Consider the following 288,358-nt stretch of genomic DNA (forward strand, 5'->3'; position numbering starts at 1 on the left):
CGATAGGCTACAATCCGATCTTTATCAAAGTCGGAAACGTGACGGTACGCAGTTCTCCTCCTTACACGAGGCATCACAACGTTTCACCCAGGCAACGCCGGTGAACTGCTGTTTGTGTATGAGAAATCGGTTGGAAACTTTCCTCATGTCAGCACGTTGTAGGTGTCGCCACCGTCGCCAACCTTGTGTGAATGATCTGAAACGCTAATCATTTGCATATCACAGTGTCTTCCTCCTGTCGGTTAAATTTCGCGTCTGTTGCACGTCATCTTCGTGGTGTAGCAGTTTTAATGGCCAATAGTGTATAATTATAATAGTATGTTTTGTGCTGAACATGAATAATTTAAGAAATGACATACTTACTAACTTTAAGCAATTTCCTTATTACATTTTTGTTGAATGTAAATATTCACTTTTAATCTTTATCACGACTTGAGGACTGCTGTTGGGAAAAATGTCTTTTAATTAATATGCAGAAGCTTTAAAATCGTCAGATTTTGCATTTCCTGTACCGAAGCTGCTCGGTTTTTTCCAAACTGCTACAAAATTCCACGCGCTGCACATAAAAGAGTGCGGCTGCCTGATTTTAGCGTCGCGCACGTTTTGTTTCACTTTGTTTCACAGCTTCCCGTCTACTTCACATAGTTCCATAGTTGGATCCGCTTGAACCTTCTCTGCCCGGCATTACATTCATTCATTGTCTGGCGTAGCTCTCTAGCCAGGCATGGAGCAGGAACTCCTTTTATTTCGGCAAAACGTTTAACGGCACCTTTGTCGCACAACACAATATGTCTGCGACTACGTTCCCGGACTTCAAAGACTAACGGGCCCAACGCTTATATCTGAAAAATCCTTTGGTATGACATCATGTTTAACTTTTTCTAAATTTCTGTGCGTTGTTGTATGAATATTTTCTTTGTTGGTCTGTATTAAGACGTTAGAATGTCTCATGATGGGCAAAAAGTCTTAGAGCAGGAGTTCGACTGGCGTGAGTTACGTATCTGACCACTTTGTTACCGTTATATCTGTAAGGGTGTGGCTCTGTGGCGTGTGATGGCTGGATCCAGAGGTATAATACTCATATAGTTAAGAGTGGAACAGGCTTCATAAAGTCTCTCCTGAGTGAGATTTTAACTGCAGGTCTGTGTTTGTGTCCTCCCTAACGGTTAGATGCTCGTACTGTGACACTAGAGGGGATAATGCCGACTGAAGGATAAAAAAGGACGGATTTTGGGTGCTTTATAGATTACTCCAAGTTTATGATGAGATACATTTATTTCGAGGAACAATAACTCTGCTACCCTTTCACCATTTGCATCCGATATGTTTAATATCCCCCCCCCCTCCCCCCTGTGAACCAGCGGTACAGACAGCCGTACCGTAGGTGCAACCACGGAGGGGTATAAGCTGAGAGGCCAGACAAAGGTGTGGTTCCTGAAGAGAGGCAGCAGCCTGTTCAGTAGTTGCAGGGGCAACAGTCTGGATGATTAACATCTAGCCTTGTAACACTAACCAAACCGGACTTGCTGTGCTGGTACTGCGAACGGCTAAAAGCAAGGGGAAACTACAGCCATAATTTTTCCCGAGGGCATGCAGCTTTATGGTCAAACGATGAAGTCCGCTTCGGTAAAATATTCCGGAGGTAAAATAGTTCCCTCCCCCCTCGCCCCCATTCGGATCTCCGGGCGGGGAATACTCAGGAGCACGTCGTTATCAGGAAGAAGAAAACTGGCGTCTGATCCCTTAATCGGGCAGGTAGGTTAGAAAATTTAAAAATGGGAATGGATAGGTTAAAGTTAGATATAGTACGAATTAGTGAAGTTTGGTGGCAGGAGGAAAAAGACTTCTGGTCAGGTGAAAACAGAGTTATGAAAACAAAATCAAATAGGGGTAATGCAGGAATAGGTTTAATTATGAATTAAAAAATAGCAGTGCGGGTAAGCCACTACAAACAGTATAGTTAAGGAATTATTGTGACCAAGATAGACATGAGGACCACGCCTACCATAGTAGTACAATTTTATATGCCAACTGGCTCCGCAGATGACGAAGAGATTGATGAAATGTATGAGGAGATAAAACAAATAATTCACATAGTGAAGGGAGACGAAAATTTAACAGTCATGGGTGACTGGAATTCGATAGTAGGAAAAGGAAGGGAAGGAAACGTAGTAGGTGAATATGGAATTGGGGTAAGAAATGGCCGGCCGAAGTGGCCGTGCGGTTAAAGGCGCTGCAGTCTGGAACCGCAGGACCGCTACGGCCGCAGGTTCGAATCCTGCCTCGGGCGTGGATGTGTATGATGTCCTTTGGTTCGTTAGGTTTAAGTAGTTCTAAGTCTAGGAGACTGATGACCTCGGACGTTAAGTCCCATAGTGCTTAGAGCCATTTGAACCATTTTTTGGAGATATGATACTGCGTGTAGAATTTGACAGAGCACTGAAAGACATGAGTCGAAACAAGGCCCCGGGAGTAGACGACATTCCGTTAGAACTACTGACAGCCTTGGGAGAGCTAGCACTGACAAAGCTCTATCATCTGGTGATCAAAATGTATGAGACAGGCGAGATACCTTCAGGCTTCATGAAGCATATAATAATTCCAATCCCAAAGAAAGTAGGTGCTGACAGATGTGAAAATTACGGAACTATTAGTTTAATAAGTCACGGCTGCAAAATACTAACGCGTGGAGTGGCCGCTCGGTTTGAGGAGCCATGACACGGATTGGGCGGCCCCTCCCGCCGGAGGTTCGAGTCTTCCCTCGTGCATGGGTATGTGTGTGTTGTTCTTAGCATAAGTTAGTTTAAGTAGTGTGTAAGTCTAGGGACAGATGACCTCACCAGTTTGGTCCCTTAGGAATTCATACACATTTGAACATTTGACCCTACAACTTAGAAGACAGATTAAGGAAAGGCAAACCTACGTTTCTAGCAGTTGTAGACTTAGAGAAAGCTTTTGACAATGTTAACTGGAATACTCTCTTTCAAATTCTGAATTTAGGAGGGGTGAAATACAGGGAGCGTAAAGCTATTTACAATTTGTACAGAAACCAGATGGCAGTTATAAGAGTTGAGGGGCATGAAAGGGAAGCAGTGGTTGGGAAGGGAGTGAGACAGGGTTGTAGCCTCTCCCCGATGTTATTCAGTCTGTATATTGAGCAAGCAGTAAAGGAAACAAAAGAAAAATGCGGAGTAGGTATTAAAATCCCTGGAGAAGAAATAAAAACTTTGAGGTTCGCCGATGACGTTGTAATTCTGTCATAGACAGCAAAGGACCTGAAAGAGCAGCTAAACGGAATGTACAATGTCTTGAAAGGAGGATGTAAGATGGACATCAACAAAAGCAAGCCGTGCGGAAGTAGCCGAGCGGTCTCAGGTGCTGCAGTCATGGACTGTGCGGCTTGTCCCGGCGGAGGTTCGAGTCTTCCCTCGGGCATGCGTGTGTGTGTTTGTCCTTAGGATAATTTAGATTAATTAGTGTGTAAGCTTAGGGACTGATGACCTTAGCAGTTACGTCCCATAAGATTTCACACACATTTGAACATTTTTTTAACAAAAGCAAAACGAGAATAATGGAATAATTTTCGGTAATTCAAGTGCTTTGTCACAATGCCATACAAAACACTACGAGAAACATTAGGAAAGTTATCCCGCAAGGAGGAGATCGTAAAGCGTCTGTTTTCTCTCACCTTATTGTCCACTTCCTGCACCAAACTTTCATTATCGACCGAAGTTCATCATGCACATTTGTGCTCTCACCACTCCATCACTCATAATGTTTTCTTCGTAAACTACACAGATCTCGCGATGAATATCGATCGCTTTTAGGCCTTTAGCACTAAGAAATCTTACAACAGCTCGTACTTCACAGTCGGCGGGACTCACGATTATCGGAGGCATCTTAAACACTCAGTACACAACGTAAACAAGGAAGAATCAGACTGTAATGGTGTTAGTGCGTAGATTAAGGTACAGGCTTTCATGTAAAAATAAAATTATTGAGATATCTTAGCACGTCTTTTTTAAATTTCAAAACGGTACTTACCTAAAAAACACGCCTCGTTCCATAACCACTACTCGACATCTCATTGAAATGTAATTCTAAACATTAAAAACTTTCTTTTTTATGAGATCCGTAGGTGCACTTTGCCGCTTTGCTGGGCTCTGCACGGGGTATAGTGGTGGGGCCTGCGTCTGCTGACTCCCTGGTTGCAGGGGACGACTATCGTCTTCCCAGCGGTGTATCACTGTTGCCGAAATGGAACTGTGCCTCGTGCCGGCACACATCACCTCTGCCCTGGCTCCCTGTGTGGCGAGAGGCGGTCCAGCCGTGCCCTTCTGCTGTGGTCACCTTTATGTCGTGTTCGCCAGCAGTTTAGCTGTCCTGCGGTAGTTCTTGACACCAACTGCGTTGCATCTCTGATTGATTCACCTGTTCTAACACTTATCAGCGACCTTTCCTTCTGGTCTGTTGAAGGCGTCGAAACATCAATCGCCATACGCGGCTCTACTTGCGCAATCGCTTGTCTCTTTACGTTTAAAATAAATTACTGCGAACAGACAAGTTGGCAGGTGATTCGGAGACATTTACAGCAATCCAGACAAACCCAGTCAAATAGGTGAACGTGGAGGCATCTCTTATGGTCTAAAGCAGGGGCGGGCAGGAATTCTGCACGTGAGCGGTGCACATGCACGTGTGCAGTTAACAGGTGTTCTGCGTGCACACAGGGGCAAGCTGGCCACCCGCTTCTCTCCCCTCCCCACCATACCGTTTCTCCGCTTCTTCCTCTGTAATGCGTTTTGTTTCCTGGCCTGCTTTATTGAATAAGGGAATAAGGTTAGTAGGAGTGCTTGAAAGTAATCATCGTTTGAAAGAGTACCTATTATCTGCGATACGTTTTATTTAATTATCACAGGTGGAGTTTACAATACGTTTAATGTCTGGAACAACATTTCTACATACAGACAAACGCAAACAGTTACGCAAATTTTCATTACTGATGTTTGCTCTTAACCGAGACTTATTAATTTTCATAACAGAAAAAAATCTCTCACAAACGTATGTCGAGCCAAACATTGACATTATCTTCGCGGTTTCACGATGGAGACGAGGAAACTTGCTGTGGAAAGTCGTAATAAAAATCTATCACACGTCTTGCGAAAAGGAACCTGTCTCTCAGACGAGAATTACGCTGTAGATCTATTAATTCCATTTGCAAACTGGGATGAATATCATCTACAGAAACAGCAGATTGTCTCGAGAACTATTCAAAACCTTGGGATAAGTAAGATATATCCCCAAATCGCTTGAGAAATTCCTCTTTTATTGCACTAAGAACGGCAACATACTGAAATTTATTATAATGGCGTTCAATATTAAACTTCCGCTGACCAGCGAGAATACTGTCACATATTATACATTTCCAGTTTTCACGTTTTTGCACAGAGAAAAAATGATTCTCCCATTCCTTTTTAAAAGATTCAAATCTCCAATTCTCCGTTTCCTTGATTCACTCTGCATTTTCCGGTTATTGAAATTCACTACGTAGTGGTCGCTTCGCTTCAACGTCCGCAACTTAGCCTGGAACTACACTGCGGCAACCTGCCGGCTGTCGCCACTGCTCCGTTCGACGATTGCACGCGAGCAGCACACGTGCAGCGCTGTGTACTCATGAGCCGCGTGCAACGTTTGCCCGCCCCTGGTCTAAAGGCTCATCAGAAAAACAAACCACACGTCAGTCATTGTGGCACACCTTATCAGCTACGCAAGACGTCTAGAACTGCTTGTAATGTAGTAATTCGTCGAGTCAGTCATCTAAAGGATTACTATTTAACAGCCGGCCGAAGTGGCCGTGCGGTTAAAGGCGCTGCAGTCTGGAACCGCAAGACCGCTACGGTCGCAGGTTCGAATCCTGCCTCGGGCATGGATGTTTGTGATGTCCTTAGGTTAGTTAGGTTTAACTAGTTCTAAGTTCTAGGGGACTAATGACCTCAGCAGTTGAGTCCCATAGTGCTCAGAGCCATTTGAACCATTACTATTTAACACGCGATGTTTTCCTTTTTTATATTGCAGTTGTATTTTATTGCTTAATCGCTTCACTCACGTCGCCTTTGAGAGCTTTCCATTTACGGGTTTGTACGAAAGCTATCGTGTTGATAATGTCGGAACTGTCATAACTAAGTGTACTTACTTGGTTCACTCCGGAGAATTCTCGTGCAGAAACTAGCGTGTCTAACAAACCCAGATCCTTGCACGAGAATTCGCTGATATACGCCACGAGCATAGCGTGTTGTATCGCAGCATTCCGCAATACGGACTACAAGAAACTCTGCGTCACGTTTCGATACGTAAGAGCTTTCAAATACCCCAACAAATAATAGGTCGTTGGATTTAGATCTGAAGAGCTTGGAGGTTGGGAAATTTGTCCACTCCTTCCTGTCTGTCTGGTTGTGAACCTTAACAATTACATCTAGACCGGCTTAACTTGCGACGGGGAATGAATGAGGCCTACGATTATTATATGAATACCCGAGCACGTCATTATCACAGCTTTAGGTCGGTAATGACATGTGTTCTTACTGTTAAAATGCGTTGCTAAAAATGCTTTAACAACAAGTGGACACGTGTTATTAGCGACCCAAAGCGGCGATAAGGACGTGCTCAGTTATAATTCAGCCAAACGTAACTAAGATGCAGTCCGAACATTTTTTGTAAGAAAGAATTTGTGTAGTATGGTGCTACTTTCTGCTTGTGTGTGTTTCCCATGATCAATGTAATATGAAAGGTTGTTGAAAATAAGTTTAAACATGTAAATAATGCATTAAATGTCCGTAACCATATATACGAGGGCGAGCCGAAAAGTAATGCCTCCGAATTCTTTATATGAAAACTCTTAAACCTTTTTTAAATAGAACAAATTTTACTAAAATTCTACATTTCTATTTTTAATGTCTACCTATTTACTTCTCAATGCAGTTACCCTAGCTATGAACACATTTCTCCCAACGAGAGACCGGTTTGTTGATACCGTCACTGTAGAAAGTTCAGCTTTGTTGCCTGTGTCACAACCTTTCCTCTGCTTGCACTGCTTTATCACTATGAAAGTGAAGTTCTCGAAGGTCTTCTTTAAGTTTTGGAAACAGATGTAAATCGGATGAGGACTGTATAGACTGTTTCCTTCATTACAACCCGACGTCGCACACTACTGATGTCGGTACAATATTCGCCGTAAGCAGCTTTCATTCTTCTATGGATTTCAGTTTGAGGCCCTTTTTCTGCGGTTAGAATTTCGATTACAGCAGCTGTTTCTCACGCACCGACAGAGTTACTATACACCGCCATGTTACACGCTACAATCCGGAGCCCTCTATCGGCGGAGAGTTGTCACTTGCGCCAACAAAGCTGGAAAGCTGACCGAGTAATATGCGTGACATAATAACTTAACCAGCATTGAGAACAGTATAGCAAATTAGGAGGCTTTACTTTTCAGCAAGCTCTCGTAACCTATCTTATTTAACTGCTTGTGAGGAATGTGGCCTGAAAGTTTTTCAATATTTTTTGTTGCACCCTGTACACGATGGCGGTGATTGACATCTGTAGGAATGGAATACAGGTACGCGTAATTACTTTTAATTCCAGAGAATCGTGTACATTTACTTCTATATTGATACTCTGCAAATCACATTTAAGTCCTGGCAGAGGGTTCATAGAAACACCTTCACAATTCTCTATAATTCCAATCTCGTATAGCGCGCGAAAAGAACGAATATCTATATCTATCCGCAAGAGCTCTGATTTCCCTTTTTTTCATCGTGGTGATCGTTTCTCCCGATGTAAGTCGGTGTCAACAAAATATTTTCGCATTCGGAGGAGAAAGTTGGTGATTGGAATTTCGTGAGAAAAAAAAAAACACCTTTCTTTTAATGATGTCCAGCCCAAATCCTGTGTCACTTCTGTGACACGCTCTCCCATATTTCACGATAATACGAAACGTGCTGCCCTTCTTTGAACTTTTTCGATGTACTCCGTCAGACCTATCTGGTAAGGACCCCACACCGCGAAGCAGTATTCTATAAGAGGACGGACAAGCGTAGTGTGGGCAGTCTCCTTAGTAGATCTGTTACATTTTCGATGTGTCCTGTCAATAAAACGCAGTCTTTGGTTAGCCTTCCCCACAACATTTTCTACGTGTTCCTTCCAATTTAAGTTGTTCGTAATTGTAATATCTAGGTATTTAGTTGAATTTACGGCTTTTAGATTAGACTGATTTATCGTGTAACCGAAGTTTAACGAATTCCTTTTAGCACTCATGTGGATGACCTCACACTTTTCGTTATTTAGGGTCTACTGCCAATTTTCGCACCATTCAGATATCTTTTCCAAATCGTTTTGCAATTTGTTTTGATCTTCTGATGACCTTATTAGTCGATAAACGACAGCGTCATCTGCAAACAACCTAAGACGGCTGTTCAGATTGTCTCCCAAATCGTTTATATACACTCCTGGAAATGGAAAAAAGAACACATTGACACCGGTGTGTCAGACCCACCATACTTGCTCCGGACACTGCGAGAGGGCTGTACAAGCAAGGATCACACGCACGGCACAGCGGACACACCAGGACCCGCGGTGTTGGCCGTCGAATGGCGCTAGCTGCGCAGCATTTGTGCACCGCCGCCGTCAGTGTCAGCCAGTTTGCCGTGGCATACGGAGCTCCATCGCAGTCTTTAACACTGGTAGCATGCCGCGACAGCGTGGACGTGAACCGTATGTGCAGTTGACGGACTTTGAGCGAGGGCGTATAGTGGGCATGCGGGAGGCCGGGTGGACGTACCGCCGAATTGCTCAACACGTGGGGCGTGAGGTCTCCACAGTACATCGATGTTGTCACCAGTGGTCGGCGGAAGGTGCACGTGCCCGTCGACCTGGGACCGGACCGCAGCGACGCACGGATGCACGCCAAGACCGTAGGATCCTACGCAGTGCCGTAGGGGACCGCACCGCCACTTCCCAGCAAATTAGGGACACTGTTTCTCCTGGGGTATCGGTGAGGACCATTCGCAACCGTCTCCATGAAGCTGGGCTACGGTCCCGCACACCGTTAGGCCGTCTTCCGCTCACGCCCCAACATCGTGCAGCCCGCCTCCAGTGGTGTCGCGACAGGCGTGAATGGAGGGACGAACGGAGACGTGTCGTCTTCAGCGATGAGAGTCGCTTCTGCCTTGGTGCCAATTATGGTCGTATGCGTGTTTGGCGCCGTGCAGGTGAGCGCCACAATCAGGACTGCATACGACCGAGGCACACAGGGCCAACACCCGGCATCATGGTGTGGGGAGCGATCTCCTACACTGGCCGTACACCACTGGTGATCGTCGAGGGGACACTGAATAGTGCACGGTACATCCAAACCGTCATCGAACCCATCGTTCTACCATTCCTAGACCGGCAGGGGAACTTGCTGTTCCAACAGGACAATGCACGTCCGCATGTATCCCGTGCCACCCAACGTGCTCTAGAAGGTGTAAGTCAACTACCCTGGCCAGCAAGATCTCCGGATCTGTCCCCCATTGAGCATGCTTGGGACTGGATGAAGCGTCGTCTCACGCGGTCTGCACGTCCAGCACGAACGCTGGTCCAACTGAGGCGCCAGGTGGAAATGGCATGGCAAGCCGTTCCACAGGACTACATCCAGCATCTCTACGATCGTCTCCATGGGAGAATAGCAGCCTGCATTGCTGCGAAAGGTGGATATACACTGTACTAGTGCCGACATTGTGCATGCTCTGTTGCCTGTGTCTATGTGCCTGTGGTTCTGTCAGTGTGATCATGTGATGTATCTGACCCCAGGAATGTGTCAAAAAAGTTTCCCCTTCCTGGGACAATGAATTCACGGTGTTCTTATTTCAATTTCCAGGAGTGTAGATAAGGAACAGCAAAGGGCCTATAACATTACCTTGGAGACGCCAGAAATCACTTCTGTTTTACTCGATGACTTTCCGTCAATTACTACGAACTGTGACCTCTCTGACAGGAAATCAAATATCCAGTCACATAACTGATACGATATTCCATAAGCACGCAATTTCACGGCGAGCCGCTTATGTGGTACAGTGTCAAAAGCTTTCTGGAAATCCAGAAATACGGAATCGATCTGAAATCCCTTGTGAATAGCACTCAGCACTTCATGTGAATAAAGAGCTAGTTGTGTTTCACAGGAACGATGTTTCCTAAACCCATGTTGACTGTGTGTCAATAGACAGTTTTCTTCGAGGTAATTCATAATGTTTGAACACAATATATGTTCCAAAATCCTGCTGCATATCGACGTTAACGATATGGGCCTGTAAGTTAGTGGATTACTCCAACTACCTTTCTTGAATATTGGCGTGACCTGTGCAACTTTCCAGTCTTTGGGTACGGATCTTTCGTCGAGCGAACGGTTGTATATTATTGTTAAGTACGGTGCTAATGCATCAGCATACTCCGAAAGGAACCTAATTCGCATACAGTCTGGACCAGAAGACTTGCTTTTATTAAGTGATTTAAGTTGCTTCAGTACTCCGAGGATATTTACTTCTACGTTACTCATGTTGGCAGCTGTTCTCGATTCGAATTCTGGAAATTTACTTCGTCTTCTTTTGTGAAGGCATTTCGGAAGGCTGTGTTTAGTAACTCTGCTTTAGCAGCACTGTCTTCGATAGTATCTCCATTGCTACCGCGCAGAGAAGGCATTTATTGTTTCTTGCCGATAACGTACTTCACATACGACGAGAATCTCTTTGGATTTTCTGCCAAGTTTCGAGACAAAGTTTCGTTGCGAAAACTGTTATAAACATTTCGCATTGAAGTCCGCGCTAAATTTCGAGCTCTGTAAAAGGTCGCCAATTTGGCGATTTTGCGTCTTTTTAAATTTGGGATGTTGTTTCGTTGTTTCTGCGACAGTGTTCTTACCCGTTTTGCGTACCAAGGAGGATCAGCTCCGTCGTTAGTTAATTTATTTGGTATAAATATCTCTGTTGCTGCCGATACTGTTTCTTTGATTTATATTTTACTATTTTTGACGATTTCGCAATTCTGGACTCAGTAATGTGGCACTATTTCGTAACATTCTCTTGATAAATCAGTATTCTAAAAGTTTAACACCATACCTATTTTATTAATTCAGGATAGCTGTTCGTACGTATCAATCGTTAGTGTCGCTGCCTTCGGTGTGGAAGTACAAGGGGTCCCATCAGCTCTTGAGGTGAAATGAGGAGCTGCGTGAATAAAGAAGGAGTGGCGTTATCAGGATCCATGTACTGTACTGCGGATTCTGCCTCGTGAGGCTCTGTGATCTTGGTTGCACAGGTACATTCCGTAACGCAACAGCTGCATCCACAATTCCCACAACACTAGATGTACTCGCCAACTCTTTGTTATTCACACTGACGTTGCTATGGGGATGCTGTGCGGAGTGAAAGCATCCTAGCAAATTTGTCTTTTTCATGCCGGCAAATGGCGTTAGCAACATTATTTATTATTTTCCATCATTCTTAATTTGTTAAAACTTCGTATAATGATTGGTCAGTCTCCATTGCTTCCGTAAATTTGCTATAGCGTCATTGTTAAAGATAATGTGGTCGGGTGTTGCCATATGAGCACACTGACATATGTCATTGCCTTCCTGTTGAACGTGTACAAGTAAACATGAAATGAACCGTACACTCTTAACTAAAGCACCATACCCTGACTGAGGTTTACATGGCAAGGGCTAGGCGTTCTCGAATGCTCTGGATAAGCTGGTAAACTATCATCCCAGACATTCTGTTATATATTCACTTCCCAATTCAGAAGTTGGGCCTTAGTTGTTATCCTTTGATTTAAGAGTTGTTGGACTTGTCAAATTACCCTTACACAACCATTAGGAGGATGCACCACAGCTTACCATTCCCTTTACGTAGTAAGTAGGAGACTGGATGATATCTTACGGTAACGTCTACTGGTTAGATTCCGAGGACCACCAGAAAAGCTTCCGTTGGCATACTGCCAAAGACCCCTGGGAGTCTGAGGAGCACATCGCTCTGTGTACTTTGTAGGATTAGGCTGTCCTGCGAGCACCCAAGTCTGTACGACCAGATACTTGCTGTGAAATCTACGACACACATGATAGGTCCTCAATGTTGCAGCGATAACTTGTTAACTGGTGGGAGCAGACAGTTATGTGCATGAAGTGACTTGCTTTGTGTGCCACTGTTTGAATGTGTTGTGGGAAGTTACGCTTTTCATCCACTTGGGCTCCGAGGTATCGCATGACCCTCCCACTCGTGTGTGCTGGAGTAGTGCATTGTATTGTTTGTGTAGTTAACTGCCGGCCGCTGTGGCCGAGCTGTTCTAGGCGCTTCAGTCCGGAACCGCGCGACTGCTACGGTCGCAAGTTCGAATCCTGCCTCGGACATGGATGTGTGTGATGTCCTTAGGTTAGTTGGGTTTAAGCAGTTCTAAGTTCTAGGGTACTGATGACCTCAGATGTTAAGTCCCACAGTGCTCAGAGCCATTTTAACCATTTTGTAGTTAACTAGACACTCAGGAGCACAGTATTTTATGTCAAATCGTCACAGCTGTTTTGCAACCTAGTAAGAGATACTGATGCTGATCAACAGAAGTCATCCGAACCAACAATAACAACAACAGTTTCGGCATGAGGGTTTAAGCCATTCCCTGCATGAAAGAGATCAACCACCATATGGACAATCGCCCGCAAAGTGCACGCCACCTTCCACCAGCGACACACCGAGAAATTAAAATTTCTAACTTATCAACAGGAAATGACAAAGTAAACACCAATATTTAAACAAACCTTTGTGAACATCCAAAACGTAGAGTAATGACCAGCGTTCAAAAAAAATGTTAGCAACCACACGGGTAATTACCCATTAAGCTGTTCAACGACCATCTTCCCACACCAGATGTGTTTACAAATGTGATTTATGGACACTGAATAAATTTTCCGTAGCCAAGATTGCTAAAATCATTTATTCACGTAGACTACTGGTTTTAACAAATTTCTGTAGTCATCTCCGGATCTATGTTTAGATCATTAGACAATCTTCTCCTTCAGTACAGTGAGTCGTGCTATACGATATATCACCGAGCGACGTGGCGCTGCGGTTCGCATACTGGACTCGCATTAAGGAAGACGGTTCAAACACGAATCCGACCATCCTGAAGTAGGTTTTCCGTGATTTCTCTGAAACGCTTCAGGCAAATGCCGCGATGTTTGCTTTGAAAGAGCACGGCCGACTTCCTTCCGCATCCTTCGGTAATCCAATGGGACCGATGACCTCTCTGTTTGGTCTCCTCCCACACATCAACCAACCAACCAATATATCTCCATATTGTTATCATGACTTCTACAGAAGTTGGCATGTCGATTTAAAAATAACTCACGATACCAGTACGGACATCAATTGTATAACACCACTTACTGTACTGAAGGAGAATATTGTGTAATAATGTAAACAGAGATCCGAAGATAGCAACAGAGAATTGCCGAAACAGCTTATTTGTATGAATAAATGATTTTAGCGATTTTGGCAGTTGACAGTTTATTCATTGTTCATAATATTACACATCGCTCCCACGCCGACACAAATATTTACTTCAAAGAATATGAATTGAATATGAGAACAGCACTTGGGATCGCACTACTGGATTTTAGTCTACCGATCGCCAACTCATTGGACCTGGTGTAATCTTTTTCTTGTCTCTACAACGGAAACATCTGAACAGTTGCCGGCCGAAGTGGCCGTGCGGTTAAAGGCGCTGCAGTCTGGAGCCGCAAGACCGCTACGGTCGCAGGTTCGAATCCTGCCTCGGGCATGGATGTTTGTGATGTCCTTAGGTTAGTTAGGTTTAACTAGTTCTAAGTTCTAGGGGACTAATAACCTCAGCAGTTGAGTCCCATAGTGCTCAGAGCCATCTGAACAGTTCTCTCCCACATGAACAGCGGCCTTACGAGCTAGAAGTCTCAGCTGAGATATTCTCTGCGACAACTAGGTGAGCACCATCTTTTTATTTCGTTTCAACGCCCAGGGCAGGGAAACGGCCATACTTCACCTGGACGAAGTTGTGGGGGGGCGGGGCGAGGCGGGGAGGGGGGGGGGGGGGAAGGCGACGACCGTGTCTGTATATGTAACTCTTAATGGGAAACCAAAATTAGCATCATCTTGAATATCTTACATTGAGCTATAATGAATAACAAGCTTAGATTGTGCTATACACAATAACAAGCTTCTACGGGACGCTAAGCAAGCTTCTTGAGACCCTTACACAGTATTTCCATAGCCATTTGTCTCATATCTTCGCCATCGATGGACATAGAGACATTGACAGCAGGAACAGTGGGCTGTGTAGGTTTACAGCTCCACCACAATCGGCGGTAATTTCGCGGTCGCCTGGCGAGGCTGTGGAAATGGCAACTTAACTGGCTGAAGAGCAGCCGAAAGTCACAACTCGACGGGCAGCCATCTCTAGCAGGTCATCACGACATACGCTAAGCCACTGCCTTCTCATCGTCATTGCTGCTTGACTGAGTACGACAACGCTCCACTCGGTTGGACTCTGCCGGATTCGTCGTCTGTACTGTCACAGGACTTTCGCAGCAGTGGCTGACTACATGTGATTTAGTTGGGAATATTTCCTCTTGATGTCGATGCTACCATGGCTTGAGTCATGTGGAACACTTTGAACACGCTCACGTTAAAATCTTGCACTCCTTTTGTTGTGTCTAGACAAGACAGCCTAGACACAATGAGAGGAAGCCGAAAGGCTGGCGTGAGGTCTGAAACAGGATACGTAATGAATGCTATAAAGAAAAGTACGTAGCTTCTGGAATACTTAACTTTAATCCACATTTGTAGAACATCGCTCTTGATGATACATTAATAGAATCTCAATATCAATTGAATACGGCGCCTTACTAGGTCGTAGCAAATGTAGCTGAAGGCTATGCTAACTATCGTCTCGGCAAATGAGAGCGTATTTGTCAGTAATCCATCTCAGGCAAAGTCGGCTGTACAACTGGGGCGAGTGCCAGGACGTCTCTCTAGACCTGCCGTGTGGTGGCGCTCGGTCTGCAATTACTGACAGTGGCGACGCGGGTCCGGCGTATACTAATGGACCGCGGCCGATTTAAAGGCTACCACCTAGCAAGTGTGGTGTCTGGCGGTGACACCACACCTTTACTTTTCGTTTGAGTCTTAATTTTTCGTGTGTACAAGTATCTAGTCAATGAAAGTTGTATTAGGGTTCGACTGTCGAGTAAATATTGCATCTGTAAAAGTTTTTACTTATTGCTGTAGATCATAACAATCTGCAAAAAGTTCTTCCATTATTCGCTGTTTTCACTTCAGATAAATATTGTATTAAAAAGTATATAAGAATACGATTTCCACTTAAACTTTGCTGTTAATACTATTGTTTCCAATGCACCAATGCTGCGAGAGAGGTTTAAGATTGGCATCATGAATGACATGTCCTGAAAGTAACTGAGCCGGTCCGGCTCGCATCTTGCGGTCGATTCTTATTTTGATACCTTTAGTGTTGTCGTGTCTTCACGCTTTTGCCTCATTGGCCGGTTTCAAATCAGCGAGAGAAGGAGTGGGGAGCGAGCGCTTGGGCAGCAAGCTGAAAAGAGAGTACCAAGTTGACAGTCGTTGAGTACCGCACGTGGAAGCTTTCTGGCTTTCCGCACAGAGTTGCGGCTGTGTGGTGTTAGTTGTCCGCCATACGCTGGAGGACGGGCAGTTCTGCACGACTCGCCGGGGATTGCTAACTCTATCCGAAGTGGTTATCAGCCGCGGACGTAAGGCCTGTAATTCGGGATATTGACTGAGCGTTTCCGCCGCCGGTATTGTATTGCTGCTCACGGCCGTCTTTGGCGACTCTGAATGAAATCAACTAGTAATTAAGCTCAGTAGTTATCTGTTTGGGTCAGGCTTGTCGCTTTCGTGATTCGGTTCTGGCTCAACCTCTCAGTGTTAATGGTAAATCAGTTTTGTTAAGTTTGACTTTCAAGTTGTTACAGGTTATCAAACCGTGGTCTGTACCCTGTCTTACGTAAGAGGAATATTTTACTCGTATGTTATAGGCTAACCTATTTTTAGTTGAGCTGTAATCAGAAATTTGTTTTAATCACCGATTCGTACTTTCCTCACTTGTTCAAAGAATCTTTAAATTGGTTCTACTGTCTAAAAGTTACTTGTGCAAGTCTCGTTGATAGTTTTAAAATAAGTGTAAAAATGTTATCGATTACTTATAAGCGCAGCACTCAAAATAGTTTTCTCCTTATTTGTGGAGATCTATTCATTTACACATGTATATATTTGCAGGCTGGTTTATTGCTAGCAAATTCTTGTAGGCTACCCCTTATGTATGTGCAGGCTATGGTGAATCACTTGGTTATGCGTTCATCTTTTTGGTGAATCATCCTGATTGTCATCCGCATAGAAACTAACTGGTGATGTGTGTATGCTAGAGAGCTCAACTGTAATTTCGTTTGTGCAGGGGGTCCTAATTGGCCTGTCCGTTGCCCCACGCCGGCAGGTCCGCTGCGTGGGTGTGGTGCGGTATGTACCGGACGGTGCGGCCCTCGTCTAAGCGGGTTGGCCGTTGAATGAACGTTTGCGCTAGACGGTGTAAGCTGTACTAGCTCTGCTCAACAGCTGGTGCTGAGAATCTGAGTAACTAAAAAGCTCATTGTGGTTCGTCATTTAACATAATCATCTTTCCACCAGTATCACGTGAAAAGTTTACAGTGCCATCACCTCAACAGTAGCGACGTATTCAATCAGATACAGATAAAACAGATCACATTATTGGTGTCCTCCAGAAACCATCTCTTAGGGCACAGAGGGCAAACCAAGACACATTTTCAAAGTGAGAACAATGAGATTCAGTATTCAAGAACAGATATTTTCATGAAAGCTTCTCCTGACATTTGTCGCGAAACGGGTCGCTTTTGCTCACAAAACACTGATAAACAATATCGTTTATAATGTTATAGCCAGGCGCTGTCCCACCACCAAGACGATTTCCTCTGATACTTGACACAAATCGACCGTATATAATTAAGTTCTTGAATATTTGCAGGTTACCTTCATTTGAGGAAGAATGTAGTCAAGAAAGGAAAATTCTTTTCTTTGCTCACTATCAGAAACTGACGTAAAATTCAGTTGTTGCTTTTCTCAGTTTCCGAGACAACCAGTCATGACGTTCAAAAAGGCACTCAACAAAATCAGTGGAACATTGGTTTCTACACGATCATTTATACTTCAAATTAAAATTTTCCGACTTTAATCACACAGTTATTTCCCACTTTATCAGCCACAGGTGTTTTCTTTAGCATGCCATTTAACCTCTTTCTGATTCTTGAAACACCAGAATATACTTTTCTAAATACTCGTCGGCGAAATACAAGGGTCATTCAATCATTAAAGAGACAAATTGGTCTGGGGAAAAAACTGTTAATAGGGCTAGTTTGGTACTTTTATGGCTTTAAGTTGGCGTCGCTGGGATGAGCCCTCATCAGCTGATGTATCAACATTGTTTTGTTTATAACCTCAAAAATACATTTCAAGATGGCGAGTCCGCTTAAAACGACCATATTAGTTGAACAACGTTCTGTTATTCGTTTTTTACTTGCTGAAGGCGAGAAACCAGTGAATGTGTACTGCAGAATGTCTTAAGTTTATGGCGAAGGTTGTATGAATCGTGCAAACTTTTACAAGTGGGTAGAGCAGTTTAAAAATGGTCGCGAATCAGTGACTGACGAACACCGTTCTGGCCGACCAGTTGTAGTTTCAACTCCCTCACTTGAAAGTCGAATTGATGACATTATTCATGCCGACCGCATTGTGACTGTGGAAATGATAGTTGATAAGGTTCAAGTTAGTATTGGTACAGTTCATAACATTATCTGTAACAAGCTGAAATACCGCAAAACCTATGCAAGATGGGTCCGAAAGGAGTTGACTCGGATACACAAGGAAAAAAGGTTGAGAGTGTGCACAGAGCTAAAGGAACGTTATGAAAGAGAAGGTGAGCACCTCCTCAACAAATTTTTAACTTGTGATGAAACTTGGATTCACTATTATCAGCCAGAATCGAAAAGACAAAGTATGGAGTGGAAGCACACCAACTCACCTGTCAAGAAAAAATTCAAAACCCGAGCACCAGCAGGAAAAGGTCATGTTGACAGTGTTTTGGGAGGCTGAAGGTCAAGTTTTTGTGATTATCTCGAAGAGCAGCGTGCAATAAACAGCCAATACTACTCGGATGCGGGTTGCGAAGTGTAGATCACCTCCACGATGGTGCACCCTGGGCAACGCTGCGCCATGACTGAGTGGCGAAGAATCTACACAGAAACGGCAACCGAACGCCTGAGTGCCTCCCGGTGCAAGCAAAGGCGAACGAGAAGAAGGAGAGCCCGCTCCGGCGGGAACATGCGGGACATTAAGAGATTATGTATATGCCATCTCAATATAGGATATACGAAGACGAAAGGAGAAATCCTGAGAAAAATCTTAGTAAGGGAAGGAGTAAATGTAGTGTTTTTACAAGAAACCCATCTGAAGAAGGAAACGATTTCGACACTTAAAATCCCTGATTTTACTTTGGTTGAATATAAGGGACATGACAAAAAATGGCCTAGCATCCCTGGTCCAACAAAATCTTACAGGAAGTGTGAATACAGACCTAGAACAATCGGAACATGCCATAGCAATCAAAGTGAAAGAACTCACTCTCTTCAGTGTGTAAAAACCTCCATCTGAACTTTTGCCACTGCAGATAATGCCCAAAGCCGAATACCCAGCTGTGTACACTGGCGATTTCAATCCGCATCACACTAAATAGGGTTATTCAGAATGCAGTACTGAGTAACTGGGCTGAAGGGAGAGATCTCCACCTCCTGTATGATCCAAAGGACCAGGCATCATTTTCAGCAGCATCATGGGGGATCACAAACAACACCTGACTGGACCTTCGTTACAAGGGAAGCAAAAGGAGACGTGCTCCAAGCAGAAAGAAGAGTATTGAAGAAGTTCCCTAGAAGCCAACACGACCTGTGATCGTCGAAGTGGGACTGTCAGTTCCTGTCATACAAAGCCCTCCAATCCCACGATGGAATCTAAAACAGGCTGACTGGGAGACATTTCGGGTTCTCACAGAGAGAACAGTGAACCGTATTCCTCCACTACCAGAGAACTATGAGCGGTTCACTACTCTGCACTGAAAAGTATTCCACACGGTGCGAGGAAAGAATATACTCCTTGCTGGACGAGAGAATGTGAATCATTACTGGAAGAATACGAGGCTGCGGAACAACTGGTTCAAACAATGCACGAAGAACGCAGGTGTAGATGGATGGTAACGATGGAGAGCATGGATTTCACCCATTCTAGCCGCAAGAGCTGGAGTCTGTTAAGAAGATTAGGAGGAGGTACAACCCTACACAGACCACAGACGAGAATGCCCCCCACCCAGACAGCGTTGCACGTAAAACAAAACTCGGAAATCCATCTAAGAACATCGTAAAAGAGAGGCTTCGATCATATGATAAAAGAGGCAATGAATAACAAACAGGAGAACACAGATCTGATAAAATATGCAAAGTTTCAAGAGATCAATAACGCACTGACAGGAGTGAAGGCTGACAAACCAGCAGGAGTAGATAGAATCATACCAGAATTCCGTAAAAATCTAGGGCCAGCAGGAAGAAACTGGCTATCAAAACTCTTCTCTATGTGCATCAAGCAGAACAAAATACCTACTATATGGAAAGAAACCAAGGTAGTCGCTGTCCTGAAATCAGGAAAGACTGGGGAAAACCCCAAACATTTTAGACCAATTTCTCTTTTATGCACTGTAAGTAATTTATTTGAGAGAATTCTGATGACCAGACCCTCCCGTATATAGAACTCTCCCCACCAATGCAGCAAGCAGATTTTAGGCCTAAAAGAAATTGTTGTGATCAAGTCCTTGCCCTCACAACCTTTATCGAAAAGGGCTATCAGAATAAGAAGAAAACTGGTGTTGTCCCGTTGGATCTAACCTCAGCATATGATACAGTGTGGAGGGATGGCCAACTCTATAAACTGATAGAAAAAACTCAGAGCAGCCAGACCTATAAACTTATGAAGAACATTTTAACTGGAAGAACAATTAGAGTAACTTTTAATGGAAAAACCAGCAAATGCATAGCGCTCAACAACGGAATCCCACAGGGCTCGGTAGTGGCCCCCTTACTGTTTAACTTGTACACTACAGATATCCCACTAACAACGTCCCGTAAGTTCATATACACGGATGATATGGCAATAGCTTATCAAAGCAAATATTTTTAAGAAATAGAGCGGAAATTGAAAGAAGACTTACACCTATTGCACCTATACTACACCAAATGACATCTACAATCGAATCCAGACAAGACAGTAAGTGTAAACATGCATCTAAGTAACAGAGAAGCTGAACATCTGTATGAATAACCAGACCATTTAACATGAAGACAATCCTCCGTACCTTGGAGTAAAGCGCGACCGGTCTCTCGCATACAGAGCCCATCTAGAGGATACAAAACAAAAATTGAAAACTAAAAATGCCATTCTTGCCAAACTCACCGGAACCACCTGGGGATCTGATGCAAATACCTTGAGAAGATCTACCTTGGTACTGGATACAGTGTGGCCGAGTACTGTGTACCTGTATGGTCCAGAAGTGTGCATATATCAAAAATCGATATCCAACTAAGAGAAACAATGAGAATAATATCAGGAACACTTAAACCTACACCCATAGATTTTCTACCCGTACTGTCTAACATAGCACCACCTGAAATCAGAAGAAATCAGCTACTATCAAGAGAATATAACAAAATACTGACAAACTCAAACCTTCTCATACACCAGGACCTGAGACCAAAATACCGGCTGACATCAAGGTCACCTCTATGGCAAACAGGCGAAGAGGTGTTTCCCTTCGACCCAGAAAATGAATGGAAAATTTTATGGAGTAGAAGCACAGTAAAGAGCAGAAAACTGGTTACTGACACAAGCATACCGATAGAGGGCTTTAAGGTTTCCAGAAGAGTGTGGACTACGCTGAACCGTGTGAGGACGCGTGTCGGAAGATGCAGGGAGGTGATGACAACATGGGGCCTCGCGAACGACCTTCAGGGCGAATGTGGACGCAACCAATCTATGGCCTATTTGATCAAGTGTACTGCGCATGGTTTTAATGGTTAACTGGAGGCTGTACATAACCTTACAGACAATTCCATTAAATGGCTAAAAAATAAGTCATATACTATTAAAAAATTTATTTTGTATTATGTAATTAAGTAATGCTGAATGTCTCATTTGAATGCTGTAATGACCCAGTTTAATATTTCGCCTTGTAAATACCGATCGAGTAAATAAATAACTACACGGATTTGCTTTTAAACGAGGTGAAGCCAGCCCTGAGAGAGAGACGTCGTGGATCTCATAGGAGAGGTGTGATTCTCCAGCAAGACACCGTACGTCCTCATATTGCTCAACTAACCCTTGAAACCATCGACAAAATTGGCTGGGGAGTCCTGCCTCATCCCTCTTACAGTCCTGATTTAGCACCTAGTGATTTCCCTTTTTTTTGTGCATTGAAGGAACATTACGTGGGATGATATTCCAGGACAATGAGGACATGAAAAAGTTTGTGGGAAATTAGTTCAAACATCAAGATAAAGAGTTCTTTGTAGCCGGAATTAAGAAGCTTGTAGCCTGTTGGAACAAGTGCATAAGTGTTTGAGGAGATTATGTTGAAAAGAAGAAAAAGTATTTTTTTCTAAAAATAAATGCTTTTTTCTCCAGACCAATTTATCTCTTTAATTATTGAATGATCCTCGTATTATAAAACCAAACACATTTTTCTGACTTTTACCACTTCTCAAAATTAAAAGTCTTTAATACATGAAAGGCACAATACTGCATATCCAAGAGGATTAATGTATGTAGTTAACCAGTTTTAAGCTCGCAGGGGTATCATCAGACTGTAACTATCAGCATCAAACATCACTAGAAATGATGTTACTCGTCTGCAATGAGGCATAAATACAAAGTAAATTGCATCTTTGTTAAGGCTGTGATAATGCAATTAAAAAGGAAAAAATCTAAACAACAAATAAATGTAAAGGTGACAAACTAGGAAAAAATCACTAAACTAGAAAAACCGTGCTTATCTTACAATTTAAATTTAATTAAGTCACAATAAAATGAGTACTTGACAAGACTGCTAAAGAATAGCTTGAAGAGGTGTTACAAATTGAAAATGATTCAGAAACAAAGTAAAAGATAGAATTGAGAATTGTAACAACAAAGTATACGGTGTGCATAAGAGGGGAATATAATAAAAATAAATAAATACAGGGAAATGGAGGAACAGAAAGGAATAGTTAATGCAGGAAGCAATGGAAACCTGTGATGATTAAGAAAAGTTTACAAGAGGGTAAGTGTTGAGCTGTGTTTGGTCATTTGATACTGTATTAAATCAGGAATGTGTAGCAGATGTTTGTTTATCTGGAGGGCTTCCTGCACGTTGATATTTTGGGTTTTGTTGGCTAAGTGAACAACAAAGGACTGTGTCTGCCAGCTCCTCACTCAGTGTATGCTCAACAAACATGGAGTCCTAATTCTGCAACTTACAGCTGCGTTCATGTTCAGTCAGCCTATTTGCTGTGTCTCAGCCCGATTGACCAATATAAAACTTACCGTGAACAGGACAAGTAATTTTGTATACCCTACTACTGGATAGTGAATGGATTCAATCTTTGCAATTAAAAGTACACTGTGCTGTGGTCTTGATCACATAGTAGGAGATCGTATTGTTGTAGGATTACAGTGTTTCTGCAACACTCTGTGGTATCTGTCTTAGATATGGTATTGTACCCCACTTCTTGTAGGCAGTGGAAGAAACAGAAAAGAGAATACAGATAAAGTGTACAATTTTCAGTCTTTCTTTCCTATGCAAGATGTGGCCAGTCAGGATTGTAGCAGCTGGTCTAGACATCATCATCATCAGTGTTCTGCCTAAAGGCAATAAATTTTATTACACCCTAAATCTGCTTTGAAATCTTCTTTGAACATGGGAAGAGGTAGGAGACACTGCACCATTGAGTGGCAGCTGCATGTTTGTGTCCTGGCAGAATGAATGACCAAGGTTGTCTACCAGTTCGTTGTAGTCGAATGAGGCTGCGTTTCACGTCGGTGGGTTTGTCAACAGACATTACAGTCGTTACAGGACAAGTAGAAATCTGTACAGATCTTTTGTAGCTGTGCAAAGACATAATAAGTTAATAGTCTGGTCTGCTGTTTCAGGTTCATCCACAATTGTGGACAGATAAGTATCCAGAGAGGCTGCAAGATTGTGCGCAGCCAGTTATAGCTCAGTGGAACAACACTGCACATTACTTCACGAGCCTTCATATTTCTCAAGTGGCGTTTGCGGGTTGATGCTTGATTGTTTCCCAGATCAGTAGCTCGGCAGACTTCTTCCACACCAACCAAGTGTCAAATAAAACTTGAAAGTGTGCTTCGTGTAATGGCTGGGTTCCAACATAGTTATTTAACCAATTATGAAGTTTCAGCGAGTTATTTAACACTAAGCGTTTTTAGTTTACTTTCCTCAGTAATGACAATTTTTATTTGTACAGTATAACTGTTAGCTTCGGTTGTTGTGCAGAACCCGTAGCTATGGAACACCTCATGTGATGACAGCACTCAATGAGTAGGTGTATTTCGAGTGTGCTGTATAGTCTTTGGTAGGCACGTTGCTGTGTAGCAAACTTTCAGTGCTCTTTGGTCATATACACAAACACGGCATCTCTTTTGGCTATAGATAATTACCAACGTATATTTTGTAAGTGGTGAATAACTTTGGTTCTCAGTTAACATCATTACATGCTTGTTGTTAACTGTGGTTTAAATACCCACAACACTATAAACAACACGAAAGCTGTAATCAATAGCTAGACACCTACATTCACACTTTTGTGTATCTCATGTACTCGCTGACAGAGGCACTCTCTAGAGTGGTTATGCTCCAAGTGTAACTATGAGTTTTATAGCACTAATCAATATTTTAATTTTATGATTCATCAACCCAGACAGCCAGCCAAATCTCAGTACTAGGCTTGACGATTAGTAAGTTGTCCACGACAAACAATGGCTGTGGTAGCGTCGTTTTTAGATAATCTACGAACTAGTTTCGAAAGGAGGCAGATTTAGCACCCACACTGGAAATTATTTGAACTAAATGGAATTTGTTGGCACATCACTTCGAAAAGATGCGATAACTTTGATTTGAAGTAAGATGCTATTACGTAGTGCACCACTAAAGGTTTACTAAGACTTTCTGATATCAGTGGATATCACGCTAATAGGACTTCTTTGGTGTAGGTTCGACTGCCCGTTCGTGGTCTAAGTTCTATGGATTTCCCAAACATTCATTCATCACGACACTCAAGATGTCGTGGCTGAACACATCCTCCGAGCCTCTGACATTTGTTACAATCAGTGCTACATCCAATTCTAACGGCCTAAAGGCTATCCTACAGGATATCAGGCAGGCAGCATGTAATATTTACACTTCATTACAGTTCACCTCTCCCATGTTTTACACTTAACCCGCCAAATTCACAAATAAAGACTGATAGCATGTCGCTCTCATGAGAACCGATAGATTCCTAGGAGCCTCTTCCCGCTGCAATAAATGCTCATTAAATAGTCCCCAAGCACATATACCGCAGTGCTGGATTTTTTTTTTTAATTGCGCTTGCTTTCCAACAGAGAGGCGTTTGTGAACACATTAACAAAACATGATATTTGCAAACGCACACATGTCATAAAACACAGCAGTAATCTCTGACAGTGGGCGGAGTAGCTGCATCGTATATTTTCCAGCTTACTCACAGAGCGTTCGTGATACTTGAGCTACGTTATCCAGTATGGCGAAAAGGAGTAAATAAACGACTGCGTTGTTTTTGGAGAGGTTGTCACATGCTTTGAGAACTTCCTGCAACCTAAAGAGTAGGCGATTTGATCTCCTGTGGAGCAGGTAGATGTTTTTTATGAATGTCAACATAATGTAGCGTCTTGTACTTTTGCGTAAGAAAAACGTTCTTGACCTGTTCTTCTATTGTTGCTATCTGTTTCTGGAACGAATTTCCTCGCAGATTACGAATGTCCCAGTACCAAATTGTATTCAAGAAGAGACATCAACACTTTCTTGCTCTAAAGCAGTAACTCTGTCATAAGAATGGTAACATAAATTTGTTTTCGTAATAAGGCATTTGCTGTAGAATTACGGCAATTTCCATATAATAATGCTACACACAGAGCGCGATGACTGTTTTGAACACCGAATAACTACTGTGGAATCGTGATGGCATGTTACTAGGAGTAAGAGGCACCATTATTGAAGAGATAAAAGTATTCTTAGCATCGTGAACTGGAAGCGATTCAAGTCGTCAAATAACTACGTAACATCTGAAAAAGAAAACTGAAATTTCTCATATTGAGAAATGAGAAGGAGCGATCTATTTTACTCGGTAAAAAAATTTCTATAGCCAATATCGCATAAATACTTATTTATTTTCGACAACCGGTTTCGACTGACTCTGATGTTATCTTCTGGTTTCAAAAATGCTTGTTACTAAACGTGTTCATTGTGAGTTGGAATCGCAAGCCAAGCTTTCATATTTTCGTTTTTAAGTCTGAAGAAAAATCCATCGTTGATTCCATTGTGCACGTGCTTGGCAGCAGGAGTAGTGCGAGTGACTTTTCATGCGCTTCGACTCGCTACTGATTGTAAATGTTTTATTTCTGACGAACATTTGCATACTGTGCTACATTATATCCACTAATATGACAACTTGGCATGAGGTTACAACTCACAATGAACACGTTTTATAACAAACATTTTTTAAGACTCTCAAGATGACGGAAGAGCCTATCGACACCGGCTGTCAAAAATAAATGGGTGTGGCCGAGAGGTTCTAGGCGCTACAGTCTGGAACCGCGCGACCGCTACGGTCGCAGGTTCGAATCCTGCTTCGGGCATGGATGTGTGTGATGTCCTTAGGTTAGTTAGGTTTAAGTAGTTCTAAGTTCTAGGGGACTGATGACCTCAGCAGTTAAGTCCCATAGTGCTCAGAGCCATTTTTGAAAAATAAATCAGGATTTATGCCAACTTGGCTATAGAAACGTTTTCTAATTTGTAAAACAATTTGGCATTCCCTTCGCGAGTTTGTGGAGCAAGAAGAGGAAAGTAGACTTCATCACAGTAGGCTAATAGGAAGAAACACATGTACCAGACGTAAAACTGCAGAAGATTATGACAACTGCCAACGACTGCAGCAGTACAGATCACGAAATAAAGAACGAACCACATAATTACAAGAAGAAAACGAATAGGCAGAAGAAGCAAGAAAAGGAAAAAAGTTAGAAAGGAAGACTAGGAAGTAGCGAGAAAAGAAGAAGAAGATGCAAAGAGGAGAAGCAACGATAAACATTAAGAAAACAAAATTAAAAGGAAGATGAAGAAAATAAGTAGAAGAGGTGGTAAGATAATAGGGATAATAGAGGGGACAGGAAAATGAAATGTAAGCTGAAGATAAGAAAGAAACGAGGCAAAGACTTTCACTGATGAAATGTAAAATACAGCCTAGTTCGGTTAAGGTCGTTTGTATTGCGTATCCTGGGTCATAAGGCAGACATTTCGTGAAAAATATCAAGAATGGCGCAGTTGTTATGGCGATATCCCAACTGGCCAGCGAACTCAAGGATATATCAAGGTGTCAGTAAGGGCACTTATGAATTACGGTGATGGGAAGTTTTGGAATGCATTAACAGGAGCTCTTTTTCTTTTGTCCATTGAGTGGTGGCGATCGAGAAAACGAATCATTGCGTCATATCAGCTTCTATGTGCCATTGTAGAGATGGTTCTAAAGAGCAGTGCCGGCACATAATATAGAAGAATGGAACACTCAACGTTCTGAAACTGTGAATAAAGGAATTAATCATATGGTTTTCCAGCATTAGTATTTAGTTTTGTTTTTGATTTGTTTGCACCATCTGTTTGGTTTTTTGTGATGTCTAATAGTTGAAACAGAATAAATAGACGCCGTTATAATTTTTTAAGTAAGATGAAAGATTGTAAATATTTGAATTGTATAATTATTAAGTGTAAACTAACGTATATTGTATATATTTGATAACAGCATCACAGTCGCGTTATTTCCATTTATCCCGCACGGGAGAACCACCGGTAGCATTCGGAAACATCAGTTAAATGAAAATTTGAGTCCGGCCGAGATGCATGTTCGAATGCATAATGACAAGACAACGGCGACTACGATGAGCACGCGATCCATGTTCGAGACCGTATCTGACACAAATTTTCGTTGGTCACAACATACTCATTACATTGTGGGTTCAGCATTTCAGTGCTGTTTTCGTTGGTAACATTTGGTGTCACTGTATCTTCATTTATTTTATCCCTGTCTTCCATTCGGTTCATGTCAGCAACTCTAGTTCGTATGAGATACACAATAATAGCCGAATATTTTTGCATCTATAATAACGACTCCACCTTTCAGCATGTGCAGCATGTGACTTTCATTTCCCCAATAACGGAAATGCCGAAAATATCAGGTACCAAACCAGACCTCAATTTGTATTGTGCTTGGCTAGGTACAAATGTACAGTTAGCTATGTACAGCAGCTATCCTCGAATTACAGAAGTACTCAATGGGCGGGGTCACTGAAATAATGTTAAAACTTACAGATTGTACATATTAAAGCCAAAGACAACAAAAAACTGAGGAATGACGTTGAATAACGGCACAAGCAAAACAGTACAATAGCATTCAACGTAATGTGTCCAGCCTCAAAGCACATACTAAATCGTAGTGCCCGTTATTCCGAATTACGATGCAATGCTCCTTCGGACATGCATGCATGTTTGAAGGAACAAGCACTGCTGCGATTACAACTGTCATGAAACATATAAGATGTATTCGTAGTTGGGAATATGGACAACCATCAGCTGTATAATGAAATAACGACAATGAAAATTTGTGCCGGACCTGGACTCGAAACCGAATTTCCCTTTTATTGTGAACAGTCGCCTTACCATTGGGCTAACCAAGCACGATTCGTGCATGTCCCATGAAATATTGCATTGTAATTCGGAATAACACGGGCACTGGAATATCCTGTTTGTCTGCTGACACCGGGTAAGCAACTTTCAAGTAAGCTGTCTCCCCTCTATGAGAATATACATAAAGGATGTACGAGTATAGGTCGACGGCATATGTAAGTATGGGTCTGGCTGTGAGTCATGCTCGAATAGCCTTATGGTAAGGCGACTGCTCGCCATGAGAAGGAAGTCCGGGTTCGAGTTCGGTCTGGTACAAATTTTCACTATCGTAATTCCATTACACAGCTGATGGTTGTCGGTGTTCACAACTGCGAATACATTTCATGTATCAAACCACGAGGTGAAGAAATATACGACGAGTAAGCAGACATACTAATGAAGGAGAGCAATGTGCCGGCCGGAGTGGCCGAGCGGTTCTAGGCGCTACAGTCTGGAACCGCGCGACCGATACGGTCGCAGGTTCGAATCCTGCCACGGGCATGGAGGTGTGTGTTGTCCTTATGTTAGTTACGTTTAAGTAGTTCTAAGTTCTAGGGGACTGATGACCTCAGAAGTTAAGTCCCATAGTGCTCAGGGCCATTTTGAGACCAATTTAAAAGGAATACTTCTGGATATATAATTGCCCCTCACTGAATTTTATAACTGCATGAAATCCCACGTTAAAAACAGCACAGGCAGTTGGACAGCAACATATCCAGACAGCTGAAAGGTAGTTGTACAAAACAGTTTAGGCAAGGTCCTCTCGACACCACCAGCTAACGCTTACACGTCATCTGCTGATGACCTCATAGCTACACGCCGATTGCTGCACAGTCGATGCTTCAACATTACCCATTACACCAGCCATCAGGCCCTACCACGTCGATATGACCAGCGGTGTTAACGAAATCCAGGAAGACGCTTCACCGTTATGAGAGAGGCACCACGTCACACCTTGGGCGTCCACATAACGACACATCATGCCTGGGCCTTTACGTGTAGATCCCAATGAGCTGGCGAACGGCATCGAATCGACGAGAGTCGCTGAATGGGCAACTGCTACGGGGTCCAGAGAAGCATTGTCGATCAATCACCGTCCGTTGGTACAACCATCTGCGTTAGTCAGCGTTATTCAGTGAGACTGCTTGTCATATGGTTCTCTTTCTGGCACTCATGGCCTGATGGCCTAAGTGGGACCCTACTAGCCACTGCCTACCAAGGGACTCCATCAGCCAGATGTTGCTGCTGAAACTCGATCCCTAGATGACACTGCCTTTGCTGCAAGCCATCAGCTGGCTAGGTACACCATCCACTTGCCATGTGGCCATGAAGCACAGCTGAATTCCCAGCGCTGACCCAGCAGTGAGCTGGTTTCAGGTGTCTGTCTAGCAAAAACATTCATTCCGAGCCACGTTGTACAGATAACAATAGTTGTGGACGAAACCGTGACAGTGCAACGCCACTGGCTCTGAGCACTATGGGACTCAACATCGGAGGTCATCAGTCCCCTATAACTGAGAACTACTTAAACCTATCCTAATGACATCACACACATCCATGCCCGAGGCAGGATTCGAACCTGCAACCGTAGCGGTCGCCCGGTTCCAGACTGAAGCACCTAGAACCGCTCTGCCACACCGGCCGGCTGCACTGCCAACACTCACTATTGATGCGAATCCCCACTTGGCTGCTGGACATGGTTCTGGGGCGTTGGCGTAGCATGACCAAGTCTAATAAATGCATGCTCGCAGTGGGGATTCGGATAGCCACCATAACAAGCCTACAACTCCGCTCCCACCCTCCACCTTCCGACGGTGCTACCCTTTGGTATCAGAAGAAGTAGTAAGATGCTACGTTGGTGCCAGGGGATCTACTGGAACTTTGCTGTGACATGGCCAGTCACGTCGCCAGATATCACCTTGTGGGGGCATGAGGGGTGCAACTTCAACAGCAACCGCAAGACCTCACGGGATGAGTGGAAAGATAATGAAATTGCATGTGGCACAAGTAAGGCAAATATGGGGCACAATTATGAGATTTATATTTACTTTGGACAGATCTGCAATTTTTTGTGATAATTGTCAGGAGACTGACTGGGGACGTGAGTGCTTAACAGCAAGCTGCAAGCGAAAGTGGTATGATTACAGAAACAGCTTTATTACTTACCCCTTTCCATTCTGTTTTCCTGCATCCTAGTACATAGGTTTTGCAATTAACAGTAGAGAGGTTTTGAGGATGATACACAGGAGGCATTGCAGTGTTTGCTAGATTAAATGGCTTATATTGGGTTAATATGAAGCTGAGCAAGTAGTACTGTGCTTTAAGGGAAGGAAGGTTGGGCAAATCCTCACCTAGTCTTTCACTGGCCATCCCATATGGCAGTACTGCCATCATAGTCACTTCTTTTCCCAAAAACTCGGAAAAGATATTTCTGACATTCGTAGACAACCCTGCAGACATTTACGAAGCTGGAGGGGCTGGCCGAAACTGCTCCAAATCATCTGTTTAACTTGAAAGGCGATGCTAAAACTTATGTCATGTATCACGAGAAGATGAGAGACTTTCGAGGATTTACAGAAATGTCTGTCGGAACATTAAAAGAAAACTAATGCTTGTAGGTACTATAGGGAAGAGTTGAATATGTTATTCCAGAGACAAGGTAAATCCATAGAAAGTTCCGTAGACCGAATTAGGAAGCACAATGCTAACACCAATGAGTTAAAGGACAATGATAGTGCTAATAAGGCCCTCTTGCTTGAGGTAAAGCAAAGGGCACTGCACACTTTCCTGTTGGGTTACTGGCCCAAGATCAAGGAATGTAAAACCGAGTTTCTGAAGAAGCTAGACAAAGCTTATCACCTGCTGTGATATTAGCAAAAATTGATGTGATGACCTGACCAAGGGACAAAACGTTGGTTTTCGACACAGCAACCACGTGCTATCGGTGTGTTCAACTGGATCATATATGGCAGGAATGCAGGACCTGCAATTCAAAAAGTGTTTACGGATAGGGCATTTGGAACATGAATGTCATCCTCATCTGTGAGAGGATGAGATATGTGGATACGTGGTGGTAACGACATCCCACCATTAAACGCACACTCTGTGGCATTCTCACAGATGTGAATATGATTAAACTATGTGCAACAATAGTGGCATAATTTTGCTTAAACGGCTTAGTGGGGAAAAGAAAGCGTAAGTTTCTGTTGGACACAATACCATAGATGTCAAAGGCAAGTGTGGATATCATCGACACTAAATAGTTGAACCTGCCATGTTGCAGGTTGAATGATGAGGGCAGGAGTAATATACATACGCTGGAATTTGTGGATTTGAATTTTTGAGCAGAGTAGAGAAATGTCCAGGCTGACATGGAAGTCTTGTCTTGCGTTGGTAATGGCTATAGCACGATATTGGGACTGGATTTTCTGCTTAAACATCATGCCAAAATCGATCTCGGATGGCCCATGTGGAGCTCAATAGGACATCTCCCAGTTTGGGGTAAACTACCGTAGGCGCTGGACTGCTACAAGGTTTGCCCCAGGGCCAAGGCGAGAGCTTTATACTGCTAGCACAACCACTGTGCGTAGATTCGTGGGTTACAGTGCTGCAAGGTAAGCTGAGCTTAGTCTGGGTAGACACAGGAGCCAGTTTAGCTGCGGATATATTATGTATAGCGGAGCTACAAGAGGAAAATGAGGGACACCGTGGGAAATGGTATTCTGCGTAGTGGAGCAGGGTATGCATGCAGGAGTTAGACGGGAGTTGTCTGTCAGAGTAGATGATTTTCGAGTCATCAATGTGGAGTTTACAAAATGAAGATTTGAACAGAGGTGATTTGGACTCAAAGCAGAACCAACCACTAGTTTCACAACATTGCAAGGAAAAGCAATACATTTAGAGACTACAGATAGAAATACCATTGAAGAATTGCTGGAAGAATAAAAATACTTATTTAATCAACTCGAGGTTTTACTGGTGACTCCCCAACTGGGAATGAATTGCCATTTATCAGAATTCTCATTTGATACCGTGTCACCACTGTGGGAAAGGGACTTATTAATCAGTGGCTGTGGAATGGGATCACTGACATCACTAGCTCATGTGGAGCACGAGCAATGATTTTGCCAAAACAGAGTACTAACAGAATAAAAGCCTACCTGATTTGTTGTAATTACAGGTACCTGAATAAATGCACAATTACGGAATTTTACCCAATCCTGAACACCATAGAAAAGTTGCACTACTTGTTACACTGTAGGAGCTTCAGTATGATAGAGTTATGGTGTAGCTACCGTCAGTTGGAAGTAACTCCAGAAAATTGTCTGAAGACTGCATTTACCACACTACCAAATATTGGTGTATACCATTTGGATATAAGAATGTACCAGCCATATTTCAGCGTTTTCTAGGTGGACTGTTGTGAGAGTTAAAACTAAAACAATGCATGGTTTACCTGGATGACATTATCAAGTTTTGTAAAGATCCACAGGAAAATGTGGTATGCTTAAAGAAAGTGTCTAAATAACCTAACGCTGCATTTGAAGAAATGCTATTTCATACCAAAAAAGATATGTTTGAGACATGTGGTCAGCCAAGAACGGTTCTGGAGAAATTCCACTACTTTAGAGGCTGTACAGAATTTCCCATCAACACGCACACAGAAGGCATTGCACTCTTTCCTTGATCTAGAAAACAGTTGTAGAAAATTCGTTTGCCAATTCGCTGACATAGTATGTCCACCCACATACTTACACAAGAAGGGAGTGAAATTCAATTTGACCACTGATTGTAACAGAGCTTTCATGCAGCTAAAGCGTTGCTAACAACAATCTCTGTTGGCCTTCCCAGATTATCAACAGCAGATTATTCTGTCTTTTTATGCAAGTAATCAAGCACTGGGGTGTGTATTAAGTCTGGAGATTAAGGGGACTGAATATCATGTAGCATATCCCTCTTCTCAGCTGATCCAACAGATGTTCTGTAACTTTTGAACAAATATCAGGGGTTATAGATTAGCATCATTTTCATGCAGATTTTACATGAAAAAAAAACCAGTTGCAATGTGTGTAAAAGTTTGATAAAAATTTGGAAACAGACTGTTTTTGTCTATATCAGATCCTAGAAGCTTGTGCTTGTGAGTTCTTACAGCAGAATTCCTATCTCATAATTGTAACAGTCTACAAATATCTGCTAGGAAAGTTTCAGCTATTTATGAGAAATTTAGATGCCTATTGAGCTATCAGTCAGACAAGAACAAACAGTCGTTTATGTAGATTTCAGTGCAGTCTTCTTAAAAGATATGGATGGGAAAATGATATGTAATCATTCTTCGAGTGTTTTGGTCTAATTTCATTAGTCAATTTTCAACTTGTGTCCTGCAATATAGTAAGACACTGATTGGTAACATTTTTTTAGCCATTGCTCAGGCTGAAACAAGTAAAGTGTACCAGATTGTTAATGTAAATAAACAATACAGCACCTTACTGCTCTGAGCCAGAGCCGTGAGGCTTATTTCTGGGAACAGAACACAATGTTTTAAGAAGAAGTTGAAACTGTTGACATGGGTTGGGTATATGTAGAAATAGATGCTAATGTCAAATTCAATTTATGCCAGAGTAAATTGTGTCACTATTTGAAAGTTTTTTCCTAAAAAGTTACCCAGAAAATCCATTAAGGAAACTAGTAAGTCATGGATAACTGAAGAAATTAAAATTTCATGTAAGGGAAAGAGGTAAATTTATATGAAGACTAGAATAACTCAAGATCCAATATTACTTTTATACTACAAAAGATATTGTAATATTAACAACAATAGTAGACCTCGGTCACAAAAAATGTAGTCTTTTGACTAGGTTTTGGCACTGCTATAAGTGCCCTCATCAGAAGTAAAACTCTCAAATTGGCGTGTCACGTATTAAACTCCATATCAAGCGATAAAGCTATACTCACAAAATTTTTAAAACAGATTACATAAAAGGCAAGCCACTATGGGCTGCTCACATGCGTCGAGCTATGGTAGCATCAGACTGAGTTTTATTCCTGTTGGAAACACCCATAACAGTCCCTAAAAACGTCAAAAGACTATTTTTTTGCAACTGAGGGCTGCTATTGCTGTTAATTTTATTTTGCAAACGGTCGTTGACCACGCAGCCGTGTTCAAAACCTTGAAATTGCAGTTTTTTTAGAAAGTTATTAAAATGTCAAGAAGTATGTATGGCCAGCAGAAATTACTAATGTAGATACTAAGATTAAAATTATATGGGATATTGGCAAACAGAACACAGGACATGCAGTCAGTTTACAAGAGACCATAACAATTAAATTATATGACAATGTTGTGACCAATAATTTGCAAATGGTCAGTACTTTTTAAAAAAATCACTTTTTAAATATGTCAGCAAAAATAACATTAAATGGTTCAGTTGAAGAAGCAATGGAATTACTATAAAACCTCAAGCAGAGTTACAAAATTTGTAAAAAAAAAAAAAAAAAAAACAGAAGCTCATACGGTGTTGATGGAATTTCAAACAGAACTCTGAGAAGTTTTTCTAACTTAATAAGTATATTTGTATATATATAGCGTATCATTAGCACAGAGAATTTTTCTAGACAAATTAAAACATACAGTCGTTAAACCTGTTCATATTTTATTTTTCATTCTCGTGTCAGAAACATACGTAGGTGTGCAGTTGACATGTTGTACAGTCTTTGAGCAAACTTTGGCAACTTCCAGTCCATGTTCTGTCACTGATGGAGGTTTTCTACTATACAGGACGCTGGACACTGAAGCATGTGCTGGACTGCCTGCACTTCTTCACAGTCACATTTAACATTGTTTTCTGAAATGTAGCAACATATTGCCAGATTAAACCTTCATCTACCCGCTCCCAATCTCAGCCTATTCAAAGATGGAGATCATCCATTCCTCATCATCTCCTGGAGGCAGAGTTTCAGAAACTCTTTTCCAACAAGAGGAAAGCTTATCCCTCCAAAGTTGCGCCATGGCATTTTCAGAAGTGGTAGCAAGTATTTTTTAAGGTAGGAAACTCTTCATTAACTTCAATTGCTGCGAATGCGGTTTATGGCCCTACAAGGGATGGGTTTGTTCTTGTTCCGAGCAAAGATAAATAACACCCACCAAAAAATAAAACACTCCCATTCAGCAGAAATGAGATTACCAATAAGCTTAATATCAGAACTGGGAACCACGAAGTAGAAAAACTTAAATAATTCTACTACCACGAAAGCAAAATAACATATGAAGTACGAAACAAGGATGACATTACAACCAGACCAGTGAGTTAAGTACTGTTAAACAACCAGAAAAGAAGAGAATCGAAGCGTTTGAGACGTGGTGCGATAGAAGGATGTTCAAAATTAGATGAAATATTACCAGAAGGAATGAGGACTTTCTTTACACAATCGGCGAAGAAAGGAACATGTGGAAAACATAGACAAGAAGAATGGACAGGATGAGAAGACGTGGGTTAAGACATCAGTGAATAACTTCGATAGTACTAAAGCAAGCTGTAATGAGTAAATAGTGCAGGGAAATACAGAGACAGGCATCCATCCAATAAGTATGACGGGTGTTCAATAACTAATGAAACATTTTTTCTCAGACAACTTCAGCTGAAAAAGTACAGGATTTGGTGTGGGGCATCATGGAATATTCGCGCTTCAATATCTGTAGTTTTTTGAAGTTCCGATAGGTGGCGGCGTCATACGCAGCTTTTAAAATGGTGTCTGTAACGATGGAGATGCGTTCCAGCACAGAGCTGCCATTGAGTTTCTTTTGGAGGAAAACCAGAGCATTGCAGATATTCATAGGTGCTTGCAGAATGTCTACGGAGACCTATCTGGCGACTAATCCCCTGTGAGTCGTTAGGCGAGGTGGAATCTGGTATATGCCGGTTTGCGGAAGGCCGGCATATACTAGATTCCGTGTCAATGTGGGAAGGCTTATATTGGACAGACAGTGCGCACCATCGAAGATCGTTGCCAAGAACATCAGAGCACTGTTTGTCCGAGAATCACGAAATGGACTACCAACATACCAGGGTCCTGGCACAGACATCTAAATACTGGGACAGCGTCGTTAGAGAGGCTCTCGAAATTCGTACCAGAGACGGACTCATCAAGCGAGATTGCGGCTACAACCTCAGCAAGGCATGGGAACCAGCATTGAGTCTGATTAAAAAGACGCTCAGCAAAGGAAACGAACGGGCGACTAGGGCGGACGAGGCAATTACACGACACCACCACAGACGCCGACGCCAGCGTCTCACCGACCGCTGACGCGCGGGCGCGGACCGCGGAAAGAACGCCTCGCGGGGTGGTGGGGGTTTAAGACGGCCGCCCACCCTCAGGAGCTCAGTTCGTCCCGGCTGAACTCTTATCGCTGGTGCCTGCCGCCCTTTTGCAGCTGCTAGTTTGAAGGCTTTGCAGCCGCGGACGCTGGCGACGTGTTCTTCATTGCAGTTGCAGCACATGGGTGTCTTCTCGATCGTGAACGGACATTCCCGGCTCAGGTGCTCCCCAGCACACTTTACGCAGCGTGGGGACATTTTGCAGTATTTTGCCAAGTGGTCGATTCCCTGGCAGTTGAGGCATTGAAGCGGGCCTCTCCACCTCCTCAGTTTTTCAACTGTGACCCCGATGACACTTCCCACTCTCGTTTCTTGGAAGATCCTCCTATGCTTTTGTGTGTCGTCCAGTATGGACTGGAATAGCGTTATGTCTGCGTTGTCTTTCGCCGGCTTCATTCGGGATACTGTCCTTATGGTGTTCCCCTTGGCCTCAAGAAGCTCCTTGAGGTACTGCGGGTCCATACTCTAGGGCAGGCGTCGGAAGACTACTTTGAGCGTCTTTGTAGGTTCCGATGAGTACGTGAACCAGTTTAGACCACGGCTGTCAATGAGGTCAGTAACGCTTTTGTAGTCTTCCGCGGTTCGCGTCACGATTCTGTACATATAGTGACTTTCTGTCTGCATAGTAAAGTTGTTCTTCACGACCGCGAGGATCTCCTGTTCAACTTCTTTAAAGGCGCCCGGCCATTTCACCATGATGGGTGGCGGCGGGGCCCCCCTGCTTCTCTGCTGCTGGTCTGCTGTCTCCTCCTCCTTCCCTTCGAGCTCAGCAAACCGATTTTTGGCGACCATGGCTGCAGCAGTGGCCATCTGTACAGCTCTTCCAGTCTTCTTGCGTTTTGGGTATTTCAAACCCATCGGCGTCAGTGATCGTCGTAGGGGCTTTGCACTCTTTCGACGCCTTTCTTCGTGTCTGCAGCGTCGGTGCGGTGGTGGGAGCGGCGGTAGTCGCACGTTTCCGATAGCTTTCCGCATTCGTTTCCGCCGGGGGCTTCTTAGTGCGACTTTCTTCCACCTCCATGTCCTCCGTGTCTTCAGCTTCCTCTCCGTCGTTCCCCAGCATGAACTGGGCCGTCCGTTGAACGGTGTCCGCTAAGACTTTATCAGCTTTCGTGAGCCGACTTCAGGCCAGGAGACTGAGTCTTCAGTGGGCGATGTTATCCTTTCGGGTGTCTTGATCTTGGCTGTGGCGTTCTTTGGTCCGCCCAACTCGTGTGCGCGCGTTACTGCGTATGAGGGCATCCCTCCCGCCATAGTAATGGTGCGCTTCTGCTTCTTCTTATTCCCTTTCTGGGAACGGGTTGCTGTAGGTTGCGGACAGGGTGTGGCAGCCGGTAATGTGTTACCTCCCGGTCGGCGACTCCCCCCGCAACTAGCTTCCTCGATAGAGGCAGTCGCATAGCAGCTACCCGATCCATCAGCGTTGTCTCGAGCTTTTGCGTCTTCATCTTCCGTCGTCTTCACAGAGCGAGACGTCGTAGGTAGCGGACAGGCCTTATCCGCCGGTATAACCGGGCGGCGACTTACCCCGCTACTTGCGGCCTCCGCCGAGGCATTGGCCTCATAACGCCGTCTCATCTCCCTTCCTTCCTCCCCCTGGATCTTCATTGGCCGGTCCGTCGTAAACAAAGGGTCGGATGGGGCCGCCGACGGAGCTACTGCAGCAGCAGCGGCGACAGCGGCAGTGACCGCTTGGGAAACGCCTGCAAGACAATCTCAGCAACACGCCGAGCAGGCGCGGCAGGCGGAGCGGCCTACCCGCGCAGCGGAAGGCGTTCTCAGACCGCCGAGAGAGGAGCACGAGCCTCCGAGCAGGGCCTGCCAGACGTGTGGGCGCGAAGTGAGGTCGCCACCTACGCCCCACCACCACCACCACCCCGCCACCTACGCCCGCCCTACCACTATAACCACCGAGGCCGCAGAACTACAAGAGACGCTGCGGGAGTTCAAACAGCTGCTACTCCAACAACCGCAGAGGTAGCAGGAGGGCGAATTTAGGCAGTTTTTACGCGACGAGGCCGTGGATGCATGCCTCGTGTGTGAGACATGACTAAAGCCCGGCGTAAACGCGAGGGCACCTAATTATGGATGACGCAACTAGAAGCAACAGGCGTCGCAGTCAGCACCTCAGTGGGTCAAGTGACTTTCACCGCCACGTACCGGAATCCTAGAGAACTCCTACGACAACAGGACTTCGAGACGCTGTTGTCAATGCGTGGCAACATCTTAATCGGCGGCGACTTCAACGCCAAGCACCCGGTGTGGAACTCCAGGGTCACCACAACCAGCGGCAGGAGGCTTCTTAAGGTGGCCACAGATAATGACGCAATAGTGCTGGGGCCTTACGACGCTACACAATCCCAAGACAGGCCGCTCGGATGTCCTGGACATCGCGATCATCAAAGGGGTGACCCACGGCGCACTCGCAACGACACATGTGGCCCTGTCCTCAGATCACCTGCCAGTGATGTTAGATCTGAGCACGGACTGGGGAGTACCACATGAAGGACGGAAGACCTACTTCAACACCGACTAGGAACACTTCCGGGTGCACCTGGCAGAGACATTCGCAGCGGTACCGGATCCTGATGTTGATGACGTGGACGCCACACTCGCAGAGTTCTCACATCTCGCGATCAGAGCGGCTGATGCAGCAACGCAGCATGACGTCAGAAGCCGTGGGATATCTCCCGCCAGCTACCGCCGGACATCCTGCAGATGATCCCGGAGAAGAACTGGCTGGTCCGAGAGTGGCACGTCACCCACCAGGCGGCGACGAAAAATCGGATCAACCGAATGCGCCGCGCCATACAGAACGCGGTCGCGGAACACGGGAACAGGGACTGGGCTGGGAGGATAGCGACCCTGAACATCGCAGATGGCACTGCTTGGCAAGCAACCAAGCAGTTCCTTCGTAGGAGGCAACGAGTCCCACCGTTATACGTCGGACAGCGTGAAGTCGCCGAGCCTGACGTCAAAGCTGGGGTACTGGCCGATACCTTCGCGGCCAACTTCACGCTAGTTGAAGAAGATGTAGATAACGACCACATTCGAATGGTGGAAGATATGCTCCGTGTATACCTCGCGGCAGAAGACCCTGAGGACTCCATCGAAACCACAACGGAAGAAGAGGTTCAACGGCAGCTACGGCACCGCGACCCGCGAAAAGCGGGTGGATGCGATAACGTCGGGCGCAAACCTGGAGGAGGTCCCCCCAGAGGCCATGAAACTGCTCATGAAGATATTCAACGCCATTAGCCCCCCCCCCTTCCCCCGCGGTCAGGAAACATGCGGAGATGGTGGCGATCCCTAAGACTGGCAAAGATAATAGGCTGGCGCAAAATTACCAGCCTATCAGCCTTCTACCTACAGTTTCAAAGGCATTTGAGCGAATATATGTCAGTAGACTGCACCGTCACGTCGGAGAGGAAGGCCTGCTTCCCGACGAGCATTTCCGCTTCCGGGGGGGGGGGGGGGGGGGGGCACGGGACAACACACCAACTGCTGCGACTAGTGGAGCAGAGGAGGGAGTACCTTGGGGCGGTACTCTTAGACGTCTCCCGCGCCTTCGACAGCGTGTGGCACGACGGACTAGTCTACACATTACTAGTACAGGGAGTTCCGGTGTCACACGCCCGCCTGGTCCACTCCTTCCTGGCGGGACGTACCTTCCACGTGAAGATAGAAGACGGGACCTCAACAGCACAGGAAATAGCAGCCGGAGTCCCACAGGGCTCAGTATTGGGGCTCCTCTTATATACCCTGTTCACGGCAGACATGCCGTGAACGCAAGGGGTGTAGACGGGGCTATATGTCGATGATACAGCCCTGTACACCAACAGCATCAACCCACATCTGATGCGAGGGAGATTACAAATAGCCAGCAACGAGCTCGGAGCTTGGGCCACCAAGTGGCGGCTCAAGTTCAGTGCGGCGAAGAGCCTGGCTGTGATCTTCACGAAGAAACGTATACCTGAAGCTCTGCCACCAATCCGCATCATGGGAGGACCCATCCCATGGTCGAACACCGCCGCTACCTGGGCGTCACACTGGATCGGCGCCTTACGTGGAAGACGCACATCGCCGAAAGACGGGGTATGGCGCGTGGTAGAATGCGCATCCTATACTCCTTCCTCAATCCCACGACCACACTGTCTCCACACTGAGGAAAGACACTGTATCTGGCACTTATCAGGCCCGTGCTGGAATACGCCGCCGTGGTGTGGGGGAATGCCGCCGAGACGCACATCAACAGTCTCCGGAAGACCCATAACAGGTGCCAGGGACTGGCACTACAGCTTCCGCGTGATTTCAGCACGGCCGATCTACATCGGCTAACGTGCGTGCCGATGCTGAAGAACAGCTTCAAGCAGTCGGCGAGATACTTCTATGTCGACACGGGAAGATCCACGAATCCTCTCATCAGGAATCTGGGAAACCAAATTCACTGGCGAGAGACAACAAGATAGCCGGACTTGCTACGAGAGTAGCAACGCTGCTGAGGCAGCAAGAGGAAGGAAAAATGTGTTAAACCAGAGGAAACAAACCAAGACGCGATGAACCGAAAATCAAACCAAAGGAAGAAGAAGGAAAAGCAGCCAGACCTGCTAACCCTTCAACCCAGCTTCGAGATGACACAAAGCAAGGAGCTCAGTTCGTCAGCGCACCTGACGATGGCGACATGTCTGATCGCTGTAATATTGTGCCCGTTGGACTATGGACCGGCAGTTCACCCGTGGACTGTTCGAGCAAGAAATACGCGTGGAGAAACTGAAGAACCACAATATTAAGATAAATCCAGTTTAGCTAAAGCACTTGAATACACAACAACAAATTACAGCTGGGTCTCCTTATCACAAGTTTTGTACCCATCAGTTTTTCTCGTGCAAAATTTAAAATTTGCTCATTTACTCTACAGGAGTACCGAAAAATATCGAAACACGCGTAGGTGCAAAACACCTTCAGATGAACGCCAAATTAACGAACGTGAACTGTTCAGTTACAAAAGGTAATTACTTAACTCACAAACAAATCTGCAGCATTAGAATTCATCCGCAGGTACTTCTTTAAAAAGAAATTGTATTTCCACGTCGGCCATTTTATGATTGCCTGAAGACTGTAAATTTTTTTCTTACGTACACTTGAACATATGGGCACATCATGTAGTCGTAGCTACCAGATTATTACCGTCTTCAACGCTATTAATGCCATTTCACAGTTAGGCCAGACGGAAGTCGGAACGATAATGCCCCTTATTCCCTTTCTTATCTATTGCAACTCAGTGCACACAGTAACTATGATAACAGGCCTGTGGCAGTCCCTAATGTTCTTTCTGAACCCGTATTATACAATGCTGCTGCCTGTTTCTTCTATATGAGATTACCTGGTTGAATTGTTATTTTATTGTTTAGTATACGCTATGTGCTAACCAATCACATTTTCGAAGGCAGTAAAATCTTACAGAACTTTTTGAATGTTCCCTTCGTAAACCTGCTGCCTCCCCTGTTCCCCCCCCCCTCCTCCCTCCCAATCCTTGTTGTACTAATGTTTAATGCCTATTCCTAGATAGTAATTTCGGGTATGCCCAAGACAGTATGATTATTCTAAGCGTTCTCCTTCGCATGCGTAATGGCGGTAAGTTGGCTATGGGTGGTATCTATGAAACAGTTGTTTACTAGTGCGCTTTCAACGTTTCTTTCCATTTGACAAAGGACCTAGCGCCCGCAATCAATTGTTATCGCTGTTGTTAATGCACGTGATCACGATTCACTTCGAAGAGTCGTATAACCAGGCGCTAATTTTGCAATTAGTTCATTTTGGGCTCTGCTGGCGGCCTTGCTATGCTTCAAAATTAAACTCGTGAACAGGAAATTAGTCTCGTTTGATTAATGTCAGTGTGATGTCAACATGATGAAAGGGGCGCTATCGGTTAATTGCTTTTTGCTCAGTCACGTACTACTATCAAGCGGTGTCATCTGTGAGACATTTACTCAGAATTTTAATTTATATATGTACTCTATAAGCCAAATTACAGTGGGTAGTGGAGGGTACTTCCATTTCCTTCATTTCCTGTTCCATTCGCGAATGATGCGTCAGAGGAACGACCGCCGATAAGCTTCCCATGAGATCCGATTTCTCTCAATTTCGCGTCATGTCCATTTCACGAGATGTTCCTGTGAGGAAGTAATACGTTGAGTGGCTCTTCTTGGAACGGCCGTTTTCGGAATTTTAGCGTAAACCTCTCCTTGATGCAAAACCTTTTTCGTGTAGCGTGTGCCACTTGAGACTGATTGGCATGTCCGTAAGCCCTCGCACTTAACGAACCAACCAGTTACAAAAAGCGTCGCTCTTCGTTGAATCGTCACCATCTCTTCCATCAATGCAGTCTGACAAGGGCTCCTGACTAACAAACTACACGTTCAAGAATCGACAGAAGGAATGTTTTGTAAGCCAATTGATTCGTAATGAATTACACTGGCTGACAAAGACAGCGAAGCTCCAAAAAGGGGACGTAAACGAAATGAAATGTCACTGGGTGAGAGTGTATATGATGTTAATGTAGTAATTACAGCATGGAGCAAAATTAGAAAATGAAAAAAGGAACGTACAATGAGCTCACGAATCAGCACGACGTTGCACCCTTTCTGGACTGAATGCATGCACTGACACGGGTGATAAGTGCGTCATAAACCAATTGCATAATTTCCTGAAGCAAGCTGACCCACAGCTAATGTGACTGGTCATTTATATTGTGGATACTGCACTGAAGCGCCAAAGAAACTGGTATAGGCATGCGTATTCAAGTACAGAGATATGTAAATAGGCAGAATACGGTGCTGCGGTTGGCAACGCCAAAATGAAACAAGTGTCTGGCGTAGTTGTATGGTCGGCTACTGCTGCTACAATGGCAGGTTATCGAGATGTGAGTGAGTTTGAACGTGGTGTTACAGTCGGCACACGAGCGATGGGACACACCATCTCCGAGGCAGGGATGAAGTGGGGACTTTCTCGTACGACCATTTCACGAGTGTAGCGTGAATATCAGGAATGTGGTAAAATAAATCTTCGGCATTTCTGCGGCCGGAAAAACATCTTGCAAGAACGAGACCAACGACGACCGAAGAGAATCGTTCAACGTGACAGAAATGCAACCCTTCCGCAAATTGTTGCTGATTTCAATGCTGGGCCATCAGTAAGTGTCAGCGTGCGAGCCATTCAACAAAACATCGTCGATATGGGCTTTCGAAGCCGAAGGCCCACTCATGTACCCTTGATGACTGCACGACGCAAAGCTTTACGCCTCACGTAGGCCCGTCGACACTGGGCTGTTGATGACTGGAAACATGCTGCCTGGTCGGACGAGTCTCGCTTCAAATTGCATCGAGCGGATGGACGTGTACTGGTACGGAGACTACCTCTTGACTCCATAGACCCTATATGCCAGTAGGGGACCGTCAAGCTGGTGGAGGCTCTGTAATGGTGTGGGGCGTGTGCAGTTCGAGTGATATGGTACGTCTGATACGTGTAGATACGTCTCTGACAGGTGACACGTAAGTAAGCATCCTGTGTGATGACCTGTATCCATTCATGCCCATTGCGCAATCTGACGGACTTGGACAATTCCAACAGGACAATGCGATACCCCACACGTCCACAATTACTCCAGGAACACTCTTCTGAGTTTAAATTCTTCCGCAGTCCGCCAAACTCCCCAGACATGAACATTATTGAGCATTTCTGGAATGCCTTGCAACGTGCTGTTCGGAAGAAATCTCCACCCCCTCGTATTCTTACGGATTTATGGACAGCCCTGCAGGATTCATGATGTCTGTTCCCTCCAGCATTACTTCAGTTACTTCAGACATTAGTCGAGTCCTTGCCAAGTCGTGTTGCGGCATTTCTGCGTGCTCGCAGTGGGGGGGGGGGGGGGGGAGGGGCTACACGATATTAGGCAGATGTACCAGTTTCTTTGGCGCCTCAGTGTATCACTTGCACGGAGTTAACGTCCGAGCTAGTCCAAAACATGCGCAATAGGGGACAGATCTGGGGATCTTAATAGTCATGGGAGTAACTCAATACCACGTGCATAATGTGGACGAGAACTGTCCTGTTAAAAAATGGCATCACGATATTGTCGCACGAGAGACATGTAAGGACGTACCATTGTAGCGTCAGAGTTGTCTCAATCACTTACAGCCGCGACCTGAAGTTATGCCCCGTGGCTTCCCACACAATAACGCCAAAAGAGAGGAAGAATGGGACCGCTCCCTAGGTCACCACAGTATTCGCCGACAGTGATCATTCGGGGTAGTGGAGAACCACGTTTCATTGGTGAACACAATACAACGACATTCAACAGCAGTCTATGCTTCCCAGTCACGGAGCCGATCCAAACATAGACGTTTGTGTCATAGCGTCAGCGACAGCCTTCGCATGGGCCGGCAATTCTCTAATGCGGCGACTGTTACTCTCCGTCCAATGGTGAGGGATGACAAGGAAAGTTGCAAGGAGACCATTAACTTACATTCTTTTTAGGAGATGTCGGTATTTCAACTTGTTAAAATTGTTAAAAAAAATCATGGTTCCACACTGCTGCATTAACCAGTTTCTTATATGACCAATTTCAGTCATTAACAGACAATATCCAGGTTTGTTGTGATCGTAATCAGATGTGTTTATAGTAACAACTATAAAACCTGATGGCATAAGTCAGTCTGTCCGTTTAATTTTAATTCAGGAGCTATTATATAGCGTCTAGTAATTCTGTGGCGAACCACTCTACAATACGAGTATTTTTATCAGGAATCATCCCGTCTTCGGGCTACGTGATAGTGATCAGTTGGGAGTTACATATAATTTTAGTCTAAAGCTATGACTTTAATAGTCATTTCTGATATGATTTTACTCTCCCAGAATGATTTCTTTATAAAGTGACAAAGTCAGCAGTGTAGTTCATTGATTAAAAATTAAAAGCTTTAATACATGTGGGATTTTGCTTGTAGATACTGTAAATTGTTTCAATAACTAAACGGGGATACTTGAATATTTATCTTCAATCACGGATGGAATACTAGCGTGAATTTCATCCCACCACAAACTTCATTTCTTATTTGTAGAATATCGTTTCTCTCTCGCTCTCGCTCTCTCTCTCTCTCTCTGTCTCTCTGTCTCAGTGTCTCTCTCTCTCTCTCTGTCTCTACATATTTGAAGCTTACCTGTGCCAAAAATAACAAAACAATAATTCTAGCATGTGAAATTAATTTCTGGTCTTTTACTAAAGCGACTGACGTGGAACAACATATTTTCGGAATACAGAAATTAAAGTTCTGAAGTAACATTAAAATGAAAGTTTTTTCGCTCAAGCGCGAAGGATTTTTCTCGTTTGTATACTTCATACTCATGACAAAAATTCTTACTAACTTGAAACAGTTTACACACAGCACACATTAGCGATGATTCATGTGGCAACCTGTATAGTGTACAGTAAAGTATCGAGACTACAATAACAACACTATTGTACGATGGAAACCTACTTACACCTCTCACATCGTAATGTTTCTAGCTACAAACAGCCTACTGCTGGACAGGTTTTTTTTCCTCTCACGTATGAAGGACAAGAAATGAAGATATGGTCTAACGTCCCATCGACGGCATCACTGAAACCGACCATAAGTTCAGACTAGGGAACTGTTCCCTTTTTTTTTTGGGGGGGGGGGGGAGAGAGAGAACCATTAGTCTTCTGACTGATATGATATGCGGCCAGCCACGAATTCCTCTCCTGTGCCAAGCTCTTCATCTCGGAGTAGCACTTGCAGCCTACGCCCTTAATTATTTGCTGGATGTATTCGAATCTCTGTCTTCCTCTACAGTTTTTGCCGTCTACAACTCCCTCTAGTACCATGGAAGTGATTCCCTAATGTCTTAACAGTTATCCAATCATCCTATCCCTTCTCATGGTTAGTGTTCTCCACATACCTCGACGATTCTGCGCAGAACTTCCTCATTCCTTCCCTTATCAGTCGGCCTAATTTTCAACATTCGTCTGTAGCACCACATCTCAAATGCTTCGATTCTCTTCTGTTCCGCCGACCGCGGTGGCCGAGCGGTTCTAGGTGCTTCAGTCCAGAACCGCGTAACTGGTACGGTCGCAGGTTCGACTCCTGCTTCGGGCATGGATGTGTGTGTTGTACTTAGGTTAGTCAGGTTTAAGTAGTTCTGAGTCCTAGGGGACTGATGACTTCAGATGTTAAGTCCCACAGTGCTCAGAGCCATTTGAACCATTTTTTTCTTCCGTTCCGGTTTTCCCACATTTCATGTTTCACTACCATACAATGCTGTAGTCCAGACGAACAAGCTCAGAAATTTCGTCCTCAAATTTTAGCCTTTGTTTGATACTAGTAGACTTCTCTTGGCCAGGAACGCCCTTTTTACCATTGCTAGTCTGCTTTTGATGTCCTCCCTGCTCCGTCCGTCATCGGCTATGTTACTGCCGAGGTAGCAGAATTCCGTAACTTCCTCTACTTCGTGACCGTCAATCCTGATGTTAAGTTTCTCGCTTTTCTCATTTCTGCTACTTCTCATTACTTTCGTCTTTCTCCGATTTACTCTCAGTCCGTATTCTTTACTCGTTAGATTGTTCATTCCATTCAGCAGATCATGTAATTCTTCATTTTCACTCAGGATAGTAATGTCATCATTGATATCCTTTCACGTTGAATTTTAGTTCCATTCCTGAAACTTTGTTTTATTTCCATCATTGCTTCTTCGGTGTACGGTTTGAACAGTAGTGGCGAACCTGTATCGAAGGAAATCAGCCGCGTCCTTTTCAAAGGAACCATCCCTCAATCTGACTTTAGCAACTGAAAAAAAGCGACGAAAAACCTAAAACTGGATGGCTGGAGGGAAACTGAAGCCGTCATAGTACCGAATGCGAGACCAGTGTCTTGTGGAGCAAGCTCGCCGCTTGGAGGAAATGGAGGTAAAAATTGCTATTGACTCTTCATCCGTCCAACTTTCAGTGGAAAACTGATGAGAGACATGAAATCATTGTCTGATGTGGTATAGGTACACTCTTGGATCAGCTAAGTGCTTCAACACGACGCAGAACTGTCTAACAAAGGGCTACATCCTTCTGCACAACAACTTGCAGTCATACAGTTTCAGTAGTCTTCAGGTGAATATATTAGAGACGCCACGGATCTCGCCAGTATTTTCTATAAATTCTGCACATATTCCAGCACCATTTCACTGCAACCTCAAATAACTTCTGTAAGTAAATCAATTAAGATATGGCAAAAAAGTTACGGAGATGTGTTCAGTGCGATGCTGTCTACACGTTTCGTATTTCTTTGGATCTGTGCTGTTCACGAATATGACCATTGCCTCGGAACAACCTTTTGAGAAGTTCTCTGTTGACAACACCTACAGCCGTCCTTATGCTGTCATTTATTGTGTAGCTGCCAGTTTTGGCGCTTCAGCGCACCACTTTCAGGCCTTAGTTGATACTGAAGGGGTTAACACTATCCGCATACACGATGCGTTAGTGGCCAACATAACTGGTTTACGCAGACTACCTGTAACTGTGATGTCGTGTCTCCAACCATCTGACTGTTGATGGTTGGAGAGACGACATCACAGTTGCAGGTAGTTTGCGTAAACCAGTTATGTTGGCCAGTAACGCATCGTGTATACGGATGATGTCAACCACTTCGGCATCAACTAAGACTTGAAGGTGACGCATTGAAGAGCCAAAACTGGCAGCTACACAATGAATGACATCATAAGGACGGCTGTAGGTGTTTCGTTTTCTTACAATAGTGAACGGTCGTAGTTCCCTCAGACCTCCAGTCATAAGGACGGACTTACAAAAACTCTCTTTTTGCAGTCTTCCACTGCTACTGACCGATAAATCACAGCTGTAAACGCACTAAACAGGCAAGCGAAGGAACAGAGTTCAAATCTTAGACGTCCATAGAGATTCATGTCTTTCGTGGTCTTCCTAAATCATTTCATGCGAATGCCAGATAAGTTCTATTAAAAAATACCACGTCCAATTTTCTGACCCGCCTTTGTCCAGAGTTGGCTCGTGCTCCTTCCTTCTCTTCTCAAACGTCTGCTAAGGATGCATCTGTACCTGTTTCACCGTGACATGGCATTGTAATGTCCAATGCTCGGCAGGTAAAAATTCACTAAACTCTGCTGTCAAGTAATGCTTCGCGTCTTTTCCAAAATTTTGGAGCAGTTAAACCGAGTTGGTGCTGATTGTAACCATTAACCAGTAGTGGTTAACCTTTCAGTTGTTCACAACTGATAGTGACGCTATCAATACTAGAGGATATAGGTACTTCAAATTCAGAGCTGAGAGATTTCTGTATATAAGATCGCTCCCATGAAGTACTTTGTGAACAATAACCACAGTGAATTGGCTACACTTGAAATCGAGGAATGCAAGATGTCTGTATAGGATTGGAAATAATGTCTCGTGTAACTGGCAATGACGATTCAGCATTATCAGCCATCCAGCGTCCCGTGCTGGACAGAGGCCTCTTGCGTTCTTATCTGCAGTAATGTGCATCCATGCTGTACTTGCATGTACGAGCAATCTGATGTCATTTACCCACCTTAAATCAGATCAACTTCTCGGCCTTTTCTTATCTTTCGGTTTCTTGGAAAGAAGATTTAAGTACTCTGTGATTTTCCTAAATCACTTCAGGAAAATGTCAGTATGGTTCCTTTCAGCTAGGGCACAGATGTCCGTCTGTGATGTCCTCGCAAAACCATCCTTATGGATTCTATGTGTATGTGTTCTAAACTATTCACTTTCACTGCATTATGTTCACAAATACTATCTCATTGTGAGATGATCCTTGGATGAATAAATAAGCAAATAATCATTAAAATATATTAGTACAACAACAGAAGAAGGATTACACCAAAACAGTTGAATATGTGGTGACAAAAAATAAAAGAATTAGCACATAAATAGTAGGTTCATCACACTCAGATGCACGCAAAAGAGAATCTGAAAAGTGAGGACTCTTCAAGCCGCACACCAGATAAGCATCGCTGCCCACAGCGGATCGGCGCTGAGGCGTGGCCGCGCCAGTATACTAAGCAGGCTGCCCGGCTGCTCCCATCCTGGAGCGCCGATAAGCGGCGGGATTTTTCATTAAGATTGATCGCCGGAGCGCGGTTAATCTCCGGGAAGCTAAACGGATAGTTTCCGGGCAGGCCGCCGGGGGTCGCTGCTGCGCACTCGTTGCATGAGGCACGCCACCGCCGCCGCCACCGCCGACATCCGCGCTGAAGGCGGGGAAACCCCGCCCATACGCCGCCGTGCTACCGACTAGAACTTTCCCTCACGCACTTTTGACCCAATTCTTTCATTTCCGACGCTGTACCGTTTCTTTTAAAATGCCGTTTGCACCGAATGGTCAGTGCTGACTTGTATGCATACCAGTCAACAGATTACAACGACATGCAACTGAGGTTCCTCAAGACGTATGTGTGTGTATGTGCGTGGGTGGGTGTTACACACCTCCTCCTAAACCCCTTGATCGATTTCAACTGAATTTGGTATAAATAACTCCTATTGTCCAGCAAGAAGCACTATGGGGGTAATAACCACGTGTTCCACTGTAGTGAGGATAACATAGAAGGTGGACAGAGAGAGAAGTAGGAGAGGATGGACAGAGAGAGGAAAGAGAAGACGGGCAGAGAATGGGGGTGGGGAGAATGAGATGGACAGAGGAAGAAGGAGATGAACAGAAAGAGGAGAAATAGGTGAACAAGGGAAGTAGAAGACAGGGATGAACAGAGATGTGGGATATGGAGAGGAGGTGGAAAGAAGAAGAAGGAACAGGTGATGGACAAAAAGACGGGAAGGAGATGACGGACAAATACAGGAGAGAGGAGGTGATGGTCAGAGAGAAGAGGGAGGACGACACAGAAAGAGAGACGGAGGAGGAGAAAACAGGGAAAGGGGAGAGGAGAAGGACAGAAAAAAGGAGTTATAGATGGACAAAGAGAAGCAAGAGTAGAAGAAGTGATGGGGGAAAAGGTGATGGACAGAGAAAGGGGAAATGATAGAGGGGGAAAGGAGGAGATGGACAGGGTGAGAGGGGAAAGGATACACACTGTTCAGAAAAAACAGAACACATTGAACGACTAGAGACAGGACATTTATATTCACAGAATATGTATATTAGTGCATTCTGCAGAAGTGAGTATCGTTCCAGTCATCTGACTGGTTTGATGTGACCCACCACCAATTCCTCTCTTGTGATAACCTCTTCATCTCAGAGCACTTGCACCCTAAGTCCTCAATTATTTTCTGGATGTATTCGAATCTCTCTCTTCATCTACAGTTATTGTCCTCTATAGCTCCCTCTAGTACCATGGAAGTCATTCCCACTTGTCTTAACAGATGTCCTATCACCCTGTCCCTTTTCCTTATCAATATTTCCCAAATATTCCTTTCCTCTCCGATTCTGCATAGAACCTCCTCATTCCTTACCTTATCAGTCCACCTAATTTTCAACATTCGTCTGTAACACCACAACTCAAATCCTTCGATTCTCTTCTGTTTCGGTTTTCCCACAGTCCATGTTTCAGTATCATATAATGCTGTACTCCAGATGTACATACTCAGAAATTTCTTTCTCGAATTAAGGCCGATATTTGATATTTGTAGATTCCTCTTGGCCAGGAATGCCTTTTTTGCCATAGGTAGTCTGCTTTTGATGTCCTCCTTGCTCCGTCCGTCATTGGTTGTTATACTGCCTGGGTAGCAGAATTCCTTAACTTCATCCACTTCATGAAATACTGATGTTAAGTTTCTCGCTGTTCTCACTACTTCTCATTATCTTCATCTTTCTTCGATTTACTCTCAGTCCATACTGTGTATTCATTAGACTGTTCATTCCGTTCAGCAGATCATGTAATACTTCCTCACTTTCACTCAGGATAACAATGGCATCAGCGAATCATTCATTGATATCCTTTCACCTTGAATTTTAATTCCACTCCTGAACCTTTCTTTTATTTCCATCATTCCTTCCTCGATGTACAGATTGAACAGTAGGGGCGAAAGGCTACATCCTTGTCTTACACCCTTTTTAATACGAGCGCTTCGTTCTTGGTCGTCCACTCTGCCTTTACGTTTCCAAAAGCCAAACTGATCGTCATCCTGTTGCCTAGTAGGCTGATAGTTTGTTCCATCGAGATGGCATTAGCGCATATCAGGCGCGAATGGCATCCTATGGTATAGCAAACCATGATGCATTCACCGGGTTCCAAAGTTCATGTGTGGTAACCGGCATTGGATCATAGTGCTGCATCTGTCATTTCACCATATCCCACAAATTTTCGATTGGTGACAAGTCTGGTGATCCGGCGGGCCAGGGCAAAAGACTGACATCCTGTAACACCAAGAAGGCACATGTTCGTGCAGCAACAAGTGGTCGTGCACTGGCTAGGTGAAAAATGGTGTCTAGGGTTTTGTGCAGAAAGGATATGGCTACAGGTCGCAGTATGTAATTCATGTAGGTCGCATTTGTCACAGTGACATGGACACGCACCAAGTGTGATTGGTGTTCGTACCCAATAGCACCACATACCATAAGGCCTCGATTCAGCGCTGTATGTCTTACGTGAATGCAGTCACTGTGATGCAACTCCCCATGTCTGCAGCAAACCAAAATGTGGCCATCATTTTCAAACAAGCAGAACCTGTATTCGTCCAAAAACACTATTGCCATCGCCAGTAACGTCGTTCCATACACCATTGTCGTCTAGCATGTTTCTGCACATTCGTCAAAGGTAGGTGGAGAAGTGGACGGTGCACATATAACCCGTGCCACAATAAACGGCGGCGGACTGTGACCCTTGATAGTATAGGATGTGTTATGCTGTTCCACTGTTTCGCCAGAGCTGAGGACGCACATCTGTCCTGCAATGCCATTCAGATGAGGTGCCGATCTAATCAGAGTGGTCTGGATGATGCAGTGGTGCAACCTGATCCATCTCGTCGTGTTCTACTGTCTTCCGTGAATCACACACCCGTTGCATTGCCGAAACACTTGGTCCTACACGAGCAGCAATTTCCTGGATGGATGCATCACATTGTCTCATGCCAATAATGCGCACTCTTTCAAACTCACTGATTTGACGGTACAGTTTGCGCATATGTCTGCGAGGTATCCTCCACAACTGCTCAAGACACTCCAGTCCATTACTTTCGGTTTATAGCGACAACGAGATCCACAAACATATTTTACCGGTGGGTGGTGTTGCGCAACGGTATGGACATTGAACCTGAACCCACGGGCTGACATGGTTCAAATGCTGATCATTTCCGCAGAACATACTAATGTAGAAGATTTGCAATCCTCTATAAAGGATTTATCCTCTACCTGCGAAAAAGTGGGCCTCAAGATAAATGTGTCCAAAACAAATAACAATAACTCTCTAAAAGTGCTATCGGTTATATTTATCTGACAAAGTTAATTTATGTCCAAGGAAACATAAAAACCTGAAATTTTCCACCGAATCAAGTTAGGCTGAGAGTTTATGGAATAAACACACCAGTTTTTAAATCTAATATGCCAACAACAGTGTGTTTTCCCATAAGGCTGTGAAACTCTATCACTATGAAAGATCGGAAAATAAGTGAAGTACCGGCATTTCAGGATGCTGTGAAGGGTAAAAACTCTAAAATGGAACTTGGCAGGACATATCTCACGAGGAAACGACGGAAGATGGACGGAGGCAGTACTAGAGTGGAGTCCGTGAGAAGGACGAAACTCACAAAGAAGACCGACCGACCACTGGGGTAAAAGAACTGATGAAAGCTGCAGGCTTAATCTGTCACGGGCAGCAGTAGATATTGAGGCATGGAACAGTACCATTTCTTAGTTTAAGATTAAAGAGGTTAGCCTTTGTAAAGGTTGAATTAGTTGAACATTTATAGTTTGTCCTATTTATCTTTACCATACAAAATAACGTTTTGTCCAGAAGCTCTTTGTTCGTTACTAAGATATGAAAAATAGTATGTCTTTTTAAATAGCACTCTACATTTTTTTACTAATACACTTCCTCTCCTCCAGACCTGTTTAAAAACGTCACGATGTACCATTATAGTAAATATGACATTATTAGAAACGTAACAAAAAGTAGAATTTGACCTTTAAAATAGCAATACCATGATGACGGTATACGACAGATGTGAAATTGGCAAATGGATATCACGTGTAATACATGTTTGGATATGCGAATATGTAGCGCAATGATCTACACCACGTATATAAGGAAAAGTCATATAGTGGGTTTCTCACTCAGAAATCGCATTTCAGTGTTGTTTGTTTCTGAGAAGATCGTGTTATGCGTCGTGTAAGTTGAAAAACATCTACCAGCAAGTGTCGGAATTCACCAACGTCAGAATCGAGGCCTACCGAGACTGCAGTTTATCATTTCGCGATACTGCTTCTCGCTTTGGTAGGGGTCCAATACTGCCACGTAGATGTGGAGGGCCATACCGAACTCAAATTGTGCTAATGACGTTCCGCAACAACTTCGACACCTGTAACTTGTTTGCTGATGACAGAAATATTCACGGAAGAAGTTCGTAGGTAAAATACATGACTCGGAAATTACAAGAACGTCTAGAAAACAACATCCAGTAATAGATAACTTATGATACACGTCAACTAATACCGAGCCATCCTAATCATCAATAAAAGAATTAATCAAGACATAGAAGTCGTTACAAATGGAATAAACCTATCTTAGAAATAAAATGTAGTACATCATGCCAAATTATGCATTAAAAAATACCATTAAGAAAATACTACATAAAATTTGTCTACTGTTTAAAGAAGATGCGCTAAATCGGAAATCTTATCAGTAGTTCTTCCCTCAATGATAAAACAAGGAACCGAAATTTGATTATTGGCTGGAAATATCAACCTCAGAAACGTAAAAGTCATCGAGGTTAAATTCTTGCGTTTTGATACTACAGCTCTTCATTACTTGCCAAACAGAATTGTATACGCAGAAATCGTTCACACCAAGCACACATTTTCTACGCCAAGATAACCCTTGCCTCATTATATCCTTTAACGATGGGTGGTATCCTATCCAACGCTAGATAGAAATTTCCTCGATTGATTCTTAACAGCCAATCCCATTTCTGAATTTTTTCACCACAAAAATCTACCGAAACAAAAACGTAACACTCAGGATATACTCAAATATCATTCTGTAACCCCATTCCCAGCTTATGCAAAAGAGATCTGTAAACCCACTAATCTAGAGCCCATCAGATTGCAAGGCCTTTTGGTGGGTCCTTCCCTATTCTTCTCCTGTCCGAGCTTCTGCCTAATCTCTGAAGATCGTGTCGTCGACGGGACGTTAAAGTCTAACCTTCGTTCGGGCCGGCCGAAGTGGCCGTGCGGTTAAAGGCGCTGCAGTCTGGAACCGCAAGGCCGCTACGGTCGCAGGTTCGAATCCTGCCTCGGGCATGGATGTTTGTGATGTCCTTAGGTTAGTTAGGTTTAACTAGTTCTAAGTTCTAGGGGACTAATGACCTCAGCAGTTGAGTCCCATAGTGCTCAGAGCCATTTGAACCATCTAACCTTCGTTCCTTGCTGTGGAGGTTTTGGTAAGTGAGAGTTCTACCTCTCTCATGTAGTGCTGCAACGTAGGAAATTTTGTGCTTTGAGCAGGGTTAACGTACAAATTTTCACCCCCATAACTGAAGCTGAAATTTCTCTGTAAATGAATACAAGCCTATTATAACAGTATACATTGTTACAATGTAAACAACAGTTCCCACAAAAATACGTGAAGCACATACAGTCAGTAATAGTTTACACTGGATTAATCCGTTATTTGCAAGGGTTGGCAATAGCTGATGCTGATTTGCTATTTTGCCGAAGTCTTCCGATTTCTGCCGACTGGGGATGGGAAGCCAAGTAGCAAAGAAAAGGAGAACATTAGAGGCAGTTGCTTTCGAGGAACATGCAATTTTCGTTCAAGCCGAGAGCCACGCCCTTCGTGGAAATCGATGAAATCATCAACTTTGGAAATCTTGCGATTAATTCAGTAAGACACGTGAAAATATCTCCAGAGTTCAGGAATTGGGATAGGATCTCGAATTGTACAGAGATTCGAAAAAAATGTAACTCGTAAAGCAGCAGTTGTGTTGAACACCAAGCTTATTTTTAGATTGACGCCTACCGCGCAAATTCATGCATTTCAGTAACGAATTCAATACAGAGAAGCCAGCTTACATGCCAGAAACTCATTGGCAAAACATCCCGTTTATCAACTGGGACAATAATAATCACAACCTCTCTCTCTCTCTCTCTCTCTCTCTCTCTCTCTCTCTCTCTCTCTCTCTGGGGGAATATAATATCTGTAATCAACCACTACAAATTTCTATACGTACCTCAAAAAGCAACGCATTCAATTTGCTTTCGCACGCGACAAAATTCCTTTAAGATAATTGGAGTGGAGAACCGGCAGCTACGTGCAAAGAGTGAGGTCCTGTAGGTCCATAAGTTAATCAAATAATACCGAAAACAGAGGAAACAGCAATACAGGTATGGAAGTATTACAAAAAAGTGTGTTGGGTTAACGCCGAGGTACGCCACTACACTAATGTAGAATGTGTTGTCTGTAAAACTGTGTTTATCTAACGCCAGTGTAAATAGCTTTTTGTAAACTAAGTGTGGGAAGCAGTGGTTGGGAAAGGAGTGAGACAGGGTTGTAGCCTCTCCCCGATGTTATTCAATCTGTATATTGAACAAGCAGTAAAGGAAACAAAAGAAAAATTCGGAGTAGGTATTAAAATTCATGGAGAAGAAGTAAAAACTTTGAGGTTTGCCGATGACTGTAATTCTGTCAGAGACAGCAAAGGACTTGGAAGAGCAGTTGAACGGAATGGACAGTGTCTTGAAAGAAGGATATAAGATGAACATCAACAAAAGCAAAACGAGGATAATGGAATGTAGTCAAATTAAATCGGGTGATGCTGAGGGAATTAGATTAGGAAATGAGACACTGAAAGTAGTAAAGGAGTTTTGCTATTTAGGGAGTAAAATAACTGATGATGGTCGAAGTAGAGAGGATATAAAATGTAGACTGGCAATGGCAAGGAAATCGTTTCTGAAGAAGAGAAATTTGTTAACATCGGGTATAGATTTAAGTGTCAGGAAGTCGTTTCTGAAAGTATTTGTATGGAGTGTAGCCATGTATGGAAGTGAAACATGGACGATAACTAGTTTGGACAAGAAGAGAATAGAAGCTTTCGAAATGTGGTGCTACAGAAGAATGCAGAAGATAAGGTGGGTAGATCACGTAACTAATGAGGAGGTATTGAATAGGATTGGGGAGAAGAGAAGTTTGTGGCACAACTTGACTAGAAGAAGGGATCGGTTGGTAGGACATGTTTTGAGGCATCAAGGGATCAGAAATTTAGCATTGGAGGGCAGTGTGGAGGGTAAAAATCGTAGAGGTAGACCAAGAGATGAATACACTAAGCAGATTCAGAAGGATGTAGGCTGCAGTAGGTACTGGGAGATGAAGAAGATTGCACAGGATAGAGTAGCATGGAGAGCTGCATCAAACCAGTCTCAGGACTGAAGACCACAACAACACAACAAACTAAGTGTTGCCGTTGCAGAAAAAGCTAAATGATGAAATGTGTCACTGTTAACACTGCTATCATTTTTTGCTGTTGCGTAATAGCTATGTGAAGTGCTCTGAAAGTGTTTTAGTAATAACAGGGAAAGCATAAGCTAGTAAAATTTGCGACGGTAGTAAAAAATCTTTTATTTACACCTTTCTGCCTCCTTACCCTACGTTCATTATCTTATTACATATGACAAAAGCACGATTAGCTACCTATTTGTCACTAACAACTGTTGACTGTGGTTCTTCTTGGATGTTCTTAAACGGGTTGATTTCTACCCGAATAATAAAGGACACGTCAAAGCTTTATGTTTACCAGCAAATAAAGGTCCCCGGTTTGGGTTAGCCTTCTTGAAACCACCGATATGGTTGTGCAGGTCGGGATCCCAGGTATCACACCCTGAGGCCACTCACCTAGGTGCGCGCTCGTACCGTGCAATTGCACAGTACCTGACCAATACTGCTTAAATGTCTACATTAACTTTTTAACCGACTGTCTCTGTGGTGCGTGCAAACTTCACACAATGCACTAGATTGTTTACTATTCGGCCAATTTGTTTACGTGGCACTGTATCACATGTATCTGTACGGCGCACAAGCTGCGAGCCCTCCCGCGTGAAGGGTGAGTTCTATGGCGATGTTCTAAGGAGGCGAACGATCGTCCTCTGCAGATCCTTATAGTTTGTAGAGCAGCTTTACAAGGAGAATCAGTCGTTAAAGCATGACAATGTTGTATGTGCTTCGATTTGTGACGGCTGTTAGCGTGTCAGAGTGTTATTTTCACATAGGAATACATTACCCAGCACCCAGCAACAGAATACGTTTGAGTCACCAAGAGTCCAATGAAAGTTATCGGTTAACTGAGGCGTTCACCAGATATTGCACTGCTGACTGATTAGAATGCAGATCGCTGAGTGTGGTGTTAGGTACTAAATTACCACCAGGTCCTACTGCAATGCATTATGTTCAGAGTGCTCACCATTTAGAGATATTTCTCCGTAAACTTTCTTCACACCTATATTTGTGACTTATTCTCTTCATCCATTATTGCAGGTTCTTAGGCTCTCATAATAAGCTAGTGCAAGGAGAAAACTTATTGTTAAAAATTTTCTTTTCGTCGTATTGAGTTTCTATGGCTATGAAAACGTACAGCAATTCTCTGACTCTTGCTCCAAAGATATTCCATAGATCATATATTTCATCCAATGTGCTATTACTGAATTGAGCTTGTACAAATTGTATTATTACTGATTATATTCTTTGGTCCTGTATCTTCGTAAAAAGCATGGATAAGGATGTATAACCTGTACTATTAATTCCTGTATTTGGTAACAATTGCTTCAATGGCTTCAAAATTATTTCACTGCTCATGTCAGTTTACGGAAAATAAATTATCTGCAGATGTCCATTACCTTCCGACTTTTACTCTAACAAATTGTTAAATAACTTCAAATCGTTCTTTCACCGATAGTGTATATTGGTTATGGGTACTTATAATAAAAATCTTGTGAATTAACCCTATGAGGTATCTCGAACAGAGTGAGCTCCTCCGTGCCAACGAGCATTGATTCCGATAACACTGGTCTTGTTAAATCCAACTAACACTTTTCTCATATGATATCCTGAAAACGCTTATTATCAGAAGTACGATTGCATGTACTATCAAGCGAAATTTATGACTGGGTGAGGACTTTTTTGGTAGAGAAACATGTCATCTTGGATGGAGAGTCATCGACAAATGTAGAAGTAACTTCGGATGCGTTCTAGAGAAGTGTGTTGGAAATGGCTGTTCCTGTTGTGTATTATTGACATTTCAGACAACAACAACAACAATAATAATAATAGTAAGGAGCTCTACTTTTTGCAGATGTCGCAGTTAATACAATGAAGTACTGTCTGAAAAAAACTGCGCAAATATTCAGTCAGATCTTGGTAGGATTTCAGAGTGGTACAAATATTGAAGACATGCTTTAAATATTCAGAAATCTAAAATTTTAAACTTAAAAAAAAAAAAAAAAAAAGCTTAGTACCCAATGGCTACAGTACCAACCACTGATGGACTCGGTCAACTCATACAAATATCTGGCTGTAAGACTTTGAATGGATATGAAATGGAACGATCACATAGGCTCAGTCGTAGGTAAAGCAGGTGGCGAAATTCGGCTTATTGGTAGAATACTGGTAAAATGCAGTCAGTCTACAAACGAGATTGCTTACAAATCACTCGTTCTACAGATCCTAGAATACTGCTCCGTACGTGACTGGGACGGAAAGAAGCTCTAATAACTGACACAATACGGAAGTCCCGCCTGCCACGTAGTTCACAATGATCTGTCAAGAATGGATGCAGAAGTAGATGTAGATGTAAGTAATAACACGCAATATAACAAAACTTTTATCCATAGTCAAATGTAATACTTTCAACGCCGTTAATAGCTTCACAGGAAACCAAATTTACACTTCAGCAGATGACTACATCATAGTTGATTTACAATCTCACAACAATTCATACATTTAGAACCGTAAATTTCTTTTTTCTTTAACAGTGTAAGATACTCAAATATCAGCAACGCAGAGTAGTCCAAATGCATCTTCTCCTGTGGGCTTGACGTTATACGGAATTTTTTCCGCGACCAGTCACAAAGAATGTATGCGTACCTACTATCTTCTGCTCTAGCTCGTTGATACGCAACAGATAAAATAAACACAATTACGCAGAATTATTTACTACTTTCACCTCAATACGTTAAAGGCATTACTTAAAAGTAACGCGAACCCATCTAAAGTCAATCAGCTCTCCAATAACGTAGTCCGCCCTAAAGTTTGGCACACTACAAGGAATTGCTAATCAATTATTTCCTTCAAAAGTTTTCCATAAGCCGAATGCGGATACAGCTGAAACTGACTGTGATACGTGGTACTTACTGGAATTAAGGAAAACGTGGAAGGGAGGCCCCATCAATATAACTTTCTTTTCACACAATCTATTTATTTAACAACATATAAACTGTGTTTTACAGATAATCGAAGCATTTAACCATAAAATATTCTTTAACAAAATGAACAAATTTGCGAAATTCTTTTGGCCTTAAACCCTAAGTTGAATAAGCTTCTAATCTTTGCAAAAGAAATCTGAAGTGCTGTATTGTATAACAGCAAACAATATGACAATGATTACAAGACGGCCGGACCTGCAGGCCGCCCGTTACAGGGAGAAACAGCGGTGTTTACTACCGAGGTGGGCACAGTGTGTCTTATTAAATGCCCTTCTGCAACACATGAAAACTTCATAAGCACCATTGAGACAAGATTCAATTACTCAAAACAAATCACTTAACCTTTAATTTGAAACCTGTTTGTCGAAAGGTTTGGGGTTAAGTTGCGCACCTATGCTTAAAGGTTAAGCAGTTTAACAAACAATATGACAATGATAAGGCTTACTTCAAAAGCAACCCACCTCTTAATTTTAATCGGCAACCGAGGTGCGACTGGACCGTCCCTTCTGACAATTGACTAAAGCCCTGGTGACAGTTGGCTATTAATATTTTCAAGGTTAAACTGATTGACAGTTATTAAGATCGCTCTGAAGGAACGTCTTAAGACATTCCTTGTGAACACTTAATAAGAGAACTCACTCGGCGGAACCACAAGTTCCAGCTAAAATACACCAATAATGACCCGCTCCTTCGAACACAGAAACGAACAGCTTAGTACAACAGGTTGTTCAGATTACAACTGATGACTGAGAAATGCAATTACAATCAAAGAATTGAACCGGTTAAGAGCTAAATCTAACAACAAGGTCCCTCTTTTGTTTAACGGCAACCTGTGCCTTAGTACAATTGTTCCGACTGTATTTACGACCAAAAGCTAATTAGTTAGAACATTAATGATCGAGTACAAACCAGGAACGAAAGGCAATATAATAGCGGGACAAATTTTCAAGTGACAGTGTCTTAGTGCTGTACTACTGCCTATATTTACGACCAAACAGCCGACCGAGTAAAATTCTAAGGGTCAGGTACAAACCAGAAAATAATAAGGAGGGCAGGTAGACAACGAAGCAAATCACCAGAAGGATTATAGAATGTTACTCCCCTTTACCAGCAAGCAGTTCCACGGTGCGGCGCAGTGGTTACTGACAAGGGAACCTCCCCATCGCACCCCCCTCAGATTTAGTTATAAATTGACACAGTGGATAGGCCTTGAAAAACTGAACACAGATCAATCGAGAAAACAGGAAGAAATTGTGTGGAACTATGAAAAAATGAGCAAAATGTACAAACTGAGTAGTCCATGTGCAAGATGGGCAACATAAAGGACAGTGTTAGCTGATGAGCGCCGTGGTCTCGTGGTTAGAGTGAGCAACTGCGGAACGTAAGGTCCTTGGTTCGAGTCCTCCCTCGAGTGAAAATTTTACTTTCTTTATTTTCGCAAAGTTACGATCTGTCCGTTCATTCATTGACGTCTCTATTCACTGTAATAAGTTTAGTGTCTGAGTTTTGCGACCGCACCGCAAAACCGTGAGATTAGTAGACGAAAGGACGTGCCTCTCCAATAGGAACCGAAAACATTTGATCGCAAGGTCATAGGTCAACCGATTCCTCCACAGGAAAACACGTCTGATATATTCTTTACGACACTGGTGACGGCATGTGCGTCACATGACAGGAATATGTTGTCGACCCACCTAACTTGCACACTTGGCGAATGGGTAAAAAGATTCTTCTACCTTACCCGATTTAGGTTTTCTTGTGGATGTGATAATCACTCCCGAAAAAGTGATGAAAACATAAGATTTTGTCACATAAACTGCATCAAATGAATGCAACAGTTTCACAGTCGCACAGTTTTCCCTGTGCTCTGTCAAAACATGTTTTCTACGTTTCCAAATGTTTCCGTGCGTAGACCGTCAAATCCTGTATGTGTCCAAGCAAATCTGAACATGTCCTGGAATTTTGGAGAGCGAAGTTGATTATTTGCGAGTGCCTGAACTTTGATAATTATCTGAAAATAAAAAATTAAAGTTTTCACTCGAGAGAAGATTTGAACCAAGGACCTGTGGTTCCGCAGCTGCTCACGCTAACCACGGGACCACGGCGCTCGTAAGGTAACATGCTCCTTGATGTTGCTTACCTTGCGCATGGACTACTCAGTTTGTATATTTCGCTATTTTTTTCATAGTTCCACACAACTTCTTCCTGTTTTCTCGATTGATCTGTGTTCAGTGTTTCAAGGCCTATCCCTGTGCCAACTTATACCTAAATCTGAGGGGGATGCGATGGGGAGGTTTCCTTGTGAGTGGGGCCGATGAAAGCCAGGTAGAAGAGGGCAGCCGGGCCACGAGCGGTCGTCCGACACGAATGTTGCCAACCAACCGACGGAATGTCTGCCTGCTGCTTGTAGTCGATGCTGACCCCGGTGAAGTATTCCGGTATCTTCGTTCTGTGCAGGCTCTCCTTTTGCAGTTCGTGGCATCGGCCGCTCGGACGTTGTGATCATTTCTTGTCGCGATGCTACCGCCAGTCCCCAAACTTCGTGCCTCTCTCTCGGGCCAGCGAACCCCCTATATATATCGGAAAGCAAAGACCTCCTAAGGGCACAACCCACAGATACCAAGTTTCTTCATAGATATTGGCAATGGAGCTGCAAGAGGGATAGTCGATACTACGCCTGAGCCAGTGGCGCCAGACGGAACAGTCTACTAACTCAATGGCGCCACGGCTCAAACTAGAAACTTGAAAGACAAATGTTACTATTCTCTGTATTATTCTAGGCTGGGTAGCCAACTGAAAGATTCCAATCGTGATAAAAAGGGGATAAATCCCAACAGGGCCGAACAGTTGAAAGGGCCCTACGTGATTAGATTCCTTAATTTTGGCTTGGGTCACAATACGAAATACTTCACATTACTTTATCAATATAGAAAACAGGCCAATTAATTTCATTATTTCTTTCTTTGATTACCTATATAATTTACCGGTCTACTTAAAATATGAACCTCATGATGGCTTTTATAAAATGCAATGAATAACTTTATTTCACTTAAATCAATTAATCAAAGCTTCAGACACCACTTCTAATATCACTCATAGAAATTTGAACTTATTACTTTATGAATATATTAGGGATGGAACAGGACTGTAATACATAAGCAGTGCTCCTTTTTAAACATTCTATCTGGATAATTGATTTATCAAACAAGTTCTAAACCCACCAAATACACAAAATGAAAGTACAGTCATCAATGTACTATATCAGCACTATCCGTACTTTATGGAAAATTTATCAGCATACCAACACGGAGCAGTAATAGGCGATAGCGAGGATGCGTTCACGGAAGGATCGCTGTATTATGCCCGAAAACACACCGAAACCCTTCATTTCTGCACCTGCCATCCAACAGCTAATAATGGACTCCTGTAACATTCTGTGCAGCTACCACCTTTGGTCAGAGACTAACAGCTGCCGAATTACAGGATTACCGTCCTTTTAGAAGACTGCAATTTGCATCACAGTCGCTAATATTTGTTTGAAGTGGTTCTATGAGTGGGAAGCATGAATGTTGATGAATGCGTCGCACAGTGTTCAGCAGTGAGTTCTGCACTACGCCGGATGGTCATCGTCGGCGAGAATGGCTACGACCTAGCTGGATGTCCCATTCTTCCAATGTGGTGGTACTCCTGGTGTCAGGGTATGGGCACCATCGGAAATCACTTAACATCGCGGTTGGTAGTGGCTGAAGCAACACTGACGGCACAAATTTACGTCACTGACATCCTGTTTCCTCAAGTGTCACCTCGCGCCCAACTTGAACAAAATATCATTCGCCTTGTCGATCACGGTGCCATTTTCCAACAGAACAACGTTCGTCCACACATGTCACACGTCTCTATGAACTGTCTGCGAGATGTTGAGGTACTCGTATGACCAACATGCCAGAGCTTTACTGAACAGAACATGTGTGTGATGAGCTCAGCCGTCAACTCTCTCCGAAGTTCAGTATCCAGAATGCGAAAAGCCAGTTACAACAGATGTGGGCCAGCTTGCAGCAGGATATGACTTCCAAACCGACTCAGTGCACGCATCCAAGCCTGAGGAGGTACAACGTCATACCGATAAGTGGGCTCATACTGCCAATTTCTTTGTAAATTTAACTCGATGTTGTAATCGCTGAAAGTGAGACGGATCTGTGAGATCTCTGTCAAAGTAAGTGATCCTGTTGTTGGGTTGTCTCTACCTTTTGCTATCTGTTTGTGATAGTAGCTGATCTCGAGACAAGAAAAGAGTTTTGTCTCTTTATTTTTACTTCCGTATAAGCATTATTAGCGTTATTCCTTTTAACTTAATACATTGCGTGAATCTGAATGCATAATACATTGAGTTGGAAGTATTTTCTGGTGGGTGATGGAATTCATAGTCTATTAACACAGTTTTGCCAATCTTTGGAACACTAGCGTGTCTACAGAGTTTAACTTTACCAATACGACAGTTGTTTCGGTCAGGGAGGTCCGCTGAGTTGGCAAAAGTGCAGCAAGCCTCTCAGTGGTACTCCTTAGCTGATGTACACGGTTTTTAGCAACCATCTTCGTGTGGGCGTTATTTAAGGCAGACGTGCTTATAATTCACTTTGGCTATGCGATAAATCGCACAAATCTAAGGGCTGTCAATTCGACTAAATACCTAGGATTTACAATTACGAGCAACTTAAATTGGAAAGAACACATAGATAACATTGTGGGGAAGGCGAAACAAAGACTGCGCTTTGTTGGCAGAACACTTAAAGGATGCGACAAACCCACTAAAGAGACAGCCAACATTACACTTGTCCGTCCTCTGCTGGAATATTGCTGCGCGGTGTAGGATACTTACCATTTAGGATTGACGGAGGACATCGGAAAAGTGCAAAGAAGGGCAGCTCGTTTAGTATTATCGTGCAATAGGGGTGAGAGTGTCACTGATATGATAAGCGAGTTGGGGGTGGCAGTCACTGAAACAAAGGCGGTTTTCTTTGCGGCGAGATCTATTTACAAAATTTCAGTCACCAACTTCCTCATCCGAATGCGAAAATATTTTGTTGAGATCCACCTACGTAGGGAGGAATGATCATCACAATAAAATAAGAGAAATCAGAGCTCAAACGGAAAGATTAAGGTGTTCCTTTTTCCCACGAGCCATTCGAGAGTGGAATGGTAGAGAAATAGTATGAAAATAGTTCGATGAACCCTCTGCCAGGCACGTAAGTATGAATTGCAGAGTAACCATGTAGATGTAGATTAAGGCGAAGGTATTAGAATATTGTTTAGGTGCGTTAATACTCTGATTAACAGTTCCTTTTTAAGCGTTACCGTTTTACTAGAGGTTTTAACTGCTGAAATGAGTACGATATTGTGTTTACACAGACATAATTTTCGCGAGAACGCTTTGTGTTGAGGCCAAGTAACTATGTGCTTTATCACACAAATGGATCGTGCTTTTGTTTCATTTTTCTCAAAATAAATTCACTGTCTTGGTCTAGGGCAAGTGTGGCCAAACCGGCCTAATTTTTGGCCCTCAGAGCTGTTTCATACTAAATAAAAATTTAACTTTTATTTCACATAAAACCCCCAAAAGAGCATTCCATCAAGCGTATTTCGTGTCATATCCAATTACAATAGGAATATCTCAACTCATTGATTCCACCACCGTTAGACTTTCGTCAATATTCCTCTTTGAAAAAAATCACTGTGTTAGATTTAATTTGGAAAGCCCTCACCCAACTTGAAGAAAATAAAATTCGCCTTGGCGATATGCAGCCAACAACCAGCAGTAGTACGGATCGCACACCCGGATACGTTTGTTGCGCTGCGCTAGTGAAACGATTGGCAGACATAGCCAATATATTCCATATTTAATTTTGTTGCAAACTCACAACATTATCCGCCGTAATGTTACGGCCCTTCACGTGTATACGAGGTGCACATTCGATCGCGATAAACCTATCATCACTTCAGGCAAGTAAAGCCAGCTTTTCTTTGCTTTTACTAGATTTGCAACTATTTTATGTATTCAGTTACGGTGACTGGGTACACCAATCGACATTAATAACGGTTTCTGCCTCAGTACCTTCTTTTTTAATTTCAGTAGTACAAAAGTAATTAATTCTCAATCGTATTAACCTGTTTTTACTGGTGGCATTTACCGATTCCTCATTACAAAGGTAGAAAAGAGACCATCGTAGTGCAACTTCATCCATCTGTCTTTCTCATTTATTTAGAGCAACTTATAATGTTATCGACTTAAAATGCAGAATTGTTTAACGCCGCCCGCTGTGGCGGCATTGTATCCGCTTAAGGATAAGGATAAGATTTCGTGGAAGCAGTTATATAGACTTTAAGTCGCTTTCCGTTAAAACTTAACGGCCTATCAGGGCTAACAAGGGATGGTGGCCAAGCAAGGGCTGGGAAACATGAAGATTTCGTTCACCTGATTAAAAACGAGATCCACAAAGTAGGAAAGACGTCGATGCTATACTTTCGTTGCTATATACATAAAGAGAATTTATGAGCCAACCCCCCTCCCCCCCCCCCCCCCCCCCCAATGAACCATGGACCTCGCCGTTGGTGAGGAGGCTTGCGTGCCTCAGCGATACAGATAGCCGTTCTGTAGGTGCAACCACAACGCAGGGGTATCTTCAAAATGGTTCAAATGGCTCTGAGCACTATGGGACTCAACTGCTGAGGTCATAAGTCCCCTATAACTTAGAACTACTTAAACCTAACTAACCTAAGGACAACACACACATCCATGCCCGAGGCAGGATTCGAACCTGCGACCGTAGCGGTCGCGCGGTTCCAGGCTGTAGCGCCAGAACCGCTCGGCTACCAGCGGCCGGCGGAGGGGTATCTGTTGAGAGGCCAGACAAACGTGTGGTTCCTGAAGAGGGGCAGCAGCCTTTTCAGTAGTTGCAGTGGCAACAGTCTGGATGATTGACTGATCTAGCCTTGTAACACTAACCAAACCGGCCTTGCTGTGCTGGTTCTGCGAACGGCTAAAAGCAAGGGGAAACTACAACCGTAATTTTTTCCGAGGGTAGGCAGCTTTACTGTATGGTTAAATGATGATGGCGTCCTCTTGGGTAAAATATTCCGGAGGTAAACTAGTCCCCCATTCGGATCTCCGGGCGGGGACTAATCAAGAGGACGTCGCTATCAGGAGAAAGAAAACTGGCGTTCTACGGATCGGGGCGTGGAATGTCAGATCCCTTAATCGGGCAGGTAGGTTAGAAAATTTAAAAAGGGAAATGGATAGCTTAAAGTTAGATGTAGTGGGACTTAGTGAAGTTCGGTGGCAGGAGGAACAAGACTTCTGGTCAGTGAACACAGGGTTATAAATACAAAATCAAATAGGGGTAATGCAGGAGTAGGTTTAAAAATGAATAAAAAAAGTAGGAGTGCGGGTAAGCCACTCAAAACAGCATAGTGAACGCATTATTGTGGCCAAGATAGATACGAAGACCACGCCTACCACAGTAGTACATGTTTATATGCCAGCTAGCTCCGCAGATGACGAAGATATTGATGAAATGTATGTTGAGATAAAAGAAATTATTCAGATAGTGAAGGGAGACGAAAATTTAATAGTCATGGGTGACTGGAATTCGGTAGTAGGAAAAGGAAGAGAAGGAAACGTAGTAGGTGAATATGGAATGGGGGTAAGGAATGAAAGAGGAAGCCGCCTGGCAGAATTTTGCACAGGGCATAACTTAATCATAGCTAACACTTGGTTCAAGAATCATAAAAGAAGGTTGTATATATGGAAGAAGCCTGGAGATACTGGAAGGTTTCAGATAGATTGTATTATGCTAAGACAGAGATTTAGGAACCGGGTTTTAAAATGTAAGACATTTCCAGGGGCAGATGTGGACTCTGACAACAATCTATAGGTTATGAACTGTAGATTAAAACTGAAGAAACTGCAAAAGGTGGGAATTTAATGAGATGGGGCTTGGATAAATTGACTCAGCCAGAGGTTGTAGAGAGTTTCAGGGAGTGCATTAGGGATCGACTGACAAGAATGGGGGAAAGAAATACAGTAGAAGAAAAATGGGTAGCTTCGAGAGATGAAATAGTGAAGGCAGCAGAGGATCAAGTAGGTAAAAAGACGAGGGCTGATAGAAATCCTTGGGTAGCAGAAGAGATAATTAATTTAATTGATGAAAGGAGAAAATACAAAATTGCAGTAAATGAAGCAGGCAAAAAGGAATACAAACGTCTCAAAAATGAGGTCGACAGGAAGTGCAAAATGGCTAAGCAGGGATGGCTAGAGGTCAAATTTAAGGATGTAGAGGCGTATATCACTAGGGGTAAGACAGATACTACAGGAAAATTAAAGAGACCTTTGGAGAAAATAGAACCACTTGCATGAATATCAAGAGCTCAGATGAAAACCCAGTTCTAAGCAAAGAAGTGAAAGCAGAAAAAATGAAAGTAGTATGTAGAGGGTCTATACAAGGGCGATGTTTTTGAGGATAATATTATGGACATGGAAGAGGATGTAGATGAAGATGAAATGGGAGATATGATACTGCGTGAAGAGTTTGACAGAGCACTGAAAGACCTAAGTCGATACAAGGTCCCGGGAGTAGACAACATTCCATTAGAACTACTGATGGCCTTGGGAGAACCAGTCATGACAAAACTCTACCATCTGGTGAGCAAGATGTATGAGACACGCGAAATACCCTCAGACTTTAAGAAGAATATAATAATTCTAATCCCAAAGAAAGCAGGTGTTGACAGATGTGAAAATTACCGAACTATCAGTTTAATAAGCCTCGGCTGCAAAATACTAACGCGAATTCTTTACAGACGAATAGAAAAACTGGTAGAAGCCGACCTCGGGGAAAATCAGTTTGGATTCCATAGAAATGCTGGAACACATGAGGCAATACTGATCCTACGACCACCCGGAATTGAAAGGAGAACTTGATTTGAAGCAATAAATGCAATCATTCTTTGAAAGTAAGTCAAAGGGGCTCCCCGAGTTCGCAGATAAAGAATGGCATTCCGACCTTACGTTCTTGTTCGATATAACTAGCCACCTAAATGATGTTAATACTCGACCCCAAGGGAAAGATTACCTGATTAACCTTATTTTCGCATTCCAAATGAAACTTGGGCTCTGGGAATAACAGCTAATAACAAAAAACTTCACATATTTTCCTCCACTGTCAAAGCAATCGGACGTCACACAGGCCGTAGCGATGAAATACGCTTCTTTGATATCTGACTTGAAATATGAATTCGAAGACCGATTTCAAGATTTTAAGAAATATCGTTAGCCTTTTTCTGTATCTGCCATGCCATTTTCCGTAGACATTAGTTCACTATCTGGATATTTACAAATGGAATGTTGTGAAATGTAATGTGATGCACAGTTAAAAAATAAATTTAATCAGGTTGGTTTGGAAGAGTTATATAAGTTAAGTAAAAATATACTGTGTTTTACAAACATGCTTAAAAATGATTTCATTACTTTTGAAACACGCGTGTGAACAGTTTTTAAGTCGAATGAGTTGCAACAAATCACAAATGAAAACACAATTTGCTGAAATTCATCTAGAAAACTCTTTGCGTATAGCGACAATTCCAGTTGACATCAACACTGACTTACTTAGTTCAGTCAAGCAAAGCCAGACATCCCAGTAACATTGTATTTCATTAAATTGTATAATAAATGTTCTTTCCTCAGGTTTGTTTTATTTTCTTTAAAAAATACATTAATGTCTCTTGCTTGTTTTGGTTCACAAAACAAAAACTGGTAATGTGGCCCACGGGGAAATGCTCTCTCAAGAATTTGACCCACCTTCCGAAAAGGTCGGCCACCCTTGGTCTAAGGGAATCTAAAGGAAAGTAAACGGACTTAGTGCAGGATCGGTATTCATAATATTTTCCTGAGTGATAGAACTTACAAATTTGCGCCTTTGTGTCGATATCACATCCACGAGAATAGTGTTAGATATCATGTTGAGTGAGCTTAAATCATTAGTAAGTGGTTCAATTATTTAATGTGTGTGTTAAATCCCACTCTTACATAACTTTGAGGTCAAATACCTAGTCTTTTCTTGTCATTCGTTTCACTCATGTTCAGTCACATGTCCATTACACAGTCTGTAGACCCCAATACTGTTGCTACATGAATAGTACTCAATTTTCCTATACGTATTGTAAATTTCGCTTAGTTTCATGTTTCTTAAATTCAATAATTTTTGTGGATTTTTGGAGCGCTGCTGGGAATACTGTTCTGCCCGCTGCCAAGTATATTATAGCATTTGCAGAATCCTGAGCCGTAGGAGAGAAATCTTTTATGTGAAGTCCCTCAAATGCACGCACATATGACTGCTATCGTTTTGCTCACCACCACCGTTTATTACCACGTACCTAACCTCAATCCATTGACTCATATGGTGCTATTGACAATCATGCGTATACAGGAAGGTGCAATTGCTTTCTATAAACGCTAATTTGATTTTTCTCAACTGTGAGGACGAGTTTCATTTATTAATTTGTGTGTACCTTATGTTTAACGAGATCTGTTCATTATTGTTCAGCTAATCCCATGTTATCAACTTAAAAAATCTCCACTCAAACCTGTTAATTCAAATCATTATTTATTATCTGAATTACACCTTGGCTCGGTGAATATCAGTTGCTATGAGGTATGAATCAAATCGCTATCTGTTGCTAGCGAATCATTAATTTCATTAAACATTTATCACATAAGTACAGGCAGGATGAACTTCTTTGTAAAAACGGATAGCTTGTATAATAAAATAAAGAAAAGAAAGTAAATCATTGTTTTTAAACGTATTTTTAAAAGTAAGACTATAAAATGTGTTCATTAATCTTAACACTAAACATGTATGCATGTCCTGTAAATTGACTAGTTCCACATCATTAGGACAAAAGAATCGTATCTTCGACTAGTCTCCAATTAAACTTCAAAACCGCAATGAGGTATGTTCACATATTTCCCATTCATCAGTACGTTGCTCAAAACTTCACGCCAATCTGTGCTATTTAATCAGACTTAAACCTCACACCAGTCTTACTACATAACGAGACCTAAAAAGTGTTATTTAGTGGCGAAGATAAGAGAAATACAGAAACGAAACTGCGCTACCGCTCCGTTTTCTGACTCAACGCTCCCATTTCTGCGTGCCACAGTCCCGCTTATTTAACTATTTACGAGTCACTGAGAAATTCTTAATAGATATTCAGAAATGTTTTTCTAGCGAGTAGTTGAAACAACTCCGTTTATTCATTTTACTCAGTGAAACTTCCCTCCATTGTTTTTTTGTGGAAAGGTGCTGTGAACAAATAAATAACGTAGCACCTAGTCCTCAGTCCGCGCTTAAGACGTCTCCTTTAAGTTTTACCCTGCTATTCTTGCATTACAGAGGCCCAGTTTTCTTTGTACGACGTGAATAGACTGAAACTGATTACTTATGAAAGCTGTAGGAATGCGTGGAACAATTTCTGTGGTAAAATTTCGATCTTTTTGTAGATTAAAGCACATGATAATTTTTACAATAAATCGGTGGTCAATGAAGTGTTCGTTTTCTTGCTTGTGCTGCTGTTCTGCTAAGATTGATTGATATACTTGCGTTAACTTACGTGCGTTTGAAACTAAATAATGCTCACAGCTCGCCGCGCGGGATTAGCCGAGCGGTCTCAGTCGCTTCAGTCGTGGTCTGTGCAGCTGGTCCCGGCGGAGGTTCGAGTCCGCCCTCGGGCATGGGTGTGTGTGTTTGTCGTTAGGATAATTTAGGTTAAGTAGCGTGTAAGCTTAGCGACTGATGGCCATAGCAGTTAAGTCCCATAAGATTTCACACACATTTGAACATCTTTTTTTGAATGCTCACAGCTAGACATTAAAAAATAAACAACTGTTCATGTAGTCATTCTCCCAGTATCAATGTTACATGATTACATTAGGTACTTCCTTCTCACGTTTCCTACAAAAATTCTGCAGTCCTAAAATCAGGCTACACATAAACGGTCCAGTCGCATTAACGTGGATGCCGCCTATGTTCGGGGGCAACGTGCAGTAACCACTAACAGACGCAAGATGGCAGCACTAGCAGTGGAGGGAATAAAGCTTATCCGAGGGACGCAGGAAACAGTGCAGTTGTTGTCGGAAACGAACCAAATTAGCTGACGTCGAAGAGGGAGCCATCATTGGTTTTCGGGCCAAGGTGGAAACATTTCCGAAACGGCTAAGATGTTGAACTGTTCTCATACGTCCGTGATTAAAGTATACCCTGCGTGGCAAAAAGAAATTACCCAAAACTGACACCGAGGCAACTGTGGTGCACCATGATTCATGGATGACACAGGTGAACGACGGCTGTCCGGGAATAAACGTGGAACTGTTGAGCAACTGACCGCCCAAATGAACGAAGGGGCTATCAACAGTGTCTCCTCAACGATCGTTCAGCGGAGGTTGTTGCTTATTGGCGTCCACAGCAGGGCCTGGTTCATGCATCCATGCTGACGGCTGTTCATCCGTGACGAAGGCTGGAATTTGCATGCCAGTACCGCAACTGGACGTCCAGTGAATGCCGATTGGGGGCATTTTAGATGAGTCACGTTTTATGCTCCATCGACGTGAAATATCTGAAAGCAAACACCCTGCAACAAGAGTCGGTAGGGCCCGGACTGGAGGAGGCAGCGTTATGATCGGGAGAATGTTTTCGTGGCATTCCTTGGATAATCTCATCGTTCTGGAAGGCACAGTGAATCAACACCAGTGAGCCGTGCGTGGCTCAAGTTCGGACCATCTTTGTTTAACATCTTGTTTTTACAGTACAGACGCCTCGTCATTTTAATTTCAATTACTGGTGTCACTGAATTGCTTTCTCGTCTGCCCGTGAGCGGCGGCAATAGCGCCTATCGATAAGTGCACTCTCGTACTATCTCTGGGCGACCGATAGTATTTCCGGGTCGTCGTGTGTCTGGCAGGCATTTAGAGATCGGACCTGGAGTCGTTGAGTTGGAACGCGGCAGAAGTGCAGTCGGGACGTAGCAGCAGTCGGGGAGGCAGCGCTAGGGAGGCGCGGACAGCCAGTACTCTCCGACCGCTCGCGACACAGGATGAACTGTCCGACGGACGGAGATGGCAGTGGGGTCGACCGTTGGTCAGTCGTTCAGTTGGTCGCCTGTTTGGGCAACGTGTGTTTGGTCTTTTGACTGTTTCTGGGCCTCGTCACTGGGTCATCTTGCTGGACGTGGCTCGGTTGCTTCTTTTGCGGAGACGTCGTGGCCAGTGGGCAAGAGTTACCTGTGCATGATTGGGTAAGAGCCAGTGTGCCCGGATCGCTGCGTCTCCCAGTTCCGCACGGACATCGGGTTGAGTCGGGTTGGAGCTGCAGTGAGCTCCGGATAGTCTAGACTCGCCCGACCGTTGCTGACACACATGATTTGAGTCCCCCCCCCCGATGAACCATGGACGTTGCCGTGAGTGGGGTGGCTTGCGTGTCTCAACGATACAGATGGCCGTACCGTAGGTGCAACCACAACGGAGGGGTATCTGTTGAGAGGACAGACAGACGTGTGGTTCCTGAAGAGGGGCAGCAGCCTTTTCAGTAGTTGCAGGGACAACAGTCTGGATGATTGACTGATCTGGCCTTGTAACACTAACCAAAACGGCCTTGCTGTGCTGGTACTGCGAACGGTTGAAAGCAAGGGGAAACTACAGCCGTAATTTTTCCCGAGGACATGCAGCTTTACTGTATGGTTAATGATGATGGCGTCCCCTTGGGTAAAATATTCCGGAGGTAAAATAGTCCCCCATTCGGATCTCCGGGCGGGGACTACTCAAGAGGACGTCGTTATCAGGAGAGAGAAAACTGGCGTTCTACGGATCGGAGCGTGGAATGTCAGATACCTTAATCCGGCAGGTGGGTTAGAAAATTTAAAAAGGGAAATGGATAGGCTAAAGTTACATATAGTGGGAATTAGTGAAGTTCGGTGGCAGGAGGAACAAGACTTCTGGTGAGGTGAATACAGGGTTATAAATACAAAATCAAATAGGGGTAATGCAGGAGTAGGTTTAAAAATGAATAAAAAAAAGTAGGAGTGCGGGTAAGCTACTACAAACAGCATAGTGAACGTATTGTAGTGGCCAAGATAGACACGAAGCCCATGCCTACTACAGTAGTACAAGTTTATATGCCAACTAGCTCTGCAGATGACGAAGAAATTGATGAAATGTATGATGAGATAAAAGAAATTATTCAGGTAGTGAAGGTAGCCGAAAATTTAATAGTCATGGGTGACAGGAATTCAAGAGTAGGAAAAGGAAGAGAAGGAATCATAGTAGGTGAATATGGATTGGGGTTAAGAAATGTAAGAGGAAGCCGTCTCGTAGAATTTTGCACAGAGCACAACTTAATCATAGCTAACACTTGGTTCAAGAATCATAAAAGACGGTTGTATACATGGAAGAATCCTGGAGATACTAAAAGGTATCAGATAGATTATATAATAGTAAGACACAGATTTAGGAACCAGGTTTTAAATTGTAGGACATTTCCAGGGGCAGATGTTGACTCTGACCACAATCTATTGGTTATGAATTGTAGATTAAAACTGAAGAAACTGCAAAAAGGTGGGAATTTAAGGAGATGGGTCCTGGATAAACTGACTAAACCAGAGGTTGTACAGCGTTTCAGGGACAGCATAAGGGAACAATTGATGGGGAAAGAAATACAGTAGAAGAAGAATGGGTAGCTCTGAGGGATGAAGTAGTGAAGGCAGCAGAGGATCAAGTAGGTAAAAAGACGAGGGCTAGTACAAATCCTTGGGTAACAGATGAAATATTGAATTTAATTGATGAAAGGAGAAAATATAAAAATGCGGTAAAGGAAGCAGGCAAAAAGGAATACAAACGTCTCAAAAATGAGATCGACAGCAAGTGCAAAATGGCTAAGCAGGGATTGCTAGAGGACAAATGTAAGGATGTAGAGGCTTATCTCACAAGGGGGAAGATAGATACTGCCTACAGGAAAATTAAAGAGACCTTTGGAGAAAAGAGAGCCACCTGTATGAATATCAAGAGCTCAGATGGAAACCCAGTTCTAAGCAAAGAGGGGAAACCAGAAAGGTGGAAGGAGTATATATAGGGTCTATACAAGGGAGATGTACTTGAGGACAATATTATGGAAATGGAAGAGGATGTAGATGAAGGTGAAATGGGAGATACGATACTGCGTGAAGAATTTGACAGAGCACTGAAAGACCTGAGTCTAAACAAGGCCCCGGGAGTAGACAACATTCCATTAGAACTACTGATGGCCTTGGGAGAGCTAGTCCTGACAAAACTCTACCATCTGGTGAGCAAGATGTATGAGACAGGCGAAATACCCTCAGACTTCAAGAAGAATATAATAATTCCAATCCCAAAGAAAGCAGGTGTTGACAGATATGAAAATTACCGAACTATCAGTTTAATAAGCCACAGCTGCAAAATACTAACGCTAATTATTTACGGACGAATGGAAACAGTGGTAGAAACCGACCTCGGGGAAGATCAGTTTGGGTTCCGTAGGAATGTTGGAACACGTGAGGCGATACTAACCTTACGACTTATCTTAGGTTAAGGAAAGGCAAACCAACGTTTCTAGCATTTGTAGACTTAGAGAAAGCTTTTGACAATGTTGACTGGAATACTCTCTTTCAAATTCTAAAGGTGTCAGGGGTAAAATACAGGGAGCGAAAGGCTATTTACAATTTGTACAGAAACCAGATGGCAGTTATAAGAGTCGAGGGGCATGAAAGGGAAGCAGCGGTTGGGAAGGGAGTGAGACAGGGTTGTAGCCTCTCCCCGATGTTATTCAATCTGTATATTGAGCAAGAAGTAAAGGAAACAAAAGAAAAATTCGAAGTAGGTATTAAAATCCAAAAAAAAAAAGAACTTTGAGGTTCTCCGATGACATTGTAATTCTGTCAGAGACAGAAAAGGACTTGCAAGAGCAGTTGAACGGAATGGACAGTGTCTTGAAAGGAGGATATAAGATGAACATCAACAAAAGTAAAACGAGGATAATGGAATGTAGTCGAATTAAGTCGGGTGATGCTGAGGGAATTAGATTAGGAAATGAGACACTTAAAGTAGTAAAGGAATTTTGCTATTTGGGGAGCAAAATAACTGATTATGGTCGAAGTAGAGAGGATATAAAATGTAGACTGGCAATGGCAAGGAAAGCGTTTCTGAAGAAGAGAAATTTGTTAACATCGAGTACAGATTTAAGTGTCAGGAAGTCGTTTCTGAAAGTATTTGTATGGAGTGTAGCCATGTATGGAAGTGAAACATGGACGATAAATAGTTTGGACAAGAAGAGAATAGAAGCTTTCGAAATGTGGTGCTACAGAAAAATGTTGAAGATTAGGTGTGTAGATCACGTAACTAATGAGGAGATATTGAATAGGATTGGGGAGAAGAGAAGTTTGTGGCACAACTTGACTAGAAGAAGGGATCGTTTGATAGGACATGTCCTGAGGCATCAAGGGATCACAAATTTAGTATTGGAGGGCAGCGTGGAGGGTAAAAATCGTAGAGGGAGACCGAGAGATGAATACACTAAGCAGATTCAGAAGGATGTAGGTTGCAGTAGATACTGGGAGATGAAGTAGCTTGCACAGGATAGATTAGCATGGAGAGCTGCATCAAACCAGTCTCAGAACTGAAGACCACAACAACAACAACATGGTTTGAGTGACAACAACCTTGATTGGTTGTTGGTTGGCCGCCTGGTCAGGCGACAAGTGTTTCGTCACCGACCGCCTTTCTTTTTGGCGTGTGTGTCCGCCTGTGATTTGTTCGAGTTGTTCATCAGTGATTCGTTTTACGAGTGGTGGAGTTTCTTGTGGCAGTGTTTCTAGGAACACTGTGTACCCTGTGTCAGTTCGATTGGGCAATGGTTTAAATGCTGTTGTCTGCGTACTGCAGTAGCCAGTTGGTCGCTTGCGACAGAGCGGCGGGTGAATGTTTTCCTACTGTGTTGGTGCTGTTCCCCATGGCGTGTAGTTGCACAGCCGTTACGATGTTTATGAATGTCAGTCGTTATTGCGCCTTGGCTTTCTAACATACCAATATTTGGAGACGAGTTTTACTGGTCTCTTCGCCTGGCTGGCATTTTGGTTGTAGTGCCGTTGGTCTGGTGACCGAAATCAGGTAGTTGATTGGTTCGTCGGCTGTCTGTCGGTTGGGTTAAGAGATTGTCGGTCAGGCTGCCTGTCTCGTCTAAACGGGCGGTAGTGTTACTACACTCCTGGAAATTGAAATAAGAACACCGTGAATTCATTGTCCCAGGAAGGGGAAACTTTATTGACAAATTCCTGGGGTCAGATACATCACATGATCACACTGACAGAACCACAGGCACATAGACACAGGCAACAGAGCATGCACAATGTCGGCACTAGTACAGTGTATATCCACCTTTCGCAGCAATGCAGGCTGCTATTCTCCCATGGAGACGATCGTAGAGATGCTGGATGTAGTCCTGTGGAACGGCTTGCCATGCCATTTCCACCTGGCGCCTCAGTTGGACCAGCGTTCGTGCTGGACGTGCAGACCGCGTGAGACGACGCTTCATCCAGTCCCAAACATGCTCAATGGGGGACAGATCCGGAGATCTTGCTGGCCAGGGTAGTTGACTTACACCTTCTAGAGCACGTTGGGTGGCACGGGATACATGCGGACGTGCATTGTCCTGTTGGAACAGCAAGTTCCCTTGCTGGTCGAGGAATGGTAGAACGATGGGTTCGATGACGGTTTGGATGTACCGTGAACTATTCAGTGTCCCCTCGACGATCACCAGTGGTGTACGGCCAGTGTAGGAGATCGCTCCCCACACCATGATGCCGGGTGTTGGCCCTGTGTGCCTCGGTCGTATGCAGTCCTGATTGTGGCGCTCACCTGCACGGCGCCAAACACGCATACGACCATCATTGGCACCAAGGCAGAAGCGACTCTCATCGCTGAAGACGACACGTCTCCATTCGTCCCTCCATTCACGCCTGTCGCGACACCACTGGAGGCGGGCTGCACGATGTTGGGGCGTGAGCGGAAGACGGCCTAACGGTGTGCGGGACCGTAGCCCAGCTTCATGGAGACGGTTGCGAATGGTCCTCGCCGATACCCCAGGAGCAACAGTGTCCCTAATTTGCTGGGAAGTGGCGGTGCGGTCCCCTACGGCACTGCGTAGGATCCTATGGTCTTGGCGTGCATCCGTGCGTCGCTGCGGTCCGGTCCCAGGTCGACGGGCACGTGCACCTTCCGCCGACCACTGGCGACAACATCGATGTACTGTGGAGACCTCACGCCCCACGTGTTGAGCAATTCGGCGGTACGTCCACCCGGCCTCCCGCATGCCCACTATACACCCTCGCTCAAAGTCCGTCAACTGCACATACGGTTCACGTCCACGCTGTCGCGGCATGCTACCAGTGTTAAAGACTGCGATGGAGCTCCGTATGCCACGGCAAACTGGCTGACACTGACGGCGGCGGTGCATAAATGCTGCGCAGCTAGCGCCATTCGACGGCCAACACCGCGGTTCCTGGTGTGTCCGCTGTGCCGTGCGTGTGATCATTGCTTGTATAGCCCTCTCGCAGTGTCCGGAGCAAGTATAGTGGGTCTGACACACCGGTGTCAATGTGTTCTTTTTTCCATTTCCAGGAGTGTATTTCAGGCCGACCCTTGGAAACTTCTGAGCGCCGTTCCGTGTCTGTTGCATAGTAACTTCGCTGTCTCAGTTTTAGTATTTTGGTTAATGTGTGGGCTTCAGTTTTAATATAACCTGAATTAATGTTCTTGTCTTGCCCTTAAGGCATAAGATTACTATTTTTTATGAGGGGCTTTCTCCCGAATTTTACCTGAAATCTTTTACGGCTTTAAGCCGTTAAATTATTGTGTTGATGTGTGGCCTTCAGTCGAGTTTAATATTACTTAAACTGATGTTCCTAAAATTTTGATGCTTCGCTATGGGGCCTTCAGCCGAATTTGCTTGAAATGTTTTAAGATAAGGCCTTCTGCCGTTTGATTGAAACACTTCTTATTGCTTAACATGCGGCCTCCAGCCGAGTTCCGTTTAAATTAAAGTGCTAAGGCCTTCAGCTTGTTTAGATTAAAGACTTATAAAATATTTTGGGTCAAACCTCCAGAAGAACCTTGTATTTTAATTTTTTTTGCTTAGGCCTTGCGTCTTGCATTTGAGTGTGTCCTTCAGCCAATCTAAAGTTAGTTAAAGGAGGTCGATTAAGGTTTTGAGTGTTTTACATTCTTGTGTAATATGGTGTGTGGACAAATAAAGTTCGTATGTTGATTGCAACTCACAGCAACCTATTTTGGCCCCTTTCCACAACCTAACCCGCTCTGGCCTGCTATTCCAGGCATTTAAACCAGTATATATATCTATCCTTAGGGACCATGCACATGTCTACATGCAGTTTATTTTTCCTCGGCACGATGGCATCTACCAGGAGGAATATACAACGTGTCACACAGCTCGTAGTACAGGAGCGTGGTTTGAAGAGCACCAGGCTGAGTATGCCATACTCCCCTGGCCGCCAAATTCCCAGGATTCAAACCCAAGTGAGACTCTGTGGGACCATGCTTATCAGGCTGTTCGCGCCATGGATCCTCAACTAAGAAACCTGTCGCAGCTGGCCACGGCACTGGAGTCGACATGGCTCCACGTCCCCATCAGCACCCTCCAGACCTTCACTGACTCTCTTCCTGCACGTCTAGCAGCGGCCGCGCTGCAAAAGGTGGTTAATATCTTCGCTAGCCACTGTAGCCGAGCGGTTCTAGGCGCTTCAGTCCGGAACCACGCTGCTGCTACGGTCGCAGGTTCGAATCCTGCCTGGGGCATGGATGTGTGTGATGTCCTTGGGTTAGTTAGGTTCAAGTAGTTCTAAGTCTAGGGGACTGATGACCTCAGATGTTAAGTCCCATAGTGGTTAGACCCATTTGAACCATTTTCAGGATTTTCGCAGATGGCCACATTATCATGATTGGACAGTATAATATCTTCACTGTTTCTCGCTGTATAATTCAGTTTATAGGTCACTTCCTGGCAGCTTAAAACTGTGTGCCGGACCGAAACTCGAAATCAGGACCTTTGCCTTTCGCGGGCAAGGTCCTCCGATTCCAACAAAAGCTTTACGAGTATAATCGTCACTCCCTTGGCTGCTTATTTTTTCACGTGAACTATATGGTGTGTTTAACGACCGCGTCGACAAATTTTGATTAGGACACACTTAAAGGACCATGTTCTGTTAGTATCCGTCTTTTTTAACTGTGTACGTAGTACCGAGAAAGCAACATGTTATCTTGGCTGGAGAGCAATCGATAGACTTGGTAGTAACTTCAGGCGTGGTCCGGGCGTGTTGGGAACCTTGCTTTTCGTATTATACGTTAGTGGCCTGGCAGTAACCTCAGACTTTTCGCAGATGATACAGTTACTTATAATGAAGCACAGTTTGAAAAAAGCTGTAGTGAGAACTGGTAAGCTTTCAAAGTGGGTCAAAAGTTAGCAACTTGTTTTAACGGTTCATTAATGTAATACTGTGCACTTTACAATAGGCAAAAACGCAGCGTCCTTTAAGTAAAATCTCAGTGATTCAGAATTCGTATCAGTTCATTTATATATTACCTGGATTTATAATTTCTGTGTATATGAAATGGAATCATCACATAGGCTCAGATGTAGGTAAAGGGGCATTCCTTCTTAAAACAAAACTTCTGGTATCAAACATAAGCTTTCACTTTAAAATGAAGTTTATGAGAACACATCTGGAGCGCATCATTGTGTGGGAGAAAATGAGGGACTGTAGGAAAGCCGGAACAGAAGATCATCGAAGCGTTTGAGCTGTGATCCTATAGCAGGTTGCCGAAAGTTTGATGGACCGATAAGATAAGGAATGAATAGGTTCTCTATAGGTTCAACGAAGAAAATAACATAGGGAAAGCACTAGGAAAAGAAGAGACGGGATTACAGAACATGCGTTAAGATATCACGGTATCACTTCCATGGTATAAGAGAGAGTTCTAGAGGGTAGAAACTATAGGAAAAGACAGAGATTGGAATACATCCAACAAATCATTTAGAACTTATGATGCAAGTGCCATTCTAAGATAAAGACATTGGCACTAGCGAGGATTTCGTGGCGGGCCGCATTAATATCTGAATTTCCCTAAATTACCAAACTAACGATTGTTTCAAGCTTCACCATGCGTCCTATCAACCGATCTCATCTTATAGTCTTGTTTCATCAAAGATATTTCTCCCTATGTCGATACATTAGTTACTTGATTTATCTATCTGCTCTGCAGAGTTCATATAAAGCACCACATTTCAAAAGCTTCTTTCTCTTTTTGTCTGAACTCTTTATTGTCCACAATTAACTTCCGTACAAGCCTACACTCCAGACATCAACCTTCAGGGAAGACCTCGTAGCGCTTCCATTTACATTCGATGTTGACGAAGTCCTCTTTTTGAGATGTGCTTTCCTTGCTATTGCTATTTTGCATTTTATAACTTCTCTTGTTCGACCACAGTAAAAATCTTTGTTGTCCAAGCAACTAAGCACATCTACTACCTTCATTATCTCATTTCGTAATGTAATCAACTCAGCATCGTCTGATTTAATCCGACTACGTTCCACAGTTGTTTTGTTGATGTTTATCTTCTACCGTCATCCCAACACACTATCTACTTCGTTCAAATGATCTCAAAGTCCTTGGGGTCTTTGACAGAATCATCAGGTTTTCAGCAAATCTCTAAGCTCTTATTTCTTCTTCTCGAACTTTAGCTTCCTTTCCGAATCTCTCCTTGGTTGCCTTTATTGCTCGCTCACTGTACAGATCGGTTAACATCGGGCATAGCCTATGATACCCACCCATAGTCATGTTCAGCCACTGTTATAAAATTTGGTACAGTTTTATCAACTGAAGGGGTCCGCAGAAGAATGAACTAAGCCTTATTTAGAAGAGCTTAGTCTTATCACTTTATCAGTTGTGCCTTCGAATACACCACAAGCTGCTAACAAGTAGTTCAATATATGCCGCTGGAAAACAATATCTACTAGATAAACAGCTGTGCCTTACTGAATTTATGTTTCTTTCAATTTAACCAAACATACAACACGCCACAACTCAATATATGCTCTTTTGGATTAACAGTTTCTTCCGCTGACGCCTTCAATTCCACGACTGAAAATGGTGTTGAAATTTTTAGTTGTATTCCGATCCTAACAGTCAGTTAATCTATCGTGTTTTATGTTTTATAGTAGAAAACTAACTTTTCCTCAATAAACTGGAACACAATGAAGACATTTCGAAATGTCCTTTGTATCGATGTTTCCACGTTAAAAAGTAACTGCGTTGCAAATTTCGAATTTTTAGTTTTTGCTTATAGCAGTCTTAAAAATTAGTAATAAAGTGAAATATCTAGACATATAATTATGGAATTACGTCAAGCTCGGTGTTACTTCTTTCACAAAGATCTGCATTGAATGTCATAACAACTAAAATAGATCATAAAATATGCTGATGATGCCTTACTGTACAGTCTCTGCTACCAAGCGACACACCGAACATATTCGAACTCATCCACATTCTGACGATGGGGCGCGTGATGTGAGACTGGACTCTCATGCAATAACAATTACACTTATGTGCCAAAAGTCTTGGGATAGCGATATACACATATACAAATGGCGGTAGTATCGAGTCCGCAGGGTATAAGGAGGCAGTGCATTGGCGGAGCTGTCATTTCTACTCGCAGATGAATAATGTGAAAACATTTCCGATGGGATTATGGGCGCACAGCGGGAATTAACAGATAGTGAACGTGGAATGGCAGCTGGAGCTGGACGAATGGGTCATTCCATTTCAGAAATACTTAGAGAGCTCAATATTCCGAGATCCAGAGTGTCAAGAGTGTGCCGAGAATACCACATTTCAGGCATTATCTCTCACCACGTACAACGCAGTGGTCGACGGTCTTCACTTCATAACCAAGAGCAACGGGGTTTGCGTAGAGTTGCCAGTGTTAACAGACAAGAAACACTGCGTGATATAACCGCAGACTATCAATGTGTAACGTACGACAAACGTATCCGTCATAACAAAGCGGCGAAATTTCGTGTTAACGGGCTATGGCAGCAGAGACCGACGCTGGTCACTACGTGTAAGACCTGACTTGGTTTCTGCTTCCATTTTAAAAATGAATTACCCACGACACAGCCATGCGAACCAAAAAACACGTGTGCGACCCTCGCGCTTAAAGTCTCGCTCACAGCTGGTACGAATATCAGTGACAACGTCAGGTAACGGTCGTGCATGCGCTGTGTGCAGGACTTTCGGAATGATCATCGTAGTAGATCTCAAGCCTAAAAGGGGCATGCCCGCTAGGTTCCCAGCCGCCTAAAGAATACCACAAAGAACAACGAAGGACGATCTGTGTGAAATTGTTTCCGCGTTACGAAGCTGACCGTGACAGTTTTTCGTTGAACATCTTTGCAGGCGATGAAACATGGGTTCATCACTCGAAACCGAGAAAAAACTACAGTCCATGGAAAGGCCCCTCACCACCACTCATCCGAAATAAAAGTTCAAAGCCACATCCTCAGCCGGTTAAGCCACAGCAGACTCTGAAGCAGTTATTCTGATGCAGTGATCAATTCTGAAGAGTATTGTTCTACCCTCCGGAAACTGAAGAAACGACTTCTGCGTATTCGTCGTCACAAAAATGCAAACGAATTTCTCCTTCTTCTCCATGAAAACGCAAGGCCTCACACAAGTCTGCGCACACGAGAGGGGCTCACAAAACTTCATTGGCCTGTTCTCCCTCATCCACGCTACAGCCTGAATCTCGCATCTTGCTGTTTGACTCACGAAGGATGTACTTCACAGGAAGCAGTACGTAGCTGATGGGGAGGTTGTTGATGCAGCAAGACGTTGGCTGTGAAGTCGACCAACAGATTGGTACTGTGCGGTCATACAGGCTCTCCCAGTAAGGTGACGTAAGGGCGTCGCATTGTCGAGATAATGTTGAAAAGTTGGGTTTTATAGCCAAAAGAGTGGGGAATAATAAGGTGTATCGTAATCCTGAACAGGTCATCCTGCTTTCAGAAAAAAAATACGTTGTATTACTTATTGAACGGCCATCGCAGTTTGCGTATCCAAGCACGCAATTGGAAGTTTGTCGATGCCATCTTCATAGCTCAACCAACGGTCAGCAGTTTATCTGGCAGGTCGCCGAACATACAATGAGCGTCTCAGAGGCTACTGAAAGTCTGTCGTCAGAGGTGGTAGTGTGCCGTTTAGATACCTTCGAACGCTCTTACTGGCGAGATAATTTGACATAATTAGACGCTGCCGCAATCCGAAGATAACTAGATGAAAAAGACTGAAACGATGACACTGGTTTATGTGTGTATTTCACTGCAATCATCTTTTTTTGTTAAGACTGGTTTGTGATTTGGGCTGTGGTACGTGGTCAACTTTATCAGTACATCTAACTTGCAGTCCATGTCTGACCGACGCTGGCCCGCCTCCCATCTGCCAACGCTCTACATGCGTGTAATGTCACCCAGATGTGTTTGCTGCGCTATCCTGCTTGCCTACGAGTCGAATACTGTGTACCAAATGCACACAAATCGCAGCCAGGTACACTACGCCGAAGACCGCTGTCCACAAGGCCTGTTGCAGTCACATTATCTGGTCTCATAATGCCGCCCTACGTACGTCACGTGTTTTCTGGTTGACCCACCTGAATTTAGTCTGGATGGTGTGTAATTTTTTTGTGTACATCGGGAATATCTTGAGTTGTGAAGCTGAGTGCATTTTTTTTCGAGTTTTATAATAATTTTGGCCCGCTGTTCTTCTAGATTTGGTGATTAATCTGTAATACCATTCTATATCCGCACAGGCTACGAGGAAATTGTTATGCTCAATCGTAAATAATCCACAAAACAGAAGTACATCACATGTAAACAGAGTATGCATACTGCCTAAGGGAAACATTTTTATTTATATTTTGGTTTATATATCAGCCTCAGATCACATAATCTTTTTAACATTTTCATTTGTTGAGGTTCCTTTTTCTGCCGGTTCGTGCTTGTTCACAAAACTGCTGTGCAGTTACAACATATGTTGGAAGTGACAACCACTGGCGGCAATACAAGTCTGAAACCGCTTAATTTTATTGGAAAGCACTTTCTGCAGATCTTACTGTGATATGCTTCTCATCTGCGCAGTTATTATAGTTTTTAAGTCATAGAGGTTGCGTTGACCATTGCAATAAACTACGGAGTTTGCTGCTCCCCAAAGGAAAAATGTCTGGTGGGATTAGGTTTTTTGAGATGAGATGTTTGCCAAAAAACTCATCCAGCTGACGCACAGTGTTATTAGCGGTACGCGTAGTAGCACTATCTTGTTGAAACCATGAGTAGTTGATTTTGTCACCTTTATGCGGCCAATGGATCGTTAAATAATAAGGTTCACTGCTCGCAGTTTCTTCTAAAACATGGTTTGAAGGTCCTCAGCGGCAGCGAAGACGGAGAAGATAGACTTTGGTAAGGCGGAGTTCACGAAAGAGGCAGCCCGTTGTCCAAGGCTAAAGTGGACAGAGAGCACGACGGTTCCACATGTTAGTGGCGGTACCCCGACAGCGTCTGTTTCTCGTGTTAGTGGCGACTGAATCAGTAATACTCTTAACTAAAAACCTGGTCTTATTTTGGTAATTCAGGGATGACACCAGATTTCCTACTCTCAACAATTTACATGTTTAAATCGCCAAATGGTGAGTTCGGACAGTGGATGCACTGCCCCAGATAGTAAATCTGATGAGAACTCTACCATTACATCCCGTAACGGGTTGGGACCTAGGACTCTGAGGAGTCCCAAATTTGCGTTGATGAAGAGGTGCACTATACTGAAAAGTCTTCTAAGTTTAAGTTCAAAAAGAAATGCTATTTTGGAACGTTAAATTAAATTCTCTTTTAAAAATTGAGAAACAGAAGGGATTGGAATTATTTCTAAAGAAAAACCATACACAAATTTTTGCAGCGCAGGAAACGAGATTCTTAGATGAGAATGTCGTTGACACACAACATTACAGAATTTTTGGGAAATCAGCAGTAAAAATAATGGAAAACATGCCAATGTTTTGGGCAGCACTTCATGTCAGCAAAAATTCGTTGACAATATAACAGAACTAAATCAGAAAGAATGTGCACGTTAACAATAGAGTGCAAGAATAAAAGTTATACCCTTACAAATTGTCATGCACCTGTAAATGACGATAACAGAAGAAATCTGCAGAAAGTAAATCAATTTTTGGATCTTTTAGAGTCTGAAATCTGAAACACACCTAAAAGCGACTTTAAAATACTTCTCAGCGACTTCACTGAGCAAGCTCGGAAGGAAAAAAAAATTTAAGAATATTGTAGATGATTGTCCAGCACACTTAAGACAAACAGAAATGGTGAAAGACTGATCAATATGTGTAAAATGTTCCAGTTAAAACTGTTGTCCACACATTTTTGGAAACTACCAAGAACAGCCAAAACTTGGATCCTCCAAATCCAAACCTAGGACAATTTCAGCTGGATCGCATAGCTGTATCTAAAAGGAATATCATGGAAATTATCAGTGTTGTAGCAATCAGAAACAGGAAATTTTATTCGGATTGTATCTCTCTAAGATTAAAGTAGGATTTCTCCATCTAAAACAGGAAAGACAGCCAAGAAAGTAATCAGATACAACTACACTACAGCTAATACGGCAACAGAAAGTATAGATAATTTAGAGAAGAAAATGAGACAATAAAACAAGGTGATCGACATGAACTCCAGATACAAATTACTAAGGCAGAAGAGAAAACTTAAGAACTGGCCAAGAATAAAAAGGAGACATGGTGGAACGAAGAGTGTGAAGAAAAACTAAAACAAAGAGCTCAAAGAAATAGAGAAAATGCATATGTTCAAAAGAAGGACAGCTTTTAGAAGAATTCAAACAAAAAAGAAAGGAAACATCAAAAATAATCCGAAAAATCAGAAAAACCTTAGAAAAAAAATCAGCCTAGGAAAATACAAGAAATAATACTAGACATTTTTACTATACTTCTAAATAAGAACTTAAAGGGTATCAAACACCAAGTATTTGTTTCAGAGATAAAAATGGCAAAATAGGATTAAAGAACGAAGAAAACTGGGAAGTATGAGCAAACTTTTTTGACAGGCTCCTAAACTGTCCTCTTCCAACAGTTAAATTACCATTTCTAGAAATATCACAAAATATGGAGAAAGATTTCTCACTAATAGAGAAAGAAAGTCATGAAGCCATCAAATCCCTCAAAAACAACAAAGAAAGCAGAATTATTGAAATGGTCAGAACCAAAGATTATGAATGATCTACAACAGCTTTTTGAGAACAACTGAAGAACTGAAATGATTCCAGAAGACTGGAAAATAGCATTAATCCACCTGCTACCAAAAAGGAAGACAAAAATTGTCAACAATTACAGAGGAGTCTCACTTCTGCCAGTGGCGTACAAAACATCATAAAAAATTCCCTTGGACAGAATTGTAAAAACCGTAGACAAACAGTTGGGAGATTATCAGGGAGGTTTTCGAATGGGAGATCGTACAAAGAACAGATTTTTAATTTAAAATCGATAATTCACCACAGAATGTTAACCAGCAAACCTGTAATAGTACCATTTATTGATTTCAAAAAGCATTTGATTCAGTAGTCAGAGAAACATCAGATAAAATCGTTATATAATTTGTTGCTAAAGCAAAATTAGCAATCATAATTCGTGAAACTCTTACAAATACGATATCTGAAGTTAAATTTATGGGAGAAATATTTCGTTGTTGTTGTTGTGGTCTTCAGTTCTCAGATTGGTTAGATGCAGCTCTCAATGCTACCCTATACTGTGCAAGTTCTTCATCTCCCAGTACCTACTGCAATCTACGTCCTTCGGAATCTGCTTAGTGTATTCATCTCTTGGTCTCCCTCTACGATTTTTACCCTCCACGCTGCCCTCCAATGCTAAATTGGTGTTCCCATGATGCCTCAGAACATGTCCTACCAACCGATCCCTTCTTCTTGTCAAGTTGTGCCACAAACTCCTCTTCTCCCCCATTCTATTCAACACCTCCTCATTAGTATGTGATCTACCCATCTAATCTTCAGCATTCTTCTGTAGCACTACATTTCGAAAGCTTCTATTCTCTTCTTGTCCAAACTATTTATTGTCCATGTTTCACTTCCATACATGGCTACACTCCATACAAATACTTTCAGAAACGACTTCCTGACACTTAAATCTATACTCGATGTTAACAAATTTCTCTTCTTCAGAAACGCTTTCTTTGCCACTGCCAGTCTACATTTTATATCTTCTCTACTTCGACCATCATCAGTTATTTTGCTCCCCAAATAGCAAAATTCCTTTACTACTTTAAGTGTCTCATTTCCTAATCTAATTCCCTCAGCATCACCCGACTTAATTCGACTACATTCCATTATCCTCGTTTTACTTTTGTTGATGTTCATCTTATACCCTCCTTTCAAGACACTGTCCATTCCGTTCAACTGCTCTTCCAAGTCCTTTGCTGTCTCTGACAGAATTACAATGTCATCGGCGAACCTCAAAGTTTTTTTTTTTTGGATTTTAATACCTACTCCGAATTTTTCTTTTGTTTGCTTTACTGCTTGCTCAACATACAGATTGAATAACATCGGGGAGAGGCTACAACCCTGTCTCAATCCGTTCCTAACCATTGCTTCCCTTTCATGCAACTCGAATCTTATAACTGCCATATGGTTTCTGTACAAATTGTAAATAGCCTTTCGCTCCCTGTATTTTACCCCTGACACCTTTAGAATTTGAAAGAGAGTATTCCAGTCAACATTGTCAAAAGCTTTCTCTAAGTCTACAAATGCTAGAAACGTAGGTTTGCCTTTCCTTAATCTATCTTCTAAGATAAGTTGTAGGGTCAGTATTGCCTCAAGTGTTCCAATATTTCTACGGAATCCAAACTGATCTTTCCCGAGGTCGTCTTCTACCAGTTTTTCCATTCGTCTGTAAAGAATTCGTGTAAGTATTTTGCAGCTGTGACTTATTAAACTGATAGATCGGTAAATATCACATCCGTCAACACCTGAGTTCTTTGGGGTTTGAATTATTATATTCTTCCTGAAGTCTGAGGATATTTCGCCTGCCTCATACATCTTGCTCACCAGATGACAGAGTTTTGTCAGGACTGGCTCTCCCAAGGCCGTCAGTAGTTCTAATGGAAAGTTGTCTGCTCCCAGGGCCTTGTTTCGACTCAGGTCTTTCAGTGCTCTGTCAAACTCTGCGCGCAGTATCGTATCTCCCATTACATCTTCATCTACATTCTCTTCCATTTCCATAATATTGTCCTCAAGTACATCGCCCTTGTATAGACCCTCTATATACTCTTTCCACCTTTCTGCTTCCCCTTCTTTGCTTAGAACTGGGTTTCCATCTGAGCTCTTGATATTCATACAAGTGGTTCTCTTTTCTCCAAAGGTCTCTTTAATTTTCCTGTAGGCAGTATCTATCTTCCCCCTTGTGAGATAAGCCTCTACATCCTTACATTTGTCCTCTAGCCATCCCTGCTTAGCCATTTTGCACTTCCTGTCGATCTCATTTTTGAGACGTTTGTATTCCCTTCTGCCTGCTTCATTTACTGCGTTTTTATATTTTCTCCTTTCATCAATTAAATTCAATATTTCTTCTGTTACACAAGGATTTCTACTAGCCCTCGTCTTTTTACCTACTTGATCCTCTGCTGCCTTCACTACTTCATCCCTCAGAGCTACCCATTCTTCTTCTGCTGTATTTCTTCCCCCCATTCCTGTCAATTGTTCCATTATGCTCTCCCTGAAACTCTGTACAACCTCTGGTTCTTTCAGTTTAGCTATGAAGATGGCATCTCCTTAAATTCCCACCTTTTGCAGTTTCTTCAGTTTTAATCTACAGTTCATAACCAATAGATTGTGGTCAGAGTCCACATCTGTCCCTGGAAATCTCTTACAATTTAAAACCTGGTTCCCAAATCTCTGTCTTACTATTATATAATCTATCTGAAACCTTCTAGTATTTCCAGGATTCTTCCATGTATACAACCTTCTTTCATGATTCTTGAACCAAGTGTTAGCTATGATTAAGTTGTGTTCTGTGCAAAATTCTACCAGGCGGCTTCCTGTTTCATTTATTACCCCCAATCCATATTCACCTACTTTGTTTCCTTCTCTCCATTTTCCTACTCCCGAATTCCAGTCACCCATGACTATTAAATTTTCATCTCCCTTCACTACCTGAATAATTTCTTTTATCTCATCATACATTTCATCAATTTCTTCATCATCTGCAGAGCTAGTTGGCATATAAACTTCTACTACTGTAGTAGGCGTGGGCTTCGTGTCTATCTTGGCCACAGTAATGCGTTCACTATGCTGTTTGTACTAGCTTACCCGCACTCCTATTTTTTTATTCATTAATAAACCTACTCCTGCATTACCCCTATTTGTTTTTGTATTTATAACTCTGTAATCACCTGACCAAAATTCTTGTTCCTCCTGTCACCGAACTTCACTAATTCCCACTATATCTAACTTTAACCTATCCATTTCCCTTTTTAAATTTTCTAACCTACCTGCCCGATTAAGGTATCTGACATTCCACGCTCCGATCCGTAGAACGCCAGTTTTCTGTCTCCTGATAACGACGTCCTCCTGAGTAGTCCCCGCCCGGAGATCCGAATGGGGGACTAGTTTACCTCCGGAATATTTTACCCAAGAGGACGCCATCATCATTTAACCATACAGTAAAGCTGCATGCCCTCGGGAAAAATTACGGCTGCAGTTTCCCCTTGCTTTCAGCCGTTCGCAGTACCAGCACAGCAAGGCCGTTTTGGTTAGTGTTGCAAGGCCAGACTGTTGCCCCTGCAACTACTGAAAAGGCTGCTGCCCCACTTCAGGAACCACACGTTTGTCTGGCCTCTCAACAGATACCCATCCGTTGTGGTTGCACCTACGGTACGGCCATCTGTATCGCTGAGGCACGCAAGCCTACCCACCAACGGCCAGGCCCATGGTTCATGGGGGGAGAAATATCTCATCCTTTTGAAATAAAACTGATGTTAGATAATGGGATGGTTTATCACGTTTACTGTTCAACTGCATTCTAGAAAAAATTTTAAGGATCTGGAATTTAGGGCTAAAGAATCACAAAATTGAACCAATAACTCTAGGAAGGAAAAAAATGGAACTGACGTAAATTTCCTGGATTTTGCAGACGACTTGCAATACTTTCAGAAAATCTGATAGCCGCAGTAATTCAAATAAATCTTCTGGAAGGAATAGCAAATATAACCGGTCTCAAAATTTCAGCTGTAAAAACTAAATTCATGACAAACATAGAAAATGCAGGAAAAATCATAGTGCGAGCAAGTAAATTAAAATATCTTGGAGAGACTGTACAAGACTAGAAAAATGTATAGTAGATGTAAAAGTTAAGAAAATGGATAGAGGATATGGTCTGACAAATAATATGCATATCTAGGAAAAAAATCAAAACACTATACCACAATGGTATGGCCAGAATGTTTATATGGATGAAAATGCGTAACAATGAAATAACGTAAGCTGGACAGAATGGAGGCACTTGAAAGACGGATAGTCAGAAAAATAATGAGTGCGATACGAACTACAGATGATCTACAAAAACATAGAGAAGTAATGGCTAAAAGAAAATTAAACTTTATTAGATATCTCTACCAGAGGCATGAGAACAGGCTCGCGAAACAAATACTTCTGGAAGAAGAAATCGACGAGTGAATGGATTACAGAAATAAGGAAAGATCCAGAAAGAAATAGTATCAAGGAATCGGAAATACCAGACAGAAATCTTTTAAGAATAAAATATTAAATTTAGAAGGCTTTCAAGCAGAAGAAATAAGAAATCGGAAACAGTATGAACAGAAGAAAGGAAAGGACAACTCTGAGAGAAGATGAAGGAGTGCTGGGAAAATGTAAAACAACCAGGAAAGAAGAGAAATTGTAGTTATTCCGTGATCCTAGTTGGTCAATATGAAAATAAAAGAAGATCCAATAATGCGCTGTCTGAATATTGCTACCCGCACTCCAGTTTTCTTATCAAGCAATGGCATTTCAAGCACAGCACCAGCAATCTCCTTGCGTAATCGTCTCTGAGCCAGAGAGGTAGACTTGGCCTCGTCTGTATAGAAAGTGACATGAACATCGATGGTATCTCTGTCAATAAATAAAATGTAAACCATTTGCAGTACCGGATTTCTTTTCGTGATGCGTATCTTTCAATATTTGTACGGCTGTCATTCTTATACGAGAACAATAACGTTTGTCTAAACGTTTTATGCAGGGTTGCAAGTCCGAATTTTTTTTTTCCTTGTGTGAATTACCGCAATGATTTTGGCGGCCTCCGCTGCATGGAGTCATAAATATCCAACAACTTCTGTTCGCTTAGTTTAGGTGGTCTTCCAATTGGTTCGGTATCTAGCACTGAGCCGTCTCTCGAAGTTTCTCGGTGGGTCGACGTATCGCCTTACGATGAGGAACAGCTGTTTTCGGGAATTTTTCAGCAAAAAACTCCTGCACTAAATTCGTGTATTTATCGCCTTTTCCAGACACAAGTTCAGCTAGAATAACAGGTTCCTCAGTTGTAACCACCATAATTAAAAAACAAATTCAAAATCTGAACACTACACATCGCATTCAATGCGGTAGCTTAAGAATTCGTTCCTCAGTTGTAAGCACCCCAATTAAAAACAAATTAAACAACTCAACACTACACATCGTATTCAATACGGTAGCTTTTATCGACAGTATTAAACAGTTAAATGTTAAGCAACAGTAGAATTACATAAAAAACGATCGCGTGTCTACGAAAAAACAGTTCTACCAACTCGCGTTCGGCCAACCTTTCTTTTTAAATTCCCGCTTAATCTACATCCGTAGTCACATATTACGTTTATATGCGACACATCTTTCGAAAGGCGAAAATGTTGAGCTCTGAAGCGGATTTGTTAGCCCACTTAAATATGTTCCAGTTTCTCATTTAATCAGCACAATCGCTATACTCATCATTTACGAGTAGTTATTGGAGATAGACAATTTCATGCTCAGTCTGATATTTCTGCATCTCCTGCAATGCGCAATAAATCACCCCGTCCACCTGACAATCCAAGCACGTTTTAAAAATGGTTGTCGTTTACGTGGGAGCGAAATTCTATTGTGGATGTGGAAACCAGCAGCTATAAACGAATTTCCACAACTGATTTTGGAGTGTTTACATGAACAACCAGAAACGGAATTGGGAAATCGGGTTACGAAATCCGGTTTTGAGAGCCCCAGTAAACAGAGTTACAGTTTAACATAACACTCGTGACACTCCGTTTCGTTTTTGTTACCCATAGCGATAGCAGCGCCCCAAGGTGCCATTGAGAGGCACTTCTGAATACCATATCCGAAGAGTGGTCGTGGTGGTGGTAAGTTCCTGTGGGACCAAACTGCTGAGATCATCGGTGCCTAGGCTTACGCACTACTTAGTCTAACTTAAACTAACTTACGCTAAGGACAACACACACATCCATGCCCGAGGGATGACTCGAACCTCCGACGGAGGGAGCCGAGCGAACCGTGGCAAGACGCAACAGACCGTGTGGCTACACCGGGCGGCATCGTAAGAGTGCGAATACGAACGTTTGTATTGATTTTCAGCACAGTTTTTACACTAGAGAGTCTGTGCAGTGCCATAAAACTCGACAATAACTACAAAATGACACCACATTAGTCATTATTTAGTTTCTTAAGGAGCATGGAAGCTACGAAACGGTATATTACAGGACAGTTTATTTACGATTCTATTGTAACATTCAGATAATTACCGAATAATTCGCTTTTAGTTAAATGGCAAAAAAAACTGCTAGCAAACACCGGAAAACCGGACCTTTTGCAGAAAGACGTATATTTACCCAAGAAAAGCGCAGTTTTGTTCGCCACACTCTCAGTCACATCAGTGAATTTGGAACGTATTAAACCTACATAAAATGCAATATCTGCATTCTTTAATGTGTGAAATAAGCCACCACAGCTACATCTTAAGAGAAGACGACGGGCATGTGAAAATCGCCAACATCGATAAAACTGTTTCTCAACACAGAAGAAGCCAATTACGCAATTGTTATTAGATTTGAGCCACAAACGTCAAGAATCTTCAAAACATTCGCATTTTAAGAAAAAAGTAATTACATTAGCAAATTTATTCGTATATTAGAAAGCCGAATGAGGAGTAGGAATGGGCTAATCATTACACTCCATGAAAAAATGTTTTAAGTGTCAAGGAAGGTGCCTATGATAATAACAACAGACGACAACAGAAAAATATTCTTCCCATGTCTGAAATATGTGTTTATATTCTCGAGCTTTCAGTAGAATAAGCTGAAAATATACACATACACGAAAGGATTCCGTCATGGATAAGTTGTAGCTTATGCCACTGAATCAGAGTAATTCAGGTGGTTTTACATGTTTTTCAAGATAATTCACGTCTCTTGGCAATTTACTAACGCATGGAACGCACAGTTACAAGAACTATTTTGTGAGCTAAGTAGAAAGTAATTAAAAACGAATATTATACTTTTGACGCATGTGACTATCTGCTTTCTCACCGCTTGGAACGCTAACGTCACTCCAGCTGCCAGACGATAACAACTTCCGCACCAGAGAGTGTCGTGTCTGTACTTGTTAGACAGTCTAACAAGTACAGACTTTCCGAACGCACTGTGGTTGCTTGATTTATCAGTTCTTCTATACTGGCTGTTTAGGGTATACTCGCGACCACCCAGAGCGTAGATGTGTTTACACTACCCCTTCAGCTGACAAGTTACTGTGTAACGTATTCCAGTACGTTTGAGTGTGTGTAGGAGTTACTTCATTTGTATTTTAGCTTCCTAGACTTTTATTATCCACCCTTTTCTTTATTTTCAAACAGATCATCTGATGATGACTTAGTAATAATTCGAGACCAGTAATGACACCTCGTGTGTGACCTGAGACTCAAATAGATAACAAAAAGTAATTCACTAGTAATTCAACTAAGCTTTCAGCTAGCCTGTTCATAGTGTAAATTATTTTTATTGATAGCGACGGCTGTCGAAAATAACCAGTATAGACGCTCTTCATGACGACCTGCAGATCGCGTATAGACGTCGGTCTGAGCTGAAAAAAAGGGTTCGGTTCCCGGCGCAACAATTACCTACAATCTGTCTTATATAGATATTACAAAATGTGGTAGTTACCAAGCACCATCGAGCATCTGTGTTTCTGTTAATAGGAATGCTGTCACAGGTCGAGAGTCCTGTTACGCTATTTCTTTGAAAGGCTGATCCAGAAGTGTATAGAGAAGAACAGTATCTACCACAAGCGCAGGCAGGAACGAGAACTATCGTAATGATGCAGCCGACTTCAGGTTGGCGTTGCCTTTCCGACTTCAGCTCTCCTGTCGTAAATTAGATTCCCACTAAAAGTTCGGGACGGAAACCAATCGAGTTAAAATGGATCCGAAGCAATATACAGCGAAGAACCGCAAGAAACCAGCAGTATAACGATGTTTCTACTGTGTTAGAAGCGGAGTGCGTAGAAAGCTGTGGGTGAGATTCCGTGTTTTCTGTTTACTTCTCTGAGAGACCACTTGTCTCTCACTTGGCTGCAGTAGGTTGATATGCCACAACACGTCGAAGACTAAAAGTCACAATATTATTTTTAAGCAATCATTATTCATCCATAGACAGAAAGCTACGCTTCTTTCATGGAAATAACGTGCGGCAGTTGTGGTGCAACTTTTGATATATACGATCTTAAAATGATTTAAAGAAACACGGTACCAAATACAGTACGGTGTATCAGACGGATGAAGAAGCTATGTTATCGTGACTTCATTGACTACTTGTATCTACCTATCTGTAGTCAAGAAAAATAAAGGTAGAGGGAAAAGTTGTGTATAATATGCCATAGCTTGGAATATAATCAAAGCTTGACAAATATTAAAAGTACGTCCACAATCTGTCTTTAATATTTGTAGAATGGTCTTTTACTTTCGGCTGAGGTAAAAGCCAGTCATAGCTTTTGGAGTGAATAAACATGGACTTCCCAACTGAATACTAAACTTATTTCCTTTTACTCTTCTTATAGTCGCCCGAGTGTCATTCGTGTACCTGATATACCCTTACAGACAAGGCAAACGACTGGCCGACATGAGAACCATTAATCACAAATAAAGCGTTCTGGACTTAGTTGCTAGACATGGATATTGCTCTACCAATCAGAGTTACTAGGACTGTTACACAGAAAACACTGCCCCGAAATACAGTGTTCACCTCCTCAAAGAGGCTCGATAGAACGTCGCCTGCTCGATATTGAAAATGAGAGTTGCAGAGAAAAGAGGGCCCCCGCAGACGTGCATGCAGCTGTCACAGAATCTACCGCTTAAAGCGATAGCATAGACATTCTTAGCACCAAAGGAAGAACTCCTGTTGGGCGTATTTTGAAAAAGAAATATTGTGTTATGTCTATCAGCAGCAGGGTTTTATTGTCAACTGAATCTTAAATCATTTTCACGTGGCTAGCACACGGCCTAGATTATGCCTTTAATGATGATGACCGTAATGACGATGACGACGATGATGATGAGATACGAGAGAAGATAAAAATCAGTTCCTACACGTAGCGCTAAGGGACCGTCAGGTCCTCCAACCCCGTCTGACGAATGGATCTCCATTCACACTGTCACGATTCCTATTCGCAATGTCTTACACCTGACACTCAAGAGACGCTGAGGAAAGTTTCGAAATTCAACTCAGAAAAATCTATTCGAAGTATGATCATCAGAAATTTTATGCCTTTACCCCTCCTTCACTTGTAGGGCAAATAATGGCGATGAAAATTTCTGCCAGCACCAAAATCCGAACTGACTGTAGCCAGTCTCAGCCACGGAAGTGAGTTATAATGAAAGATACACTATGAAAACAAAGAACCGTGTTCTGTAAGTGTCACCCCAAATGGATTTAATTTTTCAGGTTTTCACCGCTTGATATATAGCAACACCGAATGATGACAGTCACGGTAGTTGTCGAAATACCTTCCAAAACGAAACCATAACATTACTGAATGCCCAATACGTATCAGTTAAAACTTTGGTTATCGACACGCTTGCGGGCCGCTGTGGCCGTGCGGTTCTAGGTGCTTCAGTCAGGAATCACGCTGCTGCTACGGTCGCAGGTTCGAATCCTACCTCGGGCATGGATGTGTGTGATGTCCTTAGGTTAGTTAGGTTTAAGTAGTTCTAAGTCTAGGGGACTGATGACCTCAGATGTTAAGCCCCATAGTACTTAGAGCCATTTTTTGAGGCCCCATCTGGGGAAGTTGGGCCACCAAGAGCAAGCTAGAGATCCTTTCACATTTCCGAATAGAACGGACGTGAGGTTGTGCTGGGTAAGCGAGGAGTTAGGGTTTTACGTCTCGCCGACGACGTTGTCGTTAGAGATGGCCCACAACCTCGGAATGGGGAAGGAAACAGAGCACGCCCTTTCAAAGGAACCATTTCGGCATTTGACTTAGCGATTTATCGAAGTAATGGAAAACCTAAGTCTGGATGACCAGACGGGGAACCACCGTCCTCGCAATATCTTACCCCTGCGGCACCTCACTAGGTTGTTTGCAGTGTCTTAAAGTTAGAGGTCCTCTAAGGACGCTCCTTCTTTGCCGGCCGCTGTGGCCGAGCGGCTCTAGGCGCTTCAGTCCGGAATCGCGCTGCTGCTACATTCGCACGTTCGATTCCTTCCTCGGGCATGGACTCGGACATGGATGTGTGTGATTTCCTTAGGTTAGTTATATGGGACTGATGACCTCAAATGTTAAGTCCATAGTGCTTAAAGCCATTTGAACCGACCCGCTTCTCGAATCAATTTTTGGCGACTACGCTACGAGAAAATTCGGGAACGTATACAGACCTTCGTAAGCTTCACGAGATAAATTAAAGTATCTTGCTTCGATTAGTCTCGACGTTGATCCTTCTACCGTATTAACTATAATACCTAGTGGAATTTTCTCAACGATAGCTTGAGAGGGGCCGTAACATATGAAATGAATTTTATCGTTAGCTGGTCAGGTGTCAGGTCTTAACAAACAACGCAGAATACGGCTTCCACAGAAGAACACGCTGTTATAAAAGTGAAGTTCCACGTGCCACAGTGACGAAAGTCGAGACGAGTAATTTGATGCACGACACTTGTGGTATATCAAGCCGGAAAAGCAACCCAAAATTGGCCTACAAACACCACCTGTGTACAGTGCATGCGCACTGTGCGAGATTTTCAGTAGCCTCTGGCTCTCTTACGCCACCGGCTTGGTCGGTTATTTCTTAACATTATTAGTTTATACTATCCAGATAGGGTAATGTAAGAAAGAAAATTTTCGTAACCGTTATGGAAAAACTAATTACGTTTACGATTTAATCTAAACTCAACCCCTACAAGCACAGTGGTTTCGTAGTAAGAAGGCCAGACAAACAAAGCTATTTAATTTTTAATTTGATGCTGTTAAAATTCACAAATATTTTGAGGGAAAATTTACGCAAACGTCATTTTTACCTTTTGTAAGTCCAAGAGCAAGGGATTCTTGATATTCAAAGACGATTTTAGCCAAAATTCTCGCGGTGCGCTTGCTCTGTAGCTTAGGCCGGTATTACACTATCAAATTTCTTTGTCAAAGATTTGATCAAAGATGTGATCAAATATTCGGCAAATATATTTGACAAAGATCTTTGACGTGGCGCTAAAAAGGGGTATTACACTGTCATCATATTTTTCGTCGAAGTTCAAGATGGCTGACAACAACAACTTGTTATTAACTGCAGCAGTTCAGCAGTTGCATGTACCACAGTTGCACTGTGTGCACATGCGGAAGAGAAGCTGGGGACGGGGGGGGGGCGGGGGGGGGGAGGAAACGTGCCTAGGTAAAGCCGTGGGTTTTACGACGACACGATAAAAGCATTCAACAAAACTTGTTACGTGAGCTTTTAGTGGAGGACGTCAAGTCGTACATCAATTACTTATGAATGGATGAGCATACATTTCGTATGTGCTCAGTGAAGTGTATCCTCATATCACAAAGCACAATACTCACTTAAGAACTGCTATATCTGCAGAAGACAGGCTCACTGTAACACTCTGATTCCTTGCAACAGGAGAGAGTTAGATTAGGTTAGGTTAGGTCTGCAATCTTCTTAATCTATTTTTGTATTCAGGGTGCCTCACGTTGTAAAGCGCCTTATCAGCTTCATACATCTCTATCAATTTTGTAGTTGTCGGTACACACCAATTGTATTTACCAGCAATGTTTATAAAAACACTACAGATGACAGAACGCTGCAGCGATGCTAGTGCTCCACGTGGTAACATGTCACATTACAGTGAACAGAAGACAAGCGACTTCTTTGATCAAATCTACAGCGAGACCCTAGATTCGAACAAATATCTGACGACATTTGACAATGTTCCCTATTACACCATCGAATTTCTTTGACAAAGATATTTGACAAAGATATTGGACAAAGAAATTTGATAGTGTAATACCTGCCTTAGGTGGCTTTTGTAGGTGTACTTGAGGCTGTTTCTCGGCTTGATGGACCACAAGTGTTCTGAACCAGTTTTTTCGTCTCGACATCAGCTACACCATTGCGGTACGTTGTAATTGGTTCAAAATGGTTCAAATGGCTCTGATCACAATGGGACTTAACATCTGAGGTCATCAGTCCCCTAGAACTTAGAACTACTTAAACCTAACTAACCTAAGGACATCACACACATCCATGCCCGAGGCAGGATTCGAACTTGCGATCGTAGCGGTCGCGCGGCTACGTTGTAATTATCATAATGTCCTGTGTGTTGAGAAATACACGATCCAGTCACATCAATGTTACCATTGCGTATTTTCGACGTCAACGTTCAATAACCGTCAGCGGACGCCAGGTGGCAGTACTAGCAGCTGTCGGTATATAAAGTGGGTCCAGGGAGGGGGGACGCGAAAAGCAGTGTAGTCGTTATCATAATGCGGAAACGGAGCGATTTATCTGACTCCACAAGAGCGTAATCATTGGCTTTAGGGTAAGGTAGGAAGCATTTCCGGAAAGGCTAAGTCTGTAAACTGTTCGCTTCCTTCTGTAGTTAAAGTAAACAGTGCATGGCAACGTTGTATCGAAAACCGGCGCCGAGGCAACTGTGATGCACCACGGGCCGTAGATGACAGGGGTCAACGACGGCAGCGGACACGTGTACGGGCGAATAGACGTGCACATGTTGAGCAGCTAACGGCCCAGCAGTGTCGCCTCAACAGTCTTTAGCGAACGTTGCTGCCAATGGGCCTCAGTAGCGCGCGGCTGGTTCATGCACCTATGCTATAGCTATTCGTCGCCGATTCAGGCTCGAATTTGCACGCCAGTACCCCAACTGGACGTCCACTAAGTGTCGACGGGCGGCCTTTTCAGCTGAATCACTTCTTATGTTCCATCGGACTGATGGCTGTTGTCGTGTGCGGTGTGAAACTTCCGAAAGCAAACACCCTGCCTCAGTTATGGTCTGAGGAAAGCTTTCGTGGCATTCCCTCGGTGACCTCGTCATTTTGGAATTCACAATGGACCAACACAAGTACACATCTCCATCTGGGGACCCCACTCCTAGATGTTTTTCCTCAGCACGATGACATCTACCAGCAGGACAATGTAACGTGTCACACAGCTTTCATGTCACACGTGTCAATCTGTAGCCTTCCGAAACAGAGTGAAAATCTGTCCCTAAATATTCTCACAAAGTATTCGTATTTTACAGCCATGTCGGGATGGCCACACTGGACCTCTGTGAGTAGCTGCACTTTAATTATAACCACGTGGTACGTTATAGATTCAATAAAACTCATGTCTGACTGCTTTTCAATTATTGCCTCCCTTTCATGTCTTTCATGCAGTTTGGTTCATATAAAAGCTGTATATAACCTTTCGCTCCCTAATAATTTCAGAATTCCGAGGAGCCAGTCTCCTAAACGGAGAGGAATTCTCCGCAAGGGAAACTTTGTGACGGCAGCCATTCATTTCTCACTTCATATCAAACACTCGTGAAGCGTCCTTATGAGAAAATGAGGCTTACGATGAGATCCATACGACGTCTGTGCGTTACGCGTCGGCTGCATCACGGAACGCTGCTCACTCTATGAGGAGCGGAGCGAGTGCCCTCTACAAAGTAGTGAACTCCGCTAGAGCCACGCTAAAGCAGTGTCTGTGCTGCCACCTAGGTGCTTCCCGGCGAATGAGGTCGCCTCGCCCGTCTGCAACCCGCCCTGCCAGAGCTGCTCCTGCTGTTGCATTATTTAAACGTCTAAAGGGCGCCCAGACATCCCCGCGAATTCACTAAAGACGCGACGAGATCGAAAAGACGATTCTGCACAGCCCTTCATCGTGACACGTGTACTAACGGAGGCGCTCAGCCCTGTCTTTCTAGTGCACCCAAACCTGAAATACTGAAAAGCTTCCGCTGATGAAGTGCGCGTTTCGTTCCTATTTCCGTTTCATCTGAACGGACAAGCAATACTCATTTCTTTGCTCGCTTTCTGAAGCCCATAACTTCAAAGAAATCCTTAGATATTCTCTTTCAACAGAACACGAAAGAGTTAAAAGCCCTGTCTTCGATATGCGTCCATTTCTCTGGCACAAGTCAAATGGCACAGCGTTTTTGAGCACATTTTCAAACAGCTACTGCTTCCCGCATTGAGCGAGAAGTAATTAAAAATAAATGTTTTACAGACGTTTCACTCACCTCAACTTTGATTAGCGATTACTGTGAGAATTTATGAATATTTAGGCCTATTGTCAGGGTTATCTGGAAGCGTATAACATAATACCAAGACAAATGCGCAAAACACGGTGACCAAGACTATATCTCCTTTATGATTTAAAACAGACGTTTTGGGTAAATTTTATGTATGTATGTTGGCGCCAGCTGTGCGCTGCCGTCTCTTGAGACTGCCGGAAAGGTTGTATTACTACCGTGGTTTTACTATTTAAATGTTTCTTGTCTGTTAAATGCCAATTTTACTGTACTGTACGACACTATCTTATTTTACGACACTATCTTATTTACCCTAACAAACAGTGCATCGTGATTAGAGAGAGCATTTGTTACTGGGTATACAGTTAGTTTCTTGCTTTGAGCTTCATCAACGAAGAATTAGCAATTAGTTATCAATTAATTATTGCATCGGTATTGGAAAATTAATTACTAAGATCAAATTGGACTGAAATGAGATTTTCAGTTTATTTTTCGTATCAGGTTCCTTTAAAAAAATCTAGATTGAAATAACCACAGAGTAATAACTGCTTGTTGTCGTCTGACAGAAAGCCTAAAAAGGAATTCATATTCCTCATAAACAGCCGAAAATTTTCCAGTGGCGGATCTATATACAGTTATGGTTAAAACATAATTGTTTTTCAGTACCACTTTGCAAGCATACCCCTCTGTGTCCTGATGATTACAAAATCTACTTGTCTCAATGCTTTTAAACTTGTGTTCAGTCTTAACGCACAACGTCTCCTTCAAAGAAGAAGTTCAAAAAGGGTACCCTCAGCTGGCAAAGTCATGGCTACAGTCTTCCGGGACTCTGAAGGGATTATTCTGTTCGATGTCCTCCTTGATGGTCAAATGATCAACTCGAAGTCCACTGGGAGAGTCTCAGAAAAATTGAGGAAACGATTACGGCGTGTTCGTGGTCACAAAAATTCGAACGCGTTCTCCATGAGTGAAGGGAGTGACATGTAATAATGGTGAGGGCAAGACACCCCCTAGCACTTGTATACTAAACTATGGAACGCCTGGACCAATGCCGCGCAGGGTAGACGCGTGGTCTAGGGCGTCATGTCACGGTCCGCGCGGCTCGTCCCGTCGAAGGTTCGAGTCCTCCCTCGGGCATGGGTGTGTGTGTTGTTTTTAGCGTAGGTTAGTTTCAGTTAGATTAAGTAGTGCGTAAGCTTAGGGGCCGATGACCTCAGCAGTTTGGTCCCATTAGACCTTACCACAAACTTCCAATTTCCTTGCTTGGACCAATTTCAGCAAAACTTGGTACGAGTATGACTCCAATCTGGAAAAAAAAAGTGTTGGGGAGTGGAGAAAGGACCACTCCTAAACTAGTATGCAGGCTAGGATATAATTACGACGATAGAAAGTTGTTTTTTTGTGAGGGGAAGGTGAGCTATGATAAAGTAAAGGATAGAGATGTTTGTGTTCAACCGGATAAGACGGAAATGATGTATTGAGTCACCAAAACTGGTTGCCATATAATAAAAGAACTAAAACAAGGGCTTCAGGTATTTCATTTTATTAAGTGAATGTCAAATTTCGTTTTCTAAGAGAGAAAGGCAATCGATGGGTTCCGAAATGAAATGGAAATTTTGTAGACGCATGTTAGGTTTAATATGTTGACCTGGCTCGCAGCCTGTCAGATCTATAAACAACAGGGAAATCTATGGAGTTTTTGGAGCCACGTTTGCAGGTGTATTTATGTTTGTGTTCACCTTGGGTGAGAAGGGAGAAACTTTTAACGAGTCAGTAAAAGATTTATCAGTAAAGGATGAGGCAACACAAGCACCAGTATCAGCAGAAATCGGAGTGGAGGAAACATGTTAACGTAATCGGCGCTGCAGTCATGGACTGTGCGGCTGGTCCCGGCGGAGGTTCGAGTCCTCCCTCGGGCATGGTGTGTGTGTTTGTCCTTAGGATAATTTAGGTTAAGTAGTGTGTAAGCTTAGGGACTGATGACCTTAGCAATTAAGTCCCATAAGATTTCACATACATTTGAACATAATCGGAAATGACCTAGATTAGTGTCGTAGATACAGTATTCGGGTCTGCTAGCTTGACTGGTTCCATTCCTGTATTCATATGACCCGTCTGGTTGGACGTGGATGTCGTGACGGAAGATGTGACATGTGAAGCATAAACGTGGAATGTGTAGAACAACCTCAACCGAACTTGACATGCCGGCCGGTGTGGCCGAGCGGTTCTAGGCGCTTCAGTCTGGAACCGCGCCACCGCTACGGTTAGATAGGTTTAAGCAGTTCTAAGTTCTAGGGGACTGATGACCTCTGATGTTGAGTCCCATAGTGCTCCGAGCCATTTGAACCATCTTTTTTTATGTGGTGACGTGAAAGTAACTAACCGGGCAATGTCGAGTAGTGAGCTGGTTGTTAAACACGTAATGGTAACCACAAGCACGGCCAAGAAGAAGATTCGGCTACCAGTAGACATAAAGGTAGGCAGCCGACGCAGGCCACCAGGAGGCTGTTAGTGGGTTGCGGCGGTGCGGCGTGCTAAAACCCCGGAGCTGGTGGCGGGATTGGCTCACCTAATCCTCTTAAGCTGCCGTGACCGCGCGAGTGAAGCGGTCTGCCCACAGTCTGTCGCCATACGTTCCGGATCGCTCTCCGGACGACACTCGAGGGACATCGAGGCGACTTCCTGACACATTAACCCTTTACCTGGCAATGTATATCTCAAATAACATTAGAATGGCAGACTGTTTTCTGCAATATGTTTCAGGTTTCGTCTTTGGATTCGATAATGGGGCTTGCAAGCAACTTTTAAGTTCTTATATACAGCAACATTCTGTTGTCTCTAGTGAAAAGTTTCCTAATAGTGTGTTTCTTTAGCAGACACCGTGAAAGGTTGTATGAGAACCAGTTACCGGAGTAGCAGTTTCTTTCGATTTTGTAACCCTGTAGCTTTTTGTGCAATTCAAACTGCTTATATAAAGGAAAGAGGAAGTCTTGAGGGTGCTTTTTTTTTTTTTTTTTTTTTTTTTTTTTTTTTAATTGCTTTTACGACCCTATTGGATCACTTTAGTTCAAATCTTGTAGTCGTCCTTAGCCGTTTCATTTGTTTGGCTGTTTCTTCTTTCTTTTTAGCCCATATTTTTTTGAGCCGTTCCGATCTTCGTTTTCTTTCCTCCTCTGAATACACCACATTTCGTCTCTGCCTTGGTTTGTGCGTGAGTGTTATTGTGTTTGTTTTTACCCATTCGCTGTATTTCTGTGATTTTGTTACAAGATCCTCCTTCGAGATTCCTAGTTCTTCCATGTCCTTCTGCACTTCTCTCACCCAGTTTGACTTGATTTTTTTATTCCAATAAAAGTCGATCAGTCGTTTAGCTAGTCTAGTGTCTTCCGTTCTCAGTATGTGTCCCAGGAATGATATCCTTTTCCTTCTGAAGAATTCTGTTAGTGGAGTGATTGTTTTGTAGACGGTTTCGTTTGGGATTATTCTCCATTGGCCTTCCACTAGGTTCTTCTTGTTTATACACTTTCTTACTATCCTTCTTTCTATTTTTTCTATTGCTTCTATCTCTCCTATTTTATACGGTCCGGAGATTGTCTCGCATGCGTATTGTATTTCCGGGAGAATCACCGTCTGGTAATGTCTGATTTTGGTTTTTGTTGATAGGCATCTCTTATTGTATATGTTCTGAGTTGTGAATAGAGACTTCTTCAGTTTGTCAGTTCTTTCTTTCCAGTTTATTTTCTCGTTATTGTTGTGTGTTATTGTTTCCCCTAGATACTTGAATTTTTTCACCAGTTCTACTTTAGTGTTGAAAATTGATATGTGATCAACGCAGAGAGGATCCCTGACCATGATTTTGGTCTTTTGGAACGAGATTTTTAGTCCAATTTTCCCAGCTATCTCTTCTAGTGTCTCAATTTGCGTTCTTGCCTCTTTTATGTTGTTTGCTAATAGCGCTAAGTCGTCCGCAAAACCTAAACAGTTTACTTTGATTTTTGTTCCTACTTTTATTAGTTCTGGATTAATCTTCCTCCATTCTCTCATCAGATATTCCAGTGCACAGTTAAACAGAATTGGGGACAGCCCGTCCCCCTGTCTTAATCCTGTTTTAATTTCGAACGCGTCTGAGGTTGCTCCTCTGAATTTGACTTTAGAGGTTGTGTTTTCCAGTGTAAGCCCAATCATTTTGATCAGTTTGGGGTGTAAGCCTAAATTTCTCAGTATCTTCTTCAAAGATTCTCTATGTATGCTGTCGTAGGCTTTTTGGAAATCGATGAAAGAGATCACTAGTTGTTTGTTTCTTGATTTGTAGTAGTCGATGATTAGCTTTAGGTTTAATATTTGTTCTGGGCAGCTTCTTCCCGGTCTAAATCCCGCCTGATACTCTCCCAGTTCTTTTTCTAGTTGGTCTCTGACCCTGTTATAAATTATTTTGGAGAGAATCTTGTACGTACAGTCCAGTAGGGAGATCCCTCTATAATTGCCTGGGTCTGTCTTACTCCCTTTTTTGTGGATGGGACATATTATCGCTGTTGTCCATCTTGTCGGTAATTTCTCCTCTTTCCAGATCTTTTGAATGTTCTTGTGGAGGCTGGCCACTGCGTTTTCTCCGGCGTACTTCCATAGCTCTGCCGTTAGTTGGTCTTCTCCGCTAGCTTTGTTGTTTTTTAATTGTTTAATTGCTATTTCCACTTCTGATATTGATGGTGCTTGTATGTTCTCTTCCGGTGTCCTGACTTCTGTGTTAGTATTTATGTCGAGTATATTGATCGGGTCTTCGCAGTTCAGAAGATTTCGGAAGCTTTCCGCCATAATATTGGCATTTTCTTCATCGTTGTGTGCCGTTACTCCTTCTTTGTTTTTGAGCATGAGGGTTGGTGGTGTAAAGGTTTTGGTTTTTTCCCTAAATGTTCTATAGTATTGCCGTGAGTTGTTTTTGGCAAAGCTATCTTCTATTTGGTCCAGCAGTCCGTGATGATACTTTCTTTTGCTATTTCTTAACGTTCTTTGAGTTATTTTCCTTTGTTGGGTCAGCGTTGCAAAATTTTCGTCAGTTTTGTTATTTTGGAATTTCTTCCACGCTTCATGTCTCTTGTCGACTGCCTCCTCACACACTCTGTCCCACCACTGGTGTTTTTTTCTCTTTTCGGGTTGTGCTATTTCTGCGGCTATTGTTTTCAACTTCTCTGTCAGTTCTTCCAGTTCCGTGTCTGATTGGACTGTGTTTGTTTTCATTGCGTATTGTGTGTTGTTTTGTATTTTTGCTTGGTCGTGGGTTCGTCTCAACCGGTTGGTTCTTTTTTTCTTTTTTCCAGCCGGTGTTTTATTATATAAAAGTGTTAGGAAATTCTTACCTGTGACATTGCAAGTGGACAGATATTATCGGGGAAGAGGAAGCCTAGCTTTCGCTATTGGATAGATAACAAGTCCAGTTGCCCTACCAGTGAATGATGTTTGATATAAAAGTTTTGGTCACTGGGCAGATTGTGGGCCAAGAGGTAAAATGTATGCATTACCGTCAGGGGTATTCGGCTGTAAAATTTGCAACTGCTACGTGATTTGTACCAAAAGCAATCATTTTAAGACATTTCATAGAGATCTTTTTTCAGCCACTGGAAAAACTTATAGTATTTATGTTGTAGCACCCATGTGCCTTTTGAAGGCAATGATAATTAATCGCAAAACACTGCATTATGAAAAAACGTCTGTAAAATTGTTTAAGTAAGTTAATATCTTTATAGTAATTTCTGTGCGTGCCAGATAAAAGGTTGAAACAGCGTGCCAAGTCACGGTCCAAACAACGACCGTTCCCTTTCGCTGTCAATGCTCTTGGAGCAGGGAGTAAAGATTCATTCCAGAAACATACTTTATGAGGAGGCTAAGCCATTCTCCACCTTACATTCCCGGAATGCTACCCATGATAATGATGATGGGCTGTAGTCTTTGGACGTAAAGATTTAATTTTATTTATTACTGCTTATAATCTTGCACCCGCCATCTAGAACCTAATGCATTAATTTCTGTTCCGGAGTAAAGTCAAGCGCCAGCATGCCGGTCGGGAACGTTAGAGCACAGAGGGCTGTGAAGGAGATGTCAGTCCATTTGCACGCTGACCGACCCCTCTCTAGGACGACAACGCGACGGCGGTGGCCTCTATGCGAAGAGAACATAAGCGCTGCACCCGACTGGCTCCGGCCAGTTCTACAGAAGCGTCGAGACCAGCGACCTGGATAGAAGCAACCAATATATTACTTCACTTGTATTGGAATCGCTATACTGATGGACATGGGCCCTTTGCTTGTGACACACCTCTGTATTTCTCATATTATTGTCATTTATTTTCTGTAATAAAACTCATTAATACGATTTGCTTGAATTTATGTCTAGCGATCCGAGAAGCCGGTTTACTAGACACTCCATCTTTGACAACTAGGCAGGATACAACAAGTTCCTTACTTGAAATTCGATTTATAGCATTCATATGAAAGGAAAAATAATCGAAATACAAGAACCCATCCAAAGCTCTTAATCCATGGTCTATACAGTTTTATCTACTGTACTGTCGTAGCAGGTGGGCTGCGGGTCAGGTAAAAACGTCAAAGTTAAGGCAGGGCATGTTGAAATAGCTTTAGAACATTCTAACGTGGATGAAATTTTCACTCTACAACGGAGTATGCGCTTATGCGAACTTATTGGCAGAGTAAAACGTGTGCCGGACCGAGACTCGGATTCGGGACCTTTGTCTTCCACAGGCTGTGGATAAGCCATGTCTCCGTAGCATCCTTTCTTCCAAGAGTGGTAGTCTAGCGAGTTTCGCAGGAGAACTTCAGTGTGTTTGGAAGGTAGATGAGATACTGGCAGAAGTACTGCTGTGAGGGCGGGCCGTCAGTCGTGCTTTGGTAGCTCGGTCGAGCACTTGCCCACGAAATGCAGACGCCCCGAGTGCGAGCCTCGGTCCGGCCCACAGTTTTAATCGGGCAGCAAGTTACATTTTAACCCGCCAGGAAGTTTTAAATCAGCGTGCACACCACTGTAGAGTGAAAAATTATTCTGGAAACGATCCTCCAGGTGACGGCTAAGTCATTTCCCCGCAAGATCCTTTTTTCCAGAAGTGCTGGGCCCACAAGTTATGCAGGAGAAATTCTATTACGTTTGCGAGGTAGGAGAACTAATGACATAAATAAAGTTGCGAGGGCGGGTCGTAGGTCATGCTTGGATAGCTAAGTCGCTAGAGCACCTGTTCGCGAAAGCAAATGTCCAAGGTTCAGGCATGTCAGTCCTTCAGAGGCCATTACTGCGGAGATCTACTGCTATGAACTATTCGAACATTGCTTGCGTCTATGAAAGAGGATTCTCAAATGGCCGCCCGCTGTGGCCGAGCGGTTCTAGGCGCTTCAGTCCGGAATCGCGTTGCTGCTACGGTCGCAGATTCGAATCCTGCCTCGGACATGGATGTGTGGTGTCCTTAGGTTAGTTAGGTTTAAGTGGTTCTAAGTCTATGGGACTGATGACCTTAGATGTTAAGTCCCATAGTGCTTAGAGCCATTTCAATTTTATTCTCAAATAGAAGGAGTAAATTCTCTAGAACTATACCTCCAGGGAACATCATATCTGCCCCAAACTTTTCCGGAATCCACCGCGCATCAGCCCTGAAAGCGACCGCAGGTGAGATTGTGTTATCTTCCTCAGTGCTGAGTAACTACACGAAGAAGAAGAAGATCTACTAGAAGAAGATCTTGTAAAATATAAGGTGGTAATTACTCCGACAGCTGAAGTTAAAATATGTGGGTTCCCAGTTAGGTCTTTAGTAAAATTGAGAAGCAAGCTGTGTGCTACAGTAAACAAGGTATATAATGAGCTACTGTAATCAGTAATCGACATAACAAGCTCACCGGTTAGTGAATCCAAAATAAAAGGAGCTGTTTGTGAATACAGGAAAACGGTAAACTGTCAAGTAATGTTGAAGATAGAGACTTAACGAGATGTATATGGGATGGACGCAGTAGTCGTGTCTACTTTGAGAGAAGAAGTCATCAGAGGGTCAGATTGTCTGACAGAGCACAAAGTAGAAATGGACTATGGAGAAAATGAAATGAGATTTTCTGATGGAAAAAAAGAAGAAGATAAGTTTCGATGAGAAAATGACAGTAGATAGCCTACGAGATTTTTCCCGCATACACCAAGTAGCAGCCTTTGAAGATGTAATGGAAGAGGAAAATTTAGTAAACTGTAGCCAGAAGAGTATAATCTCTGTCAATACAGAAGAAGCAACTGAGCTTACATGGGGAGAAGTCAGCAACAAAATACAAGAAATTACGAATATTGATAGAAGAGCAGCTGAGTGGCTACTCACATTAACTGAAAGATACAGAAAAGTTGTTGGAAACAGACCAGGAATAGTAAAAGGCTAAAAGGCCCACCATATAATATAAAAATAAAGCCTAATAAGCCATATTTTAGGCCACCTTACCACATTCAGGAAAAGAAGCAGAGTCAATTATAGAAGATGCTAACAAATGATGTAATAGAGAGAGCTCGAAGTCAGTACAACAGCCCACTAGTTATCATGGGTAAGAAGAATGGTAGTGTGAGGCTTGTGTCGGACGTATGACGAGCCAACAAGGTATCTGAACTGGAAAGGGACCCCTCCTCGCTAGCTGTTCTCTCCGGAGACGCACGAATCGTCTACCATTACTTGTGCTCTCTGCAGGTGAGCCTCGTAGTCAGCAGAAGATCCACTTCCCTTAGTTATCCTCCGTGTGAATGTCGACCTCGGCGTTGGTGAATTCTCGGTAAAATTCCCAGCATCTCCAGGATGTTTCAGCTACCACCACTTGTCTTTGTATCTTACAATATCCCTTTCTAGCACCATTTCTGTTGAATAGGCCAGGAAATCTACATAGCAGGACTTTCTAGTATATGTTCAGGTGTACTAACGGTGTTTTATCTATCTATTTATCTATACCTTCCTCACACGTAAACGAAGAAATTATGCTACACATCACAGTTCATTATCTCCAACTCAGTAATCATGGAAAACGCACAGGAACAGAAAGCACCAGCATACCACATTCAACAGAAGGTGTTCAATATGCTCTCCGTGGGCACTGATACATGCATCACCCCGCCGAGGATGCGCTGATGTACTCCTGGAGTGTTGTGTATGGTTTCGCTGCCTTCAATAATAAGGGCACGTAGACTCTGAACGTCTTGTACTGGGGCTCCATAGACAACAACTTTCAACTGCCCTCACAAATAAAAGTCCATTGCGTTTAGATCCGGAGAGCATAGAGACCAGGCAATTGGTCCATCTCTACCTGTCCAATATGTCACCGAATCTGTTATTTAGAAGCTGACGGACATTAACAATAAAATCGAGAAGTGCTCCATCGTACATGAAGTACATGTTTCGTCGCAGAGTTAAAAGCATATCTGCTAAAAGATCAGGCAGAACATTCTCTACAATATTATGATAACTTCGTCCATTGAGAGTGGATGGAAGAAAGTAAGTCCCTTCAAAATAGTCACTAACAATGCCGGACCAAACATTGACAGAATATCACTGTTCATGACTTGCTTCAACAATTTTATGAGGGCTGACGTCTGCCTGTACCTGCCGATTGTGAAAATTCAGATTCTGATCTCACTGAAACGACACCTCGTCTGTGAAGAGCACCGTTGCACCAAAATTAGGGCTGACACTTTGTTGAATAAACCATTCACAGAAGAGAATCCGTGCAGGAAAACCAGCTGCTGATAGTTCCTGCACACGCTGTTCAAAATGTTGAAATGTGTGTGGATTCCTAAGGGACCAAACTGCTATGGTCATCGGTCCCTAGTCTTACAAACTGCCCGCAGCTCGTGGTCGTGTGGTAGTGTTCTCGCTTCCCACGCCCGGGTTCCCGGGTTCGATTCCTGGCGGGGCCAGGGATTTTCTCTGCCTCGTGATGGCTGGGTGTTGTGTGATGTTCTTAGTTTAGTTAGGTTTAAGTAGTTCTAAGTTCTAGGGGACTGATGACCATACATGTTAAGTCCCATAGGGCTCAGAGCCATTTGAACCATCTTACAAACTACTTAAACTAACTTAAACTAACTTATGATAAGAACAACACATATACCCATGCCGAGGGAGGACTCGAACCTCCGGCGGGAGGGACCGCGCAGCACACGCTGTAAATGATATGAATACAGCTGGTCCTCGAGTAACATTCGCGAGACAGGCGTGTGGTCAACATTCTGCGTTGCAACTACCTGTCTTGTACTGACACTAGGGTCGTCATCAATTCCGTGAAGAATTGCCGCTTCCCGCTGCGGTGTCCTCGTCCTTCTAGGCCTCCCCCGGTCGCGAGTATCAGGCTTAAATGCCCCCTGTTCCCTAAGATGACGAACAGTGGCTTCAAACGTTTTCCTGTCAGGGTACCTCCGTCCTGGAAATCACTCCCGGAACAAACGTTGAGCGCGATCATCAGTGCCGTTAGCTAATCCATACATCATACATCAAATGATAGTCTGCCATCTCTGCATTTGTTTACACCACCATTACACGAGCCAAGTCTGTGAATAACTCTGCGCAGTAACCCGTATGCTTGCAAAGGTCGTACTGATCGCTGGAATAGTTTATGTTACCTGTAAACAAGAAATGACGTGCGTCCCATGGCAACAGGGACATGTAAAACAAAACACTGGCTGTGCACAACGTGACCAGGCGTCACCAAGATTCTAACGTTCTGTTCCTGCGCGTTTCCCCTGATTAATGAGTTGGAGAAAATAAGGTGTAACATTGAAACAGGTTTCCAGACTCATATTCACATAATTTCTTCTAAATGAGAGGAATGTGTCCCACAATTCGTGCCGTACATATTGGTACACCCTGTATATCTGTATATGGATTGAGCATTTTTATTATTCTGTAGAGATATTCGGAGTATGGTCACCGTGGCCTGTCAGGTAGTGAATCATTCCTCTAAATGGACCTTCGTGCCTCATAGGCATCCTCTCCTTGATACTCGAGAAAAATCTGTATCCACTACTACCCGTAGTGACACAGATCCAGTTTCTTTTCCCCTTTCGTATTAGTTTGGTCTATATATTTTGGCCATTTTCAGCAGAGTCCCTGTACGATGAAGACAAAGGAAACTTCTTTCTCTCACGATAATTTCTAATCGACACACATCCAGTATCATTCATCTACGAATGGCAATATAAACGAAGCACCACTAACATATTAGCTCTACAACTTTGCTTTCGCAGTTTTGCAATAGATGGAAGTAGCGGCAAACGGTGGTGTAGGTGGCAGGCACTTTTAAACATAATGCCAACAATATATCAGTCGATTTGTGATTGTATCATAAAGTCATTGTTGTTGTTGTTGTTGTCTTCAGTCCTGAGACCGGTTTGATGCAGCTCTCCATGCTACTCTATCCTGTGCAAGCTTCTTCATCTCCCAGTACTTACTGCAACCTACATCCTTCTGAATCTGCTTAGTGTATTCTTCTCTTGGTCTCCATCTACGATTTTTACCCTCCACGCTGCCCTCCAATGCTAAATTTGTGATCCCTCGATGCCTCAGAACATGTCCTACCAACCGGTCCCTTCTTCTTCTCAAGTTGTGCCACAAACTCCTCTTCTCCCCAATCCTATTCAATAGCTCCTCATTAGTTATCTGATCTACCCATCTAATCTTCAGCATTCTTCTATAGCACCACATTTCAAAAGCTTCTATTCTCTTCTTGTCCAAACTATTTATCGTCCATGTTTCACTTCCATACATGGCTACACTCATACAAATACTTTCAGAAACGACTTCCTGACACTTAAATCTATACTCGATGTTAACAAATTTCTCTTCTTCAGAAACGCTTTCTTTGCCATTGCCAGTCTACATTTTATATCCTCTCTACTTCGACCTCCATCATTTATTTTGCTCCCCAAATAGCAAAACTCCTTTACTACTTTAAGTGTCTCATTTCCTAATCTAATTCCCTCAGCATCACCCGACTTAATTCGACTACATTCCATTATCCTCGTTTTGTTTTTGTTGACGCTCATCTTTTATCCTCCTTTCAAGACACTGTCCATTCCGTTCAACTGCTCTTCCAAGTACTTTGCAGTCTCTGACAGAATTACAATGTCATCGGCGAACCTCAACGTTTTTATTTCTTCTCCATAGACTTTAATACCTACTACGAATTTTTCTTTAGTTTCCTTTACTCATTGCTCAATATACAGATTGAATAACATCGGGGACAGGCTACAACCCTGTCTCACTCCCTTCCCAACCACTGATTCTCTGTCGTGTCCCTCGACTCTTATAACTGCCATCTGGTTTCTGTACAAATTGTAAATAGTCTTTCGCTCCCTGTATTTTACCCCTGCCACCTTTAGAATTTGAAAGAGAGTATTCCAGTTAACATTGTCAAAAGCTTTCTCTAAGTCTACAAATGCTAGAAATGTAGGTTTGACTTTCCTTAATCTATTTTCAAAGATAAGTCGTAGGGTCAGTATTGCCTCACGTGTTCCAACATTTCTGCGGAATCCAAACTGATCTTCGCTGAGGTCGGCTTCTACCAGTTTTTCCATTCGTCTGTAAAGAATTCGTGTTAGTATTTTGCAGCCGTGACTTATTAAACTGATAGTTCGGTAAATATCACATCTGTCAACACCTGCTTTCTTTCGGATTGGAATTATTATATTCTTCCTGAAGTCTGAGGGTATTTCGCCTGTCTCATACATCTTCCTTACCCCATGGTAGAGTTTTGTCAGGGCTGGCACTCCCAAGCCTATCAGTAGTTCTAATGGAATGTTGTCTACTCCCGGATCCTTCTATCGACTTAGGTCTTTCAGTGTTCTGCCAAATTCTTCAAGCAGTATCATATCTCTCATTTCATCTTCATCTACCTCCTCTTCCAATTTCCATAATACTGTCCTCAAGAACATCGCCCTTGTATAGACCCTCTACATACTCCTTCCACCTTTCTGCTTTCCCTTCTTTGCTTAGAACTGGGTTTCCATCTGAGCTCTTGATATTCATACAAATGGTTCCCTTTTCTCCAAAGGTCTCTTTCATTTTCCTGTAGGCAGTATCTATCTTACCCCTAGTGAGATAAGCCTCTACATCCTTACATTTGTCCTCTAGCAATCCCTGCTTAGCCATTTTGCACTTCCTGTCGATCTCATTTTTGAGACGTTTGTATGCCCTTTTGCCTGCTTCATTTACTGCGTTTTTATATTTTCTCCTTTCATCAATTAAATTCAATATTTCTTCTGTTACACAAGGATTTCTACTAGCCCTCGTATTTTTACCTACTTGATCCTCTGCTGCCTTCACTACTTCATCCCTCAGAGCTACCCATTCTTCTTCTGCTGTATTTCTTCCCCCCTTTCCTGTCAATTGTTCCCTTATGCTCTCCCTGAAACTCTGTACAACCTCTGGTTTAGTCAGTTTATCCAGGTCCCATCTCCTTAAATTCCCACCTTTTGCAGTTTCTTCAGTTTTAATCTACAGTTCATAAGCAATAGTTTGTGGTCAGAGTTCACATCTGCCCCCGGAAATGTCTTACAACTTAAAACCTGGTTCCTAAATCTCTGTCTTACCATTATATATTCTATCTGATACCTTCTAGTATCTTCAGGATTCTTCCATGTATACAACCTTCTTTTATGATTCTTGAACCAAGTGTTAGCTATGATTAAGTTATGCTCTGTGCAAAATACTACCAGACGGCTTCCTCTTTCATTTCTATCCCCCAATCCATATTCACCCACTATGTTTCCTTCTCTTCCTTTTCCTACTCTTGAATTCCTGTCACCCATGACTATTAAATTTTCGGCTCCCTTCACTACCTGAATAATTTCTTTTATCTCATCATACATTTCATCAATTTCTTCATCATCTGCAGAGCTAGTTGGCATATAAACTTGTACTACTGTAGTAGGCATGGGCTTCGTGTCTATCTTGGCCACAATAATGCGTTCACTATGCTGTTGGTAGTAGCTTACCCGCACTCCTATTGTTTTATTCATTATTAAACCTACTCCTGCATTACCCCTATTTGATCTTGTATTTATAACCCTGTATTCACCTGACCAAAAGACTTGTTCCTCCGCCCACCGAGCTTCACTAATTCCCACTATATGTAACTTCAACCTATCCATTTCCCTTTTTAAATTTTCTAACCTACCTGCCCGATTAATGGATCTGACATTCCACGCTCCGATCCGTAGAACGCCAGTTTTTTTTTTTTTTTTTTTTCTACATCTATACTCCGCGAGCCACCTTACGGTGTGTGGCGGAGGGTACTTATTGTACCACTATCTGATCCCCCCTTCCCTGTTCCATTCACGAATTGTGCGTGGGAAGAACGACTGCTTGTAAGTCTCCGTATTTGCTCTAATTTCTCGGATCTTTTCGTTGTGATCATTACGCGAGATATATGTGGGCGGTAGTAATATGTTGCCCATCTCTTCCCGGAATGTGCTCTCTCGTAATTTCGATAATAAACCTCTCCGTATTGCGTAACGCCTTTCTTGAAGTGTCCGCCACTGGAGCTTGTTCAGCATCTCCGTAACGCTCTCGCGCTGACTAAATGTCCCCATGACGAATCGCGCTGCTTTTCGCTGGATCATGTCTATCTCTTCTATTAATCCAACCTGGTAAGGGTCCCATACTGATGAGCAATACTCAAGAATCGGACGAACAAGCGTTTTGTAAGCTACTTCTTTCGTCGATGAGTCACATTTTCTTAGAATTCTTCCTATGAATCTCAACCTGGCGCCTGCTTTTACCACTATTTGTTTTATGTGATCATTCTACTTCAGATCGCTCCGGATAGTAACTCCTAAGTATTTTACGGTCGTTACCGCTTCCAATGATTTACCACCTATGGCATAATCGTACTGGAATGGATTTCTGCCCCTATGTATGCGCATTATATTACATTTATCTACGTTTAGGGAAAGCTGCCAGCTGTCGCACCATTCATTAATCCTCTGCAGGTCTTCCTGGAGTACGTACGAGTCTTCTGATGTTGCTACTTTCTTGTAGACAACCGTGTCATCTGCAAATAGCCTCACGGAGCTACCGATGTTGTCAACTAAGTCATTTATGTATATTGTAAACAATAAAGGTCCTATCACGCTTCCTTGCGGTACTCCCGAAATTACCTCTACATCTGCAGATTTTGAACCGTTAAGAATGACATGTTGTGTTCTTTCTTCTAGGAAATCCTGAATCCAATCACAAACCTGGTCCGATATTCCGTAAGCTCGTATTTTTTTCACTAAACGTAAGTGCGGAACCGTATCAAATGCCTTCCTGAAGTCCAGGAATACGGCATCAATCTGCTCGCCAGTGTCTACGGCACTGTGAATTTCTTGGACAAATAGGGCGAGCTGAGTTTCACATGATCTCTGTTTGCGGAATCCATGTTGGTTATGATGAAGGAGATTTGTATTATCTAAGAACGTCATAATACGAGAACATAAAACATGTTCCATTATTCTACAACAGATTGACGTAAGCGAAATAGGCCTATAATTATTCGCATCTGATTTATGACCCTTCTTGAAAATGGGAACGACCTGCGCTTTCTTCCAGTCGCTAGGTACTTTACGTTCTTCCAGAGATCTACGATAAATTGCTGATAACGACTTCCTCTTGAGTAGTCCCCGCCCGGAGATCCGAATGGGGGACTAGTTTACCTCCGGAATATTTTACCCAAGAGGACGCCATCATCATTTAACCATACAGTAAAGCTGCATGCCCTCGGGAAAAATTACGGCTGTAGTTTCCCCTTGCTTTCAGCCGTTCGCAGTACCAGCACAGCAAGGCCGTTTTGGTTAGTGTTGCAAGGCGAGATCAGTCAATCATCCAGACTGTTGCCCCTGCAACTACTGAAAAGGCTGCTGCCCCTCTTCAGGAACCACACGTTTGTCTGGCCTCTCAACAGATACCCCTCCGTTGTGGTTGCACCTACGGTACGGCCATCTGTATCGCTGAGGCACGCAAGCCTCCCCACCAACTGCAAGGTCCATGGTTCATGGGGGTAGTCATTATCGATTGAATATGTGAACATACGAGTCCAGTTCTCGTCATTTGTTGGAAATTCTAATTTTCTGTTTTAACTTGAAGAAATCTGCGGTTGAGGCTCACAAAATATAGGATAAGGAGTATGGTGAGGCACCTGTTGAAAGAACGTGCAGAGAAAGGTTTCAACACTTAAAGAACGGTGATTTTAACGTCGAAAACCGGCATGGTGGTGGACGAGAGCAGGTCTTCGAAACTACTGAAACCAACGGAAACAATCACAGGCGATCGTTACTGAAAGCAACTGACTCGTCTGAACCGAGCACTGAAATACAAACGGCCACAATAGAATTGTGTCCGATTCACACAATGGCTCGCGACTGGGAGGGGGGTGGGGGCGGGGGTCGAATCGGACACTAAAAGAAACTACGTTCCCCCTTGAAAATGTCTTCCGCAGAAGGGGACGAAACGTTGGGTTTAAATGCGAAATTCATTCGACCACGGTATAATAGCCCGGAACGTTTTATTAACTGTGAGAAATGACGCTTCCAAATTTTGCACAACTCATAATAAATAAGTCAGTTAGACAACTACAATAATTCCTTCGCCACAGGAAATTATGGTCGAATACATACACTGTCAAGATTGCAATATAAGCTAGCTGTTTGATGCAATACGGTCACAGATAGGCCAAGCGATAGTATACAGTCCGAAATTAATCAACGGGCGCTAATTGACCACATCCCAACTCAGGACTTGGAAGCACAGGATTCACGTATTTATCAGCTAACAATGACTGAGCCTTCTAAAAGTCATAAAATCGCACCAGTAGAACCAAATTCAGAGTAATCAAGAAACAAGATATAATAAAATGGTTGATTGATTGGTTGATTTGGGGGAGAGGACCAAAGAACGAAGACATCTGTCCCATCGGATTACAGAAAGATGGGGAAGAAATTCGGCTATGCCCTTTAGAACAAATCATCCCGGTATTTGCCTAAAGCAATTTAGGGAAATCACGGAGTATAATAATATGAAAACGTCCAAGGATCCCCTTTAATGCACCGCACCTCAAGACTGGTCGGAGCTGCATGTCATTGATAATAAAATGTGGGGTGGCCAAAATTAATAAAACCTAACCATAATAACTAATTGTCACAGTTATCGTTAGAACTGGAACATGAGACCACCGTCTAAGTAAATGCTGGCTGTACTATCAGCTAACTTCACTTGTTGGCACGAAGTTTTACGCGACGGAGCCCTTGTATAAAAAATTGACGCGGCAAGTGAACCTAGAATTTCCTATGCAACTCACTTGTTGTCTCAGTGAATTTTAATAACCAAAATATTGGCATATAATGCTGAATCGCCGTCTTAGAATAGCGGCAGGACGGGCCACAAGCTTCGTTTATTCTTCCTAAGCCACCCTCCACCCCCAACTCCGCGACCAATACGCCAGAGTGCTCCCTCTCACTGCCCACGGCTGAGTGTCAGACGCCATCCACCGCAGCGCCCGTCTCGCCCTGCAGGCAGTCTGGAACAGCGCTGCGGAGGCGCGCTCCTCTCAGTTGCCGGCCGCTGCGGGAAGCTCATCTGCCGGCGCTCGTCGTGACGTCACATGTACTGTTTCACGAGATACATAGTATTGATGTTTTAAAGTATTTGACAGATCCGATTATTGCAGTTAAGCCGAAACACATAATCAAAATACGAAACAATAGAGTGTGGCAAAGACAGAAAAAAATGCGTGTTTGCGTGATTATGGCCGCCGACCTATACAGGGTGGTCCATATATCTCACGAAATAAACGTCAAATGAAAAAACTACAAAGAACAAAACTTGTCTAGCTTGAAGGGGGAAAGCAGCTCGTGGTCGTGCGGTAGCGTTCTCGCTTCCCGCGCCCGGGTTCCCGGGTTCGATTCCCGGCGGGGTCAGGGATTTCCTCTGCCTCGTGATGACTGGGTGTTGTGTGATGTCCTTAGGTTAGTTACGTTTAAGTAGTTCGCAGTTCTAGGGGACTGATGACCATAGATGTTAAGTCACATAGTGCTCAGAGCCATGTGAACCATTTTTTTGAAGGGGGAAACGAGATGGCGCTATGGTTGGCCCGCTAGATGGCGCTGACATAGGTCAAACGGATATCAAAAGAGGTTTTTTTAAAATAGGAACCCCCATTTTTTATTACATATTCGTGTAGTACGTAAAGGACCACTGCATGACAGAATGACGATGTAATTCCAACATGATGGATGTCTGGCACATAGCTCGCATGCGGTTGAAGCGGTATTGAATAGCACATTTCATGACAGGTGGATTGGTCGTCGAAGCACCATACCATGGCCCGCACGTTCGCCGGATCTGACGTCCCCGGATTTCTTTGTGTGGTGAAAGTAGAAGGATATTTGCTATCGTGATCCACCGACAACGCCTGACAACATGCGTCAGCTCATTGTCAATGCATATGCGAACATTACGGAAGGCGAACTACTCGCTGTTGAGAGGAATGTCGTTACACGTATTGCCATATGCAATGAGGTTGATAGACATCTTTTTGAGCATTTATTGCATTAATGTAGTATTTACAGGTAATCACGCTGAAACAGCATGCGTTCTCAGAAGTGATAAGTTCACAAAGGTACATGTATCACACTGGAACAACCGAAATAAAATGTTCATTCATACCTACGTTCTGTATTTTAATTTAAAAAACCTTCCTGTTACCAACTGTTCGTCTAAAACTGTGAGCCATATGTTTGTGACTATTACTGCGCCATCTATCACAAAGCGAAAAAAGTGGTCCAACTAAACCATTCATATTTCTTTACGTACTACAGGAATATGTAATAAAAAATGGGGGTTCCTATTTAAAAAAAACGGAGTTCATGTCCGATGGAGCTGTGGCAGCGCCATCTAGCGGGCCAACCATAGCGCCATCTGGTTTCCCCCTTCAAGCTAGACGAGTTTCGTTGTTTGTAGTTTTTTTTCGTTTGATGCTTATTTCGTGAGATATTTGGCCCGGTCACTATCAATGGACCACCCTGTATAAAGATTTCCTGTCTGCTGTGTTTAAATAAAACTTTATGGCTACTTCGTAACTCATATTGCTTACAGTTCATTTTGGAATATTGAAAAGAAACGAAACATTACACTGAAGACTAAAGCATATTCTGTGTACTGCTACTACGACCATTTATTGCAGACGCGCATTGACGCAATGTGAATGTCACCTCACAGATGGAAACGCCCAGTGGGAAATATGTTTGGTTCACACGGTGTGTAATCAGAAGCATGGTATGCTGTAATAAAAAACGTTTTTCAAAGTTATGAGGTATAGGAAAAAGCAGTACTCCCTTTGTCGTCAGTTAATAACAAAATTTGAAATCGCTAGCGTATTTCTGCACGCTCCCTACGCAGAAGAAAACGGTGGTACTAACATCGTTTAAAGTCTTACGCGAACGCAGTTCGCGAAAGTATGGTCGGAGTTCGTAACGAAAATTTAAGTGAGGAGAAATAGGAAGAGAGTCCCATGAAATAAGTGGACAGGAACGACACAGGCGAGGGAGGTAGCCAGCCAGGTAAAGACGACAGACTGCCAGTGACAATTGCGCCGCGGTCGTAAAGAGACGGGAGAGGGACCTCAGGCGTCTAGCCACGGCATCAGGTAGCGTAAACAGGAAATGAAGCTTTGCTCCGCGTCCTGTCAGTGACAGCGAAGCTAGGCGCTGCTGTGCAGTAGCCAGTACGGCGTGTGTGTGTGTGTGTGTGTGTGTGTGTGTGTGTGTGTGTGTGTGTGTTTGATGAAAGCTTGCTAGTACAGACTCGTCTGCAAACCCAGCTTGCTTCTCAATAATACGTGGTCGAATAAAGTAAATATATTTGCGATGCTAAGCGGTTTTTGAAAATTGCACTGTCTGATCATTAGTACCATGTCACCACTACGAGCTTGTCAATGTAAAAGGAGGCGGTGGGTATTACGTTGTCTTTAGAGAAGCGATAACAGCTAAAAGGGTCCGTCGAGAGGGTTCAGGTATTTCCAACATGGACTAGTCATTAGACGCCACCTCGGCAACCCTTCTAAATTATTAATTTCTAGTTTCTGCTACCAGTCACTTTTTTATTTTATGTTTAATCTGACATAATACAACGCGTTTAGAACATGTTCTGTTCATCCTCAGGCGTTTATACATACATACAGAGAAATGTTACTTAAAAAGAAACAGTCTTAAACTAGATTAATCTAGAACTCTTTGTCTATTGTTTGTTACTGTAGCGGCGGGAGGAGGGGGGCAGTGTATGGCTAGAAATCGAAATCAGTAATGTCTTCTGCTGCTTTTCTTCCTTGTGGTTGACCATGTATGATATCACAGCCTGTATAGAATGTAGATTGATTTGCATCAGTTATGTGTTACGAAAATAGTGTGAAAGGCTTTTATATGACGGTTGACTTCGTAGCAGCTGAGGAGAGCTCCGCCTACCATCCTCCAAGGAAGCCATGAGTCTGAAGATGGTTATATAAATATAACCGAAACCGGTCACCTATGTTATTGAGACATAAGTGTTGCGATCAAGACTGAACTTTAGTTAAAATATGTTTCTTCCTAAACTGAAGAATACTGGCATCTCTCAACTGACTTCTATTTAATTTCTCCTCTTTATCGACTATCGAAAAATACACGGTGTCCTTCTGGAACCTGATGGTGGCTTGGTAATAAACCGAAACCGGCAATGATACCACTAGCGTGACTTGACGATTAAACACGTAGGATAAAAGCTTTTTCGTTATGTTTCGTTAGTTAATATTCACTTCTGACCATATAATGTTAATCTGTGATGTTTATATTTCATATATTCAATGCACATTACATTGTAACTATGCTATGGTAATGTGTACAGTTTTAATTTTAAGTGATAATTTAGATCGTCTTTATGTTACACTTTGTGAATATCGTTTGTGTATTTTTTTAACAACGTGAGATTAAAAAGAAAGGAAAATCATGTACACCAGAGGCAGATATATTTCTCAGTGGATCGACTGAAGAACATTATACTTCAGTGGGAAAACTAAAATGTCTTTGACTTCGTAGCAGCTGAGGAGAGCTCCGCCTACCATTCTCCAAGGAAGCCATGGGTCTGAAGATGGTTATATAAATATAACCGAAACCGGTCACCTATGTTATTGAGACATAAATGTTGTGATCAAGACTGAATTTCAGTTAAAATATAACACTATATTGATCACTGATTCAAAAATGTTTACCAAAATTAGGAAGAAACATTTTCCACTGTACATTGGTGTCCAAATTTAAAGCAACAAACAGAATTTTTGCAAGTTTGTGTTACTTATGCCACAGAACAGTACAATCAGATGATAGTAAAGCAGAAACAATGTAAAGAACACACAACGCAAACAACTGCAATATGCATAAAGGTAGACAAAAATGTTCTTCGTTTTTTCCAACTTAAAGGATTTGCACCCACATTCCGACAACCGGTTAATGTGCTCAGTATGGGGCGTGACCACCTCTGGCAGCAGTACAGGCCTCGCAACTACGGGGCATGCTGTGAATGATGTCATCAATCTCACATTGAGATAATAACGCCCTTTCTCCCTGAAGAGTTGCTCGCAAGTCTTGCAGAGTGGTTGGTGGATGCTGAAGTGATGCAACATGTCTTCCTATCGCTCTACAAGCGTGATGGGATTCATATCGGGAGTGCAAACAGGCCACGCCAAGCGTGCAGTATCTTCCGTTTCCAATAAAACATCAACCGCTCTTGCTTTATGAGGTCGATCATTATACTCCATCAGTAGGAAGTCTGGGCGCACACCACCACACAACAACCGCACATGAGGTCCAAGATCTCGTCACGATACCTGACAGCAGATACACCCTACCTATTCACGCACACAATTTCACGAAGGGGTGTTCTTGTGGTCAACATAATCTTTGTCCACATTAGGGATACTCCTCGATATCGGTCTCTTTTCATAACGTTCGGATCCCGAAATCGTGTTCCACATTGCTTCCGGGGAATCACTCTCCATACCAAATCGGGACTCATCTTTCAAAAGAACATTTGCCCACTGTTCGACCGTCCAGGTGGCGTGTTGACAGCTCCACTCTAGACGTTCCCTTCGGTGAAGACGCATCAGGGGTACTCATACGCCAAGTCTTCAACAATAAGTTCCACTCTGCTGAAGCCTTCTGGACAGAGTTTGTCTCGGTACTACACGTCCAGTGGATGCTGCGAGATCAAATGCCAGTTGCCGTGCAGTGCTAAGATAGTACCATCGTGTCTTTATATCCAAATAACGGTACTCTTTTTCTGGTATCACAGTGGTCGGCCCTTGCCTGGTCTTTGGGATACAGTTTTGGTCTCTATAAACTGTTGCCACATCGAAGAAGCAACAGTTGGTGACTGTCTTGCTTCCATTCTTCTTATGGCCCTGCATCGCAGCCTGCTAGGGGTCTTCTTTGTGCCCTATTGCACCATCGGTGACTGTATATACTGGCAAACACTGCTACGTTTCCCGGCCGGGGTGGCCAAGCGGTTCTAGGCGCTACAGTCTGGAACCGCGCGACCGCTACGGTCGCAGGTTCGAATCCTGCCTCGGGCATGGATGTGTGTGATGTCCTTAGGTTAGTTAGGTTTAAGTAGTTCTAAGTTCTAGGGGACTGATGACCTTAGAAGTTAAGTCCCATAGTGCTCAGAGCCATTTTTTTGAACTACTCCGTTTGATAGGTGCGCTGACATCATCGCTGACGTGGTTGTCCGTTCACCGGAATGCCATTTTCCGCCAGAAGACGATTGTACGGACATCTGTTGACAGTTTGTATGATTATACGATGAATTAGACGCAAGAGGGGAAATAGCGGTTCGGTGCTTTAATTTTGGACACCAGTATACATGGCCCTTCTTGCAAGCGAAAATAATATGGTACATATCTCCCAGTGAACTCGCAGTCGCAGTTGTGGAATCTAACAAATCAATTCCGTGCTAACGGACTGGGAAGCTGCCATGCTTTAATCTCATCCCGAAGACGATGGACATTCCCTTTCTATAGAAATTAAAGGAAGCAAACCATGCAACCCCTCCAAAACCCAGACAATCATCATAGGCCGCACCATCCACTCCTTCCGTCTCCATGATTTCTATCTCACCATTTATGGTCGTCCCATCTGCTGACTGCAACGAAATTCCGTTTACGATTGCTCCCGCGCAGAAGAGTGACGCCACATGTTTTGAATACTCGAGCGCAATTGGCCACCACCCGCTGTCGCTGTCACCCCACAACCCACAGTGGAAGACCAGTACATATCTTCTTCAGCACCGGAGTCCAGATGTCATTCATTTCCCCCCTCTCCTCCTTGCTATTCCTGGTGTGTGTAATATCCTCTATGGCCTCTCTGCACAGCCTTTCATGGTATCCGCTTGTGGCTGCCAGGACTTGAGCCTTATCAAAACGAATGTGGTGTTCTCTTGGCTGGAAAACATGTTTCGCAACAGCTGATCTGTCAACACAGTTGCCCTTGTGTTCTTCCAGTCATTTCTTGATCGTTATTTTTGTAGTATCCACGTACACCTCCCCACAGTTACACGGAATCCTATACTTCCCAACTTTTTCTAGCTGTTTGCGAGCATCCTTGGGCAATTTTAGGTACTCATATCTCCCGGGTGGGTTTGTAGGACCTGCGATGTTCCGTTTGTTCAGAATTATTCCTATGTGGTCAGTAATGCAATTAATGAAAGGCAGGAAAACTTTCGATTTCACAGGATTTTGTGCATCGCTATGATTTTTGCGCGGCGGTCTTAACGTTCTTTTCACGTCAGCGGACAAAGGAAAACACAACGCATTCGTGAAGTGATTTAATTCCGCGTTAAGAAGCTCTGGTTCAAGATCTCCCTTGCCCTGTCAGCCAACGTTTTTATGATGCCTTGCATTTGGAGTGGGCGGTGGTTCGAATCCCGGTGTAGGAAACAGTGTGTGTCGTGGGTTTTCGGGAAACAGTGTTGCCCAAGCTTCTATTTTCTTTCTTGAAAACTAGCACCCCAAGAAAATTTAATCTTTCGCCTGCCTCCTCCTCCATGGTAAACACCTCACCAATGCGCTGCTCTTCCGCTGAGCGTTAAGACTGCCGCGCAAAAATCATAGCGATGCACAAGCGCCTGTGTAATCGAAAGTTTTCCTGCCTTCTACTAAGGTCGTTACTGACCGCAGAGGAATAATCTTGAGAAAATGGAACTGCAGATCCAGCCGGAAGATACAGGATCACTTGAAATTGGCCAAGGATGCTCGCAAACCGTTAGAAACAGCTCGGAGTTATAGAATTCTGTGAAACTGTGAGAAGGTGCATGGGGGTACTAAAAAAAGAACTGTCAAAAGCCGGCTGTTGTGGCCGAGTGGTTCTAGGCGCTTCAGTCCGGAACCGCGCTGCTGCTACGGTCGCAGGTTCCAATCCTGCCTCGGGCATGGATTCGTGTGATGTCCTTAGGTTAGTTAAGTTTAAGTAGTTCTAAGTCTAGGGGACTGATGACCTCAGATGTTAAGTCCCATAGCGCTTGGAGCCATTTTTGAACTGTCAAAAACCGACTAGAAGATCACAAGGGAAACTGTGGAGGCTTAGAGACTGACAGATCAGTTGTTGCAGAATGTTATTTACAGCCAGGATACAATCACATTCATTTTGATAGGACTCAAGTGCTAGCAACCACAAGCGGATACTATGAAAGGCTGTGCAGAGAGGCCGTAGAAATTGTTGCACCCCAGGAATTTCAATAGGAAGGAGATGGGCGTAAGAATGAATGCCATCTGGCTCCCAGTGTTGAAGAAGATTTATACGTGGGTACTCGTCAAACTGTGGAGTGATAGCAACGGCGAAAGACGACAACCAACAACGCCCGATTGTGCGCGAGTATTCAAAGAGGGACGCACGAAGTCTTTGCCCGTACGTCACAGCACGTGACACTTATGAGTGCCAGCAGCCGTCTCCAGCTGGGAGCGAGTAACTATTTGAGACGTGTTTAATTATTCTTAAGCGCTCGCTCAAATAAAAGCAAGCCCTCGATAGCACACGTCATAAGTGAAGACCTTTAGCGGGCACATTTTCATTGACGTTTTAATTTCTCTTGGGCGCTGAACGTAGCCGAGCGTTCGCAAAATGTGGCAGACAAGGCGACTTCCGTGGCGTCACGAGTTCGTTGTAGGACCCGTATTTCTCGTGTTCCCCGATTAGAACCATTTGACGTCAAGCCACTGCCTAAGAGCACACGTAAACGGAATTTTGCAGCAGTCAGCGGCGAGCCTGGGTGTGCATCGGTCACTCAAAGAATCTACGATCCCCCTTGAAAATATCCATCGCAGATGGTGACGGAACGTTGAGTTTTAATGTGAAATCCATCCGACCATACGGCATAGTAGCGAGTGACATTTCAGGGCACAAAAGTTTATGTTTTACAAGTGCCTGTATTAAACATCCAAGCTCAGTTAGACTCGATGCCGAGCTTGAGTAGAGCCATTGTTACCGCTAGAGGTGGTAGGCCTGTGTACTAAATTTCGCGCACTGTATATCTCCCAATCACATAAAAATGTAATCGTCTATTCTCCCTGCTTTATTGTACAGGCACAATAAGAACAATTTCGTTATTTCTGGCCCTTCTCGGTGTTGCAGTTTTAATGGCCATCAATTTTATTGACAATAGATTTCAGGTGGAGTGGCGACCGTTTGCGTTTGAAACTCCAAAGGAATTAAATTTTGGAGAGAGTAGATGCAGGAACTTTTAAATTAATGTGACTGGAAGACAATTCTCATCGAAGCAGATAACGAAATGGAGAACTACTAAGTTACGAAAGTTTCGTGGCTGTCCTATCAGATCGCCAAGCCGGACACGAAACCACAGCATTGCGTAACAGATCATAGGTTCCGCGCCATTCCTCGCAACTCTGACACAACTCACTCCTCACAATTCTGCCACAACTAAGAACTGCAATGGTTACAGTCATTCAGCAGATGGAGTAACCACGATGCGGCAATCCATGTTACTGCAGCATCAATAATCATGAAGTCATGCGAAAGTTGAGAAAAACGAGGTTATGTAAGCACAAAACAACTTGTCTGGTATATCTCGAGAGGACCGATTACCGTTTATAGTCCACCATCTCTTTGCACTAACCACCGTCTTTCTCTAGGATTGACTGAGGGTAGGGGTGAAGGAGTCACAGGTCAGCAAAGAGAAACCATTAGATGTGATCCTCGTTCTTGTCATTCGTGCACAATGCACAGTGTCCTAGAGTGGCCCCCTTCCGTTGCAGATGAAGCATAATACCACCCCAGTACAGACAGATATCCGGAGATACAGTCGCATACCTTTGATTTCACTATGGTGATCGTAGCTCTACTCCGTCAGCCCAGAAGATTGCACTCTGAAGGTTCTGTACAAACTTATAATAAGTTTGAACAGAATCTTCAGAGTGCGAGTCCTACTTACACTTCGCCAATTCTCTTATCAATCCAGTTTCGAACCTTTTGCGCTGACAGAGTAGAGCTATGATCACCATAGTGAAATCAAAGGTATGCGACTGTATCTCCGGATATCTGTCTGTACTGGGGTGGTATTATGCTTCATCTGGCAACGGAAGGGGGCCACTCTAGGACCCTGTATACAGGGTTTAAATTTTGTGTTGACAAACCAGAATAACTCGAAAAATAAGCTTCACACAAAAAAATGTGTAAAATCCAAAGTTGATTATTTTCGAGAGGACATCTTCTGGTGCTAAAATTAGCCCGCTACCCCAGCCCCTGGGGGAATCAGATTCTACATTAAAAACTATGTACATTTTGTCTTAAACATTTCTTTTGATTCTTGGTAGTTGGCGCTGTAATTCAAGAAGATCCATGTTCTCATTTTTAAGTGAAAAATGGTTACCGATAAATAAAAAATACTTATTTACTTCGTAAATATTGATTCGCTAAAACTAAAACTCTCCCTCTCTCCCCATAGGGTGGGGTTTCAGAAAGAGGAATTAGAGTTTTACAAATGTTGACCCAAATATTAATTTTTTCCGCAGATTAGGATAAGTTTTGTCTTGTTCTGGTCAGCATTTGTAAAACTCTTAATTCCTCTCTCTCAAACCCCACCCTATGGGGAGAGAGGGAGAGTTTTAGTTTTAGCGAATCAAAATTTACGAAGTAAATATTTTTTATTTATCCGTAACCATTTTCCACGCAAAAATGAGAGCATGGATTTTCTTGAATTACAGCACCAACTACCAAGACTCAAAACAAAATGACAAAAGACAAAATGTGTACGTAGTTTTTTATGTAGAATCTGAGTCTGCAATAAAAAATGGGGGTTCAAATTTGAAATTTTAAAGTTGCCTCCCGCCCCACCCCCAGGGGGCTGGGGTGGCGGGCTAATTTTAGCACCAGCAGATGTCCTCCTCGAAAATAATCAACTTTGGATTCTACACATTTTTTCGTGTGAAGCTTATTTTTCGAGTTACTTTGGTTTGTCAACTTAAAATATGTGTGTGTTATCCATCCCGAGAATCGACAATCTTAATTTTTGCCTGTTACCGATATCCCTATTGTTAAGATATTGGTCCCAGGAATTCCAAGATCGTATCAGAATATGTACTGTGCATCCTCAGACTACCTCAGACATATAAAAAGTAGCAAGCAAGGGGCTTCAGTTTATGTATGCACAGAGAGAGGAGATTCAATAAAACCTTTTTTTTACTTTTTATTGACTTACTAAACCATGATTACAACGTACAGTTTATGTTTTTATGGGGTAATGTTCGTCTCTTACGCTTTTGACGGATGATCAATGCAATGTTTGTTCAAATGATAAAAGATATTTTTATGTCATATAATTACACTTTAACGACTTCCAGAACTTTTACCTGACTCGTACTGTGAAACGTTGCTTCTAGCCGAATTTCATGGTTATAGGTCAACAGGAATTACTCTACAGGTTTTGATGAGTGAGTTTTCGAATATCAAAATATGTGACATAAATGACCGAATCTTTTGACTGCATTGACTTATAAGCCTGAATTTCTTACACCGTCAAAGCACCATAGCCTGTAGTGTGTGGCATAAATTGGAAGTTGATACGCAAACGTTTACCAGACTAAAAGAAGTCTTAAGAGACGGACAGACAAGCGGATAAAAAATGACAAAAATATTTTTGGTGTTATATAATTACAAAGTAACTATTTTTTAATTTTTTCCTCTACTTATACAGCGAAACCTTGTTTTTTGTCAAATATCGTGATTCTAAGTCAACAGGAAGCACTGACTACGTTTTGATGAGTGATTTCTCGAGTATGAAAACGTGTGACATAAATGGCCCTATCTTTTGATTGAAGTTACTTAGAAGTTTAAAATTTGTGCACCTCCGATGGATCATAGACCTTAATATGTGGCGTAGATATGGAAATGACACGTCTATCCGTTGCTGAGGAAAAGGGTTCTTAACAGTCGGACCGACGGACAACAAAGCGATTCCGTTTTTACAGACTGAGGCACGGAACCTGAAAAACAGAGAAACGTTAAGGTGGTGGTTTTCATGCCTCAGGTGTTCTACGTAGTCTTCTTCCACTTGAGTACAACGCACAGAAAGATCATACGGCCATGAGAAACTACACTCCTGGAAATGGAAAAAAGAACACATTGACACCGGTGTGTCAGACCCACCATACTTGCTCCGGACACTGCGAGAGGGCTGTACAAGCAATGATCACACGCACGGCACAGCGGACACACCAGGACCCGCGTCGAATGGCGCTAGCTGCGCAGCATTTGTGCACCGCCGCCGTCAGTGTCAGCCAGTTTGCCGTGGCATACGGAGCTCCATCGCAGTCTTTAACACTGGTAGCATGCCGCGACAGCGTGGACGTGAACCGTATGTGCAGTTGACGGACTTTGAGCGAGGGCGTATAGTGGGCATGCGGGAGGCCGGGTGGACGTACCGCCGAATTGCTCAACACGTGGGGCGTGAGGTCTCCACAGTACATCGATGTTGTCGCCAGTGGTCGGCGGAAGGTGCACGTGCCCGTCGACCTGGGACCGGACCGCAGCGACGCACGGATGCACGCCAAGACCGTAGGATCCTACGCAGTGCCGTAGGGGACCGCACCGCCACTTCCCAGCAAATTAGGGACACTGTTGCTCCTGGGGTATCGGCGAGGACCATTCGAAACCGTCTCCATGAAGCTGGGCTACGGTCCCGCACACCGTTAGGCCGTCTTCCGCTCACGCCCCAACATCGTGCAGCCCGCCTCCAGTGGTGTCGCGACAGGCGTGAATGGAGGGACGAATGGAGACGTGTCGTCTTCAGCGATGAGAGTCGCTTCTGCCTTGGTGCCAATGATGGTCGTATGCGTGTTTGGCGCCGTGCAGGTGAGCGCCACAATCAGGACTGCATACGACCGAGGCACACAGGGCCAACACCCGGCATCATGGTGTGGGGAGCGATCTCCTACACTGGCCGTACACCACTGGTGATCGTCGAGGGGACACTGAATAGTGCACGGTACATCCAAACCGTCATCGAACCCATCGTTCTACCATTCCTAGACCGGCAAGGGAACTTGCTGTTCCAACAGGACAATGCACGTCCGCATGTATCCCGTGCCACCCAACGTGCTCTAGAAGGTGTAAGTCAACTACCCTGGCCAGCAAGATCTCCGGATCTGTCCCCCATTGAGCATGTTTGGGACTGGATGAAGCGTCGTCTCACGCGGTCTGCACGTCCAGCACGAACGCTGGTCCAACTGAGGCGCCATGTGGAAATGGCATGGCAAGCCGTTCCACAGGACTACATCCAGCATCTCTACGATCGTCTCCATGGGAGAATAGCAGCCTGCATTGCTGCGAAAGGTGGATATACACTGTACTAGTGCCGACATTGGTCATGCTCTGTTGCCTGTGTCTATGTGCCTGTGGTTCTGTCAGTGTGATCATGTGATGTATCTGACCCCAGGAATGTGTCAATAAAGTTTCCCCTTCCTGGGACAATGAATTCACGGTGTTCTTATTTCAATTTCCAGGAGTGTATTAGAAAAATCCTTGTTTGGCATATTGTTCAACTCGCTCGTCACATTGTCTTGAACGTCAGTCATGTAGTCAAAACGTTGACCATTCATGTGAATTTCTGCGCCTTGTCATTCTGCGGCAGGTACGTAACATGAAGTCTCATCATCCATGATGACCGAGCGAGCCTGCGCAATGGTCAGCTCTCTGAACTCGCATTCGGGAGGACAATGGTTCAAACCCGCGTCCGGCCATCCTCATTTTGGTTTTCCGCGATTTCCCTAAATCGCTTCAGGCAAATGCCGGGATGGTTCCTTTCCCTTCCTTCCCCAATCCGATAGTACCGATGGCCTCGCCGTTTGGTCCCCTCCCACAAATCAGCCAACCAGCCAATCAGCCCTGATGACTTTTTTCCGAAAAGAATTATCCGTGTTTTGCGTTCCGGTCAAGTCGCGACATGTGTTCACGCATCATTGTTTTTTCAGGACCGTAGGTGTGTAGGACAAACTGGAGAGTGTCTGGAATATCTGATTTAGAAATATCTCTCCACCGCGATCTGTGACACAACAACTTTGATACGTTACTGTCACGTGTCCACTATTTAATACTCTCTGCTCACAATTGACTAATTTACTCATCTGTGGTTTACAGTTGTTAGATCAAGCTACAATCGTAGTTACTACGCTAACGTTACTTATACACCAGAAAAAAAGCATTGTACAGAATTTTTTAGACGGATGGTGCATGTTAATCAGAAGAAGAAAAAAAACAGGGTAAGCCGCCTGATGCAACAATGTTGAAATTGGTCTATTGAGAAGCAAGTTTTCTTGAGAACGCTGCATGTGTATCATATTTATTGAAGAGAAAAATAGGTAATATAGAAGGTTGGTGCTCAACTGATGTGTCCTGCGAAAAGAAGAGGAGATGATTACTAAGTGACAGTTGGAAGACGTTTCATAAGGTCTGGTGCGGTTTTGGATACCAACGGATGACAGTTATGGCTTTGTCTGCACTTTGTATGAAGGGCATTCACGACGAGTAGTTCTGCAGAGCCTCCGCTTGGTAACTGCTACAAAATGTAGCAATCTATTCCTTGGATTTTCCAGTACGATGACGTACCAACTCAGAATTCGATGGAAAGTAGACATTTATTCTCTCATGTGGGTATTAAAGCTTAATGTAATAGAATTTCTTAAAAGAATGATAAATCTGCGGAGCCGCTGGTGAAGTCAACAGTGCCGATTGTAGAGTTGTAAAAGACTGTGGGATTACAGCTGTACGCCGGCGAAGTGGCCGAGCGGTTCTAGGCGCTTCAGTCTGGAACCGCGTGACCGCTACGGTCGCAGGTTCGAATCCTGCCTCGGGCATGGATGTGTGTGATGTCCTTAGGTTAGTTAGGTTTAAGTAGTTCTAAGTTCTAGGGGACTGATGACCTCAGCAGTTAAGTCCCATAGTGCTCAGAGCCATTTGAACCCTTACAGATGTGCTAAAAAGTTTTTTGCCCCACAGATGGAAATCATCACACGGATGGCCACATTATTTCTGCTTGATATTCCTTTGTAACCTGCCATTCAGAACACCTTCGGAACGAATAGTGCGAGAACCATGCATAAAATGTCGCAGCGGGCAAGCATAATCCAACAGCTCCCTCCTTTCACCACTGCTTGCAGTGTCATTTCATCCCCCCCCCCCCTGCCCCTCCTCCCTTAAACCTCCACGCTTCAAGACTTTTCAAGACTTTTATGTCGACTTAAGCCTAATGGATCGTATTAATTAGTGCACGCATCCAGGTCTATGGATTATCGGACGTGCTATTTGTGTCCAATAATACGACAGGAAGCATCAGGGTCATATTTAAACATACAAAGCATGTGGTAAATAATGTTTATTAGCTTGCAAATTTAAATACTATAAAAGGGATCAAGTTAACAAGCACAATAAAAAATTTTCTTAAATCTCTGTTGAAATATGCATAACAAATACCTAAAACATTAAGAAAATTTCTGTTGATATAAATACTTAATACAATCAAGACTTGCCAAACTCTGAACCCATAAGACTATCCTGTACAATGACTTCTCTTTTGCAATATAAAATCATACCAATGTATAACATTAAGGCATAACATATACACATAAGTAACAATAAGGCAACTTCTGAAACTTGAACGCTCGGCAATGCAGACACCGGGCACACGAACTTCTAACTAAGGAATAATTCAGTTCTCGCCAGCACAGGTCGGCGTTAATTAAATAACAAACAATTAATAAACAAACAGCACCTCGGCATCTAAACATCCCCTGAGAACATACGCAAATGAAACCCTTCTTTATAAGAATATAACTTCAATTAGCATACAAGGTACAAATGTGATAAATTGGCTGATAAGGGAATACAGAATTAATGAGGCGGAGCCTCCAGCAATCTGATCGGACACTAATTACAGGGTGAACCAGTTTTACAATTTTAAATTCCAATTTCGAGCGAAAGGTACAACCGCCAAGGCGGTGGAGGAACGAGCTACAAAGTTTAACGACCTGACAGAGCCAGGAACAAAGAGAACGGCAGTACTCAATAACGAGATCGAGACAGAAGGCCAGGAACATGGAGCCAGGACTAACGAAACACAGTTCCACTGGCAACGGCCAAGTTGTCAAACCCCGATACCACGTCCCACTGTACCGGAGGATATACACTGCGCTCCGCCAAACTGAAACATAAATCAACTACAACAGCACGCTAGTGATTGCACATTCAAATTACATAAAGAATAAAATATAACATTGAAACAGGAAGGCAAGTGAATTTATTTTTCTTTTTTTTTTATAAAAACTCAACCCTTAAGAATTCATTTAAACACTGCAACACACGCGTGAATAAGATTGTTCCTTGAAACGTAATAGCGACAGCTGAGTATTACTTTAAACGGACATTGGCCCACCAGAAGTAACCTTTCATGGAATAGTACACTACTGGCCATTAAAACTGCTACACCAAGAAGAAATGCAGATGATAAACGGGTATTCATTGGAGAAATATATTATACTAGAACTCACATGTGATTACATTATCACGCAATTTGGGTGCATAGATCCTGAGAAATCAGTACCCTGAACGACCACCTCTGCCCGTAATAACGGCCTTGATACGAAAATGGCTCTGAGCACTATGGGACTCAACTGCTGAGGTCATTAGTCCCCTAGAACTTAGAACTAGTTAAACCTAACTAACCTAAGGACATCACAAACATCCATGCCCGAGGCAGGATTCGAACCTGCGACCGTAGCGGTCTTGCGGTTCCAGACTGCAGCGCCTTTAACCGCACGGCCACTTCGGCCGGCGCCTTGATACGCCTGGGCATTGAGTCAAACAGAGCTTGGATGGCGAGTACAGGTACAGTTGCCCATGCAGCTTCAACACGATACCACTGTTCATCAAGAGTAGTGACTGGCGTATTGTGAAGAGCCAGTTGCTCGGCCACCATTGACCAGACGTTATCAATTGGTGAGAGATCTGGAGAATGTGCTGGCCAGGGCAGCAGTCGAACAATTTCTGTATCCAGAAAGGCCCGTATAGGATCTACAACATGCGGTCGTGCATTATCCTACTGAAATGAAAGGTTTCGCAGGGATCGAAAGAAGGGTAGAGCCACGAGTCGTAACACATCTGAAATGTAACGTCCACTGTTCAAAGTGCCGTCAGAGAGAACAAGAGGGGACCGAGACGTGGTAACCAATGGCACCCCATACCATCACACCGGGTGATACGCCAATATGGCGATGACGAATACACGCTTCCAATGTGCGTTCACTGCGATGTCGCCAAACACGGATGCGACCATCATGATGCTGTCAGAAGTGTTCCTGGAGCCACTCTGTAGCAATTCTTGGCCTGTGGGGATGTCGCATTGCCCTGTTGAAATTGCCAAAGCCCATTGGAGTGCACAATGGACATGAATGGACGCAGGTGATCAGACAGGGTGCTTACGTAAGTGTCACCTATAAGAGTCGTATCTAGACATATCAGGTGTCCCATATCACAACAACTGCACACGCCCCACACCAAAACAGAGCCTCCACCAGCTTTAACAGTCCCGTGCTTAAGAAAAGCGTCCATGAATTCGTCAGGTTGTCTCCATACCCGTACACGTCCATCCGCTCGATTCAGGTTGACCTACAAGAAGACTCTTCCGACCAGACAACATGTTTCCAGTCATCAGCAGTCCAATGCCGGTGTTGACGGGGCAGGCGAGGCGTAAGGCCTTGCCTCATGCAGTCACCAAGGGTACACGAGTGGGTCTTCGGTTCCGAGAGCCAAAGTCGATGTTTCTTTGAATGGTTCGCACGCTGACACTTGTTGATGGACCTGCATTTAAATCTGCAGCATTTTGCCGAAGAGTTGCACTTCTATCACGTTGAACGATTCTCTTCAGTCGTCGTTGGTCCCGTTCTTACAGGAACTTTTTCCGACCGTTGCGATGCCGGAGATTTGATGTTTTACCGGACTGTCGATTTATCCGTCCCTACGGCGTACGGTAAAGTGTGTCATATAATATGTTATATGCGAGTACATTGCTCTGTGAAACCTAAGAACGAGCTAGATAAAGTAACTCGGTGGAAATGAATGAAAGTGCGGGAGCGTGTTGTCAGAGGTCTCCCAGACGTGCACAGAAAGCTAGACGTCACGTGGTGTGGTGCCAGCGTGACTGTAGCGCCAAATGAGGCTGACCCCGCAAGACGACGCAGTTGAACCAACTGTAAAAGAGGATGTGTGCCAATAATGGAGCGGTTGCGGTGCACTCTAGTGGTGTTCTTCATTACTTCACATGGGGAAGAAACATCGAGAAACGTGAATAAGGACGAGTGTAGCCCAGGAGTTTGGTATTTCTTATACCATCGTTCATTTTGCATGGGGAGCGTTCCGAACTATAGGCGCTGCTGTCCGAAGGAGAGGAGGCGGTCCACCACGGTCAACTACAGCAGGCGACCGCTACATTGTGCAAGAGCCAGGAGGTACCACGTGAAAAATCGGCTGCCACTTCAACAACATTTAACAGAACTGCAAGGCACGCAGTTTCTGGCACCTCAGTCGGACGTTGAGGATGGTCTCTTTCCACGACGAACGGAATCAATAGCACACTTTGCGACGGTGCCAAGAACATGGGGACTGCACCAGCCAAGAGTGGGTTAGCGTGCTCTTCTCAGACAAGAGCAGATTCAACACGAATAGTGATTAATGACGTACCTTCATATGATGAGATGTGGGAACACGAAATGAATGCAGAAATATTGTCGAACATGATCGTTTTCGTGGTCCAGGTGTTATGGCGTGGATGGCATAATGTTGCGTGGACGTATTGACCTCCAAATCCTAATATATGGTATACTCACTCGTCAACGTTATTGTGACACTGCACGATTTCCCCATGTCTTTTCAGATGTGCCTTCGACCCTGACTTCATTTTTTGCAGGTGACAATCCGCGACTGCATCGAACATCACAGATGGAGGAGCTCTTGAAACGAGAGGATATTCGGCGAATTAGCTGATCTGTCCGTCGTCACTATTAAATTCCAACGAGTCCGTCTGGCACGTGTTGGGGAAACGTATTGCAGCCTGCCCACATGCATCAACGACCGCCCAGAATTTGTCAACCGCGATGGTGGACGGATGTAACGTCAGACCATAAGAACTCCTTACCAACATTGTGGCCAGCATGGAAGGACGTTGAAGAGCATCTATTGCTGTGTGTTGTGAATACACACGCTGTTAGGAACCATGTTCCACCACTTACAATGTCCAGGGAACCATCATAAATCGCGAAGATTTAAGTGCTATTATTGTCTTTGAATAAAAGTGTGAGTTCTACATCTACATCTACATTTATACTCCGCAAGCCACCCAACGGTGTGTGGCGGAGGGCACTTTACGTGCCACTGTCATTACCTCCATTTTCTGTTCCAGTCGCGTATGGTTCGCGGGAAGAACGACTGTCTGAAAGCCTCCGTGCGCGCTCGAATCTCTCTAATTTTACATTCGTGATCTCCTCGGGAGGTATAAGTAGGGGGAAGCAATATATTCGATACCTCATCCAGAAACGCACCCTCTCGAAACCTGGCGAGCAAGCTACACCGCGATGCAGAGCGCCTCTCTTGCAGAGTCTGCCACTTGAGTTTGCTAAACATCTCCGTAACGCTATCACGGTTACCAAATAACCCTGTGACGAAACGCGCCGTTCTTCTTTGGATCTTCTCTATCTCCTCCGTCAACCCGATCTGGTACGGATCCCACACTGATGAGCAATACTCAAGTATAGGTCGAACGAGTGTTTTGTAAGCCACCTCCTTTGTTGATGGACTACATTTTCTAAGGACTCTCCCAATGAATCTCAACCTGGTACCCGCCTTATCAACAATTAATTTTATATGATCATTCCACTTCAAATCGTTCCGCACGCATACTCCCAGATATTTTACAGAAATAACTGCTACCAGTGTTTGTTCCGCTATCATATAATCATACAATAAAGGATCCTTCTTTCTATGTATTCGCAATACATTACATTTGTCATGTTAAGGGTCAGTTGCCACTCCCTACACCAAGCGCCTATCCGCTGCAGATCTTCCTGCATTTCGCTACAATTTTCTAATGCTGCAACTTCTCTGTGTACTACAGCATCATCCGCGAAAAGCCGCATGGAACTTCCGACACTATCTACTAGGTTATTTATATATATTGTGCAAAGCAATGGTCCCATAACACTCCCCTGTGGCACGCCAGAGGTTACTTTAACGTCTGTAGACGTCTCTCCATTGATAGCAACATGCTGTGTTCTGTTTGCTAAAAACTCTTCGATCCAGCCACACAGCTGGTCTGATATTCCGTAGGCTCATACTTTGTTTATCAGGCGACAGTGCGGAACTGTATCGAACGCCATCCGGAAGTCGAGGAAAATAGCATCTACCTGGGAGCCTGTATCTAATATTTTCTGGGTCTCATGAACAGATAAAGCGAATTGGGTCTCACACGATCGCTGTTTCCGGAATCCATGTTGATTCCTACACAGTAGATTCTGGGTTTCCAAAAATGACATGATACGCGAGCAAGAAACATGTCTAAAATTCTACAGCAGATCGATGCCAGAGATATAGGCCTATAGTTTTGTGCATCTGTTCAACGACCCTTCTTGAAAACTGGGACTACCTGTGCTCTTTTCCAATCATTTGGAACCTTCCGTTCCTCTAGAGACTTGCGGTACACGGCTGTTAGAAGGGGGGCAAGTTCTTTCGCGTACTCTGTGTAGAATCGAATTGGTATCCCGTCAGGTCCAGTGGACTTTCATCTGTTGAGTGATTCCAGTTGCTTTTCTATTCCTTGGACACTTATTTCGATGTCAGCCATTTTTTCGTTTGTGCGAAGATTTAGAGAAGGAACTGCAGTGCGGTCTTCCTCTGTGAAACAGCTTTGGAAAAAGGTGTTTAGTATTTCAGCTTTACGAGTGTCATCCTCTGTTTCAATGCCATCATCATCCCGGAGTGTCTGGATATGGTGTTTCGAGCCACTTACTGATTTAACGTAAGACCAGAACTTCCTAGGATTTTCTGTCAAGTCGGTACATAGAATTTTACTTTCGAATTCACTGAACGCTTCACGCATAGCCCTCCTTACGCTAACTTTGACATCGTTTAGCTTCTGTTTGTCTGAGAGGTTTTGGTTGCGTTTAAACTTGGAATGAAGCTGTCTTTGCTTTCGCAGTAGTTTCCTAACTTTGTCGTTGAACCACGGTGCGTTTTTCCCGTCCCTCACAGTTTTACTCGGCACGTACCTGTCAAAAACGCATTTTACGATTTCCTTGAACTTTTTCCATAAACACTCAACATTGTCAGTGTCGGAACAGAAATTTTCGTTTTGATCTGTTAGATAGTCTGAAATCTGCCTTCTATTACTCTTGCTAAACAGATAAACCTTCCTCCCTTTTTTTTTATATTTCTATTAACTTCCATATTCAGGGATGCCGCAACGGCCTTATGATCACTGATTCCCTGTTCTGCACATACAGAGTCGAAAAGTTCGGTTCTGTTTGTTATCAGTAGGTCCAAGATGTTATCTCCACGAGTCGGTTCTCTGTTTAATTGCTCGAGGTAATTTTCGGATAGTGCACTCAGTATAATGTCACTCGATGCTCTGTCCCTACCACCCGTCCTAAACATCTGAGTGTCCCAGTCTATATCTGGTAAATTGAAATCTCCACCTAAGACTATAACATGCTGAGAAAATTTATGTGAAATGTATTCCAAATTTCCTCTCAGTTGTTCTGCCACTAATGCTGCTGAGTCGGGAGGTCGGTAAAAGGAGCCAACTATTAACCTAGCTCGGTTGTTGAGTGAAACCTCCACCCATAATAATTCACAGGAACTGTCCACTTCTACTTCACTACAGGATAAACTATTACTGACAGCGACAAACACGCCACCACCGGTTGCATGCAATATATCCTTTCTAAACACCGTCTGTGCCTTTGTAAAAATTTCGCAGAATTTATCTCTGGCTTCAGCCAGTTTTCTGTACCTATAACGCCGGCCGCGGTGGTCTAGCGGTTCTAGGCGCGCAGTCCGGAACCGCGCGACTGCTACGGTCGCAGGTTCGAATCCTGCCTCGGGCATGGATATTTGTGATGTCCTTAGGTTAGTTAGGTTTAAGTAGTTCTAAGTTCTAGGGGACTGATGACCACAGATGTTAACTCCCATAGTGCTCAGAACCATTTGAACCATTTTTTGTACCTATAACGATTCCAGCTTCGGTGCTTTCTATCAGCGCTTGAAGTTCCGGTACTTTACCAATGCAGCTTCGACAGTTTACAATTACAATACCGATTGCTGCTTGGTCCCCGCATGTCCTGACTTTGCCCCGCACCCTTTGAGGCTGTTGCCCTTTCTGTACTTGCCCGAGGCCATCTAACCTAAAAAACCGCCCAATCCACGCCACAAAACCCCTGCTACCCGTGTAGCCGCTTGCTGCGTGTAGTGGACTCCTGACCAGCGGAACCTGAAACCCCACCACCCTATGGCGCAAGTCGAGGAATCTGCAGCCCACACGGTCGCAGAAGCGTCTCAGCCTCTGATTCAGACTCTCCACTCGGCTCTGTACCAAAGGTCCGCAGTCAGTCCTGTCGACGATGCTGCAGATGGTGAGCTCTGCTTTCATCCCGCTAGCGAGACTGGCAGTCTTCACCAAAACAGATAGCCGCCGGAAGCCAGAGAGGATTTCCTGCGATCCATAGCGACACACATCATTGGTGCCGACATGAGCGACCACCTGCAGATGGGTGCACCCTGTACCCTTCATGGCATCCGGAAGGACCCTTTACACATCTGGAATGACTCCCCCCGGTATGCACACGAAGTGAACATTGGTTTTCTTCCCCTCTCTTGCTGCCATATCCCTAAGGGGCCCCATTACGCGCCTGACGTTGGAGCTCCCAACTACCAGTAAGCCCACCCTCTGCGACCGCCCGGATCTTGCAAACTGAGGGCAGCCTCTGGAACATGACAAGCAGCTATGTCCGGCCAAAGATCGGTATCAGCCTGAGACAGAGCCTGAAACCGGTTCGTCAGACAAACTGGAGAGGCCTTCCGTTCAGCCCTCCGGAATGTCTTTCGTCCCCTGCCACACCTCGAGACGACCTCCCACTCTACCACAGGTGAGGGATCAGCCTCAATGTGGTCAGTATCCCGGGCAGCCACAGTCGTAGTCCGATCTGGGGATGCGTGGGACGAGCTGGCCGTCCCCAACAAACCCCCATCCGCACCCCCACAATGATGCCCATTGGCAACAGCCTCAAGCTGTGTGATCGAAGCCAACACTGCCTGAAGCTGGGAGCGAAGGGATGCCAACTCAGCCTGCATCCGAACACAGCAGTTGCAGTCCCTATCCATGCTAAAAACTGTTGTGCAAAGAACGTCTGAACTAATCTACAGAGAGCACAAACAATTCGACACAAAATTTAAACGGTTATTAAAATACAAGATTGCCTAGTAAATGCAGTAATGCTGCTACTTGCGCACTGCTGACACACTGCTCGGCGGCGGTAGGAGACTACGCGATTTTACACTATTCAGGTACTAAAACGCGATGCTACTACTCTCAAATACTATAATACGCCCGAAATTTATGAATTAAACAATGCAAGTACCAAAAATACGCAAAGAAATTAAGAATTAAACTATGTAACAAATAAGTGAGCTAAGAGTATACGACTTGCTGCTGGCAGCTGCTTATCCAACGGCGGCAGGGAGTTTTGTTTGACTCATTGGGCACTTCTTTCAGCTGCCTTCTGTAATATACTGCATCAATTCTTTCTACACTGAAGCGCCAAAGAAACTGGTATAGGCATGTTTATTCAAATACAGACATACGTAAAAAGGCAGAATACGGCTGTGCCGTCGGCAACGCCTATATAAGACAAGTTGCTGGTGCACTTGTTAGATTGCTTTCTGCTGCTACAATGGCAGGTTATCAAGATTTAAGTGAGCCTGAACGTGTTATTAAAGTTGGCGCACGAGCGATGGACACAGCATCTCCGAGGTAGCGATGAAGTGTGGATTTTCCCGTACGACCATTTCACGACAGTACCGTGAATATCAGGAATGCGGTAAAACATCAAACCTCCGACATCGCTGCCGCAAAAAGATCCTGCAAGGACAGGTCCAAGGACGACTGAAGAGAATCGTTCAACGTGATAGAAGTGCAACTCTTCATCAAATTGTTGCAGATTTCAATGCAGGGCCATCAACAATTGTCAGCGTGCGAACCATTCAAAGAAACACCGATTTGGGCTCTCGGAACTGAAGGCCCACTCGTGTACCCTTGATGACTGCATGACACAAGGCTTTACGTCTCGCCTGGGCCCGTCAACACCGACATTGGACTGTTGATGACTGGAAACATGTTGCCTGGTCGGACGAGTCTTCTTTCAGATCGAATTGAATGGAGCGGATGGACGTGTACGGATATGGAGACAACCTCACGAATCCATGGACCCTGTGCGTGAGCACGGGACTGTTCAAGCTGGTGGAGGCTCTATATTGGTGTGGGGTGTGTACAGTTGTAGTGATATGGGACCCCTGATATGTGTAGATACGACTCTTACAGGTGACACTTACGTAAGCACCCTGTCTGATCACCTGCATCCGTTCATCTCCATTGTGCACTCCGATGGGCTTTGGTAATGTCAACAGGGCAATGCGACACCCCACAGGTCCAGAATTGCTGGCCGGCCGCGGTGGTCTAGCGGTTCTAGGCGCGCAGTCCGGAACCGCGCGACTGCTACGGTCGCAGGTTCGAATCCTGCCTCGGGCATGGATGTGTGTGATGTCCTTAGGTTAGTTAGGTTTAAGTAGTTCTAAGTTCTAGGGGACTGATGACCACAGATGTTAAGTCCCATAGTGCTCAGAGCCATTTTGAACCAGAATTGCTACAGAGTGGCTCCAGGAAAACTCTCCTGAGTTTAAACACTTCCGCTGGCCACCAGACTCCCCAGACTTGAACATTATTGAGGATATCTGGGATGCCTTGCAACGTGCTGTCCAGAAGAGATCTCCACCCCCTCGTATGGACAGCCCTGGAGGATACATGGTGTCATTTCCCTCCAGCACTACTTCAGACATTAGTATAGTCCACGCCACGTCGTGTTGCAGAACTTCTTCGTGCTCTCGGGGGCCTTACATGATATTAGGGAGGTATGTCAGTTTCTTTGCCTCTTCGGTGCATATATAGTCCAAGTTTCAGTGAGGTGCGTTACTTGGCAGTGATACATCACGAGAAAGTTAATTCCATCCTTAAGTTTTGAACACCGATTTATAAATGTTGAAGATTTTTACAGTAATAACTGCTCAGTATAAAACCATGGAGCATTTGTCTTGCGTTGTTGTAGGATTCATGGAGTAAGTTCCCTCCAGCAATACTTCAGATCTTATTCGAGTCCATGCCATGTCGTGTTGCGACACTTCTGCGTGCTCGCGGGAGCCCTACACGATATTAGGCAGGTGTACCAGTTTCTTCGGCTTTTTAGTGTAGATCGGGAGTCCGTGTGGTTTGTCGCCTTCCTCAATCATTGTACCGTGGTACCAATTGCCTGGTTTCACTTAATCGTATGGAATAGTCTTGTAAACATGGAGTGAGCCGGACGTCTTCTGGGCGGATCCTTAGCCCTGTACAACCTTACTGCTTCTCTGTTGCTTTTATTTGCTTGCCTACAGACGAAATCATACCTGCAAGTTCCGTCACCGGTTGCAACTCCCTTTAGTTAGCGCTGAACGGCATTAGTACTTCAACTTGTAGCCACAGACTGCAGTCTGCTACAGTACAGACATTCATGACGGTACCCAGCAGACCATCTGCTTTGGATTATTTCAGTTGTTATCTGAACCTCCAAATACACGTGCTCACCAGGATTGCCTACCGTACAACCTTAGCAACAACAGTACCGGTAGATGATTTCCACTGTAAATGTCCAAGAACGATTTTAACTTATGACCCTCGACTCGGTCGTCTCCGTACCAGGGTCCCTTATGTCAATCTGATACATTTATCCTTCTCCACCAGCCCTGAAAGCTTGTAACACCATTTCCCTGTATATCGAAGAAGACTTTTTTCAGTTGTGTCTATCAAACAAATTTATATACTTAGAAGGAGAGACAGCATTGGTCGTATTTTTTTTTGTTTTATTAACCGCAAAATCGATTTTCGGTCACTTAGTGACCATCCTCAGTGCTTTAATATATAATTTAAATTGGTAGGCACTGGTGTCAACAAGCTTAGAGCGATCACATAAACTGAGAACTCAGTTTATGTGATCGCTCTAAGCTTGTTGACACCAGTGCCTACCAATTTAAATTATATATTACAGCACTGAGAATGGTCACTAAGTGACCGAAAATCGATTTTGCGGTTAATAAAACAAAAAAATACGATCAATGCTGTCTCTCCTTCTAAGTATATCCATTATCTGGTCGTGGTGCACAGGACACTCCATGGAGTCGCCAATCAATAAAAAAATTTATTCAGCACTTTACGTGAATATGAAAAAGTTGCTTAATTTCGGGAAGTAATAGCAGTCAGAAACTTTATAATATTTTGAAGAGTATTAACAAGTATTAATATAGTGTTTCGGGGACAGGAAAGAAATGAAGACTGTTTGTTGTTACATTCGGATAGCCTGAGAAATAGTTCTATTGGTTGTTAACGTCGGAAAAAATTAATTTCAAGTATAACTGGCTAGGAAATTTTTCGCGACAGAGTTGGTTGTCTGGGCGATGGGAAAAATCAAAACTGAATTTTACCACAATATCTTAACGCGGCCATAGAAAATAATTTTCGTTTCTTTACCATTTTCTTCCTTCAAAGAGGTGACCCTGCAGATATTCACGAAATTAATTATGTACAGTATCAATCGTCAGACGAAGTTGTGGTGGTGACGAGACAGCACACGGTCTTAACATCATAAACTATATTCTTTATCATCGTTTCATTTGCAGAAGCGACCCGCTCTTCATCACAATTCCCATCAGCTACATTACCCGCTCCTCATTACGGAGGGAACCGCTGTGAGGGAACAGTAAAGATGACTCAGTTAGATATCCTCCAGAGTATATGCGCTCGGCGACGAGTCCATCCGCGTAATGGTTTGGTAACCGTTTCAATAATACCGAGGCTCCGCTGGCAGGGCGAGGTCGCCAGAGCGGGACGTGATGTGAACACAAACGACCGGGCTCGGCCGGCTGTAGCGCCCCCCTGTTAACGGCGCGCGGTCGCCACAGCTAGCTGCATAAAATATCCGCGTCGCGGCGGCGGGCGCTGCGGCGCCCACGGCTGCAGCGCCCCGCAAACTGTGAACGAATGCGATGTGGCCGCCCGCCGGCTGTAAACCGGGCTCTAAACCCCGGCTCCGGAAACGGAATAAGATTGCGCAGCGCTAGCGATTCCAACCCCGCTCTATAGCTTTGACCTTCATACAGCGCTGAACTCGATACCCCGACTGTCCACTGAAAGTTTAACTCAGTACTGCGGACCCAGTTTGTTCTTCGAAATATGTTTCATTCCGAAACACAGTGACGCTGTTTCACGAAAGAACGCAAGGTACAAGCTGCTTCTAAAAAGAGCCGTGAATCGTATCACAAAACAGATATCACGGTTCACCTTCAAAAAATCTCCATTGGACACAATATACTTTCGGCAACGTCCGTAAAACTGCTGTGAGCAGGAAGAAAAGTCAGCCTTTGGAATAGAACGAAATACTGAATTGGCTCGCCTTAGAGTATCATTTACAGTTTGTACAGAAACCAGATGGCAGTTATAAGAGTCGAGGGGCATGAAAGGGAAGCAGTGGTTGAGAAGGGAGTGAGACAGGGTTGTAGCCTATCCCCGATGTTATTCAATCTCTATATTGAGCAAGCAGCGAAGGAAACAAAAGCAAAATTCGGAGTAGGTATTAAAATCCACGGAGAAGAAATAAAAACTTTGAGGTTCGCCGATGGCATTGTAATTCTATCAGAGATAGCAAAGGACTTGGAAGAGCAGTTGAACGGAATGGACAGTGTCTTGAAAGGAGGATATACACTCCTGGAAATGGAAAAAAGAACACATTGACACCGGTGTGTCAGACCCACCATACTTGCTCCGGACACTGCGAGAGGGCTGTACAAGCAATGATCACACGCACGGCACAGCGGACACACCAGGAACCGCGGTGTTGGCCGTCGAATGGCGCTAGCTGCGCAGCATTTGTGCACCGCCGCCGTCAGTGTCAGCCAGTTTGCCGTGGCATACGGAGCTCCATCGCAGTCTTTAACACTGGTAGCATGCCGCGACAGCGTGGACGTGAACCGTATGTGCAGTTGACGGACTTTGAGCGAGGGCGTATAGTGGGCATGCGGGAGGCCGGGTGGACGTACCGCCGAATTGCTCAACACGTGGGGCGTGAGGTCTCCACAGTACATCGATGTTGTCGCCAGTGGTCGGCGGAAGGTGCACGTGCCCGTCGACCTGGGACCGGACCGCAGCGACGCACGGATGCACGCCAAGACCGTAGGATCCTACGCAGTGCCGTAGGGGACCGCACCGCCACTTCCCAGCAAATTAGGGACACTGTTGCTCCTGGGGTATCGGCGAGGACCATTCGCAACCGTCTCCATGAAGCTGGGCTATGGTCCCGCACACCGTTAGGCCGTCTTCCGCTCACGCCCCAACATCGTGCAGCCCGCCTCCAATGCTGTCGCGACAGGCGTGAATGGAGGGACGAATGGAGACGTGTCGTCTTCAGCGATGAGAGTCGCTTCTGCCTTGGTGCCAATGATGGTCGTATGCGTGTTTGGCGCCGTGCAGGTGAGCGCCACAATCAGGACTGCATACGACCGAGGCACACAGGGCCAACACCCGGCATCATGGTGTGGGGAGCGATCTCCTACACTGGCCGTACACCACTGGTGATCGTCGAGGGGACACTGAATAGTGCACGGTACATCCAAACCGTCATCGAACCCATCGTTCTACCATTCCTAGACCGGCAAGGGAACTTGCTGTTCCAACAGGACAATGCACGTCCGCATGTATCCCGTGCCACCCAACGTGCTCTAGAAGGTGTAAGTCAACTACCCTGGCCAGCAAGATCGCCGGATCTGTCCCCCATTGAGCATGTTTGGGACTGGATGAAGCGTCGTCTCAAGCGGTCTGCACGTCCAGCACGAACGCTGGTCCAACTGAGGCGCCAGGTGGAAATGGCATGGCAAGGCGTTCCACAGGACTACATCCAGTATCTCTACGATCGTCTCCATGGGAGAATAGCAGCCTGCATTGCTGCGAAAGGTGGATATACACTGTACTAGTGCCGACATTGTGCATGCTCTGTTGCCTGTGTCTATGTGCCTGTGGTTCTGTCAGTGTGATCATGTGATGTATCTGACCCCAGGAATGTGTCAATAAAGTTTCCCCTTCCTGGGACAATGAATTCACGGTGTTCTTATTTCAATTTCCAGGAGTGTAGTTTAGACAAGAAGTGAATAGAAGCTTTCGAAATGTGGTGCTACAGAAGAATACTGAAGATGAGATGGGTAGATCACATAACTAATGAGGAGGTATTGAATAGAATTGGGGAGGAGTTTGTGGCACAACTTGACTAGAAGAAGGAATCGGTTGGTAGGACATGTTCTGAGGCATCGAGGGATCACCAATTTAGTACTGGAGGGCAGCGTGGAGGGTAAAAATCGTAGAGGGAGACCAAGAGATGAATACACTAAGCAGATTCAGAAGAATGTAGGCTGCAGTAGGTACTGGGAGATGAAGAAGCTCCGTGATTTTCATTTTGCCACTTTTCTATTCGAAACGGAAAGAAATGAACCGTGTTTGTTGTGTAATATTGATAAAAATTTCATTTCCATTTATTTCTGAAACCACCTTTGAAATTACGAAGCAGTCACACAAAGAAATAAGCATAATGTACAAATGTGTAATTGTTTCGTGTATCTACAATGCGACTTTGAAAAATTTCATAGCTCCTTAGGCGGCTATCGTTTTTCCTGCAGCCGTCTGTGCTACGCAGTTGGTAGCTGCCAAAAGCGCCGCCGGGTTTAAGGAATCTCCTCAAGTTGACTGTTCGTTCTTCAAAAATAAGGAGGTCTTATACGCTGCAAAAACATCTTCTGTATTAAATATCTAAATGTTAAAAAGAAGATTTGACCTCTCTTTTCCTGTACATGGCTCTGTTCTTCTTATTGTTAGAGGTAAAACGCATGCTGTCGGACAATAGTCTCTACCTACACTGCTCTAAATTATATGTGGCATACGTTCGTTGAACTTTTAACGTGTCAGAATAAATGAAGGTCAATTTCGCACCTAACATCATAACAGGAAGGTGAATATCACAACCAACTTACTTCGACGGTAATGAGCAGATTTGCCTCTAAGTATGTAATGCAAAAGGGATGACACTCAATCGACGGTATTGACACACCACTCCCATATAATGCATTTCAATGAGCAGAAGGTGAAACAAGCAGCGATAGGAAACGTTTTGTGTGGAAGCCAGAACAGGCAGACGCAGAGGCCGCACACCGGGATGCACTACAGAAAGCTCTTAAGGGGGCGCACCCCACAGCTAGAGTCAGTGGCCGGACAGGTGACGCATACTGCAGGGCGAATAACGGGCCACCAGAAGTAGGACAGAAAGAAGCTTTAGAAAACTGCATTTCGGCGTTCCAAATGGATACGAACAATACTAGTGATGCATTCGATCATGTGAACAGCAAGTGGTACACACGTGATAAACATATGTAACTTTTTAGGCATCTGGAGCAGGCTCAAAACGTCCGATTGTCGGAAACGCACCGGGAAGGAGTAAAGTGCTGAGATTTCTACGCAGTTCAATGGTAGGACCCTTGCGATTGGCAGAGGGAGTTTCCACAGCATAAGAGGAACGCTCCTCTTGGAAGAAAAAAGCCATGACATGGGGAATGAAAGAAACTAGGTGGGGAGAGAGTTTGGCTATGAGAAAGTCGAGAGCGAAATTTTCGGGACTCTTCTCTGAACTGGCGTCAAGTGCAGGGGGAGCGCATAATGCTCTGTATGACACAGAGGAGAAATTTATGTGAACGCTGCATTCACAGTGGCTGACCTCCAGCTAGAAATTAGCTGCATCATCGTTGAGCTCCAACTGTGGAGATACGAAGCAGCCAGTTAGTTAATTGTTCTTGCGAGAACTGAGAGGGCATTATAATATGCCTGTATATCACCATAGTCTGAGACTATGGATGAGTTCATGTTTTCTCGCATATGGAGAAACCTAGGGAGAGTTTCTGCTGGAAAATTCAGCAAAAGCTTAATTACATTTTATAGGAATTTCAGTGGACGAGAGCAGCCATGCAGACGACAAATCATCGCAGCTAAGGTAAATACCGCGAGCAGAGGCGTAAACTCGAGCAACCTTGGGTAATCTTTTGCTCGACTTATCACAAAACTAACCATCCTCCGTAGACTTGATTGTCATCCTAAAAATAGTACCAAACTTTGAACCGGAATCGGATGATTTATCGTAGTACTGGCCAACATCGTAATGTAATCGTAAGAATAATTTTGTAAAGAACTTTCTGAGACTTACAATTTAATACTGTTGTGTTTAGGATAAATTCACTTTAAGAGGCCGAGATGCGTCATTTTGACAACTGTCTTAACATTGTCACAGTGTAAACTGTGTAAAAGCGTGTATTTCCGTGAAAAAATTGCAATATTGCACAATGTCATTACAGCTTATACAGTTGTGTTCAGTCATAGAATAAGAACCCCCTAACCATAACCTTACAAACTAAACGTTTTATTAAAAATACTTTGGTGGCCACCTGTACACCGCAAAGTAAATATTCTTCTTAGCGAAACGTCGTTTCGTGCTGAATGTAAGGATGGCTCTGAGCACCATGGGACTCAACTGCTGTGGTCATAAGTCCCCTAGAACTTAGAACTACTTAAACCTAACTAACCTAAGGACATCACACACATCCATGCCCGAGGCAGGATTCGAACCTGCGACCGTAGTGGTCGTGCGGTTCCAGACTGTAGCGCCTTTAACCGCTCGGAATGTAAGGATGGAATGATAGTGTTACCAGCCAGGTGCACTACATTCTGTAGACTTATTTGACATTGCAATGCAATTTCGTACACATGTGAATGAAGTAAACAGTTTACTAACTACCATTTAGTAACAACCCAAATCACATAACACAAATTTTGTCTGCAAAAAAATAGCTCTCTCCTTTATTTAAGGTCTATAGATAGCTCCTGGTCGCTGTACTGTTTTTATGGCATTCCTTTTACATTCACCATCTATCCAGATTCTCCTCATTGGTGTTCATGTCTGCTCCTAACGAATGTTGAAGCAGAAACGAGCGGTCCGCAGCGCAGACAAGTAAACAGGCAAATGTGTTGACACTCTGACACAGCAGAAGCACGAGATCTCTGCTCGGCCGTGTTTGCGCCGATAATGTCGATCTCGGCACCCATGCTCTTAAATTCTATGACATTTCTTGAATTTTTTACGACAGATTTCAACGTCAACATTAACAAATGCTATATCACTGTAATTGCCTTTTCAAGAGCTATCGAATATACTCGTAAAAGGTATAAGTTTCCATTTAAAAGAAACGTTCTTGCTTCAGTATATCCTTTGATACCAGCACTAAAAACATTATAGAAACAAAAGAAATGCGTGCCCTCCACGCTCTGACATTTGTCGCAAACCGCGTTTCGATATGTGTAACCGCTCGCGAAATAAAAGGGATTATGTTATGCCTTACGTGACTCACCCTCTATATCTGTACGGAAGAGGCTCATCGTGGATCAAAAATTGGTTTTCAGTAGGTTTTTTTGTATATAGTATTATCATTAAGTCAAGAATATTGTGTGGCCACCTGTACACCGCAAAGTAAATATTCTTCTTAGCGAAACGTCGTTTCGTGCTGAATGTAAGGATGGCTCTGAGCACCATGGGACTCAACTGCTGTGGTCATAAGTCCCCTAGAACTTAGAACTACTTAAACCTAACTAACCTAAGGACATCACACACATCCATGCCCGAGGCAGGATTCGAACCTGCGACCGTAGTGGTTACACATTGTGTAAATTATCATGTTGCTACATGTTGTTGCAGTACATTTTTATTCTCTCCCTTTCGGTATTCTCATAATATACAGGATGGTCCATTGATAGTGACCGGGCCAAATATCTCACGAAATAAACGTCAGACGAAAAAATTATAAAGAACGCAACTCGTCTGGCTTGAAGGGGGAAACCAGATGGCGCTATGGTTGGCCCGCTAGATGGCACTGCCTTAGATCAAACGGATATCAACTGCGTTTTTTTTTTAATAGGAACCATTTTTATTACATATTCGTGTAGTGCGTAAAGAAATATGAATGTTTTAGTTGGACCACTTTTTTCGCTTTGTGATAGATGACGCTGTAATAGTCACAAACGTATAAGTACGTGGTATCACGTAACATTTCGCCATTGCGGACGGTATTTGCTTCGTGGTACATTACCAGTGTTAAAATGGACCGTTTACCAATTGCGGAAAAGGTCGATATCGTGTTGATGTATGACTATTGTGATCAAAAATACCCAGCGGGCGTGTGCTATGTATGCTGCTCGGTATCCTGGACGACATCATCCAAGCGTCCGAACCGTTCGCCGGATAGTTACGTTATTTAAGGAAACAGGAAGTGTTCAGCCACATGTGAAACGTCAACCACGACCTGCAACAAATGATGATGCTGAAGTAGGTGTTTTAGCTGCTGTCGCGGCTAATTCGCACATCAGTAGAAGACAAATTGCGCGAAAATCGGGAATCTCAAAAAGTTCGGTGTTGAGAATGCTACACCAACAATTATTGCACCCGTACCATATTTCTATGCACCAGGAATTGCATGGCGACGACTTTGAACGTCCTGTACAGTTCTGCCACTGGGCACTTCACCAACAGCGGTAACTTAAACCGGCATAATATGCACTATTGGGCAACGGAAGATCCACGATGGCTGCGACAAGTGGAACATCAGCGACCTTGGCCGGTTAATGTATGGTGCGACATTATAGGAGGAAGGATAATTGGCCCCCATTTTATCGGTGGCAATCTAAATGGTGCAATGTATGCTGATTTCCTACGTAATGTTTTACCAATGTTACTACAAGATGTTTCACTGCATGACAGAATGGCGATGAACTTCTAACATGATGGATGTCCGGCACATAGCTCGCGTGCGGTTGAAGCGGTATTGAATACCATATTTCATGACAGGTGGATTGGTCGTCGAAGCACCATACCATGGCCCGCACGTTCACCGGATCTGACGTCCACTGATTTCTTTCTGTGGGGAAAGCTGAAGGATATTTGCAACCGTGATTCACCGACAACGCCTGACAACATACGTCAGCGCATTGTCAATGGATGTGCGAACATTACGGAAGGCGAAGTACTCGCTGTTGAGAGGAATGTCGTTACACGTATTGCCAAATGCACTGAGGTTGACGGACATCATTTTGAGCATTTATTGCATTAATGTGGTATTTACAGGTAATCACCCTGTAACAGCATGCGTTCTCAGAAATGATAAGTACACAAAGGTATATGTATCACATTGGAACAACCGAAATAAATTGTTCAAACGTACGTACGTTCTGTATTTTAATTTAGAAAACCTACCTGTTACGAACTGTTCATCTGAAATTGTGAGCCATATGTTTGTGACTATTACAGTGCCACCTGTCACAAAGCGAAAAAAGTGGTCCAACTAAAACATTCATATTTCTTTACGTACTACACGAATATGTAATAAAAATGGTGGTTCCTATTTTTAAAAAACGCAGTTGATATCCGTTTGACCTACGGCAGCGCCATCTAGCGGGCCAACCATAGCGCCATCTGGTTTCCCCCTTCAAGCTAGACAAGTTTCGTTCTTTGTAGTTTTTTCGTTTGACGCTTATTTCGTGAAATATTTGGCCCAGTCACGATCAATGGACCACCCTGTGCACGAATATCTTCCCTCTTTAGTGCCGTCCTTTCTCCTCTCCCCTCTCCCCCGCCCCCCTCGTGAGTAGAGCCAACAAGATGATACTACAATATTCACTGAGATGATAAAAGTCATGTGATGCCACCCGGTGTAGAGCAGCAACTCGGTGTGGCATGGACTCATGTAGTCGTTGCAAGTCCGCTGCTGAAATATTGACCCATGTTGCCTCAATAGCCATCCATAATTACGGAAGTGTTGCCGGTGCATATTTCTATGCACGAACTGACCTCTCGATCATGTCCGACAGATGTTCGATGGGATTCATGACGGGCGACCTGGGTGGCCAAATCATTCGCTCTAAGTATCCAGAATGTTCTCCAAATCAGTCACGAACAGTTGTAAACTGGTGACATGGTGCATTGTCATCCATAAAAATTCCATCGTTGTTAGGGAATATGAAGTCGATGAATGGCTGCAAATGGTTTCCAAATAACCGAACAGTTTTTCAGTCGTCTAGGGTACAACCAATAGGGTCATGAGCACAGAAAAGGTGCTGCAGGCCATGTCGTGCTGTTAGCCGTGGCACTCGCGTCGGTTGTATGCTGCCATAGCCCATTAACGCCAAATTTCACCACACCGCACTGTCCTGGCGGATACGTTCGTCGTTCGTCTCGTATTAATTTCTGCGCTTATTTAACGCAGTGTTGTTTGTCTGTTAGCACTGACAACTCTACACACACGCTGCTGCTCTCGGTCGTTAAGTGAAGGCCGTCAGCCAACGCAATGTCCATGGTGAGAGGTAATGCCTGAAATTTGGTACTCTTCGCACTCTCTTGATACAGTGGATCTCAGAATACTGAATTCCCTAACAGTTTGCGAAATGGCATGTCCCAGGCATCTAGCTTCAACTAAAATTCCGCATTCAAACTCTGTTAATTGCGGTCATGCGGCCATAATCATTTCGGGAAACTTTTCACGTCAATCAGATGAGTAGAAATGACAGCTCTGCCAATGGACTACCTGTTGTAATACCTTGTGTGTGCGATTCTACTGCCATCTGCATATGCCCAAATCTCTATCCCAAGATTTTGGTCGTCTCAGTGTAGATTGTGCCGTATGTGCACAGGGGTCAGAAACGACCCTGCTGCGACCTGGCATAGTCGCCTGGACACCAGCTGTCCCGCACAACACAGGTGCCATTGGGGTAACACCGAGCATTCGACAGGCCTCTATAGCAACAAAAGTAGAAAATAAACATTGGGGTCGCAGCCGTATTTGCGGCCTAATTTCCTACGCTAGGCACGTGACGGAAATTGACCCGACCTAGAGAACTTTGTGTGGACTTGTTATCTGAATGATTTCCAGTAACAGTTATTAGTGCAAGTTCATGTCTGGAAAAAGTTTGCGACCGAATGCCTAAAATGTAGGTATTTCATATGTATTACGTTATTTCTCAGTCAGATATAGCAGTAAATTACATAAATTATTACATTATTATGATAATATTTGTTTTTCTAACTGAAATCAGTTGAAATTTTTTGTACGTCCGTAACGGCCCTGTGGGAACATTATTATGCTTGACATTATGTAGATGACAATGAAGATGTTCAGGGTATCAATGTTTACATGGACCCATTTCGAAGCAACGAATCTGGAAACGAGGATTGCGATAGGATCACTAGGTTGAACCGAAATCAATTACTCGTTCCGAACGAGATGATAGTACTACATCTCGAAACGATGATGATGACACAACTATCAGTGAGTTCAGTCCAACTACAAAGACGGGAAAAAATCACAACACTAAAAATAGTTAATGTAGAGTAATGAAATTTCGGGAATACATTTGTCTAGGTAACATATTTAAGCGATTAAAATTGCAAGATCACAGGTTAATGTAAGCACGAGATAAGCCATAGCAAATGTGACATGCTGGTACATCAATAACCGGTGTAACCGCGAGTATGTTGAATGCAAGCATGCAAAAACTCATGCATTGTGTTGTAGAGATGCCAGATATCAGTTTGTTGGATGGAGTACCATGCCTGTTGTACGTGGTCTGTCAGTACAGGGATGGTGTTTGTGGATGATTTTGGAGTTGTCGTCCAATAATGTACCATACGTGCTCGATACGAGACAGATCTGGTGGCCGAGTAGGGCAAGACAACACGTCGACACTCTGTAGCGTATGTTGGGTTACAACAATGGTGTGTAGGTAAGCGTTATCCCGTTGGGAAACACCTCCTGGGATGTTGTTCATGAATGACAGCGCAACAGGCCGAATCGCCAGATTGACGGACAAACCTGCAGTCAGGGTGAGTCGGAGAACCACGAGAGTGCTCGTGCTGTCATATGAAATCGCACCTCAGACCATAACTTCAGGTGTAGGTCCAGTGTGTCCATCATGCAGACAGGACGGTTGCGAGCCCTCAACTGGACAACACATGGCCATCAGTGGCACCGAGGCAGAACTAGCTTTCATCATAAAACACTACTGACCTCCACCAGGCTCTCTAATGATCTCACCCTGACAGCAATGAAGTAGCAAATGGTTGTGATTTGATGTCGGTGGAGCTGTCCTTGAAATAAGCGATTTGTAACAGTGCGTTGTGTCACTTGGGTGCCACTTGCTGCTCAAATTGCTGCTGCTGATGCAGCACTGCCTGCCGCTGTGACTGAGCGGCTCTAGGCGCTTCAGTCCGGAACCGCGCTGCTGCTATTGTTGTGTACTGTAAATGTGTGTTATTTGAAACTGACTATTAACATGTGCTATATTGTCTGGTGTAAAACCAGTTTAGAAAATTAGTTAAAGGCAGAAGTAATGTTTAAGATGAATAAAGCAAAGGCCTGATTAGCAATCTGTCCACTGCTCACCTGTGATAGTGATAACTGCTGGTACCCACTGCGTTTCGTCCAGTTGTGTGTATTCATTGCACTTCACTAATCAGTAATTAATGAAAGTTCCTCTTGCAATAGATTCTTTCTGAATAAGATTTTCACGTTATAATGCCAGTTAAGCTGGCGACCGTATTATTATTTCTTTCACCAGTAATCTATTACTGAAATTTCTTGCCAAATTTAGTCTTTCTGCAATCTACCAACTATAATACTTACGAAGTTAAAGTTCGATGTCCTATTTCTGTTAGGAAAAACACGGTCAAATCCAAAACTCCTCTCAGAGGGTAACACTTACTGCATGCTTAGGCCATATTTTGTACCAATAGTCCGCGGTTGTGTAGTGCGTAACCTCCTTGTGACAGTTTGAAAGTTCTGTTGTTGGAAACTGTGTGGTTCACGCATAATCACGACGCCAATAGTGTTATACGTGGCTTTTCCCGTGACAGGACTATTTGTTCTGTTGGGGCGTAGGTGTTATAAGGTCAGAAGAAGATTTGCCCTTTGTATAAATAGTTGTCAAATCACGATGCAAATGTAACGTATATTTGCATGACAAATGCTTTGCAGAGTTTCATGTACAATGATACTATGTTTTACGTTCCTTACTTCCTAGTATTATTACTTGATAGGTCATAACTTGTAGTAATAAAGTCTTATTATCAAATTTCTATTAATAAACATAAATATGGTTTATTTTGATTATTCCTGTTCCATTGTAGTGCACCACCTTATATGCACAAGCGGTCATTGTTCGCCCACTGTAAAAACCTGCTTTCAGAACTGACCATTGCATGGGGGCTTAATTAAATGAAATGAAAATAATTTTAAATTTTTGATTTAGTAGCTGACTGTCCGGTTACGCAGTCTCGTAAACGGTTGGCCCTGACTAGTATTATTACGCTATCTGACTGCATAGAACAACAACAAAGAATGAAATGGAAATTTTCATTAACACAATTAATTAATTAAGTCCCCAGCAACTATAAAACCTACGAAACCAAAGCACAAGTGTAACTGTTCTGTGTGTGGAAGTATGACTCAACGTACGCATCTGGCACGGTTCTTCTTCAACAACACAAGAAATTTTAAATATCATTTATACTGAATTAATTAAAGAAAATAGAAATACCATAATTACTCGAGAAAACCAGAATTACACTCTAATACAAGAACACAAGCCAGATGCTTTGTTGACTGAACCTGTAATGACGCATTATTCAGGACATTGAAATAATGAGAAAGAAAAGAAAAGTAGTTTGTTACCTTAATTTATATTGATGAAAAGCACTCTAGACATTACAATCTCTCCACACCGACTCGCTACTATCACATCTCAACAAGAACTTTTCAGTATCACATCTCAGCAAGCACTGCCTACTAGCTCATCTCAACAAACACTCCTCACTACGACATCTCAGCACTGACTACCACGAGTTCTCCCAAAGCACTGCCCACTACGACATCTCAATAATCACTGCCAGTGGAGGCGGCGGAACAATGCTCTCTAGCGCGATCTCTGGCGCTGTGGCTCAGTGTAGCCACCTTTCACCATTACAAATTGCTGTTACATTTGTTTTCTGTGGCCACTAATAAATGATATATGTGAAAATCATACAACTCCATGATAAAAAATCTCTGAGTATATATGCGTTGTACAGGCGTTATATTTAGGTTCAAAAATGGTTCAAATGGCTCTGAACACTATGTGGCTTAACATCTGAGGTCGTCAGTCCCCTAGAACTTAGAACTACGTAAACCTAACTAACCTAAGGACATCACACACATCTATGCCCGAGGCAGGATTCGAACCTGCGACCGTAGCGGTCACGCGGTTCCAGACTGTAGCGCCTAGAACCGCTCGGCCACTCCGGCCGGCCGTTATATTTAGGATTACCTTGGCGAAATTTTAATTTGGCTTTTTGTACACCAAACCTTGCTCCTAATGTGATTTTAGATGAACAATTTGTTGTCAAAAAATGCATTATGAAATATAAGCTACTTTAAGTTCCCTGTAAATAATGTTATATTATATTCTCTCCTGAAACGACAGAGATACTTGGAGATTGAAGATTTTTGCTGAATTTGTTTCTTTATGAATAAAAGTTTTTAAGAGTAAAAATGATTTTTAATGTAAGCTTTTGATGTACGTATGCATGCTTGGAACTTTCCCCTCTTTTTTTCCTTCAGCACTGATTCCTCCATCATTTCCATGTATTTTCGTACTTCATATTCCCACCTTTTCACCTGGTTGACTTATGTCCTGTCTCTCTACCCCAGCCACAGCTCCTCCATCCGTCCATTCCCCTGTTTAGCTTCCGTCCGTACTTCCAACAGCCCCCCCCCCTCTCCTCTCCCGTTCCCCTCTCCTTCCCCCCCCCCCACCTCCCGACTCCCGCTCCAACCACCAACCGCCCATTCCCTTGATATTACACTGTTCCTTCCCTTTACTTTTTCTTATTTAATACGATGTTTCACTCAGTGTATATGATTGCTACATGCTGTTGCATGAAAGGTGCTGAATGTGAAGTAAAGTTCTTTCCAGAATATTCTTAGCGAGCCATTTGGTGTAGTGTACTATTCAGTGTAGATATTATGCTATGCCATGTAATCCAATATTGAAAATATTGTTCAAATGGTTCAAATGGCTCTGAGCACTATGGGACTTAACATCTATGGTCATCAGTCCCCTAGAACTTAGAACTACTTAAACCTAACTAACCTAAGGACATCACACAACACCCAGCCATCACGAGGCAGAGAAAATCCCTGACCCCGCCGGGAATCGAACCCGGGAACCCGGGCGTGGGAAGCGAGAACGCTACCGCACGACCACGAGATGCGGGCAAAATATTGTTTTACGGTAGATTCTTTATAGACAGTAGTATCTTTGAAACAAAAATATTCGTAAGTATTATTTGTAAAATTACATGTAAGATACGTGTGGTTCCAATTTTATCCTTCTGGTACATTTTCTTCTCTCACATTCATTATTCTCTTACTATACACTATTATTTTCCCTCTCTAATGACATCCTTTCTTCCTTTCCCCCATTTTCCCCTCCCCTCTCCTGAGGATCCAACAAGATGACACTACTACAAAAGTAAGATAAGTGTTATATCATGTATCCCCTTGGTGAGATTGTATTTTGGCTTTTTGTGTACGTAAGTCTGCTCCTACTCTGGCACTATGCACAGACAATTTCCAGGACAAGAGTTATGAATGACGATTGTAAATGGCAGTTATTTCAGCCGTATTTGAACGCAAAGCCACCCAGGACCAGAAGTTCGTTTCGAATTCGATAAACTGTGGAAAGAAGCTGCAATAAAAGGTAAAATGCGTAAGTTACATTTTAGTATAGTTTACTTCATCAGATAAGATATTCTTCATTAAAACAACATTGAAGCAAACTCCTTATCTGAATAGCTTGAGCAAGAGCTACACTGTTCCTTCTTGATGTGTGAACACCAGAAATACGTCACTGTACCCCGACACGTTGAGTATATTCTCTTTGTCTATAGTGATATACAGTAGGTACGCTTATCCAAAACACCGTGCATGAAAACGGGATTCTTCCAAATCTGATACTACGGATTCTGTTGGTGATAGAAAGGTAGGGTCACGTGTTTTGGAAAGTCCTTGGGCTAGGGACCATTTGTATACCCAGCAGAAGGATCGTCTTACTTTCACCATCCTGTAGTACAGACTCAAATTATGAATGACATAGAGCTCCTCCTGCTTAGGCAAATGGAGCAAATCGGTTGGTTCTTTTTGCATTTGATGTGGTGTATGGTGGGTCTTTAGGTTCTTATAGAGGCACTGTTAGTTCATGGGCAGTTTCTCAGAAAAACAAAAAAAAAACACTTTTTCGTACGAAAACCGAGCCACGTGTTCCCAGATAGCTTCCATAGCAAATGGTTGAAAATGTTACAATATATTTCTAAGATTCCAATCTCGAACAACCTCGAAAAGTTTCTTTTTAACTTTATCCGTTTCCGAGATACAGAGATTTAAATTTACCCTACTTGTACACATACAATATGCACGTAAAATACGGTGTGGGGCGAAAACATAGTTTATAAAGTGACGTGGAGAAATATGCTGTAAAGTGTCTCCGTTATCATCAGAAGGGTTGTGGGAACCCCACGTTGTAGTACTGAACAACATGAAAAATTTTTGTGTTCGTAAAATCCCCTCTGAGCCGTAAAATTGGTATTCTGCTATTTCAGTTTCACATAAGTAAATTATGAAAATTTTACTGACCCATAAGGTTCTTTTCATATGAGTGACATGTCTTGCTGTGGTAGGGAAAAGGGAACCAGTGGAAAAATGCTGCTATCGGAGCACAAAAAAGGCGAATATACTCCTGTTTAAAAGACTGACTGAAAGTGGGGTACCAGCTACCTCTTTCTGCCTTCCTTAGCACACTTAAAAATTTTCGCAAATATTTTGGCGCGCTTTTCTATGCTGAGAGAGAAGGAGACATTGGTAATGGACATGGAAAAGTAATATATACTGGAAAATAGTAGTTATTGATTGTGTTGTAGAACTGAAAAAGCCAATAGCAGTTTTAGAGAAAGAGGGGGACACAGTGGCAGTGGAACGTAGTTGACAGCGACGGAACAGTGGTAGGAAAAAGAGTGAAGGAGACAATGACTGCGAGAGAGAAATAAAGAGGTAAAGAAAGTGGAAGAGAGTGAGAGTCGGTGATAATGACAGGCATAATCTGTGACAGTGACAACGAGGAAGAGAGAGAAGAGACAGCTACAATGGGCAGGAATGAATGAGATAGTAGCAGTAAGAGAGAGCATTAGGGAAACAGTGCCAGTGAGAGGAGGCAGTAGTAGTAGGACAGAACAGAGAAGACTGCGGCTGTGAGACAGGAGACAGTGACAGAGACACACAAAGAGACAACAGCAATGAGCTGTGCTGAATGATTGCATTAGAATGGGCAAGTGGGAGTGGATGGGTACGATAGACTTACAGCGATTGACCAGTGGGTATGAGCGATTTGACTTTTAGGGGGAGGGGGGGTTATGGAAGTGAGAGGGGAGTTGCATGGTAAAAAGAGCGCAAATATGTTCGCATGCCGAAATTTTTAAAGGTACTGAGGAAGGTAGAATGAGGCAGCTGGTACCCGACTTTTCACTCAGTACACAGGAGCGTATTCGCTTTTTTTGTGTCCCGATAGGACCATTTTTTCGTTGATGTAAAACATAAACAGCTTTTAAAATCTGCTTTCTCATCTTCCGTTTCAGTGAGTTTATTTAGTATTCGCTGCTTGCTGCTTCAGTTCCAAAAGCACATTCGATAGGTTTCTGGCACGTGAAGGAGAACACTTCTTTTCCTTCGACTGATCGAGACTTTCGGTGGCATAAGGTTGCATTAATTGTCTGAGCAGCGGATAAGCTTCCATCTCATATCGTACAAGACAGACGTCTTGAAGTGCATCCATCACTTCGTTTTCCATATGCTTCGACTGAGATGAAAGCGAATTTACAGTGTGCATCACACACAGCTAGCGGTGTGAACAAATGCACAATTCACTGTGCTGAGAAAAGTCATGTGATACCTTCTAATATCGAGTCGAATCTGTTTTTGCCTGGCGAAGTGCAACAGGAATACAGAAATACAAGTCTCTGAGGAATGAAATAAATAGGAAGTGCAGGGAAGCCAAGACGAAACGGCTGCATGAAAAATATGAGGAAATCGAAAAAGAAATGATTGTCGGAAGGACTGAATCAGCACACAGGTAAGTCAAAACAACCTTCGGTGAAATTAAAAGCAAGGGTGGTAACACCAAGAGTGCAACGGGAATTCCACTTTTAGATACAGAGGAGACAGTGGATAGATGGAAAGAGTACTTCGAAGGTCTCTATGACGGGAATGATTTGTCTGATGTGATGGAAGAAGAAACAGGAGTAGATTTAGAAGACACGTGGGATTCAGTGGTAGAATCGGAATTTAAGAGAGCTTTGGAGGACTTAAGATCAAATTACGCAAAAGGGATAGATAACATTGCATCAGAATTTCTAAAATCATTGGGGGAAGTGACAACGATACGACTTCTCACGTTGGTGTGTAGAATGTATGAGACTGGCGACGTACCATCTGACTTTCGGAAAAGTATCATCCAAGTAATTCCGAAGATTGCAAGAGCTGACAAGTGCGAGAATTATGGCGCAGTTGGCTTAACAAATCACGCATCCAAGTTGACGACAAAAATTATGTATAGAAGAATGGAAAAGAAAATTGAGGATGTGTTAGATGTCGATCAGTTCCGCTTGAGGAAAGGTAAAGGCACCAGAGAGGTAATTCTGACGTTGTGGTTGATAATGGAAGCAAGACTAAAGAAAAATCAATACAAATTCACAGGATTTGTCGACCTGGAAAAAGCGTTCGACAATGTAAAATTCTGAGAAAAATAGCCGTAAGCTAAAGGGAGAGACGGGTGATATATAATATGTACAATAATCAAAAGAGAATAATAAGAGTGGACGAGCAAGAACGAAATGATAGGATTAAAAAGGGTGTAAGGCAGGGCTGGAGTCTTGCGTCCCTACTGTTCAATCTGTACATCGAGGAGGCATTGGTGTAAATAAAAGAAAGGTTCAGGAGTGGAATTAAAATTCAAGATGAAAGGACATCAATGATACGATTCGCTGATGACAGTGCCATCCTGAGGGAAAGTGAAGAAGAATTACGTGATCTGCTGAATGGAATGAACAGTCTTTTTTGAGCACAGAATATGGGTTGAGATTAAATAGAAGATAAACGAAAGTAACGAGAAGTAGCAGAAATGAGAACAGCGAGAAACTTAACATCAGGATTGATAATCACGAAGTAGATGAAGTTAAGGGATTATAGCATCCAGGCAGCCAAATAACAATGAGGGACAGGGCAAGGAGGACATCAAAAGCAGACTAGCAATGACAAAAAGGGCATTCCTGGTCAAGAGAAGTCTACCGGTATACAACATAGGCCTTAATTAGAGGAAGAAATTTCTGATAATGTACATCTGGAGCACAGTATTGTATGACAGTGAAACATGGACTGTGGGAAAAGCGCAACAGAAGAGAACTGAAGCATATGAGATGTGGTGCTACAGACGAATTTTGAAAATTAGGTGGACTGATAAGGTGAGGAATGAGGAAGTTCTAGGCAGAATCAGCGAGGAAAGGAATATGTGGAAAACGCTAACAATGAGAAGAGACAGGATGATAGGACATCTGTTAAGACATGAGGCAATGACTTCCATGGTACTAGAGGGAGCTGTAGAGGAAGACAGAGATTGGAATATATCCAACGAATAATTGAGAACATAGGTTGCTAGTACTGCTCTGAGATGAAGAGGTTGGCTCTGGAGAGGAATTCGTGGCGGGCCACATCAAACCAGTCAGAAGACTGATGACTAAAAAAAAAAAAAAACAAGTCGTTGAAACTCCCATGTAGAAATAGTGAGTCATGCTGCCTCTAAAGCCATCCATAATTGCGATAACGTCGCGGTGCAAGGTTTTGTGCTCGAACTGGCCACTCGATTATGTCCCATAAATGTTCGATGGGATTCATGTCGGGCGATCTATGTGGCCAAACCATTCGCTCGAATTGTCCAGAACGTTCCTCAAAGCAGTCGCCAACAGTTGTGGCTCGGTGACATGGCGCGTTATCATCCATAAAAATTCCATCGTTGTTTGGGAACATGAAGTCCATGAATGACTGCAAATGGTCTCCAAGTAACCGAACATAACCATTTCCTCTTTGTTGATCCGTTATGGACTGTGGGACACCGGCTGACATGTATTTCTTGATACAATAATTTACCAACAGCCGTATGTATTGTAGAAATTAATTTTATGAACTTATATGCAACCAGTTTCGGCATTACATTGATGCCATCTTCAGGCACCACACGTCATAGTCGTAAAATCGCTATACACGGAAGGAGCCATTTGATTCACGGATCCAGTTATATGGCTCCATCCGTGTATAGCGATTTTACGACTATGACGTGTGGGGCCTGAAGATGGCAGCAATGTAATGCCGAAACTGGTTACATATAAGAAGTTCATATAAATTTCTACAATACATACGGCTGTTGGTAAATTATTGTATCAAGAAATAACCATTTCCAGTCAATGATCGGTACAGTTGAACCAGAGGACCCAGTACATTCTATGTAAACACAGACCACACCATTATGGAGCCACCTCAGGTTTCACAGCGCCTTGTTGAGAACTGGGGACATGGCATCGTGGGGTCTGCGCCACCCTCGTAACGTACCATCAACTTTTTACCAACTGAGATCGGGGCTCATCCGACCAGGCCACTGTTTTCCAGTCATCTAGGATCCAAGCCCAGGAGAGGCTATGCTGGGACCTCGTGGTGTTAGCAAAGGCACACGTGTCTGTCATATGCTGCCACGGCCCATTAACGCCAAATTTCGCGGCATTGACCTAACGGGCACACTCGTCGTACGATTTCTGCGGTTATTTCACTCAGTCTTGCTCGTCTATTAGCATTGACAACTCCACGTAAACGCCGCTGTTCTCAGTCGTTAAGTGAAGACCGTCGGCCACTGAAGTATCCGTGGTGAGAGGTAGTGCCCGAAATTTGGTATCATCGGCACACCTCTTGACACTGTGGATCTCGGACTATTGAATTCCCAATGATTTCCGACGTGTAGTGTTCCATGCGTCTAGATCCAACTACAATCCTGCGTTCAAACTCTATTTATTCCCGACGTGCGACCATCATCAAGTCGGAAACATGAATCGCCTGAGTACAAATGACAGCTCTGCCAATGCACTGGACCGGCCGGTGTGGCGGAGTGGTTCTAGGCGCTACAGTCCGGAACCGCCTGACCGCTACAGTCGCAAGTTCGAATCCTCCCTCGGGCATGGATGTGTGTGATGTCCTTAGGTTAGTCATGTTTAAGTAGTTCTAAGTTCTAGGGAACTGATGACCTTATCTAGGCGCGCAGTCCGGAACCGTGCGACTGCTACGGTCGCAGGTTCGAATCCTGCCTCGGGCATGGATGTGTGTGATGTCCTTAGGTTAGTTAGGTTTAAGTAGTTCTAAGTTCTAGGGGACTAATGACCACAGCAGTTGAGTCCCATAGTGCTCAGAGCCATTTGAACCATTTTTTGAACTGATGACCTTAGAAGTTAAGTTCCATTGTGCTCAGAGCCATTTGAACAATTTGAACCAATGCACTGCCTGAACCGTGCATGGGTCGTGTTCCCGCCATCATCTATTTCACACCCTGTTTTTAACGTATTTCCGTCTCACTACGTTAATTTAAATTACTACTGTCACTGAGTTGCTGCTTTGCCTGACCGTGACGGGCGCTAGCAGCGCGTATCGATATATTCCCTCTCGTAGTATCTTTGCTGGACTGCTATGACTTCCCGGTCGTCTCTCGGAGGGCAGTTTGGGTAAGGGGTTCGGCTCGCGAGTTCGGGTCTGCCAGTCAGTTGGAACGCGTCTGGAGCGCAGTCCGGGTCTGCCAGTCGGGAAGTTGCAATGCGGCACTAGTGCAGTCGGGTTGAAGCAGCAGTGAGGCCTGCGTCAACATGGCTCGCCCGACCTTGGCCGCCACGCATCGCTTGAGCCGGGTCACGGTCTTGGTGAATTGGCCGACTGCACCGCTCGGAGAACTTCCCTTGTCCGCACCAACCGACCGACTCAAGTAACTAATCACACACGAGGACAAATCGGGAGTCGATGCACACACACACACACACACACAGCCGACTCATGAACGATCGGCGAGCCAAAACGCTTCGTTCGGCTGGACGACCGACCGACGATCCACCAAGACCGTGGCCGGGCTCAAGCGATGCGTGGCGGCAAAAGTCGGGCGAGCCATGTTGATGCAGGCCTCACCGTTGCTCCCACCCGACTGCACTAGTGCCGCATTGCGACTTCCCGACTGGTAGGTCCGGACTGCGCTCCAGTCGCGTTCCAACTGACTGGCAGACCCGAACTCGCGAGCCGAACCCCTTACCCAAACTCTCCAAGAGACAACGACCGGGAAGTCATAGCAGTCGAGCAAAGATACTACGAGAGGGGATATATCGATACGCGCTGCTAGCGCCGGTCACGGTCAGGCAAAGCAGCAACTCTGTGACAGTAGTAATTTAAATTAACGTAGTGAGGTGGAAATACGTTAAAAACAGGGTGTGAAATAGATGATGGCGGGAACACTAGCCACGTACGGCTCACTGCTCTTTTATATGTTACGTATACAATACTACCGCCGTCTGTATATGTGCATATCACTAATATGTACTACCGCCATCTGTATATGTCCATAGCCGGCCGCGGTGGTCTAGCGGTTCTAGGCGCTCAGTCCGGAACCGCGCGACTGCTACGGTCGCAGGTTCGAATCCTGCCTCGGACATGGATGTGTGTGATGTCCTTAGGTTCGTTAGGTTTAAGTAGTTCTAAGTTCTAGGGGACTGATGACCACAGATGTTAAGTCCCATAGTGCTCAGAGCCACTTGTAGTATGTGCATATCACTAGTATGTACTACCGCCATGTGCATAACGCTAACCCATGACTTTTGTCACCTACACGTACATGCTCCTAGCGCACAGTGATGACCCGGCAGCGAGCAGCAATGTTACAGGAGCGAGACTGCAGTCCTAAAGCAATTCAGAAGAGAGTAGGGGTGACATGATTATAAGTTTTAAGAGTGACAATAAAATAGAGACCAAGGTTTACCACAGGAAGGAGCACTGTTGTGTAAGGTGATAGCGGTCGCCAGGTTTCGCCAGCTTCCCCGGCCCGGCCGCGATCCGTCTTCGGCAGGACTTGAGCTCAGTGGCGCGTGGGCGCAGATCGCGAGTATCGAAAATAAAGCGGGAGGCGCAAACTCCGCCGCAAAGCCAGCCGGCGGCGTAACGGCGCGCAACTTGCCGCCGGTCCCGGCCCCGGCCCGCGGGTGCCGTTTATTTTTACGGCGCGCAACTGCGCTGCGCTCCCGAGGACGTCGCGTCGCCGGAGGAAAAACGCGAACGGACGATGACAGAGGAGACAGCGAGGAAAGGCCGGGCGAGCGCGAGGCGAGAGCCGAGAGGCGAGAGGAAGGCGGCGGCTGGCGCGGTCAGGCGGTTACACCGGGCGCGCCCTAGGGGAAGGGGGGATCCCCCAACACCGCAGCCAGAAAGGCGAGATACTGGTGGCGCGCACTGTTCTCTTTGGCGCTCCGGCACGGAACCGTAGGCTTGGATTGCGAATGTGTTTCTTTTTTGTTTTATCTCTTTACGTGTATTTGTTCGCTTCACGATTCATTTCCTGACTCATAAATTGCGCCCATCGTTTTAGAACCGTGCATCCTCGGTGTTGGCGTGTTGACAATAAACTGAGCCCTGCCCCTCGGAAAATTTTGTTACCTCTGCTCGCCAATTTCAAAATTACCTCCAGTGTGTCATGTGATCAGGGTGGCTTAAGCCATGTGGAAAATTGTAATTTATCCTAAAACCACGATTAAAACGTTAAAAAGTAATTTAAATGATAAAACCCGAAGTTGGCCGAAAGAACGGTTAAGTAACGTGCTGGAAACTTTGTCTTTCTTTCTGAGAATTGATATGTTTTTTTTCCAAAATTTGAACTTGGTTTTTAACGTGTACTGTTTCATAGAAATAACTATGATTATGAAACATGGACTATGGGAAAACCGGATCAGAAGAATATCGAGGCATATGAGATGCGGTGCTACAGATGGACTGGTAAATTAAGGAATCAGAATGTTCTCCACACAATTGGCAAGGAAAGGAATATATGGAAAACACTGACAAGAAGAAGGGACAAGATGGTAGGACAGCGAGACCACGGAATAAATTCTTTGATACTAGAGGGAGCTTTAGAAGATAAAAACTGTAGTGGAAATCAGAGATTGGAATACACCCAGCAAACAATGGAGGAGGTACAGGGTGGCGCACGACATGTGTTACCATTTTGTTTTTGATATAAACTTTACTGTCAATACAATCTGAGAGGAGCATATACTACAATGAAGAGCTGTCCATGCTATTAAATGACATTGGGGCGGAATTAAAGGCCAAACACGTATCGAGTAGTGTACTGAATACGATAAGGAATAAAATATTCCCTTTGGCTTTCCAACTCACGTCAGCAGAAGTAAGAGCAGAACAAAGATCTACTGCGCGAACTTCAGCACTCAGCTGACCCAGTTAAGGACCTTAGAATTGAGTCTCTTACAGAACAGGTCAACAAACTCGAGGAAGACAATACAAAACTCGCTGAAATAAACCAAGAGCTCAGGGACCAAATTAGGGATCTGACAGGAAAGGTTACTGAACAGGCACAGCAACAGTCCAAGACACTAACATACGCTGCAGCACTCTCCACCGCACCCAAAGAACATAAACGAGATGAGGTGGCAAAAGCCAAACAGGCAACCACTCTCTTCATAAAGTCTACCAACAACCAAGACACGAAAACAATAAAACAAACGTTGACAAAAAACATCAACCCAAGACGAGACAACCCACACATTAAGTCAACAAGAAACACGAAGACAGCTGTGATTGTCGCAGCAGCAACGCAGGAGGACTGTAGGAAAATAACAGAAAAGACGAAAGATATTGAGAATATCGCGTGTGAGGGGCCCAGAAAGCGGCAACCCTTGGTGATAGTCTATCGAGTGACAGACACTATCTCGGATAGAGAATTTCTTGAGTGTCTATACGACCAAAATCTCAGTGACGATTTCACAAAAGACGAATTCGACAAAGACGTGAAAATCAGATTCCGCACAGGGCCCAAAGGAAAGGGATACAACCATCAAGTGTTGGAAGTCACACCCAGAATTTATTGGTACCTCACCAAAAAAGGAAGGGTGTACATAGACTTCCAATCCCTATCTGTCAAAGACTTTACGTCAGTGAGACAGTGTTACAACTGTTGTGACCTTGGCCATACAACCAAAGCCTGCGCAGACACAGGTACGACCTGTTCAAGGTGTGGTAAAAAGGGCCACAAACGCGCGGACTGTCGAGCATCAGAGCCCATCGATTGCATACCGTGCAGGAACAGAAACCGAATTTGCAATAAGAGCAGGGGTGGCGTCTGCCATACCTACAAACAGCTGCTTGATAGACTAATTGACAGTACTGACTATGGCAACTGAACACCCCCCCTGAGTCAACCAACATGCTCCATAAATCAACCCCTGAAAAAACAAGATCATACAAGTCACCATCCACCAGGCACAGAAACCATCTACGTGCAATACTCTGGCGTATGAGGCAAAAACTATTACCTGACGGCTACCCCAACAATGGTCACATTCCAGGTTTGATACACAATACAAACCTGGAGGACAGCCATCATGCAATCACTGAATACATAGACGACCTAACACTCACAGGACAAATGTCACCAGAAGCCGCCAAACTAATCAAAAGACAAATAATGTACTGGATGACATTCCAGACGACCCTTATGAACAGGATAGACGAACTCGAAGACGAACTACTGAGAATAGACATGATAACCCCAAATCCTGATACCGACAGACCAGAAAACCATACCACACATGACCAACCAAAGCAACTGCACAATACAGCGTTGCTAACGACTCAAGATCACCTATCCACTCCAGCACAACGACGTACATACGACACTACAAAATGCGAAGGACGCATCAAACCAATCAAATTCATACAAGGTGAGATCTTGAACCCAACGGTGCTAAACACAACCGTAACGCAAGCCAGCACAACTGGAGCCGAAACGGAAAACATGGACAAATCAGACACCTCAGACAGTAATCAAATCAAACGCAAAATAACTCTCTCTGACTCACTGACAGAGGAAGAAGACGACGTCTGTTATTGCCCTTACGCCAGAGATTGTAGTGTTCATAACAATGATATTCGAAACCGTAATACCGACCTTGAACAGGCCACAGCGCCGGCAGACACCACGAATGTCACACAAAAAGCCGCAGCAACAACCGCAACAAAAGTCTGCGGAGGGTCTGGCAATGGAGGCGACAGTGCGCTTAACATACCAAAAGCTGTTATGTCTGTCACAGATAGCGTAGACGAGCAGTCAAGTGGGAACCAAATCACGTCAAATCAATGCAGAATGGAGGCACAAACAACCAACACATCTGATGCACATCAAGACTGCACAAACGAAACACACACAAAAAACAAACGAATCATCACAGCCTTTAGGAAACTAAAACCGCATAGAAAACCCAAACAGCCTAAGAGAGTCAAGAAAGTGAAAGCGTGTGACGACCAATCGCGGCAGTCGCAGGCTGCCTCAAAACCTAGTGATACGAAAGTGCATACCCCTGATGATACCAACACCTTCGCAGCCCCCCAACCAACAACCTCAATGCCGACGCCCAAGGAAACCCCCACAACAACCAACGAGGAAGCCAATCCAGCGCCCCCCGTAGAGGTGCACAGCAACGCCACTACACCATCACGACACGTCACGGCTGCAGAGACGCCAACACACACCATCGACACCGATAGTTTTAGTTACGACAAGCTAGACATAAATGTAAAATTAAGTAGGCTAGAAAAAGGAGACATCTTAGAGACGGCACAGCGGATGCTCATCCGCACCCTACACCCGTACGGCCAATCTGTTTGTTTCCGTACGTCAGAGCAAACCGATAGACTGATTCTCAAAACGGAGAATATTCCAACAGATCCAGACAGCCTACTAGATCTGCTCATGCAGGTGTGCGCCCGCAGGGAGGAACCATTCGATATGGACAAGCTTTACAAGGATCACGTAAGGGCTTATGGGAGAACATACTTCGATTACAGTCAAACTGGCAGCAAGTGCTACGCCACCGTTAAACACCCAAACTGCTAATAGCACAGCTTAATGCTATGCGGACTATACTTGTAAATTCGGAGCTCACACGGGTCCTACGTGAACTAAAAAGTGACATTCTGTGCATACAGGAGCCCTACACTAGACAAGGGCATATCCCCAACTTTCCTCCAAGAGTGGTGACAGTTGCGGAGGGGACAGGCTGCATGGCATCTGTCATAATTCTAAACAAAGAAATACATCCAGTCAAAATTACAGAACTCTGTTCCGAGCACCTAGTTACAGTTGAAGTCACACACAAGGGGGATACTTGGGTCATCGCGTCGCTGTACGCCCAATTCTGTCACTGCATCAAACCAAACGCAGACCTCATCAGAGATGTTGCGCAATACGCTGGCAACAAAAAACTTCTCATCTGTGCAGACATAAATGCCAGATCAACCCTGTGGCATTCAGACAGAACTGATGACAGAGGTAGAATAATAAATGACATCATCCAAGAAAGACTACACGTACTCAACAAGGAAGGACATCACCCGACTCACATCGGACACAACGGTCATTCATCAAACATAGACATCACCCTCGTTAATAATGCCGCCATCAACCACGTACGAGACTGGACCGTACATGACCAGATCACTGCTGGCGACCACAACATGATCACACTTACCTTAAGTGGTACACCAAATGTTAACACAGAAACACTACCAAAAAGACTATTATTTGAGAAAACAGACTGGGACAGGGTCAGACAAAAAATACATGAGCACAAACCGCAAGACACCACCGGCAGTGTTGATTACAGAGCACACATGCTGACAGATATCATCACACACACACAGAACACCTGCATACCCACACAAAGAATGACAAAACACCAAAATATTCCCTGGACTACACAATTAACACGACTCAAATAAGACTCAAAACGTAAACGTAAGCTTTACCAACGAGCAATTTCAGATAGAGAAAGACAATTACGACTGCACGACTACCGGCTTGCCAAGGACAAATATAAACTTGAGCTGAATAAGACCAGGAAAGACCATTGGAACAGTCATGTAGCAGCACAAACACAACTAAACATTTGGGGGGAACCATACAAAATCGTGACAGAGAAAATTAAGAGCCCACTGGTTCTGGGAACGCTGCGACAGGAGGATGGTGAGATGACTAAGGGCTGGAGACGCGCAGCGGAGTTCCTGCTGAGCAAACTCCTGCCCGACGACATCGCAGACACAGACACACCACAACATGCAGCACTGAGACGCGAAGTAGACACAGTATACACCACACCAACTGTCACCTATCCTTTTGCGCAGGAAGAAGTGGCGACAGCGATCTCAGAACTCAAAAACAAAAAGTCGCCTGGGCCGGATGGTATCCACTCTGAGGTACTGAAACAAATTGCACCGCAGATCACCCCGTTTCTCACAACGTTGTTAAACGATGCATTAAGGCTGGGCCGTGTGCCTGCAGTGTGGAAGACCTCGAAGGCGGTTATCATCAAAAAGGCTCCAGACAAAGACCCATCAGATCCCAAGTCATACAGACCAATTTGCCTTATCAATACACTCGGTAAAGTACAAGAAAAACTACTCTGCAAAAGACTACAAGCACACCGAACACTACGGGGACTGACACCACACCAATACGGCTTCAGGGAAGGGAAATCTATAGACGACGCAATTAACAGAGCACTCCAAATAGTGCACGACACACCCTCCAAATACACACTTGCAATTATGATAGACATCTCAGGTGCCTTCGACAACTGGTGGCCGGCCTTGTTCAAGAGGCTCAGACACCTGCAGGTACCGGAATCTCTGTATAATAGTTTCATGGACTACTGCAGAGACAGAACGGTCGTTTGGCAAATGGACAACCAGAAAGTGATTAAATTACAAAAGGCTGTCCACAAGGGTCGATCTGCGGCCCCATCTTCTGGGACATAGTTATAGAACCGCTCCTACAGTTACTAGAGGAGCACATCTTGACAGATGGAGTTGTCGGTTATGCTGATGATCTACTCGTCGTAGTTTCAGCAAACAACCGTGCCCAGCTAGAAGAAAGAGCCAATGGAACACTTAGGACAATAACCCAATGGTGCACAGATAATAAATTAAAGATAGCAGGAAACAAAACAACTTATACATTGCTAAAGGGTATCCTGCGCAGGAACCCAATAGTCAAAATCGGGGACACAAACATAAAAAGACTAGCAGTCACACGCTATCTAGGAGTATACATTGATGAACGATTGAACTTCCACGAACACATGCGAATATGCACAAACAAAGCAGAAAAGATACTACACAAACTGGCTAGCCTAAATTCGGAACAATTCAGACTACCCGTGTCAGTGACACGAACATACCATTGCGCTCTCTTCGAGTCAGTACTATTCTTTGCTGCAAGTACGTGGGCCCACAGGTTAAATTTCTCAACCAACAGAACCATTGTACGCCGAGGCCAAAGAAGTGTTCTACTTCGACTAACAGGGGCATTCAACACAACATCAAATGACGCACTATGTGTCGTCATGGGAATCTTCCCCATAGATATCACCATCAGGTACCGCGCAGCAATGTACTGGCTTAGGATGGGGAGAATAGACCAGGTTCGGCAGATCACTGGTGTACCGTTTGAGACGCCAACTCAGAGCATGGCGAGTGGATACCTGGCAGAGCGAGTGGGCCAACAGCGATAAGAGCCGCCGTGTATACAACTTCTTCCCTGACATCCGGAAAAGACTAAAACTAAAACATATTGATCCCAGCCGCGGTATGGTACATTTCATCACAGGACATGGCCCTTATCCCACGCACCTGTACCGCGTGAGTCTGCAGCAGACTAATAGATGCACATGCGGGGAAGAAGGTTCCCCTGAACATACTGTCTTCTTCTGCGGACAACGCACGAACACAAGACACACAGTACATATAAATCACCTGAACACACAGAACGAACTACATTCCATAATACGCGACCCGGAAAGATGGACTGAACTCAACAAACTAACGGACGAAATCTCGAAGATCCAACAAATAGAATACTTGCGCAACAGACCCTACCGAAGGCAAGTCGGTCCAAACAGACGTCACGATGCAGATATGATTAGCACCACGGGTGATGAAGAAGAAACAGATACAGACCAGGGCACCAACACAGATATTGAAGCTTCCAGCGCGGATGATCCATAGTGTCGACCAAGTCAAATTCAGAGAACAGAGTGGAACAACCGACAAGAGGTGCACAAGTCACACACAATCCTAAAAACAGATTGCACCTTATATGTAAATAGTTAACAGCATCTCCATGTCTAATAAGAGCTTAAAGCTGGGTACCTCTTCAAGGGACCTAGGCCTTCCGTTAAGAGGCAGCGCACAGTCTGGATGGAAGGATCTTAATTGTGGTCCATCTCTTTTGAGCCCAACCCGACGGATACCTATGGTAGATCGGGGAAAACCACCGTTCAGGCTGTGTTGCTGGCGGGGCCGGAAGGTGCTAACTGCCACACCACGTAGCATTGTAAGTCTCATTGGCTCATCGTGAACTGTTTGTACAACCAACCTACACAGCCTATACCTCAACCTCCACTACACTAATAACTTCTGATCTAAAGCTTAAAGTTAGGCACCTCTTCAAGGGACCTACGCCCCCTGGTAAGAGGCGGCGCACGTCCTGGATGGAAGGATCTTAATTGTGGTTCCTCTCTTTTGAGCCCAACTCGACGGATACCTATGGTAGATCGGGGAAAACCACCGTTCAGGTCGTGTTGTCGGCGGGGTCGGGAGGTGCTTGCGCCTGATGTACTCTACTAGGAGCCTTGTAGGCTCAACACAAACCGTTAGCGTCATTACCTTTATTACTATTACCACAAGTACCCTTTCATTAGCAACTTTGAGCCAAGCAAAAAATCAGTTACCTCTCTATTGTATATCGTAAATAGTTTAGCAGGCTGGACATGGAGGTCTTAGTCTTAGTTTCTAGCTTTAACGTACCCTAATCTCTTCTAGTTAAGGTAGTTTTTAGGATGGTAGATGTTAAAGGCATGGTGAGCGACGGCCAGCGTCTTGAGTGTCATTCCAAGACCCGGGCCGCCGTCCACGACCAGGTGACGGGCAACATTATACCTATCCCTTCTCTATTCAGTTCTCTTCCTTCCTCCTTTCTAAATATTTAATTTCGTTTTGTTTATTAGTATCTTACTTGATTTTGTATTAGTTATAAGTTTTTCTAATGCTGCACACAAAAAAAGATATCAAATGGATCTAAACAGAGCCCGCCTCCACGTGGTGGGACACGGGCAACGGTGTGAGTGGGGACGGGAGCCGGGGTGGTGTTACTTTCAGTCACTCCGGACCCCGGACCCAGTCACAGCGGCTAAGTGGCAACATACGACCCACCATAAGAAATTAGACGGTGGGTCATAAAATATAAGCAGCTAGTGAAAAAAAAAAAAAGTGTCCATGGAGATTTGTTGTAACTAGGCACATGCTCAATATGTCCACCATTTCGTTTCCTAACTTCCTTCAAACGAACACTGAATTTAGTAGAAAGAGATTTTCACTCTGCAGCGGAGTGTGCGTTGATATGAAACTTCTTGGCAGATTAAAACTGTGTGCTGGGCCGAGACTCGAACTCGGGACCTTCGTCTTTCGCGGGGAAGTGCTCTGCCATCTGAGCTACCCAAGCACGACTCACGCCCCGCCCTCACAGCCTTACTTCTGCCAGTACCTCGTCTCCTACCTTCCAAACTATACAGAAGCTATCCTGCGAAACTTGCAGAGCTGTTCTGCAAGTATCGCAGGAGAGCTGTAAAGTTTGGAAGGTAGGAGACGAGGTACCGGCAGAAGTAAGGCTGTGAGGGCGGGGCGTGAGTCGTGCTTGGGTAGCTCAGATGGTAGAGCACTTGCCCGCGAAAGGCGAAGGTCCCGAGTTCGAGTCTCGGCCCGGCACACAGTTTTAATCTGCCAGGAAGTTTCATATCAGCGCACACTTCGATGCAGAGCGAAAATATCATTCTGGAAACATCCCCCAGGCTGTGGGTAAGCCATGTCTCCGTAATATCCTTTCTTTCAGGAGTGCTAGTTCTGCAAGTTTCGCAGGAGAGCTTCTGTAAAGTTTGGAAGGTAGGAGACGAGGTACTGGCAGAAGTAACGCTGTGCGGGCGGGGCGTGAGTCGTGCTTGGGTAGCTCAGTTGGTAGAGCACTTGACCGCGAAAGGAAAAGGTCCCGAACTCGAGTCTCGGCCCGGCACACAGTTTTAATCTGCCAGGAAGTTTCACTGAAGTTAGTGATTAGCCTACGGCACATGTCTTCCGTAATTTCACTGCAAGCTTGAACAATAAGTCTTCTGAGCTCCATTAAATCACAAGGACGTTTCGGAATTTTTTTTCCTTTAGGTACCCCCAAAGAAAAAAGTCACATGGATTGAGGTCTTGACTATTGGGGCGGGGGGGGGGGGGCAATTTTGTCCGTCATTGAAGCGACCTAGAAACCTGAGTGAAATGATCCGCATGTCGAAACGCTCGTGTAAAAACTCCAACACAGTGTTTGCAGTATGTGGCCTTGCTCCATCTTGCATGAACCACTGCGTGTTGAAGGGCAAGGCAGTAACAAGAAGCTGTGGAATGAAGCTATTGTGAAGCATGCTCAAATAACGCTCGCTGTTCACAGTTTCTTCAAAGAAAATAAGTCCACTAAGTCCGGGAGTGTAAATTGCTATCCACGCTGTAATCCTCAGAGCATAATGTTGTCGTTCATGAAGCACTTGTGGGTTTCAGTGGCCCAAAAGCGTACATTTTGTTTGTTAACCACACCGTCTAAATGAAAATGCGCCTCGTCTGAAAACCAAACGTTGTTGAGAGTTTCTTCCCCAGCCTCCGCCCACTGAGCAAACAGTAGCCTCTGCTGCTTGTGTTCTTCAGTGACCTTCTCTGCACAGGTCATCTTGTATGGGTACAGTCGTGCTCAAAAGTATCCGAACGACTAAATTGCATTTCACCTGATTCGCATGCAACCCTCATAACGCAGCTGTCTAGCAGGTCCTCTAATCGCTCCTCGGTACAGTCATTTGACTATTGAAAATGGTCCCAACATATCACCACAAGAAAACACTGCTCTGTATCGCAATAACTCAAATTGTAAAGTAATACCACTATACTACAAATATCAGTGAACGCCTGAAATGCCATGAGGTTAAGCTTTGTGTTCGACAGGGATTCGAACCCAGAACCTAATCGGATTGTTATCGAAGCACAATCAACTGTGACATATCGGATTTTCTCGGCAGTAGCAAGACGTTTTAACTGAAATGACGAGACGAAACATTGATTTTTTCCTTCCCAGGACTCCAACACCGGCACCTATCGCTGTTATATTCTAGAGAAAACGAACGTTAAATATGGGTTTGTTACACCAGCAGCGACATGTGACCATTTTTGAACTAGAAATAATATGATAAAGAGTTCAGTGCTGGCTGGTAATTGAACCCCACACATATCGTTGTTGACCACACACAAAGAGACGTCAGGTACCGAATTTTTCTCCACCAGCAGCTCGGAATAACATCCTTGAACTTACAGTGATCTCGCAAATAGTTCTGTGTCTCACTGGGAGTCAAAAACGCCACATATCGTTAGTGTTGACAACGAATGAAAATACATTAAAAATTAAAATTATTAGCCTCCAGCAGATGGGTGTTCTCATGCTAGAGCTTGATAATACATAATGAAAACTTTAGTGCTGGGCCAGGATTCGAACCCATTCATGGGCAATATGTGGAGATGTTGAGGAATCTGCGTGCCGGCCGAAGTGGCCGTGCGGTTAAAGGCGCTGCAGTCTGGAACCGCAAGACCGCTACGGTCGCAGGTTCGAATCCTGCCTCGGGCATGGATGTTTGTGATGTCCTTAGGTTAGTTAGGTTTAACTAGTTCTAAGTTCTAGGGGACTAATAACCTCAGCAGTTGAGTCCCATAGTGCTCAGAGCCATTTGAACCATTTTTTTTGAGGAATCTGCAGTTTTGAACAAACAACAAATTGTGGTCGAGCTGTATTGTCACGAATGGATCAAATTCCGCGTTAAGGGCGGTCTGAGTTACATTCCCAGTTCAGAACCAATTTTATCGACATACAGAAGCTCAAATAAAAGATGGAATAAGTGTCCTGTGACCCTACATAGAGTTGGTTCGTCACTAGAAATAAATAAATAGTATAAGAAAGGTTACTGGTGACAGAGTTTCTAAATGTCGCCACTCCTGACTTTATTGTGGTTCAACCTAATGTCTACTTGGTAGAGAGGGAATATCATGTTTAATGTGAATTTCAGACCACAATGCCATTATACCTTCTTCACTTGGCGTAGCCAGTAGAGAATAGAATCTGTCTCTCCCTGTCAAAAATCATTGGCAGATGTTGGAATCGAGGCCAGACCATGACTATATGAATCTATCAACAACTTGTACCGCTTGAATATTCTCCGGCGAACAAACAGGCTTAGGCCGAGGTCGCTTCGCTTCCAATAGTGTTCCTTCCTGTAAAAATTTATTGTACAACCTGTGGATGGCCTTCTTGCAAGGGACCCATCGTGTGTTAAACTGTTGACGAAAACGCCTCTGAGTCACAACAAGGCTTTTCGTTTCATGAAAAAGTAACACAATTGCCGATTGTTGCTGTGTCCTCAGTCTTCCATTGTCAGCCATTGCTGCTTACTAGTCTGCTAGCGGCAGTATCGTGAATTACACGTCATTTAGTAACTCATTTGCTTTTCCAAGCTCTGCTGGTAGTGCTGTAAAGATTCCAGCGGTCGAAAAAATAATGAAACGTGGACGATAAACAGTACAACAGTAGAATACAAAAGAAATATAAAGCCACAGTTTGTCTAAACGGAGGTACACTCCATCTGATCAGAACTGTCCAAACACCTATTTGTGGCCAACAACGGCCTGATGTCTGCCGGGGAAACTTGCAGTGATGTGTCCGAATGTCTATCCAGGAATGGCAGCCCATTCTTCCTCGAGAGCCATAACCAGAGAAGGTAATAATGCTGGACGCTGGAATCTTGAGCGAAGTCAACGTTCTAACTCATCCCAAAAGCGTTCCATTAGGTTCATGTCGCGACTCTGGGCAGGCTGTAGTTGGAGTCACAAACGATGGCGGTCGAGTTCAGGCTCGTTCTGCCTACCTACGTCATACATTCTCCGACAGCAAATGAGCGTTCAGTGGCGTTCAGTAGTGTTCTGCTGTAAATGTCGTACTCAATGCCAGCATTAAAATGATCTTAGCGAGTTATTTGATGAATTTTTATTCCATTTCTTGCTAGTTGTCGTGGCTGATGGTGGTGGTAAGCGGCAAATTGTACACAAGCAAGTGAGAGACTTAATTTTCAGGATACACGCTTACGTCAACCGCAAAGCACGTGTATGCGCGTACCGCAACTGTCTCTTGGAACCGGCATCAATGCAGTCCCATCCGTTTTCTCGACCTGCGCGAACCGACATCGTCCATGGATCGCACTTAGTCCATATCAGGAATTTTATTGTGCACAAACAATTGCCAAAATGGTGCTGCTTTGTGGCAGGGTTTATTGTCATTCTGATATTAACAGTGATCGTCTCCGAACTACTCTTCTGCTGTACTCAGTAAGCAAATGTGTTGTTGTTGTGGTCTTCAGTCCCGAAGACTGGTTTGACAGAATACTCCTTACTATTCTACCCTTTGCGAGCCTCTTCATCTCATAATAACTACTACAACCTACATCATTTGGACCTGCTTACTGTATTCAACTCTTTGTCTCTCTCTCTCTGCGATTTTTACCCCCAAACTTCCCTCCAATGCTAAACTGGTGAACACTTGATATCTCAGAATGTGTCCTGTCACCAGACCCCTTCTTTTGGTCATGTTGTGCCACAAATTTCTTTTCCCCCAATTATATTCAGTAGCTCCTCAATAGTTACGTGATCCACCTATCTAATCTTCAAGATTCTTCTGAAGCACTACATTGCGAGAGCTTCTATTCTCTTTTTGTCTAAACTGTTTATCGCCCATGTTGCACGTCCATACCTTCAGAAAAGACTTCCTAACTGTAAAATCTATATTCGATGTTAACAAACTTCTCTTCTTCAGAAACGATTTTCTTGCAATTGCCATTCTATATTTTATATCCTCTCTGCTTCGGCCATCATTAGTTATTTGGCTGCCCAAATAGCAACACTCAGTGACTACTTCAAGTGTTTCATTTTCTTACCTAATTCCCTTAGCATTAACTTCTTCTATTTGACTACATTCCATTATCATTGTTTTTCTTTCATTGATGTTAATCTCTCTTCAAGACACTGCTCATTCCATCCAACTTTTGTTCCAAGTCCTCTGCTGTCACTGACGGAATTTCAATGTCATCGGCAAACCTAAAAGTTTTTTTTATTTCTTCTCCCTGAACTTTAATTCCAACTTCGAATTTTTCTTTGGTTTCCTTTACTTTTTTTCAATGTACAGATTGAATAACATCGGGGATAGACTACAACCTTGTCCCACTCTTTATTCAACCACTGCTTCCCTTTCATGCCCCTCGAGTCTTGCAATTGCCACCTGGTTTCTGCACAAGTTGTAAATAGCCTTTTGCTCCCTTAATTTTACCTCTGTTACCCTTAAAATTTCAAAAAGAGCATTCCAGCCAGCATTGTCAAAAGCTTTCTCTAATATGAAACTTCCTGGCAGATTAAAACTGTGTGCCCAACCGAGACTCGAACTCGGGAACTTTGCCTTTCGCGGGCAAGTGCTCTACCATCTGCGCTATGCAAGCACGACTCACGCCCCGTCCTCAAAGCTTTACTTCTGCCAGTACCTCGCCTCCTACCTTCCAAACTTTACAGAAGCTCTCCTGCAAACCTTGCAGAACTAGCACTCCTGAAAGAAAGAATACTGCGAAGACATGGTTTAGCCACAGCCTGGGGGATGTTTCCAGAATGAGATTTTCACTCTGCAGCGGAGTGTGTGCTGATATGTAACTTCCTGACAGCTTAAAACTGTTTGTCGGACCGAGACTCGAACTCGGGACCTTTGCCTTTCGCAGGCAAGTTCTCTACCATCTTAGCTACCCAAGCACGACTCACGCCCCGTCCTCACAGCTTCACTTCTGCCAGTACCTCGCCTCCTACCTCATTCTCATTCTGGAAACATCCCCAAGGTTGTGGCTAAGCCATGTCTCCGCAATATCCTTTCTTTCAGGAGTGCTAGTTCTAAAGGTAGATGATGCTCACAGACAAAAACGTGATGTCGCAAAGATATGTTGAGCCAAAACAAGAATGAGTTTTCAAAGCAACACTAACGATCATGGGACATTTATTCCTGTCCACCAGTCCGAAAACTGCTTGAAGTTGCAAAACATGATTTCAAAGATATATCTTCCTGAAGATCTAAAATTTTCATTTCTAATTCTTCAAGATTACAATTTCCGAAGATCTCACACCTCCTACCTCCAAATTCAGTTATGTCAACTGAAACGAATGGATTATTAAAAAAATCACTGGTTCAGATATTGAAAACTAGCTAAAACTGTTACTAAATTTTGTGGCTAGGATTTCAAGATGCTTGGAAAAAAATAGATAATCATATCGCCTTCATTTACAATTTTCATAACTGGATTCAAAATGTGGGAAGTGTGACAGAGAATCTCTTTTTAAATGTGCAATCCATAATTTTGCTTTCCTCTGAAAAGCATTTACTACACTTTTTAATTTTGAAGTGATATCTACCAACAAACCTAAATCTAGGCACCATGGTATCTCGTCAGGTTTTTGACGATACTGCCCAGAGGATGATTTCAGAAAATCTCACCCAGGAGACTACAGAATCGTTCCTACGTTATGCCCCTTCTATGCCACCTTAGTCTGCAGAAAGAGTGTCACCATACCCAGAATCTGATATATTCAAAATATTTCTGAGCAATCGGTGACGCGTAGAAGATGATCGTGTGTAATTTAATACACATGTTACAACTTTCATGACAAGGTCAAACTTCATAACCTTCGCACATAAAGCTTTCTAGCGGCTTATACAGTGATTAGGAAGAAATTTTGGAAATGAATCATCTTTAGTACAAGGATCAAATATACCTATTACTCTTTCCAGTCACTGATGGCACCGCATCTGTAGTTGCAGCAACAAGTTTAGAGAGTGGAAAGTTGCTGCAGTATTTTTCACAAATTTCAGAAATGTGTTGAACATGTCTTCTCTCCTAATAGGGCTACGCTCACAAAGTGACAGTACTTTGACAAACTCCTCCTTAACTGTAAAATCATGAAACACTATTCTAATAAATAAACACAACTTTCCAATGTCGGAAGTATTCAACTTTCATCAGACTAAAGCGAAAAACATCACACGATTGTAGGTTCTGATATAACTGATATTCTAAATTTTTAGAAATTGTTCCACGAGTCTATAAATAGTTTCAAGTCTATAAATAGTTTAATGAGGTAACTGAAGTCCATTTATAGAAGACGACCATAAAACAGAGATTCCGTGGCACTGATCACTGTTTCTATAATTACGTCCGTGTCAGTGAAAGGTTTTTTCCTTTTCGCTAAAACGTAAGACTTTGTAAGATGTCATTGTCACGTTACCATTTTGCTGAGCTGATTTTGTAAGCATACTTTTCTGTACTGTTATTTTAGTTTGCAAGTCTCATAATTCAAAATTAACAGGAAAGTCACTATTAAAGTTTCTGTGATTTGTCGAAATCTGATATTCTACATTACTTTTCTTGGAAACAGATCACGGTTTGTGCTATTCAGAGCGCGCGATTCTCCTACCAACCACACAAATTCTCGTATTCTAGTAAAAATTCTCGTTCGTTTAAAAACTATTGTATTCATGGCATATTGTAGACTACATATACTGCCTCTGCGTTCAGTTCGTTGGTTTGCAGTCAGTTTCTGATTTTGGTTTCCATAAGTTTTACCTAAAAATTAATATGAAATGTTAATAACTTAAAAATCATGAACATATGTTATGAAGCAGTTTATCAGCTTTAATGTTTTACATACCTTAGAAAAAAACTCTTTCAAAGTCAGCATTTGAATCAGATTAACTCAAAACTGAGAGTGCAAAATCGCTTAGTTTCTTGAATTCTTCAGATTCATGAGTTAATATATTCCACATTTTACCCGGTGATAGTTCCTTTTGTAATGAGCCTGAGAGAAAAGCCAAAACCAATGAGCGATGCTTCTATTGGTCATCTGTTGTTTCCGCTAAATCAACATCTATGGAGGACAATGGTTCATTAAGGACATAAGCGAAGGTGTTGCATCTCTGAAACGCGTGACAGAGTATCGCATACTTAAAAACTGCAACGTCTGAAAGGCAACTGAACAGTAGCCAGAATGAATATGTTTTCTAGTACTCAGAGTGCAAAGGAGATGCCACAGGAACGGGGTTGGTTTGGGCATCGTCCGGAAGTGTCAGGTAGACTCACGAGGTATCATGTTGTTGTTGTGGTCTTCAGTCCTGAGACTGGTTTGGTGCAGCTCTCCATGCTACTCTATCATGTGCAAGCTTCTTCATCTCCCAGTACCTACTGCAGCCTACATCCTTCTGAATCTGCTTAGTGTATCCATCTCTTGGTCTCCCTCTACGATTTTTACCCTCCACGCTGCCTTACAGTACCAAATTGCTGATCCCTTTATGCCTCAGAACATGTCCTACCAACCGATCCCTTCTTCTAGTCAAGTTGTGCCACAAACTCCTCCCCAATTGTATTCAATACCTCCTCATTAGTTATGTGATCTACCCATCTAATCTTCAGCATTCTTCTGTAACACCACATCTAGAAAGATTCTATTCTCTTCTTGTCTAAACTATTTATCGTCCATATTTCACTTCCATACATGGTTACACTCCATACAAATACTTTCAGAAACGACTTCCTGACACTTAAACCAATACTTGATGTTAACAAATTTCTCTTCTTCAGAAACGCTTTCCTTGGCATTGCCAGTCTACATTTTATATCCTCTCTTCTTTGACCATCATCAGTTATTTTGCTCCCCAAATAGCAAAACTCTTTTACTACTTTAAGTGTCTCATTTCCTAATCTAATTCCCTCAGCATCACCCGACTTAATTCGACTACATTCCATTATCCTCGTTTTACTTTTGTTGATGTTCATCTTATACCCTCCTTTCAAGACACTGTCCATTCCGTTCAACTGCTCTTCCAAGTCCTTTGCTGTCTCTGACAGAATTACAATGTTACCGACGAACCTCAAAATGGTTCAAATGGCTCTGAGCACTATGGGACTCAACTGCTGAGGTCATTAGTCCCCTAGAACTTAGAACTAGTTAAACCTAACTAACCTAAGGACATCACAAACATCCATGCCCGAGGCAGGATTCGAACCTGCGACCGTAGCGGTCTTGCGGTTCCAGACTGCAGCGCCTTTAACCGCACGGCCACTTCGGCCGGCGACGAACCTCAACGTTTTTATTTCTTCTCCATGGATTTTAATACCTACTTCGAATTTTTCGTTTGTTTCCTTCACTGCTTGCTCAATATACAGATTGAATAACATCGGGGATAGGCTACAACCCTGTCTGACTCCCTTCCCAACCACTGCTTTCCTTTCATGTCCCTTGACTCTTATAACTGCCATCTGGTTTCTGTACAAATTGTAAATAGCCTTTCGCTCCCTGTATTTGACCCCTGCCACCTTCAGAATTTGAAAGAGAGTATTCCAGTCAACATTGTCAAAAGCTTTCTCTAAGTCTACAAATGCTAGAAACGTAGGTTTGCCTTTCCTTAATCTTTCTTCTAAGATAAGTCGTAGGGTCAGTATTGCCTCACGTGTTCCAACATTTCTACGGAATCCAAACTGATCTTCCCCGAGGTCGGCTTCTACCAGTTTTTTCATTCGTCTGTGAAGAATCCGCGTTAGTATTTTGCAGCTGTGACTTATTAAACTGATTGTTCGGTAATTTTGACATCTGTCAACACCTGCTTTCTTTGGGATTGGAATTATTTTATTCTTCTTGAAGTCTGAGGGAATTTCGCCTGTCCCATACATCTTGCTCACCAGATAGTAGAGTTTTGTCAGGACTGGCTGTCCCAAGGCTGTCAGTAGTTCTAATGGAATGTTGTCTACTCCCGGGGCCTTGTTTCGACTTAGGTCTTTCAGTGCTCTGTCAAACTCTTCACGCAGTATCATATCTCCCATTTTATCTTCATCTTCCTCCTCTTCCATTTCCATAATATTGTCGTCAAGAACATCGCCCCTGTATAGACCCTCTATATACTCCTTCCACCTTTCTGCTTTCTCTTCTTTGCTTAGAGGTATCATGTGAACGGCTTATTTCGATAGTGGTACAAGTCCATTACTTCCACTTATCTGCCTACAATGCTTCTGAAACTAATGAACCAAACAAACAGAAAGAAAGATTCATCTCTAGCAAGAAGCCATATGCTTGAATATTTCTGGTATCTCAACTGCAGATTTTTCAGCGCTCATTTAACTTTAGCACTCTGTATCTCAAAATGAACAAAAACGGACTTGTCCACTATTGAAATAAGGCATGGCAGTGCGTTGGGGTGACGTTGTATGGTCATACACGAGGCCCTGCAGGGCGGTGTCCAGAAGCCTGCCGCACAGTTTAAAGGCGGAGGCGGCGAAGGCCGTGAGAGACTTCAGTACAGACAGCGGTTCAGGAGGGACGTCTGTGTAGCTCAGTCCCAGGGCCTGGACTTCTATTATTCGCTCTGTCTCTGCTTGCGCTCATACTTAGCCACGCACTTCCCTCCATGAGATTTTGCGAACAGTCGTAGTGTACGTTCATTCAAGTCATTATCCGATTATTGCCCAGACGAGCAGTTAAACATTGTAGTTATTCAAGTGTTCCCTTTGCTTGATTATTTGCCGACCGAGTTCCATAACTTCCAGTTAGTCAAGTTAGCTAACTGTATGGACCGCCTCCAGTCTCCAACGTCATTGAGCGCCTAAACTGCTCACTGAACGTGACAAGAGCATTTTCAGATTTCAGAGTCACTGCTTTGGACAGCACTTTATCATTAATATCATATTTTAATTTGATCTGGCACGAAGCTCTCTGTAACATTTGAGAAGTAATATCGTTCATTAGGCATGCCTCATATAATCCTACTGATGTATAAAAAACACGAAACCATAAAAATGTAAAGTCACATATTAGCAGCATTTATAGGTGCAAAGATCATAATATTCATACCCACTCAAAACAAGAAACATTGCAGTTGAAGTCAACAAAATTCTGAGGATATTTTTATCTAAAATTCATTGTAAAATGAAAATAAACTTACCTCCTTTACTGTAACGTATAGATAAATTTAAGATACAGTGTGTTCACACATAAAAGTTCCTGCATCGATGATAAAAAGTCTTAAGAAGGCGTGGATGATTCTATCCCAGTGCTATTCGGAAGTTCTATACCTGAATACAGTTGTGCATTGTCCAGATGATGACCTGCATTTTTTGGGTCAACATCAGTCATATTTCTTCCCATGACATAAGATCGTTTTCATAAGGTCCTTTTAGACGGTCAAACAGTATCATGTCTCAGTTCAGTTTCAGTTCCCGCTCTCTTTTCATTTCAGTTCGGAAGTAGATTTGTTCTCACACGATCCGTTCAGTTCCGTCACTTTTCTTAATCGTTTCAGTTCTTCGTGGCCCTGAACAGAGTGTACACTTGTTTCTCTTTAATTACGTTTGTTTTAATTAAGTGTAGATATGTGGTAATGCCGTAACTCATGAATGAAGACTATCTTACTGCAGTAGCCTTAGCTTTAGCGCTGAAGAAAGAGCGGAAGAAAAGAAGGAAACGGAGTAACGATCGGTTTCGTGAAAGAAATGCATTGTCTCATGTAAATTTAATGAAGGAAATTCGCTTGGAACCATGTGATTGGTTGAATTATGTACGTATGAATGAGGATGCTAATCTTCACTTATCACTCCTTGTGACGCGTATTACACAAAAGCAGGATACCAGTATGAGGGAGGTTGTTACTCCTCATGAGAGGCTAACTGCGACACTGAGATTTTTGGTAAGTGAAAGCACTTACCAAAGTCTTACTTTTCGTACAGTGATATCAACTCCAAGCCTAAGGAAAATAATATCTGAAACTTGTAATGTCATTACTGCTGTACTGAAGCATTATATAAAGGTAACTAACGCGTTTAAAGTTTTAGTTCGGAAATAATGGTAAAAGTAAATACATTTTATTAAATCAGTTTTTTTCAGAAGTAAGCACATTATTCATCAGCAGATTGTGAAAAATTATCTGCAACAAGTGCATAGTTTCCTTATGTCTCTGGAGGTGATAATTTCTTGGAAAACTGGCTTTGCATTCTCGACAGAGTGGTTAAACGTGCTTGGGATGGCTGCGATGTTGAAAAATGTCTCCGTGTCAACTGCGGCGTCGAAAAACAATTCTGAGATGGCTGCGGTGTCGGACAGTGGCTCTGTGGTTGGTCTGCCACCTGCGGCGTTGCTATTGATGAAAATCAATTCAGGATTTCATACACTCCACAAATATAGAAAGGTTTACAAGTTCCTTGACATACATATCTGGAAGCATATTATTCAATTCATCGGCAACATGTTTTCCAAAGCTGTCATGTTTTCCTACTGATATATCGTCTTTTTACTACCCGCTGACTGTTTGTCCCCGTCGAACGATCGCTCCATGACGGCTGGAGATTGGGTGGGTCTTGTAAATTCTTGCTCTGATGATTGACCTTATACAGAACATTCATCATCATCTTTGTCACCGATGGATTGAGAGTTCTCCTTCAGTTTAAAAAAAATGAAATACAAATAATGTCATTATGAATTAACAAGCCCGCCCGGCTAGCCGTGCCGTCTAACGCACTGCTTTCCGGGCGGGAAGGCGTGCCGGTCCCTGGCATGAATCCTTCCGGCGGATTAGGCGGATTATTGTCGAGGTCCGATTTGCCGACCAGTCTGTGGTTGGTTTTTGAGGCAGATTTCCAGCTGTCTCGGCGAATACGGGCTGGTTCCCCTTAAACCGCCTCAGTTACACTATGCGCAAACATTTTCTCCACGTACGCGTACACCATAATTACTCTACCACGTAAACATTGGGGTTACATTCGTCTGGTGTGACACGTTACCGGGGGCTCCACTGGGGGCCGAACCGCACAATAACCCTGTGTTCGGTGTGTGGCGGCGGTGGGGTGAGTGGACTGCTGTAGCCTCTTGTGGGGTTGTGAACCTCTGAGGGCTACGGCGGGGACGAAGCCTCTCCGTCGTTTCTAGCTCCCCAGTTCCATACAATACAATACAATGCATGAATTAATAAAGAAATTTGTCTAATATTGTGTAACTAATTTCAGTGTTTGTCTGCGTTCTAGCTTCACAAGATGAATTCGAATGGAGAAAAGTTACTAAAATTTTTCACGATAGATGGGAATTTCCAATTTGTCTGGGAGGTGCCGATGACAAACACCCACGCACAATTCCACCGTCAGGAAGTGGATCACTGTAGTGGAATTACGAGCAATTTCATAATATTCTTCTCATGGCTATTATGGATCCAAATTACGAATTTATGATGTGTGATGCAGGAACAAACAGAAGATGGGGGCGTAACTATCAATACTAAATTTTACGAATGATTATCTACCAACAATTTGCAGTTACCTCCTGATGAAAAACCAAAAGATAATACCATCAAGCTTCCGTATGTTTTCGTTTGGGACGATGTATTTGCATTAATGTGATACTTTTTAAAACCATTTCATAAGAAACAGTTGAATTACGATTGGATGGTCTTCAGCTACAAAATACCGAGAGCTAGAAGAACTGCCGAAAGTATGTTTGGCATACTGTGAAATATATTTAGAATTTTCCATTCTGCAACAAATTTTAAAAGACGTAAACAGTTATATATCCTCGTCTTGACATGCTGTTATATTCACAATTTATTATTAATACAGTCTCAACATTCATACACTACACCCTACTAGATGATATGAATTCAAATGAGAGTATTGAAGTGCAAGGGCTAGTATATCTACAAAATGACACCAGCAGCGGAAATGTTAATAATGATGATAAATATTGTCGAAATACGTTTGTGGAATATTTTGTAAATGAAGGACGAATTGAATGGCAAAGATGACTCTGTACAAAAAACATATTTTGAATATTTTCTTGTGTTGGAGATAAACAATTTTTATATAAAGTAGCAATGTGAAATACAAAATCCTATGCATTTTTAATTACTTACTGCTTCCTGAGTTTCATCCTTTTCGTCCATAGTATTAACATTTGTTGTAGTCGGCTGTTGGTCGTTGACAAACGAAGGGAGATCATAATACCATAGTGATGGTTTGTATACTTCCCCAGTTCCTGCTCCACTTCTTTCACTGTAATTTATTTAAATTCTTTGTTATAACTTGAGAGCAGACTATTAGTTGTAGATTTTACCATCACCTTCGTAGCCTTTTTATTGTATTCCTGCTACTTCTTTAATAAGAGGGTGTAAGCGACTTCCCTACAGTTAACATTGTGATAGGGTGCCTATTATTTGTTTCACAAACACGGTAAAGTTTTATAAATATCAACGAACTCGACTGCAAAATTGTGATCCTTGGTCATAGTAGGTGCACTGTGTAAGATTTTCAAGAGGACTGGCGTGAGCGAACGGACTGAAGGATGACTCACTTGTTTACACTGAGGAATTCTAAGAACTGAAATGAAACAAATAGGCCTACCTATCCCGTCAGTCCTGAGTCTTTGTTTCAGTTCTCCTTTCAGCGTTTCATTTTTACACGTAGAAAAAACTGAAATGGAGGTATGTTCCATCTATCCAACTAAATGAAAAGCAGTTTATTTATTTCCATGCGCGTTTCGCTTCTTTTATGTGTGAAGCATCTTCGATGGCGATTTCCAGTGCTGTTAGCCCATGTGCGTGGTACTAGAGATGTGTACATTAGTTTCCATGCTCCAGCTGGCCGATTTCCGGCGTTCTTTCATCCACATTTGTTATAACACATCTCTTACATCACTTGCACTTTACATTTTCTGATCAACATGTCAACTTCCTGATATGTTGATCACAAAATGTAAAGATTCATCCCTTTGCACCTGAATGTATACTTGTTTAGCAAGGCCCAGAATGGCTAAATCAGCTGCACAATTCTAATCAGTCATCGAATACAACGGTTATTTTTTTCTTCTAGCCTTTGACAACTCTTAACTTGTTGGGACGTGGGTTTGGTCAAAACGGAATAGGGACTGACAGTTCAGCTACCATGAGTCAGCCAAGCATTTCAAGGTGCACTGACGCAATTGTGAGGGCTCTCAATGGTCTGCAATCGAAAGCAATAATGAGAATAGTTGTGTCGGTTGGGCGCTTTGGGTGCGGGGAGCTATGCATGCAGGGATGCACCATACCAGGTGTGCAGTAGTCGAGTGAGCATGGCCGCAACTGTGGTCACTTGTCTTTGATTGGCTGGCGCGAGGAGAGACAGCAACACACTATGGCACACTTCGGTTGCTTGGGAGCCGCACCGACTCGCTACCGAACGGCTTACGGAACTGCATGAAGGCTCGGCTGCAGTAACCTACTGCTCGGAGTGTTCACCTACCGAACCAATCGGTAGAACGGCCGAATGATACAGAAGAGCTGTTGGCAGGAGTGCCATAGCGCTCAGCATGACTGGCACATTTTCCCCACTGCCACACCACGCAATCTCAGCATTAGAAGGAGGAAACTGCGAATGTGCTCCATTTAATAGACAATACAGCAGTACCTCGTATGACTTGATTTTATATTTCACATTTATTAACAATGTAGATCAAAAACAAAATAAGTTTTCAGTATTATTGAATTTTTTGGCGCACTGAAGATATTCAATTTTTATTTAGTACAGACTGTCAGCATATGGACAGACAAAGACAATTTCACAGATTTTCGCACTCAGGTTGCCACGTAATGGTGACTTACTCGTACTTAGCTAGATAAGCGAAAAAAAGTCTTTCACACACATATGTTGGTCGGAAGGTTGTAGCACGCTTGCAGCTGCATTCCGGAGATGTGGGAACAACCTAAGGAAAGCAATGTAGGACGTCTTGCAATGTCTTTCTGTGAGCCGTGTGCAGTAAAGTCCATTTAAAATGCGAGGTCTGCAATCCATTCTGGGTGTTCTAATTTTCGATCCTGCACTTCTTTTTCCTTCGCAAATTTTACAATAGTGAGTTTTAAATCGAAAAATCGTTCCAAGCATGCCCCATGACTTGACCAACGTACTTTACAATAATATATTAAGTCTCCACACTCTTCAGTCAGTTCCATTGAAAACTGTTGCAACTGACATCCTGTAACTTCAGAAATTTTACTATTCACACCACTAATGTCTTCTGTACGCCATGCCTGCAAATTTAACACAAAATGTTTTTGATGATCATAACAATGAATCCCATGTGTTGATTTTTGTAAGTTTTTGCTCTTTCATTGCCAACTAAATCTTTAAATTCTTCCTTCGTGACATGGCAGTGTTGTTTCATAGCAAATCTGGAGTACTCGTCGCTTATGTGAGTGCATAAAATATATATATGGAGAACGTTCTCTCTTCTGTCATTCCCATTCATTTTTAAAGGCTTGTGGTAATAGATTGCAAATACTCAATGGATCTGTGAATGTCCTTCATTACGAGCAAATAGCAAAGGGTAAACAGCGCCACAGTTCGCCAGAACTGAGAAGATTTGTGCCGACCGAAAAATTCTACACCGCAGTACTAAATGAAACATCGTTCTGCATCAGGTAATTCCGGGTAGGAAAGGGCAAAGCCGAGACAGGCTGCGCCTTGCACGCGTGAAGTCTAGCAGGCCTTGGCCAACCCTGTTCTGATGATTTGAACTGCAGAAACCATGCCTGTATTACATCTCCATCGCACCCTGTACAGATCACTACTGCGCGCCAGCCCGTTAGGGACCTCTGGCGTATTTTACCGCTCGTCTCGAAATTTTTGCAACCTATGCACAGGACGTTCGCTTTCAGATTTTTCAACTCTCCTTTGACTTTCTTTCTGGTGAGCGTGACCGCGAGGAGCTTGGGTTTTCCTCAAATTTGTGTAGACACTCACAGCAACCCGCAATGACATGAAGCACGTACAGAAACTGGACAGTGAATGAACGTAGCTGAGCGTACTGCAAATGCGAAACACTTACTGTTAATAATATCGTTTGTTGAAGTCGAAACTATGCCAAATATCTTTCTAAAGTTATTATTACTATGACAGTTCATTCTATGTAACAGTACCACTAGGGATTCCAGAGTGGTGTAGGGTAAATTACTGTTAAGTGTTTTCCAATTACATGAAAATATTGTCTGAAATGACGTTTTCGCGCTTTAGGATTCAGTTGGCCGCTCTATTTCTGAAGCTTAATAATCCGAACTGAGAGTAAGATGTTACACAAAACGTAGTGATTCGTTATTGTTAGCTTTTTCAAATTTATTTCATGATCAGACTTTAATTGTTGAGCCAGGGTCGGCGGCTTGGCTCTCAGTCTCTCTGGCTGAAGTTGTTGATTGACAGAGGCCGCATTGTCCTCATTCATGAATCCGTAACAACTTATGCACATTTCATTAGATATACCAGGCGAATTAATGGCGAATTAATTATTTCCCCAACAAATGTTTATAATTTACATTCTGTAAAAACTTATGCCTTAGGCAAAATTCTCGTACATTTGCGTATGGTATTCGCTTTTGACTCGTGCCTCGCACAAATGATGAAATTCTCGTATGCGTGTCAGAATTCTCGTACGTATCACGACCCTGGAACAGACACACTACTGTTACACAATAAACATATGGGTTTTCCCCTGAATACGATAAAAAATACTGCTCCTCCCAATCATCGTTACGTTCTTTGTCTTTCTATTAAGAATAAGCGATCACACAAAAAACACATAGGAGAATCGACACTCACAAGCTCTCAGGTTATAGTGAACAGCACCAAAAAACTGCACGTGAAGAAGCTATCGATAGAAACAACGATGTTCAACAAAAGTGAACTTACTGTTTGTTGCAAAGCTTGTGGAAAAACAATTATGTTCTGAAATTTGATTTAATATTAGAAATCGTCGGAACAGAAATCTGCTTGTGAAGGACGCTAGGAGAACGTATCATGGGCACCATGGCACGCAGGGCGCCACATTGGATAGCCCTGGAGCAGAGGCATAAAGTCTTAATTTACGTCAAATACTAAGATCTACCGTCCCTTGGTCGTGTAAAACATTTGTTTCTAAGTCAGTGCAGTCAACAGAGACCGCCATATATGTCACATATTTTGATACTCGCAAATTCTCTCATCAGAAGCAATAGATGAACTACCTGTATAAATAATTAAGTTTGTACGAAACCCTCAGAGGACGTGTCCTACTCGCACTTCTCCAGTTTTTTTATAAATCCAGTCTCGAAACATTTTGACTGAAGAGGTGCCTCACCAGCCCCCACGCGGCGTCGTTTTATGCAACCCGCAGTGTTACAGCTGGCCTTCGTAACCCAAGCGGGAGACTCATATTATCTAGCGCAAGCTAAATTATTAGCCCTACAGAAAAAATGAGCTGGAGCTATCAGTAGAAATTCAATTCTGTTGAATTTTGCCAACTAGCTCGTCATTATTCAGTTATAACACTTAAGTCAAATAAATGTATGTCCTGCTAATTCTATTTCATTAGCCCAAAGAGCTCCAGCTGGGTTGTAACGTGCCTGATGTATTTGTTCCTCGGGGGACATCCAATGACTAGTCCACGTTTAGCGTCACGGAGCTCCCTTGACCGACCCATTCTGCAGTTCCTACTTCTCTGCTCACAACGCAGTACTCCCTCCCTGAAAATTTTTGTAGACACTCACAGCAACCCGCAATGACATGAAGTATTTGAGGAAAACCCAAGCTCCTCGCGGTCACGCTCGCCAGAAAGAAAGTCAAAGGAGAGGTGAAAAATCCTGAAAGCCAATTAAAAGAAATTTTTTGTGCACGATTTCAAATGGACCCAATTCTTTTTACCTTCCTCTTAATGAGATAGGTCTATGATGGTTTTGGTGGTGTTTTCCATACCATTATTTGGTTCAAATGGCTCTGAGCACTATGGGACTTAACTTCTGAGGTCATGAGTCCCCTAGAACTTAGAACTACTTAAACCTAACTAACTTGCCCGAGGCAGGATTCGAACCTGCGACCGCTCGGCCACCCTGGCCGGCATATCATTATTTGGTCTGAAGTACTAACGCCACTGTGACCGTTAACCAGGATGTTTATTTCGACGTTCCCGGTGACTAAGTGTGGTCCTTACTTCTAAATTTTCGTGATAATTATGCTGTGGACACTCTTGTCTTTCAACATGACAAGAGCCGTGTTCACTGGACTGCACGCAGACATACCTTGTTTGACTAACAATCTGACACCCTATCACACTCAACTGGCGTGCTAAATATGTCGATAAAAAAATCCTTAAAAAATGTCTCGGACTACCTGAAACAGTGATCGAAATGTGCTAGTCAACATTCCTGGAGTTTGATAGCTCTACGGGATCTGATATCAATGAGCGGTTTCACCTGGATGTGACATATCTAAAGAAACTTATGGACTCTCGTCATTGTCGTACTGAGGACTTTATCAAGACTAGATAGAGGCAGTGTTACACAGTATCAGCGATGTATTGCCTGGGGTGAATAACTTTTTGTACGGTCTCGCTTATCTTCAAAACCAGTTTGTTGTCTGGATATCTGCTCCAGCAATGTCCTTCCTAATTCTTGAAGGCCATGTACTCTACCTTCCCTTCAGCTGCTGGTTATCTTTCCCCATAAGGAACGAGGAGAATGGAGCACTAATAAAGGAAACAAAATGGTTTTACAGTTGAAATTATACAGAAACAAAAAAGAGAGTTTTACTTCCTCGAGTGACAGCCAGTGTGATGAAATGTTATCAGTCACACAGTCTAGGCTTAGGTGTGCCAAAGTATCCTCAAAACACTTCAGTTCAGCGATAGGATGCTTCTTCAAACAAGGCCACAGTCAATTTCCTACCCCTTGCTTGTCTCATTGAGTTGTTGCTCTGCTCGTAATAACAGTATCCATGGAAGACGGAGGCTAAACCTCCCTTTCTCTTCCCCGTTCTGTTTAAAGCCGGCGATGACTTTCGAAGATGTGCAGTACTCTTTAGTTTTGATATATCCTCACAGAAAAAAGGCACTGTATATTATGATAATCTTGGAGGGTGAGGTTGTTGCGTGACCTACCGCGCTTTTAAACGGTAATGATTCGCTTGACCTTGTGTTGGACCGCAAAAGGAAAAATTAGTGGTGTTCCATACGAAGATTGTAATGACAAAAACTGGTGACTATTTCTTCTGTCAGGTACCCATAGCCAAGAGCAGAGTCCATTTCGGGTGTGGAGAAAGAGAGGAGGGGAGGGCGAGGGGGGGGGGGGAGGGGGAACAAGGGTTCATTGTCAAAAAGGATGTTATCGTAATTACTATACGATATTGTGAGTAAGCAAGGTGTATCATAGTTAATAGTGAAAACTGATATGGTTGAAAGAATACGATAACACGAGGGAGTGCTGGAAAGTAATGCTTCAGAATTTTTCGCGTGCAACGTCTTAAAGCTTTTTAAATGACACAAACTGTATTAACATTCTAAATCTTTATTCTTCATGACAACATGTTTATTTCTCAACATAGTCAGACTGGTGTCGAACACATTTTTCCCAATGAGAGACCAGTTTGTTGATACCATCACTGTAGAATGTTTGACTTCAGTGACGGAGCCACGGCCTCTCGTCTGCCTTCACCGCTTCATCACTATCAAACTGAGGTTTTCGGAGGCATTCTTTAAGGTTTGGAAACATATGAAAACCGAATAGGGTCAAGTCGGGTCTGTATGGAGGATGATCGACGACAGTGGACCAAAGGCGTCAGATTGTTGCAGATGTCGCGGGGCTCGTGTGTGGTCTAGCATTGTCATGCTGAAGAAGAGCGTGTTCCATGTGTGGACAAACTCTTCGAATTCGAAACTCGATTACAGAACGATGTTTCCCACGTATCGACATAGTTACGTTATATTCCGCCAAGTTCCACGCTACAATTCAGAGTCCTCTGGCGGTAGAGGGTTGCAAATATGTAGACATGAATAATGTTAATAACACTCGTTTTATTTTAAAAACTTCAAGAGTTTTCACACCAAAGATTAGAGGCACCACTTTTCAGCATGGTCTTGTAGAAGCAAAAAGTTCCACTAAACATCGTGTAATATGTAAATTAATACCTGATTTTTCTCCTGGACTCGGTGCGCTTTCGATTTATTCCCTGGTTATAAAAGCACAGTGAAAAACGGAACCTTTCAGAAAAGTTTCGTGCTCGTCAGGCTATCGCGTACTCTGCTACTGATAACCCTTGCGTGGCGTTCCTGTGGTGAGAGCGTGACAGTCAGGTGAAGTCATATTGCTTGGGGACGCCCAAGGCCCCACAATCTTGTAAGTGGTCCACCGTGAAGAGCTGACACTTTGAAAAGCTGTCACTATGGTGATAGACTTCCGCGCCTTTGCTTATACGACATCTTATTTTGAGTTATGTCACAAACATGATATCTGATTTAAATGTGTAACTACAAGACAGTAATTTATGAACAAATGGCAACCAGTCACTGTTTACCGATTTTTACGTACCGTTGTATCGTATTGTATTGTGTGGAACTGAGGACTAAGAGGCTTCGTCCCGCCGTAGTCCTCAGTGGTTCACAACCCCACAACAGCCTACAGCAGTCCACTCACCCCACCGCCGCCCCACATCGAACCCAGGGTTATCGTACGGATCGGCCCCCAATGGACCCCCCACCCCGAGAACGTCTCACACCAGACGAGTGTAATCCCATTGTTTGCGTGGTAGAGTAATTATGGTGTACGCGCACGTGGAGAAAGTGTTTGCGCAGCAATCGCCGCCATAGTGTAACTGAGGCAGAATAAGGGGAACCAGCCAGCATTGGCGAGGCAGGTGGAAAACCGCCTTAAAAACCAACCACAGGCTGGCCGGCACACTAATCCACCGGGTGGATTCGTGCCGGGGACCGGCTAGCTTTCCCGCCCGGATAGCAGTGCGTTTGATCGCACGGCTAACCGGGAGGGCTTTTACGTACCACACTACAAGAAGTTTGTCATAACTGTTTGTTCAAGACAGCTTATTGCATTGGCATGAGCGCGGATTGTAGTGTTTCGTTGCTTAGTGCTCCAAATTTTGAAGCAAAATGTATTTATCATGGTATCTGGTACTCTGCATTATTAACGTTTCAAGCCATAATCAACATGCAGGTGACGCGTGATAACTGATTGTGTGGTCTTTTCGTGAATACCTGAGCTATTTCACAGCACTACAAAATGAAACATTTTGTGTCTCGTGTTCATCAGTACTGTCAAAAATAGCACCTACTGTTAAAAAAAGAATACAGAGACAGTGATGTATCCCCTCTGAAAATATAAGTCCTACGACGTATAAAACGCCTATACACTTGCATGTACCTATGAAAAATAATGTTGGTTTCTTTACCCTCGCAATAAACGTTTCAAAAGTCTTCACAATTTTTCTTCAAGTACACTGGAATGCGCAGCCTGTAACATTACAACTAATAAATACTATATGTATGCACCAATCTATATATGTATATAAGAGGTAATGTCTCATCATCACTCAACCCAAACCGCTGAGGATAGAAACCTGAAATTTGGAAACGGTGTGTATCTGATACTGTAGGCGTCGTTTAAAAAGGCATTTTTCAGAATTCGATCTGTAAGGGGGTGAAATAAGGGGTGAAAGGATTTTTGAAAATATGTCGCAATTAATGCAACTTTCAAGCTACGCCTACGATCATTGGTAAATAATGAAACATGTATTTCAGCATTTTTGGAAGTTTAACTCATATAGGGGTGAATTTTTTTAAAAAACAAATCCCTATTCAAGAACTACTAAAGCTATATCTATGAAACTCGGTATTTGACTTCTCGCTTGCAAATAAAAATATGTATTTCTCAGTGTTTTTGGAAATTGAGCTCTTAATGGGGTGAAATAGGGGATGAAATTTTTTATGAAAATATTTCATTTGGAAAACATTTTTAAAGCTAAATCTACGAAAATTTGAATTTGGCTTCGCTGTTAGAAATAAAAAGGACATATTTCTCTCTTCTTGAAAATTCAAACTTCATAGGGGTGTAATATGAGATGAAAGTGTTTATGGAAATATTTCATTAAACAAGAATTTTTGAAGCTAAAACGATGAAAATTTGTATTTGGCTTCTCTGTTAGAAATAAAAAATCCACGTTTCACGTTTTTTTGGAATTCAATCCCTAAGGGGATAAAATAGAGGTTTTTAAATCTAAATCATTGAAAATCGGTTAGAAGTGAAGGATACGCGTTTCACTGTTTTTGGAAACTCAAGGTGGTGGAATAAGTCCTGACTGATTCACTCACTCGTCATCGCCCAGCCAAAAGCGGTAAGGGTAGAAACTTGAAGTTCGAAGTCGATATCGATCTTTTACTGCAGGCATTGTGTGAGAAGGGATTACTCGAAAATCCACTCCCAAGAGGATGAAACAGGGGACGAAAATCTTTTTGAAAATATGTCGCTATTACTGCAATTTTGAAGCTAGAACTACGGAAACTGGTGTTTGGATTCTGTCAGAAATAAAAACATATGGCGTATTTGGAAATTTAGCCTTTAAGAAGGTAAATAGTGGGTACAAATTTTTTTTAAAACTACTAAAGCATTTTTAGAGCTAAATATATGAAAATTGGTATATGGCTTCTTGGTTAGAAATATAAAGATATGTTTTTCAGTATTTTTGGAAATTCAACCTCGTAATGGAGTGGAAGAGGAGATGGAAAGTTTGATGAAGTTATTTCATTAAGTTAGCCGGCCGGAGTGGCGTTGCGGTTCTAGGCGCTACAATCTGGAGCCGAGCGACCGCTACGGTCGCAGGTTCGAATCCTGCCTCGGGCATGGATGTGTGTGCTGTCCTTAGGTTAGTCAGGTTTAATTAGTTCTAAGTTCTAGGCGACTGATGACCTCAGAAGTTAAGTCGCATAGTGCTCAGAGCCATTTGAACCATTTCATTAAGTTATCATTTTTGAAGCTAAATCTATCCAACTTGTATTTGGCTTCGTGTTAGAAATTAAATTTAAAAACGTGTTTTTAACTGGTTTTGAAAATTCAGCCCGTAACGGAGTAAAATAAGGAGGAAAATTTTTAAGAAAATATTTCATTACTTTAAAATGTTTTTAAAGCTAAATCTATGAAATCTTATATTTCACTGAATAGTTCGATATAAGGAAATATTTGTTAGCTGATGAATGTTTCTATGACGATATCACCACAAGAACGCCAAAAGCATGATTAACAAAAACCTTGTACTCCCTGGTCAGAAGTACATTCGGAAAAGACTGTGCTTCTACGGCCGTAACTAGCATGAAAAGTTTAGAAGGTGCTGCAATTCGTGAAAAACTTAAAAATTCGATTAAAGAATAACGAAAAAAATATATGCATATCGTACAGTCTACGCGAGCGAAGCAGCGAGTGTTAACCTAGAAAATATAAAACATTCGATCTGTTTCCTTACAAACCTTACATTTCGATTTAACACACTCTTACCACCACAGTGGCAACCAGCCAAATGTTCACAGTATCCTTCGCCTATAGCGTCCTCGCGGAGCTTAGTTTTTTAGAAGGTCTTCAGGGACGCCGGAGAGGCTGTCGGAAGGCGGCGACGGTCACGGACGGATGGAAGGGAGGGGGAAGTCAGACAGGCGACGCGACAGAGAATGGGCACTGTGTGCGCAGAACTGACATAATTTAACGATTTTGAAAATCATCTCGAGGCTGCTAGAAAGGCGCGAGTATTACAAGTGAATAATAGGAATAGTAGTATGTTCATTTCAGTATTCGCCGAAGTGCCTAATGTGACATACAACGTTGGTGCAGTCGGCACTAGCTCCACACATTAGCGTTTGTTGTTGACACTCTAAGTCATTACCAACAAACTCAGTGCCGAATACAAGTGTGATTTAACATAATCATCTTCCTACGAATATCACGACAAAAATTTACAGTGACCTCCCCATTTCACCAAATAGGTAAAGAAAACAGGTCACATTATCGGCATGTCTCGCAAGCCATCACTTTGGTCGCAGAGGGCACACCTTCAACAAGAGAGCAATGGGGATCTAATATTTGAGGACAATTATTACATATGACAAATTCTTTTACTGCTATTATGCAGTCAGATTGTAAGAAAATAAGATCGTTACGCAACAACACGTTCAACGAAAATTACTTGGATAAAATACTAAAACAAATGACAGTTCGATATCACAGACTAAACGTTCAATAGTAGTACAGTCTGTAACCTCCCCCTCACTTATCGACCTTAATGACAGTGAAAAATTAAACCGCGTGTACCTAATGTAAATTTGGGAAAAGCAATCGTCACCGAAGTTAATCTGTCGGTAAAGAGGGAGGAAAGGGTTACATCTAAATGAAAGGAAAAACGCAAATGAAACTGGTGGAAATTAATTTTGAAAAGGGGTGAAGTTAGTAAAGAAATTAAATGTGCGGCCGTTACGTTAACAATTAACTAGCGGTAATTAGATATTTGAGATTTGGGGGAAATTACGGTCGCCAGTCCTAAGGACAATTACTATAGTAACTGAAAAAGAAAGGTTATTACACATATAACTAGCACTAGAAGCGTGGCAACTGAAGGTTGACACGTGTAGTGTGAAAAACTGAAAGTTTGTCAGAAGTAATAAATTTCGCTACACTCTGACTTAATTTAGCAAAAGAATTAATAAAACCGGAAAATCGAAAGTTAATTTAGTGACTGAAATTAATAGTGAGATTTGTTTCTGAAGCACTACGAAATTCAATAAAATAAGGTTAGTCTTGGGCTACCTCAACAATCATTTCAAAAGCTACTTGAATCTACGCAATTTAGAAATAAGAGATTTAACTTTGAACTTGAATTAAATGATTCTGAACAATTAACAATAGTAAAATTTAGTACCTACCAAGCTGAGCTGCAGTCACAGGTAAGCTAAAATATGCTAACAAAACTCGCACTCTTGATTTGTGCTTGTGTAATCTAAATATTTTAGCCAGCTATGAATACTTTAACTGAACTTTGAAAATAAAGCAGTGAAATAGAATAATATTGATTTAATGCTGGCGTTTGAATTTCAACGACACTCGGGTTCATTCCGGAAAAGGAAGGGACCCTGTTTGGTAATGCAATTGGGACAATGAGCAACAAAGGTTCATGCTACATTGCTGTAATTTTGTGATTTGAACAGTTTTAAAAGCTGAGGTCTGCCATACAGTTCTAAAACTTTACGTGCTTCCAGTCTTCCTTGTTGGTTGATTGAAGGTTTGAAGCCGTCGATCGAGGAGGTGGCGACAGTCACTCATTGTCGGCCGTCGCTGTTGCAGAAGCTGGATGTAGGCGCGCCTTCTTCTTGACACGGTCACCAGGCGAAACGGGCTCTTGATGTGCGCCAGCTAATGCTTCCCGTCCGTGACACCGTGTCAGAAACTATCATAGCAAGTCGAACGCAATTACATGCTGCCCAACCCCGAAAGCGCGGCAACTCGCGGGAGTGTCACACAACACACCTGCTCCACTGCACTACCCCAGCCAGACTCTCTCTGCTCTGCCCGCGCTCCACGCGGCAGAGTTAACACTACCAAAGATCCTCAACACTTTCGTTCTCCACACGACCTATCGATGTATTCATTCGATAGCATAGTTTTCCCTAGGCAAGACCCAGCGTAAAATACAAATAATATTTACAGAACAAACCAATTATACATCGACATAAATGCATAAATATACATATATATATATATATATATATATATATATATATATATATACAAATAGTAAAACAATTACAATATATAAAGACACAGAAATGTCATATCTTGAGGTAACAAAACAAGGAAAAAAATTATAGTACAATAGATGGAAATAGGAGGATATGCATTTCCGGCGTTACACGTGCCCCACATTGTCTGAGGATTTTCGTGTAACCTAAAGAGACTCAGAAAATGTCCCAAAAAAGAAACAGCGGAAATGCATATGCTCAAAATATCAACAAAATTTAGCATTCGTCTAATTAAGCATAAATCAATTTTAGACCATAATAATTGAGTGGAGACACTCCTAATCTTATTCCACTCTGTCATCTTGCACAAAATAAAACAGGTTGACAACATATTAAAATTCATAGAAAACATAGAAAATGGTTTAGCTATTCTAAAATCATCAAAATTCCTAACAGTATCAAGAAATGGAATTCTGTTTACAAAATTAACCAGAGTACATGGTCATATAAAAAACAGGTATATCAAAATACGCAAATTAATAATTAATTACATAGAATACACATTTTATATAACCTTTTCATAATTAATATTCTCGTCATGAGAGTCCACTTAACGCTAAACAAGAAAATAATACACAGCAGATCGAAAAAAACAAATATTGACAGCAGAATTCTTTCACATCAGCTGTCCGGAAAGAAAAACAACTCTGCCTTCCTTACTCGCAAGTACAAAGAATGCCGACAGCGGCACAAGAGCCGACAGCGGCTCCGCCTCGCCAGTATTGTTGCGCCCGCCTGTGCGGCATGCTTGATTTTACTCGCCTGTGTAACGTCATTTCCAGAACGTCCGTTTCACTGAATTCTTTCGGAAAAACCTACTCCCGAGTAATCTCAAGGAGTCCATTAACACTATCACAGTGGATAACTCAACACTGTCCATCATCACACGCATGTACTAGCCTGAAACTTAAAACAGCTTCTATGTACATAGGCAATGACTAGTAAATCACATGTTTATGAAATCATTACAGCTAGTTACAAAATCATATCTACATTCCTTAATCTACTGTGACTCAGCTGAAAACTTAAACTAACAGCTTGGATTTTTAAATTGATAAATTGATAAATAATCACTCTCTGTTAAATCATTTATTAATTACAACTTCTTTAATGTCCTCTTGGTCCGGCAAAAGCATGGCAATCTAGCAAATCGTTAAATATTACACCCTATATTTACATACTGTACAAATTACCCATTCTGTGGTATTAATCAATCCTTGGTTGGTACAATTTCAAGTCTACAATGTTCCGTATACCTAATAGTTTTCCTGAGCTTGGATACTCTAAGCAATAAGCATTTGTGTGAGGTATACCAATGACTTTATATGGTCCATTATAAACAAACTTAAATTTAGTGATTTCATTGTCTATCTCGCTCGATTTCTCATGAGCTTTTACAAGTACTAAGTCTCCGATTGCAAACTTAGCAAAACGCGCTTTAGCGTCATAACGACGTATGCGAGCATCGGCTTTTAGCTTCATTACTTCTCGCAAACGATCTTTTTTCACACCAATACTAATGTCAATCCGTGGAGGGAATTTGATTATCTCTTGCAATTCACTTTCTACACTTTTGTCAATGCCGAGATTCCTCACGTTACGGTAGTTCAAATTTATACCTATGTCAATACCATCCGGCCAGTTAACAATGTGTATAGGCTGGTATTGCCTATGCACACCGTCTCCTGCCTCGTCAAAACTAACTACTACTGTTTTATCTTGTGACGTACATGTCAATGTTTTGCTTTCGCAATTAATCACTGCACGGTACTTTAATAGCCAATCTAACCCGATAATTACTTCCGTAGTTAAATCTGGCACGACGACAAACTCTTGTTCAAATCGTGCCCCACATATCTCGAAGTTGACAAAAATCTGTTTTGTGACCGGTTTACTGGCCTTCCCAGTAGCACCGATAATTTTCACTCCTGTTACTGGCATAACTACGATGCCAGGTCTGTCTTTCAGTAACTCAAATATTTTCCCAGATACAGCACTCAATTCTGCACCGGTGTCAATCAACACGTTTAGTTGTAGGTCGTGTACATGAACAGACACTACTATCTGTCTACACTTGTCCTCGACTGTTTCTTTATTTTCCCACAGTAAATCCTCGTCTATATCCAGGTCATTCCAGAAAAAACCATCCGGCTTTGATCCTAAATCCAGCTTATCTGGCGGCTTTTTCAGCCTCTGTTCACATACAGTTTTAATTTCAACACGTTTGTCCTGAGGCTTAGTCTGTAGCCTCGCCTCCAATACCGAAACCTTTTCCTGTAACTCGTCAACTAGTGAGTGTTGCTTTGCTATCAATTCACTAATTGTCACCTTCGTTGATTCCACTTTGGTCAGACTAATCTCAACTGCCAATCTGCCTGGAGGAATGTGCCCAGTAGTATCTGCAATTACTTCCTCTGGATCTGCGCAACCCACACTGCTACCGTCTGACCGTATAACGTCAGCTCTAACCTCATACACGCTGTAATCTGCGTGCTTTTCTACCAATCGTGTCCGGCTATCACTAAAATTCTCGTACTATTTCTCCTTAATACTTTCGCAATGTTTTAACTGGAGTTTTGCGTCGGATGGGTCGGCTACTTCTACCACTATAACTTTCGGTAAAGTCTGCCGGTCGGGGCCAGATCTTTCCGTTACTACACTCCTGGAAATCGAAAAAAGAACACATTGACACCGGTGTGTCAGACCCACCATACTTGCTCCGGACACTGCGAGAGGGCTGTACAAGCAATGATCACACGCACGGCACAGCGGACACACCAGGAACCGCGGTGTTGGCCGTCGAATGGCGCTAGCTGCGCAGCATTTGTGCACCGCCGCCGTCAGTGTCAGCCAGTTTGCCGTGGCATACGGAGCTCCATCGCAGTCTTTAACACTGGTAGCATGCCGCGACAGTGTGGACGTGAACCGTATGTGCAGTTGACGGACTTTGAACGAGGGCGTATAGTGGGCATGCGGGAGGCCGGGTGGACGTACCGCCGAATTGCTCAACACGTGGGGCGTGAGGTCTCCACAGTACATCGATGTTGTCGCCAGTGGTCGGCGGAAGGTGCACGTGCCCGTCGACCTGGGACCGGACCGCAGCGACGCACGGATGCACGCCAAGACCGTAGGATCCTACGCAGTGCCGTAGGGGACCGCACCGCCACTTCCCAGCAAATTAGGGACACTGTTGCTCCTGGGGTATCGGCGAGGACCATTCGCAACCGTCTCCATGAAGCTGGGCTACGGTCCCGCACACCGTTAGGCCGTCTTCCGCTCACGCCCCAACATCGTGCAGCCCGCCTCCAGTGGTGTCGCGACAGGCGTGAATGGAGGGACGAATGGAGACGTGTCGTCTTCAGCGATGAGAGTGGCTTCTGCCTTGGTGCCAATGATGGTCGTATGCGTGTTTGGCGCCGTGCAGGTGAGCGCCACAATCAGGACTGCATACGACCGAGGCACACAGGGCCAACACCCGGCATCATGGTGTGGGGAGCGATCTCCTACACTGGCCGTACACCACTGGTGATCGTCGAGGGGACACTGAATAGTGCACGGTACATCCAAACCGTCATCGAACCCATCGTTCTACCATTCCTAGACCGGCAAGGGAACTTGCTGTTCCAACAGGACAATGCACGTCCGCATGTATCCCGTGCCACCCAACGTGCTCTAGAAGGTGTAAGTCAACTACCCTGGCCAGCAAGATCTCCGGATCTGTCCCCCATTGAGCATGTTTGGGACTGGATGAAGCGTCGTCTCAAGCGGTCTGCACGTCCAGCACGAACGCTGGTCCAACTGAGGCGCCAGGTGGAAATGGCATGGCAAGCCGTTCCACAGGACTACATCCAGCATCTCTACGATCGTCTCGATGGGAGAATAGCAGCCTGCATTGCTGCGAAAGGCGGATATACACTGTACTAGTGCCGACATTGTGCATGCTCTGTTGCCTGTGTCTATGTGCCTGTGGTTCTGTCAGGGTGATCATGTGATGTATCTGACCCCCAGGAATGTGTCAATAAAGTTTCCCCTTCCTGGGACAATGAATTCACGGTGTTCTTATTTCAATTTCCAGGAGTGTACTTCAACATCCAACTCTTGCGGGACGAAACACGACGAATCTTGCTCGTGCTCCCCATTAACATCAACTATTTCTAGTAAAGTCTGCCGGTTAGGGCCAGAACTTTCTATCACTTCACAAATACTATCTTCCTGTGGGACGAGACGCGGCAAATCCTGCCCGCGCTCCCCATAAACACTTCTCCCGTACAGGCCACTATAATCTCTTAATTCGTCGTATAAACAACCGAACTGCCTTAACCAGACCTCATCCCTCTCTGCATCCCCTCGTTCAATGACGGACGTGTTATCCGCCCTCTGACCTTCTCTCAACAATTGCGAATCATTCTTAAACTCAATCTCCAGTTCCGCTGTAGGTGTTACAGCTGCCACTTTACAATCGATTTCCGGAACACTACATAAATTGTTCTCACTGACAGTGAACGTATTTTCTACTTCCGTGTCTACAACTGATCTACTACTTGTGGGTGCACTCCTTTCTCCCAACACTGGCACACTCTCCCGCCGTTGAATATTCCATACGGAATTTTCATAACGACGACACCTGGGTTTTCTCCTGTTATTGGGCCTCCAAAATTTCTCCACGCCCGGTGGGCCCCTCACCGGCGCGGCTAATGGTTTCCCTGTCTCGTCCCAGCAGATCTGCACCCCGGACGCTGCTGAGGCGGCTTATCGCACCCTCTGGCGTTATTACTATCCTGTGAAGCCCGTATCACGTTAGTATGATACTGGTTTCCGTCATTCCTGTTATTATTTGCATTGTACCGATTGTTATTACAGTCCGAACCATTATTGTTATTGCTGCCATGGTTGCGGTATGCATTATTCCCACGGTTATCGTTGTTGTGGTTGCTGTGGTACCCGTTGTTGTTACCACGGCCTCTACCACTATCGCGATTATTGCGCCAATTATGCTCGTCCTCAACTCTTTGCAGGAAATCATTGATTGTCCTGTAATTGCTTCCTATGTAGCGTTTTGTATCATCTGGAAGCTTCTTGTAGAGTTCCCAGACTATTTCGGATTCCGTGCGGCGATCACGCAAATATTCCAACTTGCAGATCCAGCCCTCACAAAACTCCTTCATCGAGCCACGCGAATGCGCATCGAAAGGCCTCGATACGACAAATTCGCGCCAGACACTTTGCTGTTTTTGCTCTGACCAGTATTCAGCCAGAAACAATTTTTTAAACTCGTCAAAAGTCAGGTTCGTAATGTTGAGGTTTAAGCCCCAACGCTTGGCATCACCAGCCAACACATCAATAACCGCATTAATTTTTCTCTCATTAGTCCATGATCTGGGTAAAACTCTTTCACAATTTTTAATGAAATCCGTCGGGTGTATACCGCCTTTTTTCAAGGGGTCGAACCGCTCCTCTTTCGTCAACAATTCCGAACTATGTGCACAGATTGGCACATAGCTCTGTTTTTCGTCAAGTTTCTTTTCTAATTCCGACACTCTCGTAATTACTTGGCAAGTGGTTGTCGCAAGCGTTTCTACTTCCCTTTTTTTCTCTTCGCAGGTATTAGCCTGCTTCGTCACTTTGGTATCTACTTCGGATACTAAAGCCTTTAAAGTTTCCACCTTCTTTTGATCCTCTTTTTTCACTAATTGAATTCGTTCCGTCACCTTATTCTCGATGATCGGAGCAACTGCTTCTCCTACACTTTTCTCGATTCTGCTAATTTCTGAATAAAAACGAGTATTTATGTTCGCAATTTCCGCCTGAACGCCTATCATTTCCTGTTTAAGATTACCGATTTCGGTATTAATCACAACAATATCTTCTTTGATTTTATTAACTTTTGTGTTAACAACTCCAACATTGTTGTTAACAACATTAATAGCTTTGTTCTGATTGTCTAGCTTCCGTTCAATTTTTTCAGACTGACTCGTGATTTCGTTAATCAAAACATTCAATAAATCAGTTAAATTCCCGGAAACTACCGGTTTTACTATCGTAGCGGCTTCCTCTTTAATTGTCCCCCCGTATTCGTCATCAAGGGATTCACATTTGATTTTCACTTCCGATTCCGAAACATTTTCTACAGTTTGGAATTCCATTTCTGCTCTTTGTTGCGTTTCAGCGGTCGCGTCTTTCATGCTAGCCGCCTGCCCCTGAACAATGAGTACCGCGGTCCTCATTTCCCACTGTTCGACCGATTGTTCCGTATCCAAGTCTACCAAATTTTGGTAATTGTTGCCTTCACTCATTTTAATAATTTTCAATATAAATGCCAAATCTCAACTCCAATTAGGATTCCTCACACTAATATTCTCGCTGACGTATCGACCATTTCGTAACCAGTACGTTGTTACGAGATTTGCACAATGCAAAATTTGTGTCCAGAACAACCTCAAATACGAAGATTGTCCTGTCACCAGGTCCCCACGTGTAACCTCCCCCTCACTTATCGACCTTAATGACAGTGAAAAATTAAACCGCTTGTACCTAATGGAAATTTGGGAAAAGCAATCGCCACCGAAGTTAATCTGTCGGTAAAGAGGGAGGAAAGGGTTACATCTAAATGAAAGGAAAAACGCAAATGAAACTGGTGGAAATTAATTTTGAAAAGGGGTAAAGTTAGTAAAGAAAGTAAATGTGCGGCCGTTACGTTAACAATTAACTAGCGGTAATTAGATATTTGAGATTTGGGGGAAATTACGGTCGCCAGTCCTAAGGACAATTACTATAGTAACTGAAAAAGAAAGGTTATTACACATATAACTAGCACTAGAAGCATGGCAACTGAAGGTTGACACGTGTAGTGTGAAAAACTGAAAGTTTGTCAGAAGTAATAAATTTCGCTACACTCTGACTTAATTTAGCAAAAGAATTAATAAAACCGGAAAATCGAAAGTTAATTTAGTGACTGAAATTAATAGTGAGATTTGTTTCTGAAGCACTACGAAATTCAATAAAATAAGGTTAGTCTTGGGCTACCTCAACAATCATTTCAAAAGCTACTTGAATCTACGCAATTTAGAAATAAGAGATTTAACTTTGAACTTGAATTAAATGATTCTGAACAATTAACAATAGTAAAATTTAGTACGTACCAAGCTGAGCTGCAGTTACAGGTAAGCTAAAATATGCTAACAAAACTCGCACTCTTGATTTGTGCTTGTGTAATCTAAATATTTTAGCCAGCTATGAATACTTTAACTGAACTTTGAAAATAAAGCAGTGAAATAGAATAATATTGCTTTAATGCTGGCGTTTGAATTTCAACGACACTCGGGTTCATTCCGGAAAAGGAAGGGACCCTGTTTGGTAATGCAACTGGGACAATGAGCAACAAAGGTTCATGCTACATTGCTGTAATTTTGTGATTTGAACAGTTTTAAAAGCTGAGGTCTGCCATACAGTTCTAAAACTTTACGTGCTTCCAGTCTTCCGTGTTGGTTGATTGAAGGTTTGAAGCCGTCGATCGAGGAGGTGGCGACAGTCACTCATTGTCGGCCGTCGCTGTTGCAGAAGCTGGATGTAGGCGCGCCTTCTTCTCGACACGGTCACCAGGCGAAACGGGCTCTTGATGTGCGCCAGCTAATGCTTCCCGTCCGCGACACTGTGTCAGAAACTATCATAGCAATTACATGCTGCCCAACCCCAAAAGCGCGGCAACTCGCGGGAGTGTCACACAACACACCTGCTCCACTGCACTAACCCAGCCAGACTCTCTGCTCTGCCCGCGCTCCACGCGGCAGAGTTAACACTACCGAAGATCCTAAACACTTTCGTTCTCCACACGACCTATCGATGTATTCATTCGATAGCATAGTTTTCCCTAGGCAAGACCCAGCGTAAAACACAAATAATATTTACAGAACAAACCAATTATACATCGACACAAATGCATAAATATATATATATATATATATATATATATATATATATATATATATATATATATATATATATATATATACAAATAGTAAAACAATTACAATATATAAAGACACAGAAATGTCATATCTTGAGGTAACAAAACAAGGAAAAAAATTATAGTACAATAGATGGAAATAGGAGGATCTGCATTTCCGGCGTTACAAGTCGGTCTGTGTGTAGGGAAGCAGCCTACTAACGCCTTATAAAATTCACATCAGTCTTTCCATTGTGTGCCAGCCAGTCTGCTGTAACGAGCTCTGACGTCATAAATGTTGCACAATACTTTAAAAATCAAGTAAATAACCTGAAACATTTCTAGCATGTCAGAAGTAATACAAAATCAATATGTGTTGGATATCAGTTCAATAACTTTAAACATTTTCGAAATTTGGATGTTTTTCTGTAAAAATCATTGGCGCAACAGAAAAGAGCTAGAAACTTAAAACTTTATATTTAGATTCCTTTTGCATAATAATTTAGTAGAAACAGTATTCTGGATTTCACAAATTAAAATTTTAGTTGAAATTCATGATTTTCTGGTTTTTGTCTTAGAAATTAAGGAAGCAAGATAGATTAAGTAGGCGAATAAATAAAGCTAGGATCTTTAAATTTAAGTAGAAGGGAGATCCGCTATAATCATAAAGATGTGAGAAGTTTCAACTGAATAACTATAAAACTATAGCGATAGCGTATCTCCAAAGGGCAAGTTCAGAGCTCGTCTACTGCATGTAGTGTAATTAAATTAATTCTCTCGCCCAAAATATTTGACTTAGCCACGTCAGACTTTTAATATGATTACTTACCTATGTGCTGATTGCACATTTAAATTGAGAGCTTCATCGGCCATCAGCAAAGGAAGCAATGATTTATTTGATAACTTAAAGTGGTGCATTACTAGCCCAGCAGCTAGTCGGGAGAGCAGATTTGATCAGGCATTCCCTTAGCCGTCTGCACCGCAGATTTATGTAAGAACACTGCGCGAGAAAGGAAGGAAGGCCCCAGTTCTCTCCAGACGCTGATTTAGCGCACCACCTGTGCCGGTAGTCGTGTCGCATCGGTATCGTTGATATAAACAGCCTCGGATGCAGTAATAAGTTACTCGGGATATGCGTAACCTTGAAATCGTTTTCGAGTGAAGTGTTAATTTTGGGATGACGTTAATGATCTATCTTTAGTTTGCGTATGTCGTATTTTCACGTGCCGCCGCAGGACAGACATTCTACCTTTATTAGTGTGGCGTTTGATGAACATTATCGTCAAATTATGGCGAGCATTCACTTTAACATTTAATTTGAACAGTTATGGTTGCATCAGCACATTAGACTCTGAACTGCTCTGGTAGTTGGATTGTGTGGATTCTTTTTGGTCTGTGACTTTCAGAATATAGTGAACATTTTAGAGAGAATGGTTTTTGATTATGAATCCCAGACAATCTTCTAATTCCTCAGAGCTATAAGCTGTAGCTATAAATGTATTTCTCAGATGAAGTGGGCACTAGGAAGTCTAATTACAGGCTTCACGTTTTGCTAATCACTTTCTGGTTGCCAATATTGTAGTTAGAGAGCCAGTGTTGAGAACGGCAAACAACAGCATTAAATAAGTAATAGGAACATTTAACAATTATTCCACCCACCGCCCCACATGTGCACGACAGCACACGATACCAATACATTCTCAAAAGCTGCCCTCGAAAATGTGGTTTTTCACGGCGTCATATCTAGGATTCTGTTCATCACAGAGATACGGGCTGAGGTGTTTTGGACAGCCCTTGGCCTAGCGACCGTTTGTATACACATCGGAAGAACGAGCGTAATGTAGCTATTCTACACTACAAGGTCAAATTTTAAACAATATACACTTCCTCCAGGTCAGGCACAGTGAGCTAACAGGTTGGTCTTCCTACAAATCCTGTGGTCTAGGATGGGTCGTAGGCGGCTTATAAAAGCACCATTTGCTAATGGCCGGTTATTGAGAATACTGCGAAAACCCACTATTCTAGGACACCAAAAGTACCAGTTCTGGGGATGGCCACTTCTATAATCTCTAATCATGACAAGTTGGCGAAATTTTTGCCGTATGTTCTCGGGGAACTTTGGAAACTTTTTTCTGATATCAACACCCGTTTCCGACATTCAGAGATTCAAAGTTGCTCTACTTGTGAATATGAAACACAAGTAAGAGCGTGATATCTTGTCCGAGGTGTAAATAAGGTCCTGCGGTCATCACAAGAGTTCTGAGGTCACTGTTTCAGTCGCCATTTTTTCGCCGATAAAACTTTATAATGCGCTGTCTTTGTATAATGGCCTACTAAGGCTATCTTGACCTGGAAATTAACCGACAGTGCCACTACACAGAGTAAAATCCTTACAAAAAATTATTTTGTCATACGAAATTCTTTGCACTTGCAAATCAAACACCGTATTTTCTGATATACTGTTGGTGTAGCCTAAAAACGTTGTGCATTTTTATGTAAAGTAACGTAAAGTGAATTTGCATTGAATGGGAGACGATTTTGTGTTAATCTTAGATTATATGTACTATTTTTTATTCATTATTAAACCTACTCCTGCATTACCCCTATTTGATTTTGTATTTATAACCCTGTATCACCTAACCAAAAGTCTTGTTCCTCCTGCCACCGAACTTCGCTAATTCCCACTATATCTAACTTTAACCTATCCATTTCCCTTTTTAAATTTTCTAACCTACCTGCCCGATTAAGCGATCTGACATTCCATGCTCCGACCCGTAAAACCCCAGTTTTCTTTCTCCTGATAACAATGTCTTCCTGAGCAGTCCCCGCATGGAGATCCGAATGGGGGACTATTTTACCTCCGGAATATTTTACCCAAGAGGACGCCATCATCATTTAACCATACAGTAAAGCTGCATGCCCTCGGGAAAAATTACGGCTGTAGTTTCCCCTTGCTTTCAGCCGTTCGCAGTAGCAGCACAGCAAGGCCGTTTTGGTTAGCGTTACAAGGCCAGATCAGTCAATCATCCAGACTGTTGCCCCTGCAACTACTGAAAAGACTGCTGCCCCTCTTCAGGAACCACACGTTTGTCTGGCCTCTCAACAGATACCCCTCCGTTGTGGTTGCACCTAGGGTACGGTTATCTGTTTATCTGTATCGCTGAGGCACGCAAGCCTCCCCACCAGCGGCAAGGTCTATGGTTCATGGTGGGGGGGGGGGGGGTATATGTGTCAAAGTACGTAAATGTGTCGAAGTATATAAATCAGCTGTCAAAACGTTACTTCCATATAAAATTCTTTTAATATAAGCAGGATACCCAATTGTAGTGCGGAAAATAAAACGAACCAAAGGAAAAACGCTCCTTTTGGCCACAAAATAGTCGAATATGTTCCTCTTTGAAAGACTCTGACAGAAAAATGGGAAACCAGCTAGCTACCTCAATCATTCCGCCTTCTTCACCAAGAAATTTGACATGCGAACGTATTCAGGCTTTTTTGGCCAAAAGAGAGTAGCAGAAACAAAGTGATGGTGAAAGAGACTGGAGACAGTGCCAGTGGTAGAAGAAGAAAGAGGAGACGGTGATGGTGGGAGAGAGGAACTGACAGTGAAAGAGAAAAAGAGATGGATGAAGGCAATAGCAGAGGGAGCCAAAGAGAGGGTAGTCAGTGATTGTCATAGAGAGACAAACCCAGTAAAAAGCAAGAGAGATGGTGGAGATAATAGTAGTGGGAACAAATGAGAGAGGAGACAGTGGAAATGAACAAGAGAGATGAGTGGACCGCTTTCCCCTATCCCCTATACCCAAGTGTTAAGGTTTCCCGGTCTAGTGGTCAAACCTTGAGCAAAAAACCCCAAGGACATGTTTGGAGAGGACAGAATGGTGGCTGAAGAGAAAGACAACAGACTGTAAGTTTGAATAAATAGACAGCGGCAGTGGGAGAGAAAACGAATGGGACAAAGACAATGGCAGTGGGACTGTGAGACAGTGAGGGTGGCAGAGAAGGAGACAGTGCTAAGGAAGTGAGAGACAGGGATGAAGACAGAGACAGTGGGCGGGACAGAAAGGAGGAAGTGGCAATGGGAGAAAATGGAGACAATGGAAGAGAGATTTATAGACAGTGACCCTAAGAGAGAGATGCTGACTAAGAAGGCTTCACTACAAAGAGAGGCTGGGTGAAAGCATTTAGAATGTTCTGTGTTAAAGGAGAGCAGATTTGTTTGAAAGACAAAATTTTTGGCTAGGAGAGCGGAATGAAGATTGAGGCACCTGGTTCCCCACTCCTCTGTCAGAGTCTTTTAAAGAGGAACATAAAAGCCTTTTTTTGTGTCCCAGCAGAGGTACTTTTTGCTTCATGCACCAGAATAAAACCAAACAATTTTATTTCAGTACTATTAGTGCCAGCTTTTTGTGCCCCGACAGAGTAACTTTTGGCTTCCTGCACCAGAATAAAACCAAACAATTTTATTTCAGTACTATTACATACAACTTTCAGTGCCAGCTGCACATTGAGTCACTGTACTGAAACTATAATAGGCGTGCAAATGAGACGACTGCGAGATAATTTTGAATATGTGGTTACGAGGTACCAGTATTCAGTATGAAATATTTTTCTAGTTACTGCAAATGTATCTGAGAAGTAAACTTTTCAGGTAGATCCCCATTTAATTATGCTGATTTCATCCATGGCCCACGATTGGCGTATGTAACAGATACATGATGGGACACAGGCACATATTGTTGCTGATATAAGCCATCTAATGCACCAATCTGATCTAAGAGAGATAGGTCGAGCAGGGCCTGTGTTACGGCCCCCAGATTACACGATAATCCTCTGGATCCTTGAAACCTCACCTTTTTATGTTTTTCTTGAAGAACTCGAAAACAGCGCAGCGGCCTCTAGTGAAAACGTTTCCCAGTACAAAATTAAGCGACATTAATTTTTCTCCAGAAAGCGTCCTATTCAGTTTTTCCCTAGGACTAGTAGTTTCCGTGTTGTGGGGAATGGAGAAACCGCAGATTATTACATACAGTGATTTAATGGTGGAAATAACGTTTATTATTAAATGACGCAGGTTAAGAACAGACATTAAATGTGTGTTCCACATCTATGTGCAGTAGAATCGCGTAAAGGGATAAACAATGTTCTTCCTTCGTAGGTCTGCAGACTCAAGAGCAAATAGGCGAGTCCCCAATACATCGCAAGAAGTAACTACATACAGGGTGTTTCACAAAGTTATACCCGTCCTTCCACAGCTCACTGACGACACAGTTTACAGATATGGCTGAGGTGTCTCATTTTCTACAAAATGCGCTAACAGCAAATGGAATACAGATGTAGATGTTGATCGGTGATGCAGGAATCCTGCATCTGCTCCCCTGCGCTCATTACCTGAGCATGAGAGTACTTTGACTTTTCGTATTGCATAAACAATGAAATACCTCGTATCTGCAGATATTTTTATTTCACATTGTAACTTGGCAAATTGTGCACTCTAATTATAAAACTAAGTTCCTCTAATTAACAATCAAATATGTCAACTATCTACTTCAAACCATATGAAAATGCCAAAATCGTGAAAAGACAAGCTATAAGTCGAGAATTATACTGTACCAGGTGCTACACTAATTCTTTGTACCACACACTACATCAAAATTAGGCTGAGGCAATTTACATTTCAGAGTCCAGTATCTTGCCGTTGCGCCAACTTACTCAGTTGATGTAATCAGGTAATCATTAAGGTGCTAACAGAATATAAAAAGCAGTTATTTAATAACTTCTGAAAAATGTTTTACACTAGCCTCATGACTTTCACAGGCTTTTATTACGTATGAACTATTATGGACTACTGTTTTTCAACTGTGTCTCCTTTAGAAATGTCTTCAAATTAAAAAAAAAAAAAACTTAAAATCTTCTGAAAAACTTTTGGTAGCCACTTCAGCTGTTGGCAGTTCCTTTATTACAAGGTCTTACACAACCAGTTCCGCTACGATTTAAGCGCATACTCGGGTCTATACATCTACGGAAAAATCTAACATAAATTTGAAAGTATAATAATGGTTAATTAACATTGGTTCGTTAAAAATACACGGTCCATCAACGCTTGGATGGTCTTCGAAATGCCAGTATCGCCTAAATTGAATAGTTAGAAGATAAAACATCAAAAATTCCATTGGGTAGTAGGTGCACATTTTTCAAAACATTTCTATCGTTTATCTAAGCTTTTGATGCCTAAACTGTAAAACCATTTGTGTCTCCTTTGTTTTATTCAACATTTATTTTATCATTTCGCGATGTTTCTCTCATCTTTCTTTTGTCCAAGTGGCTCCAGTCTTCTTCTTGAGTTTTGCTCGCAAACCTTTGGAATCTTGCAATTTCTTTCTGAGTAACAGTCGTTGCTCAGTAATTCAGAACTCGTTTATGTCCCTTGCGATTTCTTTGCACCGTGTGTTATGCATTATTAATTTCTCGAAGTAAATGAAGGTTTATTGTCAGTCTTTTGAGATTCATTCTTCGGACGTGAACATAGAAAGCTATTCTTCTTTTCTTAGTGATGTCTGTGATTATTGCAATATGCGTACAAAGCTCACTAAAATTACGTCTTAAGAATTTTGTTTGCTCTTTAACTGTCCCCAAAGTTTTTCTTGGCACTTTTCTTTCTGTTATTTCCTGTGCTTCCGTCACCATATTTTTGTTTAGAGCGCAACGTTCCGCTGTATAAAGTGCTTCAGGGTGAATTACTGCAGAGTGTCTACATTTAGCATTGAGGAATGTTGGTTTCTTATTACATACTTCCTTAGTGAGATAGTATGCTGTTTTCATCTTATTAACTCTTGCTTCACTAACTTCTTTCCCTGAAATATCTTGTCCAATTACTTCTCCTAGATACTTGAATTTGTTGGTTATCTCAGATTTTACATATTTAGTTTTTATTATTTGAGGGAGGGGCTGCCTAAATGTTCGTCATAAATTTAGTTTTCTCAAAATAGAGTTGTATTCCTGTTTTTCCCGATTGTTCTTCCAACAACTCCTCTGTCTATTGGCTGCTTCCATTAAGTCTGAAAAAACATGTAGATCTTCCGCAAGCACTAGCGAGTCTGTTTGTAGACCGACCCTTTTAACCTAATCTAACTCCCTCACTGATCTGGCTTTCTCCTAATGGCACTATCCATTTATTTCTTATTTTTCCTAGAACGCAGTTAAAGAGCAGCGGTGAGAAAGCATCACCCTGTCTGATTCCAGTTTGAATCTCAAAGCTTCTACAAATGTAATCCCCATATTTAACTTTAGAAAGGTATTTGTTAGTGTTTGCTCAAATAGAGGTGTGGCTTTACTATTTACGCCCAGGTCATTGATCAATTCAGACAGTGACTTCATATCGAGTGAGTTGGGTGTCGACAGCAAGAGCATCTGACGACACTATGGCACTAATACTGGCAAATCCAATAATTAACAAGCAGACCGCGGAAAGATACATGAAGAAGGCCAGGACACCACCTGGAGTAGTTTTCCGGTTTTTACTTTCTATGACGCCTTCCAAGTGAAAAAAGGCGTCACTGTGAGATTAGGGGCGTTTCAGCTAATCCAAAAAACTTTTAGGATGTCTATGCCGTTGGCCTTCATTGGCTGCTGCACCTTTAGCGACGATTTCTCATCTCGAAGTCAAGAGTGTACCCTCGTCTGAAAAGCCGTTAGCATTTGGTAGGAACTTATGTTGGCCATCAGCGCATTGGTCACTATATGCCAAGGGGACGAGTGGACTGGGGTTTTCCTTTCGTCGAGTATGAGACGACACAAGGCGTCTCTCACTCAGCTTTGGTACTTTCAGAAAGTGCATACGTTTTTATTATTATTGCTTGTCAGAAACCTCTATCTCAGTGCTTTTATTTGACCACCGTAAACTCCTCCAAACCTCCAGGAGAGTGAAGTGCATCCCTAAGTCTTATAACAAACAACTGATATTCGCAACAAAAGTAATAATTTACGTAGCAAGGAAATAATAACGTAAAAGAATACGTCTAATATAAATATTCATATATTGTGTATTCGTTTTATTTTATTGCGTATGTGGAGAGCCATAGTGAGGGACGATGCACATCTTCAGCATGCTATGACGGTCACAGTGACTTATTAACATTAAATAGTAGCTGGAAAGTGGCAATAAATATTCCATGGATCACCATACTTCCCTGGGGATGCGCAGACTCCCAAAAAGTTTTATTACAACATTACAGACATGCTGAAAAGCCAGATAGATGAATTTTTGCGAATGAGTTTGACACTGGAATCTGAAGCAAAAATAGATTAGTACGAGTTGTCAGTGTTCTTGAAGCAGAAAGATTTATTTATTCAGTAGACTAGATGAGGAGGCAATAATGTCATACCGTCAGCAGGAACTTGAAACATTCAGCTCTGAGCAGCAGAATTTAGAGGAACTGTGGCTGAAGTTTACAAGAATAGTTGAGCAAGTACTGGATAAATATATATCTAATATAATTGTTGATGATGGGAGGGTCCGTTTATGGTACACAGCCTCTGCAAAGAAACATGGAAAGAAATAATGACTACTGGACAGCAGATGTAAAACTAAGTGTAGATAGAGAGATGCTAAATGACACTTGTATGGTTATCAAAAGGGCAGAGCATTTAACCTTACGCAAGTACTGTCGCACATTCTGATCAAAAGAATTCTCAAAAAAAAAAAACCTGATCACATGAAAAACTGTCAATAGCATCGAAGTCCTACATCAACATCTATATTTATACTCTGCGACGCACTCTGAAGTGCATGGCAGATGATACTGGTACTTCCCAATGTTCAGATGTACGCTGTTATCGACGCTTGTATTGACCCTCGTATCGTACAGGCTTTTTGTTTGGTTGGTTAGAACAGCTCAGTGTCGGTTAGACCGTCAGCCAGAGCAGCACCGCTAGTTCCTGCTACTAATAATGTGAGTACACCATTCACTTGTTACTTATTTTTACGAGCTTCAAACAGGGGCGACTGCAGTAATGGATAGGAACTGCGATTGTTGTGTACATATGTGAGCTGAGTTGGCGACCCTTCGCTCACAGCTCCAGGCTGCTTTGGTTTCCGTCACACAGTTTGAGGCTGCTGCCAAGGGATCGAATGCGGAGATGCGAGGGATGTCGAGCACGTCCCACGTGTCCTCCGATCGGACCACTGCTGTGGCCGGCCGAGGTACTGCCTGCACTGAGGTTGACCCCTCACCCGTGGTCGAGTGGGAGATCATTCCAAAGTCTGGCAGGCAGCGAAAAACTGTCCGAAGGGCCGGTCGTAGGGTCTCCCCGGTTCGTTTGACGAACAGTTTTCGGGCGTTATCTTTGGCTGACGATATCTCTGAGCCGGATGCAGTCGTCCACCCTGCTGCAGAGGAAGCTTCTCGGCCCACAAGGTCTGGGCATTCATAGAGGGTGGGTATGCTGGTAGTTGGGGGCTCCAACGCTAGGCGCGTAAAGGGGCCCCTTAGGAACATGGCTGCCAAGGACGTGAAGGAAGCCAGTGTGCATTCCGGAGGGAGTCATTCTGGAAGTGGAAAGGGTTCTTCCGGATGCCATGAAGAGTACAGGGTGCAGCCAACTGCAGGTGATGGCTCATGTCGGTACCAATGACGTGTGTCGCTTTGGATCGGCGCAGATTCTGTCTGGTTTCAGGCGGCTAGCGGAAATGGTAAAGACTGCCGCCGGCCGAAGTGGCCGTGCGGTTAAAGGCGCTGCAGTCTGGAACCGCAAGACCGCTACGGTCGCAGGTTCGAATCCTGCCTCGGGCATGGATGTTTGTGATGTCCTTAGGTTAGTTAGGTTTAACTAGTTCTAAGTTCTAGGGGACTAATGACCTCAGCAGTTGAGTCCCATAGTGCTCAGAGCCATTTGAACCAAAGACTGCCAGTCTTGCTTCCGAGATTAAGGCGGAGCTCACCATCTGCAGCATCATCGATAGAACCGACTGTGGTCCTTTGGTGCAGAGCCGAGTGGAGGGTCTGAATCAGAGGCTCAGGCGGTTCTGTGACAGTGTAGCCTGCAGATTCCTTGACTTGCGCCATCGAGTGGTGGGTTTCCGGGTTCCGCTTAATGGGTCAGGAGTCCACTACACACATGAGGCGGCTACACGGGTAGCGGGGGCTGTGAGGAAGGGACTGGGCGATTTTTTAGGTTAGAGGGTCTCAGAGAACCACAGAAGGGACGTCCTTCTAAAAGTTGACAGGTAAAACACAATAAGGTAGTTGTAGAAACGATTGGTATTGTAGTTGTAAATTGTCGTAGCTGTGTTGGGAAAGAACCAGAGCACCAAGCCCTAATAGAAAGCACTGAAGCTCAAATAGTTGTAGGTACAGAGAGCTGGCTAAAGCCGGAAATCAACCGAAATTTTTTCAAACGATCTAACAGTGTTCGGAAAGGATAGATTAACTACAGTTGGTGGTGCAGTATTTATTGCTGTCAAACGTAGTTTGCCTTGTAGTGAAATTGAAGTAGATAGTTCGTGTAAAATAGTATGGGTAGAGGTTATACCTGACAATCGGACTAAACTATTAATTGGATCGTTTTACTGACCCTCTGACTCACAGAAAGATCCGTACCTAAAGACTGGAAAATTGTTCAAGTCACACCAATACCCAAAAAGGGAAGGAGTAGTCATCCGCTGAATTACTGGCCTATATCACTAACGTCGATTTGCAGTAGGGTTTTGGAACATATACTGTATTCGAACATCATGAAGTACCTCGAAGAAAACGTCAGCACAGTTTCAGAAAATATCGTTCTTGTGAAACACAACTAGCTCTTTATACTCATGAAGTAATAAGTGCTATCGACAGGGGATGTCAAATTAATCCTATATTTTTAGATTTCCAGAAGGCATTCGACACCGTTCCTCACAAGCGCCTTCTAACCAAACTGCGTGCCTACGGAGTATCGCCTCAGTTGTGCGACTGGATTTGTGATTTCCTGCCAGAAAGGTCACAGTTCGTAATAATAGACGGAAACAGAAGTAATAGCCGGCGTTCCCCAAGGAAGTGTTATAGGCCCTCCATTATTCCTGATCTATATTAACGACATAGGAGAAAATCTGAGTAGCCGTCTTAGATTGTTGGCAGGTGATGCTGTCATTTACCGTCTTGTTAAGTCATCAGATGATCAAAACGACTTGCAAAATGATTTAGATAAGATATCTGTATGGAGCGAAAAGTGGCAATTGACCCTGAATAAGGAAAAGTGTGAAGTTATTCACATGAGTACTAAAAGAAATCAGCTAAATTTCGATTACGCGATAAGTCACACAAATCTGAAGCCTATTCAACTAAATACTTAGGGATTACAATTACAAATAACCTGAATTGGAACGATCACATAGATAATATTGTGGGTAGAGCAAACCAAAGACTGCGATTCATTGGCAGACACTTAGAAGGTGCAACAGGTCTACTAAAGAGACTACTTACACCACGCTTGTCCGCCCTGTTCTGGAATATTGCTGTGCGGTGTGGGATCCGCGTCAGGTGGGACTGACGGATGACATCCAAAAAGTGCAAAGAAGGGCAGCTCGTCTTGTATTATCGCGAAATAGGGGAGATAGTGTCACAGACATGATACGTGAATTGTAGTGGCAATCATTAAAATAAAGATGTTTTTCGTTGCGACGGGATCTTCTCATGAAAATTCAATCACCAGTTTTCTCTTTCGATTGCGAAAATATTCTGTTGGCACCCACCTACATAGGGAGAAATGATCATCACGATAAAATAAGAGAAATCGGGGTTCGCACAGAAAAATTTAAGTGCTCGTTTTTCCCGCGTGCCATTAGAGAGTGGAACGGTAGAGAGACAGCTTGAAGGTGGTTCACTGAACCCTCTGCCAGGCGCTTTATTGTGAATAGCAGAGTAGATATAGATGTAGAACTTTCATCGTTACAGTAGAAAAAGTGTGATATGTTGCTACATTAAATAACAACGTGTACACTGCAGCATCACTAAGAAGATTTCATATCTTCATTCTATCTAAACATTACATTCTTCCTCAAAAATACACATTACACTCGTTGTAAATGTCATGTGACTGGGGCCTCCCGTCGGGTAGACCGTTCGGCGTGTGCAAGTCTTTCGATTTGACGCCACTTCGGCGACTTGCGCGTCGATGGGGATGAAATGATAATGATTAGGACAACACAACATCCAGTCCATCAACGGAGAAAATCTCCGACCCGAGCCTCTGGGCCCATAGGATTGACATTCTGTCGCGCTGACCACTCAGCTACCGGGGGCCGGCCATTACACTTGTTAATAAATATTCACTTAAATATGAAACCATCATAAACTAGTAAACGACTCTGAATTAAATGAAACAGTGAATTATTTCACTTAGAAATCGGTGCATGGTCCTAAAGAAGCAATGCGAGCCATTTGTCATGACTGCTCAAGCTCTGTCTTGATTATATCACTCTTAATCATGTGTGTTTTCATGTGATTAGTTCGTAACAGTATAGTTCTTTAAGTTTCCTTAAGATACAAAAATTAAATTTTTTGCCGTAAAGAGTTACTTGCTGACATCCTAGTCTATCTTACTCTCCAAGTCTTCAAATCTCAGGCTTGCACTCATTCAACATGTACAACATATACATGTACATAAAAAGAATGAACAACGACTAGTTTACTCCAGATGGTTTAAATTATTTTGGAGAATATTTCCTTAATTTGACTTATATTCACTTTACAGTTTCGTATCTCTGTAATGGCCGTACTTTCAACTAATCCTCTGGACAGATACTGTGAACACACCCTATTGTATTCGTGATGTAAGGGTTCCTTCATTTTTCCTTTCCTACAAAAATGGATAAGATCGATACTTCCAATGATTTACCCGATCACGGATCAGACCATCCTTACTATGGGTTTGCCTATCCTTTCGTCCTTCCATCCCTACATAGATCCGGATACACCACCTCTTATAAATTTTCCAGTTGTGCACCCAGTTTCTGTCCCTTCTCTTTTACATCTAGTATTTCTAGAGTTTTCTCCACAGCATAGTGACCTTACAAAGCTATATAAAGTACGACTTTCCCGCCTCCTTCTTTTATATCACCCCTCTATTTCATACTACGTCATTACTTCAGTATTATTGAAATATTTCATACTGAGCCTTCCCTCTCAAGTAACTCTCTTTAAGGACTGTTCGTCAATAATCTATTTTCTGTTACTAGATTATTAGATTATAACATTTTGATGTGTTTGTTATTACAAATCGTCACAGGTTATAAATCGTTTGTTTTTAAAAAATGAGTCAAAGAAAACACAGGTATGGAAGAATGTTATTGTTCATTCATTTAAACCCATACCTATTATGTAAGCTGAAGCGCCAAGGAAATTGGTAGAGGTATGCGTATTCAAATACAGACATATGCAAACAGGCGCGATACGGCGCTGAGGTCGGCAACGCCGATATAAGATGACAAGTGTCTGGCGCAGCTGTTAGATTCGTTACTGCTGCTACAATGGCAGGTTATTAAGATTCAAGTGAGTTTGAATATGATCTTATAGTAGGCGCACGAGCTATGGGGCACGGTATCTCCGAGGTAGTGACGAAGTAGGGATTTTCCGTCACGACGATTTCACGAGGGTACCGTGAATATCAGGAATCCGGCAAAACATGAGTCTCCGACATCGTTGCGGGCGGAAAAAGATTCTGCAAGAACGGGACCAACAACGACTGAAGAGAATCGTTCATCATGACAGAAGTGCAACCTTTCCGCAAAATGCTGCAGACTCAATGCTGGGTCATCAACAAGTGTCAGCGGACGAACCATTCAACGAAACATCATCGATATGGGCTTTCAGAGCCGAAGGCCCACTCGTGTACCCTTGATGACTGCACGACACTAAGCTTTACGCCTCGCCTGCGCCCGTCAACACTGACATTGGACTGTTGATGACTGGAAACATGTTGCCTGGTCGGACGAGTCTCGTTCCAAATTGCATCGAGCGTAGGGACGTGTACGGGTATGGAGACAGCCTCATGAATGCATGGACCCTGCATGTCAGCAGGGGACTTTTCAAGCTGATGGAGGCCCTGTAAAGGTGTGGGTCGTGTGCAGTTGGAGTGATTTGGTACCCCTGATACGTCCAGACACGACTCTGACAGGTGACACGTACTAAGCATCATACCTCATCACCTGCATCCATTCATGTCTATTGTTCATTTCGGCGGACTTGGGTGATTCCAATAGGGAAACCCTACGTGTCCAGAATTGCTACCGAGTGGCTCCAGGAACACTCTTCTGATTTTAAACACTTCCGCTGGCTACGAAACTCCCCAGACATGAACATTATTGAACATATCTGGTATGCTTGCAACTCGCTGTGGTCCACCCTATCGTACTCTTACGGATTTATGGAGAGCCCTGCAGGATTCATGGTGTCAATTTCCTTCAGCACTATTTCAGACATAAGTCGAGTCCATGCCACGTGGTGTTGCGGCACTCCTGCGGGCTCGCGGGGGCCCTACACGATATAAAGCTCTTCAATGTATATTATCGGTTAACTTCTTACGTTCAGTTGAGCCTAATTCTATGTTTAGTATTGTTCTCTAATATTTATTTTCAATGGTTGCGTACAAAAATTAAAACCTTTACTTAATAGCTCATTAAACCCAAATTTTACTCTAAAAACGTAATATATCCATAATTATTACGTTTTTATTGCGTATATGCTTTTTTAGGCACCAGCGCGCTCCTCCGAGCTGACGTGCCCTTTTCTAGATAATTTTCGCCCCTCATTTATTTATTTGTGTTGGTCTTGTCAACATCATACATTCTTCAGATATTTGATTAAAATATTCTTTATATCGTAAAAACTCCCTTATTTCAGCAACTCTTTCTTCACAGCGTTCTCCTTGGGTGCCAAAATGTGATGGCACGGTGGCTCAGGATTGTATTGCTGAGTGTACCTGCTTCATGCGGTGGTCTGTCACCCTGATCCTGTTCGTAATACCGGTTACCTTGAATATTTATTTATTTACACTCTAGTTCCGTAGGACCAAATAGAGGAGCAAATCTCCAAGGCCATGGAACGTGTTAGTACATGAAATTACAACACAAATTTAATAACAAAGAAATAAAATGTTTATGAACCCAAAAAAGTCAAGCCATAAGTTTAAAAACGCAATCAACAATATAACATAGGAATTAGCTAAATTTTTCAAGGAACACCTCGACATAATAGAAGGTGCGACCCATGAGGAAACTCTTCAGTTTCTATTTGAAAGCACGTGGATTACTGCTAAGATTTTTTAATTCTTGTGGTAGTTTATTGAAAATGGGTGCAGAAGTACACTACTGGCCATTAAAATTGTTACACCACGAAGATGAGTGCTACAGACGCGAAATTTAACCGACAGGAAGAAGATGCTGTGATTAGCTTTTCAGAGCATTCACACGAGGTTAGCGCCGGTGGCGACACCTGCAACGTGCTGACATGAGCAAAGTTTCCAACCGATTTCTCATACACAATCAGCAGTTGACCAGCGTTGCCTGGTGAAACGTTGTTATGATGGCTCGTGTAAGGAAGAGAATTGCGTACCATCACGTTTCCGACTTTGATAAAGGTCGGATTGTAGCCTATCGCGATTGCGGTTAATCGTATCGCGACATTGCTGCTCGCGTTGGTCGAGATCCAATGACTGTTAGCACAATATGGAATCGGTGGGTTCAGCAGGGTAATACGGAACGCCGTGCTGGGTACCAACAGCCTCCTATCACTAGCGGTCGAGATGACAGGCATCTTATCCGCATGGCTGTAACAGATCGTGCAGTAACGTCTCGATCCCTGAGTCAACACATGCGGACGTTTGCAAGACAACAACCATCTGCACGAACAGTTCGACGACGTTTGCAGCAGCATGGACTACCAGCTCGGAGACCATGGCTCCAGTTACCCTTGACGCTGCACCACAGGCAGGAGCGCCTGCGATGCTGTACTCAACGACGAACATGAGTGCACGAATGGCAAAACGTCATTTTTTCGGATGAATCCAGATTCTGTTTACAGCATCATGATGGTCACATCCGTGTTTGGCGACATTGCAGTGAACGCACATTGGAAGCGTGTGTTCGGCATCGCCATACTGGCGTATCACCTGGCGTTATGGTATGGGGTGCCATTGGTTACACGTATCGGTCACCTCTTGTTCTCTCTGACGGCACTTTGAACAGTGGACGTTACATTTCAGATGTGTTACCACCCGTGTCTCTACCCTTCATTCGATCCCTGCGAAACCCTACATTTCAGCAGGATAATGCACGACCGCATGTTGTAGGTCCTATACGGGCCTTTCTGGATACACAAAATGTTCGACTGCTGCCCTGGCCAGCACATTCTCCAGATCTCTCAGCAATTGAGAACGTCTGGTCAATGGTGGCCGAGCAACTGGCTCGTCACAATACGCCAGTCACTACTCTTGATGAACCGTGGTATCGTGTTGAAGCTGCATGGGCAGCTGTACCTGTACATGCCATCCGAGCTCTGTTTGACTCAATGCCCAGGCGTATCAAGGCCGTTATTACGGCCAGAGGTGGTTGTTCTGGGTACTGATTTCTCAGGATCTATGCACCCAAATTGCGTGAAAATGTAATCACATGTCAGTTCTAGTAAAATATATTTGTCCAATGAATACCCGTTTATCATCTGCATTTGTTCTTGGTGTAGCAATTTCAATGTCCAGTAGTGTATATTACATACCTTTCTGCGAAAGACTTAAGGAAGTACGATCCAAATGCAGATCGGATTTCTGCCTGGTGTTAACCCCATATTGCATGAATTTTTTAGGAAACCAATTTCAGTGAAAAACACATCTGGAGTAGAGTCTGGCACACCAAATACTACATAACAGATTGAAAACAGAAATTGTGGTCCAGTTTTGAATTTTCAGTACTTCGGGTTAAAATTATTTATCATGCAGTTACAGGAACATGGGTACACAATATGTGCTTTCATTAAGCATCATTTTAAATACCTTAAAAATCCAGCTAGATGTGCTCTAAGTGGCAGAAATTATTCACTTTCGCATGTGTTTAAGTTCACTCGACCTGCAGCAAAGATGACCGATTTTCAACTTTTCTACCAGCCTAATGACTCTAAACACAATTTAGCTCGATGCAGCCAGATTGTGTGTTTTGTCAGATGATAACATCAAGCATATATGAGCGGTTTCCTTCAAATTACATGTAAAATTTATGGTTTGTTGACAAATGGCGACACCAAGCAATAGAAGGTTAACTGAGTGAAAACTGCTGATTCTTGAGAATAAGCTGATATTGTTAACAAGAAACAACATATACACTACTGGCCATTGAAATTGCTACACCAAGAAGAAATGCAGATGATAAACGGGTATTCATTGGACATTTTCACGCAATTTGGGTGCATAGATCCTGAGAAATCAGTACTCAGGACAACCACCTCTGGCCGTAATAACGGTCTTGTTACGCCTGGGCATTGAGTCAAACAGAGCTTGGATGGCGTGTACAGGTACAGCTGCCCATGCAGTTCATCAAGAGTAGTGACTGGCGTATTGTGACGAGCCAGTTGCTCGGCCACCATTGACCAGACGTTTTCAGTTGGTGAGAGATCTGGAGAATGTGCTGGCCAGGGCAGCAGTCGAACATTTTCTGTATCCAGAAAGGCCCGTACAGGACCTACAACATGCGGTCGTGCATTATCCTGCTGAAATGTAGGGTTTCGCAGGGATCGAATGAGGGGTAGAGACACGGGTCGTAACACATCTGAAATGTAACGTCCACTGTTCAAAGTGCCGTCAGAGAGAACAAGAGGTGACCGACACGTGTAACCAATGGCACCCCATACCATCACGCCAGGTGATATGCCAGTATGGCGATGCCAACACACGCTTCCAATGTGCGTTCACTGCAATGTCGCCAAACACGAATGCGCCCATCATGATGCTGTAAACAGAACCTGGAGTCATCCGACAAAATGACGTTTTGCCATTCGTGCACTCATGTTCGTCGTTGAGTACAGCATCGCAGGCGCTCCTGCCTGTGGTGCAGCGTCAAGGGTAACTGGAGCCATGGTCTCCGAGCTGATAGTCCGTGCTGCTGCAAACGTCGTCGAACTGTTCGTACAGATGGTTGTTGTCTTGCAAACGTCCGCATGTGTTGACTCAGAGATCGAGACGTGACTGCACGATCCGTTACATCCATGCGGATAAGATGCCTGTCATCTCGACCGCTAGTGATAGGAGGCTGTTGGTACCCAGCACGGCGTTCCGTATTACCCTGCTGAACCCACCGATTCCATATTGTGCTAACAGTCATTGGATCTCGATCAACGCGAGCAGCAATGTCGCGATATGATGAACCGCAATCGCGATAGGCTACAATCCGACCTTTATCAAAGTCGGAAACGTGATGGTATGCATTTCTCCTCCTTACACGAGGCATCATAACAACGTTTCACCAGGCAACGCCGGTCAACTACTGTTCGTGTATGAGAAATCGGTTGGAAACTTTGCTCATGTCAGCACGTTGCAGGTGTCGCCACCGGCGCCAACCTTGTGTGAATGCTCTGAAAAGCTAATCATTTGCATATTACAGCATCTTCTTCCTGTCGGTTAAACTTCGCGTCTGTAACACGTCATCTTCGTGGTGTAGCAATTTTAATGGCAAGTTCGACAAGAGGTTCGCGAACTTTCACTTCTTTATTGCCCGACTTGCCCGCGTCTGAGCCAAAATTATCCTTTGGGAGCGGGAAGAATTACCCCAAAATATAATACCATATGACATAAGCGAATGAAAATAATCAAAACAGTCTAATTTGCGAGTCGAACAATCACTTACTTCAGATGCATTTCGAATGATAAAAATGGCACCATTAAGTCTTTAAACAAGATCCTGGTTGTGGGGTTTCCACGACAATTTACTATCTATCTGAACACCTAGAAATTTGAGCTGTTCAGTTTCACTAATCATATGCCCATTCCGTAAAATTAAAACATCTGGTTTTGTTGAACTGTGCGTTATAAATTGTAAAAACTGAGTCTTACTGTGATTTAGCGTTAGTTTATTTTCTACAAGCCATAAACTTAGGTCATGAACTGCGCTATCTGAAACACAATCAATGTTGCAGACAACATCCTTTACTATCAAGCTAGTGTCATCAACAAACAGAAATATTTTAGAATTACCTGTAATACTAAACGGCAGGTCATTTATATAAAAAATCTTATATCTCTTCTTATCATCTCTTTTTCGTCGATTCTTGATGCAGTGGTCTTGCTACACAGTGCCACTAATTGTCTCGAGGAACTTCGTTTCCTTTCGTGCACTATGACCCACGTGAAAACTCTTACGAGATCTTTTTGGATTAACACATTTAATTATTGCATTACATTTTGTTATTGTATTTCCGTAGAACTACATTAATATTATGGATACGCCATCGTATTTTTGTCGCTCGCTAATAATGCGATAACTCTAGATGTGAACTATCTCTTTATCTTCAAACTTTTAAACTTTTCTTACACAATTTTTAGTCTTCTTATCTAGCTTGTACTTATTTCCGTTGTTTTTCTATACAATATTCTGGAGATGGGTATTTGCTGCTTGAAACCTGCACAGAAATAGAATTTCTATTGTTCAACTGATGTCGATTTTTTCAACAATCTCACTCTATATGACTTGTTGTATGCGTTGTTTACTTGTTTTACCTAAACATCGAAGTACACTGTCCTTCGGTTTGATATATGCCCACTGTGACGGTGGCATGAATAATGAATGAAAGTAATAATAGAGTCTGTCCAAGTAGCAATGACAAGTACAAGTTGTACGACTATGTCGTCACCATGCACACCCTAAATGGCAAACGAAAAGTTCCATCATTTTGAACCAAAGGCCTGGCTGCTGCGGCATACATGGCACAATCATGACTTTGCTTGTGGTGTGGAAGACGCGATGCAGCCAACCCGTAAAATGTTCGTGAGCTGCATGAAGCACAAAATTTCCGGCGAATATCCGTGGGTCAAAAATATTTGAGACTCAGAATCAGTACTCACTAAATTATTTTCAGTCAACTGATCCAGAAAGACAGCATTCATTGTAACTGGCATTGTAGATTCACTCTTGATTATGCTGATCACATTTCAAATAGAAAAAACTGGAACACTTGTGTTTATACCTTCATTACTACACTGGTCCTTATCTTTCCTGTCAATTGTCATAATGCTTTGAAATCGATAACAGGCCTTTGACGAGGCAGCAAACTGAAAAAACCATACCAAGTATGTATCTCCATTTTGTGAATTGCAAAGGAACGTGTAGGTACATTACACGTATAAAAAATTATTTTCTTCAGAAATAAAAAAGGGTGATACTTACGTTTTCTTGTAATAGCCTAGATATACAGCGTGACACATAAAAACGGGAACATTTCCACAAGCCAATAAAACTAGAAGTTATGAAGGAAAGAAATTGCATTCATAGTAATTGAAATCTTACAACTTCGCCATTTACGTAACATTGATGGCATTTATAATTTTTAAAAAATTACGTCCTTTAGATGATCCATGGAGAAGAAATAAAAACTTTGAGGTTCGCCGATGACATTGTAATTCTGTCAGAGACAGCAAAGGACTTGGAAGAGCAGTTGAATGGAATGGATAGCGTCTTGAAAGGAGGATATAAGATGAACATCAACAAAAGTAAAACGAGGATAATGGAATGTAGTCGAATTAAGTCGGGTGATGCTGAGGGAATTAGATTAGGAAATGAGACACTTAAAGTAGTAAACGAGTTTTGCTATTTGGGGAGCAAAATAACTGATGATGGTCGAAGTAGACAGGATATAAAATGTAGACTGGCAATGGCAAGGAAATCGTTTCTGAAGAAGAGAAATTTGTTAACATCGAGTATATATTTAAGTGTCAGGAAGTCATTTCTGAAAGTATTTGTATGGAGTGTAGCCATGTACGGAAGTGAAACATGGACGATAAATAGTTTGGACAAGAAGAGAATAAAAGCTTTCGAAATGTGGTGCTACAGAAGAATGCTGAAGATTAGATGGGTAGATCACATAACTAATGAGGAAGTATTGAATAGGATAGGGGAGAAGAGGAGTTTGTGGCACAACTTGACCTGAAGAAGGGATCGGTTGGTAGGACATTTTCTGAGGCATCAAGGGATCACCAATTTAGTATGGGAGGGCAGCGTGGAGGGTACAAATCGTAGATGGAGACCAAGAGATGAATACACTAAGCAGATTCAGAAGGATGTAGGTTGCAGTAGATACTGGGAGATGAAGAAGCTTGCACAGGATAGAGTAGCATGGAGAGCTGCATCAAACCAGTCTCAGGACTGAAGACCACAACAACAACAACAGATGGCGTCATCCTAAACGAATACTTCCGTGAAATCTGATGTTGAGATTCCTCATTGACCGCTGCAATATCTCAGCTGGGATACTGTGAATTGCATTCAGAATTCTCTGTTTTAACCCATCCAAGGTTCTTGGTCGAGTCGTGTAGACTTCGGTCTTGAGGTAGCCCCACAAGAAAAAATCACAAACGGGTAAATCTGGCGATCTAGGGGGCTTGGGTATGTTACCGAATCTTGAGATCACACGGTTGCCAAACAATTCTTGTTCATATGCCACTGATTGCCGAGCAGTGTGTGACATCGCTCCATCCTGTTGAAACCAAGCTTCTTTATCGTTTGGAAAGATGTTCAATGCAGGTGTAACGTAACGATCGGCATTGACAGTTATTGCGTTTCCCTGTTCATTTTCTAAAAAATTCAAGCAAACTAGTATGATTCATGAGAAAACAAATCCCTACACACCACAGCAGAATAGCCGAATTGAACGAGAAAACAGGTCCTTTGCTGAGTGTGTACGCACTATGTTATTAAGTATTGACTTGTCTCACGAATTGTCGGCTGAGGCGGTAAACAGTGGTGCATATATCTTAAATCGCCGACCATGTAAAGCAAACGACAATGTTACGCCATATGAAAAATGGTTTGGAAAACCTCCTTCTTTAGGACGCATGAGGAACTTTGGATCAGCAGCATACGTACATGTTCCTGATAAATTTAGATCAAAATAGGATAGTAAATCAAAGAAATTGATCATGGTTGGCTATGTTAGGTATAGTACCAATTATCGCTTCTACAATCCTGAGTCAAAGAAAATTAATTTTTTTTCACTCTTTAAACTTTGGGAAGTTTTTAAAGTAGGGCATATGAAGTTCTTATGGTGAAGTTTACAAGCTTAAGGATCACATCATTTCACAACGTGCAGCGTTTCACATGTCACACTTTAAGATTCTCCCGAAGTTGCAGTAGTGAAGTAAATAATCTCTACAACCAACGGCGAATGTGTGTCCTTTAAAAAAATTAGAAAACTGTTGTGAAGATACTTTTGTGGCTTTAATCTCGAAGCGAATGTGATGTCCTTGGTAAAATTTAGAGAACTGTTGTGTAGGTACGCTTACAACCTACAATCTCCTGCAGTGTCTCTTTCAATGAAGAACAAATCTGTAGCTTAAACATAGAACAAAGATGTACTGAATTTTACCTGGGAGACCATGCTGCAGAAGATGTTCAAGAGGAATCTGAAGAGGATGATACTGTTGAACAAATGAAAGAAAATCAAATAGATGTTCGAGAGGAATCTGAAGAGGATGATACCGGTGAACAAATCAAAGAAAATCAAAGGATGACTCTGAGAGATCGATCTAATCTGTGAGCACCTGCTCGTTTTCGTGACCAAGATATAGCTTGTTCTGCCATTATCTTTGAACCTCAAACTTTTGAAGAAGCAATGGCATCGAAAGAGTCATCAAAGTGGAAATAAGCAATGGAAGAGGAAATTACATCCTTGAAGAAGAACAAAACTTGGTGACTAGCACTATTACCACACAACCGCAAGGCAGTTGGATGTAAGTGGGTCTATCGTGTGAAGCAGAATCCAGAGGAAGTAATTGACCGCTTTAAAGCTAGATTATGTGCAAAAGGTTATTCACAACGAGAGGGCATTGATTATGAAGAGGCATTCTCTCCTGTGATCCGATATGATTCAATCAGAGTTTCATTAGCCATAGCAGCTTTACGAGATATGTAAATTAGGCAGTTTGATATTAAGACTGCATTCCTGAATGGGGATTTGAAAGAAAAAGTTTACATGGAGCAACCAAAAAGTTTTGTTGTAGAAGGCTCAAATAATGTTTGTAAACTGAAGAACAGTCTAAGTGGACTCAAACAATCACCAATTTGTTGGAATCAAAAATTTGTACAGTTTCTGACAATGTTTGGCTTTGTGCAACTGAACGCAGACAAATGTGTTTTCCATTTGTTAACAGATGACACTAATTTTACCTGGCGCTTTATGTGGATGATGTCTTGCTTATTTGTAAGTCTCCAAAAATACTAAAAAATGTTGTGACAGAACTGGGATCAATGTTTGAAACTACTGTGGGCAATGGAAAATACTTCTATGGATTGGGAATTGAACACAGCCCTTCTACAAAAGAAATCTATATAGGCCAGCAAAGATACATCAGTTGTTTACTTCTGAAGTTCAACAAAGATGATTCAAAACCGAACTCCACTCCTTTTGATGTTGGACCATGTTGCACAGTGGGCAGTCTCCCGCAAACCAACGTGAGGTAAAGGAGATGGAAAGCAAACTTTATCGGCAGGCAGTCGGTAGCTTAATGTTTGCAGCAACTGTCTCCTGGCCAGTCATGATGTTCGCTGTGAGCATGGTGAGTAGGTTTTTACACAATCCAGGTCTCAATCATTGGCATGCTGTTAAAAGGATTATGAAGTATCTACAGGGGACCAGGGACCTGACCATAAGTTACAAAGCTGGCTCTACTGGACTGCTGCTGACCAAATAATTGTTGAATTGATACCCAAAATCTGCATTCAATCACGTGTTCCAGACCCTTAAAGTGAAATTTGATGAACATTTTCCATTAAAACCCAAGATATATTCAAATGCTAAATCAAAATGTAGACAAAAAACTTACAAAGTAAAGAGGTGGTATACTCCTAGACCATCCAAAATAAAATGTATTGTCCAAATACTAAATAACAAGGTCAAAGTTGCTATAGATGTAGATATTAAGGATAGACTGTACTCTAGTTATTTACAGACCAAAAGGATCTACAGAAAGGAAGTAGAAAAAGCAAAGAAGGAAAGCAATGCCAGATTTATTAAAGAAGTTCACAATCCTTGTAAAGCAGCATGGGAACTGGTTAATGGGCACAGGAAAAAGCCCACCTCTTGCTCTAATTCTTGCAGTCCAAATGAGTTTAATGACTATTTTATAAAAATAGATGAAATTCCTGATTTTAGAATAGATACTGCAGTTGCTGTGAAATTTGAGAATAAATGTAGCATGGTAATGTGGAAGAGAGTGTATCCAAAATAAATAATAAAAATTGTAAAAAGCTACAAATCTTCAGGGAGCGCTGATATTTATGGCATATCCTGTACTATGTTAAAAACTATATCAGTGTAATTGCACAGCCATTAACAGTAGTAATAAATAAAAGCCTCCATGCAGGGGAATTTCCAGACTTCATGAAAGTAGCATGCATAGCGCCTGTTTACAAAAAAGGCAGTCCACATGTAGTGTCAAGCTACAGGCCCATATCTATAATATCAGTACTAGCGAAGGTGATGGAGTCGATAATGAAAGAACAATTATTAAGCTACTTTGAAGGGAATAGTCTCTTTTATTATGCGCAATACACCTTTCAGAGGGGCAGGTCAACAACAACAGCTGTACTTAACTTAGTTACAAACATAAGTCAGGGTTTTGAAGACAAAGAGTCTATAGCACTAGTACTCTGTGACCTTAGTAAGGCATTTGACTGCATCCCACATAAGGCCCTGCTGAGAAAGCTAAAAACATATGGAAAAGGGGATCTGTCCTGCAAACTCTTGAATCCTACCTGAGAAACAGATGACAGATTGTCTCCGTGCAAGGAGCTGATTCAGGTAAGAAGAAGCTACAACATGGTGTGCCACAGGGATCGGTTATAGGGCCCTTGCTGTTCCTTATCTTCATAAATGACATAGGCTCCAATGGGCACACCTTGCAGTTTGTGTATGATACAGCCTTGTTCTCAAAAGGAGAGAATGTTGTACATGCAGTCCAACAAGCAGAAGTCTTGTTCAATGAAGCTAAGGCCTGGTTTATCATGAACAAAATGAAAATTAATGAAAAAAATCAGCGGATGATATGCAGCCTCAGCAATACTGGAGCACTGGGTAATGCAGCAGATATTAAACTTTTGGGCTTTCTCAATGATACCAAATTAACCTGGCAACAGCATACCAAGCATGTATGTTCTAAACTTTCACAGGTCCTGTATCTCTTGAGGAAACTGAAAAGTATAGTACCAGAGCAGGACCTGCTACCTCTATACTATGTAATGTTCCACAGCCACATCAGTTATGGGCTGTTGTTCTGGGGCCATTCTGCAGGCTGCAAGAATGTGCTTTTACTGCAAAAGAAAGCAATAAGGATCATTACTTCAAGAAAAAAAAAAACAGACCACTGTAAACCAATTTTCACCAGGTTAGGAGTTCTGACTGTTTACAGCCACTATATATTGAACTGCCTCTTCCACATAAAGAGAAACCAGGATATCTACAGAAAGAGAAATGAAGTTCACAAATATAGCACTCGCAACAAAGACAGTATTGACATGCCAAGGTGTCGTTTAGCGAAGACACAAAATAGCTTCCCAATGGTGGCCCTAAAATTGTTTAATGCTCTACCTGATGACATTGAGTCTTTACCATGGGAGCTGTTTAAAACTACTATTTTGTGTAAGCTAAAAAAGCAACCCTTCTACAATATTGAAGAATTCTTCTCTAGTAACAGCATAGTGTTTACTTGAGCTGCCACTCAGTTCCATGACTCCAACAGCAACCATTATATTTAATTTCATTATATACTTGTATCTATTTTATTGTTGTGATATTATTGTAACCTAACCTATAACTTAAATATGTCTTGCAGTATTAAATTACTATCATAGTAGAGTTGTATTCATGTATTTTGATAATGTTGTATCTTGATGCTCTCTGTCAAGCTGTGGCTGGTGAATGACATAGAATTGCTAATAAAGTCATAATAATAATAATAATAAAGACTTTACTGGTGACTGTGACACTCGTCGGTCAACAACAGGCTATGTGAGATTGTTAGCAGGTGGGCCTGTGACTTAGTCTTCACGTCAGCAGAAATGTGTAAGCAGATCAACAACAGATGCCGAATACATAGCAGCTTCAGATGCTGCTACTGAATTTGTTCGGTTGCGTAGTTTCCTCAGTGGACTTGGTTTTAGTTAGACCAACCAACAACACTCCATTTTGACAAACAACAAAGTGCTATTCGCCTGATTAAAAACACAGAACATCACAAGTCTATTATGTTTATTCTACTATACAGTTGGCGGACTTATTCACAAAACCTTTAACTAGAGACAAATTCATGTCAAAGAGAAAAGCTCTGCCAATGTTCTCAAAACAAACTCAATAAAACAAGAGTGGGAGTGTTGACAGCAGTGAGCTTGTTGTATTGAGTTTTCTTTAGTGGCTTCATCTTCAGTTTTCGTGGTGTGACTGCACCAGATATTTGGGTCTAGTGAAGCAGGGGATACAACCCGTCGGCTTTGACCAATGACGTCAGAATCGGCCAGAGAGCATTTATTACACAGATGAAAGAGCTGACAAGAATGTTCAGAAACAAACGAATACGAGAGACGAAAAATATATTTGACATATATAAAACCCAGTAGTATTTTCACGTTAAGGATATCGCGTGTTTGTATCGTATTATTTCTCTGGAAAATTAAAGGGAAAAATGGATGGAAAATATTGATTGCGTAGAATACATCACGTCACAAATATATGAGTTGTATCTCGAACCTCAATCGAACTGTACTGCTTAAGTGCAGTACGGAATACAAGTTTGACGTACGTCGATTTCTTCGTTTCCACTAGAATTAGTGTCCTGTTGTTCAGTTGAACTATGTATCCCCTGCTTCAGTAAACCCTAAATGAAGCACGGGATACAAATTTTACATGTGTTGTTTATTTCGCCTTCACTATCACTAAGACTGTTCTTACGTAGATATTAGTACTACCGATGGCAGAACGAGCTACTAACATAATATTTGTATCCCATACTTCCGTTGATATCTATATATGTACACTGCTAACGAAAACGTGGAAATGGACCTACGTTACATTTGCAACCTGTACCTCAGTTGAACTACGCGAAGAGGCAATAAGACAACACATATACAATTTGTATCCCGTACTTCACTATGGGGTAGGGTTTCTTTTTTTTTCGCCTTCGATGCTATAGTATCCCATTCTTTAGTTGAGCTATATACTATATTTGTATCCTGCTCTCCAGTTGACATATATTGGTTAATCTCGCCAATGTTATATATGTCGTACATTTCGAATACGTAGTATCAGTGTAAAGGTCAACTGAAGGACAGAATACAAATTTCAGTTGTGTCGGCCGTTTCACCTTCAATATTACTAGTACAGATTCGAAAGAATCGTTCTGATACTAGTGCTGGGAAACGAAAGAAGAACGACAGCTGCGAAATTTCTATTACGTACTGGACTACACGAAAACACGTATTGGCGTAACCGCACGGGATTAGCCGAGCGGTCCATGGCGCTGCAGTCAATGACCGTGCGGCTGGTCCCGGCGGAGGTTCGGGTCCTCCCTCGGGCATGGGTGTCCTTAGGATAATTTCAGTTAAGTAGTGTGTAAGCTTAGGGACTGATGACCTTAGCAGTTAAGTCCCATAAGATATCACACACATTTGAACATTTTTGAATAGTGAACTTACTCGACAGGAGCTTCGTAAAAGAACCGAAGCTCGCCTAGAAAGACATCAACAAAAATCACATACCCCATACACAACAAAACACAACATTACGAACTCACTCACAGACATGCACACATACACGAACAGACACACACATTCACCCCCCCCCCCCCCCGCCCAAACCACCATTCTAATGTGAAATTAGCTAAGATATTTCGGACGGTACATTTGTCCAACATGTTTAATAAAACATTTAAACGGGCAATATGTTTGGGGAATGCTATATCTCCATGAATTATTCGTCTAGATGACTGTGAAGTGTGGAAATCTGGTGTTTCCTTTTCCCTACAAGAGATTTCGCCGTACTCACGACATCGAACATACTCAGCAATGCGACCACATATACGCAAAAAAATAAATCGTGGCCAACCTGTCTTCGCCCATAGCCTGTCGTAAATCATCAAGGTTCATCGGAACAGATAAATCCATACCTACAAATGAAAATAAGATACTAAAAATTGTTCTAAAATAAGAAATTAATAGTCCAAATTACCTCAATGTCACTAAGAATGAAATTAAGTACAGCATGAATTAGAAACAACCAAATAATTTAATAAATGAACACGAAGAATATTTTCAGCAATATATAGCGATCTCTTTTTAAAATCACATTCAATTATTTTAATGTACAATGCTAGCGCATATCCGGTACACAGAACTGTTTTATTATCTATGGCTCGAAGTGAAGACATTATTATTTATGAGTAATGTATGACGTCATTGGTCAAAGTCGACGGGTTGTATCCCCTGCTTCACTAGACCCAGATATTTTTGTTCATTCTGTGTGCAGCCGTGTTCTGTGACGTTACAAAATTATATCTTTGATTTTTTTGTTATGGGTACAGTGTATCTTTGCTTGCAATAAAGAAGAGAGCAATAAGTTATTTTTACTTCAATATACCGTATTTCACTCTGTGATTTTCTGCCAAACATAATTAAAGACATCACAAACCTTTCTGAAATCCAAACTGACTTTCGCTGAGGATATTTTGATCCCTCAGATACTTAACTTCCCTGGCATGCATTAGTTTCTCTAAAACCTTTGAAATACTTGTCAGTAGTGATGTAACCTTGGTAGTGATGTTGGCCGATTGTTAGAGGCATACGTCTTATCTCCCTTCTTATACAGCGGTTTTATAGCTGCATACTTACGCCTATCAGGAACTATTCCTTGCCTAAGTGATGTATCAAAAACGTGGCAAAGGACTTAACTTAGGTAGCTGCAGCAGTATTTTAATAATTTCTTCGAAATATTGTCAATTCCAGTAGTGTTTTTACTTTTCAGGGATTTGATAACTCTTTCAATTTCCTGAACAGTGACCATTGTTAACTTCATGTCTTGTGCTGAGCTAGGTATTTTGGCTTTCAAAAGATTGATGGCTTGGTTCATGGAACCTTGTAAACCTATTTTTTGTTACTGTTAAAAACGTCTGTTTTATGTGCCTGCAACTATTTTTGGATTACTAACAAGATGACCCTCAGTTTTTATTTGGATATTTTCACTAGAAACTGCATTTTCCCTTGTTTCCTTCTTTACAAAATTCCAAATAGTTTTTACTTTATTGCTCAAGTTATCAATTTCTGCCTTAAGGCATATGTTCTTTGCTGCTTGTATGATCTTATTCAGAACTTTATTGTAGAGATTATAGTGCACACTCCTACTGGGATCACTTGGCTGCCGCATATAGTTCTCTTCTTGTTTTACAAGAAATGTTGATGCCTTTAGTAATCCAAGGCTTGTTTCCAGATTTTAACAGGTTTTATTCCACTGACCTTTTTGGAAAGGTTTCTTCAAAAAGACTTATAACTTCATTGATAAATGTATTACATTTTGAGTTAACATCAATTGCAGCATACACATGAGACCAGCCCACTAGCTGAAATTGCTGATTAAAGCTTTCAATAGTGTGTTCGTTCCTAATCCTAAAGTTTTTCCAAATGAAATTTTCTTTCCTTTGTACATTTATTTGGTTTAGAGTGAGGAATTGCCCTTCATGATCAGAGCGGCCATTTATAATATTTTTCACAGTTAAGTTATTGTAAATATTCTTATCTATAAATACATTGTCTATTAAACTTCCAGAACCAACTGTTACTCTAGTTGGAGTGTCCACTACTGGTACTAAGTTATAACAGTGCATCAGGTGTTCAAAGTCCATTTTGTTTCTATTTTCTGTTAATATGTCCACATTGAAGTTACCCATAACAATGGTTGATTTATTTTTCCTGCATAGGTGAGACAGGAGTGATTCTGTTTGTCAGAGAAATACATTCATATTTCCAGGAGGTTCTCTGTAAATAGCCAGTACAATAACTGTTGCATTGTCTGGTGTTAACTCGATGCCACACACCTCAAAATGCTGTTCGTCACAGTTTTTTTTTTTTTTTTTTTTTTTGGGGGGGGGGCGTGTGACGATGGCCTCCCGTCGGGGGTAGACCGCTCACCTGGTGCAAATCTTTCGCTTTGACGCCACTTCGTCGCAGTAAAAATAATACACTACGTTCATGTTTACACTGTTGTACATTTTTGTTGATATTACATTCATTCGTCACATTACTACATGCAAAAGATGGGATGTTCAATTACTCATCATCACTGTTTGCCTTAATGCTAAACTTACTGTCTGTATCACCATTCTGTTGATAAGATTTGTTCAAAAGTTCGTGTTGCCGTACCGATGTTAGGCCTAAATCAGCCTCTTCACTCACGGAAAGAACATGAAATTTTTGGTGTTTTCACTCTGTGGCAATGTTTTCGTATTTATATCTCTGTTTTTATATGGTTTTTTCGTCCGTTCGTTAGAGTTTTTTGCGGAAGAGAAATGTACTTTTGTTTGACAAATGGCTCACTTATTTCTTTTCGATGTTTAGACATCTCACTACTCAATAAACTGATGATCTGCTGAAGGCTAGAAATACCCCCATTTAGCTTCGTAATTTCGTCCCTACAATTTACACACACTGTATTTTTACCAACATTATTTTAGTTTTTCGCAAGAACACTACTCACTTGTACATACAACGTCCCTGCCATATTTTTCTAATCATTCCAAGCATAATAATAATAATATTATTACAATAATACATACATACATACAGAAACACAAGAAATGGTTAACTTAGTTCTTAAAAGTATCATTGACTGGTTTTCAGTGAATGGTCTAACCCTCAATTTCAAAAAGTGAGAACACGTTCAGTTCTTACATCTATGGTTACTGACCAATGATAAGTGTAACACATGGTGAGGAAATAGCAAATAGGGTGGGAACTTCAAAATTCTAAGGGTCCATATTGATAAGACTTTAAATCAGAAAAACACATTTTGGAACTCCTAAAACAACTTAGTCCAGTCCCATTTGCGCGTGGAATTATGGCAAATCATGGGTAAAGACAAATCAGTTCAAATGGTTCAAATGGCTCTGAGCACTATGGGACTCAACATCTGTGGTCATAAGTCCCCTAGAACTTAGAACTACTTAAACCTAACTAACCTAAGGACATCACACACATCCATGCCCGAGGCAGGATTCGAACTTGCGACCGTAGCAGTCGCGCGGTTCCTGACTGAGTGCCTAGAACCGCTAGACCAGACAAATCAGTAGGTTGAGATATTTTGCATATTTACATTCAACAATATCAAATGAAATGATGTTCTGGGATAACCCATCTTTAAAAAAGAAAGTCTTCATTGACCAAAAACGTGCTGTAAGAGTAATGTGACGCTCACCTATGACCTTCTTGTAGACATTTGTTTAAGGAGTTGGGCACTCTGACTACTTCTTCACAGTGTATTTATTCCTTTACTAGGTTTGTTGTAAATAAACCACTACAGCTCGAAAGGAACAATGCTGTATATAATTACAATACCAGAAGGAACAATGACACTCATTACTCCATAATAATGTTGTCTTTAGCACAAAAACGGGTGCACAGTGCTGCAACAAAGATTTTTGATCACTTACTCAGTGATCTAAAATGTCTGACAGGCAGAAATGTAAAATTTGAAGACAAACTGAGAAAGTTTCTCCTTGAAAACTTCTTCGATCCCATAGAATTTCTATTACAGTAATGTGTAAAAGGTTGTGGGTAGGGATTACTAACTCAGATCTGTATATCTTTCTTTTCTTTTTCTAATAAAAAATAAAAAGTAAAAATAATAAAAAACTTAGAAAAGTTATCGTGCAAAAGGATCGATGGAACAGCAACATCAATAACTAACTGTGTCCAACACTTCTATGTGTGCTGTAGTTACTCTAATCATGTCTGCAAGACCGATATAGGAGTGATATATAGGGGCTAGATTCCTCACGTAAATCGGATCCTCAAAACCTTGCAAGCAATTTTTTGCGGGATAACACATGTCTATCTTCAAGTGTCTGCCAGTTCAGTTTTGCATCATCTACTTCACGTTCTTGCATGATATAACAAATCTGTGAATATTCCTTTGCAGACTGATTGCATTTTCCAAGTATCCTACCAATGAACTGGAGTTTACCATTTGCTTTACCTATGACTGAGCGTAGGTGATCGATAGTAGTAGGACAACAGGGGTTTGGCCCCATTCTGCATTGTTGCCAGATTTATTCAAGATAGTGGACCCCAGATGGCGGCCATAGATGTGGCAATGTCCCAGTAACGTCATGGCCTGAAGTTCAAATTTTGGTGGGAAAACACGTCAATTGGGCTACCTCCACTAGCCTAACCCCAAAAAATTGTTCAAATGGCTCTGAGCACTATGCGACTTAACTACTGAGATCATCAGTGGCCTAGAACTTAGAACTAATTAAACCTAACTAACCTAAGGACATCATACACATCCATGCCCGAGGCAGGATTCGAACCTGCGACTGTAGCAGTCGCTCGGTTCCAGACTGTAGCGCCTAGAACCACACGGCCACTCTGGTCGGCAGCCTAACTCCCTTTCTCTCTCCTCCCATATCTGGAAATTGGCGGGAAAAGCACTCAGTCTGTGTTGGGCTGCTGGATAGGATGGATGTAAGTCCTTATTTTGTATGCATTGTTTATTTAAACAATTTGAGTTTTGAAAGGCAGTAGCCCTATGCATTGTGTTCACCATGAGGTCTGTAGTCCAACTGACCTACTTCTCAACACCACCACCAGAGGGTACTATCCCCCTCTCCCCTCCCCTTACATAATCCAAGATGGCGGTCTGTGGAAAAATGGCGAGAAAAGGACTCACTCTGTGTCCAGCTGGACTGGGAGGATTGACATAATGTTTACTGTTTTCAGTGGATGAGATGTCTGTGCTGAAGAAGGAGGAGTTTAATGGGTATATTAGCTGTTGCATCTGAGGACTGTGAGAACAGAAAATATATTTGTTGAAGATGAATACGCTTTATGAAACAATGAAGATGCACCAGGATGAGGCTAAAGTTACACTTTGCAACTCATGATGATAAATGTGTGTGCTGTAATTGTAGATCATTCAATAAAAGTCTTGTCAGTCTTCCAAAAACATGCACCCACTCTAGGGGAAGCATCCATGTGTATAATTGAGAAAATACTGGTGATGAGCAGGGGTGAATTTAATAAGTGTACTAAATGCAAGAACACAACTCAGGACTGTATCCATAGCCTCCTACAAAATGAGTTGAAAGAAAAGATAGTGGACGAACATGTGGCAAATACTTTTTAGAGAAATAGTGGCAGTGCAGAGGGATGGCATGAAGATGCATTTCAGTACTTATGCAGATAGATGCTTGTGCTGGAGCTGCCTAACTTTTTTGAAATTGCCTAACACCCCACATTAACTTTGCCCTATTCCACAATGAACCTTAGGTTTTCACTTTGAGATCTGGATATAAACTGGCCTAATTCGCAATATCACCACCAGAATTCACTCTCAGCCCTCCCCCACTCCCCCTAGGACGTAACCCAATATGGCGGTCTAGAAAAAAGGGCAGGAACCAATAGGAATCTTGAATCTGGCCACATGGTAGGCTTTGACCAATAGGATGGCAGTATCTGGTGACATCATCCGAGGGATTTAAGGTGGGCTCAGCACCTTCACTACCTCAGTCCCACTCACTCAGCCAGCAGCAGCAGAAGAAGAAGAAGAAGAACCATTAAGCATCAGCAGAAGTCGAGATCCAGCACAGCCCTCCAGAACAGGAAGCGATAAGGACGCATGGTCTGCCCCAACATTTTGAATGCTGGTGGTGGTCCTAAACAATAGCAAGAGAGAGGACGGTACTGGTCACAGACATACAACTCATCCCAGCAGAACATCCCTGTGCTAGTGCAGGGAGAGAGTGCAGATGCTGTGAATAAGAAGGTATCAAGTGTACCTATGCTTTTCAGTTCAACATGCATAGAAAGTCCTAGTGGAACAAAACATGTAAATGTGTGTATAGAAGCACATCGTAACTGGGGCTTGCGTGTGAGGACAGAAATTGAAAATGCATGGAAGGATGCTGAAGTGCCTGTTTCTGAGTTTGACTGGGACGAAATATGACACGCAGAGTACTACATCAATCAGCAGATGACCACAGAGTATTATCCAACTCGTACCTCCCCCTGCCCCCACCCCCACCCAGACATTCGCCTTACTGGTGCGATATCATCTATTACAACCTTGCAGAACTAGCACTCCTGAAAGAAAGGATATTGCGGAGACATGGCTTAGCCACAGCCTGGGGGATGTTTCCAGAATGAGATTTTCACTCTGCAGCTGAGTGTGCGCTGATTTGAAACTTCCTGGCAGATTAAAACTGTGTGCCGGACCGAGATTCGAACTTCTGTAAAGTTTGGAAGGTAGGAGATGAGGTACTGGCAGAAGTAAAGCTGTGAGGACGGGGCGTGAGTCGTGCTTGGGTAGCTTAGTCGGTAGAGAACTTGCCCGCGAAAGGCAAAGGTCCCAAGATTGAATCTCGGTCCGGCACACAGTTTTAATCTGCCAGGAAGTTTCAAATCAGCGCACACTCAGCTGCAGAGTGAAAATCTCATTCTGGAAACTTCCCCCAGGCTGTGGCTAAGCCATGTCTCCGCAATATCCTTTCTTTCAGGAGTGCTAGTTCTGCAAAGTTCGCAGGAGAGCTTCTGTAAAGTTTGGAAGGTAGGAGACGAGGTACTGGCAGAAGTAAAGCTGTGAGGATGGGGCGTGAGTCGTGCTTGGGTAGCTCAGTCAGTAGAGCACTTGCCCGCGAAAGGCAAAGGTCCCAAGTTCGAATCTCGGTCCGGCACACAGTTTCAATCTGCCAGGAAGTTTCAGGGTATTTACAGTTTCAAAGGTCCAAAGAACGAATCCTAGAACTTATGCCTTGAAAGATAGTAAAGGTGAAGAAATTGCAGGCTGCTTCTACACTGAGGAGTTGCAGAAACGTTATGAACCAGATGTCTTTCTCATGGGAAGAGTCATAAGACATTGGGGAAATAGAGTGCTAGTCAAATGGCACAAAACAGTTGTACTGATGCTGACAATTTGCTATACAATGAGCTGCCCAGCCCACAATCACCGCAGTAGCATAACATGCATGGCGGGAGATGCATTAAAGATGGTAGTGGTATTCTAGACAAACTGCCAGCCGAATTACACATTCTGGAATATAACTTCTGTGGACCTGGAACAAAGCTTCAAAAACGCTTTACACAGGATGATCAGGGAGCTAATCTGCTCAAAGAAGCGTGTATGGTACACAGTACTGCATACGCTGCAAACAAAGATCTCTCAAGTTATCACATTACAGGCAGAATTTTAGCTGATAAGGCTAAGACGATACACAGAAGGAAGGATATTGGAATAGATCAACGCATTGCAGCATTTGCAGTTGATAAAACCATGAGTGGAAAAATTAAGTTGGGTTTAGGAGTGATGAATTTCGTGTGAGTTATGAATGCTGCACGTTGTGCACGAAACAAGAAGAATAAGGGTGCAAAGCTGAGGTGTTCGAAGAACTGTATCCTGACAGCAATGTATGCAACTAAAAACACCCTGAAGCAGAAGGGTGCGGAAAGAAGAAGAGGATTGGTTAAAGCACCTTGAGTACTACCAGGCCGGCCAGAGTGACCGTGCGGTTCTAGGCGCTACAGTCTGGAACCGAGCGACCGCTACGGTCGCAGGTTCGAATCCAGCCTCGGGCATGGATGCGTGTGATGTCCTTAGGTTAGTTAGGTTTAATTAGCTCTAAGTTCTAGGCGACTGATGGCCGCAGAAGTTAAGTCGCATAGTGCTCAGAGCCATTTGAACCATTTGAACCAGCCAGTTCTACCAGTATCCAAACGTCTGGTGGTTTTCGTCCATTCCTCATCCCAACCCCATCCGCTTTCTTGGTGGTAGAGTCCCTCACTGGTGTGCTGCATCTATTGCTCAAACATTCAATAATGCGCAAAACTTCCAAGCACCATTAGAAGAAGCAAGAAGACATAATCACATGATGGAAGCCGCTGCCATCGGAAAAGGACCACACTTGAAACCATACAGAAAATTTTAAAAAGTCTATTAGCAGTCCTACCATATCGGCTACTCCCAAATACTGAACTTCTTAAGATTTTTAGAAAAAAAAAATCAACATTTCATGATTCCATGGTGTGTTTATGTGGGATACATTACCAAAGACTATGAGGAAAACTGGTGATTGTGGTATTGTGAATTTAGATGTTGCTGGAGGTCTCAGCACCGACTGGGTATCATATGTTACGAAAAATGCAGATACCGTCTACTATTGAGATTCATTTGGTGACCTGCAACCGCCAGAAGAATTACAATCATACTTCACTCACAGAAGTCGTTTGTTCTACATTTTCAGTGCTATCAGGACTTTAATACAAACGTCTGCAGATATCCATGCATCAGGTTTGCCTTGACATTTACAAACATGAAGAAGCGGAATATATAAGGAAGACCTTTAAACATTCCTTCATTAGTTGAGGTTCAGATGCAATGCCATACACTTTCTGCAAACTGATTTGAACATTGGTGAATGGAGTATTGCACTGAACGAGTTGGAGGCGTACAACAGCATACCAAATATCACCGAGACTAACAACAAACTGCATCTGGATATTAATGGTGAAAAAGAGATTGTGGAAATAGAACCTGGTGAGTGCAATATTGACAATTTAAATGAAGTGTTAAAACAGTCTGGAAAAGGTATTCAGCTACGTGCAAACATCAGTACACTTGAATCTGAAATAAGGACTGTGAATGCAATGATTGACTTTAACCAGAAAGGTTCAATAGGGCGTCTACTGAGTTTCACGAAAGGACAGGTTCTGAAGAAGGATCCTAGCAAAATTCTGCAAGTCATGTCAGACTGTGGACATAGTGCCCGTCAGCACAATCTGAGTCCAGTGAAACATTGCAGTGAACTCCTCTCTCAACGACAGTCAGATTAATATTATTTATGCATACTTCCCCTCAGTTGCAACAGGTTATAAAATTGTTGAGACTCCTACCAATGCTATATCTTCCAGTAACAGTTCAGACATCGTACTATTTGGAGTTGCATATTGTGGACCAGAATAATCAACTTATCGACTTTCGTGGTGAGGAAGTTACAGTACGATTACATCTAAGGCAGGATGGGTGTACAGTATAAAGCCAGTGCACGCGGTTCAGAGCATGTCATTTTGTTGGTGAACCGCAAAGTAATAACATGTACGAACTGCGAATTTCTTAAATCAGTTGGCTTGAAATCTCGCAGTGACGTCCTCACTCAGTATAATCAGTCCAGTAGAGTATGGTGAGCGAATTATATGTCATGAATACTTCTCGCATAAACCTTATCTAGCACCTTCTGCCGCGGAAGTCGAACACGCGGCAGAACAAATGGACGTGGTCAGCCCATAGAGGGCTCCGCCTCCGCGGCGGCTATTCCGCGCAGCGGCTCTCGCGCAGCGGCTCTCGCGCAGCGAGGGTGCCACCGCTAAGCCACGCGCAGACAGCGGCCAATAGCCGCTCCCTCCGGTTTCGTATATAGGGACCCGCTCTGCCCTAGTCCAGCCCTCCGTGAATCCCGCCGCCTCTATCGCTCCTTCCTGCGCACTCGTGACTGGGATACACTCCAACGCCACTGGCAAATACAGCGACACATACGGAACCTTATTACAGCAATAAAACGCCGAGACTGGCGCCAGACCTGCACACGACTCAACGCCACCCTCCCTATCAACTCCTCCAAGTACTGGTCCGCCTTCCATCGTCTTACTGGTTCCCTTTCCGCTCCCCACTACCCCCTTCTCCATAACCATCGCCCCCTTCCTGACAACCTCAGTAAGGCCAACCATTTCACTTCCCACCTTTCCGAGGTCTTCTCCATCCCTGATGATCCCCACTTTGATTATTCCCTTTTCCCCACCGTCATGAAACGTGCCGATACCTCAGTCGCTCCACTTGCTCCTAGTCTCCAGTACTTGAGGCAGTTGCCCCCCTCCGACGTCAACACTCCCATCACAGCATAAGACATTAAACTTATCCTCCAGTCCAAATGCAACACGGCCCCTGGTCACGACTGTGTCACCTACCGTCACCTTCGAGAAAGCCCCTATTCCTTCCTGACTGTCCTCGCCCATCTCTATAATGTCGTCCTCTCTACTGGCTTCTACCCTGACCTGTGGAAGGCCTCCCGCGTCCTCTTATTCCTCAAACCCAACAAACCCCCTTCTGCCGCCTCTTCCTATCGTCCCATCTGCCTCACCTCCATCTTCAGTAAGGTCTTTGAATCCATCCTCTCCCACCGTATCCATCAGCACCTTGCTCAACACCACCTCCTCCCCCTTATCCAGTGTGGCTTCCGACCCTCCTTCTCTGCTGAAGACCAACTTCTCAAACTTGTTCACCTTCTGTCCCTCCAGCTCAACTCCCGTCGCTCCGCCATTTTTGTTTCCCTTGACCTCCAAAATGCCTATGACCATGTATGGCATCCCGGTCTCCTCTTTAAACTCCAAACCTACGCCCTGCCTATCAATTTTGTCCGTCTGCTCGCTTCCTTCCTCTCGCACCGTTCTTCCTATGTGACCCTCCACAACACCAACTCCCGTATCTTTTATCCCACGGCTGGCGTCCCCCAGGGTTCTGTCCTCTCCCCTCTCCTTTATCTCTTGTATACAGCTGATATGCCCAAGCCACCCCCACCAGTCCACCTTCTCCAGTATGCTGATGACACCGCCTTCCTGGCTCTCTATCCTACCCTTCAACGGTCTCAACGTACCCTCCAAACCCACCTTAACCAGTTCACCACTTGGTGTAACCAGTGGTTCCTCCGTCTCAACCCCTCCAAAACCCAGGCAATCATCATAGGCCGCACCACTCGCTCCTTTCGCCTCCATGATTTCTACCTCACCCTTTATGGTCGTCCTATCCAGCTCACCCCCACCCTGAAATACCTTGGCCTCACCCTCGACCGACACCTCACCTGGACCCCTCATCTCCAGACCATCCGGCAGAAAGCCCATTCCCGCCTCCGCCTTCTGAAACTCCTGTCTGGCCGGACATGGGGATTGCATCCTTCTACCATCCTCCACACCTACAAATCCCTCATCCGTCCTATCCTCTGTTATGCCAGCGTTGCCTGGATCTCCGCCCCCACCCGCTTTTACAAGGCCCTCCAAATCCTTGAACGCCATGCGCTACGCCTTGCCTTCCGTATCCGTCTTCCTTCCCCCACACAGCTCCTGTATGAACTGATCCCCTTCCCCCATCTCCTCATGTTCCTCCAACATCTCCGCATCCTTTATATTGCTCGCAGGCTTGATCCCCCCCACCCTCTGGTTTCCTCCTTCCTCTCCACCCCCCGCCTGTTGCCGCGCCTCTATCGCTGTATCCCTCCCTCTCTCCACCTCCACACCCTCCATCTCAATCATCAGGGCAATTTCCAACGCCTCCCCCTCCCAGATGACGAACTTCGCCGTGACATCTACCCTTCCTTCCAACTGTAACCTGGCCTTGTCCCCCCCCCTCCCCAGGGCCCCCTTTTTCCTCTTCCCTCCTTCTCCCAGAGCGGATTTTCCTCCATCCCCCCCTCCCCTGAGACCCTGCACCCCACACTTGCCTCTTTCCTTCCCACATCCCTCCCTACCTGGCCCTCTTCAGCGCGCCCCCCGCTCATCTCCCCCATCTCTTCCCCTCCCTCCCTTCTTCAGGTCTCCCTCATCTCCTAGCGCCTGGCAGATCCTCTGTATTGATCATCATCAGTGTGCCACATCAGTGTTGTGCTTAGTGCTGTTTCTCCTGTGCGTCAATAGGTGTGATTTTAATTGTGAACTGCCTTGAGGTTCGCCGTCAGTGTTACGTTATGTGCTACGCCATCCGTCGATACCTTTATGCTCCAGTCATACTGTGCCTTGTGTTCTTTTAATCGTCGCAGTGTGTGGCTTTTTGTGTGTGCTACTTTTAATCAGTTTTTTTATCTCCATTTTACAGTCACCCCGTTTTTTGTCTATTGCCTTCCATGATGTTCCCCCTTTTTTATATCTATGTTCACCTTATTCTCTCCTTTGCTGTTTTTAAATGTCTTGTATTGTTTTGTTCTATGTCTTTCGGCTGAAGAGCAGCGCATATGCTGCTGCCAGGCCGCCCCGATGGGGAATTGAAATACAATAAAGAAAAAAAAAACCTAGTCCAGCCAGTCTGGTACTCGCTCTGGATTTCGTTTCTATCTCGGCGGTACTGCGTTCTGGTCGTTTCTCGTTGTTGACATTTGCCTGGCTCTGGTTCCGAGTGGATGTACGATTGATGTTTGGTGTTGTGGTTTCCACAAGCCTCTGTTGTTTATCTCTTCCTTGTTGTGTCGCTCATAGTCGGTCGTGGTCGGTTGTTGTCAGTTGTCGTTGGTCTGTCGTCTGGCGGCTCCGATCCGCAGCCCAAGGCGTTCCCGCTGTTGGTTGTGGTTACTACACCTTATGCTTCAACCACATTTAAGAAGAATGATGAAATTAGGATTGTCATACAGCACCACGATGCACTGGTGCTTCCATGCAAGAGTTTCTTAGTATATTTGGAAGGATCATTCAAGAAACCTGACAGCAGTGCTAGAGTGGGATCCTAGCTTACATGTAACACTTTAGCATTCCTGTCTCAAGAGATATGCTATGAACTCAGTGAGTCTGAGATCAACTACACATGCATCACCCACAGATTTGAATGGCTTAGAAAATGTGGGGTGGTTCATAGATGATCAGATTAACAGAGTACAAACGATTTACTGCATGCATACTTCTAAAAATACTTATGGGCTACTTTGAGGACATCAGGCATATTATGAATGCTAAACAGGAACTCATTCTGGTATGGAGCGCAACGGATAATAATGTGTACATTCAAAGAGCTCAAGATGAGAATATGATCAAGCAAGATAATATGGAAAATGCCTCGCGTCAGTGTATCAGACAAGGAGCGTTTGAAGTTTTTAAAAGCTCTGAATTCCAGTACATATCTATCACTAGCAATCCACTCTTCGGAGGTTTTCGAGTACCCAGTGCTACTGACTGCAAGCAGACAAACATGGGCTATTAAAACCTCTTTGCAGCTAGAGATGCCTACATTCATCACACTTGCTTTTCAGACATAGAAGAGGGAATGTAGCAAATGATTCCACTGTATTCAACAACTGTAAGTTAAATAATACCAGTCTACCTGAATCAGAATTCTACCCATATGACAATTTACACCTGCAGTGGGATGAAAATGTACACAGTCTAAAATCTGACATTTATGCGAGGTTTTGTGCTTCTTAGTATGAAAGTGCTGGAGAAGAAGGAGGAGGGTGTCTACTCACTCCACAGAAATTCAAGGAGATATCACTGATGATCGTAATAGACTGTTCAAAACAGAATGGGATAACTAAGTCTGGACCCATAGATGTATGAACTGAATTTGAATCTTCAGCAAATTTCCCAGAACACACCACAGGATATGCTTTAGTTCTAAATGACTGTGTGATTAACTACTTTCCGCCCACCAGAATTGTGCAATGAGTTGTATAAATGAACAGGCGCTGCACCATACAGAGAAAATTCTACAATGGCATCTCAGGGCGTGAACATCATTGCAGACACTCAAGGTTTTGTATGATGATGATGAGTGTAGTTAGCTCATATTTAAAGACACATTTGTAGCATACACAGAAGACACTGGAGTAATAGAGATGTTCTCAGAAAACACTGCATCACCAAGGTCTTTCAAGGATATGAAGTGCACCAAAACATAGAAGAGTGCAAAGTAGTTAACATATTTCTACCATGGAATTCGCTGGGATGATAGTGGCACGTCTAATGAAGACCACATAGATACCATCATCTATGTGAATGGGAGGAGGAGACCTCATGCATGTGTAGAATCTTCAAGTTTGATGCTATTCAAGGCCTGTAATTCTACTGGTGTCCTTCTATCTATCGACTCAAGAAGAAGATGTGTGAAAATAGTGCTGCTGTTTCTGCTTATGAAAATGTAAAATTACTTCTGATTGGATGAGAAATAAATGAATTTTTACCTCATAATATGTGTATGATTTCTCTTCACCCTATTCTTGTTTTTACAGTGTACAGTTTTACCCAGATACTATGTCTGTAGTTATCTTGAAGTACAGGAGATATAATCAAACAGTGGAAAATCCAGGACGAAATGTAACAGTATTGTGAAAAGGAAAGTTGCTACTCACGATACAGCAGAGATGCTGAGTCACAGATAGGCACAACAAAATGACTATCACAAATATAGCTTTCAGCCAGTAAAGCCTTTATCCAAATTAGACAACAAACACACACATACACACTCACGCAAACGCGACTCACACACACATGACTGTAGTATCAGGCATCTGAGGCCACACTGCAAGCACCAGTCCATTATTGCGTATCTGCAACTCAGAATCTCCTCTGTATGGTGAGTAGCAACTTTCCTTTCCACAATATTGTTACAGGAGATATAATTTTAGTTATGTTTGCTATATGTCTTTGGAGGCGGATGTAGTCACTTGCCTCCTGTTCCCATAATCTAATTCGTGCTGCACAGTAGGCGTAATTCCATGCAACCATTCCATACATATATTGTTTTTCTCGATCTTAAACTTCATCTCCTTCATAGCACTCATCTATAGAAAAACTAAGGTCATTTATGACCCATACACCCTTTACATACACTATGTGATCAAAAGTATCCGGACACCCCCAAAAACATACGTTTTACGTGTTAGGTGCATTGTGCTGTCACTTACTGCCAGGTACTCCATATTAGCGAACTCAGTAGTCCTTAGACATCATGAGAGAGCAGAATGGGGCTCTCGGCGTAACTCACGGACTTCAAATGATTGGGTGTCACTTAGGTCATAGGCCTGTATGCGAGATTTCCACAGTCTTAAACATCCATAGTTCCACTGTTTCCAATGTGATAGTGAAATGGAAACGTCTAAGGGCACATACAGCACTAAAGTGTACAGGCCAACCTTATCTGTTGCCTGACAGAGACTGCCAACAGTTGAAGAGGGTCATAATGTGTGATAGGCAGACATCTATCCAGACCATCACATAGGAATTCCAAAGTGTAACAGGATCCACTGCAAGTACTATGACAGTTAGGTGGGAGGTGAGAAAACTTGAATTTCATGGTCGAGCAGTTGCTCATAAGCCACACATCACTCTGGTAAATGCCAAACGACCGCTCGCTTGGTGTAAGGAGCGTAAACATTGGATGATTGAACAGTGGAAAACATTGTTTGGAGTGACGAATCACGGTACACAATGCAGCGATCCGATGGCAGGCTGTGGGTATGGCAAATGCCCAGTGAACGTCAACTGCCAGCGTGTGTAATACCAACAGTAAAATTCGGAGGCGGTGGTGTTACGGTGTGGTAGTGTTTTTCATGGAAGGGGCTTGCACCCCTTGTTGTTTTGCATGGTAATTTCACAGCACAAGCCTACATTGGTGTTTTAAGCACCTCCTTGCTTCCCATTGTTGAAGAGCAATTCGGTTATGGCGACTGCATCTTCCAACATGATCGAGCACCTGTTCATAATGTATGGCCTGTGGCGGAGTGGTTACACGACAATGACATCCCTGTAATGGACGCCTGCACAGAGTCCTACCCTGAATCCTATAGAACACCTTTGGGATGTTTTGGAACGCCAACTTCGTGCCAGGTCTCACTGACCGACATCAATATCTCTCCTCAGTGCAACATTCCGTGAAAAATGGGTTGCCATTCCCCAAGAAACCTTCAAGCATCTGATTGAACGTATGCCTGCGAGAGTGGAAGCTGTCATCAAGGCTAAGGGTGGGCCAACACCATACTGAATTTCAGCATTACCTATAGATGGTACCACAAACTTGTAAGTTATTTTTAACCAGGTGTCCGGATACTTTTGATCAGATAGTGTATATATACATACATCATTCAATAGGGGAGAGGTTTTTTTTGTAAATACCAACAAAGATGTATAGTAATGTACTTTTTTAGCTTTATTTAGTTCAAACAAATACAATTCAGTTCTTGAGATAACAGTTCCAACAAAAGCAAAACGAGGATAATGGAATGTAGTCGAACTAAGTCGGGTGATGCTTAGGGAATTAGATTGGGAAATGAGACACTAAAAGTAGTAAAGGAGTTTTGCTATTTGGGGAGCAAAATAACTGATGATGGTCGAAGTAGACAGGATATAAAATGTAGACTGGCAATGGCAAGGAAAGCGTTTCTGAAGAAGAGAAATTTGTTAACATCAAGTATAGATTTAAGTGTCAGGAAATCGTTTCTGAAAGTATTTGTATGGAGTGTAGCCATGTATGGAAGAGAAACATGGACGATAAATAGTTTGGACAAGAAGATAATAGAAGCTTTCAAAATGTGGTGCTACAGAAGAATGCTGAAGATTGGATGGGTAGATGACATAACTAATGAGAAAGTATTGAATAGGATTGGGGAGAAGAGGAGTTTGTGGCACAACTTGACTAGAAGAAGGGATCGGTTGGTAGGACATGTTCTGAGGCATCAAGGGAACACCAATTTAGTATTGGAGGGCAGAGTGGAGAGTAAAAATCGTAGAGGGAGACCAAGATATGAATACACTAAGCAGATTCAGAAGGATGTAGGCTGCAGTACGTACTGGGAGATGAAGAAGCTTGCACAGGATAGAGTAGCAGGGAGAGCTGCATCAAACCAGTCTCAGGACTAAAGACCACAACAATTCCAATGCAGAGATATTTTTAACTTACTTACTACAACAGTAACACTGGTTGAAACTTTTTTACATTTTTTTCTCAGTAGCACTCCATGAGAATGTTTACAGTTTTTCCAGATATATAAATCTAGGCAAAAACTAATGTGGAGATAATTGTTATTTTTACTACTACAACAACTCCACAGTCCCAGTAGCATGGCTTGTACAATAATTCTGATGGACTGTGCCCTCTTCGAATCTCATTTCAACAGCAACAATAGCGAAGATTTTTACAATAAAAATAATTCTGATGGACTGTGAGCTATATAGGTATATATACACTTAAAAACTAATCTGACTTGGATGGCTAGCAGCAGCTGAAGAACTTAAATCTCTTCTATTTACAAGACTCACATGGTGTGTAGATATATATTTACAGGGCACGCTTACATTACATATGAATAAATAAACATACAAATACCTTTTTCTGTTTATGGTTTTTTTTAATAAATATAAATATATTTGTTGTTCATGCTTTTTAACTTTTTTAAAACTTTTTTCCTTTCAAACATGTGATGTGAATATATATACATATTTTTAATCATTTTTTTTCCACACACGGTCTGTGTGTGTGTATATACTCGTGAACATAATATTTATACCCCCCCACACACACACACACACAACAGACAGACACAGGCACAGACAAAGAAGTGTGTCATGATCTTACCGCAGGGTCTGTTTTTGAGTGTGGTCGTATAAACTGTAAAATTGAAGCAAATTATGGTGAAGCAATATTTTTGAAAGTGTATATAGAAACATAGTCAGTTGTATTTAGTATCTCCTGAAACATCCTATGGTTAACAAAGGATTATTTCCCACAAAAGCATGCAAAGTGTCTCAGAGGTGGTTTCACAAGCGTGTCATGATCTTTTTCTGGAGTCCATGTTCAAGTGTGGTGGTGGTATTCCTCAGAATAAAATTTGTAACTGTTTAAATATCATCACGTCATCTGAAAAGATCTCTCTCTCTCTCTCTCTCTCCTTCTCTCTTTGTGCAGTTTTAAATTTAATTCCTGTGACATTTTCAAAGGTATGTATATGACAATATTCCACACATTGCTTAAACAACAGCTGCAATAGCTCCCGAAGCAACTCGTATTCAATGACAAAGGGTATCCATGCACCAGGAATGAGAACGAGGAAGGCAGGGGTCTTCTCAACGTGACTGGAAGTATGCAACCACTCCTGCGGCTACCGCGTGGCCGTGCCATAAGTCGGCATGTGGCCTCTCTTCCAGCAGAGCGTGCACACCAGAGTGAATGTCTTGCTTTGGAAGACTGACTGGACTCTTATCGAATGATCTACAGTTACAGCACTATATTCATCATCATGAGCTGCAAAGTGTAACTTAGCCCCATCCTGCTGAATCTTCATTATTTCATGAACCATATCCATCTTCAACAAATATAATTACTATCCTCAGATTCATGATTACAGCTAATATACCTGGTAAACTCCTTCTTTACCAGCACAGGCATTTCATCCATTAAACACAGTAAACATTCTGCCCATCCTCCCTGTCCAGCAGCTAGACACCGACTGAGTCCTTTCCCGCCATTCTTTCCCCACACTGCCATCTTGGATTACGTCAGTGGAGGGGAGAGGGAGATGACTGACAGCACCCTCTGGTGGCGGTGTTGTGAACTAGGTCAGTTGGACTCCAGATCTCATGGTGAACACAACTGATACAGCTACTGCGTATCACAACTCAAATTGTTTAAATGAACAATGCATACAAAATAAGGACTTACGTCCATCCTATCCAGCAGCCCAGCACAGACTGAGTTCGTTTGCAGCCAATTTACAGATATGGGAGGAGAGGGGAGGGGCGTTAGGCTAGTGGAGGTAGCCCAATTGACCTGTTTTCCCACCAAAATTTGAACTTCCCACCATGACATCACTGTGACGTTGCCACATCTATTGCCGCCATCTTGAATCCACCTTCTTGAATAAATTTGGCAACAATGCAGAATTGGGACACAGCCCTATTTCCCTACGACTACCATTTCATTACATATTGCTACAAATTGTAACACTCTGGTATTTGTATGAATTGACTGATTCCAATTTTGAGCCACTGATACTTTATTACATGGTAGCAGGTTTTTTGTTTGGGAACTGCACTGTGTAGGAACGCAATGTAAGATTCAACAGGCAGAAAACGTGATTTGTTGGTACTGCACATCTTTCCTATTTTGATTGAGAAATTCATCCTGCTGCTTTCCTCTTCGGCACACCTGTCTAATTTGGCACAGAAACAGCTGAGTAAAAAATCCTTGCAATTCAAACATTTATTTATACATAAAAGTTGAGTCTGGACTTTTACAAACAACTTAAACTGGAAAGAATACATAGAAAATGCAAGTCGAAGACTGCGTCTTACTGACAGAACAGGTAGAAGATGCAATAGGTCTACTGAAGAGACTGCCTACACTCCACTCTGTCCTCTTATGGAGTACTGCTGAGCAGTGTGGGATCCATACCAGATAGGATTAAGGGGATCTGGAACGATGAAAATGACAAAATTTACATTTTTTGGTTTTTTTCTTTATAAAATTATTTGGGGTTTTCTGAAATAAACAAATCAAGTTTCATCCTACTAAGTGAATTCTAAGTGTGTTTTTTATCGCTGCAAAATTGATGCGCCGCGTAAACGGTTGTAGCGACTTGATGTGTCACCTCTGACGGTGTCGCTCGCTGGCTGCAAGCAGCGTATCTTTGCGGAATTAGACAGTCTTTTTTTTTTCAACGTTGTATGGCTTTATCTCTGTGACAAGTGACTGTTCATATCAGTAAACAAAAACCTATACCATGCGTGTTGACTTATAGAGTTTGCTTTGTGTTGTTTAGCTGTTCAATTTTACGTATTTGACGAATTTTGCTTGTACCTGTTTTACGTATTTGTTTTGTGGATACAATATGCCCCATTTCAGCAATAGAGCGTTTAAGAAAAGGCATAATGAGTGGAAGAAGAAATCTTTTGTTGTTTCAAACGGAGATGCTGCTCAGACTGCTTCACCGACTACTCCAAATGAATGTGACAGAACTTCTTCCAGCAAGAAATTTTGTGACAGCAAAGAAAAATTTGAAATCTATGAAAGTGGCAGAAATGATGTGAATGAAATAATTAACATTCTTTGCTCTTTAATATTTTGAAACATAATGTATTATGCCAAGTTTGCAAAGCTAGAGGTCTGGAATTGAAAATAACATCAAACGTTGGTTTGGCATGTAAAATGTTGTTGAAGTGTAACAAATGTGCTGCAGAAGTTTCGTTTTGTAATTCTAACAGTATACCTCGTAGTGATAATAGTGGAAAGAAGGTGTATGATATAAATGTTAGGCTAGTGTATGGCTTGCGTTGCATTGGCAAGGGCAGTGCTGCAGGGACAATGTTATGTGGTATTATGAACTTGCCAAAACCACCAACCAAGTTTGGATTTTAAAATGAATTGGTGGGATCTTCTGCTGAAGATATTGCTCAAGCAACAATGAAGAAAGCAGTTGAAGAAGCTGTGACAGATAATGGGAATTGTAGAGATTTAACTGTTGCTTTAGATGGATCGTGGCAACGTAGAGGTCATAAATCTCTAAATGGAGTTGTGACAGCTACCAGAGGAGACATTGTAGATGTAAGGGCAATACCAAGGACGAACATAGTGAAAGTTGTGAAGCAAATTTTCACAGCACGAGTGGAGCGATGGAACTAGAGGGAGTGAAAGCAATTTTTTCCAGTTCACAGGAGTGGTATAATGCACAATACACTAACTATCTAGGAGATGGTGATTGTAAGGGATATAAAGCTGTAGAGGAACTCAAACCTTAGGGCAGTGAAATTCACATTAAAAAACAGGAGTGCATTGGACATGTGCAGAAGTGCATGGGGGCTCACTTGCGTAAACTAAAGCAGACATCAGGATCCCAGAAGCTTAGTGATGGTAAGACCCTTGGGGGAAGAGGAAGATTGACAGATGAAGCAATTTATAGATTGCAGAGGTATTGTGGGGGTGCAATTAGGCAAAATACAAGAAGCATTGAGCATATGACGTGAGCAGTATGGGCATTATTTTTTCATACTGCATCAATAAATGAGCACCCACAACATGCACTGTGCCCCACAGGTGATTACTCATGATGTAAGTATCAATCAGGAAAGGGATATATCCATAAAAACAGTTTGCCAAATGCTGTAATTGATGTAATTAAGCCCGTATTCAAAGATTTATCACAGCCAAGTTTATTGGAAAAGTGTTTACAGGGGAAAACACAAAATCCAAATGAAAGTGTAAATAATTTAATTTGGATTAGGATTCAAATGGTTCAAAGTGGTTCAAATGGCTCTGAGCACTATGGGACTTAACATCTGAGGTCATCAGCCCCCTAGAACTTAGAACTACTTAAACCTAACTAACCTAAGGACATCACATACATCCATGCCCGAGGCAGGATTCGAACCTGCGACCATAGCAGTCGTGCGGCTCCAGACTGTAGCGCCTAGAATCGCTCGGCCACTCCGGCCAGTGATTAGGATTCCCAAAAGAGTGTTTGTACAGATAAAAAAATTGCATTTTGGAGTGTATGATGCAGTGGCCACATACAATCACGGAAATATTATCAAATGTGATATGCTGAAACGATTAGGTTTCCAACCAGGGGCTGGCCGCGGTGGTCTCGCGGTTCTAGGCGCGCAGTCCGGAACCTTGGGACTGCTACGGTCGCAGGTTCGAATCCTGCCTCGGGCATGGATGTGTGTGATGTCCTTAGGTTCGTTAGATTTAAGTAGTTCTAAGTTCTAGTGGACTGATAACCACAGCAGTTGAGTCCCATAGTGCTCAGAGCCAGTCCAACCAGGACACAACACCATTTCCACAATGCACCGAATTGATGAAGAAAGACTAAGAGGTGCAGGAAGAAGAGACAAAAGCTTACAACATGCAACAAAAGGGAAGAAAAAATCAGTGAAAAGGAAACTAACACTGGAAAAAGCAGAGGATGCTGTTAATCCATCATATGGAGCAGGAATGTATTAAAAAACTTTGGAAGCCATTTCCCGTAACTTTAAAGTTTTCATCTTTGTGGAACATTTTCTCAAAACCTCCTAACAGTATATGAATGAAATTTATACACAACATTGTTTACATCTTTTCCTTCGTTTTTATCACAAATTGTAAGAAAAATATTGTATAATTCAAAAGTTATAGAAGAAAAAGAACAAAATTTTAGAGAAAAAAATAAGTAACAGTTTAAAAAAAATTGTAAAACAAAAACCAATAAATATTTCTTAACATGGCATTATAACTTTGTAGAGAAATATTCACTGAACATGTAGTCCAAATTTCAGAGAAATTTTTTAGAAAAATGTTCCTTCTATTTCCTAAAATTAACATGGAAGAGATGGATCATTCTGGCTCCCCTTAACGGAGCATATTGAGAAAGTTCAGAGAATGGCAGCACGTTTTGTGTTATTGCGAAATAGGGGAGAGAGTATCACAGACATAATACAGGATTCATGGTGGACATAATTAAACCAAAGGCGTTCCTCGTTGTGGCAGGAACTTCTCTCGAAATTTCAGTTCAAAAATGGTTCAAATGGCTCTGAGCACTATGGGACTCAACTGCTGAGGTCATTAGTCCCCTAGAACTTAGAACTAGTTAAACCTAACTAACCTAAGGACATCACAAACATCCATGCCCGAGGCAGGATTCGAACCTGCGACCGTAGCGGTCTTGCGGTTCCAGACTGCAGCGCCTTTAACCGCATGGCCACTTCGGCCGGCCGAAATTTCAGTCATCAACTTTCTCGTCCAACTGCAAAAAAAAATTTTATTGACGTCACGCACATGGCAAAATTACCACTTTAGGCGGCCAACATTCAAATATGTTAGACAATATGTGCATTTATACTTAGAAAGGCTTCTGACCTTGGGGTTGATGTGTATTCAGACTTGACAAGATTCTGAAAGTACCTACCAACCTAAAAGGTGATTTATAGGTAGCTAAAAATGAAAAAGTAGAACGAAAATCAGATTAGTATATTTTACTTAAAGTTTACAGACAGTAAGACAGTTAGTGTATCTCATCATAATCATCCATTGTTCCGTCGTCGTCATCATCATCTTCATCATCGTCACCATTATCTTCAAGCATTTTCACAACAGGTTCTTCTAACATTAACAGTACCTTCTTAAGAAAGGGTTTTCTTTTTTTGATGTGCCTCCTCCTCTTGGATGCAATGATAGGATCTGAAGCTATCAGCATCCAGTGGATAATATCCGTACTGGTATGTATTCTTGAAGTTTTCCTTGCATGGAAAAGTCTTAAACCTCTATATTCTTTCTGACTAGATTCCAAGACATCTTCTGAAAAAAGCCCCACAGGCAAAGGTAGTTCCTTTATTATGTCTGCACCATGTATTAGCAGCTTGTGCACAGATGCACTCATTTTGTACCACTTGTACGTTTCTAATCAGATTTTTGCTGTTTCCGGGCAATAATTTTTAAAATTACTCTAATTAACATTAAATTCACAAGACAAAACGCTTAGGATGTTTGTAGATCTTTGTATAACTTCGGGCTCTAGACCTGTTATAGTCGCAGATTTCGTGGGCTCTGCAAAAAATTTTCTTGCAGTATGCCTATCATTGGAGTTACCTTCTCCTTACATGGGCTGGTCTACCACTAATCCCATTTCATGATAGAATTTAGTGGTTATTTCTTCTTTTCTTCTTTTTATATTTTCTTTGGCTTCTTTACCTCTTGCTTGCCACTGCTTCAGCTCCAATTTATATGATATATGTAACAAGTACTCGTAACATCTAAGGTATGAGTGTAAAACAGTTACTGCAAACTTAAATGAACTAGTTGTAGAATATTGTTTTTGCAAAAGTAAGTCAATGTTGTTGAGTTCTTTGGGTGATGCCTTGCACACATTACACGCTTGTATTGACGAAGTGTCTGTGAGCACTTTACAAGTTTTTCCGTCCATCATTGTACATACAGTATGATGTTTAAATGCGTAAGATTTATCCCCAGGGGTCACCTCAGTAGGCTGCAAATTTGATATTTGTTCAATTGATATTTGTTCAATTGCTTCGTAATGGAGTTTTACTGATTCCTTTGTCTCCTTTTCAATCTGCAGGCAAATGATGCCTCGATGAAGAAGGACTCGGGTTTTGCCAGAAAATCTGTTTACCATTCGTTGTGACCTGTGACATTTGAAATGGAACTATAGTACATAGAATTGGTATCTCCATACAGTGAGTTGTTGGCAACACATTGTTTGTAAATGTAATGTCCACCACGACCATCAAGGCCCCACGTGTAGATGACTTCAATCACTGAGTTTGCAGTGTGATCGTGGTGTAACAGAAGTACATCCTGCTGTACATGAGCAAGTCTGTTGATTGTGTGGTCCAAAATATCTTGAACTGCAGTTTGCACTTCGGTCTCCATGACTATTATGTTACTCGGGTAACATTGCTTCTTTGTTTGTGCTATGACATTATAAGGTGGATAGAAGTTCGCACCTCGAGATTTCACTTCTTTTTGCCAATGAATATAATCTTCTTTTCCCATGTCAGAGTCAATAATGAGCGCTAAGGCTTCTTCGGGTGAGTAAGGCTTCATAACTGAATATGATGGCTTTTTGTGAATGTGTTTCACGCATTTGTATCTGCGAGGGCTAGTGGTTAGGGCTAAGTATACTACTTGTGCAGCTGTTCCTTTTCCACTCTTATTAAGGCTGCTTTGAGCAGCAATACGCAAAAGCTCTGGAAGTGGCTCAACAATAATTGGTTGCGCTATTCTTCGTTTTGATCGTTGAGAGCTCTCTTCAAAAGATTTTGCAGGTCTTCCTCTGGTTTTTTCACGTGTAAATCTTCGTTTGTGGTTGTAGTGCTTAGAACTGGCAAGACCAAGTCGTTTTTTAGCCATTCTGAATTGGATTTGGTAAATCTTTCCATATTCCAATTGGATTTTTTCCACTTTTGTAGCAATTTTGAGACAAACACTTTTAAAATTGACTTAATTTTACATACACTGTCTTTTGACTGTTTATATTCACTAAATTTATCCAATATGTGAGTCGTTAATCGTTCTATACACTTAGACTGTGATTGTAAAAGTTCTCCATTTTTAACACTAAAACTAGATCGATTTTCCTTATATTTAATTCCGAGTGACTTGGTCCACTCCGATTACCTGTAAAGAAAAGAGTCTGGTGTCAGAATGCGTTGGTTTGAGTTCCGAGAATTTACAATACTAATAGTCAACAAATGCACAAGTGTAAATATTTAGGACAGAAAGCGGTACTAAGCGGAACTTTTTTGAAAGTCTAAGGAGAAGTATTTTTTTATAAAATCGTCATTTACTATCAACAAGGGTAAAAAAATGAATTGTAACGTTGTCTATTTAATGAACACACCTGTGGCTTCCACCTCCATGATAAATACTGAGATTTTCGCATGAGATGATCAAAACATTCACGTTATAATACTTTCGAGTTTCAAATACAACTTGCCTGTCAGACCCTCACACGCCTTTATTATCAACATAACTAAGGATATTTTACGGCAGTGCGATGGTCCAGTTACCTGAGGCGAAGAATACAAGGACGTTTAGACCTAATCTATAAGTGTGAAAATCGATTTTTGGCTGCCTAAAGTGGTCATTTTGCCGTGTGTGCGCCGACCTACATAGGGTGAAACAACCATCATAATAAAATAAGGGAAACTGGAGCTCGCACGGAAAGATATATGTGTTCGTCTTTTCCGTGTGCTGTTCAAGTGTGGAACAATAGAGATTTGGCACGAGGTGTATCTGTTTTAATAATGGCCTGGCAGAGTCACAGCACCTAACTCATTTATACTGCGGTTAAAGTGGTGGTCCAAATGTGATCTGGCCTGTCTGCGCGTATGTAACACCACTACAGAATGAATGAGAACCAAGCGGCTGCTAACATGGCAGAATCTAGACTAGCCGCGAGACTACTGCTGTTCTGACCACAAAATCCAGCACTGTGGTTTCTCCGGGTAGAGGCAAATTTTATTTATTCAGGCGTTGCTGCAGACGCATCTAAATTTGCATTGGTGGTGAGCCAATTGGAGCAGCATTATGCGGCAGAAGTGCAAGATATTATCATCGCACCACCTGAAGGAAGTGCATACAAATGGTTGAAGACAGAACTGATCTTCCGTGTATCTGCATCACAAGAAAAGAACATCTGCCAGATACTAATTCAAGAAGATATTGGAGACTAAAGATCGTCACAGTATCTGCAGCTTCTTAGAAGTAAAATTGATGCTGGTACCATACCCGATCATCTGCTGCATACAATCTGGAGTAGTCGCTTACCTCCATCTGTCAAGGTGATTATCGCGATGCAGTTGGAGGTTTCATTAGACACCGTGGCAGAATTGGCCAACAAAGTGCTAGATGCCATCTCACCCACACCTATTACGGTATCAGCACGCAGAGCACGAGTACAGCCACCACATTAGTGTGAGCTGAGTACGATGTATTAGTGGCGAAGGTCGATGAACTGATTCAACAGATTAGCCAGCTGGTAGTGTGTTGCAGCATCGGCTGAGATCATAGCCAGCCAAGATCCACGAGATGCTCCTGCAGCAGGGCCACGTCCCGTTCACCTGCGCCATCACCTCATACACAGAAAGATGTGCGCTGTTACCACCAGCGTTTCAGGGAATGTGCGTAACGCTGCACCAAACCGTGCATGTTCCCATATGCCAACAGCAATTCCACTTTAGCAGCAGTGTAAATGAATTAGGTCCTGCGACTCTGCCATGCCCTTAGTAAAACAGCTACATGGGCTGCCAAAATGCCCGCTAGAGTGCTGGTAGCATTGGCTAGTGTAGAGATGCTGCAGACATGAGAGACAGTCTACCCCGATGTTGTTGATCCCAGAAATGTGTTGAATGTCCGTGGTGTATTGGTCAACGTACAGCAATTGACTGTGTTGCCTCAGCGAGCAGTTCAGTTTATTTTGCCAGAAGGAAAATGTCAGCAGTTTGTGGTCTGTAAATATTGTGAAGGCGCAAGCCTCAATGTGAGGACGAAAGTATTCGACAGCCTTGTACATCGCCAGCAGTTTGCAGTCGTACGCACTCTATTTCTTTTGCAAGGCGGTCAGCTTTTTAGAGAAGAAAGCTAGCAGCTGCCACGCCTTATCAAAGCATAGTTGAAGTCTTGGAGCAGAGGTATCAGGTACATGTCAGGTATTGTGCAGACATTCAGTACTCTGTAATGCCCACAAGGCTGCCACACACCACTCTTTTTGGGGACGAGGTGTAACGGTGAAGACCAGGGGCTGTCAGACGGATGCATGATGCCCTCTTTGATCATGTTATCAAACTCGGCCTAGGCTATCTTCAAATAGTCCGGCACCAGTCGTCGAGGTCGACAGCAGATCGGCGGCTCCTCAGTTGTCTTGATATAGTTCACATTGTTGTGCCTGGCTTCCGTCGGTATGCCCAGTGTCTTTGTTAATGCTGGAAAGTGCTTCAATAGCGCGGCGTACTCATTGTCAGTGGCGGTAATCAGCCAGGCAGATTGGGTGGATGTCTGGCGCTGGAAACACGTGGCCGTCTGGCATACAAGTGTATTGCAATGTGTCCACAACCAAGCCATGTTCACACCTGCCTTCGAACTTCAAACAGCAAGCATTCGAATCCCTACACAGTCTCAGCCACCCAGGTACAATAAATACACTTCATCTGGTTCTAGATCATTTCATGTGGCTGGTGGCAAAGAAGGATTGTAGAGAGTGGATGAAGTATTGTCTCCAGTGCCAACACAGTAAAGTCGGCAGACACATGAATGTTCATGGTGTCATCATTGGATCGCTGTAGTCTTCAAACGGCCAATGCTACCTGCTCACCATCATCAACAGATTCACTTGTTGGCTGGAAGCAGTACCAATAGATAATATTTCGGCCGAAACCTTGGCGCATGCCGCACATGCCTTTGTGTCGCATTGGATATCACGCTTTGACTGGCCGCTCCACATCACCACCAACAGAGGCAGACAAATTGTTCGCAAAACTGTCAGCACCTTGTGGCATGAACCATCTTTGAACAGTTACCACCCCGCAGTTACCACCCCGCAAGCAACAGAATGTTGTAACGATGGCATCGCATCCTAGAAGCAGCCCTGATGTGCCATGTGACTGAGTGGACTGAGGCTTTACCAATCGTCCTACTTGGACTCCAAAACACATACAGACCCGACCTGGGTGGTTCCTCAGCCGAGCTAGTATATGGGGAATTGCTGAGACTACCTTGTGATTTCGTAGAAGCAGTTCTAACACAAGAAATGGACTTTCTACGCTCGTTGGGTGTCTCAGAGAGCACATCCAGAAGATACGCCCCCTCCCCCCCTTGCAGCCATCCAGGCACGGCACCAGCCCACTGTTCGTGTACAAGGCACAAGGACCTCAGCTCAAGCTCTCACGTGATGCTACGTACTGACGGCATCAAACCGGCTCTCCAACCGCCCTGCATCGATCCATACCATGTTGTCAGTGGAGGAGACTGCACATTGGACACTCTTCCTGGATGGGAAGCGTACCACTATCACTATCAACAGGGTCAAGCCAGCCTACATTTTCCACGAGCAGAGATGGCACCATTCATGAATTCTCTGGAGGTCATTCTGCAAATCGTCATTATCTTTTGGTGCTGCTACTTTTTCATAGACAACCGCATCATCTGTGAACAGCTTAAACAGCCGACACTTTCTATCAGATTATTTACATATACTGTAAACAGTAACGGTCCTATCACACTTCCTTGGAGTACTCCAGAAATTACCTTCATATCTGTCGATTTGGTTCCGTTAAGAGTGGCGTGTTGAGTTCAGTTTGGAAGGATGTCTTGAATCCAGTCGCAAATCATATTTTTAAATGGTAGTCAGCTGCTGGGAATAGGTGTGTTGGAAAAGCTCGCAAGAGTCATGCACCTATGATACTGGCACCAAAGGTACCTCGTACTATCCTCTCCTGTGGATCCTGACTCCTCTGCAGAGACTACGGAATCTGTCATTATTAGTCCACCTGACTGTGAGTGGCGTTTCAGTGATAGATCTAGGCATCCTTACGGTGTTGATGGGGCCCAGGGAGGACTCAGGGTGTTACACTAACCCCCTCATTAACAAGTTCGAGATGCTGTCTTCCACTGAAACTGAGCTAGTGGGACTCACATCACCTGTTTTAGGGAACCCTGTTTGTCTGTCACCAAGAGGAGGAAAACACAAAAGAGTAGGGGTCTATTAATCATCAGCAATTCAAATGTATGGCAAATAATGGTACCCCCTTAGGGAAATGGCAGCAAGAGACAAGAAAGGACACCAGGTGCACTCAGTGTTTACGTCTGGGGGCCTCATTCAAAATGTTGAAGAGGTTACTGAAACTTTCTGCACAGGGCAGCAGAATGTTGAAGAACTATGGCTCAAGTTTAAAATAATAGCTGACCATGCACTTGATAGATACGTAAAAAGTAGAACAGTTCATAATGTGAGGGACACTCACAGTCACTGGAAAGAAACTTCTAAAGGAACAGAGACTACTGCATAATAGGTGTAAAATAAACCATAGCACTACAGATAGAGAGATGCGGAATGAAAAGTGTTTAGCTGTCATGAGAGCAACGCATGACGCCTCCAATGACTACCATAGTAGAGTACTGTCAAGTGATCCTTCACAAAACCCAAAGGCATTCTGGTCATATGCAAAGGCTGTTAGTGGCACCAAAGTTAGTGTCCAGTCCCTAGCAAATGAGACAGGAACTGAAACTGAGGGTAGCAAAGCAAAAGATGAAATGCTTATCTCTGTTTCCAAATGTTTCTTTACAAATGAAATCCATTAGAAATGCCTCAATTTAATCATCATGCCACTGAGAAAATGACTAAAATCAGTATTTGTGTCAAGGGTGTTCAGAAACAGGTAAAATCTTTAAAATTGAACAAAGCTCCAAGCCCTGATGGAAAGCCTATCAGATTCTATACCAAATTTGTGGCTGAGTTAGCCCCTCCTCTAACTACAATGTATCATAGATCCCTTGAACAAAAAACCATGCTCAGTATATGGAACAAACTGCAGGTAACACAGGTCTACAAGAAGGGTAGTGGAAGTGATCCACAAAACTACCATCCGACATCTTTGACATCAATTTGTTGTACAATCTTAGAACATATTCAGAGCTCAAATATAACAAGGTACTTTGAATGACCTCCTCCATGCCAACGACCATGGATTCTGAAGCCATCAAGCATGTGGAACTCAACTCGCACTTTTCTCATATGACATACTGAAAGCTTTGGATCAAGATGGTCAGGTAGATGCAGTATTTCTTGATTTCCAAAAAGCTTTTCATTCAGTACTGCATCTATGCTTGTTGTAAAAAGTTCAATCATATGGGGTATCAAGTGAAATTAGTGACTAAATTAAGGGAGGATGCAAAATGTTATCTCGGATGAATAATCATCGCAGATGTAGAAGTAACTTCGGGAAGTGTGTTGGGACTCTTCTTGTTCATGTTGTATATTAATGATCTTGTGGGCAATATTAATAGTAAGCTCAGACTTCTCACAGGTGATGCAGTTATCTATAACTGTCTGAAAGAATCTGCATAAATATTTAGTCAGATCTTGATAGGCTTTCAAAGTGGTGCAAAGATTGGCAACTTGCTTTGAATGTTCAGAAATGTAAAAATTTGCACTTCACAAAATGAAAAAACATAGTATCTTTTGCCTATAATATCAATGAGTCACAGCTGGAATTGACCAACTCATACAAATATCTGGGTTCAGCACTTTGTAAGGATATGAAATGGAATGATCATGTAGGTTCTGTTGTAGATACAGCAGATGGTAGACTTCAGTTTATTGGTAGAAGTGCAGTCAGTCCACAAAGGAGGCTGCTTACAAATCACTCATGTGACACATTCTAGAATATTGCTAACGTGTGTGGGACCCATACCAAATAGGACTAACAGGGGATATTGAGCATATCCAGAGAAGGGTAGCATGAATGGTGACAGGTTTATTTGATCCATGGGAGAATGTCACAGAGTTACTCAAGGAATTGAACTGGCAGACTCTTGAAGATAGATGTAAACCATCCTGAGAAAATCTACTAATTAAGTTTCCAGAACCGATTTTAAATGACTCTAGGAAATACGACAACCCCCTGCATATCACTAGCACAGGGGTCATGAGCACAGGATTAAAATAACTACAACACACTCAGGCACTCAAACAATCATTCTTCCCGCACTCCGTATGTGAACGGAACGGGAAGCAAGCCTAATGGCTGGTACAATACGATATGCCCTCTGCCATGCACTTCACGGTGGTTTGCAAAGTTTAAACATAGATGTAGATATTCTGCATTTCTGAACATTTAAAGGAAGTTGCCAATCCTTGCTCCACTTTTAAATGTAACTGAATATTCGAGCAGATCATTTCAGCTGGTACTTCACTACAGACAACTGCATCATCTGCAAAAAGTCTGATGTTATTATTAACATTACCTACAAGGTCATCAACATACAAAACATTAACAGCAAAGTGAACACATTTCCCTGAGACATGCCTCAAGTTGTTTCTACATGTATCATTGACACTCCATCTAATATAAAAAGCTGTGTCCTCGCTACCAATAAAACCCCAAGCTAGTCGCAAATTTTACTTGATAACTCATATGATTGTACTTTTGATAATATACATTAATGTGGTACTGAGACAAATACATTTTGGAAGTTAAGAGATGCTGCATTCACCAGACTATCTGATCCATTGCTTTAAAGATGTTGTGAGAGGAAAGCACTAGCTGTGTTTCACATGCCTATTTTTTTAAACAATCCATACAGGAAGCTATTTTGTTTGAGATACATGATCACAGATATGTTCTGCAGTTCTAGAACAGATGTATGTCAATGATATTAGACAGTAGTTTTGTGGATCACTTCTGCTACTCTTCTTGTAGAAATGTATATGTGTGTGATCTGTCCCGTGTTCCAACTACTCGTTGGTTTTTTGATTTGGGAAGTTGGGGGAGGGGTGTGTGGATGGGACGTTAAGGGACTAGACAGCTAGACAGCAAGGACAAAAATCCCTTGATCCAACAGTCATGCATCCAGAAGCAGAGATGTCCATCGTGAACATGATCTGACCTAGTGGAGAGACTCATAAGAGTAAAGGTCAGAAGGCTAAAAATGTAATGGACACCTTTTGTACAATCAATAATAAGAGCAAGATGAAGGAAATAAGGGAGTCAGCAGGTGGTGTGCCTTGGGCTCTGTATGTGACAGGAAACGATCTACCCACAGCTATCTCATCCCTGATCCATTACACTCGAGAGCGACCAATATTCAATAGCATGCGACACCTAGAATGGAAAAGTGGGTGCACCAGAAAGGAGGCAAACCAAATCCAAAAGTGATTAAAACAGAGTAAAAGAGAGATGAAAGAGTGGTCAGGCCAAGGAAGTGAGGTCAGTGGTGCTCCAGATCTAGCAAACAGTGTGAGAGGCCCCATCCCCAACAAACCTGCCCCTGCTGCAAAGATACATTAAAAATTTATAACTGACAATAAAAACCATTTTCATGGATAAAACTGAGAACCAATCTAACTGTTCATGAATTGTCCAACTAGAAGTCCATACTTAGTTAGCACTGAGGGTGAAAAGGAGTGCGTGTTCCACAAAGATATGAGTTACTGTCTGTAAGGCTCCACAACTACAATCTGGGGATAGGCAAAGGTCCCGAGTTTGAGTCTCGGTCGGGCACACAGTTTTAATCTGCCAGGAAGTTTCATATCAGCGCACACTCCGCTGCAGAGTGAAAATCTCATTCTGGAATCTGGGGATAGTTTGTCATACAAAAGAAAACTGTAGGTTAACCTGGTATGTGGAGATGACATAGGACTGTGAATTCCCTCCAGGAGAAACGGAAGCAAGAGTGACATGCTGCAGTAATCGCCCTGATTGTGTGGAGTTAATTAAATGGGGCAGTAGCCTACCAGATGTCATTCCATTTCAGAGTGAGCAGAGATCTTATGTGCTTCCGCATATCCACACCTGGGACCATCAAAGTGACAGGAAAGTGAGTAAGTGCTCCACTAACTAGTTCATTCCCCAGTATACTCAAATGACTTGGTACCCAGAGAAAGACAACTGAGGAGACCGCATGATGAAGGTCTGTGAGAAGGTCATTAATAGTAGAGACAAAAGAGTGACAAAAAGAGGATCAGCCAGTATCCTGGAGACTGCTCATTGAGTCAGTACATATTAAAGATGATGATGGGAGGCCCATGTGATAAAATGGTGGGCTCTGCTAACAGCTGTCAGCTCTACCATAAACATACTACATATTCCCAACAGCAAATGGCGTTCCGTACTGGCAGTAGATGTAAAAATATATCCCATCTAGTGTGTGGTTCTAGAGTTGTCATTGTAACAAATGGTAGCGTCATGGAACTCTTGAAGAACTGGGTATAACACACACTGAAATGTCATGTGGTTGACTGAGACTTTAAGACCTTGGAAGAGATAGGTCCTAATCTGTAGCGTGGGCACCATCCAAGGGCGAATGTGCAAGGAAACACAGGGAGAACATTCCAGGGAGGGGAGATGGAGATCTTGGCAGAGGGAAGCAAGGTGATTTCCAATTGGTAATCCCACCAGAGGGCAGGAATCAGGAATATGACACCCTTCATATGCAAAGAGAATGGGATACATGAAATGATCACAGAATTGTTGGATGGCAGTTGCATAAGGGACCAAGAGCTGGTACTGTCAAATCTGAAGAGGGAAGATCCCCACTTTAACAAGGAGATTGTCTACGGGACTAGACCAGAAGGAACCGGTGGCCAGACACATGCCATGATGATGGACTAGGTCTAACAGTTTCAAAGCATAAGGAGCCGCCAAGCCATAATCCCGGCAACCATAGTCCAGTTGAAATGAAACCAGGTCCCAGTAAATGTGGTTAAGAGTAGCATGATCCACACCTCCAAGATCTGTGGGCAAGGACTCAGAGAGCATTAAGCTTCCATATGCAGCTAGTCTTCTGTTGATGAATATGGGTCAGACCTGCTTTTTATCAAATAGGGGGCCCAAGAAACACACTGAGCTACAACATCCAGGTGATGGATACTTAAGTAGAGCTAGGGTCAGGATGGACTGTCGGAAAATGACAGAAACGTTTGATCTGTGTTTTTGCAGGAGAGAAATGGGAACCATAGGAAAGAGCCCAAGGAGAGGCCCACCAGATGGCCTTGGGGCTGGGTTTCTTCAGAGGCTACAAAGTGGAAGCTATACCAAATGAAAAAATTGTCAGCATGCAACACAGAGGTTACCAGCGGCCCAACAGAGGTCACCAGGTCAGGTGATGAGGAAGAGACACTCAACACACAGCCCTGTGGGACACCATTTTCTTGGACTCTTGGGGAGCTGAGTGAAGTGCTTTCTCTAACCCAGACCATCTGGTTGGATAAAACTTAACAAGCCCATCTGGTTGGATAAAAATTAACAAGCCCCAGTCATGGAGAGTAAGTAAAATGCGATGAAGCCAAGCAGTGTCATATGCCTTATGTAGGTCGAAAAATAATGCAACAAGGTGTTGGCATTTAGAAAATTCCTGTCAGACTGCTGCTTCCAACATAAAATGAAGGTCAGATGTGGATCATAGCTCTGACAAACACAATGACAGGGGAAAAAAGGCCCCAAGGTTTGAGAACTCAGCATAGTACAGTGTATGTTGGTCAGGCTAAACAGGTGCTAGCTGTAGAGAGGTTTTGGTTTAAGGACTGGGGCAGCTATGCTATCTCGTCATTGCAAGGGGAAGACACCTTGGAGCCAAATATGGTCAAAGACCATGAGTAGATATTGCCTTTAGGGAATGTTCAGCTGTCGGATCATCTGACTGTGAACTGAGCCAGCACCTGGAGCTGTGTCATCTAACAAGAGTAGTATTTCCCAGTCAGGAAATGGTTCATTAAAGGATTCAACTTGGTGGGGAGTGAAACAAACAGGAAGCCCTCAACTTACCATTTCTGCAACAGAAAGGTAGCTGAATAGAAGGAGGATGCTGAGTCTGTCACAAATTGGGTTGAAAGGTGTTCTGCAAGAACTGATGAACTCATACAAAAACCATCCTTGGGACAAGAACAGGAACAGCTGCTGATCATTGGTGGCCTAGAGGACTATGAAACTTGGCCCACACTGGAGAGGTAGAGGTATACATCCCCCATGGAGGAGACACAGCGCTCCCAGAATTCCTTCATCTACATCTACATCTACATCTACATCTACATCTACATGACTACTCTGCAATTCACATTTAAGTGCTTGGCAGAGGGTTCGTCAAACAACAATCATACTATCTCTCTACCATTCCACTCCCGAACAGCGCGCGGGAAAAACGAACACCTAAACCTTTCTGTCCGAGCTCTGATTTCTCTTATTTTATTTTGATGATCATTCCTACCTATGTAGGTTGGGCTCAACAAAATATTTTCGCATTCGGAAGAGAAAGTTGGTGACTGAAATTTCGTAAATAGATCTCGCCGCGACGAAAAACGTATTTGCTGTAATGACTTCCATCCCAATTCGCGTATCATATCTGCCACACTCTCTCCCCTACTACGTGATAATACAAAACGAGCTGCCCTTTTTTGCACCCTTTCGATGTCCTCCGTCAATCCCACCTGGTAAGGATCCCACACCGCGCAGCAATATTCTAACAGAGAACGAACAAGTGTAGTGTAAGCTGTTACTTTAGTGGACTTGTTGCATCTTCTAAGTGTCCTGCCAATGAAATGCAACCTTTGGCTCGCGTTCCCCACAATATTATCTATGTGGTCTTTCCAACTGAAGTTGTTCGTAATTTTAACACCCAGGTACTTAGTTGAATTGACAGCCTTGAGAATTGTACTATTTATCGAGTAATCGAATTCCAACAGATTTCTTTTGGAACTCATGTGGATCACCTCACACTTTTTGTTATTTAGCGTCAACTGCCACCTGCCACACCATACAGCAATCTTTTGTAAATTGCTTTGCAACTGATACTGGTCTTCGGATGACCTTACTAGACAGTAAATTACAGCATCATCTGCGAACAACCTAAGAGAACTGCTCAGATTGTCACCCAGGTCATTTATATAGATCAGGAACAGCAGAGGTCCCAAGACGCTTCCCTGGGGAACACCTGATATCGCTTCAGTTTTACTCGATGATTTGCTGTCTATTACTACGAACTGCGACCTTCCTGACGGGAAATCATGAATCCAGTCACACAACTGAGACAATACCCCATAGGCCCGCAGCTTGATTAGAAGTCGCTTGTGAGGAACGGTGTCAAAAGCTTTCCGGAAATCTAGAAATACGGAATCAACTTGAGATCCCCTGTCGATAGCGGCCATTACTTCGTGCGAATAAAGAGCTAGCTGCATTGCACAAGAACGATGTTTTCTGAAACCATGCTGATTACGTATAATAGATCGTTCCCTTCGAGGTGATTCATAATGTTTGAATACAGTATATGCTCCAAAACTCTGCAAACCGACGTCAATGATATAGGTCTGTAGTTAGATGGATTACTCCTACTACCCTTCTTAAACACTGGTGCGACCTGCGCAATTTTCCAATCTGTAGGTACAGATCTATCGGTGAGCGAGCGGTTGTATATGAGTGCTAAGTAGGGAGCTATTGTATCAGCGTAATCTGAAAGGAACCTAACCGGTATACAATCTGGACCTGAAGACTTGCCCGTATCAAGCGATTTGAGTTGCTTCGCAACCCCTAAGGTATCTACTTCTAAGAAACTCATGCTAGCAGCTGTTCGTGTTTCAAATTCTGGAATATTCCATTCATCTTCCCTGGTGAAGGAATTTCAGAAAACTGCGTTCAATAACTCCGCTTTAGCGGCACAGTCGTCGGTAACAGTACCATCGGCACTGCGCAGCGAAGGTATTGACTGCGTCTTGCCGCTTGTGTACTTTACATACGACCAGAATTTCTTCGGATTTTCTACCAAATTTCGAGACAATGTTTCGTTGTGGAACCTATTAAAGGCATCTCGCATTGAAGTACGTGTCAAATTTCGCGCGTCTGTAAATTTTAGCCAATCTTCGGGATTTCGCGTTCTTCTGAACTTCGCATGCTTTTTCCGTTGCCTCTGCAACAGAGTTCGGACCTGTTTTGCGTACCACAGGGGATCAGTTCCATCTCTTACCAATTTATGAGGTATGGATCTCTCAATTGCTGTTGCTACTATATCTTTGAATTTGAGCCACATCTCGTCTACATTTGCATAGTCAGTTCGGAAGGAATGGAGATTGTCTCTTAGGAAGGCTTCTAGTGACACTTCATCCACTTTTTTAAATAAAATTATTTTGCATTTGTTTCTGGTGGATTTGGAAGAAACGGTATTGAGCCTAGCTACAACGACCTTGTGATCACTAATCCCTGTATCAGTCATGATGCTCTCTATCAGCTCTGGATTGTTTGTGGCTAAGAGGTCAAGTGTGTTTTCGCAACCATTTACAATTCGCGTGGGTTCGTGGACTAACTGCTCGAAATAAATTTCGGAGAAAGCATTTAGGACAATCTCGGAAGATGTTTTCTGCCTACCACCGGTTTTGAACAAGTATTTTTGCCAACATATCGAGGGAAGGTTGAAGTCCCCACCAACTATAACCGTATGAGTGGGGTATTTATTTGTTACGAGACTCAAATTTTCTCTGAACTGTTCCGCAACTATATCATCGGAGTCTGTGGGTCGGTAGAAGGAGCCAGTTATTAACTTAGTTCGGCTGTTAAGTATAACCTCCACCCATACCAATTCGCATGGAGTATCTACTTCGACTTCACTACAAGATAAACCACTACTGACAGACACAAACACTCCACCACCAATTCTGCCTAATCTATCTTTCCTGAACACCGTCTGAGACTTCGTAAAAATTTCTGCAGAACTTATTTCAGGCTTTAGCCAGCTTTCTGTACCTATAACGATTTCAGCTTATGTGCTTTCTATTAGAGCTTGAAGCTCAGGGACTTTCCCAGCACAACTACAACAATTTACAACTACAATTCCGACTGTTCCTTGATCCAAGCATGTCCTGAATTTGCCATGCATCCTTTGAGATTGCAGCCCACCCCGTACTTTCCCGAGGCCTTCTAACCTAAAAAACCGCCCAGTCCATGCCACACAGCCTCCACTACCCGCATTTGACTAGATAGTGCTAGCCTTAGCATAAAGTCTCTTAAATGTGATAAGGTAGGTCCGCGGAGGATGTCATCTGAATGGTAGCATGGCTCATCACTGATCCTGACTAGCTATTCCAATGTATTTGGTTCACAACAGCAGCAGCTGATGGGGGATGTGTGGGGATATCAGTTCCACCAGCATGGATGATCACATTTGAGATAACATTCACAACCTCATCAATACAGTCGGACAGAGAGTTGGTCTACATAACAGTAGAGGCATATGAGGGTAAGTCAATTATTATCCGCAATTTAGTTATATTTTTATTTTGGTAGTACTGTCATTTTACATTGATGCCACATGCTTTGTTTACTTGTTGTTATGTCTTTGCAATTTTCGACCTGCTAGGTTAATTTTGTTATCGCTGTCATGCTGTTAATCACGGCTGCTCCACAGTCTATTTGCGCCAAAGAAGAGCAACATTCAGTGATTCGTTTTTTTGGGGTCAGAAGGCATATCAGGGGCTGAAATTCATCAAAGACTTTTGGTACAGTATGGCAAAAGTGTTTTGCCACAACATAGTGTCTACAAATGGATTGAAATTTTCCAAAATGGCCGCGCAAGTGCTACACATGATGAAGGAGCTGGACGACCGTTTACCACCTCAAATAAATTAACCATTGAGCGTTCACATGAAATTATTCTCTTAGACAGATGATCAACTATTGACAAAGTGGCACATTGTCTGCAAATTAGTCATGGTTCTGCCTATGAAATCATCCACAACATACTTGGGTTTCATAAAGTTCGTGCAAGATGGGTCACAAAATGACTCACGCAGTTGCATAAACAAAGACACTTGGACATCTGCAAAAAAAATTTGGATCACTATGGTAATGAAGGGGACAACTTCTTAGACAGGATCATTACCGGTGATGAAGCATGAATCCATCATTATGAGCTGGAGAGTAAACAGCAGAGTATGGAATGGAAACATCCAAATTCACTGTGCAAGAAAAAGTTCAAGACCCAACCATCTGCAGGGATACTGATGCTTAAGGTTTCTTGGGATGCACAAGGTCCAGTACTGGAACATTATGGGGAAAGGGGCACAACAATAAACAGTGTACATTACAGTGACATGCTTACTGCCAGGCTAAAGCGTGCAATTCGAAGCAAAAGCCGAGGATTGCTGTCAAAAGATGTTGTGTTGTTGCACGACAATGCCCATCTGCATACTGCTGCCCACACAGCTGAAATGCTCCAGGAACTCAAATTTGAAGTGTTGAATCATCCTCCATGTAGTTCTGACTCTCACTTGTTTGTCCACTCAAACAGGCATTAAGGGGCCGTCGATTTGCCTTGGACGAAGCAGTGAAAGAAGCGGTGCATTCCTGGCTCGCAGCTCAGCCGATAACCTTCTTTTATGAGGGCATCAGGGAGCTTGTACAATGATGGACCAAGTGCATTGAAATGCAAGGAGACCATGTTGAAAAATGATGTTCTTGTAAGTTTCCTATTTGATTACAATAAAATTTTATAACTACTTTGCGGATAATAATTGACTAAGGCTAGTTGGCTCTTTGAAGTGCCCAGCATGGTAGTCAGTCTGTCTGGCGATGGTAAGGAAATTACAGAATCATAAGAAAGTATTCCTTGTCACAAAAGTCATCATGTAATGACCATCATTACAAAGCCACAAAATTATGGAGAGGTAGATCAATAGCTGAAAAGATGCCACGTGTGGCACTGAAATCTGTAGGAGAACCATCATTGAGGAAGCGCAGATTATGATCTGTCAGAAGCTAGTCAATTAGAAGGATCCTACCAGATGAAGTGGTACTCCCCCACAGGGGTGTTGTCTGTTAATGTCCTCAAGTAGGAGAAAAGCAGGTCAGAGTCATTGGATTAAGGTGGTCAGTTCAAAATAAGTAAGTAGACTACCTGGATGGAAGTAAACATTGCAAATGGTAATTGCTGAGTTCATTTGCACCTGCACTGCTATTGCTTCCAACGTGGTGTGAAGGGGAATCCATTTTCTAATGACATCCTTGCAAACCAATGTACAGCCTCTCCAGAAGCTCTCTCAGCTCCAAAAGAAAGCAGTGTTGGAGAATGATATCAGTGAAGTGTATTTCTTGGAGAGCATAGCAAATCACAGAAGAGGGAATAATGTGGTGCAGTTCCAGCAGTGACAGTAATACCCATTACAATTCCATTGAATGATCATGTCATTGGTGGCCAGGTTAGATATGATAGGACCAGAATCACTGCTTGTCATCAGTGGGGATGGAACCACGTCCACAAACATTGGCTCAGAATTCAACTGCATGGGGAATCTGATGGCTCCGGAAGCACCATAGCAGCCTTCTCCTGATTTTGACTCTTCTTCTTCTTCTTCTTCTTCTTCTTCTCCTTGATAATCTTTGGTGGGCAAGGTATGTTCAAGTGGCTATCCACAGTGAGCACAGGGGCAGAAGAAGAGTGGACAACAGCCCTGGGACCCACAGGCTGTGGCTCCCTCAGTCACTGTTTGGCATTGGGCCTCTGACCTGGGGTTGCAAGGGAGAAGCGTCACAAGAGGGAGCCCTGTTACAGGTATATGATAAAGAAGAATGCTTCTCCAGCTGGGTGTGGGAAGTGATAACACAGAAGAGGACGGTGGTGGGAGACCTGGTTTGGGGTAGGCTGAGTTGGGCAGAGGAGGTGTGATTGTCATAATTTTTGTGTGATTGAATGTCATATTCACAGGATGTAGGTGCTCATATTTCTTACATGCCTCTAGACATGACAGGTGATCAAGAGATTTGGTTTCCAGGACCTTCTTTTCTTTCTTGAAAACTGGCCAAACGTGAATGCAGAGGATGATGATCCATGCAGCTCACAGACAAAGGTGAATGTTCACAATGCCTATCTTCATGGGGTGATTGGCCACAGTTCTACATCTACATTTACATTTATACTCCGCAAGCCACCCAACGGTGTGTGGCGGAGGGCACTTTACGTGCCACTGTCATTACCTCCCTTTCCTGTTCCACTTGCATATGGTTCGCAGGAAGAACAACTGCCGGAAAGCCTCTGTGCATGCTCGAATCTCTCTAATTTTGCATTCGTGATCTCCTCGGGAGGTATAAGTAGGGGGAAGCAATATATTTGATACCTCATCCAGAAACTAACTGTCTCGAAACCTGGACAGCAAGCTACACCACGATGCAGAGCGCCTCTCTTGAAGAGTCTGCCACATGAGTTTGATAAACGTCTCCGTAACGCTATCGCACTTACCAAATAACCCTGTGACAAAATGCGCCGCTCTTCTATGGATCTTCTCTATCTCCTCTATCAACCCAACCTGGTACGGATCCCACACTGAATGAGCAATACTCAAGTATAGGCCGAATGAGTGTTTTGTAAGCCACCTCCTTTGTTGATGGACTACATTTTCTAAGGACTCTCCCAATGAATCTCAACCTGGCACCCCCCTTACCAACAATTAATTCTATATGATCATTCCACTTCAAATCGTTCCGCACACATACTCTCAGATATTTTACAGAAGTAACTGCTACCAGTGTTTGTTCCGCTATCATATAATCATACAATAAAGGATCCTTCTTTCTATGTATTCGCAATACATTACATTTGTCTATGTTAAGGGTCAATTGCCACTCCCTGCACCAAGTGCCTATCCGCTGCAGATCTTCCTGCATTTCGCTGCAATTTTCTAATGCAGGAAAATGGCATCTACCTGGGAGCCTGTATCTGTATACTACAGCATCATCCGCGAAGAGCCACATGGAACTTCCGACACTATCTATTAGGTCATTTATATATATTGTGAAAAGCAATGGTCCCATTACACTCCCCTGTGGTATGCCAGAGGTTACTTTAACGTCTGTAGACATCTCTCCATTGAGAACAATACGCTGTGTTCTGTTTGCTAAAACTCTTCAATCCAGCCACACAGCTGGTCTGATAATCCGTAGGCTTTTACTTTGTTTATCAGGCGACAGTGCGGAATTGTATCAAACACCTTCCGCAAGTCAAGGAAAATGGCATCTACCTGGGAGCCTGTATCTGATATTTTCTGGGTCTCATGAACAAATAAAGTGAGTTGGTTCTCACACGATTGCTGTTTCCGGAATCCATGTTGATTCCTACAGAGTAGATTCTGGGTTTCCAGAAATGACATGATACACGAGCAAGAAACATATCTAAAATTCTACAGCAGATCGATGCCAGAGATATAGGCCTATAGTTTTGTGCATCTGCTCAATGACCCTTCTTGAAAACTGGGACTACCTGTGCTCTTTTCCAATCATTTGGAACCTTCCGTACCTCTAGAGACTTGCGGTACACAGCTGTTAGAAGGGGGGCAAGTTCTTTCACATACTCTGTGTAGAATCGAATTGGTACCCCATCAGGTCCAGTGGACTTTCCTCTGTTGAGTGATTTCAATTGCTTCTCTATTCCTTGGATACTTATTTCGATGTCAGTCATTTTTTCATTCGTGCGAGGATTTAGAGAAGGAACTGCAGTGCAGTCTTCCTCTGTGAAACAGCTTTGAAAAAGGTGTTTAGTATTTCAGCTTTACGCGTGTCATCCTCTGTTTCAATGCCATCAGCATCCCAGAGTGTCTGGATAAGCTGTTTCGATCCACTTACTGATTTAACATAAGACCAGAACTTCCTAGGATTTTTTGTCAAGTTGGTGCATAGAATTTTACTTTCGAATTCACTGAATGCTTCACACATAGCCCTCCTTACGCTAACTTTGACATTGTTTAGTTTCTGTTTGTCTGGGTGGTTTTGGCTGCATTTAAACTTTCAGTAAAGCTCTCTTTGCTTTCGCAGTAGTTTCCTAACTTTGTTGTTGAACCACGGTGGGTTTTTCCCGTCCCTCACAGTTTTATTCAGAATGTATCTGTCTAAAACGCATTTTACGATTGCCTTGTACTTTTTCCATAAACACGCAACATTGTCAGTGTCGGGACAGAAATTTTCGTTTTGATCTGTTAGGTAGTCTGAAATCTGCCTCCTATTACTCTTGCTAAACAGATAAACCTTCCTCCCTTTTTTTATATTCCTATTTACTTCCATATTCAGGGATGCTGCAACGGCCTTATGATCACTGATTCCCTGTTCTGCGCTTACAGAGTTGAAAAGTTCGGGTCTGTTTGTTATCAGTATGTCCAAGATGTTATCTCCATGAGTCGGTTCTCTGTTTAATTGTTCGAGGTAATTTTCAGATAGTGCACTCAGTATAATGTCACTTGATGCTCTGTCCGTACCACCCGTCCTAAACATCTGAGTGTCCCAGTCTATATCTGGTAAATTGAAATCTCCACCTAAGACTATAACATGCTGAGGAAATTTATGTGAAACGTATTCCAGATTTTCTCTCAGTTGTTCTGCCACTAAAGCTGCTGAGTCAGGAAGTCGGGAAAAGGAGCCAATTATTAACCTAGTTCGGTTGTTGAGTAAAACCTCCACCCATAATAATTCACAGGAAGTATCCACTTCTATTTCACTACATGATAAACTACTACTAACAGCGACAAACATGTCACCACCGGTTGCATGCAATCTATCCTTTCTAAACACCGTCTGTGCCTTTGTAAAAATTTCGGCAGAATTTATCTCTGGCTTCAGCCAGCTTTCCGTACCTATAACAATTTCAGCTTCGGTGCTTTCTATCAGCGCTTGAAGCTCCGGTACTTTACCAACGCAGCTTCAACAGTTTACAATTACAATACCGATTGCTGCTTGATCCCCGCATGTCCTGACTTCGCCCCGCACCCTTTGAGGCTGTTGCCCTTTCTGCACTTTCCCGAGTCCATCTAACCTAAAAAACTACCCAGTCCACACCACACAGCCCCTGCTACCCGTGTAGCCGACTGCTGGGTGTAGTGGACTCGTGACCCATCCAGCGGACCCGAAACCCCACCACCCTATGGTGCAAGTCGAGGAATCTGCAGCCCACACGGTCACAGAACCATCTCAGTCTCTGATTCAGACTCTCCAGTTGCCGCATTTTGGGTCTGCTCTGCAGCAGGGTGTCATATGCTCAAAGGTTAAACATCTGAAGCACTTTGTAGGCAATGGGACATATGGTTTCACATCACACCTGTACACCATTACCTTACTTTTCTCCTGGAGGACATTTCCTTCAAAGGCTAAGATGAAGGCATGTGTATCCATGTGATTATCCTTGGACATCTATTACAAAGAAAGTCTACATTTCATAAAAATACAGTCTTATAAATACAATTAAGATAAATACATTAAAAATTACATGGGTTCTATTACAGTTTATCTTCACACGAAACCACTTCACACACTGAATGACCTCAGAAGGTCTGCTGTTGAAGAGTGGGACAGGCCTAAAATAGCAGTCTTATGACCTCAATGTAAACAGCATGCCAAGAAGGACCCAAGCTTGTTAAAAAGCATGAGATAGAGAAATGTGGTATGGAATGCAGTCCAGTGACAGATTTTGATTCTAGAAATGCACAAAGACATTTCCTTTGTTTTCATTATTGTTTTCTTTTAATATTACAGAAAAGTTACTGTTTTACAGTTTCCAAAAATGTATTCCTTTATTCCGTGCTCCCTTTTAAACAAAATCTGATGTACAATTGCACATATGTAGGTAATGCATTGCCTTTTTTGAGAAATTTTGTAACTAAGATAATAGCAGTTTTTTGCAAAGCAGCAGAGTAGCAAACTGGCAGAAGCTGCTGTTGTGGAGGTGTGCCTGTAGCACAGTGTAAATTCCCCAGTCCCAGTGTCATATGCCAAAGGAATGAAGAATGGTTTGATATGATGGTCAACAAGCAGCTGTTGATAAAATCTATATTACCACCATGGTGTATTCTTTCCAGCCAGTGAGGTAAGAACAGGTGCTCTTAATACATCTCCAAAATTTGGTGTACCCTTTGAGGCATGGGTGAACATGCACTACATTTTAATGGAAAATATTTTGTATCGTATTGCAAACTGAGAGGCAGCTGACAAGCTCTGCTCAGAAAAATCAATAAGTATTCTGTTGTGGGGTTCTGTATTATAATTTTTGGAAGGTATTGGAATGAGTCAAATTATAACTGATCTGATTACATGTGTTTAATAGACTGATGTTACTAAGAGATCTTTAAGTTTTTGGGATCATGTATAGGGTGCCTAAGGGAAGCTGCAATCTCACAGTACTATACAACAGTTCAGGCAAATAACATTAGTAGTTTTATTTCAATAAAGCAGAATGACAATACTTAACTTTGAAATAACAATGGTGTCGCAAGCGATGGGCGACATGCAACACAACTCTGAGTCCTTTGCCATGTATAATGGTCATGCAAGTTTGACGCACGGTTTGTGGAGCACTAATAACTGCCATTGGAGCACTCTCTCCTAGGCCATGCTAATACCGGTACTCTGCAAATACTGTACACTAATGTCTGACTGAGAGTGGCAGGAGCAGTGCTTATATTCACTTTGACTGGATGCGGCTCGTATCATGGTGACGTGCAGGTCAGCGCGCTATTGGCCGGCATTGTCTCACCGCCTTCTCTGGTCTTGCATTCTTCCTCTTCATTCTGGCGCTTGTGCCTACTCCAGAACGAAGTCCAAAGGGGAAATATACTTTGAATCACTGACTGATTACAAAGGCAGTTCCAGGTTCATGTTATCAAGTCAACACAAGATTTTAATCATCTCAAACCAGAGAAAGCATTGCCACATCAACTGTAACTCTTAGACCATACAAGGTGAGTCACTAACTATTGCTACCAAGAATAACTCTGAAAGTATGATAGGAATTGAAAAGTCTGTGGGACAAAAGTTGCATGGGACGACGGGGGCCAGAATATGACGCTGGTTTTTTGTTGCTAGGAAGGGTCACTTCAGAGATATGAAGGTCAACTTTGTTCTTTTTTTTTTAATGGGATGCTATAGTTTGGTTCTATTTTCTGATAGTGGATGGCGAGATGAATCCCATGATGTGTAACAGTAAGGCCTTTGAAGGTCACAAAGGTGGCATGAACGTCCATTTACAGAAGGTGTTCGAAGTGATGACCGTTGGTATAAATGCAATGCTGCAATCTTCTTATCATGGATTGAGAGGTATTCCTCATCACATGGGCACTTATTGAAGCACATGCTACGACAATCCTGTCTCGCATATCTTCAGGTGTAGTTGGAATGTCTTTATAAACAGGATCTTTTATGGATCGCCATAAGAAAAAATCCAGAGGCGCCAAGTCTGGTGAATGAGCCAGCCACAACACATTTCCTCCATGTCCAATCCAACAGTTTGGGAATTGCCTCTACAACTCATTTCTAGCCATCAGTGAAAACTGCGCTGGACACCCATCATGTTGATACCACATTCTGTTCCTTGTTCCTAAAGGTATTTTTTCCAATAACAGACCTAATGTTTCTTGCAGGAATGTGGTGTACTTCCTACCATTAAGATTTCTTTCAATGAAATAGGGGCCTATAATTCTGTCCAGAATCCCACACCATACATTCACCGACCACGGTTTTTGGTGCACAACTTGCCGCAGCCAACATTGATTTTCAGTTGCCCAGTAATGCATGTTATGCAAAGCAAAATTTCGATGGTTGTGAATGTGGCCTCGTCAGTAAATAAAATCAAATTCATAAATGTGTCATCCCTCTGAATCTGCTTGTCATTTATGGAGAATGTCAACAAAATTATGTGAGAGCTGAAAGATATCCTCAAACAGACTCACCCTACACATCATATATTTAAATATGTGTATGATACACTGAGAACAACTGGATCTTTAACACATCAGAAACTTATCCAGCAAAGGAAAGTTACAAACAAGAAGACGGAAGTTGGTACTCTTGCCACTGTGGTTTGAGATCCTTGAGTTGGTTCATGTCAAATCGTGAGGGAATCTGGCATGAGCAAGAGTAGTATTGTTCGTGTTCTGCATTGCCATAAATATCATCCTTACCATATCCATCTCCACCAAAAATTAACTGGAACGGATTGTACGTGTCACATTGAATTCTGCCAATGGGCTCAACTTCAGATTCAGAAGGATGACACATTTATGAATTTTATTTTATTTACGGAAAAGGCTACATTCACAAACCATCGAAATGTCGATTTGCATAAGATGCATTACTGGGCAACTGAAAATCATTGTTGGCTGTGGCAAGTAGTGCACCAAAAACCGTGGTCAGTGAATGTATGGTGTGGGATTCTGGAGGACAGAATTATAGACCCCTATTTAATCGAAGGAAATCTTAATGGTAGGAAGTACACAACATTCCTACAAGAAACATTAGGTCTGTTATTGGAAGAAATACCTTTAGGAACAAGGAACAGAATGTGGTTTCAACACAATGGGTGTCCAGCGCAGTTTTCACTGATGGCTAGAAATGAGTTGTAGAGACAATTCCCAAGGACATGGGGGAGATGTGTTGTGGCCGGCAATTCGTAAAAGACATTGTTTATAAAGACATTCCAACTACACCTGAAGATATGCAAGAGAGAATTGTCATAGCATGTGCTTGGTTAAGTGCTGAAGTGATAAGGAATATCACTCAATCCATGATAAGAAGATTGCAGCATTGCATTTATACCAATGGTCTTCACTTCAAACACGTTCTGTAAATGGACGCTCATGCCACCTTTTTGACCTTCAAAGACATTACTGTTACACATCATTGGAATCGTCTCGACAGCCACTATCAGAAAATAAATACCTAAGTATAGCATCCCATTAAAAAAAAAGCTGACCTTCATCTCTCTGAAGCGACCCCACCTAGCAACAAAAAACCAATGTCACATCCTGTCCCCCATTGTCCCATGCAACATTTGTCCCACAAACTTTTCAGCTACTATCATACTTTTAGAGTTATTCTAGGTGGCAATATTGACTCTCATAGCACAATTCATAATTTGTATTTTCCTTATCAATTTGAAGCTGAATACACCAACAGACACCCTTTTCTGTACATACCCAATTGACAGGTGAAGTTGAATATGAAGCACTCACCTTGGCACATCAACATGATATCAAGCTGCAAAGCTCCTTGTACACCCATCTCATTTACAGCTTCCTTGTATCCAGATACCTCATTCAAAGGCAACATCACCAAACCCAACAGGAACAACAAAAACATAAAAAAAATGTAGAAGAGAAAGAACTATCAGAAGTAGCAGCAAAACATACAAAAAATAAGAGGAGTCAGCGAAAGCAACAGTAGATAGTGAAGTGAATGACAAGAAAACTATAGCTCCTCATCATCCAAATGATTTTTTAGATGAAGACAAGAAAAATGAGAAGTCTCCAAGATAAGAAGTGCTGTGTTTCTCAGTTCTCCACCACAATACCCAGTCCATAAAAAATAAAGTGTAACAGCTAGAAGTGTAACTGCAGACTATTGATAGCTCACGTGTTTGTGTAACAGAACATTGGTGTATGGGACCTGAAATTACATTGTAGCTCTAAGCTCATATAATCTAGCATGCCATTGTAGTAGAACCACTATGAGAGGTGGTGGATCATTTATATATGTACAGGAAGGGATTATGTATAAAGTTAGAAATGACACTATCTCTTTAAGTAAAGAAAAACATGTAGAAATATCAGCTACAGAGATAAGAAAGCCACCTAGATCCCAAAGACTAATTAACTATGTAGTTAACATTCTCCCAGTGATGACTTAGATACAATCATACCAAAACTAAGTATTGGACATGGTTACTAATTCTAAGGGCAAAATTCTAATTTATGGAGATTTAAACATCAATACATTGAACCCAGACAGGTTCTGCAACATATCTTTGAACATTATGTACAGTTGTAAAGGGTGTCCAAAAAGTCTTTCCCTGATTACATAAATTGATAACTCAGGCTAGAAGTAAGATACAAATATGAAACTTGTGTCGAATTGTTTACAACTATCAAAGTTTCTTTTTCTGTTTTAGGTTCACAGTACATAAGTAGTGGATGAGGTGCAGTGCCCAAGAAGCCATGTTAACCAATCAGGAGAAGGCACAGTGTGTCCTGTGGTACTGTGAGACACGATCACCAACCACGGTGCAGACACACTTCCAGACAACATTTGGAAGGAATCCACCGGATGTCAAGAGCATTAAAGCCTGGTATGAGAGGTTCAAGAACACAGGATCGGTTGCTGACCTTCTGAGGTCTGGTCGACCAAGAACTTCAGCAGACAGGGTGGAAGCTGTAAGGCAGTCTTTTCTGCGAAGTCCAAAGAAATCGGTGCGCAGGGCCTTATGTGAATTACAGATGCCAAAAAGCTCTCTTCATGACATTTTACACAAACGTTTATTGTTTCATGCATACAAAGTGCAAATCAATCAGGCCTTGTTGCCCGATGACAGTACACGTCGATATGAGTTTGCGGTCGAAATGCTATCATGTATTGAGGACGATGATGGTTATCTCAGACGAATTGCCTTTTCTGACGCACCAATCTT

The sequence above is a fragment of the Schistocerca nitens genome, chromosome 1 (genome assembly GCF_023898315.1).
Source record: "Schistocerca nitens isolate TAMUIC-IGC-003100 chromosome 1, iqSchNite1.1, whole genome shotgun sequence".
Taxonomy (NCBI): domain Eukaryota; kingdom Metazoa; phylum Arthropoda; class Insecta; order Orthoptera; family Acrididae; genus Schistocerca; species Schistocerca nitens.